Here is a 243793-nt window from a genome sequence, read left to right on the forward strand (position 1 = left end):
CTAAAATCGAATTTGAGAAAAGTAACTACGTTGGTTCTGTATTTTTTTTAGACTTCACTAAGGTTTTTGATACAATTATTCAAGCTATTTATTCCTCTAAATTGCTTCTTATGGCATTGAAGGAACCTAACTAAACCTCTGTCAAGTTAATCATCGAATCGTCATAAAATAATATACATTTCTGATATTTCTTCTAACAAACTAATAACTAACATCGGGGTTCCACAAGGCTCAATTGTTGGTCCGCTTTTATTTCTATTATATATTAATGATCTACCTAAATGTGTAACTTCAACAGAATGCAACCTATATGCCGATTACACCACTGTTTTATCTTCGGGTAACGGCTCAAGCAATCTTCTAGCGACCCTTAATATTCATCTTACAGATATTTCAACTTGGTGTGGTAAAAACAAATTTCTAATTATTCCCTCCAAAACTTAGTTCATAATCTTCAGTTCTAGACCCAATAATGACTCGCAAGTTACCCGTTTTTTATTGATTTGCATGCTATTTATCCCTCCAACCACTATTCATTCCTCGGTATCGAGCTTGACTCATGCTTAAAATTTAACTTGCATATCCATCAACTACAAAGAAAAACTTCATACGGATTAGAATTCTACTCAAACCTAGGTGTTATCTTGATTTACCATACTCTGGTTACTCTATACTACGCATTCATTCATAGCCATGCAAACTATTGCATAACTTCGTGGGGTCAAACATGTCATAAATCAAGCCGTCCGTATTATTACTAAGAGTAATCGCCGATCACATCTTACAGAATTGTACCGTGATCTTAAGACATTCTGCATTACTAATCTTGTGAAATTAAACATTTACGTATTTGCATATCGAGGAATTAAAGACCACCACCTTCTAAAATTTGTTTTCGCGCAAGGACTTACCAATACAAATAACACGCGTTTTTCTCTAAACAAAATTTTTTTCTTACAAAAGTACACACTAACTACGGTACCCGAAGAGTTTGTGTTGTTTTAATTAAATTGTGGAATTCTTTTCCTTGCAATACTAAACTGCTGTTTCGGTGTCATCATTTAAACGTTTGCTCCGCGATTTTATTCGTAACCAATAACAAAATTTCCTTAACGAAATAACTGTCTTTTATCGTTTTCTTTTTGCTGAATAACGACTATTTGTTTATTGACTAGAATTGTTTAATCACTGAAAGGATTGTACTTGCTTAATAATATTATTAATAATTGTGTTACTGCTCATATTTTATTGTAACTGTTTTTATTACTCTTGTTTTTGCTGTTTAGTAGTTTTACATTTCATGTAACGTGTTATAGGAGGTTCTCCTTTTGTACAATGTCATACCCACCTTTGTGTATGCATTTTGCCAGAATGAACTTCAAACTTCAAGCACTACAAAAAAGTGACCAATCCATTTTTTCGCTCTCTTGCGGAACAAGGACTCATGGTGTGGAGAGTACAAGCGAGATAAATATATTAATTTCTCGTTAACGTGTCGCAACGGTTGAGTTCTAGAAAAGCGCGTGACATTTGCAGTGCTACTCACGGAGTGCGCTGGTACAGAAGTTTTTCTTGCGAAATAACGTGCTCACGCGGGCATTTTAGAATTTGCCCGTGAATAGTAAAAGCTGATCGAACTCATTGAAGATCGAGTGGTAATACCAGTCATTCTTAAGCGCACTTCACCTCATTCTAAACGCACCCATACATGAAGATTGATTGATTGATTGATTGATTGATTGATTGATTGATTGATTGATTGATTGATTGATTGATTGATTGATTGATTGATTGATTGATTTTAACATAATGAAGCAACCCAGAAGCTAATAAAACGCTATAATGAAGGGTGAAAGATTAGCTCTAACAACTAGGAAATTGTCAACGTGCACCTACATATCGGTGCATGAGCGCTTTTCTACCACTCCCGCAGGAATGGATCTGCTGTGGGCGGGAATCAAACCCACACTCTCCTTCTCAACACTACTTAAAACAATGTGTACAATGTAGCACCATGCAGAATGCTTTATAATTGGATTTACGCTCATGAAGCCCGATTCAAATCGACTACGAGGAGGATCGAACGTGGCTATCGAGCACAGAAAATGTCGGTGCCCTTCCGGTCCACTTTTCTGAGCCTTGACCAGACGTAACACAATGACAGGGCGTTGCCGGCTGTTGCGTACACGCCGAAATATCCTGACATGCACCCGGCTAAAAGTAGCAGGGTTTCCGCGCAACAAAAAAGCTCATTCATTCAAAAATGGTGCTGCTAGAAGTGAACTACACGATGCAAGAGCGGAGACAGCCTAAGACAACCGTATACGTATGTGGCTCGTGCGTTCTATCAGAACCGAGTCGCGTAGCTGCTGAAACGCGTAGGTGGCGCGTGCCACGAATGTCAAGGTTGATGAAACGAGGAGCCTGCAAAAGCAATTTTCGAAACTTAGCTGTCTACGAAAAGCGAAGAGGCTCTGAGAGAGTCTGCACTTCGATAGAGACGAAATCGATGTGCTGGCGGCTCTCTTCCGATGGGACACTCATCAGTCTTGTAGCGCATGCGTTTGAATCACTTTTACCGTTCTTTCTTCCCCAAGGCAAGCATCAAAATTCACAATGTCAGCGCACACATTTGCAGTTCAGAACTCCATACGGTGTATGCTCGAGAGGCGGCTTCTCTACAAGCATACATTTCCTACGAGTAGGCATTTCCGTTCAGTGATGGATAACTGGCGTTCTGAAGGGGATTGGAGGCGACTGGCGTAGTCGCGGTCTTGGCCTTGTTGCTGCTGCGCGAGGATAGCGCCGATGCCGTGTCCGCTGGCGTCCTTTCGTACCTATGTAGGCGCTGTGGGGTCAAAATGCGTTAAGATGGCAGGAGTAGTAAAAAATCTGGTGAGCGTTCGGAATGCATCGGCTTGCTGAGAACCCCATGGAAATTCGCTTTCCTTCTTCAGAAACTGTGTTAGCGGAGAAGCAATGTCGGCGAAGTTCTTGACAAAACGTAGAAAGTAAGAACACAAGGTGGCCTTTGGCCGAACGCGGTACAGGGAACTCTTTAACGACACGAATTTGGTCGGCATAAGGTTGGACGCCGCGAGAACTCACATGGTGCCCTAGGAGAGTAATTTCACGACGGCCGAAGCTGCACTTCGAAGAGTTCAACTGAAGGCCAACACGTCGGAAAACGCCAAACACTGCCGATAGGCGAGTCAGGTGGCTCTCATGTGTTGGTGAAAAAAATGTCACATCATCTAGATAACAGAAGCATGTCGACCACTTGTAGCCACGAAGCAGGGAGTCCATCATTCTTTCAAACGTATCGGAGGCATTACATAACCTAAAAGGCGTAACCTTAAATTGAAAAAGACCATCGGGTGTAACAAATGCGGTCTTTTTGTGGTCCAGGCCCTCGACAGAAATCTTCAAATATACTGAGCGGAGGTCGATAGATGAGAAGTAGATAGACCCGTGAAGACAGTCAAGGGTGTCATCAATTCGAGGCAATGGGTAACGTCCTTAAGTGTGAATTTGTTCGAGTGCCGGTAGTCGACGCAGAAGCGCCAGCTTCCATCCGTCTTCTTTACTAGAACGACAGGTGATGCCCAGGTGCTAAAGGAAGGTTCAGTGACGTTTTTGGTGAGCATCTTGTCGACCTCGCGCTGAATCACTTGACGCACAGCATGTGACACGCAATAGGGAGGTCGTCAGATGGGGCTGGCGTTTCCAGTATGAATCCAATGAGTTACGACGGATGTCTGGCCCAACGGGTGGTCATCAAAGTCAAAGATGTCGCAATAGGACATCACCAGGTGCCTGAGATCGGCAACGTGTGCTGGGACGAGGTCCGGCGCTATTATTTTGTCAAAACTGATATCGGTTGAACTGGACGAGGAGCTGGTTGCAGTCCTATTGCAAATGAGCAGATTGAATGCATCATCTGCTATCCCTTTAAAAACATGCCCCACTTTGTCTGACTCCGTCATGTCATCTTCTGCCTTGCGACAAAGGGCCATCACTTTCTGTCATCATCATCAGCAGCAGCAGCCTGGTTACGCCCACTGCAGGGCAAAGGCCTCTCCCATACTTCTCCAACTACTCCGGTCATGTACTAATCGTGGCCATGTTGTCCCTGCAAACTTCTTAATCTCATCCGCGAACCTAACTTTCTGCCGCCCCCTGCTACGCCTCCCTTCCCTTGGAACCCAGTCCGTAACCCTTAATGACCATCGGTTGTCTTCCCTCTTCATTACATGTCCTGCCCATGCACCCCCCCCCATTTCTTTTTCTTGATTTCAACTAAGATGTCATTAACCCGCGTTTGTTCCCTCACCCAATCTGCTCTTTTCTTATCCCTTAACGTTACACCCATCATTCTCCTTTCCATAGCTCGTTGCGTCGTCCTCAATTTAAGTAGAACCCTTTTCGTAAGCCTCCAGGTTTCTTCCCCGTAGGTGAGTACTGGTAAGAGGCAGCTATTATAAACTTTTCTCTTGAGGGATAATGGCAACCCGCTGTTCATGATCTGAGAATGCCTGCCAAACTCACCCCAGCCCATTGTTATTCTTCTGATTATTTCAGTCTCATGATCCGGATCCGCAGTCACTACCTGTCCTAAGTAGATGTATCCCTTACCACTTCCAGTGCCTCGCTACCTATCGTAAACTGCTGTTCTCTTCCGAGACTGTCAAACATTACTTTAGTTTTCTGCAGGTTAATTTTTAGACCCACCCTTCGGCTTTGCCTCTCCAGGTCAGTGAGCATGCATTGCAGTAGGTCCCCTGAGTTGCTAAGCAAGGCAATATCATCAGCGAATCTCAAGTTACTAAGGTATTCTCCATTACCTCTTATCCCCAATTCTTCCCAATCCAGGTCTCTGAATACCTCCTGTAAACACGCTGTGAATAGCATTGGAGAGATCGTATCTCCCTGCCTGACGCCTTTCTTTATTGGGATTTTGTTGCTTTCTTGTATATACATCCTGTATATACTAAGAAAGACAGGACTCCGTAGATGTTTCGGCACGTGACCCCAGCGCCTTCTTCGCCGCGGCCATACGACCGATCGCCTTTCCAAACAGATCATGCATCTTTTGATTGCAAGAATTCCAACTTCCGATTTCAGCTTCATGATTCCCGAACCAGACCTTTGCCGTTCCTTGTAAGTAACATATAACATTTGCCAGCATGGCCCTATCGTCCCATCGATTGTTTTTACTTACACGTAGGCTCGTATAGGGCCAACCAGTCGTCAATACCGACGTCATCGATTCCGAAAAACGTGCCCGGTTCTCTCTGCTGAGCAAGGGCAACCATTTACGTTGCAACCTCTGTGGAAGAGGGCGCCTCTTCGGCCATTGTGTAAAAATCCAAGCGACGGCCACTGTGGAGCTTCGTCGTAACGAGTTCTTACCCAGCACCTCCACCAGAAATAGATAAAGAGTAGGCAAAATTATATTTACAAGATATAGACGAGAAGTCACAGCCAAGATGCCAGAATAACCACGAAACACGAACGAGTTCTTTCGATCGTCCTCGTCGTCGTCCTGCTGAGCACCTTCTTCAGAGTGCGGGAATGGCGTGTAACAATATGTATACGAACGCTATGACACCTTCTCGAGGCGCTGTAACTGTCGTACCCAGTTGCCACACAAACAATAATACGAAAGTGGCATATTCCGCATGATGATCGGACGAGGAATTACAAATAAAGTGCGATTCAGGCAGTGCACATGCCTGATGTCTATGTAAGCGAAGCTTCCTTAGTTTAGAAGAATGGTGCATTGAAACGGGGCGACACATGGCAAGTACCGTACACCGCCGAGTTCTATTTACTTAACAAATACTACCGCGTCCATTGCTTCGGTTACTTGCGTGATCACGCGCTATGTCGCTGCGCAAACCGTAAAGTAAGGCGCATGCTTAACGGCTTCGATGTTCACAATTGCTCTGGTGAAGATGTGATCAATATGTCTACGGAATCTCGACATACGTATCGCGTCGTCTAATACCGGCGAGCTGCTCTCGCTACCGCCAAAAAGAACCAGGGCTGATAATTTTTGCGCGTTGAAATCGCTTGTTTGTGATAAATTTTGTGTAAAACTAACTTAAATACACATAAAAGACTGGCAGCGCACAGCCTTTAGTCCAACACCACAGTCGACTGGGCCGGGTTCAGTATTTAGCGTTGATTATCCTGCCTCCGGAAGCCTCGTGCATTGTGCGTTATAAAGAGAAATACCACCATGATGCCTAGCCTGGGTAATTTAACCATTCCACAGAAACAAGATGTGACACGTCAGAAGCACGATGCAAATCATTCTATCGTAACACAGGTTGGAAGAAAACACGGCAGAAAATTTAAAACAGGCTTCGAGACAGTATGCGCTGCAAAAGTACTTGTGCTAGCGTAGCTACGGGAAGAACCATGGCGTAATAGCTCGAGGACGCACCAGATTCGACATAGGATTTCACTCACACACCACGATAGCACACCACAACTCATCATACAAGAACACATACGAACGTCGTATTGAGCACAGCCTACATGGTACAGCTGCATTAAGGCCCAGCCACACTCCGATGAGGCCATTCAAGTGGTTGGTTAGATCGCGAGCCAGAGGCAGCTGAGCCCCGATAATTTCGCCATCGCTAAGAAGGCTCCGAATCGGGGCGAAACTATTATGTCAGGCGAGTCACGCTACTTTTTTTAGTGGCGGCACCCTGGTGTTTGTAGGCATAAGGCGACTTTCATGTAGACTTCTTATTTACGCTGTTCTGTAGAGGACGGTGTTGAACCCCCATCAGACGACAACAGTGGTGGCATCATGTTGGCTACTATTGTGTAAGGTTCACTTCTTTCTGTCTGGTTATGCGAGATGCAGACGGCGTGTTTAGGCCGTCAGTTCTGCCAAGTGATGCAGTGAGTAGATCAGCGGCTCGGGTACTTTCTCTGACGTAGCGAACAGGTTCAGTTGAATGTTCTCTGAATGCTGCTCAGGTGAGGGGATCGAAAGCTTTGGTAATGAGGCCGAATAGACTGAGCTATTAGGTGAAAAGTGTGCTTCTTCTAATCAAGTAGTTTCATCCTTGCATACTCCTTGATCCGCAGAAAACTGCGATTTCGAGGAACACGAGGTCGATGCTCCGAAGAAAGAAGGCTCATCTGCAGAACCTGCTGTCTCTGAAGACACGTTTTGATTAACAGGTGAAACTGTATCAGCGGCTGAACCACTAGTGGCTTCGCTTGACAGAAGTGAAATGTAGAAGGACGAAATTTTCGAAGCACGATAAACGAGCTGTGTGAGTGCGCTGTAGGCTGCAAAGCGTGGTTTGATGAAGGAAGAGCTGCTGCATAAGAACGTGGCCGGACGCAGGTGCACGTTTGGATGCTCACTTCTACAACACCTGCAAAATTTGCGGCACGACTCCATTTCATGGCCGTTGACGGCACATTTAAAGCATCGAAGCGTTCTGCAAGACACGCCCAAAGTTCCTTCAGCCCCTCACTAAAGACAGACTCGGTTAATGCCCTTATACTCAAAAATAGCTCGGTACCTAGTAATCAAGAGCACGTTAGGCGGAGGCTTATGTTTCACCGGTCGTATTCAATTCGCAATGTCGGATCAGAGCATGAAAACTAATGGAACATTCCATGGGACGAACAAGAGCACTCTAAAGCGTCCCCGAAGTGCTCTTCGAAGAGTTGTGTTCCAACTGGCGAACAGGAGCCGGTGCGCTGTGATCCAATGGCAGAACAGGGGCAGTCTGGAGAGGGCAGTTCGAGCTGCTCCCGCGCGAAAAGCGGAGTGCGAAGGAAGTCATGTGACGCCCAAACTGGTTCATTTTCTTTGATTTTGGTTGTGTTTCCGTCGTTTTCGTTCGTTGTGCGGCAGCAATGGCGGCCGGGAAGCGAAGGTTGTTTTATAACGACCGCGGGAAGGTAAACAATCCGGTCACATGATACGCGTTCGCCCTCGCATTTGTTCTCGGAGCCAATGGAACGTTTTGGTGGGGGAACAAGTAGTCGCACTTTCATTGCGCTACTGCTCCCTTCCTGTTCTGCCAATGGATTGGGCCATATGAAAGAGCACTGACCCCTGTATTCAGAAATGCATCGTAAGTTCAAGCAAATACTTGACTTCGACAGGCGTCATCTGAATGACGCAACTCGCCGAAGGAAACGCAATGAGGCACATTTAGTTCAAGCCTAGCGTGCGCTTAAAGATGCACTTCCGAATACACTTGCGAGATCCTGCACTGTCAATGCAGTCTAGTTTACTTGGTAACTTCTAATATGTACTATCCTGAAAAAAACTCGGTGCTTGTTCTCGTTGGCCTCTATATTTCGGCACGATATATATTTAGCATTTCATGGAAACTTAATACAAAATTCCAGCAATAAAAATCTTTAGGCTTCGTTCATATCTTTTAATCAAAAACCTCCGAATGGAAGCTAATGCCTTAGACTGTGCTGCTAAATGTTTTCTACTAGTGGATATACCAATGTTGTCGTGTGGCGTCGAAGATGGGACATTTCTATAAAGAAAATTGCGCAGATCCCGCGCACTGTTGGAATCGGTGTACGCGAAAGCTTCACGAGCAAGCAAGGCAAAATGGTGCATTAAGGCAAGAAACACGCCGCAGATTTCACTGACGAACGTGTCCAGCAGCCACCATGGTGGATCGCGCAGAGTTTATTCAGCATCAAAGCTTGTTGAATCGTCGAAAGACACAAGGTGCTCAACTTTCCAGAAACGTGCCAGAGAGCGATTAGAGACGCGCAGCAAATTGTATCTTCATCTTTATATTTAACTTCCATCTTTATCGTCAGCTAGAAGTTTCGTGCGCTCACTTTGCACGAGGGTAATTCGTAAGGACGTTTTATTCCACCCTTTTAACCTAACGTTTTATTTCGCCTTTTAACCTAACATAACCTAACGGTTAGAGCATCGGGCTTCTGTGCTGTGAGAACCGGGCTCGAAACTAACTGTCGGGTATATATATATATATGTATATATTGCTCCGTGAATTGCGGGAGCGCGGCGTTTTGACGTCGTTGTGTACCTTCTCAGTCCATAGCGATTAGATTGTATCTCGAAAGGGCACGAATAGGTTAAGGAAGCTTCGATTTGAAACACGCAACGCGTTTTAATTCTTACCTCGTTTTTGCTGCAGTTCGAAACGCAACTTTTGAAAGACGTTGGTTGAATGTTACATGTAAAGGCCCATGTTCGAGCGGTGTACGTCCTACCTCTTGTTGTCTCAAGCAACCCAGCAATGCCATGACAGTTCGAACTTGTTACATGAACACACCTCCGCATGCTTCGTTGCTACGAGTGATGTTTGAGCCGCTCGAGTAGAGCCTGAACTAAATATTGCATTTCCGTCCTTATAAAAAAAAATAAACCAAGTTATAGGGGACTGAGAGAGCGTAGAAAGGGTTTCGACGGAAGCTGAAAAAGAGCGGACGCGCAAAAATATCGTCACTCTCTCCACGTACGAGAAACCGGGGTATACAAAAGCAGAAAAGTACAAACGTAAAAATAACTATCGCATTTCCCGATCCCGCGTTCTCAGACGTCGGCGATGACAGCAGCCGACACGTGTGTTCACAGCACGTTGCATATTTGATGTCGTCGGTTACCGTCCCGAGACCGGTTATCCCCCGCAAGGATGCAGCCGCCATCTAATTCTTTTTTTGTTTGTTTGTTTGTTCTTACTCCTTTACTCACTTTGTTTCTTTTATTCTTTAGCCTGCTTCTCGGGTATCTGCCACGGGCGGCCAAGGACCGGGTCTGGCTGCGTCGAAAAAGAACAGTTTTTCGTCGATAAGCTGCTGCGTTGCGGGGCCATATACGAGCGGTCATGTTATCGATGTGACGACAGCGCCGCAATAAGGGCAGCGGAGGAGGCGGGAGACGGCGGTGGGGTCAGCGGTAAAGAAAGTACAAGAGGGTGGTGTGGCAGTGGGACAGTTGGTACACATCCGCATATTGTAATGAAAAACAGCGGGAGGAACAATGACTGAGACACAGCCAACGCTAATGCTGGCTATTAAATGGGATTTTATTGCACGGCCTCAAATATACGTCAACATGAAATTATTTTAAAAGAACAACAGCTGTGTATCTTTTAAGCTTAACATATAGCAACATTAACTTTACTGCGGCGTCGGCCTCTACTCTGTTTCGTGGCAGATAGTGACCAAATCGGCCACTTGACCACTGCAGGGAAGCGGGGTTCAGAGTTCACATGCACTGTAGATGACTGTGGTTAATTTCATATTTGTGGCTCCAGATGTTCTTGGGCCGTTATTCGTTGAATTCTTTAACCTTTATGAACTTGCAAATAATCATAGTTTCTTTCAACGCGGCAAGGCAATAAATATTCCTTGCGCGCGTGCATAGTCATTGCGGATTTTCGCACTTTTAACAATTTGCTGAAAAGGACCGCCTGGCCAAGTCACAAAGCCGTTTGAAGCCAGAAGGACCAAGTTTAGGCAGATTCACGTGCTGAACATCGTACCCAAGCTGGCTGAGCGGCCATACTTCCAGTATAGGCACTAGTGCCAGAGTTTCCTACAGTTATTTTTCCAAGAAAATATGCTCTGAAACGCTCATTTAATGTGATTCTCAATGCGGGCATACTGCAGTGTCAACACTGAAACAACACTGACACTGACTTTGATGCACAATACATGCAAAGTCGTACAGTCTATAATGACCGTCTACGTCCCCACGACTTGGGTCGCGCCGTTAGTCTATAGCCATCGGTAAACTCAGCTTTCAGATTGTCGATCCTTTTTCTTTCTTTCTTCTTTCTTTTTGCCGCGGAAGCGCTTTATGATTTGGACGGATGCAGATTCAACGCACAAGTTGGACTCTATGTCAAGCGTAGCTTTAGTGAAGTGGGCCTTTAGTGAAGCGGGTAGTGAAAAGATGTACAACTGAATGAGGTGGGCACAATTTGGTTTATTTTCTTCTTGTACAACGCGGTATCTCATGCAGTTTTATGTTTTAGGCACCCCACAGGTCACTGCCTTATTTTAGCTCAGTTTTTATGCTTGCGCCTTACACCGCTCGCAAGCTATGGCAAAATGCTAGCGACAAATCAGTCAAATGCACAGTGTGAGACGTCGACGTGATGACGAAGAAGCGATGTTGTGATGGTTTTGTACGACACTTATGGTAAATACATTTAAGGACTACAGACTATGCCCCTTGTGTCACAGTCGCAAATAATCATTCCAGAGGATTGACCAGGAATTACATTAGATTCTAGGGTTTTACGAGCCACAACAATTATATGATCATGAGAAACGTCTTACGGTATTAGGGGGCTCCGGATACTTTTGAGCTGCTCAAGAAGGGAGCAATCAATACTAAATTGGTTGTATTCTCGCAACGCCCACGTGGATTTTTTAAAGCTTGCCACGAGTTGGCTAAAACACCCAGTATAGACCAGAATTTCCAGCAGCTGTAGGCGCCATGTTTCTTATGATGATGATGGTGGTGGTGGTGGTGGTGGTGATTATTATTATTATTATTATTATTATTATTATTATTATTATTATTATTATTATTATTATTATTATTATTATTATTATTATTATTATTATTATTATTATGTGAGCGCTGCCCGGAATATGGGGGAACGGCGCGGGCGAAAACTGGCCACATCGCGTCTGCCATTGTCAGTCACCTGCGATGGCGGGTTTCGAAAGCGCTGCAGCCGTCTGATCGTATTCCTAAGCCGGCAGGTGTGTCTTCTTCAACGCAATCACGCTTCAGATGACAGAACTATGCCACGGAAATAATGTAACGAGAACACCCCGCAGTGTTGCCTATACTTCAGCGGAGCTGCAATGTCGTCTGCTTCACTGCAAACAGAACTTCGTGCAAACTTCGCGCCAAACTTTTTTCGGCGTGTTCTGCGCATTTTTTTTTTGGGGGGGGGGGGGGCTGAGGGGTCTAGAGGACATCCAATGCGATGTACTTTCTTTTTTTTAATAGGCGAGTAACGTGTTTGTGCAGCGCGCTAACGCTGCATATGGTGCGGCATTTTTACCTTGCTCTGTCACCTCGATCGTGGTATGCCAAGATTGAGATCCGCACAATGAAGTCTTTTTCCACGTTTTTACACACTGAGTGCACTCACAGAAAAGCTCTAGGGCCTTCCTGCTTGCGGCAAAGTTAGGCACGCAGTATGAGCACATAGTCTGTCTAGGCTGTGTTCACACTAACAATCCACACACTGAGCAACATAATTAATTAGTGTGTCAGTGCAGTGTGCACGAAATAAAAGCATTAAGTTCTAAATTGCGTATGCTGCCAGTTACAGGCGTCTCCTTCTTTTTTTTTTCCTTCTTCTTCTTCCCATCGCAGTCAGTTGGAAGCACAAAACAATTAGCGTATCCATGCATGCTGCAGGACAGCGCTGAAGGGGGCATCAGCTCTGTTAAGAACTTAACACGGTTCTCGTGTAGCTGAGTGGCAGCATCGTATAATTAAAACAGTTCAAGTTCTCTAACGTAGTGCGAACAAAATTTTAAATCAGGTGAGGCATTGACACGTGCGCAGACCTGATTTTGTGCACGCCAGTCATATGCTGATTTCGGTTTTCGTGGTCACAAGTATACGAATGGGGCTGATTTGCATGCATGAAGAACACAGTACACGAAAACCGCCAAGCTCCGTGATCGTATTCCTAAGTCGGCAGGTGTGTCTTCTTTAACGCAATCACGCTTCAGATGACAGAACTATACCAGGGAAATAATGTAACGAGAACACCCCGCAGTGTTGCCTATACGTCAGCGGAGCTGCAATGTCGTCTGCTTCACTGCAAACAGAAATTCGTGCAAACTTCGCGCCAAACACGTATTCGGTGACAGAACAATTGCTGCGCAAGTTACGAAATCGACACGAGCTCGATCGCTTACCGCTCGCCTTTATTCATTTTTCATTGAACAGGTATTCCCCTACAAAAAATTTAACTGCAAGCGCTACAGTCGGGCGTGCCAGGCTGCTGCCGCCAATGTTCTTGGCTGGTTTCCGTGGTCGTGGCTACTCAGAATCGAAGCCCGACGAAAGGGCAGCGTCCCGAGACTCGCTGCTGCTCGATCCATCCATAAAATCAGCTGCAGACGCAGCGGAATCACTACATATGCGATCTTTCGAAGTCGCCATTTTTACTTTCGACTTTGATGATCTCGAAACTTTGGAGCGCGTTCAAAAATTACCACCTGGCGTGAAAAAAAATCGAACTGCTTAGAAAACAAAAATACAGTTCTCCTCACTCCCGTCTGATAGCGCAATGTGTCCGTGAGCGGCGCGGAAGTGTCTCGAAAGCGGCGTCTCAAACCATTGATAGGGGGAGGCCATATTTGCTTTCTACTTTGACGATTGCGAAACTTCAAAGCTCGTTCAAATATCAGCGCCTGTACTGTTTAGCAAACAAAAATGTAGTTATCCTTCACGTCCGACAGCGCAGTGTGTCCGTGAGCGGTGCGGAAGTGTGTCGAAAGCGGCGTTGCAAAACATCGTTAGCGGGCTAACTATGCCCAATGGGCGCGGTACGGAAAGAGTTAAACATGTGAGGAGGGGTGAGATGTTTGACTCTCCCTGTTAGTATACATGAGGTAGCGGCGCATTCGTGCCATTTCGAAGAGCGGCTTCGGTAGTAAATCCGCATAGGGGGGGAGGGGGGGGGGCGTCACTAATCTCGGGAGACCCGCGTAGTAGAGGTTTGGAGACTATAAGGTAGAACACCAGATTCTGAGGTGGCAAGACCATGCGCCACCACGTTACCTACGCCCCCCCCCCCCCCCCCTTTAGGAGGGCAGTAGGCATACTATCCGCTTAGTTCACGGCAGCACCACGATTGCCGACCCGACCTAACACGCTGGGAACGAAGGCCTTTCTCTGTACAAAAGCCACTGCCGAATGGCGTTCTTCAAGCGCCGCGGGAAACTCGTGCGGCCAATACGCATCACGCAAAAGCATCAGCTTCGTTGTGTTTCAGTGTACATCTCGGGGCTCTCCGATGAGCAGCTACCACTGGTTGTTGGTACGGCCAACGACGGCACAGTGCCGCCGAACGAATAACGTTTGCACAGCCCGCTTCTCAGAATATGCATCAAACTAACAGCTCAGCAGGTGCGGTAAGAAAAGGACTGAAAAATTTGGAGGACGATTAAGCTCCGTCTTTAAAAGTGGAGCGCCGATAGCATTCAAAGACCTCTGACGGCTTCTCACGCTTCCGGGCAACCACAGCTTATGCGTAACCGTAACGTCCACCGGGGAACGGTTTCGGCGAAATCTATGCACAAAGGCGAGCTTTCTGGTAGAAGCGCGGCCTCTTGCGTGCGTTAATGTGCCGCTATTGTTTCGCACTTTTGATATTTCAGTCTGAGAATACTTAATATAAAGGCATGCGCTGTCGGTGTTTCATGGCATTTGTTTGTGGGCTGCCATTCTCAAAATACCGAGAAACAGCTTTGCAAAGAACGTAAGACAAGGTACGTGCAACTTTAGTGATAGAAGAGCAACTTTAGCGCCATGTAGAATTAGCGTGGTTCAGGGTGATCTGCTCGGGCCGCGGACGCCGGCGCCGACGTCCACGCCGACACCGCATTTTCTGCGACGTGAGGCCCTACGGCTATCGCGTTAAAAAACACCGTTACAAGCGAACACGCACCTCAAGTGCAGCCATCCTCTCCAGTCTCCTGCAGCGCCTGGTGCTGACTTCGACACTGCCAATGGAGCCGAAAGCTCTGGCACTGCTAACACACGCTATCTTGAAAAGCCTCCATCATTGCTCTGGTTAATCTGCAGATTTCATCTCTATATCTAAATAGCAATGAGTGCAACATATACGTGTAGCAACAGTATTTTTTAAGTTTCCTTCATACGCTTTAAACTCGTGGCTCTGAACGTTTGAACGCGAATTATACAGGGTGCTTCGTCTTTAGCTGCACCGATTTTTTTTTTTTTTTTTTTTTTGCATGTGGCAAATAGTACAGTTTCATCTCTTGACCTAAGTTGCTCGAGCAGGCGGCAAAAGGAGTCAATCAAAAAGAGTCATCGAATGATTAACATAAGTACACTACTTATCTTTTTAGTTAACTTACGGCACAAATCTCAATTTATGAAAACTGTAGCCGGTGAGTTCGCAATGCGAGTCCCACTTGGAAAGAATTACCGCGAGTACGCCGGTTTCGAGATACAAATTTTCAAAGTGCCCAGCAAAGTGCATTGGCGTTCCAGGTATTTTTGTGCTTCAATGTGTTAAAAGCATTTTTCTTTAAAGTAAGCGGAACAACAGTGCATTTTTACAGCAAGTTTGACGGTGCACATATCTCGAAACAGGTGCCGGCGAAAGGGAGGCAAAGAAATGTGTGTTTCTATAAAGAAATTACGAGCTGGAAGGCGCTCCTTTGTTGCAGCGAAGATTATACGGTATCACTTGTTTCATTTCATAATTTCTCAGAGAACAGTGCCGGTCACCAGCGTATCTTAGTGGAAACACGTAATGCTTATATAATCCGATGCATTACATGTTATGTGCTGTCGCGCGCAACCAGAGGTGCATCGTTTCTCCTCCGTGCCTAGGCCATGAAGTGACCTAATAAAAACTCGAGGCTAATAAAATAAACACTAGGAAATCACATGAATCAAGTCGCAGGAAATTTTTATTGCAAATTAATTGTGGTCGTCTCTCGTTCATTTTTGTGAGAAGAAAAGTTGAACGAGTTGGTATAGGCTGATTATGTATGACTAGTTCAAAAGAGATGGAGCAAAAAAAATAAGAAAAGAGAGAGAAAACCTAAACTAACCTCCTAACTGGCACGAGGCATTTCGAAAAACTGATACCAAAGTGCGAATTTTTTAAGCTAGCATTTATTTTGACATTTTGTTTTCTGAAAACATACCATACCAGGAATGCTTGTAGCACTTTTACTTACCTTGTTGCAAAATATAGCAAAATACATTGTGCATTGTTATTTATATGTCAAAATGACGAGGCAGTTCAGCCAATGCCATGGCGAGTTAACTCGTCATCATAAGTTAATGGACCAAACTTGTGTGCCTGTTCTGCTTGCGCTCCGCATATTTTTACGCTGCAGTTATACTATATGTTTGTCTTTGTGTTTTCTCACCTTCCGTAGAACTTTCCGATCGCTGGATAACCGAGTGCGTAGCTAACGTTCTCCTTTCTGCGGCGCATTTTAGGCACTCAAGAAGAACATGGCCGACGTCTTCCATCTCGTGGCAGACGTCTTCGATCTCGTGGCCAAAGCAGCACTCGGGAGAAGTGGAGCGGCGTACCCTGTGCAGATGATGATGGTCAGTGAACTTTATTGAGAGCAGACAAAGTTGTGTGGTCGCCTTCCTTGAGGGTGGACTACTCAGTCCAGGAAGCCGTGTGACCTGGCCACCTGCCTAGTCCTGTGCACCAGCTGACGCGTCATCAGGGTTGCGGTTGGTGAGCTGGGTCTCCCACTGCTTCGGTGTGGGGTGCCGGTCGTGGATAGGAGGGTTGTCGGTGTTTCGGGCATCACACTCGTAAAGCATCCTGTACAAAAAAACTATTTGTACAACTTATCTTCCAGCCGAAGCCTGGACCAAGGCAAGCAAACTTGGACGATTTGGGAGGCACGCCTTTACAACCCAAAAATTCACTTGAACCATGGCCATCAAGTCACCTACAGCAAAAGTCGAACATAATCTTAACAGACTTTTTAGTGAACGCAGAGATAAATCAGGGTTTGCGGTAAGTAATCCTGTACAGTTGTATATGAAGTGACGCACTCATTCTCTGTACTGTGTACAGAACTTAAACTGAGCTGTGTTGACATAACCATCCATCGGATGACTGTTGTTGGGAACTCAGCGCTGACGCCCGTTGTTGCACCTGGGTCGCAAGCCCCAAGGGTAGCGTTGGCCTGGCGGCCTGGGGCACAACTGGAAGCATCCGAAGGTCCCGGCAAAGCATGAGTCGACTGGTAACAACAAAACAACTTGTTTATTCTAACATCGCAAAGAGTTGGCGGTCAGGTCGACCGAAGTAGAGAGACGGGAGAGCACGTTACTCAACAGAAGAAATCGGAGCCTCCTTTGGCGTCCGGGGGCAGCTGCTTTTATACTCTCGCAGTTGAGGGCAAGAAGGAACCTCTCCATAGACGAGCACGTGACTGTGCCGCTCGGGCACAATGGGATGAGAAGGTGGCGCAGCCGTCGTGCCGGCGCCGTTCGGGCACAATGGGAAGAGAAGGTGGCGCATACGTCGTGTCGGCGCCGGTCAGACCCCTCGCTTCACAGTTGGGGGAGCTCCTCTCCCCGGCTGCCGCGCTTCGACAAGCGTGGGCACCAACATGCACATACACACACACACGCACATGAAGACACGTGGCATTGGAACATGCCTGGACGCGCTTGGCAGGGAGGCGTAGCGGCGGCGCCGAACGGGCCAAAATGTCTGCCGCTTTGAACGAAGCCCCGGCATCCGTTGCATCCGCGCCGGCTTTACCGCGCGTCGTAGGCGAAACGTAACACTGTTTAACCAATAGATAAGTGCTACGAAGTGTAAGTATCATTCCGTTAGTGGCATGAACAGAAGTCAAGCGAGCTCACCGTTGTGGTGTTACCTTTTATTTTCATTTTTATGTTATTTATTTATTGATGTGTCAGCGTTAGGAATGTCAAAGGGTAAAAAAGTGTATGTGTGCGAAGCCGGTCAAGTGTTATATATATATATATATATATATATATATATATATATATATATATAGGAGAAGAAAGGGGGCTAACCAAGGAGCCTGATTTTTATTAGTCATATCATGAGAAGCCAACAAACACTGACACAAAGGACAACATGGGAAATTAATTGTGTTTAATAAATAGAATAAGGAAACGATAAATTAACGGAAATTAAAGTGGATGAAAAAACAACTTGCCGCAGGTGGGGAACGATCCCACCTAGAAAGGCGAAACGCGAAGGTTGTGGGATCGCTCCCCACCTGCGGCAATTCGTTTTTTCATCCACTTTAATTTGCGTTAATTTATCGTTTCTTTATTTCATTTATTAAGCACAAGTAATTTCCCCTATGTTGTCCTTGGTGTCAGTGTTTGTTGGCTTCTCATGATAGAGAAAGAGAGAGAGAACAACTTTAGTGAAAATGCCTGCATTGCTCCCTCCACGCAGGGAGGACAAGCTTTTACCGCGACGTGGCCACTACGTCAGTCTCGTGCATTGTGCTCCTCGAGGTCTTGGTTCCTCGCTACTTCCGCGGATCCGAGAGGGCCACCGCCCCCTTCCTGGGGGTGCTGCCCCCCTTCTCCTCGGTTTCGCGAGGTCGCTGCCTCTCTGGAGCTGCCGAGACCTGCTGGACGGCCTTGAGTTGTGTATCTTGGTCATAGCTCCTCGTTGCAGCCTCTAGCTGCGGCGGGATCGTCGTGTTCTCGCAGGCTTCTCCTGGATTTATACTACAGTCCCAAAGGACGTGAGCCGCGGTGGCTCTCTCCTTAGCGCACAGTCTACACACGTCACTCGCGTACACGCTCGGACACACGTGCTTAGCTAGCGCCGGGGTGAGCAGGGACCCCGTCTGTAATTGCCTGTATAACACTGCCTCCTTCCGGGTAAGCCCCGGCTGAGGTGGCGGCATAGTCTGTCTGTTAAGTCTGTACCACTTCACTATTTCGTTGAAGGTGGTCATCTTGTCCTTGGCACAGCACCGCCACCAACACTCCGAGTCGGCCGTGCTTGCAGCTGCGCGGTTGGTTAGTCGTCGCGCGGCCGAGTTGGCCGCCTCGTTGTGGTTCACGCTCCCGCGTTCCGACACGTCACTGCCCATGTGGGCCGGATACCACTTGATTACCACAGCGCTTTTGCGTCCGATGTCTTCGGCCTTGCGCAGTATACGCGCAGCCTCACTACATACCCTACCCTTGGCGTAGTTCTTCACTGCCGTTCTAGAGTCACACAACACTGTAGTGCATCCGGGGTCGGAGACGGCCAAGGCGATGCCCACCTCCTCCGCCCGGTGCGCCTCTCGAGTCCGGACGCTCGCCGCGGTCTTCGTTGCACCCGTCGATGCCCCGACAGCCACCACCGCGTATGCGTCGCTGCTCCCTCGATACTCCGCCGCGTCCACGTAGATGGCGCCTTCTTCTCTGGCGTGGAGGTCCACGAGAGCCCTGGCCCTCGCCAACCTCCGCTCCTTGTTGTGCTCGGGGTTCACGTTCCTCGGGATCGGGCAGACCCTGAGCTTTCTGTTGATGCTATCCGGAATAGGTACGTCTTTCTGCTGCTCGCCTTCCCTCGGCTAGTAAAAATCGGGTCCCTCGGTTAACCCCCGTTGTTCTCGTGTATTACATAACAAGGGTCTCGAATCCGGCAACATTGATGCCTTCAGGTAGCATGTGTGGGTTTATTGACCGGTTGCCTTCACCCAAGAAGAACACGCTCTCGTGACTCCTGCGGCAGAAATGATGCTCCACATCCGCCGCCAAGTTTTGTGAGCGGTGGCGCTGGCTAACACTCCCAGGGTTAATTTAATTATGGGGTTTTACGTGCCAAATACACTTTCTGATTATGAGGCACGCCGTAGAGGAGGACTCCGGAAATTTCGACCACCTGAGGATCTTTAACGTGCACCTAAATCTAGGTACACGGGTGTTTCCGCATATCGCCTCCATCGAAATGCGGCCGCCATGGCCGGGATTCGATCTCGCGACCTCGTGCTCAGCAGCCCAACACCATAGCCACTGAGCAACCACGGTGGGTAAACACTCCCGGGGTTCTACTAGGAAACATAAGTACCAAAAAAAAAAGTGGATGGAGAAACGGCGCCGCGGTAGCTGAATTGGTAGAGCGTCGCACGTGAAATGCGAAGGTTGTGCGATAGTTCCACTCCTGCCGTAAGTTGTTTTATCCACTTTCATTTCCATTAATTTATCGTTCTTTATTTAATTTATTAAGCACGTGTAATTTCGCCTATGTTGTCCTTGGTGTCAGTGTTTGTTGGCTTCTCATGATACGACTATTATATATATATATATATATATATATATATATATATATATATATATATATATATATATATATATATATATATATTGGCAGTCAGCGGCAATCATTTTTACGATACTTATACCGCATTTTGCTGTTGCCAGGCGCACCGCCGACGCTCGGATGCACGTGGAAGGACCGGCCGTACCCACTAGCAAGATTACGGACACGTGCAGTTGAGGATCCGTTCGGCGCACGCGCATTACCGTCCTCCTGCGCTCTGCAAGCTATCCTCATAACGTCACGAGCGTTAGGCCTTGCTTGGTGTCTCCTCCGTCGCTTAAAAAGCCTGCTCCCTCAACGGACACTTGCAGTCAGCGACAAACACTTTCAGGATACCGATACCGTATTTTGCTCTTGGCAGGTGAGTTTGATACACTATCTGCCTATTCTTTGGTTTGTTTTGCCGCTGACTGCACAACAGTGTCTCATCTGTGTGGTTCGATCGTGTTCTAACGCCATACCAGATGATGGAAAATGTTTGACATGCTGTACTTGTAGTACGAGCTTTCATATAGGAAAGAGTTGCTGTTCGATTGCTAAGCACACGTTTGCAAAGATCTCGTCCGCGAAACGTGGCACTGTCGCGCTTCCGAAAGCGGCGCAGGAAGCCACTCGTCCGGTTGCGTAGGTTAGGTTGACAGTGCTATCGCGCAGCAGTTGAACGCGGTGAACGCGAAGCTTGACAGCTTGGGCACAACTGTCAGTACGCCTGCTTTGAAAGTGGGCGAGCTGTCGACATTTGGGGAGGCCTGCGCTAGAATTTGAGATGCTGTTGAGGAAACGCAGAGATCTGTCGATTTTTTTTTCTCCGCTAAATATGACTCCGCAATCTCCTTCGTTGAATCCACCAAATCGGAAATGACAGAGCTTCGTGCCCGGGTGGTGTCTCTGTCGTCCACGGTGACTACCCAGGTGGAGCAACTTGACGGAGCGAACGCAGGGTTGAACGACTTAGAACAATACAGTCACAGGGGCAATTTTGAAATTCACGGCCTTCCAACTAAATCTAATGAAGATTTGACTTCGTTCATTTCGGAATTTGCAGTGAAATTGAAGATATCCGATTTCAAAGTAGCAGACGTCGCCGCCGTACGCCATTTGCGCATTCGAGGCGTCACACACCCCGCTAGTCTGGTACAGTTGCAGAGCTTTTCTGCGAAACAGAAATGGTTTGAGGCACACGGGGGAGCTCTGTCTGGTCTAACGCAGGTTGCGGTGCTTCCACGCCTGTATTTGAATGATAATTTAACTCGTGAGAACCGAGAGCTCTTTCGGATGGCACGGTTAAAGAGCCAGGAAGAAGTTATAAATTTTGCTGGGCAAAGAACGGTAGAATTTTTGCAAAGACATCGCAAGGGGCATCGCTGCCCAGAATAGATAAGAAGTCCGATCTTGATAAAATTGTTTGATTAGGAACAGTTGTGCTTTCTTGTCACTATTAACTTTTCCGAAGGTCAGAAACCTTTATGAGCCACAAAGAAATGCATTGCATACAAGCCACGTCAATATACGTAGCATTGAGAAACATTGAGACCAGTTCGCCGCTTCAAGTGTCCGCACTTTTGTGTATTTGTGTGTTTTTGTCTTGACAGAAATAAACATCTCATTGGAATGTACTATGCAATATACTCTGCCAGGCTATCGAATGTTTACATATACACGTCCTGTAGGAAAAGGGGGAGGCATCGCTGTTTTCGTTAAAGATGAGTGGTCAGTTTCGGAACTGTTTCCTTTGTTCATGCTGAAGCTGTACCGCTTCGCTTGAGCACTCCTGAGGTATCAACGATAATTTTTGCAGTGTATCGCCCCCGGCACTTCAACACGCAGTTGTTTCTGTCTGAGCTACATACTGCTTTATCAATACTTTCTCCAGATGAACATGTGTGCCTGATGCCTACGGTCACTGCGCTCTTCGTTGTCAAAAAAAAAGAATTAACTCACTAACGCGCTCCCTTTTAAAAGGTATAGTTCATGACTTGTGTCTTGAAGGCAACAAAGACATTTTTAAGGTATTATCAATGACCGATTTTTCTTCTGTTTTACTGCATACAATATCCCTGAGACATTTCTGGGACAATCGTCAAAAAGTACCTTATGTAACTCCCCGTTGCTTTAGATCGAAATGGCGTTATCAAATACCTCGTTGTGCAACAAAATGCCGCACGAAAAATGCGCGAATACTATGTTCCGGCGTTGTTTAATTATTTACCTTGTAACATGCTTCAGTCCACATCCAACTATAGGCTTAAGAAAGCACAAGGAAGTGCGGATTCGAGCGGTTATAACACATAAAGACATAGACCTCACTCACTCACCTCCTTCTGTATGTCGCCTATACAGTGGCTTTGGTTAAAAACGTGATGAGAGAGTTTGTTTCTGCAAAGGTTTCAGTGCAGCACTTCTGTTTTGTTTTTGACTGGTTTTGTTGTTTATAATCATGCACTCATATTTATTGTGCCATGCAAACGAATCGTGTGGCATGGTGATAACAGTACGCGCCAGATGCGCTTCTAAAACCTGTACGTGGGAATATACGTACATGTATTATATATGCGCATAATGTGCGTATCGGTGGAGGTATAAACATTTGTTCGTTTTTGGTATTTCCTTTCTTTTCTTTTTTTTTGCACTATTGATATTGTAACAGTTTGTATGTTGCCTGTCACGTTCTGCCGGTCAAGCCCTGTGTGGCTTTGACAGGCCTGATGAATGTAGTAAGTTTTCTAGAAATACTAAGAGTTCATTATTATTATTATTATTACTATTATTATTATTATTATTATTATTATTATTATTATTATTATTATTATTATTATTATTATTATTATTATTATTATTATTATTATTATTATTATTATGTGTGGGAAGCCGGTCGAGCGGTATATATATATATATATATATATATATATATATATATATATATATATATATATATGTGTGTGTGTGTGTGTGTGTGTGTGTGTGTGTGTGTGTGTGTGTGTGTGTGTGTGTGTGTGTGTGTGTGTGTGTGTGTGTGTTGTGACTTAATGCTAACGCATTTCTCTCACTTTTATCACTAAATCACGACTGAATTTATTTATTTATTTATTTATCTATTTATTTATTTATTGATTGATTTATTTATTTATTTATTTATTTATGGCATAGAGAAATGGAATAACCGAGGTACTCTCTACCTCATCTCTCCACAGCAACCCATGCATAACAGAACAGATTAGTGCAGTGGTCATATTAATTGATCACGTTAAAAACGAAAAACTAGCTGTTTATGACCCAGCTTACGATTGCGCGCAGAAAAAAAAATCCAATTTTCTTGCGAGCCCTTTAGTTGCTCATTCGTGGCTTACAGTCCGCGACCAGACCGACTTGAAACGGGCCCGGGACACTTATCGTACTACACCGGTCCGACCGACTTTAACTTCGGGGCGCTGACGCGACGTTTCTTGCGGGACCAGCAGACAGGCACGAACCGCAGAAAGTTACTGATAACCGGATCGAAGCTACTGCCTGCCGCTCTGGCCTGCCGCAAAGCAGCTCCGTACGCGGAGAACTGCTTTAAAAACAGCCTCGAGGGTAGCTCCGGTTCGCGCGCTTTCACCGAGTGTCAATAAACGCTGAGTAAGCCAGGCAAATAGCGAAGCGCGCAAAGAAAAACAAAATGGGAGAAGGTGCGGAGACGGAAGTTCCAGCGCCCCTCTCTTCCGCAGAGAATTCTCTAGCCTGCCTTGAATTCTTGCTTATATTTATATACTGTATACATACTTTTTTGCTTTGATGTACGGAAGAAAACAAAGAGGCGTGTTTTGCTAGCTCGCCGGCATAAAGAAGCTAAAGGACAAGTTGAGAGGAGTTACACGTAAACAAAAGAAATAAAACAAATAGACTCTGGCAGAGGTGCGTACGTAAAGCGCATTAGTGCAGCGCGCTTTGTGTTGCTGACTCGGCCACATCGCCTGTGAGGACCCCAACTCGCTTGAACTTGCACGCTTCCTGGATTCTCGGGGCTCCCGTTCTGCCTCAATCCCTCCCCGACGCTTTTTCTTCTCTCTCTTTTTGTTTTGCTTATTGCCCTTTGAACAGCTGCAAATTCGACCGGAGAAACGATAGGAACGGCCGACGCTAGGTGAGCGTGGAATTGTCACTTCCCATTAAAGGGGCGTTCGAGAAAAGTATTAGGCTTAACTAGATTGAAAGATTAGACTTCTCTAATAGTGAATTCGTCATTCGTAGCGAGAACAGAACTTTAATTTCTAAGAGAAAGAATGACGAAAAGGAAAAGTAGGAGTAGCGCCAGTTTTTCGGGACAGTGATGCCTATCACGTAACGTCAGCACTGGCTAATTCGTAGAGTGCGTCGGAGAGGGATGTCACGTGGGAACACGTCTGTTTTTGCGCGGGCGATTCAAATAGAGGAGCAGCAACGGCACCGTAGTTGACGAATTTCTACGTAACAATGTCTTGACACTCAAGAAGTGATGATATACTTCTAGACGAATATTATCACAATCTAAGTCGGCTTAAAATTTTTCATTAGTAACCCTTTAAATTGCGCAGACTATGTTCAATAGCCGGGCAAGACAACAAGAATTCATTATTGGTAATCAGCTTCTGTTTAGAATCCGTGCAGGAATACGTTTATATATGTGTCCATTACTCACAGGGGACCTAGATCATGAGGAGTAAATTGTCAGAAGAATAAAAGTATGTTGCAGCGCATACGGCAGTAAATCCTATATGACATTTACCATACTGTCCCTGTTTGTTCTTACATAAATCATATATGAACGAATAGGATTACGGTACAGGTTATGTAGGATTTTCCTTTAGCATTACCAGATCATGACAGGCAGCTTACCGCTCTCCTTGAAAAGTGCCCAGTTATTTCATTCTAGCGGTATACTAACATATGCGGCAGGAACTTGGAGGTTAACACAGAAGATTAAGAAAAAGTTAAAAATCGAACAACGAGCGATGGAAGGAAAATTTTTAGGCGTAACGTTAAGAAGCAGGAAGGCTTCAGATGAGACGTGGGTAGCCGATATTCTAGTTGACATCAGGAGGGGAAAATGGAACTAGGCAGGCCATCTGTAATGTGTAAGACCGATAACCTGTGGTCTATTAGAGTTACGGAATGGGTGCCTATGGTACAGAAGCACAGTCGATGACGGCAGATGATCACGCAATGTGTTTAAATTAGAAAATTTGCAGGCCCAACTGTTGACATAAAAATAGGTTGGTGATGAAACTATACACTCGAACAAGGGTAGCTGACCGCAAAGGGCTGGCACGTATATGCAGTACAATGCCTGTTTTTTTTAATCATTGAAATCACAGTAAATGAAGGGGACACGAGGGCCCCTTCAACTGCGTCGTCCATACATTCCCTTCTAGTCCGTGTGCATGTTTATTACGTAACTTGCATATGAATAAGCACCAACTCAACTCACCTTCAGTTCTTCTGAGGCATAGAGTGCGTTCCAATTCTGGTCAGCATCGTAGATAGTCTACGTAGGCAGATTAAGGAGGGAGCTTCGAGCCCAAGTAATGAAAAGTGCCTGAAACGGTCTATAATAAAACAAAAACTAAAAGAAGCACACATTATCTCTGTATTTTAACTGTTTTCTCGTGAGAACCTATCACAAAAACAACGTAGCTTACTTCATTAGCCGTACAAAAAAGCGTGACTGAGTTTCTTTTTTTTTCGACGCAAACGACCTTTCCGCCTAGTTTCCAAGATTCCTGCCCAGCCGTCATCTTGCTTGGACAGCGAGGTAGCCTGCATCGCTTTTGACTTCGGTGCAATCTTTGCAAAGCTGTCTTCTTTGTCATCTACTGCAGAACTGGAAGGCGACTTAAGATGGCCGCTATCCGCTTGGCTATCTACTTCGCGGTCTATGGCGAGTACTTAAACAAAGATGTAGTATCCTATATAGAAGCCCACGAATAGACGTAAAATTACCACGTGACTGGCCGCTCGAAGCACTTTGCGTGTATTCGCGGGCTTCTTTCACACTCGGAAAAACACTTTTATGTAGCACATATTCAGCAACAGAAAGCTGTATCGGGAGTTTTTCGTGTTGCTCTACAATTCTCTCATTGACACTTTTCATCTAATTATAATTATTAAGAAGCTGATTAATTATTTAGACTCATTAGTTAATTAGGTGGACTGCAAAAAAATAATCTGAGTACCTCAAAGAGACTGCAAACAACATTACCTTGGTTCGGTACAGCTCCATGGCATTTGCATAGTTTTTAAGTTTGACTAGGGTTACGAGGGGCACCCAGTATGGCGCCAAAAAGACAGAGCCGGACACATAGCACAGTGTCTTGTCGTTTCTATATCTGTCCCCGTCCGTTTTAGCGCTACTGGGGTTCTAGCCGTATTACGGGAGACACTCAATGCGTAGAAATCGGTCATCTAAAGTAGCCCTTTAAGCTCGCAATTGTTAATTGTTGGGCTAATTGCAAGCAGTCGCGCGCGTCCTACGACACGACCGCTGTCTATCGTCTTAGCATGCTCAGGCAACTAGCTGGGGGTACGAGGAATGAGAAGAAAGCTACGCAGAGTCCGGGAACTTCAAGTTAAAGGAAAGTACTCTAAAGAAGGCCGTTTCGACCGAAGCACATTATTCGATTAGGGTTTGTTGAGGGTGTTTCCGGGCAACTGTTGTTGTATCTTTTAAGCTTCAGTAGACTTAACCTGCTTTATTGCTCAGCTTATTTCTGTCGCCATCATCTTACAAGAAACATGGTTATAAACAGTAGAAAATTTAAATTTTAAATATTATAGATAATTTTGCCTACACCGTCCTACTAGAGGTGGCGGTTTAAGAATATTCGTTTCAATTAAAATTGATCATAAGGCTAAAATTTTGTTGCAATTTGCAGCTCCCGACTGCAAAATCCTAGAAATACAAATAAACCTACCTGAATGCAAGCCCGTTAGCATTACTGATGCATACTTTCCTCCTGGTGTACAAGATGCGTGCACCCTCGTAGCACTTTGAATGTATCTCCAGGGCATCTCATTACACACAATCATTCCTGAGGTTCAAAGAACGCGCAGAGCGGCAGCCCCTTCATCGGAAATGTCCCCAAAATGAAGAGTACAATCGCCCGTTCAGTTTATCTGAGTTTAAAACTTCTCTTGCTTGTTGCAACAGCTCAGCACCAGGTGGTGACGGTATCATATATGAAACGATCAAGTACCTCCACCCTGAAACACAAAAAACACTTCGCTCACTTTTTAATGTCATGTGAACCGCTGGGTGTGTCCCATCTTCTTGGAAAGAAGCTATAAAAATACCCATACTCAAACAAGGTAAGGACTCGTTCATATACTTCGTAGTTACAGACCTGTCGCTTTGACAAACTGTCTCTGCAAGCTCTTTGAAAAGATTATAAACCGACGCCTAATCTTTCTCCTTCAGAGCAACGACTACTAGATCCTTACCAGTGTGGTTTCAGAGAAGACAGGTCGACCGCAGACCACCTTGTCCGCATTGAGGCAAATATAAGGGATACCTTCATACACAAACAGTTTTTTCTCTCCGTGTTTCTTGATTTGGAGAAAGCATATGACACCACATGGCGTTTTGGTATTATCCGAGACGTTTCCGCTATGATTATCCGCGGCTGTGTGTTGAGTGCCATCAAAAATTACCTTTGTCACCGCACATTTCATGTAAGGGTGGGCCATGCCTTCTCGAGGTCTTTCGCCCAGGAAACTGGTGCTCCGCAAGGTGGTGTGCTAAGCTGCACACTCTTTATTGTGAAAATGAATTCTTTACGCATGGCTATCCCACGAACAATGTCATACCCTGTATATGTGGATGATGCGCAGATTGGATTTAAACCATGCAATTTTGCTATCTGCGAACGACATTTCCAGCATGCCTTAAATAAAGTGGCAAAATGGGCTGAAGAAGACAGTTTTAGGTTGAGCCCACAGAAGAGTACATGCATTCTTTTCACTAATAAGAGATAAATAGTACCATATCCGGCTATTGAGCTCTCTGGTAGCAGATTAGCTGTAAGTGTCGAGCACAAGTTTCTCGGCATCATATTGGACGCCAAACTCACATTCATTCCGCATATTAAATACTTGAAGGCTAAGCGCCTCAAAGCAATGGACTTATTGAAGCTTCTATCTAGTACAACGTGGTGCAGTGACAGGAAATGTCTTTTGAACTTCTACGGGTGTTTTGTCGGCTCACGTTTTGACTACGGCGCGATAGTATACCAGTACGCTACACCAAGTGCTTTAAAGATGTTGGATCCTGTCCATCATCTAGGAATCCGCCTCGCGACCGGAGCCTTCAGGACAAGCCCCGTACAAAGCCTTTATGCAGAAGCAAATGTATTGTCACTCCTTCTTCAGAGATCATATAGCAGTTCTATTTATTTATTTATTTATTTATTTATTTATTTATTTATTTGTGTATTTATTTATTTATTTATTTATTTATTTATTTATTTATTTATTTATTTATTTATTTATTTATTTATTTATTTATTTATTTATTTATTGAACATACCTTACAGGCCCCTTGACAGGGCATTGAGTAAGGGGGGTAATAAAAAGTACAATGTAACTTGTCAGTGTACAAACGTACGACCCAAATTCGCAATTTAACAAAAGGAGAGGAATAGATGATAATGTGGTATGACGGCAAATACAAGGTTGGGCGGGAAAAAGGATAACATGAAGAAAAAAAAATATATCGGCTGGCATTATACATATGGCAAAACTGCACACAAGAACTATAAAGTATACCGATTACAATGACAACAGCAACAACAAAAGAAACTACAACCAAAGATGGACTGACAAATATGTGGAATCTAGGCGCATGAACAGTTGGCAGGGTTTAAAAGACGCACAATGGTAGGGCATGATAAGAACACAGGAACCAATGGCGTGCACAGTAAAAACATTTATCAATATAAGAAATGCAGTCGGGCACAAAGTGGGATACTGAAAGAAAAAAAACAAAAAAAAAACACGAGCAGTGGTACAAAAAGTGACGGATGTCTTTGGTCTCAAAGCTGTCAAAATAACAAATAAATAAATACATGGGTGGTATACAGAACATGGCACCGGAAGTAAAACGAAATTGCAAAAAACTAGTGGCAAGTTTTTATTCCGAAAAGAAAGAGTGCAGGAGTTGACGGAAATTATCGTGGTCTGGTTCGGATGCGATGTTGCCTGGAAGACCATTCCACAAACGTATGGCGCGAGGAAGAGCAGATGAGTTGAATGTGTGAGTTGAGCCATATAATCGCGCTAAACTTAAGTGATTATGCAATCGACGTGATGTGATAGAAGGAGCATCAAGGTGAAGTGGGAATGGTTTGTTGCTGTATGTGTATTTGTGAAAAAGGCATAAAAGTGCAATGTCGCGACGAGCACTAAGGGGTTCAAGTGAAAGATTGAGCTTAATTTGCGTTATGCTGTTATGGTTGTCATAATTACGTGAAATGAAACGGGCGGCCCTATTCTGAACCGCTTCAAGCATGTTAATTAAATAATTTTGGTAGGGGGACCAGACAGATGCGGCGAATTCAAGCTGTGGGCGAACGAAGGTCTGATAAGCTAGATGACGAACGTGAGTGGGACAGTTATGTAAATTTCGACGTAAATATCCTAAAGATTTTGAAGCTTTTGCGCATATGGTGGTAATATGGTGAGACCAGGAGAGGTTGGGTGTGAAATGAATACCAAGGTACTTAATAGTAAATAAATTCAAACTGCGAACATCCCTCTCATTCATGCATAAATGATATGACCGCTGCCATGCTCTTTAATAACCTACCTGCAGCGAGAAGGCCATTCCCTTTGTGTGCAAGGAACCTTAGTGAGGAAATGGGTGTTCCGGTGCTTTAACATTGTCTTATGGCTCCAGCGAAACTGTTACTGCCATGGCAGGGGCAGCTGATAGAGTGCGACACATCCTTTGTAGAGATCACTAAACATGCGCCAGAGACACATATTAAAATGCATTTCTTAGAACTCCAGTACAAGTACTCGTGCATAGAGTTTTGCACAGATGCTTCGAAGTCACATTCCGGGGTGTCTTACGCAGCCATTGGTCCATCCTTCTCAGAATGCGGTGTACTGCACCCTGAAACAAGTATATATACGGCTGACGCCCATGCACTATTGTTGGCTGTGAAGCATATAAGAAAATCAAATCTTCAAAAAACAATTATATTTACAGACTCCTTATTCGTCGTAAAAGCCTTGAAGTCACTCTAACTCTATAAACAAAAAACCCGGTACTTACTGAGCTCTATTCCATTCTCTGTAGAGCATATATATCTAACCAGCATGTCATTATATGCTGGGTACCTGGCCATAGAGGCATCGAGGGTAATGTACTAGGTGACCAAATGGCCACATCACTCACCTCGCAAGCTATTATTCCTACGGCTGCTGTCCCTGTCACAGAACTGAAGCCTTTCTTACGAAAGAAACTGCGAAGCCACTGGCAACGCTTGTGGGACATGGAAACCAAGAATAAGCTTCACTTGATTAGGTTTCTGGCCCCCGAAAACGAAAACACGAAGAACTGATGTCCTATTCTGTCGACTCAGGATAGGACACACCTATGGCACCCACAATTTTTTACTGACTGGAAATGAGCCTCCAACCTGTGATAGATGTGGTGAGAGTCTGACCGTTCTCCACGTACTCCTGGAGTGCCGAGAAGCCGAAGCTGAGAGAAAGAGACATTTTCCTCTTGTATATCGCCAGCACACCCATCTCCATTCTACAATGTTTCTTGGTGCAGAACCTTTCTTTGACAACAAAGCAGTTCTGGGTTTCGTGAACGATGCTGACTTGCAAGTTTTTAGCCCCATAAATATATAGCACATCCTCCTTCTAGAGGATGCCGCTGTGATGGTAGTCTTGTACATCGCATGCCTCCAGGCCCTTGCATCTCAAGGGCTCTGTTAAGGCCGCAGTGCTTATTGCAAAAGTTTAGCTATGAGATATTTCACTATATCATCATTATATCACAATGTATATTTCGTGTCCATTGTACAGCCCATTACCCATTGGCATAAAAATTTTATCTCGTATAGGTCTTATGCACTTTAGAGCGACTATTTTTAGGCCCCTTTACAGCCACGTAACATCTACCCTTCGTTATTCATAGCTCCACTGCGAACTCATTAGCACCGGCCTGGCGCTCTTTGGCCACATTTGGCCCTTGCGCCACAAAACACCACATTCATCATCATCATCATCATCATCACCCTCATGGCACGTTGACGGTTTGTCCAGGCGACATAATAGTTGTTGGAGATTTCAATTTGCACCATGTATCGTGGGGCTTGAGGACTGATTCTTGAGGCACCAGATTATGGAATTGGTCGTTGGATACTAACAACGTTTCGTGTGTAAATTCTGGCTCGGTTAATTTTGTGCGCCGTCGATCACACTCTGCTGTAGACCTTATGTTCTGTAGCTCAAGTATCTATGTATCGTCTTGGTCGACTCTTGATAGTGCTACTAGATCACTTCCCGATATTTTTTGAAGTCCCACGCTCTAAAATCTCAAAAGGTGAGCAGGAAAAAAAATTCTCTATTAATTAGAATACGTTCAAAAAGCACTTACGGCCTGTTCTCGCGTGTCTGTCTGATGAGTGCAGTGCGCAAAAAGCAGCGGTTGAATGCACTCGAGCTCACAGGAAAAGAAAAGCCACGTGGAAAAAGCTACTAGTTGATGAATGTTCCAAAAAACGAAGCGATTATAAATTTTATGGAGCTGTATTTAAGCGGACAGTTGCCGGAGGCAAAAGAGGAATATGACTGCAAAACGTTTTGATTTTCTGTCAAAATTCATTATTAACCGAAAATTATTCCATTTCCTTCGTAGTTGTAATGCGATGCCGAGACCATGTAATGTTGACGCTTTTGTTTTAACTTCTGAGGAAATAACGGACTCATTAGGAGAAATTGCGAAGGAATTAGAACTGTTATTTTCTTCTCTTTTAATGTTTCTTTTTTCTTCTCTTTTACCTCTGTAATGTTTCTGTCGATTACATATCCTTGTAAAATTGTTAAAATAATTCAAATTCTTAAAAATACGGGTGATGGATACAAAATTGATAATATTTGTCAATGGCACAAACCTCAAATATGGTATAATTGAAAAAAATATATATATTGAATGCCCGTCTTGTGAAATATGTTAAAGAAACAAATTGCTTAGCCTATGCCAAATTAGATTCAGACTAGGGGCGGCTTGCACAAACATTTATTAACGAAAGTAAGAACAATTTTAAAATGCGTTCCAGTGCGGACTAGACGTTGTCTAGGGAAACGCGTTCTTAGATTCGTTGTTATTTTCCTTATTAAATGTTCGTGCATGCCGCCCCAGGGCATTCAATGTGGCATGCCCATGGCGATATAAGAAGCCGAATAATATTAGTACGGCGCCAAAGACACGCTGCTGCTCTTGTTACTCTAGATACTCCAAAAGCTTACGGTAGTGTAGAACATAAAATTTTACTACACACACTAAGAAATCTGGAATTCCCAAATTATCTTGTGGCATGGATAGGTGAATGTTTAAAGGGAAGCGAATTTTACTGTTCTTTGCGAGGCTCCACGTCTAGTAGATAAAAGCAGTCACGCGATGTTCCTCGAGGAGTTGTTACGTCGCCTATATTGTTACATATTTTACTCAGTTCCCTTCCATGTCTATATTATGTATATACGTATGTATACGCTGGTGACACAGCGTTATTCGCATCAGATATAGAGATTCCAAACCAAAATTTGTTGTTTATAACGTGCTGCACTGGGAAATGTGGTTTCCATCTCTCTTGTGCAGATTTCGTTTGTTAACAGTTTAGCCATTCTTAAAAATGTACGAAGCACCCATCAAAAGTTTGAAAACCATATTTATTTCCGAGCTGGCGTGTTTTTTTTTTTTCCCCTTGGCCAATAATTCATATATCACAGATAGTTTTCGTACAGAACCTGGTTGAAACTTCGAATTTAAGCATTAGTGATATATGAATTATTGGCGGTACGCGAAAATCACTAGAGATAATTTTCTTTTTATGATATCTATCCACGTAATGCTGAACATCCTTCCTACAGAATATAAAGTAGGCTGTTACAGGATCATTCAAGGAGTCTAGCTATAGATACTATCATTCCTACAGATGCGTCAACATGTGTACAAAAGTCGGTTATGGGCATTTTCTCCCCTGCTCTTGACTGGTCTTTCTCCCTCATAATTCCTGATTACACACCATTATTTTTGACTGGCGGTATTATCCCTGAAAAAACTAGGCCCACCTCCTTCATCAGTAGTCGTAGTAACGGATTCGTTATCATTATGTTCATCACTCACTGACAACAGTAAATCTCACATCTTGCATACATTCCTTTCTCTTGTGGCTGTCCAATTAAAATTAATAAGACTTGCCTGGGTATCAGGGCATAAGCGATTATTCATTAATGAAATGACAGATAATCTGGCGAAAGCGGCCTTAGCGGCCCAATTTTCTAGTTATTTACAGGGTCAACTTACATTACCACAGCTAGATTCAGGTCAGATGCTATCATGATTGACTTTTTAAACCCAGCTATAACTAAATTTGCACGGTATTGATACTTCATACTCTCTTGGCACAGAAATTTCTTTCGAACTGGAAAAACTGAAGTAACTTTCTCTCGGTTACGGTGTCGAATTGCTCCCTTAATAATTTATCAACACAGGGCTGGTCTGGCTTCCTACCTGCTGTGTCCGTTCTGCGGTGAATATGACAAAATTGACCTTTTTTTTTCTTATTCTGTAGGTGATTAACGCATGCAAGGAAAAGCACTTTAGAAGCAACATTCAGGAAAACTTGCGTGAATTTAGAAATTCCTGAATTTCTTTCTCTCGGAGCCTCCTCTCTTGGGCAATGTCACAAGGGACCGGCTCAGCCGCTGAGGAGTTTATTGTTGTTTCAAAACGCTCTCTTAGTTAAATTTATATTCATACTTTTTTGTTATTTTCTATTCTATTGATCATTTCCCACTTATATATGTTGTTTTCACGGAATTACTAATCGCCTTTTAATTCCACCCACGTCTTGGTCAATCCCCCATAGTGGACATGAGCCAGTTACAGAGGGCAAACAAACAAGCAAGCAAACAAACAAACAAACCGGGAGCACTTATTTGCAGGAAAAACGCTTCGTTTTTGTGCTCGTCCCTAATTTACCTCATAATAATATTCTTGAAATATATCGTGGGTTTAACATTCCAAAGCGACACACGTACGGCACATGAGAAACTCTGGGGCGTATTGGTTTCCATCATTTCAGCAATTCTTTATCGCGTACCCAAATCAATATGCACGAGTGGTTCAGCAATCCACCCTCTTCGTAACAGAGCCACCGCGAGCAAGAATCTAATTCGCGCAGCCTCAAAATGTCGCAGCCATTGAAACCATTTCACAGGTCGCTATCTCAGACTGAGCTGTTTTGCTGGAACATGGCTAGCAATTTTGCAAGGTCGTAAAAGTCTGGCAGGCATATTTGTTTCCTCGTTTCTGACCAATACCGCGGATGACCGCGGTATAATAAACAATTAAATTATGGGGTTTTACGTGCCAAAACCACTTTCTGATCATGAGGCATGCCGTAGTGGAGGACTCCGGAAATTTCGACCACCTGGGGTTCTTTAACTCGCACCTAAATCTAAGTACACGGGTGTTTTCGCCCCCATCGGAATGCGGCCGCCGTGGCCGGGATTCGATCCCGCGACCTCGTGCTCAGCAGCCCAACACCATAGCCACTGAACAACCACGGCGGGTGACCGCGGTATAATAGTCATCCCGTATTTTCCGCTTAATTTTTTTTTCTCCTCTCTTGGGCTCTTGGAGCACGATGGCGTGCTCCAAGAGCCCCTATCCACACGCTGTGCACGTTTCTCCAAGAGCGATTCCTCTTCGCAAGAGCTCTTCACCGCAATTTTCTCTATACCTTACTTCAATGCCCGACCAGTTGTACCGAAAACTCGAACTTTCGATCCGTCTAATTCCCGTTTGAAATAAGCCTGCCCTCCCCCCCCCGCTCTTTTCCCCGCCCGGTAAAAGATATGTAAAACGAAATATAAAACGAACGAAATCGTATACGTGGCCCACAGCGAAACCTAAGCGCGGCTGAGGCCTGCACAGAGTTATTTCTTCCGTGCGCTGGGGTTTGAAAACCGGCCGGTCGAGTCGGATATCGGCGAACCTTCAATCACACCCTCCTCTCCGGGGTGCTCCAGACCTTCCCGTTACCGATTCTATCTATTTTCAGGCTAATTTTCTTTCCTTTTTCGTGCTGTTACCAATCTCCTTTTTTTTATGGTCTCGCCTTGCCGCCAGCCAACGATATCGAGAGCGGCGCGAAGTGTCCGCACGCATGACCCCATTGTCGATCATCTCACGCTTCGAACGGTGCGCTCTTTATCGATTCCAATAGCAGTTCCTGGGAGGAGGGGTACGGGGTCGCCCGCGAAACCGTCGTCGACGTAATACAGGGTGCTGAGCGGCGGGTGAAGGTTGTGGGCTATCGTTTTCTTCCTTGCTTCTGCAAGAAGGGCCCCACGAACTCCTGCTTATTCGTAAAAAGAAAATCGTACTTGGTGGTGGTGGTAAACTTTATTTTTTGTACTTCACATATGTCGAGCCCGACACAACTGCTCGATGTCACACGTGTTTTGCGGGGTCGCCCAACAGTGTGCTGTTTGATTCCAAAGCATTTGCGTACAATCGCGAGCAGCGCGAGAGAGAAAACACCAAATTTGTTTGCAAACAATGATTGTCGTGTTTGCTCGACTTCAACGCACCCTCGGTTGTAAGGCGCGCCGGATTAATTTTTCGTGGCCAGGAAAGGAAAATGCAGCGCTTGCAACGCGCATCCCGATTTTCATGCTTCAAGAAAATGCAATACCCTTGATCGTTGTAAAAAAAAAATGATTTTTTTTAACTCCAACGTTGCCGGTAGTATGATTTGAACACCAGCTGTGGGCGGTGTCCCATGATGACCAACTTCCGCAGCCGCAGGAAGGCAAATCAGCGTGTTCGGGATTAGAAGGTGCGATTCGAGACCGGAGGCTGGATTTGGACACCACCGATTGTAGCTTAGTCTTATTACTCGATTCCAACGCGCTTGTAATAGATAAATTAATATTTCCGGGGGAAGAAAAGCGCGCGTTAGAATCGAGAAAATGCTGTAATCGTGACGTATGGATTCGAACCTGACAGGTTAATGTATTACAAGAAGCTTTTCCTCATAAGGGTGTTTGTTTCATTAAATATCTTCGCGCGGGACGCTGGTGCTTAATCAATTAGGGTGTTCCCTACTATATTGCTCCAGGAAGTAGGAATTTGGGCCCGTAAATTGTTAGTCGTCTCACCGCAGCTGTCTGGTTCGATGATGATGATGAAAACGTTTTATTTGAAGGAAAAGGGGAGTGGAGTTAGGAGAAGGGTGGTCGGATTCTTATTCCGGAATTCCGTTGGCTAAGGCCGCCGCCCTAGCTCTTTCCACGAGGGCTCGCTGGTCCTCAAGGCTTGAGCTGAATAGGGCTGCCTCCCATCCTTCCCACGTTGGCTGTTGTATAATTTATAAGGCAATATTAGCATGGCAGGCCCATACCATATGGTACAAATCCGTTTTCTGCCCTCAGAATTTACACTCGGTCGAGAATGATTGTGGCTCAATAGGATGTAGCTTCACGGGGTTATTAAATCACATGGTTTGTAATCTTCGTAAATGACATTCTTCTGATTTATCTAATCCCTTGGTCGGGCCCAGGTATTTTCGTCACAATAAGCGCAAGTGTTGTAATGCGTCTGCATGAGTTATTAACGGCACTGGGAAGTCCGACTCTTCGGGGAGGGAGGAGGAGGGACCCCAAGGTAGAAAAGCTCAGGTGGCAGCGTGTGCACACTTTCGATAAAAGGTCTAACAGTATCAAAATACTGCACACAAAATACCAGCTCGAAAATTATCGATTACTAACCTCAAGTGAAACCAAGTGCCCTTCGCTATGGAGAGAGACAAAAAGGGAAGAAAGACAGCGAGGTTAGCCAGCGTAAATACCGGCTATTTATTTATTTGGCTACCCTGTGCTGGGGAAATGGGTAAAGGGAATAAAAGGAGAAAGAAGAGTGAAAAAAACTTTACGTATACTCACTGCAATGTTCGAGCAACTTAGGGGACTTCTGCCGGCCCTGGACAAATTGAGCCGGCTGAAGTGCAGCGTTGGCGTTGTTTAACGCATTGGGCTGCCTTCTTACAATCATAAATAGTCTGTTCGCTTTCATTCAAGTGAATGCGACCATGTTAGAAGGCCTCCGTGAGAGTTCCAATGAGTTGTGTGATGAAGTTAGCAGTTGGTTTCCCAGCAGCTTAAGCCCCCGTGAAGCGATATGAAGCCAAGGCATCTGCTTGCATTAACGTACAACCGTACGCACTTCTGTCTAGAACGCTTCGTAGGTGCGCTGCTACGAGAAGAAATTTAGATATGTGAGCTGCTAGCCACTTAAAAAATAAGAAGAACAGTACATGTGATAGTGGAAGCCGCAAGGAGGCGGAGGCAAAATGATACCTCGAACTTGGTAGCTGCTGCGTTATTGCTCAGCTCTGTAGCCGTACGCTCGAGCAAGCGCGCTGGACAGAAGTGCGGACGATCGTACCTGAAGGCATATGCTTGCCCTGCAAACGCGCTATGGCACACCTTGAAATCTCCTCGCACATCGTTTTACGTGCCACTAGAGAACAGTGCAGTGAAACTGCCCTTAAGGTACCCCAACGGTGAAATCTCCCTGCTAACTTTTACGGCGCAGCGTAGCTTACGGAGTACGTGACGCCCCTTATATACCTCCTTCTGCAACTCCCACTGCGAGTTATATATATATATATATATATATATATATATATATATATATATATATATATATATATAAATATATATTCCCTTCTACGCTTGCCTTGACCTCCTATTGACTCATTTCTCGTCTAATAATTGCGATAGTGCATAAAAGGTGAAAAAATAACGTTCTAATATTGGTCACAGCGTTGTCCTTGAGATAACTTGACGGGACCCCAAAGAGGAGTAGTAAGTTCGCCCGTATTGGTAAATAGCGCTCTCTCAAAGCCGAAACGGTCACTCTGTGCCGTAATTGGAGGCCCGGTAAGTCAGAAAGGTGCAGAAGCGAAAGGCAGGTGGCCACGCCTCCTTGAAGTTCACGAACTATATCGCCGTGATGTCGTAGATTTGGTTAGCGGAAACTATAGGTACGCAGTTTAAAGGGAGGCCCGTTATGAGGGTTCTAGCGAGCTTTTAGAACAGGCTGCTTAGCCTTCAAATTGTTTTCAAAGTGCCAATTTATAGCATAACTTTCAGTGCAACTTATTTTCGCTAAAAGTAATTGTAGTGGATAATGAACTTCAGCGGAATTACAAAACGTCTATCTTTCAGACATAAATAAAAAGAAGTCGCTTTCCGGAGTTTGTTGTTGTTGTTGTTGTTGTTGTTGTTGTTGTTGTTGTTGTTGTTGTTGTTGTTGTTGTTGTTGTTGTTGTTGTTGTTGTTGTTGTTGTTCCATTTGAAATGTTCACGCTTTGTAACAGTGAAGAGGTACTTGCAGGCTTAACGCGTGCACTCTTTACAAAAGGAAAATGAAGGCAGACACACGACAGGTGCTATAATTCGCCACTAAAGTTTATTCAGAGCAGACATCACAAATATAAAGAAGCAAGGAAGTTGCATCGCAATATATATGCTGTCTGCTCTCAATAAACTTTAGTAGCGAGTTGTATCACCCGTCATGTGTCTGCCCTCTTTAGTCTTGTCTAAGGTAGACGCGCGCTTGTTAAACCTGTTAAACCAACTAACCCAGTAACGCGTTCTTTTAAAAGTGAAGGTCGAGTAGGTGAAGTGAAGCTCCAGGTAGCTGATTGTTTAAAGCACAACTGGCGCCTAAATACAAACCCACCTACAACCTTCTGCTATTAGACGGCACGGATTCCGAGCGCGTCATTCACCAACGCGACAAAGTATACGCGTCGCCCGAGCGGTCCATCAACGTGCGTTAATTAACGATCCGAGCGGGTGGGCGGCATTAACACGACGTCGCGAACACACTTCCTAGTTGGGCGCGCGAACCCTTTTTACGGTGCTGGGTACAGGTGGCCCGCCGCTTTGTCTACACCGCGGTGCGCGGTGAAACACGAACTCGGGAGGACAGCGAAAAGTTCGAGGCGTCGACTTGCCCAATTAGCGCCGAGGGCTGTCGCTGCTTCTGCGAGACCGGTTTCGAGGCGGGACTGATTCAGAGGCAGGGAGAGCACTCGACTTGGCCGGTCGAGCCGAGTCAAAGCTGAGCCGATAAGAAGCGCAGACACACGGGGTAGTCATTAGCGCCAGACGCTTGGTTTAGTGCCGTCGAGATTAGCGGACAAACTTTTTCCTGCTGCAGCTGTTGATGGCGTGCTAGAAGCTTAACCGGGAGCGGCTGGGACGCTTTCAGAAGCTTTCGCTTGGGCCCTATCAGTCTACCTGTTCGTACACGGCTTCGAACTGAAAATGAAGAATAAAAATTACTGTTTCAGTACTTGAAAGGCAAATAAATTCAAGAGGCAAATGATAAATGTCTTCATTCTGTCTCCAGCTTTCGATAACAACACGAACCTTAGCGATTCAGTGTATATATACTGTGTGTCCCAGCCAACGTTAGCCAAGCTGTTCAACGCAGAAAAAAAATATTGCAAGATATAATTATAAAGCCTACGGTGTTCGCTTGTCACAGGTCTGACGAGTGGACACCACAGGTCTTGGGTCGTATTTCGCACTGTATTTAATTTCTTTTCTTTCGTTTACCGGCTTGGCTAGCTTTAGCTGGGACGTCCTATATGTGACATAGTCAGTGTGCTCGTTGTCGTTCGTTATGTTACAGTGACACTGTTTGCAAGATGAACTCATGAGTTCGCTTTCGTTAAGATGGCTTTTGGACACCATTCTCTCGGAGTCGCACGTTGGCTGCTCTTTGGAAATACTTTCGCAACAAGGATGCTACTTAATATCAAGCGCGAAACCCAGCTCTCTGATAACGGCGTTATTTGGTTTAAAGAGCACTGAACTATACTAAGAGAGAGAGAGAGAGAGTGAGAGAAACAAGGAAAGGCAGCGAGATTAGCCAGACGGAAGTCCAGTTTGCTACCCCTCCATGGGGAAGAGGAGATGATGGATTAAAGATAGAAAGGAGAATACGAAGAGACAGATAGTGGACTCTTGCCGTAGTCAGCGTAGGGTGTCTACAAGCAACTTTTCAGGTTCATTTGACTTTAGAAAAGTCGTAAGAGCACTGGTAGGCTTTCTCGGTTGATAATGGACGGGGCCAGAAATCACCCAGAATTTTGGTATCTGTAGAGGATCGCCCGTTCAGTTGGCTGAGTGCGCTCCGAAGAGGGGGACCTGAAGCGTCCAAGAGGGTGCAGTGGCAGCGTATGCGCTTAATGGTCTCCACATAGTTACAGTGGTTTGATATAGGAGAGTCAGCCATTCCAATGAGGAAGGAGTATGAGCTTGTGAAACTTACACCCAATCGTAGCCGGCAGAGCAGTGCAGTGTCAAACCGGTAGAGGTGTTGTGGCAATCGCAGCTGGAGTGATGGATTAAGTATATGCGCAAACTGTGGTTGCGATACTCCGGCGTCTTCCAAAGCGCCAGCGTGATGATTCGTTGAAGTTCCCTGGCGGTATCCGTTTTTGATAGTGGTAGGATTGTTGTCTGGGTGTTATCGTGGGCTGATCTATCAGATTCATCAGCAATGTGGTTGCCGAAAATACCGCAGTGACCATATAGGCACTGGAAAAATCGTATAATGTGTCTTTTTCCAACACCGCAATCGTAGATTTCTATTACGGTCGAAATCATCTCTTCACAGTTATCATGACGCAGTGCTACCTGCAGGCTTTGAAGGGCTGCTTTAGAATCACAGATCACTGTCCATTTGCATAGTGTCACAGAACCTAAAGATGGACACAACGCTGCACATTTACACGGAGATTTTTTTTAATATATTCAACAGCCGCACGAAGAGATCCGCTTTGTGATCCTGCAAACATTGTCACATCCAACGTTCGAAATTTCACTGTGATCAGACGGACCAGAACAACGACAGCGGCAGTTGAATTGGTAGACGTGACGGAACCGTCCCTGTAAATGTGAACGCGGTCCGCATGCACATCGTGTAAAAGCGATGGAGTAAGCTGATTTGAGTCTGTTGACGACATATGTGCCTTCTTTATAATGTATGGTATGTGGAGGCGTATTTGAGGCTCCTGCACACACCACTAGGGAGATGGAGATCTGACATTGAACACAGTCAAGGGCCCTCCAGATCGCGTCAGACAAGTTTAAAAGCTGCTTTCTGTCTCGGCTGTCGCAAGTTATGCCTTCCTTTTCTTTTTTTCAATCCGGTGAAAACACACTAAAATACGCCCGCTTTGCGGCCGGCGTCCTTGTCTTCCCGCGCTGCACTTCATTATACGCCACTGTTTTCGCAACTGGCGTGCTTAACACGCATCAGCGAAACAGGCGAACGCAAACAGAAGTGCCATTCCTGCAGCTTCCTGATAACGAAGGCGCCTTAACTATCAAGGGGCTTTAGTCTTAACTAACCGCAAACCGGGAAAACCTCAAGGCTATAGCACCGAGAGAGAGCCATCACCTCCGTTACCTCTCAAGTTTTCTCCTCCCCTCTCCTCTCATTTATGTTTTGTTCATCTCGTTTCACTTTGTCTCGTTTAAACACAGTCAGTAAGTTCCCGTGGAAGCCTTTACTTTATCAAAACATCGTTTCTTCCTCGCTGGAATGCCAGTTCTCTTTCTTTTCCCCCCTCCCTTTATTTTACCATGAGACGTGGTTGTTGGCCACTTGGCTAAGCGAAGAAGCAGGTTCTTGCCGGCCCCCAACATCGCTACGAAAGGAATCGATCCTTAACTCTGTAGCTGCCAACATATATACCGTATGCACCACGCTCAGTTTCAAGCCTCACATTTCTGATTTAAGAGGAAGCTTTAGCTCGAGGCCAACTCCGATACTGCCTATTCAAATGCATGGAAAACGGAGAAATACTTTTGTGGGAAAACCGCTTGGCCGATTTGAATTCTATTCGTTGCATTTTAGAGAGAAAGTTAAACTCTAGTCCATGTAGAAGCGGATTTTTCGTTTAGTGCCTCGATATGTCTTAAAATATTGCCGGCAATCGGTAAGTGTGAAAAAAATATAAGCACTAAATTTAAAAGTTCTTAACTCTGTACCAAAAACAGACAACGCAGTTTCTTAAACTGCATCGATTAGAGCATCTGAAGCGGACAAATTGGATAGACATAGATTTACAGTTTGCGTGAATTTGTGACAATGTTTACGAAGACCTTGCAAAACTTGTACTCCCAAATGAGTGATATAATTGAGATGGGCGCTTAATGCATAATATATGTCCACTTTAGATGTAGGCTCAGTTTACGAACTGTGATCTCATTTTTTTTAATGCTGAGTTAAGAATGTTTAAACGTGATTGTTTCGGTTTTCGGAGTTTTGCAATTGCAACAAAAATTATTAAAAAGATCAACAACCCATATAATATATCGGATTCCTACAGTCACACAGTTACTAGATTTTATTATTTTCTTGTAGATGCCACAAACGTCTTCAAATTTTGTGCAGTGTTTGTCAAGAAGAATGATTGTTCCGTTCCCATTATTTAGCAAGGAGTCCCTGGAATAAAGAAAATAAAGCATAGGCTATTGTATCGTTTTGTGGCGATAGCAATTACATGGACACTCCAAGCGAATTTTTTTCTGTCGCCGTCATCGTGAGGTTCCATATTCAATTCAATTCAATGCTTTATTGACCTTTCTGTGAAAGAAAGGAGCAGTCACAAAAAGCTACTACAGCGAGTAGCTTGATGAATTGGCTGCTCCCTCCCAATGACAGCAACGGGCCATTCGCAGAACAAGCAGAATGCATAGGGAAGATACTGAAAAGATAGTTGAAATAATTGAACCACAGAACTGAGAGGCAACCTTTCTGCCTAACAAGCAATTTTATTGGAAGCAAAGAAATTTTACAGGAATTTATAACGCGACAATGTGATATGTTAACATATGAAACAGTTCAACGGTGAAGAGGGTGAAAGAAAAGAAAACTGCGAAGTAAAGTTCGGTAAGAACCAAGGAAAGATAAGAGATTTGTTACAAGAACATGTTGTGAACTTTTTGCAGTGATATGTTTGCAAGGTGCACGCTATTTGGTTGTTGCAATTGATTTAACAGCGGACGTAACCAGCATCGAATAATTTGTTTTGCATTGTGTGTGCGGGAGCATGTTACATGACACAGTTCCGGATTACGAGTGTCCTAGGTGACTGTGAGTGTGTGTGTTTCTTTCTTTTTTTTTTTTTAGACAGACACGACTTTGTCTCTTTACACATGTCATATAGCAGCGAGAAAGCCTGAATTCATAAACCGAAGGAACTTTAACTCTGTGCAATTCAGCAAATAATTCGTCTGTGTGAGACAAATAAGGCATTTTGCAAAGTAATCTAATAATTCGCTTTTGTAATAACAATGGCTTCGTAATATTAACATATGTAGTTGTGATCCAAACAGGAACACCATAATTAAGAATAAAAGAGAATAATGAGCTATATCGTATAGTGGTAGATTAACAGATACCGGGAACGTTGCACAATTCCACTGCAAGAAACCAACAGTGTGTTAAAGCTTGCCAACCAAGAAGTCAACGAGTGCATCCCATGAAATAGTGGCAGAATTATAGATGCCAAGAGTTTTGAAGGACTGAACGTATTCAACTGACCGGCCGTTGAAGAATAGAGGGCACAGGGGAATCTTTTTGTGACACGGGTGAAAGATTACTGTTTTAATTTCAGTGACATTTCGTTTTAGGGGGTTTTAAAAAAAATTATGGGGTTTTACGTGCCAAAACCACTTTCTGATTATGAGGCACGCCGTAGTGGAGGACTCCGGAAATTTCGACCACCTGGGGTTCTTTAACGTGCACCTATATCTAAGTACACGGGTGTTTTCGCATTTCGCCCCCATCGAAATGCGGCCGCCGTGGCCGGGGTACGATCCCGCGACCTCTTGCTCAGCAGCCCAACACCATAGCCACTGAGCAACCATGGCGGGTTAGGTGGTTTTGTGTGGAGCGTGGTTGAATTAAACCTAGAGTAGTGTTGGTACGATTTGCTAAATCAGCGGTGGAGAGACCAGAGGAGATATATATTTAGGTATATAGGGAATATGATGTGGGCCAAGCCATGCTACATGACATGGGGTATATGCGGATCATACTGCCACGCCATACTATTACTAAAGTTGCTCGTACCAGGACTTACATTATTGAAAAAATTGTTCCTCAGTATTTCGAGAATAGTAGTCCACGAACGAATGTCATGAAACAAAACCCCTGCAGCGGGTGCATTTTATTTTAAATATTCTCAGACTTAAATATTAAAAGTGCGAAACGATAACAGAGCTCATACCTGAAAATGGTGTAATTTTATTGGGGCGGCTGTGCACTACCTACGGGATCGGCCCAGGAAAGAGGCTTGAAACATACCCGCTACGGAAAGGCGGTCGTAAAGTCGCCAAGAAAGACGCTAGCTTTAATTAATAAACGTAAATGAAATTGTCTGATGGCTGGATTATAACAGAGCACCTCTAACACAACAACTTGTTTTTTGCGTAGTCAGCTTACGTTTACTTCAGTTCGTACTGCCACTACAGCTACGAGGCTTACACTAATATCATAACATGTTGCTATCGCATTCATTGCTTCGTCATTATGGCGAAAGTGATTTTGTTTAATACACTGGAGCGAGTTCTCAGTTGTGGATATCTCAGCAAATAAAGCAGTAATTGTTTAATCACTGTGCTAATCAGGTGATAGCTCGAATAATATTTCATTGTTTTTGGTACAAATGCACTCTCCGTGACCAAAAATAAAGGCAAGCAAGCACCAATTTTTCTTGATGTGCAACTGTGTTCGGGTATTACAGGTTTGAACACTTGCCACGAAGTACCTTGCTCTTTCCTTGCGGTGAGAGTTATGTAATTTAACTTTGACATAATTTGACTTGTGGCGCATGCTGAAGCATCCACGTGACTCAAATGTGTGCGATAATTTTTTTGGCCTACACATTGATTGGCGCACAAATTCTGTAAATACTACCAAACTTAGTCATTCTTTGTTCTAACAATGCACGCATTTAGCCTGACGTTAAAGTAGTGGATACTTTCTGAATGATGTTCTGTACGAGAGTACGTCGATCCTCTTTTATAAAGCGCAGCACACCGAAAGCCTCTTTCAGTAGATGCACGGTTTACAAAGGGCATCGAATATTTTTTCGTTTGTTTCGTTTCTGTGCATTGTAAAATTGTCGCACCTGACATTTGTTTTTCTACATTATCAACGTGCAAGCAGTCTCGAAGTAGTGTCTCAAAAAAATTGTCCGAAGCAAATAGGCTCCTAGGGCAACGTAAACAGTGGTCAGTTTAAGTCATCCGCCCATTCTGCTGCAAACGGTAGAGCAATAAGAGCAACGGACGCAAGCCGTTCGTTATGAACAAGTTGTATTTATTCCATGTCGTCCTTAAACGACACTCGTCATTAGCAACAGTAACCAGAATGGGACACGTAAAACGCCTTTAAAGTTGTGAGCAGCGAAATAAAGCTAGTATGAAGGCAAACAACAATGCACTGAAGATTAACGAGAGAACGGACACTTCTTTCAACATCTTTTTCATCTTTTTTTTTTTGAAAAGAGAACAAACACTTGTATTACGGGGAGGCCTCTACAGCACTCCACTTTCCATAGGATGAAATGCTCTCTATGACAAGGTTTCTGACTAAATCCTCTTTTTCTTTCTTTATTTTATTTAGGACGTTGCGAAAGTGTGTTCAGCGGGCTCAGAAAGGGTTCCGAGAGCCGTTGCCGCGAATTGAGGCAAATAAACCTTTCAGTGTCCGTCTAAAATGGCGAAGCATTCCACTTCAACAGTTACGACGGTGGTGGCATTGATTACATCTCGAAGCTACAGCGAGGTAGAGGATCGAGGTGGGAGCTGAGCGTGAAGCTTAAACGCGGTCGGCTCGAGCGGTGCTGGGCACAAAGGAATTTAAAATGGGGCTCCTCAATGGAATCGGCGGCCGAAGCTGGCGGTTGCCCCCGGCGGTCCCTCGAATCTGCGGCTACAGATGGTCGATAGCCTCGCAGTGGCCGCCAAGGCGTCGCTCCGACTATCTCGGCCGCGGTTACTCGCCAAAGGCGGCGCGCTTATTGCAGCCTATTATGAGGAAACCATTTCTTCTCGCCGCTCTGCCGATGTAATCCTCAGCGGAGAGAGAGAATATTTAATGGCAGAAAGGTGGAGAGGTCGGCCCGAGTGACGTCAATCCTCAGTAAATCGATACAATCAGTTCTACAGGACCTTTAAAGTCAAGTGCGATTGCAAGGGATACCCAAAACGACCTCCCATGGGCGCCGGGCATACTGGAGCCTGATTATTGGATGTTGTGTGTTCAGAGGAAAGAGGGAGAGAGAGAGAGAGTGGATGTATATAAATGCGGAGATGTTAACCGGAAATAGCTATGAATGGCTACCTTATGCACGGAGGAAAGGGGATGAAAAGAGGAAGATAGCGTGAAAGGAGAGAAAGAAAGAGGACCAAACCAAATAAACTGCATACACTACATATCCAGCGGTAGCACGTATATAGCGCCATTTAAGAGGATACTATGCACGACAGAAGACTTCAGAAATTTGAGCCACTCAGATGTAGCCTTCTGCACTGGCTTCCTTTGGGTCTACTGGCCTGTAAAACTTTTATGTCCTGCTAGCGGATGATTGCCTATTCTTTCAAGCACTGCGTACATCACTTGCACGTGGAATTGGTTTAAATGCGACGACGAGGAAGTCTGCAAGATAAATGTCCGCAGACTTCAGAGTGTGCTTAGCCCGAGTCCCCACATCGCGGCTTGGTCTCTCAAGAAGTAGATCTTCAACCACAGAGGAAGCAAATTTTTGTGCGCAGCATTCGTGTTTGTTTATGTGCTTTCATCGCACTGCGGCTGCCTACACTTTGTGCAGGCGTATGCCCCCGCCCCGTGTTTGCATCGTTCATCAGACAAAAGGCCTGGAAATTGAACTAACGTGATTGCTCCGGGACCATTTACCCGGATACGCAGAAGGGCGCGGTCGCCTTGCATGACTCGCGCAAAATTTGTTTTAGCTAAATCAAGTAACAGCGCGTGGGACAGGACAAACGGAATGAATGGACGAAGTGCTGACTGTCAATCAAATTTTCTTGCGCACAGCGTGATACACAAAGGTGAAGGAGAGATTAGGAGACAAGCAGGTAAAATGCAATAAATAAAAAAGAAAGGCAATGACACAGGCGTCTATCGCACACGTGATAGAAACGCCATTTCTTTGAAGAGTAGCGGGACACGAAAGGGCTCGCTCACTCATGTAGGACTTTCCTGTCAAAGCAGTATATATATATATATATATATATATATATATATATTTCGCGTGCACACTGGTCCCAATAATGCCTTAGTACTCTTCACTTATTTAACGGTGCCTGAAGAGCATAGTGGAGACATTGCGGTCTTGTCCATTCCTTCCATTTTTCCTATGCGCTGTCACCGTGTTTAGCTGCAACGTGCGTCAACCAGCTCACGTTGGCACTCTTTTGCTTGCTTGCTTGCTTGCTTGTTTGTTTGTTTGTTTGTTTGTTTGTTTGTTTGTTTGTTTCTTTGTTTGTTTGTTTGTTTCCGTGCGTCCGTGCGTGTGAGCTCGTTTGTGTGCCTCCACTTTTGAATACGCTGCACTAGTAAAAAAGAACATTTATTTCACCAACAGTGCGCAATACACAGCTTCAGACGCGCAAGGTTTCTTTTTTGTTTGTTTGTTTTTCCAGCCATGTTAAAGGTCAAACTGAGCGTATCCAATTACCAACAGGCCTTCAGGAGTGTACTGACGCTTAAATTAAAACGAGGTTACATGCCGGACCGGGCCCAACTCCGAAATAAGCAGCTGCAGTGCCGCGTTCATATTCTTAAAAGGAAGCCCAGAAAAATCTGTCCAAAGTGTGAAAAATAACTAGCTCTTATGTCTTCAGAGATTGTCGTTTATTATATTTACAATAGTTTGCACTCGTCATCATCATCATCATCAGCCTGTTCATGTCCATTGCAGGACCCTGCGATCTCCAATTGCCCCTGTCCTGCGCCAACAGATTCCAACTAGTGCCCGCAAATTTCCTAATTTCGTCGCTCCATCTAGTCTTCTGCCGTCCTCTACTGCGCTTCCCTTCTCTTGGTACCCATTCTGTCACCCTAATGCTCCAACGGTTATGTAGTCTGCGCATTACATAACCTGCCCAGCGCCATTTTTTTCTCTTAATGTCTATTAGAATATCGTCTATACCCGTTTGCTCTCTGATCCAAACCGATCTCTTCCTGTCTCCTAAAGCATTCTTCGTTCCATCGCTCTTTGCGCGGTCCTTAACTTGTTCTCAAGCTTCTTTGTCAGCCTCCAAGTCTCTGCGCCGTATGTCAGCACCGGTAAAATGCACTGATTATATACTATCCTTTTCAATGATAACGGTAAGCTCCCAGTCAGGAGCTTACGATGTCTGCCGTATGCGATCCAACCCATTTTTATTCTTCTGTGAATTTCATTCTCATGGCCCGGGTTCCCTGTGATTAGTTGACAGGTAAACGTACTCCTCCACAGACTCTAGAGGCTGACTTGCGATCTTAAACTCTTGTTCCCTTGCCAGGTTATTTATCATTATCTTTGTCTTCTGCATATTAATCTTCAGCCCCACTCTTACACTCTCCCTGTTAAGGTCCTGAATCATTTGTTGTAACTCGTCTGTATTGTTGCTGAATTGAACAATGTCATCGGCAAACCGAAGGTTGTTGAGGTATTCGCCATCGATCTTTATTCCTAAGCCTTCCCAGTTTAATAGCTTGAACACTTCTTCTAAGCACGCAGTGAATAGCATTGGGGAGATTGTGTCTCCTTGTCTGACTCCTTATTTATAGGTGTCTTCCTACTTTTCTTGTGTAGAATTAAGGTGGCTGTGGAATCTCTGTAGATATTTTCTAGGGTATTTACGTAAGCGGTCTGTACTCCTTGATTACGCATTGCCTTTATGACTGCTGGTATCTCTACTGAATCAAATGCTCTTTCGTAATCCCTCTTTCTTTAAATCGACTGGTATTCCATCCTCTCCTGCCGTTTTTCCCCGTTTCATGCCTTGCAAGGCCTTTATGATCTCATCTCTAGTTATAGGAGGAGTTTCTGTATACTGTTCATTATTGTTTCGAATAGAGTGCTCCCGAGTCGTTTGGGTGCTGTAAAGGTCAGTATAAAATTCTTCCGCTGCTTTTACTATATCTTCTAGATTCCTGATGATATTACCCTGCTTATCTTTTAGTGCATACATCTTGGCTAGTCCTATGCCAAGTTTCTTTCTCACCGATTTCAGGCTGCGTCCATATTTTACGGCTTCTTCAGTCTTTCTCACGTTATAATTTCGAATATAACTTATTTTCGCTCTTGTTGATCAGTTTTGACATTTCCGCGAATTCTATCTTATCTCTTGAGTTGGACACTTTCATTCTTTGTCGTTTCTTTATCACCTTTATCACCAGGTTTCTTTATCATCTTGACTGGATGTTGGAGCGTCGGCTTGTACTACCTTTAATCTATACCTTTTATTGAGTTTGATTACGACTACTGCTACCCTCTCATTGATGCTGTAGAATTCGTCTATGTTGCCCGCTATGTCTTTATGGATTAGGAATCCTACCCGTGTTGCTTCTTATCCGGAAGACCTCTATAGCAGAGGACATGGCCGTTATTCAGCAACGTGTAAGCCTCACGAGTTCCTTTAATCTCACTAAGGCCGATAATATCCCAAACAATGTCTGATAGTTCTTCGAAAAGTCCTGCTCGAGAGGGTTCGGGTATTAAACGTTGCAAGGGTCAGTTTCCATTGGCGGCCTGTCCAGACCCAGGTATTCTTAGCACCCTCTGCTGCGTTGCAAGTCTGACCGCCGCCTTGGTCAGTTTCTCCGCAGCTGCTGCGAACTGAGGGGCATTTCATTGATGAGATCATTTCAGTAGTAGCGGTAATCAAATAATTAATTCTGAATTGTAACCACTGTGCTGTTTTGGGAGGCAATTCTGGACACTGTCATATTAAGTCATATTGTCGAATTCGCCGTCTGGTCCGCTTTGACTGGCTCACAGAGCGGCTATGCCGTCTCTTTTTGGCGCAAAACGCCAACGTGGCTGGATTAGACAACATGGCTGAATCTGACAGTGTCCAAAAAGCCCTGCGGTCAAGTTTTCGTCAACTACCTCAATGTCTCTCATCAAAACGAATCAAATGATGAATGCCCTAAAGAAATGAAAAACGAAAAAACAAATGAAAAGGCTGGGGCTATTGCGGGAGTAAGCGCCTGCTGCGCCGGCGGCAACTGGGAAGTCGGGCTCGTCCGGAAGTCGCAACAGCCGTGTATCACCTCCTTTCTTCCCGATAAAAAGAAATATTATGAAAATAAAAGTGGACGGAATAAAAAAAAAGCATCGGAGTCTCATCCGACGGTTCTTTCTTCGACTTTCCTTTTATTTATTTATTTATTTTTGCGCAATCAGCAGACGCCTAAAGTTAGAGAAAGGAACAGCGCAGAAGGATTGTTGCTTTCTTTCTCCCTCTTGATTTTTTAACGACAGCCCTGAGGAGCAATCCTGGTTCCCCTTCCTTCCATTGTTCGCGAGTGCCGTAGTTTGTATGAGGACTATTCCTTTCATGCTGCCTGCTTCAGATTTTCGAGGAAGTCGACTACGTTGTTTCCTTATACCACTCTGCTTATACTTTGCGCCCGCCGTTGGATTCGTGTGCCGATACAATGGAAACAAGACGCGGCACAAGGACCGTTTTCAATCCGTTCGATAAATATTGACCTTATTGATTGATTGATTGATTGATTGATTGATTGATTGATTGATTGATTGATTGATTGATTGATTGATTGATTGATTGATTGATTGATTGATTGATTGATACAATGTTGCGTAAAGTATTGTGAATCAATCGCGTTGCACAGTGTGCTTTAAAACGTAACGCTGTGCGAGATGGTTTACATGAACCTGGTGGCATCACAGTTTCTTACAAAACTACTAAGAGAGAAAAAAGGCGCCACTGTCTATTTTAACTCAGAGGAAGGCCGCGATGAGGGAACCTTGATTTAAATTAAGCGTAGGTCGGCTTAAATAATCGCTGTGCCCTTACAAAAATGACTTTAGACTGTCTATAGAAAGTCTATAGACTTTTCATAGACGACGTTTCCTTTCTATAGATTTGGACTTTTGTTGATATAAAGTCTATAGACTGTCTATAGACGAAAGTCGATAGAGTTTCTATTTCTTTTTGTCTATTCGCAGTCTATAGACGGTCTATAGAAAAAAGTCGATAAGGTGTTTGTTTCCTTTTTGTCTGCTTCCCCTCTAAGAATACCTACAGACGAAAGTCGACACAGTCTCTATCTATTTTTGTCCATACTTTGTCTATAGACTTTCTATAGACGAAAGTCGATAGGGTTTCTATTTCCTTTCGTCTACTCGCAGTCTATAGACGGTCTATAGAAAAAAGTCGATAAGGTGTTTGTTTCCTTTATATCTGCTTCCCCTCTATAGAATACCTACAGACGAAAGTGGATACAGTCTCTATATATTTTTGTCCATACTTTGTCTGTAGACTTTCTATAGACGAAAGTCGATAGGGTTTCTATTTATTTTTGTCTATTCGCAGTCTATAGACGGTCTATAGAAAAAAGTCGATAAGGTGTTTGTTTCCTTTATATCTGCTTCCCCTCTATAGAATACCTACAGACGAAAGTGGATACAGTCTCTATATATTTTTGTCCATACTTTGTCTATAGACTTTCTATAGACGAAAGTCGATAAGGTTTCTATTTCTTTTTGTCTACTCGCTGTCTATAGACGGTCTATAGAAAAAGTCGATAAGGTGTTTGTTTCTTTTTGTCTATTCCCCTCTATGGACTACTTTTAGACGAATGTCGATACAGTGTCTATTTATTTTTGTCCATATACTTTGTATATAGACTTTCTGTAGACGAAAGTCGATAAGGTTTCTATTTCTTTTTGTCTACTCGCAGTCTATAGACGGTCTATAGAAAACTTCGATAAGGAGTTTGTTTCTTCTTTGTCTACTTCCCCTCTATATGGAATACCTGTAGACGAAAGCCGATACAGTTTCTATTTATTTTTGTCGATACTTTGTCTGTTGACTCTCTATATTATGGACAATAGTCGACAAGGTTTCTATTTCTTTCTCTACTCCCGGTGTATTGAATGTCTATAGAAGAAAGTCGATAATATGTAATTCCGACTTCCCATACCCCCCGCCCTCTGCGAACGCGATGATATGGCACTGGTTCATGCACGACGGCACCGCAACCCCGGCGCGGCGGGCAAACCGTGCAGACTGCTAGTCTGCGTTCGGTGCAGCTGCACCGAACGAGGATCGCGGCGGAGCAGGCACCGTCCGAGTCACCAAGGTCTTCCAGGCACCCGAAGGCCCTAAACCTGGCTGCTTCCCGGACGTACACTTCGCGAAGACCAGGTGGTGAAGGTCAGATGGTGAAGATGTGGCAAAGGTGGTGAATAAGTGGCGAAAGCCCTCAGACCAGGTGGTGAATTCACCACCTCTGAGTTGTCGTGGTCTTGCATGTCTATAGATTAACAATAGACAAACATCGTTAATCTGGGCCCAACCCGTGTACGCTGTAACCAAGCGCAGGTACCGGTGGATAATACATAGCTGTATTTGATATAAGCCACTAAAGTTGTATACTGCTGAGATTGCTGTAGAGCCTATTTGTAGACTTTAGTATACACATAGTGTATACCTCCGCATTTGTTGGCCACATATGATCTACGTAGTCGCTCTCGGCAATCCCAAGACAGTCTTCACAGTTGTCGCATCACTTTTGCGGCAGTAGAATAACGGAAGCAAAACGCCGATCCAATTGTTAAAATATATGTTATGAACGCCAGCTTCAGATAGAAGTGGATTCGAAACAGGCATCAAGCTAATAGCAAAGACACTCGTAATGTTTGTAGCTGACAACGCGGACTTTGTGAATGTGCCATGAACCGATGTCGCGCATGTGGTGTTCGCGTTGTGTGTCATCCGATTCTCGGATACTTTTCACATTGTCTTCATATCTCGGCTGCGTCACTAACATCGGGCGACTTTTGTTGCCTAATATCCTGCACTATAAACTCATCAAAGTTTCTCATTCACTTAAGATAGGTGCCAAATTCTCTGAGCCCACCCAGTATTTCGCCGGCGGTTTGCCTGCGCAGCCACGCATATGAGTACCAAAATGCTGTACTGATTGCTTTGACCTATCATCGGAACAGAAAATTAGCACTAACATACGTGCGGGCATCACATTTGGCGGTACGCTGGAAGATATGCTACAAATACGCTGTATTACTCATCGACGCTGGCAATAATGCGTCTAAAACGTCTGAAGGGCCCCGTAACGGCTTTTACAAACAGCGCATTCATGTTAGCGTTCCAGTCTCATACGATAGCCCACAGCGTTTGTCATACAACCTGCCAGCGCATATCCTTCGTCCACGAAAAAAATGCATAACGGAAAAGAAAAGCCACCCGTTCCGGCGCGCATGGCGCGCAGAGAGAGAGAGAAAGAGACGAAGAAAAAAATGAAGGAGGAAAACGCGCTCACACTCCTCCGAGCGCGCACGCCCGCCCGCGCGGAGCTCCTGCGCATGCTCGGAGCTCTTGCGCATGCGCGGCGGTGCGCCGTCTCAACGAGTGCGCCAGGCACCTAAACGGTTGTGCCGGTGTGCGGTGTCTCCCTGAACATTGGTGTCTGTGTATGCGTGTCTTCTTTGTGGCATCACACGTCAACTACACTGAATGGTAAGCTTTATCAAAGACGTTTTGCGTCAATACCTCATGATTATGTGAGCGCATTTCGTAGCGCGAACCGGCTGCATGTAGCGCAGGCGACTCGGGTATAGTGTCGGTTTGTCGTTGACATGGTTTGATAACGCGCTCTTGTTCTCGCTTCTACTATACGGAATGTTTTACGGCGAGCGATCGCTCGGGCTTATTGATTTTATCATTATAGTTTAGGTGCGTAAAAAAGGAAGTACACCATGCTTTAACTTGATACTGAGCTACCACTAAGCGGATTGTGTGTGTTGGGCAGCCAGTGTGGTAGATCTCATTTCGTGGCGCTTGATCCGGCCGCGATGAATGCTGCACCGTATGTGTAGTGAAATTCTCGTGACACGCTTTACGTATATATCTCGAAATTGTGTTAGCATCAAGAATTTTCAAACAGACAGGCATAGTTGAATAACTGCTAGCGTACTCGGATGAAAGGCCGTGTTTGCGGGGCATGCATCAGCAGTGTGTGCGCTGCCGTTTTCGCATAGTTTAAAAGTAGCAGTATTTTTAAGGTTCCTGGCAACCAATCTAAATAATTTTGGGAAGTTACAGCAAGCAAAAGACGAGACTTGAAGAAATATCTAGTAGAAATCTCTAGATTCACCCAATCTATTTATATGCAACCACAAACGCTTTTGGAGCATGAAACCTGCGATAAGCTCAGTCACTTGCAGCTTCGCAACTTAGCCGAAAAAATTAGAGAACAATAAATTAGTCGCTCCGGGAAGACCTTTACACGTTTCAAACTGAAGGCATTGAGTTTGACGGTAGTTGGAAGATTTGTTTTTTTTTTTCTTTTTTAAACAATTTAGCAGCAGAAGTTATCTTTCGAGCTATATGAAAAGCGTTAAGCGGCTTCCGATGCTTCGGCGTTCTGCAGTTTACGTGCTCTTAACCACAAGGCAGCTGCTGGCGCAGATTCGCATTGTGCTAATAGTGCATGGTATGAAGCCATTGTCGTGCGTAATAAGTGTTCCGGTTTTCATTACTGTTGCATGTAGTGCCGTCGTCTTGGACAGACTGCATACAATATGCGCTGTACAAAAGAAAAAAGAGCCAGATTATCAATTTGGTGGTCTTTTCTAAGTAGATAACGCACAGATTATTCAAATAATTCAGTGGACATTGCATTTGTTCTACCCTTATCAAAATACCTAAGAGATCGTAACATGTTTTAGTTGATAAGTAACCTGATCAGTACGCCCCCATTCATGTGCATTCTACTGAAAGTGTGGCAAATGTATTCATCTCGAAGTATGAGAAAAGAGACATTGCAGACTGTTCTAAGCGGAAATAAATTGCAAATCTTAACGTGATTGTTCAAAACTGCAGTCAGTATGCTGAGCATGTTCGTTCGGCACGGTCATATTGCATTAACGCCTGAAAAATGTGCACAGTCCAGCCGGGTATCTTTGTTTCAACAAGTATTATTATAGGAATCGTTTGGGATTCTCGCATTTCTTTTATTTTTATAAGTACACTGTGTGTCACATGAACCTGTCTTAAAACGAAACGTATCGTTGCTGGCACCGGCGACCATTACGGTTGTCTAACTGCTTATCATACTGTAGTATAGCGAAACATCATAATGGTACTGATTAATATTGCCATGTAATCTTTAGTCAGAGGTAAACAAAGTTAACTAACCCGCCGTGGTTGCTCAGTGGCTATGGTGCTGGGCTGCTGAGCACGAGGTCGCGGGATCGAATCCCGGCCACGGCGGCCGCATTTCGTTGGGGGCGAAATGCGAAAACACCCGTGTGCTTAGATTTAGGTGCACGTTAAAGAACCCCAGGTGGTCAAAATTTCCGGAGTCCTCCACTACGGCGTGCCTCATAATCAGAAAGTGGTTTTGGCACGTAAAACCCCAAATATTATTATTATTATTAACAAAGTTAACTAGAGGCATAAGTGATGAGAGCAAATTATATTGAAAACTACTATTGAACCGTAAAAATAACTAATTGCATAACTCATTGTATAGTTTTTCCTCACATTGTTGCATTTGCTTTACGTGTGTCTCTGTGTCTTCCGTGCTGTACTCGTGTGGCCATCAATTACGAACTTGCCGAAGCCCTTGTCAGCTTTATTAATCAAGGGATTCAAGTCAGTTGAATCTAATACTGCATGTCAAGTGACTGACGTGTTATTCGTTTTATCTAAATATTATGGACTGGCAGTACTTGGCAAGCATTAAACCACAATATTTTTTTTTATTACACTTAAGCTGCAGGCGCCATAGATTGCCAGAAAATTTTCATGAAAACAGCCAGGGAAGGCTTGGAAAAAGTTCGGGAAATTTTAAAATGGCCACATAGGTATGCTGTCTTTTATATGTCATACAAAGTTTCCAGAGAATCTCTGAGGTAAATATATTTTTAAAACGTTTCACCTGATAAAAATTGAAGGAAATTGGTTCCATTTATTGAAAAATAAAACAAAGTCAAGCATACTGACAAAGCATTTCTTACTCAATATGTGTTTTTTTTTTGCGTTAACTAAGCGTCCTGAACCTCGATAGCCTAGAAAAAATTTTCATCTTTCAAAGCACCTTAAATAATTTACTGTAATAGAATTCACTCGAACTATACTATCAGTTCTGTTTCCTAGGAGGTGCATATCTGTCGTGCCATGACACAAAGTGCTCGTGTGGTATTTCGGGTGCTCATGTGGTATACCTAACTTGGAAACCTGTTAGCACGCCCAAGAGGCCTCATTACCTGTAACAAATTAAGTGACCATATCGATACAATCAGCCCATCTGCCTTCCGTTGAAGTTATGGCCAATCACCCATTCATTTAAAAGTATGAGAAAGACATTTAAATGTGTATTAAGCAAAATAAATTACAATCTTAGGCATGATACTGTGAATATTCCAGTCACGTCTTCTGAAAATATCCCTCTGCACGGGCATACTTAACTACCAGCCAAAAAAAATGTACAGACAGCCCAACTGGGTAACGTTTCAGCAATAAATATAGAGACCATTTGGGATAAGTACAATAATGCATCATATATGAAATTGTCATAGAAGGGAACATACTGTTGCTGGCACGAGCAGCAGTTGTGAATGTTTAATTGTTCACCATACCATGCAATAAAACATTGTATAAAGGTGCTGATTTGTATTGACAAGCAGCCATTAGTCATAGTTAAACCGCATTACGTATTGACTTAGGTGGTTTGAGCAAATATATTGAGCTGCTTAATGAACACACAAAGAATGTACACTTGTTATTTTTGCCTCATATTGCTGCATCTACTTATTTGCAGCATACACCTGCAGCACCTTTGGGACTAATGACACAAAGGTCAAGGCCAGCCTGGCGACCATGCTTGCCAAGGAGTAGTGTAAATATTTAATCTGTTTCCATAATAGCATACGACATGAAGGAATTCATCTATTATATCGAGCAATAAAAACGGTGAATGCATTGCTGGTGCATTTGTTTTATTTTCCGCACTGCATGATTCAGCACTATCCAAATTCTTTCTGTTTATGCAACATATATGAAAGTACAGCTGGTTCAGAAGCATTATTAATCTACTAACGGTAATGCATAAGTGCAGATAAAAAGGAACAGGTGCACATGCATAAATACATTCAAAACTTCTTGCTACCGCATGTAAACAAAAATGTAAACTAACTTGTAGATAGCCGCTATGGAGTTATGGCCTTATACACTCTATGTAGACTTGTCTATAAGATGTCTGTGTATATAGAGTGTCTATAGATTAAAAAAATTCATATTTGTTAACAAATGTCTGCAGAATGTCATAGAAAAAAGTGTATCGGACAATAAAGTTCTGTTTTTGTAGACTGAAGTCTATAGAATGTCTATAGACTATCTATAGTGGACTATAGTGGAGCTGTTGTCCCACTGCTTGACTCTTCCCGAAAGTGTAGCGGGAGCCTGGCACTGTTCCAGGTAACGTGGGTCCCGAGCAAAGCTGTTTTGCGGCTCTGAAAGGTCGCTCGAGAACAAACCGTCTCCCCCAATCCGCCTATTGTAACCGCGCTTGCAAGCCGCGAGGCAACGACGGCCGTAATGCACCGTGAAGCCCTGTGGAGCAATCCCCCCCGTCCGCCTTTGTGACGGAAGTTGCAGACAAGGAAGGCAATACCGCAGACAAGTAATCCCTCGGACAATTGGAGCCCAAGGAGCGACCCTCTGCGCCGGGTGTGACTTACATTCGCACGGGTGCCTACCATTGGCCGAAAATGACGCCACCAGAGCGGGCTCGCCGATTGGCCGAACGTGACATGACTTCGGGACACCGAAGGGGTTAAAAGCCAGAGACCGGGAGCAGCAAGAGAGCATTCCTTCATTCATCTCTTTCGAGCTTCTTGCCACGGGCCGTAGCGTCCGAGTTGCTGCCGGCCCGTAATGACTTTATGACTGTTAATTTCTTTGTGCTCTCACTGTAAATAATGTAAATAAACCTCCAGTTTTCATCTCAAAGTCCTCCTTAACCTCGACCAACTCCCGCACCCAACGGCAAGGTCAAAAATCTGGGGGACAGCAATTGGTATTGTCCGCCAGATCCAACAATACGTGTTCTAATTTCCCGATATATTGGCTGGCCCGCACAATCTGTCTCGTGTGGCAAGTTGCGAACGGGGCGAAGTGTGGTGCGGTTGCCTCTCTAATCTGGAGATCGCAAGAGCCAGTGCGTGGGTGACGCTTGGGCGCGACTCACAGCAGCAGCCGCCGACGACAAACCACTCAGGCGACGAGCGCTACTCTAGTGCCATGTCGTAGTCATGGTCGCCATACTAAATTATACTTTCATTATATCATTTCATTATTTATGATTTATTTCATTATCATATGGTATTATACGTCACCATACTATAGATATACTTTTCTTCTCACGCTTTCGCCATGCCCTCTTCCGCTTTCCGCGTCATGGTTCCACTGCACCCTCCTCTCCGCTTTCCTCCTCGCGCCTCTTCGCTCTCCCCGCTTCTTTCATCCCTCGCTGCGCGCCGCATTCGCTCCCATCTTTCGCTGTGCTGGTTCGCTCGGTTACGCCACCGACGCCGACGCAGGAACGGGTGCCTAAAAACTGCGCTCCAAAAAAATTGTGCAGGTTTCACGCTTTGTGAGTCGATTCTGAAGGCCGATCAGTGTCACACAGTTTTTCCAAGCGCTATAGTTTCCACAGGAAGGGATGTGCAAAAGTGGCCCTCTCTTACTCTTTAGTGTATATATATATATATATATATCCCGTGCGTAGACTCGGCGATACACGTTATGCGCGAGAACGAGCTATCGACTCGGGAAAGATGAAAGAGCGACATGTGACCAATGTTCGCCGCCCGTGGCCGCGAAAGCGTGAGAGCGAAAATTGCGACGCGTCGTACGTGCGCTGCACAATGCACTGCGCGCGATCTCGCCGCTCTTGCAGCCGGGTCACGTTGCGACGCGGAGCCGTTCGCGATGGAGAACGGGTGCTCGCGGCTCTTTTTGTGGCTGCAATCATCAACGGTGACTTCGACCAGTTGCTTCCTGCGCGATCTATGCAATCGAGGGCCGCGTCCTCTTGCCTTCTTGGCACTGTGGCTCCTCTTAGGTTCTTCTGTGTCGGTTGCGGTTAGGAGTTTCCTCCTTCACGACAGCTTTTATTCTGCACCGATTGAAATGACTCGTACAGCTTCCGACAATTATTGTATGACACTCTATGGAATGAACGACAGAGCTGCACGTGATGGCTGCGGTACTTCGCTTTGTCCTAGACCCCGTTGTGTTCGTAAAATGTCACCCTTCTCTCACATTTTCATTAATGCGTGTCTGTTTACTTATTTGCCGGAAAGGGCCACTAAAGGAGATGCTAAACATGGGGAAAATTCAGTTTACAACGTTGCTCGTATAAAAGTGTCCGCCGCTCTAAACACCAAACATCTTCACTGCCGAATATTTACCGATTGAAACTACATAAAAATGAAAAATAAGAGAGACAGATCCACGATGCTGCTTGGCTAAGAATTACAAGCACTTTTCGCTATGCTTATATACACTACCTTTAGCGTATTGGCGTGCGTTTGTTCATTTAGCGTTGGTCATACGTAACATATCAATAACTTCCACAGGGAATCGGACTTCCCTGCAGCAGGTAAACCTATACGTCACCTGAAACACGTATAGCATCTGGAACACTGGAACACACAGCCGCAACGTTCAAACTGACAAAAACTGACAAAAACTGACGTTGTAATAACTTTTGTATGTAAATTATAACAACTTAGCTTTCGGTACTGTATATTGTAAACATGGTCGTTCTAAGAGAGAACACTTTTGAAAATAATGTCTACGTACTTGTGAGTCGTGCGGCCTTTTAAACCTTCACTGCAAAGGAAATGATTCGTTGGCAACGTTTTATTTGCATAACTAAACACACCGCATTCCGAAGAGCTTGATTTCAAGTTCCGAACATTGCACTATCATACGACTGTGCGTAGGTCACTTTGCAATAGGCTTCCCTGCATTACTTTGTGATCCACAGCACCATGTGAGGCGGGCGGGTACTGTACACATGCATTATCTTATTTATACAGAATGTGAAATAATACGGCACTTATATATATATATATATATATATATATATATATATATATATATATATATATATATATATATATATATATGGGAACGCGTGGCTTGCCTGGTGCAGCATTTCGATTTTTCGTACCAACTCGCGGTATTGCATTTCACAGGTATTGTATGAGCCGACACAGTGGTCCAAGTCGAGCTGATGTCAAATTTCACAAAATCTAACGGCAATGACGTCGATACGATTCCGCGTAGTCCAAAGTTCGACGAAAACTCGTCTGGCGAGGGTGATACATTGTCAAATAAAGTGGCCCTCGCCTAATGTTCAAAAGGAAATAAAACATATAAAGTCGTCCATTGTGAACGAGGGAGCCGTAACGCTCTCTAAACGTCCATTATATGTTTTATTTCCTTTTGAGCCTTAGGCGAGGGCCAGTTTGCTTGACAAAACAATTCCGCGCGCATCTGCATTTTTATTCGGCATGAATATTTCACTTAATTGCTTCCGAGTTCATTTTGAAGCAAAATGATGGCGAGGTACCTAATTAATCGGGTACCTATCACCCGAGGAGGTTTCGACGATTTTCTGCACTGTACGCGGCGTTCCTGCTTGACTATTATTGCAGAATTTGCACTCGGTCCGAAGTCCTATTCACAGGCCCAGATCCACTGAGCAACGTTTACCCAGATCTCAACCGGTGACTTACCTGACCGGGGACCTGGTGACCTTCGACGGCAGGCTCGTGGAAGCCGAAGTCAACAACTTGACAGACTAGCAGACGATATCTCGCCGTTGCTTCTCTGCGAGAACGCTCACATAATCGTCGTCATCACTTTATTTTTGCTTTAAACGCTCCAGTGGGGCATTACAAAAGTAAGGGAATGGAGGAAGGAGAGAGGGGGTAAACAACTTACAATGTTTGACATACCCACTGCCTCACCAGTCGTCTTCCGCCTTCATAAGGCAGGTCAAGCGGGCGGCCGAGGCCAGCGGGGCCTTGGACTAAAGGGTCTCCGACCACTGCACGTAAATCGTTTAAGCCAATAAAAGTTTCTCTCTCTCTCTCCGCCCAATCACTATAGGTGTGGGCCGGGAATGTTCTTCAATAAAGTTTTATCTGTGTTCTTGTGATGAACTGTATTCTGTAAAAGCAATCGCCATGAGGATGAGGAAAGGACTTGACGTTACAATAAAGAGACGTGACAGCCCGGTGTTTATACATCGAAGTTCATGGGGCACGTTTTCACGCGACAGCATCCAAGGCACACAGTGGATGTTGTATGACGTGGTCGTGTGAATACGTTGTCAATTAAATATGCGAAAACATTTTTTAACACTGTCACCACGGTCCTTCCTCTTCATCCACTTCTCTGCTCGCCTGTACAGTGACTGTCCCTCGACGGCAATTATCCGAGGCTTCAAACCAAAACAGGCATAAATTTTCGAGTAAGCTGGAAACAAAAATTAAAAATACGAAAGAACATACAATTAGATGATATTTACAACAAAGTTACAAAAGGTGCGTTTGCGTGCGTGATCATTTGCATCGTTGAGAGGGAGAAGAGAGAAAGAAAGAGAAAGCCGACCGTCGTGCTTTCGCCACGGAGCCTATTTATTTATTTATTTATTTATTTATTTATTTACTCAATCGTTCATACTGCAGCTTTAGAGGGCTATTGCAGGAGTGGGCACAGGATACAGAAGAAGATGCTATAACAGAAAAAGTGCACCTAATAACTGATGCTAAGCAGACGAGTCACAATATACTGTAAAAGAAGCGATACGGAAACATTCAACTATGTAATCGACAGTTCTGCAATTAACTTTTCTATAGGAAGAGAAGGAATATAGCCAGACAACTAACTCCAACACTGATAGGCGACACGATCTGTGATGCAGTGAAGGAACTTTAAACATTCAATAACGCGACGCGTCGATAAAGAAGTTTAGAGAAGAAAGAGCAGAAGACTGAGTGAGTAAAAACTTTAATGAAAATAAATAAATTGAGGCAGGATGGTTGGGGTCCCTATTCCAGAGCCCCATTGCGGCTCTCTGGGCTTGGTTTAGGAAAGCCAATTGGCTCTCCCGGCCCTCGTCCACAAGCCATGCCTCCCACTGTTTTATTCCTCATTAGTGAATTTTTGTGTATTATGGGGGCTGTCTATGTGTGGAGATCTATTGGGACCCTCCCATGCGATGTATTTTAGTGTGGCTGCGTCTGTGCACCAGGGGCACTCGTTAGTGAACCTCGTGGGCTGTGTTCTGTGTAGGTGGTGCAGGCTGGGTATGTATTCGCCTGAATACGACGCCAGTCCCCCCCCCCCCCCCTTTGGCTGTTTCAATTGGAGTGAGGATGTCCAAAACGTTCCGCTCCTGCCTTTGCTGTCACGAGAATTCGGTGGAAGGTCGTCGCTGGGCCATGTCGTTGCTGGGACGTTTAATCTTCGAGCAATACGGTCTGCCCTCGCGTTTCCTGCCAGTAGCTCGTGTGCCGGACACCATATGATAGTGTGGTGCCCTTCTAGTTGATTGCCTAAAATTTTCGTCATTGATTGGAGTGCCGTTCCATTTAAAAACAAGCGGCAAGCCGCTTGTGAGTCGGATAATATGACAGCCGAATTGGTTTGGCGATCGGCGTCCTGAATAGCCAAGACGATGGCTGCAGCCTCTGCCACGCACGCCGAGGTGGTTTTGAAGGATGCCGTTGTTATGTTGCTCTGTCACGTAGAAACTACGGTGAAGGTGTCTGAGCTGGTTCGACTGGCATCCGTATAATACACTCCCGGTCCCATGCCAAAGCGTTTCTGAAGAATCTTTACCCTTGCTCTGCATCGTCCGGGATGGTACTTGGGGTGCATGTTTTGGGGAATTGGGGCCACCGCGATGTGCCATCGAATGTTGCGGTCTATCTATGCCGTTTCCTTTCCGCAGTACTGGGGTCCCAGTGTAAAGCCTGACCTGACCAATACTTCCCTGCCCTGAGTTGAAGTACAATTAAGTTCTTTCTATACATATAACGTCGCGACTGCGTACTCGTCAAAAGTATTGTGCGGAGCTAGTCCCTCGAATCTCTCTGTTTAGCGCACTCGGGAAGACCAAGGGCGGCTTTGAAGGCTTTTCTGATTATTGTTTTCGCCTGTATTATCCTTGATTCGTCAAAGCCTGATACGGAAGGACGTATGTGATGCGGCTAATTACGAATGCGTGGCCCAGGATCATGGTCTCTCCCTCCCTCAGTTAGGCCATCTCTGCTTCTTACCACACCCTTCAAAAACTGAAACGGGCTGCAGGAAACGTGGCGAGAAAGAGCGGGAGAAGGCGAAAATTATCAGTCATATCGACGACAGATAAAGCGGACACATTTCTTTTGGATGGCTTCAATTTGACTCACATGACGTTGGCTGTGAGAGCACGAAATAATAGCGGCGTAGTTTGTGATATTCTATGACATTTATCGCAGAAAGATTTGCACCTTCTTTTTCTATTTTTAGATATTCCCGTGGTTATTTCTAAACGCAGAAAACGCCGAACATTATTCCAGTACTGAGGAGCCGTCGATGTAGAGAAGGCTTTCACTGCATAAACGATATAACAGTGGCGAACTGTGCTTCAGGGGCGCCAAAATTAAAGCATACCGTCGAACTATACTCGTGTCACGGGAGAACTGCCACGAACTGTTCAACAATGGCCTCCAAGATTGCGCACTCCGCCGGTTCTTGGATGCCATGCTCGATGGAATCAGTCTTTTGATGCGGAAGCATTCCTTGGCGAGTGCCCCAGCAAAATTTGTCCGTCCCGTGACGCCTTATATCTGCAACATAAATGCATAATTGGTCAGGTTAACACTTGTAATCGTTATAAGTGTAATAGTAAATGACTGGTAGCGCTTAAAAAAAATGGCTGTGGCTTAGCTAAGGTTAAGCACAGGATGCGAAGCATACTAGCCTTTATTTTAGTTGTTGAACCACTGTTTAGCCTGGTGAACTGCTGTTGCTTGGCTATATTTGGTTCGGCTAGACGAAGAAAACTGCTTACCTAACATGTGTTAGACCAATCTTGGAATACGCCTGTGCCGTCTGGGACCCCGCGCAAAAGAACTTGATTGATAAGCTGGAAAGAATTCAAAACCGAGCTGCTAGGTTCGTCCTGGGGCGGTATGGGCGGAGAGAAAGTTGTACTAAAATGAAACTTGAATTGAATTGGGAACTGCTTTCTTCTAGACGGAAAAAGTTGAGACTGAAGTTTTTATACCTCATATTTAATAATAAGACTGGAATTAGTAGTAAAAGCTACTTGAAAGAACCACATTATATTTCTAGGCGTAATGACCATTCACTTAAAATCCGCGAATACCGTGCCAGGACGTACTTGTTTGCGGATTCCTTTTTTGTCAGAACTATTGTGGAGTGGAATCAGCTGTGTGAAGAGCAAGTGTGTTGTACGAATGAAGATTTGTTTTTTTTCCCTGCTGTAACCCCTCTGCTATAACGCCTTCGGGCAATGCGGGGTAATTCTTGAATAAAGAATAAAGAAAAAATAAACTCATGCAGGCGAGCGCACGAGCTGAGACCCGGCTATGTAGCTACGCGGCCGCAAGCGAGCGCACGAGTTGAGTCTCCGCTTTTGCAGCTGTTATGACGTCATATGGTAGCTACGCGGCCGCGCGCGGCGCAGCAAGGAAGAGCGTGGTTGTGCGGCTAGTATGCTTCACATAAAAACACTTCTGATCGGGACTCGAACCATGGATCGCAGCGTGGCATGCCTGTGTGAGCCACATTACATTCCTGAAAAAAGAAAAACTGGTTACGTCGCCGTCGCCGCGTCAAGGTCGTAACAAAGAAAGCAAATTAAAGAAGTTGGCCCACATCCAACCTTCAAGTTGACCCACTCCCAAATTTCGGTTGACCCGCCCCTAAATTTCAAGTTTGCCCACCCCTACATTTGGCTTCCCCATGCATATTCGATGGGGTCCTATGTATCGATCCCTATGGGTACGCATGAATCTGATCATATAAATGTTCTCGCGATCATTCTTTTTTTCATTTTTTTATTTGTTCCTTATAGCTTATAAAGCTATCAAACATCTACATTTACAATATTATAACGATTAAATGTCTTAACTTCGCACATTACCCATGTTTGTACAGATATAAGGCATTACGCTTTTCGCGTGACAGACACATTTTGCTGCGGTGCTCGCCAAAGATGCTCACACATTAAAACAAAACAAAGAAGGGTGCCTCACAGGCGGAAAACGCATAGTGAATAATTTGTATTAAAATAAATATCGCCATGTTTTCAATGCACTGGCGTCTGAAAGAAAGAAAGAAAGAAAGAAAGAAAGACTGCCGACACCTTTTACTCGAATTAGCAAAGGCTTTTTTTCTTCTCTCTCGTTTTTTCTTCATTCTTTTTTACAGGTCACCAGGCTTTCATCAGAACATGTAACACTGCAGCATTTAATCTTACAGTTTTCTTCCTTTTATTGTTTTTACTATTATTAATTTTTTACGTTTATGCAGTGCGCGAGAAAGATGATTTCAATACATAAGTCAGGTAATACACCCTTACCCAGGAACTATATGGACGTACTCGATCATTAACTAGCATTCTGCATAAAATTCTCAAGCGTATCATATATTTGCACCTGGCAGAGTTTTCAGAGTCTAACTCCATTTGTAGCCTTTGTTAACATGGTTTTCGCAAGTTATTTTCATGTGAGACATAGCTCTTATCATTCACTAAAGATCTTTATGCCCATTATGATCTGGATGCCTACATCGACAGCGTATTTTCCGATTTCGCCATAGCCTTCGACTATGGGTCTTACGATTTACCTGCGCTTAGGCTGACCGAACAAAACCTAGATGTAAAAATGCTTGACTGAATAAATTTTTTTTTCATCTTTAATCGGACTCAGTTTCTAAACCCGAACAGCTGTTATTCTAGACTTTACTTCTTCTTAAGGTACATTTATGATCTTCCCAACTGTGTTTTTTTCATCAATTAAGCCCTCCGTTGGCGATTGTGTCCTCTATAGTAAAATTACTAGTCCTTCTGATTCCAAGAACTCCAGGATGACTTTAACCGCGTAACTTACCGTTCTGATTTGTGCATACCACTTAATTAAAGTAAATGTAGGCTATGCATATATTTCGTTGTCCTAACACTACCATCAGTGGCGTAGCCAGAAATTTCGTTCGGGGGGGGGGGGGGGGGGCTCACGTTGCAGCTCGGCCTCCTCATTATGGAATTTGTCGAGGGATCAAATAAATCAAAAATAACTGCATTGCTATTGCCAAAGATACTGCAAACGAATTTTTTGGACGCTACGTGCACTGTCAAGACAAGTAAAATATGTGTTTTTTCATAAAACAACATACTAGCACGTCTCAAAAAATTGTGCCCGAAATAACTGATATCAATGCTTCTATGTTTTCTGTCTATTTAATAAGTAAAGAAAGTATCACACGAACGTTAGAACTATATCAGTTTGAAACCAGCAAAGCAGTACATGCCACTGATATGAAAAAATGCAAAGGCCATGAAATTAGCAAGTTAAAGACAAATATTTTAAAGAAACTTTGTTAACCTCCGTGCCTTTCTCTCATTTGCATTTCTCTTTCTGTGTCATTCAAGAACCTTGTTTACATTTTTGTACATATGCAACGACCAGGGAAAAATCTAAATGACGCTATCCTTTGTTACAATGTATTGCGCAGGAGCAGCTGTCACCGGTCGTGTATTGTAATTGCACCGAAATTATAGTCGCAACAGAGAGCACATATAAAAAGCAGGATTTCTGCAAAATCTACGAGGGTGAGTCAAATGAAAGTGGGCCAATGCGAATATATGACAAACGGAGTGCTTTATTCAAAAGTAGTCGCCATGAGCATTTAGACATTTGTCCCACTGACTAACGAGTCGCGTGATTCCCGTCTGATAAAACTCCTTGGGTTGCTGTTTCAAAAAGTCTGTAACTGACTTTTTTGCGTCATCGTCCGACACGAATGTTATTCCCTTGAGCTGTCTTTTTTTTTTTTTTTCAAGTGCTCCAAAATGTGGAAGTCGAAAGGCGACAGGTCTGGCCGGTATGCATGGCGGATGTTGCAGCGTATCACACTTGAACTTTGCCAGTTTTGTATTAACCCTTTGAGACGCTGTCCACACAGTTTTGCACAGCAGGAGAGTGCATCAATAGCAAAAGCACTGATGAAAGTAATGGTACTTAAAGTGTGTTTCATACATCTTGAAACACTTATTATTGGAACTGTGCTGCAATTTTGAATAACGTGCAGAATGTTTTAACAAAATGAGTGGGAAGGTATAGACGGCTGGGTGTTTTTACTCTGTGTCAGTATGTTGTATGTAGCGGGTTCTTTTCTTTCATTGTTTTTAACAATGTCATGCACTAGGCATAATTTTCAAGTGGCTGGATAAGTGCTTTTCAAGCTTTTTAAAACACGAAATAGTACATGTTCTCATATTTTGTGTTCCTGTAGTGAGTTCTCGCGTGGAGTCGAAATTTTGTAAACTTGACAAAACTCTCTAGACAATTGAAAAGTCTTAATATTTTCTGCAGCTGTACACTTTCTACGATTCTGAAGATGCAAGAGATGTGGTGAAAGCAACTTTTCAATCAACGGGACAAAGTGGCGTCTGAAAGGGTTAAGCACATCATCTACGTGGGGACGGGTACTGTCGCGGAGCTAGATAACCTCATTCGTCAATTTTCCACGGCGTTTGTTCTTGATTGCGACACACAGCCGATCCGACGTTTCACAATATCGGAAGCGATTGATAGTCTCTCCAGGTTTAGCAAATTCGATCAATGATGGCCCCTGACGATCGAAAAAAAAAATCAGCACCATTCCGGCAGAAATGACTGCCTTTCCTTTCCTTGCGGGTGGTGAATTCAAATGTTTCCACCGTGAGCTTTGTCGTCGTGTTTCAGGCTCGTAGTAGCGGCACCATGATTCGTCCCCGGTCACAATTGCAGACAAAAAGCCGTCACCCTCATTGTGATACCAGATTAGATGAGTCAAGGCAGCGCCGAACCTCTCCGTCTTCTGGCGGTGGTTTAAAATCTTGGGCATCCATTGCGCAAACAAGAGCTGATAACCGAGATGTTTATGAATTATGGTGTGACCCGAACCGTGACTGATATTCACACGCCCTTCTAATTCATCGATGCTCATCCTCCGTTGTTGTCTAATCAGCCTTTGCAATTGTGTTGAGGATGATAGTACAGTGGCTTTGGCCCGGTCTTGGATCGTCTTTGCAACTTTCACATCCTTCTTTGAACCGTTACCTCCAACGCTTCATAGTGGCCAATGAAATGCAATGTTCAACGTACACGGCAGCCATACGGCGACTAATTTCTTTTTGGGAAACATCTTCACCTGTCAAAAACCTCACGACACCACGCTGTTCAATTTTTGGGGTGTCTATTATGTCACGCAATCATGTTCAACCCACTCGATATGAGAGCATTACAGAACCTTTATCCTCGCACCTGCGTGTCACTTTTGTAAATGAGACATCCCTCTCTTCTACGCACATGCCTCGCAGATAATTAACCGAACCATTATTGCGCGGGGTGGGTAGGCTCACTTTCATTTGAGTCGTCCTCGTACATTAGAAATGCGAAGATAGAAAGCAATATACAGATGCGAAGATACAGCTTCACAAAGGGCAAGAGAGTGTCAGTGTAAACAATGTTCACTGCACGTATACACCAAACTTCGCAACAATATATCATAAATATACGTATAATTCTTTAATAAATCTACCAAGTTAAGAAAAAGTCACTGTATATAATGCGTCAAACAAGGCAAATAAACATGTTGCGCAACCACAAATTCACAGATCACAGTCCCCTCTCCCTCCACACCCCCTGATGTATCGCGCGCGACTGGAGGCGGCGCGCTTTCTCCTCGCTTTTCTCCCTTGCGCACACAAGACTGAGCCATCATCGTCGGCTCACCCATGCCACCCCCCCGTACTCTTTCACTCGCACATACAGCATGCGGCGCGCGGTCACGATGTTATCGCCCTTGTATTTTATACGGAACATGAGGGTGACGGCGACGGCAAGAATGCGCCTGGAGTGTCTATATAACTTCTATCGCAATAATATAATAAGAGTATCCGGCAGCTAAAGCGTCCCGTGGCCCATTATACTTTCCGCAAAAGAAGAAGTAGCAAAATCTAGCTTTCACCATGCGAGAATTTGCTGCGCCGCAACAATGTCTTTTCTTCTTTCGTGGGGCGGAGGCACGGAAATGAAAAAAAAAAAAAACGCAAGCATGTTGGCCACGATGGAATGCCTACTTTGGGCACCTGATGTGGTTACCGAAGGAATGTTGAAGAAAACGTGAGACGCTTGGTGTACAGAGAACCATACGCATACTGCTCGGTATCTTACACCGTCGAGACAAAATTTTCCGGAGAGGTTGCTCTCAAGCGAACGCGTTGCAGTTCGTCGAGTTCCCGCAGTGATGGCGGCGAGCGACAATGCATTTTCTATTTCTCGTCTGCTAGCCAGAAGGTCCAAAACTCTGCCAGACGAAAATCCACTTGGCCAGAAAAAAACGAACGCGCATCGAAGTGCGCCGCGCGGTGGTCGGGGCAACACGAGAAAAACGCATGCGCTCTGGCTGGTTCCGGCAGTCCGCGGGTAGCGAGAAAAAAGAAAAAAAATATTGAAGAGGCTCAATGTGTCCTCACGTATAAAAGTCAAAGCATAAAAATAAATAAGAACGTAGTTACCTCTGCTGGTTTTAGTGTCTCGACCTGAATGCTTTGGCGAAGGTGAAAAAGTATGTTGATATTCTTTTCTGTGCCATGATGGCACAAATGAACCACCACAACGCTTCGGCTCATCGGACCTCGCTGCGTGCTTTGTCAACTTGTCTGATAGTGTGTTGATTTGGCTTGTCTCGTTGTATGGTCCGATGTACGACTCTAGAAAAGTCAGTGCACCTTTGGCGGCATATGGTTATGACAACATTAACCCGCAAGGTCACACAATTGAAAACCTAAAGCGCGATTTTGGGAATGTCAATGCACCTTTCGCATCAAAAGTTTGTGAGAACTTTGTACCCATAAATTTTCTGAATTGAAATCCATGCGCTCCGTAGATTCCGCGGCCTCCGCGAGATGTGGCGATGAGCCCGCTCGCCATCAAAACGCCGTTTAAGCTGTGCTCGAATGGGGCTCCTTGCTTTACGATATGTGACTCCAGGTGCATGAGCGTTGCCTCGAAATCCAGTCCGATTCTGCAATGTTCGCGCTAAAACGTATTTACGGGCATTTAAAAGGACATTCTAAATAACATGCTGCATGATTTCCGGCGCCGGGGGTCGTTTTGGTCGGCGGCGCATGACAGCACGAAAAAATTTGGAAGCGGGGGGCTGAAGCCCCATAAGTTGCCCCCCCCCTCCTGGCTACGCCCTTGACTACCATGCATGCATATTACTTGTCGTCGGTCACCTCCTACGAGCATCTCGGTCTTCACATAACAAATAACTGCTCTTGGCATGGACATTTTGACTGTTTAATAATGCATGACCGCATGCTTGAATACTTACACCGTAATTTTAGCTGCGCCACTTCCTCTCCAAAATTAACTCTTTACAAAGCACTGGTTCACCCAAAAGGGCAGTGTACGCCTCAGCCATTTGGGATCCCGCCCCAGTCTCTGCTATTTCGTGCAGCATGCTTCGTTTTGTCAAACTATTCTCGTTATGCTATGGTGTTACATGCATGAAACAAATTCTTAACTTATCTCATCTTTCTTCACGCCGCAAATGTTCTCGTGCCCACCTTTTCTCATAAAGTTTATTTCAACCCCCTTTTAAAGGAAACCCTGTCTGTCTCCTCCATTTCTTTTATATTACGTCCTGCATTGACCGCGGCCTGAAAGTTGAGGTGTCAGTCTTGCTTACAAGCATTTAACAGTGGCTTTTCCATCCATGTGTTCGGCCACGGCGGCCGCATTTCGATGGGGGCGAAATGCGAAAACACCCGCGTACTTAGATTTAGGTGCACGTTAAAGAACCCCAGGTGGTAAAAATTTCCGGAGTGCTCCACTACGGCGTGCCTCATAATCAGAAAGTGGTTTTGACACGTAAAACCCCATAATTAAATTTTTTTTCCCATCCATGTGACAAGCGTGGACTGCTTAACTTTTTCAATCGCGCTCATCACTGACACAAACAACTTCAATAATGCTGTACACATATCCTAAATGCATTCTGTTTTTGTTTTTTATCTCGACTCCTTTCTGTAACTCCTTCTGGCCTTGAATATATGTGAAATAAATAAATAAATAAATAAATAAATAAATACGGTAGCTTTTTCAAACGTGTGCTGCATTCAACGAGTTCTGCACCTTGCAACGCGAGTTTTGGCAATGCACAAAAGCAAGTCAAAGCTATAGAAGATCAATGACGTCCTGCCAACGACAGCAAGCTGTGCAAGTCTGTGTACCTTTATTTCTTCTGCGTCCTCGTTTCTACTGCGCGTTGTTTATAATTAATACGTACTGTCATGCCTCCTGCCTCCTATATATGGCCGCGCAATATATGTACCGTGCACATTTCGCCATGAAGGTCACGGATGGGAAAGCAGATGAGCCACTACTTCCCCTTCACAGGTGAATGTATCACTTCTGCCGCGCCCGACACAGCAGAAAATAACTTTTTGTGTTTCAAAGACTGCTAGCTACGCTTATTGGAATAACAACAATAGGCGGGCATTGTTGCAACCAGCTCTTTACGATGTAGTCTGTGGGCGACGATAATAGAAGCCAAAGCATTGTGCACTGATACGGCGTAGTGCTAACTTCTACAAAGCTTAGGTCACGGACAGTACCAGCATGCGGTAGATTTTTTTTTCTCGTTATTTTGTCTCACTTGTGATATTTTGCCATTCTTCAAACTCCGTATAACCAAGTAAGAAAAAAGAAAAAAAACATTATGTGAGAAAGTCGCGCAGAACACTTGACAATTTCCTGACAACACTCCCCTTCTTTCTTTTTCTTGCCAAATGTTATCGCCATTTCTTAACTCTCAATTCTTCCAGTGACATATGCCCTGTATAACTTCTGTGTGTGATTTTTAGTGTGCGGATGCTTTCGGAAACGTTAAACATGACCAAGTCAATCTTTTAGGTTACACGCGAATCCACCGCCTCTTCCCTTTTAGCGCTTTTTCATTTATGTTAATTACATGATTATTAACAATTCTGCAGTTTAAAAGTATGTCTGTGCTAAGAAACTCGAAATGCAGGAAAGAAATGGTTAATAATACCACGAGGTCCTATCTGGCTTTCCTGCATTAATCGCCGACATCTAGGCGGTATTCCAACGGTACAATCCCGCCAGCGACGGAATACCGATGATCCACATATATTCTAGGAACGTTCGCAGGTCATCTGACTCAGGACATTACGACGTCCAGTGGATATCCCCGCTAAAACAGACGGCGTGCCATGGATTTCTCCGAGACCACCCCGGAAAAAAAAAAGAAAAGAAAGCAGCCGACTTCAGGTCCTACAGACGTCGCTGCAGACGCAAAGTTCCTCGAGCGGCCACGATCGCGCGGCAATTTTGCGTTTCTACTGGCCGCTCGAAGCACTGCGTGTATTCTCAGGCTTCTTTCACGCTCGGAAAAACACTTTTACGCAGCACGTATTGAGCAGCAGAAAGCTGTATCGGGAGTTTTCCATGTTGCTCTACAATTTTATCATCATCTTTCATCTAATTATAACATTTGAGAATATGATTAATTAATTAAGACTAATTATGAAATTAGGCGGAGTGCAAAAAGTAATCTGAGTATCTCCATGCGACGGCAAACGACATTACCTTGGTTCTGTCCAGCTACGTGGCGTTTGCATATTTTTAAAAATCTTGGTGCATGACAGTTGGGACACCCTGTACATGTGTTTAGAAAAAGTTTATTTAAACAAGAGACGACACGAACACTGAGTCACAATCACGGCACAATTCTACCAGGACGATAACGTATACAAGAAAAGGAGGATTGTATACACGTCAAGTTTTCAAAGTAGTGTCCGAGTCCTCACTCACTAACATATAACATAGACCCACAAAAAAGCACAGTTAAACATAAACTAATTGTCAGATGTATAACATGTACAACGCCCAGCATGAATTGTCAGCCGCGTGCCAAGAACAGATACAGTGATTCCGCATGGAAGAATGGAAGTGCACTGGGCAGTTGCCTTGTTCAAGACCTTGCGCATGGCACAGGTGGAATATGTAACTAAATGCAGTTTTCAGTTTCAACGCTATAAGAAAATATGCGATGTACGGTGTACGCATGAAATAGAGACGTTATAGCTGTGTGTTATAATTTGAACATCTCAGAAAACATGTTTCTGTTTCAAGGAATCTGAAAGACCGAACCTATGGGAGGTCGACTATATTCATATGTGATGGCCGGAAAAAGTCCGGGTGCGATGTCCTGCGACGTCACTAGTAGCATAACCTAAATTTTATGTAAATTTATAGAGAACGCCCGTCTGGGAAGCAGACACACAGCCGCCTGACAGGCCGTGTCCTGGTATAAGTTCGTAGAAAGTATTTCGCACGCTGATTGCACATGCCTGTCCATGTCCACCATGACCCGTTTTCCGGACCTTGCCGACTAGCCATGACGTAGCTGCGAGGTCTACTGGACGTTTTCATTTAAGTGTGGGTCGTGTGGATCTTTCAGGGACGTCGATGGGACGTTTCGTGTCATCTGGGGAGTTGCAAGTGTCGCTGCACAATACGCCGTTGTGAAGAGACAAGTAAAGCTACCTATCACAGTGTACAAACATTTTATTGCTTCAGTGTGACCGAACAAAGTATAATGTCCCCGTAGTGTCTGCTGTCGGATAGCGTATAGTAATGAGCAGCCAGAAATTCTTCAGAAAAACAATGGACTAGCGGAATTTGACTAATGCAGACAATCAATTGCTGAAAAAAAAAAATGTCAATGTTGACTCGCTAAGCATTTCACTTTGACGGTCTTTCCACCACAAGGACGGCATAACTGCTGATTTCGACGGCGAGAAAACATCAAGTTGAGGCATTGAGGTCAATGAACGCCAAGCATGCAGCTTAAAAAACGCGCCGCAACGCGAAAAGCGTTTTGCAAAGCCTGTCGGTACTAGTCGGTACTCTCCCGTGCTCGACTGTTTGACGCGTCAGTGCGATCGAAATAAGTGGCTCACGTGTGTCTGGAGGCGACGAGCGCTTTCAGTGGAGAAATTCCGGCAAGGTAGGGAAGCGCGTTGATTTGTAGCGCCAGAAGAGAATGCGCACAGGGATAGTGAAGCGGTGTACGTACTCTTGTGAAGCGCAAAGCGCGACCGCCGATACGCGCAATACGCGTATTCGAGCGCTCGGTACCGGTGGCGCCTCCGGACGGCCAGTGCGGTTCAGAGATGGCAGCACCGTCGCATCGAACAACCGCAGAAAGCTCGGCAGTTAGGCCTATTAAGTGTGTGTGTGTGCATGTACTGTTCTGCTTGTTTGTGTGCGACGAAGAACGCCAGCCAGATGCCCGATAACACCTGAGCCGTGTGTGATTGCTTCGGATGTGACTCGTGCGACGGCGTGCTGTCGTGCAGCGCGGACGCACAATGCGGATCCTCAAGTGATTCATCCCCGGCGAGCGATATCTCCCGGCCGCGGCTGGAATTGACAGAAAAATCAAGATGGCCTCCGAGACTCCTCTGCCTCCGGCTGCTGCGCCGGACACCGATTCGGTGGTTGTGTATAGCACGAACGCGCTGGAAGAACGGGAGATCACCGGTACGTGTCCCTGTGCTGTCACGCCCATCGCTCACGATCGCGTCTCGCTGGCGCCCGGACGCCTGTCGAGAATCCGGAAACGCCTTCCTCCTATTGGAGAGCTGTCCCTGCGGGCTCTGCATGGGACTGATTGCTGTTGGCGCTCGTAACTCGCCGGCTTGAATCATTCGTGACCCCCCTCCCCTCACGCCTATGACACCCAGTGCTTTAGTAGGCCGCAGGTTGTAGCCGCTCACCAGACGCGGGTTTCAAAGCTTCCTGCAGAGCCGCATTCCGCGACTGGTTAAATAGGGCATTCGAAGTCACGGGCACGGTCGCGGCTCTGATGCAAGCACGGCGGGGATCCTATCGTCTGACCTGCCGATCAGATGCAACTTCCCTTGTTGCTGACACCTCCCTATTCGCAATGCCGGGGAGCGCGGTTTCTGCTGGTGATACACGGGACAGATCGCTTAAGCACCAAAAGTCTCGTAAGCCTATGCGATTGCTAGGCACGGACGTGTCAAAATACTTCGCTTCGAGTGCGTAAATAATTGCTTCTTGTTTTTGAAACCCTCTCCCACTGCCGATCAAGCCCCGTTTCGGAGAGCAGGCTGGAAATAAATAATGCTCGTGATTGGACTTCGTCTTTCTGGGAATCGGTGCACCTGTGGAACTTTATCCTTCCTTCATGCGCTTCGCAGTGCAGCCGCATTCCGTAGGCCAAGTGCTTTGACACTAAAGAGGCTGGGCCGACAGTGACGCATTCGCGATAGACTTTGCCGATAACTGGTGCATTTGAGGATGCTAGAGGACACAATTGTTGCGATATCCAATTCGTGCAGCCGAGGCATACTTATCAGAGCACAGAATTATCAAGCTTTGCGATTTCGAGGGCTCCGTGAAACGAAATCGTTCTGCTATGCCAACAGCGTCGCGTACATTTATTCCGCATTGAAACAGACGTTCATAATGTAAAAGGATTGCTTTAGCTTACGCTTGTTGTCGTTTCAGCCATTTTCTCACAGTTATAATATATCTTGGAGGATGGTACCGCCAGGTATGTTTCAAGGCACCCCTTGCATGCAATGCTGGGTAATGAACAGATAAGCCACCTTAGAAAGAGCTGCAACTTGCCTGCTGTCGAAGTTGTGACTTTACCAGTTAAAGTACTTCATTCCATATCCTCCCTTCACTTATACTGTTACTTTTCTCTCTTTGCAGTCCCCGAGCGGGCACCAAAGCCCAAGCCACCTCCAATTGATGTGAGTACAGGAGTTGTAGGCATACCCATACTTGTGGTGCCTCTCCTTTCAGTGGCAGTGTAGCTTTGGAAGTGTACTGTACCTGTGGCTTTTTAAATCTTTTTTTTATTATTATTATGCTGCTTGCTTTCTTTTTTTCCACAGGATGGCCTATAAACATGAGATTTCCCAAACCGTCTGCATATAGCACAATTAGTAATGTTAAAGTCGTCGACCCTCTTGCCAGCATGAATAGTATTTTATTCTTCAATGCTCTCAGCAGCTCCTAGTACAATAATGATGCTCATCAATGCCGTTCTTTTGTTGAGTCATCCATATTAGCATAGAGATCTTGACATTTACTTCAGGACAAATGTTTGCTGCCACAGGATACATTTTAAAGCTACTCTATCAATTGAAAGACATCCATTTTTATTCGTAGCATCCACTATAATTATGGCTAAAACATACTTTGTTGCTTGAAATCGACTTATGATGCTCTGCAGTGTAGAGAGAAGCTGCACTGGCAACACATAATGAAGAAGCAGTTACAGTGCTCAGCAATTGAAACATGGTATTCTAACAGCATGGTGGCCTGCGCTTTTGAATGCTAGTAGACCGATTGCAGTCGCAGTGCATCACAGTCTTTCACTTTCATCGTATACCATGATTATTTAGCTTGATGTCCCCAGTGCTAAGCAGTGGCACAAAAAGCACAGGGAGCCATGTGTTCCAGGTATCGTGTTTTAATCGTTGAAAACTGTACACTCAGAAGGAGAATACATAATGTTTTTTATGTGGTAATTATATTCAGGCACGTCATGTCATCGTCTTCAAATTATATTTCGCATTTTATTTACAATTCATAGCCTCATAAATACATTCTTCACTCAGAATAAATTGTGTGTTGGTGTGTGGCACTGCCATCATCTTTAACTGCTGCACATTATCCAACATTGATGCAGCATTGCTAGTCCAAAGCAATGCATCTAGCACAGCAACAGCCCTCATTCACTTGACAGCCTGTAATTGTCACTTGCAACCAGTATTCAACAACAGAGTGGACGTAACTTATGTCCGCTTCTTCAAGCATGCCTAACAAATCATAATGTAAGTCATGCCCTTTTCTATGCTTAAGGTGCACTTGTGTATCGATAAATATGTACGGCCTCCACCACTGCTGTCTACAGTGCGGCACTGTAAGGAAAATAAGGTGTAATGTCACAGCAGTCTCTAAATTGAAGATGTGGTACTCGAGTATACATCGTTTGCTGATTCGTATGGCATTCCTTGAGCTCTATCACTGTTGCGGAAACATTAAATTTGCCCTTGAATATATGATTCTTCATTTAGCACAGCATTCTATCATTCTGAACAGAAATGACAGAGACTGTACACATTGTTACGGAGCTAATACAGCTAATATGTGTAAAATTCTTACTCATTTATGTAGTATCATGTATAAGCTCCATCAGCTCACAATAACATTATATATCAGTGCCCCTTAGGGCGCTGTTGCTGCTCTGAAAGACAGGGGGAAGAAATTGTTTATTTCTGCTGTAGAATTTTAACCCAGAATTGCAGATAGTGATATGTGTCTGCTACCACCATGTCGTCAGGATGTTTAGAAACAAGTTCTATATGCAAGCAGGTTTTCTGTGTGCAAATCATTTGGTCGACATCCACGAAATGAGGTTCCAAATAGTATCTGCATAGCACTAATTTGTAGCACATTCTCCACCCCGTGCATGTGCGTAGCACTTCCTTGGAACAAACCAAAGGAGTGGACAGTCTTGAGTAATAAGATAAAAATGGACCAAAACATTCGTTTCATCTTCTACACAATTTATAATGAGTACTATATACATTCATGAAAGTCTTTATAAAAGCTTTTTGTTTCCACTACAAAATTAGGCTAGAGCTAAAGGCTACTAAGATTACTGAGGGCTTTGAGTCATTTCGTGTTCATACTTTCACTAACGTACAAGAGATTGTAACTGTGGCGCACCTACTGCATACAAAAAGAAGTGTACACAAGGAACATAACTGTGAGGTTTGTCAGCTGATTGCACATACTACATGCAAGAGCATATTAACGCAACAATAAAGTTTACGTGAACATGTTTTAAAGGTAAAAATATTCAGCTTAAAATCGATTTCAGAAGTTTGATGGAAAGATGGCTTCTGAAATGCACGACATTCACAAATATTCAACTTGGATGCTATTTGAGGAAACGGGACACCTCTAGACTGGACCTGGAGACAAGATTCTACCACTTTGTCTTTTTTTGTCTGCACTACAGAGAACCATTCAGTAGGTGGGGCGAGCCATGTTGCAGCATCAAAGGCAGCTTCTGCAGTGCATGACGTGCACAAATATTCAACTCAGATACAACTCAAGGTAGAATTTAATTGAAAGGACATTCTGTATTGCAATTGAGGAAATGGGGCACCTCTTGAACAGACTTGGGAGACAAAATTCTATCACTTCATAACTGTTTTTGTTCGAAGTACAGAGCACCAATTACCAAGTGTGGCGAGCCATTTCACTGCTTCAGACTGGCCTTCAAGAAAGTGAATTTGCTGCAGCTACCACAATTTTAAACAATGCATCTGCACCTGTTGCAGTAGCTCAGAGGCTGTGGCATTTCTGCTGCTGCACACTATTGTTTACTTCCCAGCCATGATGGCCACAGTCCAATGGGTGTAGAAAGTGAAAACATTTGTGTACATTTATTGAGGTGCACGATGAAGTACACCAGGGGTGAAAATTAGTCCAGAGCCTCTCCTTATGCTATCTCACGTATCCCGCTATGCAGCTTTCAGACTCCATACTTTGAATTACGCATCTTTGACAGCACAGCGCCTGTACATTGTCTGATGTAGTTTCATGCACTGCATGTGGGTGCATTGCAAGCACCCTACAACTACTGCCTGGGTCCCATTTAGAATAAAAGAAAAACACACAAAATGAGAAAATGAATTTACACATGACCTCAGGGCCTAGGCAATAAATTAATTCGCAAAGCCAGTTGATTCTTGCAAAGCCAAGGAGGTTTGAGTTGACAGGCTTGGTGTTCAATGTTCACAATTCTTTATATAGTCTTCGTGGTGTGTACCATAAAGAGAGAGTCCTCGGAGGGTTCTTTTGAATTGTCTATTGTCATGCGTTATAACAGGTTCCTACCTCCATCAAATAATTGTGTGTGGTTGTGTTTTTACTATGGTGAAATCAAGTTGTCGGATAGCTTGCTTCATTTCGACCTTTCTAACTTCATCCAGGAATTTAGACGCACATTCTTTCTCTGACAGCTCTGTCAGTTGTGCACAGGTGGTGGTGTCATTTCATGCGTGTTTCTGTTGTGGCTTCTTTTTTACTGCAGTAAAGTTACTTCCAGTTTTTCTGCTTTTGTGGGGTTTTTTTTAAAGATTTTTAACACTAGTTAAAACAGGTCACTCTTGCAAATGCACTTTGTATTCCACTTGTGCAGAATATGGGAGGTAGTTAAATAACTATAAATTTTCTGCACCGCACAACATATTTTTACAGTTCCAGATAAGGCACTCTTAAAGCAGACGACAGCTGTCTCAACCTCGAGGGCAATTTCCTCCTTTCTTGAAAAAATTTCAGTTGCTAGAGCACTAGCTTATACATATTCTTCAAGCTGTTTCTTTTTTTTTTTTTTTTTTTGTAGTCTGACATCATGAACCTTTAGCAAAAAGGCATTGGCAGTGTTCTGTGACTTTAGAATACATTATGTCCCAATAGAGCAGTGCTTATGTTGACCCTTGTTCTCTTTTCTATCAAAGGAAGAACTGTCGAATAAGTGCCTCAGTCACTGCATGAAACAGTGACAGATGCGATTAGTAACTACAAATGTATATTTCCAGCTTTAGTTCCATGCATCAAGCACTGGAAAGGAAGATGATAAGTGAACATTGGGCAACGCAGTAGTCTTGCAGCACTCATAGATACTAGTCTAGTTGAGGGACAAGAGAAGCTGGGTAGCGCATAACTTATGGTCTGTTACAGTTATAGGAGGAGCACCAAGGGAAGGGAAATGCAGTTGAAGGCAGCAGATGATCAGATGGTGTGGTAACATGGTGGGTCTAGTTGACGTAGTGTTGTAGTGTTGGGAGATCTCTCAGGTATGACTTTGTCCTGACAGTAGTGGTTCTCCTAGGTAGCTGCTAAATGTAGTTTAGTATGTCCTTGTTGTCATTGGCATCAGTATGATTTGCAGTGAATGCAGAAGTGCGATTAGGGCTTTCTATTAACAGTTTACAGACATATTGTTTCACTTTGCTTTAGAAATGAAAGCTGGGTGAATTTTTCTTGATTTATCGTAACCTTGTTTGTTCGCTCTGTCTGTGTCCTTCATCTCTTGTGCGCATTGCAGTTCTGGCAATCAGTATAGTTTTACAGTTGAGCGCCTCTACAACAAGCACTTCAACGAAATGACCTGTATAACAAAGGAATAAGTCTTTCTCAGTTCTGTTATAAGCTGTGCAGTGTGCTGGCAACCTTTGTAACGAAGGGACTTGTATAACGAATGATTTTGGAGGCCCCAAGCACTTTGTTATAGAGGCATTATACTGTACTTTCTCTGGTAGAGGCTAGGATTCTGCACTATCTAACAGAAACTGACTGAGACTGATTGTTGGCAAATTTGTTATCTATTCATACATTTTTGTCCCAAACACTCTAGCAGGGACTACGGAGCCTGATCTAATGGCGATTTGATACAAGCAGTTAGTATTTTAGTTGCAGGAATCTTTGTTCAAGACTGAGTTTCTGCACATTCCTTTTACAATGGTAGGTTTTTTTGTTTGTAGTCCAGTACTGACCTTGGCAGTCTATATGTGCTTACTTGAAAGTATTCATCATCATAAAGCTGACACAGACAAATCATAGCTCGAGCGGGGGGGGGGGGGGGGATTATTCTGTAAGTTTCCACTAAATTGACTTTCCATTTAAGCACGCTGATTTGATAGAGCTCGAAGCCGGTAGGGCAGGCTTCATTCGTCACCGCCAGCTCTCAAGCTCTATCCATTCGGTGCGCACTAAAATAGGCAGGCACTTAACGCTCGCAGAATAGCCCCCCCTCCCTTTTCCCCTGCCTGTTAGCCATGGCATCACAGAGCTTCAGCTTGACAGGTACTATGGGGATACACCTGAATGACATATTTCTGCATATAAATCACAGCATTGTCATATTTCTGAGACATTTGAATAGAGATGAAACCTCTGCTTCTTTTAATATAACTTTAACACTTCAAGTTTAGAAAAATAATTAACTACGACATCATGAAACTTATTTTGTAATGACATGCATGGGCATATCAGAAACAGAAAGGAACTGTCACAAGAAATTTGCAGTTCAAATTTGTATTAATCCTTTAATGGGCAGCTGAACAATATTGTTGACTTGGTGACGTCTGTAGAAACAATACAACTCCAAATATTAGTCTGTGCCTTTAAATTTGTCTCTATTTAGTTGCATATACAACAGCGATCTGATCAAAAATGTTGACTGTGAGCACCAGCAAATCTTTTGATGACAAAACTCTAGGCTTTGTCAGTCTCCACCTGTAGTGCGTGGTGGTCATATTCTTGACACTATAAAAACTGTTTTCTTTGTATAAGCAAGCTTGTCATTTTTATCTGCATAGCAATGCATCTCAAGAAAGCATATAGACGTCAAACTGTTTTTGCTATTAGATATCCTGTAAGGGGTGCACGATGACAATCCATAAAATGGTTGAGCTGCCACTTGAGGGTCGAGACATGCTTTTCGTGCTGTGCACTAGAAGTACTGCATTTCACAGCCTTTAACAATTTCTGAATGAAGTTATTAAGTTAATATTACATTTAGTGGTTATATAGAGTGTCAAGTGCACATTTCCATTAATATTTTGGGCAAATTAAGAAATTGTCACAAGCAGCGGAAATACACATTCCCATGAGAACTTGGTTTGTTAGCTTCTAGTTACCCCAGTTATGTTCACCCTACCTGGCCGGGAACAAAATATTATTTTGTAGCATATCGAGAGGGCGTTACGGCAGGAAAATTTCACACTTTCCAAGCCACTTAGAGCTTCAAGTGGCGATAAAGCAACTGGTCAAAATGTAGATCTTAAAATGTCAAAAACAGTCAGCAGGCATCACAGATGTCCTTTGGCTGGCATTGTTGTCCGATCTATGCCATGAAGTAATAATAATTTGTGTAGGCTAAGTAAATTTGCGCTTCGATGACACTGAAGAGCTAAAGTTTTGTATTGATCTTCGTAACTGACGCCAAGGCTTGCGGTACGACAAAGAAGAGAGGCTACCTCTATATGATAAAACACAGAACATAAAAGAAAGAAAAATTTCCTACATGAAAATACCTCAGGATTGCTAAGTGAAGTGCGTAAAAAAGGTTGTGGCAGTTTGTCTGCCGTGGCAGTAAAGTAATCGTTCATTTCCTCTCCAAATGGTACGTAGCAGGAAGGCCACTGTTTCCTATGGCACACAGGTGCTTCTGGTTTAAAATGTTAAAATGTTCAAAGTGAGGTCTGTTTCTGCATTGGAAAACTACAAACAACTTTTTTGTTTTTTTATTTTTTTCGTTAATATTATAACTAAATAAACGGTGCGCAGCTGGTATCAGAAAGTACCAAACAGTAGTTTTGGACCACATATTTACTTTTACTGGCAGCTCAACAATATAGTTGACCTCCTGCATCTTGCATAGTTCTTAGAGAAACGTTGTCATAGTTCATTTGGTATGTATTTTTGCATTATCAAGAACAAATAAAGGAATCAAAAATTCTACACCAAGTCTTTCGTATCTTGCCAGTTAAAAGGCTAAATATAGTTGTATCTTTTAATGTAATATCAGAGCAATTGAAGCTTAGTAGTCATTTTATGCCAATTCAGTGTCAGTATTATCTTGCATTTCACATGAAATTGTTTGCGTAACCAAGTTTTGTAAAAGTTTTATTGACAAAATAACAGTATTTACTGGAGTTGGCACTTTATTTAGCTTTGTCCACTTTGAACGCTCAATTTACAGCAGTTTGCCAAATTTTCATAAGGAACTGGTTTTCTTTTTTTTTCTTTCTTTTTTCCTAAACTTGATGCTGTCATTCGTTTAAAGTTTTCTTATTCTGCCTACTTTTGTAAAATATTTCTGGGCCTAAAAGAAGGTACTGCAAACATTCGCCAGAATTTGTTTTTGTTTTTTCCTTTCTTTAATGCAAGAAACTTTGTTGAGAGTGGTTCTGTAGGTGCATGTAGAGAGCTCAGAATCACACATGTGGTTCGAATTGTGGAGCATACAAGCTGGAAGCTTCCACCTAACCACATTTTTCATGGTAGATATATTTCCTTAAATCTATTGTATGCATGTAGCGTGGTTGAATATAGATGTCATTAACACTTAAAATTCAAACAAGTCAGGATACAGTCAAACATGTCAATGCACTTTCATGTTCACTGGCTTCAACCAATCAATCAATTTTTCTTATGTTTTAAGAATAGAAAGATTGTGCATGTCTATGAGGATCCCATTGTCACCGGGTTTACTGGAACAACAATGCAATGAATATGAAGATACACAAAGAAACATTTAAATAAGAAATTACTTATGCACAAAACCATAGAAGAATGAAATTATGTATTTAATAAGCAACCTTTTATAGAGTTGATGAATGATCTTAACAAAGGAATATTGTTTAATGTGTAAATGTATATACGTAATTTCACAACTTGGTTATCGTGAAGGCTTAAATATATTTGCAATAATTAGTGAAAGTCATTAAAAGTAAAAATGCTTGTTAGCTGCAAACCTGCTAAAACTTGTATTTAGCAAAATATTAGAAGTAATCAATGAGCTGAAAAGTTGGTTTGTTATTTACTTGTGCATTTATACTATTATTATGAAATAGATAAAGATATTGTTACATTGAATCAGAGTATCGAAATTGCAGGAATCTAAAAATGACAGGAAACACTTGATTTTGTACTTGTTTTAAACATAAATTACACCAATATGTATTTCCCCAAGGCACAATGCTGTAGTTGAAGTAGCTGCATGTAAAATCAAGATACCTTGAAACTGTGGTGTAGTGATAAAAGAGGAAATGGGTGCACCCTACTTAATTCAACATTGGGCATGATCTAGACTCAGGTGTTCACCTAACCCTACCTATCGTAACTTTGGTGCTGCACTGTTGCTTAGCAGCTGGCTCCATAGTAGTGTGACCTTGTCCTCCTGATTGATCACTGGAAATATATAATTATCTGCAAAGTTGTATTAGGAAGTGGTTGTTATAACTATATTGCCTTCAGACGTCAATTAATTCAGTCTGCTGGAAATTTAGTTTTGCCACATTTCATGCATTTCAGAATCAATAAATGTGTACAGCTGCAGAAATATGTTTTTTTTTTTTTTTTGAGCGAGCTTTGTGAAGTTTACAACTCCCTGTGAGAATTCCTTATTGGAACGTCGGATATAAGAACATAACTTGCTTCATACCAAGCATATTTGAAAAGCACCTGTCCAGCCACTTTGAGTCGGGTTGCTACATTCAAGAAAAGGAGAGAGGGAGCAGGGCCTAAGAACCAGTTATAGCACTCACAGTTCTCTAAGATATCAGTCCATACGAGGACCCTGCACTTTCCAAGAAAAACCCAGTCCCAGCTTCCACATGTAGTGCACATGGTAACAAATTGTTGTCGCCTGGTGTCACAATCTGTGCTGGAATTTTGATGCTTGTGTTTAGACCACCTCTGCTTGTGCAGGTTACCGCAGCACAGCAATACCAGCAGCCGGACAACAAGACGCCCACGACTGTGCAGCCCCAGACGCCTGGCAGTTCAGCCTACAAAAGCAAGCTGGACAAGGAGAAGAAAATTGGCCATCGGCGGGTCGACGAGGAGGGCCAGATCACTTACAAAAAGGCACGTGCTCCTCTCTTTTGACATTAGCTGTTGCTTTTCAGAACTCGAGCAAGCTTCAGCACAGGCATTTCGCTACAACGCTGCTTAGGGGGCACTTGTAGTCATACACTTGGTGGGTGCTGCAGTCCTCGAACACTTGAAAGTGCATCGTCTCGTTGCAAACGATGGTAATACTGTGTTTATGCGGCACAAAAACGGAGTCACGGCCAGCATTCCTGGCATTTGAGCAGCATACTTAAAATAGTAGCAGCGCATGATGAAACCCACTGACACTCTAATTCAAATTAGGGGTGTGTGAATGCGCGAAACTTTCGAATAATGAATCAAATAGTGTCCAACTCAACTCGGCTTTAAATTGAATAGTTTCTATATGTAAATACAAATATTCTTTGAGTACTTTCTGAATATTTCAAAATGTCAACTGCTCCCAAATGAACATAAAATTGGAGCAATGGTAAATTTTCATCCCCACAGGTATGGTTTAGACATAAAACACAAAAACTTGCCTTGTGGAGCAGGTGACATCAGTTAGGTAACCATACTTTACTAGCTGTACAGCAATCTTTAGAATTCTCTGAAGAGCGCTGTGCATACGAAAAAACTACTTGTTAGCTCCTAATGCTCTATTTGTGCTTTTAATAAGCAACACTTCATAACGTACTGTGTAATGACAGAAACTGGCTAACTTTAAGACTACTTGGATATGAAGTTTGTTTTATATATTAATTGTGATAAGGGCTATTCATTATTCGCAAACTATATGAAGGGTATTCAATGTTTGATTCAGTTCGCTTCTGGCATCATCCAATTCATATTCGATTTGGCTTCAAAAATAACTTTTCGCATACCCCTAATTCAAACGATTGCTTTAATATGGTAGCCTGCAGTAGTACCTCTAAGAAACAGGTGGCTGCAGCACTTGTGCGTGAAGCAAACCAATTTAAATGCCCTGGGCTGAAAAGAAATTGGAAGTTGAGTACATAAGGAAGATCACATGTGTGTGCACGTGTGTTTGTTTCTTATGTTTGAAGCATTGCTGAGTGGGTGTCAACCTGTCTTCACTCTTGTTCCTTAAGAGAGCAGCTTTCACAAGGAGCTGTTCGTTTAATCCTTTGTATAATGAGTTACTGCTGAAGGTCACCTGCTGTTGCTGCTTTGAATAGGTCACAAAACAGCTAGCTTGAGGCCACTTTCTCTTTTTTAGTCTTGACCTTTATGACTTTGCCGGAAGTTCTTTCCTGGTAAATGTGAAATGGTAGCACACAATGCAGGAGCTTGTTTTGTCAGAGCACAGTAATATGGCATCTTGTTTTAACATGTGCTGGAGCTTATTTCTCTTTCACACATGTTTTGCGTTGCTTCTGCAAGATTACGCATCGCAAACTCTAGCATGTTTCTACAGAAACTTTGTTCCAGCCAGGCTTGCTGCCTGAGAAGTTTGCTGACTTGATTTGGGCTGCTTTACGGGGTTAGTATTAGTCTAATATTCGGAGCAAAGGAAAGAACATAATTCGAGACTTGCTGGGCTTGAACAATTTCTAAGGATAAATATGAATAATGCCTGTCAAAAATGAAAGACCCGCATAAGCAGTGAGTATACCAGCGTGTTTATTGATGTGCTTGTGTACTACTGAAAATGTAGCACTTGTTTTGCTATGCTTGCCAAAATTCAGAAGTATAGTGATATGATAGTTGTCACTATGTTAATGTTTTACAAGTGTTTTAAGTCTCTTAAGAGTTCAGTATTTATTTTTCTGCTGTCGTGTCACTCAAATTTGCAATTTTTTAGTTGTAAGGGCTTAAAGTGATGTCCACTGTCCCTATTAAGTCTGCATTTGGCAGGAATCACCTACATTTTTTGCAGTTCTATTGCAGTTTTGTTTGCTGCGTATGTTTTTTGCATGGCATGCTACAGCCAATAGCCATTATTTAGTGTTACCAACGACGTAGGCAGGATTGTGCATATATAAATTAATTGAAAGCTTTAATATTAAGAGAAGTGTTTCACAAGGCGGAATGTATTTTGGCACTTATGAACACTCTTGAATAAAAAGGGCAGTTGAATTATCCCATTTGAATAATCAAAATTAATATTGTTTCCAGTGTTCTTGTGCAGTTTTATCACGAACAGATTTCGTCTGTTCAGACTTCCACAAAATAGATCTGTGGTATTTGTGGACATTGATTGCTTGTCACACATTTGTGCAGGTGCAGTATTTGATGATGGTGCTAATGTATAGGGAAGTCTTGGTTCCCACTCTTTAAGGCCCTAATAGAGCTGTTAATGCTGAACGTTATAGAGTGAGAACTTACAAAAACAAGATTGTCTGGAATCAAGAGCTGTGTGCCATGTGTCACTATTCAAAAATGCCCCATTGGCAATATACGTAGCAGTAGAGAGGCTCGGCGTTGCTATTTTTAATGCTTAGTACAGCAGTTCATACTTTGTTCGCGATCAATAAAGTCGGATGTCACGACAACACTGCCCAGCTGGACTCCAGCATGCGACATCTTTTCTTTTCTTTTCTTTTCTTTCTTTCTTTCTGTCTTTCCTTCTGTCTTCTGGGTCCTTGTCTGTATTTATGGCATCACTGCAAACAGATAGTATCAGTTCCTAAAGATCCTAACATACCAAATACATGTACCTTGAGGGTCGTACGTACCGCTTGTGTTCCATACTGGGCATGGTGTTTTTCCTCAGCACATATCATCGTTGGTGACTTCCTTTTTTTTTTTTTTTCATCTTCTTTATCTCTTCCTTCTGCACAGTTTCTTTTTGTACTGGTTCTCCTCAAAGCTGATTCCTCAAAGCTGCTCTACTCCACTTTCGTAGTTGACTCATCAATTTTAGCAGTGCTTCCACACTTAGCCAATATTGTCATGTGGCATTGTAAAAATGTGGCAGCGCATTCATTTGAATGCCCAGAGGGTTTATTGGTACGCACTCAATTTTTCCAACATGTTAATTTCCCTATCCGGCATGCAGTTAATTCATTGAACAGCTCCAATGGGGAGTTATATAATTGCTTCCAGTGTTCAAATTTAATGAGGTAACTTAAATGGGCGGGCCTTACAGATTTTTTTTAATATGGGACGGTAGTCTGCAAGTGTCCATCTAGTGGACATGTCAATTTTGTCTGCTGCTTAAGTGCTGATTGGCAGGGGGAACCTGTCTCCTCACGCATACCCCAGCCCAGCCAATCAGGACCTCAGCAGCAGATGAAATAGACATGTCCACTAGATGAACACACACAATACCCCTCATGGTTGACTTAACTGATGTCAAGGTAATTCAGCTCAAATGTGTCATTGATAATGAATGTTTTAGGTAACACAAGGGCTTTGTACCTCTTAAGCTTTTACAAAAGTAAGCATGTGTGTATGTGCATGTGTGTTATTGTGGTTGTCCTTGCTTTAATATAAGATTTTAGGCTTTCATTTTTCAGGATTGTTGGGTTGTTGGTCTAATGAAAGCACACTATATTTTCATTCTTGGTGCAAGACAGAAATAGCTTAGGCTATGGCACCGGCTTTTCATGCTATTCTTGTATTTATACTTGGCCCCTTAATAGTAAACATTGTGTTTTTTGTTGGTTAGTGTTGATGTTGCTGGCATAGAGTCGCTAGTTACCATTCATTGTTTGCATCTTTCTTTCTCTTGTTCTCGTATTGTTCAAAATCTCATTATGTTCAGAACAGGAGTATAAATTAAGGTTCATTATATATTAGTCTCTCCATATTACAAAGTTCTAGATAACAATGTAATGTTGACAAAATCTGTGACCTCTGTGTATGTGTTTTTCTCTCCCATTCTTCTGCAGATTCAAACATCACAAATTATAGGTTCAATTCAACTAGGCATAGGCTATGCCGTTGGCAGTTTGGCATCGAAACCAGAGCGCGATTTATTGATGCAGGACTTTGCCATGGTAGAGTCAATCTTCTTTCCTGGGTAAGCTTTTTGTTTGTTCCTCCATGCTTCATATTGTTGTCTAGGTTGCCCATTCTCTGAACTACCTTGATCTCACCAGTCACAACTTCATAAACATGTTTTTCTAAATTTTCTGTGGTTTGGGTGCAATTTGTGCGTACAAATTTTGCCTAAAACTGGATGACTGTTTGCCACTAATGCAATTGCCTGTGAATTGGCCAGCTCATTTCTTAGCTGTTATGAGTGCTCTTGCAGTGGAGTACCTTTAAACAGACAGTTAATAGAAAAATATGTTGAGTTGTAGTAGGAAATTATGGTTCTACAATATCAAAAGAATCCACTTCATAAGCTAGATAAGATGCAAAAACAAAATACAAGTGGTGATGCCACCTCGAAGTTTCCATACCAGTTCTCCGTGACGTCGTGAAATTTAACGGTGTCTGCTCAGCCTTAGATAATTTTTTGTTAGCAAACATAGACTTCTTTGTATTCTAAAAGAGCCACATGCTGAACTTGGCAAGTTTTGAAAACATTTACTGTGCCACAACTGCCCAAAATGTGTCGAAAATACTTCGAAATTGTGATGTTTTACTGATACATCGGCGCTAACATTCTGGCGCAAATTTCGAAACATTCAAGCTTGGCCTTTATTTTCTCTTCTAGTAATCAACCTCCTACCGTGAAATTAACTAGCACAGAATTTTAAAAGTATACTTTATCAGTCTAAACTGGCTTAGTGTTCTTCTTTAGTGTATCTTTAGTTAAAGGTGCTTCACTGCATACTTCTTGCTTCTCTGTTATAGAAAGTCCGAGTAGCAAGTTTGTAACACATTTCTATACACCACTGACGAGAATGCATCTTTACTTCATGATGGCAGTTTGAATGTTTCATTGCTGTATTAGAAGTGGTGCAGGATCTGAAGTTTCACGTAGATTTAACTATGAGGAAATTCTGATCCTTCATCTGATCAATCAGATGTGGATGCATGCGGCATCCACATCTGACAAGTTGACAAGTGCAATTCACCGCATAATGTGAAAATCTGCATGTGGATAGCAGTAACTAGCATTCCCCACAGGATTTTTGTACCCATATTTAGTTACAGTACTCTCAGTTACGTTACATTTAACAGCTTCAGACGTCAGAACTGCATAAAAATTCAGTTATGAAGGAATTATTGGACCTGTGCATTGGCATATTTATTGTTATTAATTACAATTAATTGCTACTAAGAAGTCGAAATTGTAACTAAATAAAGCATCAGCTACTGCAATTTCACATTCACAGGTTCAGCGACTACAATGTCATATTCCTAAAAGTGGCATCTTACCATACAGAATTCCAGCGAACGCCAGACCACCAGTGTTTGAGTTCATTCCATTCTATAGAAGAAAGTGTGATAATGTTTTTTCAGACAGATATATCATGGTTGCACTCAACCTGCATTTAGTTTGTACCAACGCAAATGTTTTTAAGACGTTGTTTTCATCGTCCCTTTATTCTTTGGTCATTTTCTAGGGAGGGCAGCAATCTCACACCAGCACATCACTATAGCGACTTCAAATTCAAGGCGTACGCTCCGGTCGCCTTTCGATACTTTAGGGACCTGTTTAGCATTAAAACTGAAGATTTTTTGGTAAGTAGTCTCTCCACTTCAGTTTCTCGCACACATTGGCTCCAGCCCTAGGCATTGGCCTTGGGAATAGACAAGATGAAAAAAAAAATTATAGCTGCTGTATTGCAAAGTCCGAATTGTACAGTATAGTATGTGCTGCACACGTAGAGGATGCACTATAATTTCCATCCTGTCATTTCTAAAGTATATTTTTGTGCCGGACACAGGGAACTTAGGGCTGCACATGAAGGTCGGGGCACTCATTATTTCTTGTAACTTCCACAGTTATGCACTTCATGAACCTCTGACTGTATCCGGTCGCGGTGAGTCGGACTTCTAGATTTGTCGCGCGCCCATCGGCATGTTTTGTGTATAGCAACTCAGCTAGCAGGCATTGATCTATGAAAGGTGCAATAAATGCCCTTGTGATTGTTTGCACTACTGTGTTGTCGTTCCTTTGTCCCAAGAGCACGGGAGGAGAGACCCCACAGTTTCTGTATTTTAAAAGTGAAGGTTAGTCAACACTGTTGAAGATATCGCTACTACGAAGTGCAGGTTCAGTGTCCCCAAAGTACAGGGAAACCAAGAACTGTTGTAAATACAGTCGCACCCACTTATACAGTATTCAAGTGTCACAAAAATTTCATTGTTATACGTAACCGATAATCGTTATAGCCAGATTGCATTTTTAAAAAATATCAAAATTGGGGATGGCGTAGCTCTTCCGAGAAAGCTCTCATGGCGGGGAGGCCAGTTCTCCCCACCACCTCCCTCGATCCGGTTTTTTATTGTGTCGACTCATTTAACTGCTTCCTGGACGATATACTCCCAATGCACTAAAGTTGCGATAAATAAAGAAGTCGCAGTTTTGCCCGAAAGGCGAAGCATCGATTATGAGAGCAAATTAATAGCGAGCTATACAAAAAACAAGGATAGTTTTTTTATCTGCCGTGTAAACTTTTATACATTCGCTTACGAACTAAATTAATAAGCATGGCGTCACGTGCGCATCTACAGGACCTCCTGCGGGGGCAGTGTTGAGGCAGCCTGCCCTACCGCATCAGTGCTGCCGTCGTGGCCATCACTGTTGCTATCCGATGCAAGCACATTCATGACAATTGCCTCATCGATTAGAAGCACTTCGTTTCCAAATCTGTAGTAGTGCACATTCTTTTCACCAGCAACGTCGTGCATTGCTGATAATCAGCAGGCGGATCAGCCATCTTTCGTTTCGGCGGTGAGTCGAACAAGGCTGAGAAACAATGTGGCCAAGCATGACTTAGACACCACAAACATAGATAAGCACAAGTGACTTAATCCGTTAGCAGAAATACGCACAATGAGGGCCATAGAATAAAGAACCAATTGTCAGGACCCGGGGAGCACTCTGGGAGCAGCACTGGCAGCGTTGTCAGTGCAATTGGCGCGGTCCATTCGTGTTACAGAGGGTGGCGCGGCGCAGAGCTATAGGCACAGCCCATATGTGTTCGGAGGGGTGGAAAAGCAACGGGAGAGATGTGCGCGAGGCTGGCAGGCATCTCTCACGGAGAGAAGTCCGCGGCGGCAGTTGGGGTGGCGGCTGATCGTGCAGCTGCTCGCATTTGACTTTTTCTTTTCTCTTTTCAAGGATTTCTCATTCCATTACCTTTCGGCACAGACACCCAGCAGCCAGACTTCATTGTTACCGTATTTATTCGCGTATAACCCGCACCAAAATGTGAAAAAACGCGTTTAAAAAGTGGGGGTGCGGGTTATCTGCGAATTTTTTCCTTGGGAGGGGGGGGGGTCGGCTTCACCGCAATGTGCGGCAGCCTCCCCGTGTAGTCCGCCATCCCCATCGTCATCGACGCTTGTCAAGCCGATGAAGGGCCAACGAAAGGCCAGCATTGTTGAGCCTCGCGTTAGGCGCTGTTTAGTGTACTTACCCCAGTTTGCACTGTTTGCCTGCTTTGTTTTGGCATCATGAGTGCGACTCGACGGCAGTGTTTCACAGCGAAAGAGAAGCTAAAGATTATAGCCGCTGTCGAAGAAATCGGCAACAGAGCTGCTGCAAGACAGCATGACGTCGACGAGTCGTGCATTCGCGACTGGAGGAAGAAAAAAGAGAGTCTCGAAGCAACGAACCGGAACAGGCGAGCGTTTCGGGGTCCGAAGACTGGCGCGTACCCCCACCTCGAGACGCAGCTTGCGAAGTTCATTGAGGAGCAGAGAAGTCGTGGCCACGCTGTTTCGACTGAGATGACGCAAATGGAAGCCCTGAAGTTGGCCCGGGAATTGAACATTCCACGTGAGTTTCGTGCAAGCCGTGGATGGCTTCAGCGCTTCATGCGAAGACATGGATTTTCTATGCGGCGGCGAACAACCATGTGCCAGCGGCTTCCTGAAGCCTACGAGGAAAAGTTGTTGAACTTTCAACGATATGTGATCGCACTTCGGAAGGAGCACAGCTATTTGCTGTCTCAGGTGGGAAATGCTGATCAAACACCTGTGTACTTTGAGATGCCGATGGACACGACCATGGAAAAAAAGGGCTCCAAATCAGTCAGCGTGCTGACCGGCGGAAATGCCAAGCTGCGCTGCACAGTCATGCTATGCGCTTTGGCTGACGGCACGAAACTGCGCCCGTATGTGATTTTCAAACGCAAGACGCTACCTAGCATTCCACTGCCCCCAGGAATCGTTGTGCGTGCGGAAGAAAATTCGTGGATGAACAGTGGCCTAGTCGGTGACTGGCTTCGAGTAATCTGGGAGCGATGACCAGGTGCCTTGCTGGCACGCCGGTCGATGCTCGTACTAGATTCCTTCAGAGGCCACTGCACTGATGCGGTGAAGGCTCGCCTTGCCGAGACCAGCACCGACCTCGTCATAATACCTGGCGGCATGACGTCCATGCTACAGCCACTCGACGTGTGCCTGAACAAGCCGTTCAAGGCACACGTGAAGCGGCTGTATGCCCAGTGGATGGCCGACGGCATGTACGCCCTCACACCGACGGGACGCGTGCGAAGGCCTGATATTCCATTGCTGTGCCAGTGGATCGTGGATGCGTGGAAAGCGATACCGGCCGATTTGGTGCGCAAAAGCTTTAAAAAATGTGCGATCAGTAATAGTCTGGATGGTTCCGAGGACGACTACGTCTTTGAGAGTGGCGATGAAGCCTCGGATGGCAGTAGTGAGAGCGGCGACGATTAAGAATCGGATAACCAGTGACGTGGTGGCGGTCGTTTGAATAAATGTTCTGAAAACGAAATGATCACTGAGTGTGAGTTGCATCTTTCTAGCGCTCATTTTTTTTTTTTTCAGGTAAACGTGCGGGTTATACGCGAGTTTTTTTTTTTTTTTTCCCGCCGAGTTCAAAGTTAGGGGTGCGGGTTATACGCAGGGGCGGGTTATACGCGGGTAAATACGGTATAACCTACAACGCAGCATGGGGACATTGTAGTAAGCGGGTTATTTCCTCGTAGAAAACATGCAAAAGTTGATGGTGTAGCACCTTTTCATTTTTATAACCGATACACTGTTATTTAGAAAACTGTTGCTGTGACTTAATGGTGTGTGGTATGCGGCGCTTGCTTTGTGCAGCTATTTAATCATTACAGATTCAACTATTTAACCATCACTGTTGCCATAGGAAGCCATGTTTGTTCAAATTATGCTCTGTTAGAAGCTGTGCTCTGGCTCTTCCATGGTCATCTTGACTTGGTTAATTAAGAAAGAAATTGCATGATACCCTATTCTAGAATGGGTTATGTGGCTGTGGAGGCTAAAGAAATTGTCAAAGATGAATCACTGATATAAGCACTTCCACACTTCGACATTAGAAGTGCCACCAAAATTGCCAAACTTGCTTTCTGCACACTCATGTTGCTTTTCACTTTCTGCTAACGTTCAAAAATGCTGTTACTAAGTAAACCTTTCGCCTGATTGCCTGCTACTTCTTCTGCAATATATACAATAAAATGTCATTATTACGAGCTCTCATCTGACAGGAAAATATCTTTATGATATCCAGATAAGTAGATGTGTGGATACGTAATTACCAGAAAAATGCAATTTATGATTGAGTACAGTCGCCGACCGTTTATTCAGACCTCACGGGGACTGCGGAAATGTCCAAATAAACAGGTGTCCGAAAAAGCAGATTAAGAAAAAAAAAATGAAACCCTTTATTTCCACGCACTTATTCGGGCTGGGCAGTAGGCTTGAAGAAATTGTGAATGCGCCGTTGCACGCTGTTCCGTTTACACGCAGTCAGATCAGCCTGAATCTCGGAGAGGGTCATGCATTCACTATAGGCGGCTGGAAGCACAGTCGCTGCTTGTACACGCTCCACATATGACGGCAGCATAGCACATGGTGCGTCATCTTCCGACTCGGAGTCATCGTCCAGTGGTGCAGCAGAAACCTGACGAATGATCTCTCCGTCGTCGAGTTCTACGCATGTCAGTACAGCAGTGTCAGCACTTGTGAAACTGTCAAATGAGACGGTGTCCGGAATCGCAATGTAACCACTGCGCAGGTCTCGGCAGAACATTTTCCGGGTCAGTAGGGAGCACATCGGAAGGCGACAAATCCTAGGCCTCCCAGCACCCGCTTGCCGGCATTCCCCAGCGCAGTCTGCACGGGCACTGTCGGCGCCATTAGACACTTGACACGATGTTTCCGTATGCCGTGTTGGATCACCGGAACCTCGACACAGCACACAAAGCAAACACCACCATGCTGACACCAGTCACACAAACGAAAAACGTGGCCTACTCGCAACGTCGTGCGCGAAGAAACAAATCAGCTGCTGGATGGTCTTGACATGGCTTACTAAGCTGAAACCGGAACTGTTGTAGAGCCACTCTATCGAACCAGGCAGAAACAATGATGATGAGCAGGGATTTGCAGTAGCGCCACTTCATGGAGCAGCAAGGAGGCTCCGTTCAAAACAATTCAAAACGAAAATGGCGTCCAACAAGTCGAACCATGCACTGGTCAGAGTCTGTGCATGGTGCTCTCGATCAAGTTGGGTCAAGGAGTGTCCGAACTTTTGGCAGTTGTTATACATTATGATCTGTGGGAAGTATGGCGGTGCCGCGAAGCAGACCGAATAATCGAGCATGTCCGAATTTTTGGAGTCCGGAAAATCAGTCGGCGACTGTATATGAGAAATAAATCTGTGTGTGATGCCACAAGTGAGCCAGCAGGTCTCCTATCGATCTTGATTGCCCAGGGGTGGCCGATGACCTATGTGTGGCACATGAACAATGCTTACAAATGTGTGCTATGCATCTTCATGAACATGCAACCATGCTGTCATTGCGATCACATGAGATTGACACATGGCTTGCTTGCTGTTGGCCGCACCATGAGCATCCCGAATTTTTCCTCTCAAGTTGCTCTTGCTGTGCAGTTGATATTTTTGCTACTTGAATAGATACTTTGATCTGCCAAGCAAACAGATATTGACTTTAGTGCAATCGATAGTAACATCTGATCTTCCATTTTTTTTTTTTCATTATACAGTAGCAGTAATACTCATTGAAATAAAGCATTTTCAGCCATGGTTTATATTTATTGAGGTATTACTGTACATTAAAATGAATTGCAACCCCTCGTTTTGTGGCTGATTTCAGATGTCTTTGTGCCACGAACCCATGAGGGAGCTAACAAACCCTGGTGCCAGCGGGAGTGTATTTTACCTCACCAATGACGATGAGTTCATCGTGAAAACAGTCCAGCACAAGGAAGCCGAGTTTTTGCAGAACCTGCTTCCAGGTTACTACATGGTGAGTGTGTTGAAACTGAACCTTAGAATCTTATACTCGCCATGTCTAGGCATTGCAAAGAGGCAGGAGTGCTGTGTTGATTGTACAGTTACTATCCTGTCTGTAAAAGAATTAAACTGATGTGTGTCGCAAGAATAGTGGACGGTTTCGTCCATGCATTAAAAGCAATAGCAAGATTTAGTGTTGCACAGAAGCTCCTAGGAGAATGTTCTGTGAATGCGCTCGAGTGCCATGCTGGCGGCAACACAGCCCGCAAGGCAACTGCCGCGGCGCAGCAGAAATTACGCTTTGGCAGCTATTAGGCATCTTGCAATGCTGACGTGATGAGAAGCACTGCCGCTGGAGTCGCAGGTGTCACATCTGAATAGTGCATAAGAGGAAACCGAAGAAAAAAAGATGTCCGCCCTTGTAGCTTGAAATGTATTCACCACATTCTGTCATTCATGCACCTACCAAGCTGAGATGCTAGTGTTTGTGCATACATTGCTCATGCCAGCAGTGGGAGGCAGAGTGCTGCTCTAGCTTCGCTGCAGAGGAGATTGAGTGGAGCACAAGCGCGCACCCACTTGGCTTCCTCAGTTTAGAGTGCAGCTCCTAGACGCACGTTCCTATGGCAAGCACCCGCGTCCAGATCCCTTGTAACCGAGCGAACGAGCATAGCAAAGAATTAAAGTGCAAATGCGGAGCGCAGCAGGCGATGAAAGACTGTTATAGCAAAGAAACCGCGGGGACAAAAGAAGAGGGGGAAGGATGTAGCAGAACCATTAGGCGGAAAGCAGAGGAGGGGGTTACAGCAAAAGCATGAGAAGAAAAGTGTAGTGCTGCACAAGACAGGTGCTGTGACGACGATGGCTATGAGATGGCACCAGAGTACCGCACATCGTCTATCCACCAATAACGCCACCTATACCATATATGGAAGCAAAGCGCTGCATGAGTGGAGGAGGTCTGTCTGCGGTGGCTGCTGTGAATCACGTTACACACTCACCCATGTACTGCCTCTCGCGATGTTGCGATTGACGGGGCAGTCAAGCCACACCTCACACTGCTTGCAATGTGCCACGTGAGACAGATTGTCCACACCATCCAATATATAGTGAAATGAAAACACACATTGGCCGCGAGATCGGGCTACAGGTGGCAGCACCGTCACCGCGTTAGTGTAGATGGACGGTCGGCAGCGTGCATTGAAATGTACATGGCGGCACTTCGCTGTGAGCGATTTGGGCCAAATAGTTTGGTAATGAAATGCGCTGACTGCAATGAACTGATAGGTTGCCCTTTAATGCTATATTTCTGCGAGGAATGCACAGGACATTCCTACTATGCATGAAAGGAGCGCAAAACACAGTTTCAGTCCCAGTACATGCATGGTGCTTTTTGTTGGTGTTCAGGTTGCATACTACGTATTATTTTGACGCTGCTGTTGCGTAATTCAACTTTCTTCAGTTGTTGCACTGGTTATAAAATCGCGTGTATTCCTGTACAGTGAAGTAAAAGCAGCTAGATATTGTGACTCTGCTTCGCCGCTTGGACGTATACATAAGTATCTTTTACTTCTTTTTCTATTGTCTGTCAAATATAAGATAGTTGCTATTTGCTAATGTTGCTAATGTACGGCACTATGAGTGACAGTATAGTGGCGGGATTGCCATGTGGTTTCACATGCATTCTTTTCTTTGTGGTAGCAGCAAGAACAGCATTTTATCACAAGGGTGTCTTGCATGATTACATTGAAGCATGAGAATGGTGCAAGGGCACTATTCATGTACCCTTACATGCACAAAAATGTGAATGCAACCTGCTGTGTCGTTGGTCTCCATTGTACTTTTGTAGCTGCACTGGCTGCACGCTGCTGAGTTCCACTACCGTATTTACTTGCATAATGATCACACTCGCGTAATGATTGCAACCCTGAATTTTGTCATCAAAATTCTATTTGTTTAATGATCGCACACCGAACTTGCCGCAGCGATATGTCCTATGCCAAGCCTAGCTTATGATGATCGCGCTTACCATCTGTCAAATGCTGTCGAATGCTACGTGAACGACTTTTCAAGACATACTATAAAAACCGGAATATAGTTCGAACTTTTTTTTAAAAAGCCATTGCGAAAAGTCTACCCTTGTCTCATACACCGGACATTGGCGGAAAATCTACGGAAGTCTTGCAACAATGGGTGGATGAAATAAACAGCCGCCATCGCCATCAGCAGCAGCGCGGCGTGGCGACATTGAGGCACCGCTATTTTGCGTTTCCATTGTCACAAAGTTATATTGGTTAAAGGCTGCTTTTTCACACTTCGTTTCAAAATGAGCGGAAGCCAACGGCAATTCACCGTCGCCTTCAAATAGTAGCCACGTTTACACTGATACATTAGAAGTCTACCCTATTCATACACCGACGCTTGTAGCACAGCTAAGATATTTGCCCACCCTTAGCAGAAACGTGCTGCATTAGGATAGTAGTGAAGACAAATGCCACAGTTTCCACAGTATAGCCGCCATGTGTTTCTATGTCACTGGCAGCTAAGCACGTACATCTCTGTTTCGGTCCCCTCAAAGTGGACATGGCTACATTATTGCCACAGACTTGTTGATATTAACGATATTATTCATTACTGGTACGGAAAAAACTGTTTAAATGCGCGCAATGTACTCACAAAAAGAAAGAAAATTGTGTTTAGCTTGCTCCGCTGGCCGTCATTTTTGTTTTGGTGTCCCGCACTGTTACAGTGGCAGCCGCCTGTTTGTTGGCCTGTTGTCATTCCGCAGCAAATGCTGGATGAAAAAGAAAAAAAAATTTTTCTTCTTTCCCGGGAAATTTAACCCATGTAATTATTGCACCCCTGAATTTGCAGCAATTTTTCTGACAAAATAATGCGATCATTATGCGAGTAGATACACCGTCCGAACACGTATCCCAGCGGTGCTTTCCTTTCAGTATGTGGGAGTCTCACCCGTAGTCTTGAAACAAAGGAACGACAGATGGAAAGAGCAAAGCTGCATGGCTACACCAGCGTCGCCAACATGCTTTTGTGCACTAGCACCCTCCCTATCCACGATGGCGCGTAGTTCAAATTACCGGTGCCGGTACAGATTTCAGTGTGAATTAGCTGGATGTGTTACTTATTGCTTTCAATATATGCTTCGAATTATCCAAAATTTTAAATTAACGAGTTGTGAATTAACAAGCTTTTACTGTATACCATATTTACTCTATTGTAATGTGCCCTCAACATTAACGCACACCGTTTGCTGTGACCTAAAAAAAGAAAAGCCCTTTAGAGTACAGCATACCTCATTATTTCATACAGAAATACAACTTTCTCTCATATGGAAAAACAAGGATGTACTCCCAATGCACTAAAGTTACAATTAATAAAAATGTTGCAGTTTAGCCCGAAAGGCAAAACATCGATTGCGCTAGCAAATTAGTAGGCAGCTATACGAAAAGTAAGGATAGTAGTTTTATTGGCCGTATAAACTTTTAAACATTCGCTTCCTAACTAAATTGACAAGCATGGTGTCGCGCATGCACAAGCAAACATGAACACATCTCACTCAATGACTGCGGAAACTTTTGATAAGAGTACTGGAATGAGGAGGTGCGGTAGCAGAAGCGAGCAAATTGACCTTTGTGTGGCCTCTCACTTCAACGTGAACTAAGCGGCGAGAACACAGCGCGGTGTGCCTAGATACGTAGACTGTCTTTATATCGCAGATCGCTTTGACGATATGGGCTGCGTGGCCGTGCCTGCGTAGCAGCCGCCAGAGTAGAATGCCTCTCCCATTTCCGCGAGTCCCACACCAAGTTTCAGCAACTCTGAATGCCCGTGATGCAGTCCGATTTCCGCCAATCTCCGCACACATGATCACTTTCCTTTTAATTGTGGGATCGTGATTAACACTCGGCGTGTCTTCACAGTCGGCACTTCCATGCTGATAAAGCAAACACAGAAAACTGGAAGACGGATGCTGGAGGAAGCTACGGCTGCTAGGCTCAAAGTGCGTACGAGGTGGCCATTTTGAAAATGCCAATAGCAATATGGTAACACAGATTTAGAGTTGTACTTGATTCTAACGTGAACGCAATTTTTGGACCCATTTTGTCAGGAAAGAAGTACGCTTCAGATTCGAGTAGATACAGCATATACACACGAAGTTGAAGAGGGAGGTAAAATGAGTTTTTTATGCAGTCAAAACCTGCAGTACTGAAACCCCGAGGCTACCAAACTCTCGCCGCAACAAAATATTTTTGGATCCCTGGCGAATGCCTATAGGAGTCAATTCATTTCATATCTTGCGACAACGAAAATTTTTTTGACGGCAATCCCACTTTAACGAAATTTTCTGAAACGGCAGTCCGCATGTTATCCACTCACATAATGCTAACAGTGCCCAAAGGCTGCTCGAATGCATTAGTTGGGACCTTAAATTGAATGTTACCGCCACAGAATGCTTCCTTAGCCGCCGCCATTGTTGTTTACAAAAAAACAGCGGTGTAGCAGTTGCGCCTGGCAAAAGGCAACAGCAATGATGATGATGATGAGTTCTGTGCAGTGTCCTGACTGGAAATGTAATATAAATTTTAAAGAAGCAAGGGAGAGGAATAGAAAATAAAGCAGAGGCGACCTCACAGTGGGCACATTTATATCCTGTGTGCCATGATGTCATGGGCTAACGCAGAGGGGAATACATGCGTGGCATGCTAATCCATAATTACTGACTAGCCAAATCCACATTCACACATGAAGGCTTCGGTGGCGTTTGAATAATAACCAAATTAAAAGTCAAATTTAGTAGAAAAAAGAATTAAGATATATGAGCAGAATTTATCGGCCAGCTTATGCCCTTGGTGCTTTCATGTCAGCCAGGCATAATTATAGGAATGAATAACCTGCATTACGATACAGGAACTATAGTTACAATGCAATTATCACTCTGTAAGTCAGTGGAATTTTTATTTTAGTTACACCAAATTAAATAAGAGCCATCAAAGATGCAGTTGGCAAAAAAAAATTGTGCTTGTATGCCATTATGCCTTGTATGGCACCAAACCTCCTCCCATCTCAGCCACAGCAATGCCATAGCGACTTAACGGCCGCACTTCATCAATGCTAACCTCATTCTTTCCTCAAGCAATAACCCTCTGGAACAATGTACCCGATACCACAGCACTGACCGCAAACTCTTCCGGGAAAATTAATCAGTCATATACCATAGTATATACGTAGCTAATGTGTTTCATGCTCCCGCTATACGGAAATCTGCTGCTGTATTTTTATGCTGTTGCATCTCTGCACCTTTGTAACTGTAATTTTCTTTTTGTGTACTGCTATCTTTATGTCCGCTGTTATACTTGTACCTCTGTAGGTTTTTCTTTTTTCTTTTTTTAATAGCCGTGTCATATGCTCCTGTACTTATGCAATGCCCTTGGGCCTTTAAGGTGGAAATAAATTAAATGAAATGATATTTCTCCCTTTTTTTCCTTTTTTTTCGTATGTGTGTTGATGTTATACAAATCCTTGCAAAAATTGCTAGAACAAGCCATTTTTCTCTATTTTTTTATAGTTATTGCTGGCACCAGGACTTAACATAGCTCTATTTTCCTAATGCATCATTATTTCCACCTACTATGTTTAAAATATTTGTATAGTAGAATGCATTCAATACAGTGTAATGAATATGCTTGTGCCCCTTTAATAATCCCAGCTTTAAAAAGGATGTGTTTTCATAGTCCGTTTAGTTTTGTTTTCATACTTTTCCTGTATTCTTAGTAATAACTGTATACAATATATTGTTATGGCAGAAGATGCATTCAATACAGTGTAATGAATATGCTTGTGCCCCTTTAATAATCCCAGCTTTAAAAAGGATGTGTTTTCATAGTCCGTTTAGTTTTGTTTTCATACTTTTCCTGTATTCTTAGTAATAACTGTATACAATATATTGTTATGGCAGAAGATGAGATGGACCTAATAAGAGCTTTAGAAGTTAATGGTCTTAAAAGGGCCCTGAAACACTTTTCGAACATAGTAAAGAAACGTTGCTAATCTGCTGAAACAACTCCTGTGAACATGCGAGTTCAACAATATTGCACTGCATGCAGCAGGGCATTGACAATTTTGTGCCAAAGCAGCGAACAGATGTTTGTTCCTGCATCCGCAATGTCGTCATCGAAAGCTGGTCGAAAGCATTTGGCCAACCAATGCTAATGGCTTATTCCATGATCGCAAGGACATTCTCAGTAATACGCAATTGCTAAATTTGAGTTTAATAAATGAAAAATGTATATATCTGCGATCTCAAAAACACAGAAATGAATTTCATCTTTGCACTGTGCTAAGCCCAGGTTGTCTACCAACCGGGAAAACAGGGAAAACTGGGAATTCTCAGGGATATTCAGCAGCCTGGGAAAACTCAGGGGGAACTCAGGGAATTCGTGCTTCTGTCAGGGAAAATTAACTCTTTTATTGAAAGGGAACGAAAGTCGCGGTAATGCTGGCTCGAGTAACAGACAGGAATCGTAACAAATCATCTTTGATGCCCCATCGTCAGCTGGAGGAGTTGCCAGAGTACAGTGAACGACTGACTATTCGGACGACTTCGTGGTACCACCACGTACCCTATAGAGTCAATGTATCAGAACGTCTGAAATTTTGGATGCAAGAACCCTTCGCCGTACCATTTTTCTAAGTTTCTTGCCGGGACCGCCAGGCCGAAACGGCATTAATCGAAGCCACCATTGTGGCCGTTTTGATTACCTCGCCGCCTTGAACCGGCTCTCTCGCATGCAGATCCTGCGGCAACGCTAGGCCTAGCTGCTTCGACGTTCTCTATTAAGCTTCTTGGTGTTGGGTGCAGTGTTTTTCATTGAATGAATTCGCCGCTGTCAGTAATGGCACCGACTCCGCATTTGTGGTCCTCACGATTGGCTTTGAAGCTCGGAAGAAAAGGTGCTTTGCATAATGCCGGTTCCCAAAAGTCAGCTTCGTCTCCGTACAGAAATGTTCCTTCGTGAAGCATACGCATAAGTATTGTGGTAAAGCATAACAAGCGTGTGAAGGGGCTATTGCCATGGGGCACAGTATGTATTCCTTCGTTATACACGCGTGCACCCGGTCTCTCCTGTCACAGACCAAGCACCGATATGACTAATACGTGTACCGGCAGGCCTTCAGAGCTTTTTCGAATGTGCCCGTGGCGGTTTGAGTCCTTTAAGGGCAGTAAAAAACATGCATTCTTTTCCAACTTGCCGATTTTTCGGACGTTTTCTCGGCCCCCAGGGAGTTCGAAAGATCGGACGTTAACTGTACAACTGACCAAAAAGATGCTTCACTATGGTTCGTGGGGCAAACGAGCGGCAAAAGGAGGACGAGAACAGAAAGGACCTGTGCATTGACGAATGAACAGGAAAGGAAGCATGCTGCCACCATTTTGAAGGAGCTTGAGCTCGAAAAACAATATGTTGGCTGATGCCGAGATGCAATTGTCTCTCATCCAAACGAAAATAAGCTCTTTAAAGCAGTGAAACACAACACTGAGACATCGTGCGCGGACTGAGAGTATTTCAGGACAATTGAGGTTGGCATACAAGCTGTTGAGAGAGAATCTCGATTGTGACAAAGTTCGGGCCTCATACCACTATTTCTATCAGTTGATAGAAATAGCTCATATTCGAAAATATTTCCTTCTTTATGCATCTTCTTTTTAGTCGTATTTGAGAATGTCCGACTCGATCTGCAATTTTTTTCGAAAACATTTTATTTTCTGTCCATTTTACTAACCCCTCCCTTCTATTCTCTTTTTGAATAAACACTACTCCTTAGTATTAAACTGGATCAAGTCTTTTTTTTTTTTTAGTTTTTTGACATGCTTACTAGAGAGTGACAGCATCGGGCGACATGGTTTCAGCCCGTCTCAACATAAAATATAGTTCTGCATCACTCAGGGAAAACCTGGAAAACTCGGGGAATTCGGAAATGTAAACTTGGTAGACACCCTGTTAGCTGCGTCTGCTGCGCTTGGCCCCCGAGATGGCAGCGGCACGCTGCCTAGTGTAGTCTACCACGGCTACCACAGGATGCTCTGACGAGCCTCTGTGCCACCACGACACCTAGAAATTTTATCTGGGGCTTTGCCCTCGTGGCTTCTCCAATATGTAGCTTCCAGCGCACTAGTGAAGACGAAAAGAAAGAGAAAGTCAGGTATCAGTGTGATAGCTCCACGTAAAGACCGGAACAATGTTTGCACCATGAGATTTGTGAGACGATGTACTTTCATAGCGAGGCCATTCTCTGCTTAGATTAGGAGGGTTTCAGGTCACCTTTAAGTGTACTGATGAACTCTCCGTAAATACGAAGCTACCTACTTGTGTAACATCCAACCAATAATTTTCCACAAAAAAAATTTTTAATGTCAATTCGTGCTCTTCTGGCATCACCAAAAGTTCTCCAGTATGGCCTGAGCCACTTGTGCCATCGTAAACAATTAGCACATTAGCATAATCTTGCAAGCTGGCTTCACGGTGCAAACAAGACAGAGGTACACAGGAACATACACACTTGGAAGTAATCGAAAGTGGTCTAACTAGTAAAGCCTCAGCCTGAAGCCAGCGTTTCAACAAGGGGACCTGTCTTCTTCAAGTTGTGAAGAACACAAGGTCCACTTGTCGAAGCATTGACTCTGGATGCATTCCTTGTTCACCTGATGAATAAAAGTCCCATTGTCGAAAAGTTGGCTCCAGGCTTCACTTGTTCGACCACTGTTGATCACTCACAGTAGAGTATGTTACACTGCTCTTATTCCAACAACTTTGCTAAAGCAAAGCTTACATCGTCAGGATGAAAAAGCGCTGACTGCGATAGCAAGGGTTAGTGTTCCGCTTGAACTTCTCGGATGGTGTTTCACCTATACGTGGGCCCGACTAATGCGGCAATGACACATGTGGGTGCGCCAAAACTTCTGGAGCCATTAAGAGCTTTTAAAACACCATGTAGGGCCTGTAATAACATTGCATAGGCAGCACTACTCTGCCCATAAAGAACTGATATTGTTGTACACTTTTGATATTTAATACTCGAGAATATTTAAGATAAAAGGTATGTGCTGTGAATTTCATGTTTCATGACATTTAATTGTGGGCAACTATCTCAAATTTCTAAGGAATAATTTAGCTAAGAACTTAAGACCTGGCATGAGCAACTTTAGTGATTGAATAGTGAAGCAATATAGCCTGCATATACGGCATAGATAAGCATGTAGCGTACCTATGCTTAAATATGTGTATGCAGAGCCAAGTGGCAACGCCAGCAGCGAGAATTCGCTTAGAAGGTCCATATAATTGCTGTCGCAAAATCTGAGCAAATTGGATTCAGCTTCCGATTTAAATGTACAGTGCTCACCGAAAAAAGAGAACAAAAAAAGTCTCGGCACTTATCTTGTTTGCTTCCTTTTCTGTTGCCCCTGCTTGTTTTTTCCGCGACTGCTGCACGAATCACAAGATAAAGCCTCGTTATTGAATTTTAGAGGTTCCCTGTTCTTGTCTTATCAGGCTCATGCTGTGTCAAGAGTTCATATGATGTGGTTTGGTAGAAAGACTGAGGGGAAAAAAATGCTCCTCTTGTGTGCGTTTTCCAGAACTTGAACCAGAACCCACGAACACTGCTTCCCAAGTTCTATGGCCTCTACTGCTACCAGTGCGGGGGCAAGAACGTGCGTGTTGTGCTGATGAACAACTTGCTACCCTCAGTGGTGCCCATGCACCAGAAGTACGACCTCAAGGGCTCCACCTACAAGCGCAAAGCGAACAAGCACGAGCGCAGCAAGCGTTCCCCGACCTTCAAGGACCTCGACTTTCTTGAGCACCATCCCGACGGCATCCTGCTAGAAGCCGACACATATAACGCTCTTATCAAGACTATCCAGAGGGACTGCCGGGTATGGCTGTGCTATTTGTTATGTAGATGTGTTTGTTTTAATGGTTGTTTAACGAGCCAGCTGCAGTGAAGTTTTGGGCCTTGTAAAGAGTTCAGTTTTAGACAGTATAGTTTAGAGCAGCCCTCATGCAAAATATTACTCTTGAAGTATAAAGGAATGCATCATAACAGCCTAGCAGGGATAGGTTTTGATAGCAAAATTAAAAAAGAGGATCGCCACAATTACCGCTCTCCAGAAATGACATAGAACCCAGAAAATTGAGAACTGCTATGGCACCTGGGCTTTGCCTTCATGATTGGCCAGCACCTGTTGCTCATTGAATATCTTCGAGGCTGTTCTTTGAAATCTGCATAATGTCCACTAACCACAAAGTGTTCGCGTCATTTGCTAGGCTGCTGTTAAGGTGTAAAAAAAATTTGACAACTAGAACCAGCCCAGCAGCTTTGCAAGATTGCTTCGAATTATATACTACTCACCTATAACCAATTAGCCAGAGTGAGCTTTGGTTGCACTTGGCCTTTAATAGGCACAAAGTCTAGCTGATCAAGGAACTGTCTCAGGCAAATAGTACTTTGAGACTTCCCTATCTTGCTGAGCATGGTGCACCCCTCTCGCTAGCACTCAGTGATGGAAAAGTTGCTCATAATCTTGGCCCTGGTAACCAGTCATTCAGATAGTGCATAATTCAATTGCGTACCCTCCAACTCTCCAGAATTGTTTGTAAAGTTTACGAATTTGGGCTTGTTGTACAATTTTGCTACTGTTGCATCAAGTTTCTCTGAAAAGTGAATTCTGTTAGCAAAAGTGTGTTCTTTAAAGCTCATAAGGATGGGGCGGTGCATGATTGCAGAAAATGCATGCAAAAGAAAAAATTGGGGTGGTGCCTGCACCGCCCTCTTATACCAGTGCAAGGCACCATATAAACCACAGTACACTTGCTTTAAGCAAGTCTATTCACGTATGTTCACATATGCAGGCAAAATCGGCAGCAGCAAAATAGTCATTGTGATCTAAGAGTGTGTTGCTTGTCAGTACACTGTTGTAAGCTTGCTGCTGCTGCTTGTGTGATTTGTTTACAAGGTAAACAATCATTAATAAAGTATGTATATATTGCACAAAACGTGCATGCTCAGGGCAAGAATGCGTAATACACTCGAACCTCGTTATAACAGAGTTGAAGGGGGAGCCGAAATTATGTTATATCCGTTGCTTCAGTATATCCATTATTGTCATTACTGCAATTTATGCCCAATGGTGTATACAGTTGTAAACATGAAAATAGGAAGATGGCATTGCAGCCCGCGGAACTGCTACACAGCCACGCATGCAATAAATTTGAACAAACCAACAAAAGAACCTCCGTGCGCAACACGCGACTTCTTGGCACCTAACGTGACAGCTTTTAGACAGGTGCCTTCTGCACCATTGTGATAGTCTTTCGTGTCCGGTTTCCACTTGGTTCGTCGCGGTCGAGTGGTGCTTGGCACACAACACAGCGCTCGACTGTGGGATCAAGGAGGCAAGCAAACTTGGCTTGGCTGGCTCATAACCCCTGAGGCTGCACCGGTGGCAATGCGATCTAGGGGGCTCCGCCCAGCTGCCAGCCTGCACAGTGCACTGCAGAGAGAAGTGAATGCACGGCTTGGGCGTGATCCCTGAAATTGTGCCAGGGTGATCTCGGAGGCAATGTCCAGCTGCATATGCCTGTGCGGTGCGTCATAGAGATAGAGAGAAGTAAATGCACTAATCCTTAGCACTGCTGCACTTAGCCACACAGCATGGCGCGCAGGATTCTGCCTGACCTGACACCAGGGAGATCTTGGAGGTGATGCCCAGCTACGCTGCGCAGTAGAAGCGAGTGTACCTATCTTTCGCACAGCCATGCGGCATGATGCGGCTCGCATAGCCAGGCACTCGCAAGAGAGAGGTCAGTGGAGAAGCGCGATAGTGTGCTGTTGCTTGCACGTATCTACGAATGGTGGTGAGAAAGACCAGTGTTGCTCGACGATGTATTTGATGCGGGGACACGAGAGTTTTCAACAGCCGCAGTGAATGAGTGCCGAACACTGCATTAAGCTATGTATTCAGCACGCAACGGTTGACTGTTTTTTGGTTTCGGAGACGAATCTAGTTCATTATATCCATTGGCAGGACAATTTCGCTTCGTTAAAAGACGGTTTTAAATACATGGATCTCTATGGGGATTTCAAGGGGAATTTCAGTTGCTTCGTTATATCCATTATTCTGTTATGTCCCATTTCATTATAATGAGGCTCGAATGTATTCCTCCCTTACTCCTTTTGTCAAGTTCGCAGGATTTTTACAAATCTTAATGTTGACAGGTTGGCAAGTATGCCATTGTCACTGCAGGGAAATGTAGTGTGAACAGTTAAGTGTCAAATCCAGCAAGTGCAATGGGCCATGTATTGCATAAGAGTTAAACTCTCTAACCTTGCTTTTGAGCTCTTCCACCATAGAAATCACTATCTTGAGGTTGGCTGGCCCTTGCCAGATGAACAAGCGAGACCGAAAGTCCCGATGTGAAAGTGACATTGTGTAGTTTAATGGACTAGTTCCTTCCCAGGTAGTCAGCAGTGTTGTCAAACAACCCTTGTGGTTGTTTATACCAGAGGACTTTATATGAAGCTTCTGGAGAAAGGTCACAACTAATATTGTGCTAAGGTTTTAAATGAGTATTGGACGTGAAAGACTTGGCAGTGTCATATCCTACTGTCCTTTATGGACCTGGTAGTTGCTGTGCTATGGTCACTAACAGTTAATTTTCCACTAGATGAGTAGCTGAATAATGTTTCTACCTTTGTGGGGTTTTAATTATTAACCTCTGTGACTGATGTTTGCCATGACTAAGGAAGTGAACTGACTGGTTGAAATATGCATAGTATCATGTGAAATAATGAGTTAGTCTCACGGCACCCTTAAACTCAAGATTGCGTCAAGAATGTTACTTGTTCTTGATCAATTGTGCAGGTTTTGGAGAGCTTCAAAATAATGGACTACAGCCTCCTCGTAGGCATTCACAACATCGACCAGGCAGCAAGGGAACGAACAGTGAGTTCTTTCTGTGTTCCTAGAACTGAGTTCCTGAACATGGAGGTTATTACCACTCGTTTTACTTGTGCAGCATTAGACGGATTGCGCAAACAGAAATGAAGCGACTTACGTAAATAGCAACTTTATTACTTATTTCTCAACCACTGTTCTAGCCCGTGCGCCTTTTGGCCGTTGTAAAATTAGGATACTTACCCCTGGGAGCTTGTAGAAATTTTTTCTTCTGCCTGAATTCGTAACCTGAAAGTGAGCAAAATGTGTAAAGAAAACATGTACAGTTGAACTCAGTGATAACAAAAGCCCGGAACGACGAACAAAACTCTCGCCACAACATAATATTTTCGTATCCCTGATAAATGCCCATAGAATTCAATGCAGTTCATATCTTTTGACAACAAAACGTCACTAAACTGCAATCCCGCATCAATGAAATTTGACAGAATCCGTGTGATGCTAAAAGAGTACAAAAAGTGTTCAAATGCATTTACTTTCCACTTACATTGCATAAAATACCATCACAGCATGCTGACGAGGCTGCCACCATTGTTGTTTGAACAAACAGCACAGCGCACGAAGCGATGACTAATGCTGGAAGCACATCATGGCTGCCATCATGTTTTTTTAATCACCTGTTTGAAATGACGTGGCTGGCACAGTTGCATCGCTGTCAGCCTCTACTGACATATGACATTATTTTGCGTACAATGTGCACTGCATAATCTGTGGGAGAAAACAGTGTTTAGCAGTTTAGCAAAAACCAAGAAATCTGTATCTCGTTGATGTGGGCTGCCATGCCTCCATTCATAATTGAGATCCACCCAGCAGGCATCACCAAACATAGGTTTGTCTGACGGGTTAGTATTCTCGGTCGTTCACTTTCTCGGATACAATCACTTTTGCCACATTTTGCGTAACTTGGCACAGGACACGTCTGCATCTGCAGGTGACAACAGGTACTGGAAGAATGCTGTTGCTCGTAGAGGCTGGCGCGTTCGAAATCTCGCGAAGGTGATCGTCTCTACACATTTGCCCGCAGACACTGATGTATCTGGTGAGTTATGCGAAATCTCGCTAGAGTGATCATATCGACACTGTCACTCGTACTCGACAATGCATTCGGTGCAAAGTTACACGAAATCTCCACTGTAGTGATTGTATGCATAAAAACAATAAACTGAAAATACGGCCCAATAGGGCCAATCTTCATCCTGAAGGCTGCTGTTCATTGGTGCTGACGCATCTTATGCTCGGCTATGCCAAATCTCGCAAAAGTGATTGTATCCCTTAAAGGTATCGGCAGTGCACGGGGCGCACTTTGAGTGTTAGCAGTACGGTTCTATAGCCTCTCGAGCAGGTTCACTAAAGTAGACATATGGAATTTAGGCAACAATGTTTCATTGTGCAGTGCATTCACCGTCTGTGCTGTCTCATTTCGCAACAACGAAATTCAAATGAATCTGTCGGAACTTAAATGCAATTTTAGAGTGACTGGAAGTGACTGCAAGGAGCCTTGGGTTTGGCCATAATGCACACCTGCTGTTTCTTTTCAGCCGACTGACGAACTAAAATGTCTTTTTCAATTCCACTGTGTGCTTTGTCCAGTAAGATCATCCAGTAGGTCCTCCAGCATGTTTGAATGTCACAAATGTGTGCGCATGTGATTGCTATTGTCACATAGCCTCCTGCTCTTCATTGATCAATAGAGAGTTTTATAATGCTTGCAAGTAAATGTAAATTCATCGCGTACATAAGGAAATAGCATGGTCTTCATTGCACATGCTCTGTATGTCGTCGGGTGTATGTGGTTTATGTGCCCTATTTAACGTATGTTATTTGGCTAGTTCAACATGCATAATGTTTACATACGCTAAGAAATAGTATTGTCAAACATGGGGGGGGGGGGTACCTTTGGCTTTCGCTTCAGTAATGGCTTTCGCTTCACTATCGTTGATTGCCAGTAACTGTTGAAGTGAGCGTTCACTTCTTTTAACTCACCTGAAATACTATTTATGAGTGCATAGTGCATCCAGTTTCAGAAATTGTTCGATGATTCTGGCATTGTAGATCTGACAAGATGCATCAACATTGAAACGACCGGATGGTTTCTAATGGATTGTCTTAGCTTGGACTTGCTTGGCACGAGCCACCAGATGGCACCTTGCCGTTTAATGTTTCCTCTATGTTTGCATTCTTTGTACATTAAACTAAAGGTATTCCAGGGACACTCACTGGTGCGCCACAGCATTGAATGCTATCATAAAACTAACAACATTTTCTGAATCTGTTCATGGCCAGTGCTTGTGCCTGCCACCCTGCTTGCACAGTTCCCAGTTTCATAGACACAGGAGCAAGTTAGCACATGTACATAACAAACTGGAATGTTTTCAGTACTTCGTCTTAGAGGACACAGGCTTTATGTGCCATACAACCCTATTCTTCAGAGAATGAAGAACATGCTAATGCAAAACAAGATTTTATCACTGCAGCTATTATGTGTCGGAAACACAATTAGGAGCTTCATTGCGGAACAATAGGCAGAAGGAATCTAGAATCTAGAAGCAGAATCTAGAAGGAAAACTAACCTGGACTGCCATGCTAACTCGCAAAATATATCGCTGCGTGCCAAACAACATCGAATAAAGAGCTGCCATTTTGTATTACTAGTGGCTTGTCAAGTAGAGAGAGAGAATTGATTTCAAAGAAGGCAGAGAGGTCAGCCTCAGCTAAAGTACTCTAGCCTGTTACTCTGCACTTGTCAAGTAGGGCTGCCTTGAGGATAGCAGTGCTTTTCAACTGTTTGAGGGCCAATTTTTTTTTGCCATATGCAACCGCCCAGGGTCTATTTTTTTATTACAGATTCCATTTCTTTTTAGGGACTTATTTCGACAAAAATTTACCGTGATTTTTCTAGGGTGACCATAAAGTGAGAAAAAAATATCTTGCGTTGGTATATCCGCACTCTTCATTCATGAATAACAACAACAAAAACGGAAATAAACTTATAAGAATCAAAAATTTGATCCATTGTTATACACATAGTTCAAGGCTTTGAAAATGTGCACACGAGAATATTTCGCAACTCTCACCTGTTCCTGCTCTTACACTAATATTTATGTCCATAGCGTAATCGAACTGCATAGGTGCGTGTCCTCAAGAAAACTGTGGTTGTGTGCCTGTCAAAAAAGTGAGAAACTTCTGCTAATCATCATCTTATCGCCAACCAGAGGCAATTAGTTTACGCGAGTGCCCCCCCCCCAAAAAGATAAGCAGCGGAAACGCATGCACTGAGGCATCCTTCCTATGCGCACCCTTGTGAGCACTAAACAAGTGAGAAACAAGCAGTAGCCCTTTGAGCGATTAGTAACGAGATAGCCATCAGTTTTGCAAGCAAAAGAAGCCGAAACCGCCGCCTGCACATGAGCAAGCTAGCTCTAAAACAAACCATGCAACAAAAACAGAGAGAGGGAGGCATGCTAAATGAATTCCCTTTATTCCCACATAGTGGCAGAACATGATAGAAAAGAAAAAGTTAGGAAATTGGCGCGCTTTTTAAACGTACAGACAGTGCCGTAAATACACGGCATCGACCATTTTTGCACTTGTTCGCGGTGCCGCATATTTACATCATTGACCCTTAAAGGGTTAATCCATTAAGCAATTTTGACAACCTCATTTCGTCAGGAGCGATTATCACTTTTTCACTTATGACAAGCCCTTCCCACAATGTAGATGGTGGTACACATTCGATCATGGTAACTCTTATTGAATTCAATTTCCCACAATATTTGTAGATGTATTTTTGTGTTCTGACAACGTTATTAAGGCCGATCGTGTCAAAAATGAAAAATTAGCCCTTAAGTGCTAACACTTCATTCTTTGTATTAACTTCCGGCTTTGTTTTTCTAAGGTACAGAGGCATGTCGTAATCAGGGGCCCATAGCGTTCTGTGGGGCCATTACACTGTAGGGCTGTGCAGCATGTTCCTTATAACTGCCGTTGTCACTTTTACTACAGTTGACTTCCGTTAATTCAACCCTGACGGGACCAGCAAAACTGATAGAATTATCCAGCGGGTCGAATTAAGCAAGATGTAGAAAAACATCAAAACGTACTCTTGACTCATTTTGCAGTATTTCGCCAGATTCCAGCAAGCTCCCGAATCAAACGTGTGCTGACTTTTTATGTGTCCAAAGCAGAAAACTAACATAGAGATAAAATTAAACATCCTAAACAAAGTAAAAATTAACGCGGAGCTGATTTTTTAGCAAGAAAAGTGGGCAAGGGTCTAATATGTGTTGCACAGTGGCGGCTATTTCTCTGAAGTTGGCTTCGCCGCCGTACAACCATGTTGTGTGGCAAACCATACAAGCACAGCGAACATGCTTTTTGGCTCAGTTTTGTGGGAAGAAAAAAAAAACTGCACCTTAGAATCTGGTAAATGCTGTAATCAGACATTGTTAGCTACCGTTATCGCTTGAAGATCTTCCTAGGGCAGGCCGAAAATAGTCGTTTCTGACGGTAGATTTGTCGTTTGTTCAACGCATTCACTGTACCCTAAGCTCTGCCGGGACAGATGCTACCACTAATGGTGTATCCACACGACGGATGGCCCCGCGCAAATCTGTGCCGCGGACGCTTATTCCACCGCCCGTCCGGCTGCGAAGCACATCCAGATGACAGACGGACTGAGCAGATGACCGCGCCGGAAAAATAAAGATGGCTGCACCGCCCGAAGCGACTGCCGTCCGCCTCGAACCTGTCAAGTCGTCGTCATCCACTGTGTGGCCCGTAACTTTCAAACTGAGGCTTGTATTTGGTTTAAATTTTTGTTCAGAAGCTTCAACAGCAACGTATTGGTGATGAGTGGGCACCGTTTCCGAAAGCGATACTCAGATTCTCGGCGTGTAGGGTTAGAGTGGCTGTATTGGCTGAACATGGCCTCGAAGATGTTGCGGCGGCCCGGGCCGATCTCAGTGGCCATAAGTTTAAATGATTGCTTGTTTCTACTCACTCTAGATGGCACCATCGGTGTAACAAAGACTTTGTCATACGTGTTTTTCACTCTGAATGAAAATGGAGATCGAAAGGAAACAACGGTTGGCCACAATGGCTGTTGTTTTATCCGAATTGGATGATGACAAGTACTTGTTTCATCGAAAGAGGTCTTGTTACGCTCTCTTGTCCGCGTAATCGATGAGCCATGTCCCACAACGCGGGGAACTGCTCCACGAGATGTAAGAAGAACAGAGTTGCCTCGTCACTCAGGTTCATTTCAGTCGCTCTTGTGCGAATCGTGCGCACGCGAACAGACACAAATGGTGTCAGCAGCGATAAAGCTGTTTCAGAAAGATCCCAGAGCCGCGCTTGTTGCCAGACTGTAGATCATGCTAGGCTAAATCTGCAGCATTTGACCCCCAAAATCCAGATGCGAAAAATAGCTCGGCATTCTCCGTCCGGGGGGGTCGCGGACGATGCGCGGACGGCACAAATCCGTGACGTGTAGTCACGTGATGCGCCGTCCGTCGCGAAAAAGATTGGTTTCGTCCGTCGTGTGGATCCACCATAAAGGTGTTACTATTGAGATCACCATAAGGGTGACATGCATGCATGCCAACTGGTCAAGCTCGAATTATCCAGTGAAGACCAACTTTAAGAGTCGAAATAAGGAAAGTTTAGGCCCTACAAATGCACTGGCACCGGCCAGGATTTTCGGTCTAGATCAAATTAACCAAAAATTGAATTATCGGTAGTCGAATTAATGGAAGTCTGCTGTACTGGTTTTCTTTTTGCTGCTAAAGGGTCCGTAATATACGTAAGGCTCTCTGGTCACAACAAGATGCAGTTTTTTTTATTCTCTTAAAACAAACAAGTTCTCTCTATTTTGGTATCGATACATTATGCTATAGTTCTATACACATATGACTCCTGAACTATTTCATGGGTTGCTACAGGGGTCTGTGTTAACACACAAGACTTTTGAGAAACTGCACAACAAAATTTAGATCAACTGAACTAAAGTGAAGTATCCGACATGGTGCAAGCAATTTTCTATTGATTGCAGGCATTATTTCTTAAAAATAAGTGATGTATAATTTGCTCTTAGCAGAAATGGAATGACACAGATAACGTGATGTTATGTGGCAAAATATTTTTACGTTCGCAGCAACACACTCAAAGGAAAATTATATGTAGTTGTCCTGATGTTTATTAATATGGGGAGGGTCATAGATGACATAAATCACGGTGGACATGCTTGTATGGCAGTGTGGTCATTGTGCACTGGATGGCGTTGTGCAAAATCTTGTAGGCAAGCACTAAAATGCAAAATGTTAATTTACATTGTGACAGGTTGTATCTAGCAGTTGGCATTTTGTATGGAGACCTGACAGACTCACTCTTTGCAAAGTAATATAATGCTGCTCTTTGTGCAAAGTCCATTGGTTTCAATGCTTCGTCTGTTCACGTTCCACGGTAGTTGTGGGTTCGAAGGGGTTGTGCATTTTTAGTTGCACATTGTGACAGGTTTTAGTATTTGGCAGTCTGTGAGCAAACCTCTCAGAATCACTCTTCGCAAATGACAATAATAGGGCGCAATGCTGCGCTTTGTGCCATATTAAGGGGCTTTGCACTTCATACGTATGTGTTCAACTGTAGTTGTAGGTTCAAAATGATTGTGCATTACCTTGATGAGCGTCTTGCATGTAGGAGCAGCAGTCTCAGGGTGCAAAGGATGAAGTGAAACTCAATTCAGCTGGCTCAGAAGAAGACTCCAGCTTTAAACCAACAGGTGAGGCCATTTCCAGGTGCTTCCAGATTTTCTTAAGACAGGTGAAAAAGGACATTTACTTAGTTCAAAGTACCATGATTTATCCACCTCTTGGGTAAACTTGCTTGCTGTGTGTGACTGAATTTCATGTTAAAAAAAATTATGCACACTTGAAGTTCATAGCTTTTTGTAGGCTAGCTTGGTGTCACATTTGCATTGGTAACTATAATAATGTCTTTATTTATGTCCCATAAAAATACACGACATGGGAGACCTGCAGTAAAAGCTGTCATGAATGACAGCTTGACAGAGCCGTAGGCCCCCCATACACGGGGCAGTTACATAACGACGAAGAAGGCATATAATGCATGGTCACGTTTGAAATTACACATTCCGAGCGTACAATGTAACATACACAAATTGTGATGAAATAAGGCAAGATGGAAATACAAATTACAAGTTCGCTTATATAATAAAACAACACAATCAATGACGGAAGTGTCACAAAAGAAACAACATTAATGCAGTTTCGCTTATCCGCAAGAAATAACAGTAGTACATATACATTGATGGTAAAGAGAAACAAAACAAATAAAGCACATATTGTGAATTGAAAAAAGGGAAAACAGAACCGTTTCCTCACCATGCACGCTGTTAGAAAAAACGGGGTAAAGAAAAACTTTGTTTGCAGAAACGAAAAGTTAAAGTAACGGTCTAGAATTTGTTAAAGTGCTATTGAAGTTCTTTGAATGTTATATCTTCAAGTTTAACTTGTTCATTATTTAATCTATTAAGTAACCTGGGTAATTTGTTCTGTAGTGTCTGTAGACCATACGTTGTTTTATAAGTTCTCACTTTCCAGGGCATACTGTTACGTGTCAGGTGGACAGAAGTGTTTTCCTGTAGGTTAGCTAAACATTGTAAAAAGGAGCTATTGTTTACTCTTTCATTTTTAAATGATTTGCCTAAGATGTAGTCAAATAATTAGGCAACTGGGGTTACGTTGTATTTGTCAAAAAGATGCTGTGTGTGAGAGTAATGGGGCAAGCCCTCAACAATTCTAAGGAACTTTTTCTGCAACCTATGAAGCCTGTTTAAGTTTCGCTGTGTTGTGTCAGACCATATTAGATGGCAGTAGTTTATTCTGCTGGAAAACAATGAATTATAGATTAACATCCTAGGCAGAGGAAGTATATGGTGAATCTATTACTTGCACAAGTTTATTTGCCACGCTATCCACATGAGCATCCCATGACATATGTTCATGAAAAGTGACACCTAATGTTTCAATACTGGAAGTAATCTCAATAGGTGTTGCATTTATTGAGATAAGTTTGCTGATTGATATATGTTTGTTTTTAGCTCGAAATATTACAGCTTTTGTTTTATTCTCATTTATCAGGAGGTTATTCCTACGTGTCTATTCTTCTAGTTTTGCTAACGTGAAATTAGCGTCATCAACAAGGTCATCAATATCTTTACCACCTATCAATATGCTGGTGTTGTCAGCGTACATGATAAATTTCACACTTTCATTAATTTTAACAATGTCATTCACATACATATTAAATAAAAAAGGCCCTAGAATGCTACCCTGTGGGACGCCTGAGGAGATAGGTAGTGGATCTGAGTGATAGCCATTTATGGCAATATTTGTTGGCGGTATTCTCGATAACAACGTATAAGAGAAGCGACATTGCCATGAAAGCCATAGCGTTCATGTTTTTGAATGAGAAGATTGTGATTAATGCAATCAAATGCCTTTGATAGGTCAATGAAGATGCCCAGAACTATATAGCTGCTTCTACTACTTTACCAACGCTGTTGCAATTAAGAGTGGAATTAAAGAGAGAGTCCATGTGGAATTATAGCGAAATGCATGATTGGTACTTTATTACTCTGCATCAACAAAATCACACAAAGGAGACCAGTATAGACAGTTGGAATATTTAGTACAAAATTTATTTCCGTTCTTCAGGAAAAAAATTTAACGACAGTCGATCTCGAATACATCGAACTCGGATATGGTGAATTATTGTCTGTATCGAACAGTTGTAAAATCCCCTTAAAATTCCCATGCAAAAGTATAAGAATGTACTACAGTACATCGAACTCCGATTCACTGCCACAATCGATGTATTGAACGCTGCGCTACACTATGCCCCTGCAAGTGTGCTTCTCCTAGCAGAGAATCACTTCTCGCGTTATCGGGCATATTTATTGCTGGTGAACTTGAAACTGCACTGTTTTGTAGATGCTGTCAAACAAGAGATAATCCAATGGGCAGTACCTGCCATGGAGGGAAAAATGAGCAGGGCACTCGTGAGTTTTGCTTGCTGCGCATATGGATGGCTCATTATAACTGCAGTTGTTTGTTATCACCAACACTAGATCGCCATTATGCTTCAAGAATGTAAAAGGCTGCCTGGTCTGGTATGCATTCCAAGAGGAAGCATAGATGATGTCTGACCTTCAATCTCAGTAGCTCCGAGCATGGGATACCAAACTGAAATGCTTCGCTACTGGGTTTGTCTTCTTGTAGACAGAGGCTTTCCGCAAACGGCATTTTAGGATTATGTGAGCTGCGAAAATGAATCCGAACCCAACTTTCAGTAGAGTACAGGTGACGCAATGTTTTAGGGTTGGCATTCTGAAGACCGTTCCGCAGTGCGGAGCGATTTGCAACACTAGTGAGAAAAAATAAGTCAATTTTTGTGCATTCGAGCGGCCTTGGAGAAGAAGCCAGCCAGCAAGTTCCTGCTTTTCACGGTCTTGGGAAACTGTCCGAGACTTGTGGAGATCTCAGATAAGCTTCGAGTAGACATATTTTTTATTTCGAATGCTCGATATATCAAACTATTTTGCAATCCCCTTTGCGTTCAATTAAATTCAAGATCGACTGTATTAGCAGAAAAAATTAAGGCAGAACTCTTCCAAATTTTGTGGCGCAATCCAGAGTCCGTGATGTTGTGGTGCAGTTGAGGATTTCACAGTATATTAGTACAGTAGGGTTGTTTTGCGCAGGCAAATTCACTGAAAGCTCTCAAATTTATACAAAGCATAGCTTACAACATGACGTAACTTTTCTTTTTCATACATTATTACCTAGCTCAAAGCAGGCTCTCTAAAAAAAACATTTCACGAGGAAAGTGTCTTTCGTTTTCTCCTTTTCTTTGGCATATCAAGCTTTGGCTTGTGGTAAGGCTGACCTACATGGTATTCCAGTTGTGTAGCTTGACTGAATGTTTGCATTTAGTGTGTCTTTCACATTAGGGCTTCACAGGTTTGGTTCTTTTGCTCAAAGTGTGTGTGAGTGTACACATATGGAAAGAGGGCGAGTAAGTTATCTAGCAGCGGAGAAAGTCATAAGTGTCCTGAGAAGCAAGTTCTAGCACGTACAAACAACATATTGTTGACAAAATTTCTCTGCATAACTGTGATTGCAGGATCTGGGCTGACGCGGAGTAAGTCCGTAAACCGGCAACGGCTGGCGAACTTCTCCACCGCCATGGAATCAATCCAAGCTGATGTAGAGCCCATTGATCATGACGAGGATGTTCCGTAAGTTCACTTTGCATTTAATTTGTGCTCTTTGCAAGGCACTTCATCAATCAACATGGGAGCCCTGTGTCACCAAAGGCTTAATAACTTGATGATTGTCTTTTTTTCCAAAGAGTATGCTTTTTCCATAGTTGCTGTTTTTGTTATTGCTGGTCTTTGGTTGTTCTTGCTGCAAGGCTATTTCGTTCAAAGCTAGTTTCACTGAAATTTTAGCCTGTGACTGTTCTAACCCACCAGGGCTACCCTAACATGCATGTTTGCTTTACATTTTGTCTGGTTACTTGCTCACCTTCTTACCTGTTTACAGAACCGGTGGCATCCCAGCGAGGAACTCCAAAGGAGAGCGACTTCTCTTGTTCATTGGAGTCATCGACATTTTGCAAAGCTACCGGCTCAAGAAAAAGCTTGAGCACACCTGGAAGTCCATGTTTCATGATGGGGTGAGAGCCATTGCCTTGCAAAGGTGGCAGAACTGGCAATAATTAAAGCCCCACTATGTCTTCATTTCTAGCTACCAGATGGCACCACAGCATCTAGCATTCATCATGCATTGTAATGTGGAACTCTATCGAAAGCCCAATTCTTCAGTGCTTCATCATAATTTACTTTTCCACTGAAGTGCGGTATATGATGCCGGTGTGCTACAACATTTGATTTGGCAACTTGTCTACTGTAGTAACACGCAAAGCTAAAACGCTCGCTTTTACAGTATTCAATGTTGTGGTTGCTGGCAATGCATTGAACCTTGGCCTTTTACTCTGGCTTTTCCAAAAGGCAGTTCATGGGTGTGAGAAACTTCATTCTATGTAACTGTTGTGTAGTTTTGGAGTTTGAAATTCGTGGGAGTTTTTTCCTATTCCAATAATGCGACTTTGCTGGGGCAATCAAGCAGTTCCACATTAGTATCTGTCAATTCAAGCGCTTCCAAATTATTGTGATTTCGCTGTCTATGTACTATTTTAGTCCAATAAAGTCATACCCTTAGGCATTGTCAAGTTTAATCAAAACCAACATCCTGAAGTTTAAAAAATGGGGCATGTTGCTCCTGTCAGCAGTTTATTGCTCCTTGAACTAGAACATGCTATGGCACTGGAACTCTTGTGTATAATTTAAAAACTTGGTACAAAATTAAGTGTACATGTTTTAAAAAGAGATTCGAGCTTCTTACCAGCATGCATATAAGCATTCATGTGAACATATTGTTTGGAGTATTGCTTTGTAGGTGTTACTTATGAGGATGTCATTGGTTGTCATGTCTGTAAATGATGTAATCTGTTCTCTTCTGTGTTATTACTCCATGCTGAATATCGCAGAGGTGCAGGACCTTGTCAGGCATTTTTGTTTGCCTTTAGTCCTGGAGCTACTGCATGTTTCTGTGCCCAAATAAAACCCTAATCAAACTGGGGAAAAAAGCATGTTAAATCCATACCTGTTCTAAACTTAATTAAAATGTACTCATATATAGAAAACCTTCAGAGTGGCATTCTTGCCCCATGAACCAGCTGTGCCTTCAAATGCCACACCTGCCAATTTGCTTCGTAATTCTTTCTTTGCCTGCGCAGGACTCTGTTTCAGTGCACAGGCCCAGCTTCTATGCACAACGGTTTCAGGACTTCATGGCCAAAAGGGTCTTCAAGAAGATTCCCTCTCGTGAGTAGCGGCATCACCCCAGGGGTCATGCAGTCATCGTCAACCTCTAATCCGCACTCTCATTTTCCTTGACTACTGAAGGTCTTCTCTGTTGCACTCTCACTGCCTATCCTGCTGCGACTAGCATTGTGCACAGCCGATGATTCCTTTCTGCAGTGCAGAGCTTCATAAAGATGGCAGAAGCAGTTCGTGCCATGCTTTGCCTTGCATGTTCAATCAAAGTATTCCTTTAGGTAGCTGAACTCACCGTAATTCGAAATTAGATAACCCTGAGTTCTTGTCCTTCAAACAAGGTTTTCTTTTTTATTTTATTTTATTTTTTTTTTATTTTTTTTTTTGAAGCTCACTGCTGTTTTTAACACATTTTCGAGGTAGCCTGAATGTAGATAAGTTGGGTAAATGTGTGTAATTAAACATGCTTTCTTTTTTACTTTACAGAGCTGAGGAACTCAGCCCTGTGTACACAAAACAGGAATAATTAAGATAGGCCTGTTTTTCATATTCAAATTACTTGTTACGCCAATGAGTTTCAATGCAACACATCATCATCATCCTGGTTGCCTCAAATGCAACTAAGTAGTACTAATGTGTATGTGTTCATGTTGCTGTTCTGATCGCATATGTTTTTAAATCATACTTTATTCCACCTCGAATAATTGAAGGTATGTCTGTTTACCTGACAATTTGACTTACCGAAGTTTACTGTGCTTCCAACTTTCAACAAGGAAAATTATAGTCATATAGTACTTGCACGGGCTAACGTAGGGGTCAAAACGCATTGCAACATTAAAAAAAAAAAAAAAAAGTCAGCTACATGAACAGACTACTGCTGCTGAACTTAGTGCGTGGTTGGTTTAATTTTTAATAGGGGTTTCGCTATGTCATTTGCACATGCTGCATGTTGCAACATGTCATTTTTTAGCCATGCTGTGACAGAGAAAATGCTAATGCCTCCTTTCTTGAGCCATCTGTTCTCATACTTTTCATTCAGCATAACTCATTTTGAACAACACAGGCTGCTTGACAAGAAAGTAAAAATACAGCAAACTTTCCTTGCTTGTGTGCCGTCTGCACCATAAAGAAGCAGCCTTGAATTGCTAACAAGCCTGTCTTGATATTCTACATGCTTTGTTAGGGTTGCGCGGCAACTGGTATCGTAAATGCTGACAACTCTGCCATGCATTGTAGGTGGTTCTTTGTGCTGTCAACTGCCTCCTGGCTGGCATGTTTCACGATGTAATTGGTGTGAAGCTTTTCACTGCAGAATGGAATCTCGGCAACATTCTAGCTTCTCGGGAGTAGGGTCCGGAAAGGAATCTGAATGGCGTGCCATTATCTGCACTTTGCCACTCTGTCACGCATTTTGCTCCTTGCAGACGCATCACGCATTGCACTCTTTGTCCTCTTCTCTGCACATTCCGACCCATGCCCCTGTTGTTTTCCTTATGGAACCTGCTCCTGTTTCTAGTTTGGTGAGGTGAACTGAAAGGCAGTTTATGCGTCACAGCAGGTTGCACGGCATCGCTTGCTGTTTGGAGTAAAGACATTGGAAGAGGCAACATTGCATTTATCCTTAAAGGTCCTGCAGTGCCTTCTTTTGTGTGGATATCGCATTCCAAGGATTTAGTTCAAGGAGCTAAAATTCAGGGGCAGGTGTTCTGTACACAGCCGAACAACAGTCCTTGTGTGAGATGTCCGTTAAAGTTCAAGTGTTCTTTCAGAACTTGGCTCATACATTGCGGGCACTATTAGTGGTATGATGCACTCTTTGAGGACGACAAGCACTGGCATTTGTTTTACCACAACCGTCACAAAGCTTGAGGACAAAGTAACTTATAAATGTGTGCAGTTCATAACTATTCAACATACTGTTCTTTTAAAACATTTTCAAATTAAGTTAAGATTCATCTCTGCCGCTGTCAGCACATCTGCTTGAAATGCTTGGGAAGGATGTTCAGTGAACCATTCAAAGTGCATCTGATAATGCAATTACAGTAAAACCTCGTTAAACTGTACCCACTTAAACAGTAGTTTTGTGTTAAAAGTAGTAAAGTCAAATCACCAACTCAGCTGCCATTGAACATAATAAATTTTGTATCTACATAAACCATACCAGCTTCTTGTGTACATATCGGTTAACACGTAGTATTTCCACTTTTTGACGCGAAATCATGGCGGTACGGCCCGGCAGAACAACGAGCCTCAAAGATAGAAACGGCCTCCAAGCGCACATGCAGAGGGCGCTTGGAAGGGTGCAGCCACATCAACATCATTTCAGCACCGTGCCAAAGTCAGAGAGCGTTGTGGGCCATGTTGTGACATCGTGCAAGCTAGGAAAAAAACCGGGTGCTCAGAATAGAGGAAAAATTGAATATCATTTGTGCTACCGAACGTGGCACGAACAAGTCGGTGCTGGTATGCAAGAGGGATCCACCATTCACTACGGTGTGTAGCATTTGGAATGCGAAGAAGTTCCTTGGTAGTGCTGCTGCGACCGCGAAAATACATTGGCTACGAGGTTTGACTTTTCGCCATCGTTGCCTTTGTTATTGCCGAAGTGTCGCCTAACGACAGGAATGAAGACGGCACGAAAAGTGAAAGTACAGGCGATTCAGGCCCGACAGTGGCAGATGCTGCGCGTTAAGTCAGCCTCATGTGGGTGTTTGCCGAGAAGAGGGGGCTGTAGGAAAAGCTGGCTCGTAGTTTAATGTTGAATTCCAATGGCAGATCGCGAGCACTCAGCCAGATCACGAAAGGAGCACGCCATTCCAACTGAGATAGCTCTCGTCAAATCTCTGATTGAAATGTGTGCGCTCCCGCAAGGGCACTTATTACAGGGAAATCAAGTGAGAGGGCGCTAGACTAGAGGTGAATCAGGTAGGCCTCATCACCATCACCCCCATCATCTGGATCATCTTGGCATTCCGTGCATTTTTCTTCCATGACTTGGGAACTGATAGTGTCTGAGTCGAAGCTGCCATTATACAGGAGCAGGAACAAACAGGTAACCGGAAACAGGTAACCGTGACAGGAAGCAGAGGCGGGTGGAGGAAATACGTCAAGCAGACTTCTGGTCAAGTCTGCCGATTTCAGCGGAGCAAATATTTTTGCTCCACAGAGTGATCCGGAATCGGTAGCTGATCCCAATCTGCCATTGAAACACACAACTCACACTCTCATTCTGCCATTGGAATAGGATTGCTCCATACAGAGCAGAAAAACTTGATGTGGATCTACCATTGGAATTAACCAAAGTGAGTTTGAGGCCGCTGTCGTCACTGCTAGCTCGCCATGGCATCAAATGAAAATAACAGACTTTAGTCGCGCAAATTCAATAAATGCTTCATGATTTCTGCCCTTTCATCACACTCTCTCGTAGTTCCGTTTTCGACAGGTAAGTGGGTGATCTCACGCAATTTCGGTTAAGCAGTACTGCAGTTTAGTACCTACTTTTTCCAAGATCCGGCCAACTACGGTTTAACGAGGTTTTACTGTATAACTATCGGAAGGTCTCAGAGGTCCACAAAGATGACATTAAAAAAAAAAGAAATAATGTAGTTCTAAATTGATGGAGCATAGAATATTCACTAAAAAGACTGTTGTGCCATTTTATGCCAGTACAAACATATGTAGGATTGTTTTGGAAAAAAAGATGGTTGTGCCACTGTTCAGGATGCTTACAGTGGAATAGGGTTAAACAAACTGTTAATAGTTTATGTGTACTGGCTCTCATAAGTACTAGTGCCACATTTACATAAGGCTAGCTCTTCATACAAGGCTTCCTAAACCCACAGCTTGTTTTGCTATATAGGCATGAAATTGACTTCCAGGAGGCCGCTACCATTTTCAGTACCCTTTTGATGCCTTCTTGATCAGTTGTTGTGATGAACTGCAGAACTGCCTCAGTGCTGTCAGAAATGTCAGCGGTGCGTCATTTCTGCAAATACTACTTGTCAACAAGTGTTGGAGATCAGGCATGTCATAATGTCATCCCGTTTGATGTAGAGCATTTGACAATAGTTGGCTAACATTTCGGCAGGAGGGCTGACATTCAGTTCATCTTTCACAGTAGTAGTACTATCGTAATGGCTAGCATGGCTGTCTCGGAACTGTGCAGTTAGTTACCCACAGTGACGTACAAGCCCAATTTAGCTGACAACTTATTACACCTCTTTACTCCTCCATTCTTTCTGCGCCTCAGGGATTTGGGTTCGCATAATTTTTTACCATCTGCATGGATGCAGTCTTTTGCGAAAAGAAAAGGCTTCAGTGGAAAACCTAAGCATTGGCTTTACATTTAGCAAAGCTTGACGTTTACTTATTCAGCTGCACTGTGATGCCCTTTGCCACAAGCATATATTGCCACCTTCCGAAGATGGTTCGAGTTTGGGGCAATCAATCTCAAGCCATGCATTTGCTATAGCCAAAAAGTCACTCGGTGTAATTTTGCATATATGCTTACATGCACAGTATGTTTCCATAAAATTTTTGCAGTATGTTTGCATACTGCAGCTACAGAAGCTATTGCAGGAGTGACAGAATAACATAGAAAAAATACACAGGCGCTGGAAAAGTGAATCAGAAGAAAGGCATAATTCAATCAAAAAAGAGCAACAGGAAGAAACAAAGTATCAGGAAAAACAAGAACAGCAGCACTTGCAACCAGAAAAAGCACTGGTGAAGAGAATAAAAAAAGAAAAGAAGCACTAGTAAATCAATAAGATGAACCTAGGCAAGAAACAGGCATAACAAAAAATAGAAAAAAAAATTTTTAAGGGCCACTAAAACAGACCTTTGCTGCCATCATTAGCTTTGATGGCTATTGCCCTGTTGACTTTTGCAATGATTTCTTAATATAGTTCATTATTATTAGCTTATTACTTCTCACTATAACTAGTACTTTGTTGCTATAACCTGATCTGCAGCTCGGGGCAGAGACTGCTTTTGCTGCTAACGAAGGCACTGGATTACATCAGTTGTCTCTTTCTTTTCTTTCTGACCTTAATATGTGGGCATGGTGTATACTTAGTGTAGCCTTCTAGATCACTATAGTTGCATTGCTTACAATATGGGCACGTATGTTACTTCCAGTAAGGTTGCTTTTGTGTCCAGTTTACCAGGAGTCTTCCATTATTGCCTGTTTTGTATCACTTTTACTCCATTATTGAAACATTGAACCGAACTTTGCAGTAACCGCAGCATTAGGCTGAAATCTGCACTACTATTACTTATTGCTGCTTTAGTGCCCTGTCACTTTTGTCTCTCGAAGAAGGCAGTGGGCAAGTGTCCAAGCCAACTTGCGAAGGTTGCTTTGTGTGGCTAGATATGTGGCAGGGCCTACAGACATGTGATCTAAGGGAAACCTTTACGGTATCTGCTGTAAAAGAGCAAAGACTGTTCCATGCAACAGCCAGTCCTCAAGCTTTGTAACTCTTAAGTGGTATATATATGAGCGCACAAACAGTGGTAATATTGTATTGTGATGGCAGTGCTTGCATTCAAACAGTTGATGCAATTTTCTGGGAAAGAACCAAGTAATCAGGATGATTACATGCTAAGAGCAACTAAGTCCTTTGTAGAGCAGTCGTAGTGGGCCTTGAAGAATATGCTGTGTAATCTTGTTCTTTCTACAAGTGACACTGTGTAAACTTATGGACATGGTCCAATTGCCCATGCTGATATGTTTCAGTTAATTGATAAGGTGTCTTGTTAAGAGGCGAAGGCTGTCTTCACACCAGCTATTGCAGTGAGGTTGTTTTGTGCATCAAAACTCACTGTAACGCTGTAGGGCATCTGAACATGCTCTTTTCGTATTAGTACTGCCACCCTTGAAACTTTTGCGTGAAAATGTTAGTCTGCTAGCAACACAAACATGTTGTCAAAAAGCAGAAAATTACTTATCTAGATATTAGTGATTTGCCTGAAATTTGTGCATACTCCTTGAAATTGCTTTAGCAGGCAATTTAGCAAGATTATGATTAGCCACTTTACACAAATACGTTCTGCAAGCTGACTGTTTGCAATTATGATTTCCAGCTGCTTTAGTTGCAGGTTAGCTACAAATGCCTTCAGCAGTGGGATGCTTATTTGTAAGCAAAATTTTCATCGGAATTGCTGCAGTAAAATTGCAAGAAAGGCAGTCGTTGCTGTTTGTATGGTAATGGTGCAAGCCTATTGCTCAATAGTAGGCACTGTCAGTACTGATTGCTCTCTCAGCATGTATTTAGCCACATTTCATGCGTCCATTGTATTTGACTAACGACTACATGCTGTGTAGCCTCCTTGTTAATTTTAATTGTGTGGTCTTCAACACCTTGACAGTGTACAGTGCACTGACAACAGTGCATTGTGTATTTGTTTACATAATGCAAAAAAAAAAAAAAGAAATGGAGTGAGAGGTATCAGAAGTTCTAACCTAAAATCACCATGAATACTTTCGCATACTAACAGAAAAGGTGGGGTGCATTTAAACAGTGCTGTAATTGAGTAAAATCCTGAGGTTGCCCACCCATAAAAGGTAACCTATGCTTCTTTTTTTTTTTTTTTGGCATTTTTCCTTTACTTTTTATGAAAATGTCAAAAAATGACCCACCAATGTAAATTTCAGAATGTAGAAATTGCTGAAATGTATTGGTATTGAAATAGGTCTTGACGACTGGCATGACTGTTGAGGATAGTTTGCCAAAATTTTTATATAAGTAGCGTTATATTTCAATGCATGCCTATTCCCCACTCATAGTTCATTGTCTCCCAACTCGTCATCCAATCACCGCTCTTCAGCCTAGTTAATTAGGAAGGGTGAACTCTGTGCCACGATTTGTTAACTAGAAAACTACATCGTCAATAAATTAAGCTTTGCCACCTTTGAGTCTATATTTCTGGACAGTTCATGTTGGCTCTTTTGTCTGCATTCTGAAAGATGCTCAGCCTTTATATTGCTTAATTTGTCCTTCATCATTCGTGGGCTGCCTTTCGGGATTCCTTTTTCTTTTCTTTGTTGTAGTTACAGGACGGCTGTGGTCTAATGTTTCCTTTGACCGCTATGCTCAACGACCCCACAACTTAGTTGTAAATTAACGATATTAGGCTGTCAGGTTGTCACAAATCAGGCACTGACATCTTTCTTGCAGATAAACTGACTGATTCTTTTTTTTTTCTTTGTTTACACACCTGCACACATAAATTGTGCTCTGGTGGGCTTCAAGAGTGAAGTCCTCTTGACAAATATGTTGCAGGTAATGAGATGGCTGAGGCATATACAGTGGCAATGAAAAGTTATAACATTATGAACTGTTATGAAACTTGCATTCTGATTAAGGTTTATGCGTGACCTGGCTTACCCTAAGAACTGTGGCATGCTTCAAACTCACCCAAACTGTCAAAACTGTAATCACTTATAGGACACGGTAAAGATTTGAGATGTTAAAACCATTTTTATCTGTCAGATAATTCGTCAGAAAGATAGCTGCACTGCCTGATGAGGCCTGTTGGAATATATCGGAAACTCGTTGAGAATGGGCTGTTCGTATGAGTGGTTAGATCAGGTCATGGGGATCAGGTTGTGGTTCCACAAGAGGGATAGCCGAAAGTGGATATGGAGGAGCCCGAACGGCAAGACTAGAAATGAAGTAGACTTCATACTCTGCGCTAACCCTGGTATCATCCAAGATGTGGACATGCTCAGCAAAGTGCGCTGCAGTGACCATAGGATGGTAAGAGCTCGAATTAGCCTAGACCTGAGGAGGGAACGGAAGAAACTGGTACTTAAGAAGCCGATAAATGAGTTAGCAGTAAGAGGGAAAATAGACGAATTCCAGATAAAGCTACAGAACTGGTATTCGGCTTTAACTCAGGAAGAAGACCTTAGTGTTTAAGCAATGAACGACAGTCTTGTGGGCATCATTAAGGAGTGTGCAATAGAAATTGGTGGTAACTCCGTTAGACGGGATACCAGTAAGCTACCGCAGGAGACGAAAGATCTGATCAAGAAACGCCAATGTATGAAAGCCTCTAACCCTACAGCTAGAATAGAACTGGCAGAACTTTCGAAGTTAATCAACAAGCGTAAGACAGCTGACATAAGGAAGTATAATATGGATAGAATTGAACATGCTCTCAGGAAGGGAGGAAGCCTAAAAGCAGTGAAGAAGAAACTAGAAATTGGCAAGAATCAGATGTATGCGTTAAGGGACAAAGCCGGCAATAATATGGATGAGATAGTTCAAGTGGCTGAGGAGTTCTATAGAGATTTATACAGTACCAGTAGCACCCACGATGATAATGGAAGAGAGAATAGTCTAGAGGAATTCAAAATCCCACAGATAACGCCGGAAGAAGTAAAGAAAGCCTTGGGGAGCTATGCAAAGGGGCAAGGCAGCCGGGAAGGATCAGGTAACAGCAGATTTGTTGAAGGATGGTGGGCAGATTGTTCTAGAGAAACTGGCCACCCTGTATACACAATGCCTCATGACTTCGAGCGTACCGGAATCTTGGAAAAACGCTAACATAATCCTAATTCATAATAAAGGGGACGCCAAAGACTTGAAAAATTATAGACCGATCAGCTTACTGTCTGTTGCCTACAAAGTATTTACTAAGGTAATTGCAAATAGAATCAGGAACACCTTAGACTTCCGTCAACCAAAGGACCAGGCAGGATTCCGTAAAGGCTACTTAACAATAGACCATATTCACACTATCAATCAGGTGATCGAAAAATGTGCGGAATATAACCAACCTTTATATATAGCTTTCATTGATTACGAGAAAGCGTTTGATTCAGTTGAAACCTCAGCGGTCGTGGAGGCATTGCGGAATCAGGGTGTAGACGAGCCATATGTAAAAATACTGAAAGATATCTATAGCAGCTCCACAGCTACCGTAGTCCTCCATAAAGAAAGCAACAAAATCCTAATAAAGAAAGGCGTCAGGCAGGGAGACACGATCTCTGCAATGCTATTCACAGCGTGTTTACAGAGGTATTCAGAGACCTGGATTGGGAAGAATTGGGGATAAGAGTTAATGGAGAATCCCTTAGTAACTTGCGATTCGCTGATGATATCACCTTGCTTAGTAACTCAGGGGACCAACTGCAATACATGCTCACTGACCTGGAAAGGCAAAGCCGAAGGGTGGGTCTAAAAATTAATCTGCAGAAAACTAAAGTAATGTTTAACAATCTCGGAAGAGAACAGCAGTTTATGATAGGTAGCGAGGCACTGGAAGTGGTAAGAGAATACATTTACTTAGGACAGGTAGTGACCGTGGATCCGGATCATGAGACTGAAATAATCAGAAGAATAAGAATGGGCTGGGTTGCGTTTGGCAGGCATTCTCAGATCATGAACAGCAGATTGCCATTATCCCTCAAGAGAAAAGTTTATAACAGCTGTGTTTTACCAGTACTCAGGTATGGGGCAGAAACCTGGAGGCTTATGAAAAGGGTTCTACTTAAATTGAGGACGACGCAACGAGCTATGGAAAGAAGAATGATGGGTGTAACGTTAAAGGATAAGAAAAGGGCAGATTGGGTGAGGGAACAAACACGAGTTAATGATATCTTAGTTGAAATCAAGAAAAAGAAATGGGCATGGGCAGGACACGTAATGAGGAGGGAAGATAACCGATGGTCATTAAGGGTTACGGAATGGATTCCAAGGGAAGGGAAGCGTAGCAGAGGGCGGCAGAAAGTTAGGTGGGCGGATGAGATTAAGAAGTTTTCAGGGACAGCATGGCCAGAATTAGCACATGACCGGGGTAGTTGGAGAAGTATGGGAGAGGCCTTTCCCCTGCAGTGGGCGTAACCAGGCTGATGGTGGTGGTGGTGGTGGTGGTGGTGGTGGTGGTGCTGATGATGATGATGATGATGATGATGATGATGATGATGATGATGATGATGATGATGATGATGATGGTGATGATGATGATGATGATGATGATGTGGTTTTTACGCACTTTTCACATTTAGTTCTACAGCATTTGTAGCATTATTGCAGGCTGAAACAAGCATTGAAAGAAAGCATTGCAAAGAAAATTGCACGTTGGAGTGTCACTTTGTTTACAGTTTTCACTTAGAAGCTCTCTAGCACTATAAAAGCAGTTGATGCTGAGGTAGTGGCAGATTACGTACATCATTCTAACTACATTGTGTTTAGACTCTGCTGTTACTCTGTGTAACTCTCTGCTTTCCTTTAACTAACATACTTGCTACTACACCCAACTGGGGAGTGCCGCTTGGTCTAACATTGCAAGCTTCCTCATTCTCATAAGTCCTAAGCATTAAGCATTGCCATCATTTTTAACCAAACCAGCTTCATCCACTCCACATTCTTGCATGTTGAAATCGAACTTGTTGTTTATTAACACATTCACTATTTCTCAAGGGACGTGTACCACTGGTATCAACTGCTGGAACTGTCATTCTTGTAGTGTGTTCTCTCCAATGCAACCGAGCGTAATTGTGACCGCACGCAACAAGAGTGGGCCAGAAGCAAAGATGCAGATGTTTTGCATTACCTACTAGCCAGCCACACTATACCACCTTTTTTGTTTCCCCATTATTTCCGTCCTGCCACGTATTTGTCCTCCCAAAATGTATGCCTCTTTTCCCCATTGTGCCCACTGTGGATGTGTTGGTGTGTGCTGCCCCCTTCTGAGTGGTGTGGGAAAATGCCAATCTTGTTGCACTCTGTGCTTAACTGCACCATGCACTCGCATGCGGTGGCCATGGTGGTGACTTGGTGAATGCCTAAAAATTATTGGTATTTTTTTACCCCATGTAACAGTGTACTTATTTTTTTTCTTTAGGCTTTTGACAATGTCACTGCCCTAATGGGCACCAACAACTTTTCTTCTGTTTGCTAAAGCTTTTTAGCGAAGACAAGCACTTATGATTCTGATTTAAGTTCCAGGCACATTAAATGTGTTACCTATTAAAAAAATTAAAAGTAGCTGCAACAAGTATGCCCTTTGTTTGATTAACCACATCTTTTGCTGTTCTATGTATCTAAATTCTTCGCCACTATTTTATTCTTCTTTCCTGCTTACTTGTTCATATAAGGTGTGGAAAAGCACATTCTGTAGTTTTACACTTTCATTGGTTTAAGTTCTGTTACCCTGATAACTAGCTGCAATCATTATTTTCATTATTTCACAAAACCATGATTTGCTGCTGAAACCCGCTGGCTCAGGCAACCATGCTCAGTCAGAAATGCAATGAAAAATTCTTAGTGGATACAAGTTTGGTTTGTTCCTTTTTCTTTTCCCCCCAAAAAAACATTGTGTAAGGAATTTCAAGGGTCTCTACTGAAGAGAATCAGCTTCAGCATGTTGAACTGTGAGATTGAGAAACTGCTAAGTACACCCTAGCTGAACTTAGCATTTGCTTTTTCCAAAGGGCACTGTCAGGTTCCATCAAAAGTTTTTCATACTTGTCATTATGTTTCTCTTAATGTTAAATGGTTCTAGAATTTCTAGCAGCTCCTTCCCTTCCAGGCATTTGCTATCATGGCCACCACTTGAGCGTGCCTAAGTGCAGGTATGCAGGAAGAGGGGCAAGAGCAATACGCTGCCCTCGTTTAATGGTACATCAGCTGCCCATACAAAAGTGTGTGGTAGCCCCCATCAGGCAATGAAGCTTAGAATATCATTAAAGTTAAGCGCTGTTGACTCAGCATCACAGGGAAATTAGTTTTTCTTTTAGCACAAAAAAAAAAGTTGCGTACCGGTAGAATTTTATGCCAAAAATACTAGAAGAAACTGCAGCATAAGTGGCTGACATACAAGACCAGTATGGCCTTTCAGTTAGCATGGGAGTGGTTGGCAGCACATGGATATTAATAAACTTTATTTAACCTCTGATTTCTAGCATTAAGTAGTCTACAGAGCATTGCAAACAAGAGTAATTGTTTAGACTGTAAAAGGTACTACAGTCAAACCCACTCATGACAATACTGGTTTTAACAATATGTATCGGTAATAACAGTGAGGAGCTGCGGCACCATCAACTTTTGTTTGTTTTTTTATAGTGAAATAACCCTCTTACTACAATGCCCCCACGCCACATTATCAGTTATGACGATGAAGTCTGACTGCAGGGTGTCTGTGCTGAAAGTTAATGTAATGCAAAATCCTTGAAAAGAAAAAGAAAAGAAATTGTGCTGCTGCACCCTCGCCCGCCACCCTAACAGCCACTGGGTGCTCATACAATAGAACCTGTTTTCCAGCCTTCTCCGCGTCACCAGCCTCACGAGCCTCTTTCCCGTCACCCTTCCACCCCTCCGGACATGAATTGACTGCACCAACTGCGCTGGCAGCACTGCTCCTCATTCTGCGCAGATTAAACGCTCGTGATCGTCTTAGTTGGTGGCATCGAAGTCGTCCGTGGCCACTTGGTTTCTATGCCTCATTGGACTTACTGCCGAAACAGAAAATGGCTGATCTGCGCATGCTCGACAAAGTGCCGATAAGGAGGTGGAAGAGGTGGTTTCTCGGTGCCCACGCCATGAACTTGCTCATTAGCGAGCCAATTCTGGCCACAAAGGCAAAGCAGTTTGCCCTACTCACCAACACTGTGGACTTCTAGCCAGATGGCGGCTGGGTATAGCAATCCAAAGAGAGGCACAGCATCGTTTAAAAAGCCATCACCAGCGAGGGAGCTTTGCTTGAAGTGGAGGCGAAGCATAAGTGGGCGGAGAAGACTCCCCCGCGTCCTCAACAGCTACATTGACACCCATATTTGTAATAGCGACGAAGCAGGACTGTCCTTCCAGAGAGCTGCTGTCCAAAGTGCATGCACTCAAAGAAGACGCATTTAAGGGCGGCAAAGACATCAAGCTGTGCCTCGCTGTGTTCTTGTGCGTCAACATGGGCAGGAGCGATAAGTAATCCTTCCTGCTTCTGCGGTGCTGTCGGAGTACTGGTACACTATTATCACAACTGCAAGGTGTGAATGACATGAGAACTTTTTCATGAGTGACTCTTGGAGTTTGATCAACATATCAAGTGATCTAAGAGGAAGGTGGCACTAATCCTAGTTAATTGTAGTGCCCACCGCTCCATGCCTAAGCTCTCAAAGCTGGAAGTTTTGTTCCTGCCGCCAAATACGACGGTAGGCTTGCAGCCCATGGACGCCAGCGTGATCGCCAATTTTAAGGTCATTTATCGTCGACATGTTTTGGACAAGTTAGTCTTGTTGATAGACATAGCCATGCAGACAAGCAGGGAGCAACCAAACTGGAAGATCATTCTATTGATCTCTGTGCAGTTTATCCTTTTTATCTTTGGTGCACTGCCCAAAGTAAGTGCTTCTACAGTACAGAACTGCGTTAGGAAAGCGTGTTTTGTCCAAGGCAGCAGTGACTTATACGAAGCCTGCAAAGCTCCCATCATTGAAGTGATGTCTGAACTTCGGTCTGCAGTTGACTAGGTTGCTTCAGTACTCAATTTAATTTCTACATGCTGACCACACATTATAAATGTCAGGACTTCTAACTGATGAGGCTATCATTGTGGACGTTCTTGCATCGGATAGCGGCAGTGACAGTGACAATGTCGACAGCAGCGATGATGTGGTAGGGCAGGCTGCCTCAATGTTGTCCTCGCAGGAGGCCCTGCTGACGATTGAGTCCCTCCGGGACTTCATTGTCACAGGGGACCTTCCGCTGCACCATGTGTAGCACCTGGGTGCTTTGGAGAAGTATGTCGGGAAAGCAAGCAAGGCTGACAGGCATGCTGTTTTCTCACGCAAGCCAGTAAAAAGCATGTGGTTAGATGCTTGTGGTGCTCTCGCCCCAGCATTTCTTCTGGATTTCTCAAGCTGAGAGGCTGCCGTGGCAACCTTCTCGCATTACTTAAAAGGTCCCTTTTGGGGCTACCAAAGCAATGCCTCGGTGGAGCTTGCATGTCACTTGCCCACTGTGACCCATCTTTGCAGTTGTTACAGCAGTGCTATTCTTGTACACCGACAGCCATGGCTTATTACAAGCGATCTGAGCATGCAGGGAGCAGAGCTAAACGAGTCAACACGATCAGCAGCCTGATGGATGAAGGTGTTAGGGAGGGGCACTGGCCTCCCCGCCATTATAGTTTTCTCAGAACAGCTCAGCCATCCCGCTTTTTTTCTATGCAACCTGGTTATAACAAATATCGGTTATAACAATGGAATTTTCGTGGCACTTGAATATTGTTATAAGTGGGTTCGACTGTATGCATGATGCGTGTTATTAACAAACTATGTCTAGATTTGACAGCACACATGCTCTGAAATCTCATGGTTTATTGATTCACTAGAAATTATTCAATGAAAGGAAATAATATTGTATTTGAAGCATTACTTGACTGTTTCCCAACACAGTTGAGTAGCAAATAACAATACATAAAGTGTAAATGTGCTTTCTCGGTGAATCCATGCCTAATCATAGAAAGAATCTATGTACTAACCACAACTCCTTCAGTGAATGATCAATCGGAGCTACAAGCTTCCCTCCAGTAATCATACTATAAACAGCTATGCTGCCACCATTACATTAAAACACCACTCATAAGCATGTTTTGGGAAAACACAAAGGACACATTTTATAAAGCTTAGCCTTTACTCATTTGAGGTAAAAGTTGCCATTGTTACAGTGGTCATAGAGTTTTCACTTTAAAGCACACTAAGGTAACATTTGAACTGGAGGTATTTAGTAAAATTGTGATGTCCTAAATAACTGGTTCAACTTACATAGGTGCTGGAATTTAGTGCCTTGCATCTTTGGGATTTAATTATTTAGCCCCATCAGAGTTTAGGTGTCAGTAGATTCGTCATATACTACTCTGCTGGTGTTAACGACGCCTTGCCCATTTCCTGCATAATGAAGGAGCACTGGTGCAGCAATCTTATTTTGATGCATTGTTTCTTTTTTTTTTCTTGTTACTGAAGTGTCTCCTTCATGAATGTCATAATAAATGTCTCCCTGCAACCTCGCAGAACCTACATACAAAGTGAATGCATACATGTATCTGTGCAGCTAACACAAATAATTTTTGAAACCCAGCTAATGTTGTGGCAAGATTTGCCTATACTACACAAGCTGGCATATGCGCTTGGAAAGGTCTGGTGAGAATAACCTTCTGGACGAGCAGTTGTTTTGCCGTTGTTAAATACTAAACGTTGACATAAATATAATTTGCCATGGTAGCATACTTGCTGCGTAACTTTATTTGAAAACTAGTTTGTTCTGTTGAGAGCCAGGCGTATGTGAATAGCTATCTTAGGAATGTGATCAAAACTTCGACAGTGAAATAACACCTGTTTGTTACAGAGTGGCTTGTTGGATGATCCCCATGTCAATACACTTCAATCATTGGAAAACTACAAAAAGAAGAAAATTAATATTGGAAATTTTGTATAGCAGCTATTTAATTGGAAGGCTGGTCAAGTAGAAGGATATTGAATTGGTTGTTCAGTCTTTGTGAATATCACACCGTTTTGTGAACACTTCCATAATTTGTATAATATGCTAATAAGTGCAAAGGTGCTAATAAGAATCATGTAACTTGCACCTGTTCTGTCTTCTTCATAAAAAATCCGCAACAAATCTTTAAAATTACCGCATCTACTCCTACTTGCACAGATACATGTACCCTTTCTTTTTTAAAAAAAAAAACCTTGGGTGTCTAGCTTCTGTGTGTACCTTTGTCACATAAGCTGACTGATCCATTGCTATGGTAAGCTGACAAAGAAGACCTCCAGTAAAAATAACATACTTGAAAAGTTGAAGCAAATGGTACAGCAAAGCTTCTTTGTTCTTCACAGTCGGTGATACTTAGTGGCTGCCAAAATTTTAGTTAGTGTCATAAATTGCGAGTGCAGCTATTAAAATTGTGCCACTTACTCACATGCTTAATGCAAGACAGAAAAAATTAGTTTCATGTCCTTTGTTGTGCACTTGCAGGAGAACAGTTAATATGTTAACTGACTAGCTATTTGAGTGCACTCGAAAGATTGAATGATACATGCTGCACAATTCAGCAAAGGAAGACAGGAAATTAGCTACGAGCAATGCACACAAAATGCAAGTTGGCATGGGCTATGTGAAATTAACTGTTTTGAGAAATATGCAATTCACCACTATCTTTCTCATGAGGTCTAAGCTAACTTGCACAAAAGCTTTGTAAGCCTATGCCATGAGTCCTTGCTTACAGTTGCACCATTTAGCCTCAGATAGCAGCAGGTGGATAGGCCTGCTGCAAGAAGTGTGTGCTTTTTAGTTGTCCGTACGTGCAATGCTGTGTCGTCAATGTTGTGACCTGTGGTCACAGTGTTTGTATACTCGTTGTTGTCACTGTCACTGCTTTGCGACCATCTTAAATTGAAATCCTCTTTTTTTTTCTTTCCCCTCTCTCTCTCTCTCTCATCTTGCATCCGCCTCACACTCGTTCTCCCACTTGGCTTTTTCCTCCTCCTCCTCCTCCTCCACATTGCCTCCTGTTTCTTTTCTCCGAAATCCTCGAAACTAGTGGATCTCCCTGAAATCAAGGGCCCTCATCGCAAATTTAGAGCCCTGGTGTCTAGTGTCTTAGGTAGGCTTCACCAGATTTTTTTACTTACACCCCTTTTCCCTGTTCCCTTTTCTTATGCTTACGCCTTTGCTTGCTGCTGGGGCTTTGCCTGTGTCAGGAACTGATTAGTTAGTACCACCTTGCCAAGCACAGCCGAGCAAGGTCTTGTTCTAGCACTAGCAATTTGCACTTCGCTCTTGCTCTCTCTTGTCAACGCCAATCGCTTTTGTTAGGCCCAGTAGGTTTCTCTCTCTCGTCTCGGGATGTGAGCTTTGCATCCTGCCTTGAGCCTTGTATGCGAAGGCACGCAGGTTGTGTTTTCGGTGCCAATTGCTTTCGCAGTAGCCGTCACTTGCCTGCATAGAACTGCTTGGTGTTAGCAGTGCTTGCAATGCTTTCTGCTTTGAGCTTTCATTAATAGCTCTGCTTTGTGTCTGTGTAGTTTCCTATCTATGATAACAGGCTCCTTTACTCTTTTTTTTTTTTTTTTTTTCGTGTGCTTGGCTGGTTTGTTGCCAAAATAATGGCAGCAGTTAACCATTGCCCTGTTGGTCGATGTTTGGTGCATTTAGTTGCTGAAAAGGGGGCTTCAGTGAACTGCTACCACATTGACTTCTGTGTGGAGTGGAGTGGCTGCATGTCGTAGGGCAGCTGTTTATAATTTAGTAACTTGCAAAGTGTGCAGTAAGTTGACAGTGGCAGACTGGTTTGTTTTCTGTTCTGGTAGTACCTCATTTACATAATAGCAGTGGATGCGCAACCTTACTGCAATTGAATATTAAGGGCTCTTATTGAAGGCTATTACTTCTGTAAGTATTCAACAGTAGTTAAAGAATGTGGCACTTGATCTTTGCATGCTGCGCATCCAAAGGCATAGTATTACATACCAGAAAAGTGCTCATTCTTTGGCATTAACTAGAACATTTGCAACTTCAAGAGCCTCAGTGCTATGTATTGTTTTCATGAAGCCATTAATTTTATACTTCTGGGGCATTGCAGTTACCTTTTGCACACTAAACTAATTGTATATGTAAGAAACTGGTGCTGACTGAAAATCATAAACAGGGGTCTTGGCATTTAGTTACTCATAAGGCTTTGGAAAAAGAGCAGGGATTGATTGCCATGGTCCAGTAGTGCAGCTGCCATTCATAAACAAATGTCAAATCATCCTGCCTTTTTCAGAGAAAATATTTTTATGCTGCATTACTTTCCTTTAGCATAAGGACAACACTATCCACATATCAGTCACACGCAGTAGGAGATCCCTCCTCGGCCAAGATATCAACCGTGGCTCTGCCACATACACTATGAACATTTTAACATGAAGTTAATCCCACAGCTTGTAAGGTGTCATGCAAATTGAGGTAGCGAGCTTGTGACATTGCCTCTGAAACTTCCAATGCAGCACGTTGCTCTATGCCAAAGATCTCGGAGGCTCATGCCTGTCCTTTTGGGTTGTGATTTTCACAGTAGATACGACTATGCTGCATGTAAGATGACACATAAACTATACTGCAGCAGAAAGGCACTTAAACTACACCATGCCATCACTCCTATGGTTTTTATAAATAAGGGATTAGAGACAAGTGAAATTGCTGTGGAAAAAACATGAGAAACAGGTCTTATTTGCTATCCGATGTACAGTTTGTTGAAAGTTATCGCAGGTCTGTATAAATTTTTTGTGTGCCTGAGTTCACGAGTGTTGGTTGCACTTTATTGCGAAGTGAAGTTATAATGGGACAAGGAAGAGGAGGTGAGGTTATTTCTGAAGGGCACGAAAGTGAGGATGAGTTTAAAATCAAGCTTGTTTTCATCGAATCAGGATATTTCACATTTTAAGGAGGCCTGGAGCACATTGCTTTGAAGCCTCAAAAGCACTTTTGAACAAGTGTGGTATCTCCGAGGAATATATTACGGAAATAATTTCTCAAAAAGACCTAGTTCAAGAGTGAATACTTTGAGTGCGGTATTTACCTTTCTCATTCATCCCCAATGCCCTCCGCTCCTTCGGAAGGGAGGAGCACCAGTGGCAATAAAGTGACGATCCCCTGCCTACGACGTTACAGCTTTACAGTGAGTGGGCTCATCACGACACCCTACGGTGGCCGCGGTACTTACGCTGCGCAATAGATGCAGCCATATGCAGCTACGCGCAGCTGTCAGTGCGCAGCAGGGCTGGAGTGCACGCTCGCGTGCTTCAGCCTGGCTGTGCTACGGGGTGTGGACCGGCTTTGTCCTGCATGGATAGTAGGCGAATCTAGATTGCGCACTTTGGAGCATTCAATGCGAAGGTCATTTCGAAGCACATCTAGTCAGGAGTGGCCAGGAGCGAGCGCACACTGATGCACGCCTCTTGTAGATACTAGCCACCACATTCATCTCAAGGTACAGCAGGTATAGCGTACGTGTTGTCTGGGCTTAAGTTTCACGTAGTTCGAGGCTAATTGTGTGTTCCAGGCTAATCTAAATTAGCGACAGCTACAACACCCCGATAAGCAGCCTGGCCAAACTTTCCTACATGGGTGAGCACAGCCGAGTGATCATACGATAGTCGACTGACGTTTCTTGATTGATGTCAGCTATTGGCCAGTAGCAGCCGTGTATAGGACTATGCTATATGACGGAATATAGCAGCCCCGAAAAGTGTGAGGAGAAGAATTCTGTTGAAAAGAGGGTCTTTGTGAAAAGGTGACGACGCACTTCACTTCTGAGCCCCACAAGTGCAAAATTTTGGCTGTGATGTTGACAGTTGCATATGCTATCTGCAGAATGGGTTTCTTCACCTAGTTCGAGAGGTGGTTCAGGGCCCCTTTAGATATGCAGTGTCGTGTTATTGCAACACTATCCTGTAACAATGCAATAAAGAACTCAAGCTATGAACGCGACAGTGTCTTGTTAATGCTGATTATTTTACCAGATTTGCAGCTTTCAAGTGAAAAGAGGTTCCAAAAGGAAGAAAAACGAAAAGGACGAACCAAAACTGCAGAATACTGTAGTTAAACTTGGGCACCCCATTGCAGTTAACACATTAAGCTTAAAGGGGCTGAAAGTCAAGGGCATCTAGCAAAACAACACTAAACTATTTTTGTTCCTTGACGAGGCATGATCACACAAAAGCGAAATACCAGTTCTGCTATTTACCAAAGATCACCAAGTAGAATGATATAGCGTAGAGGGTCAAGTGATAAGCAGCTGTTGGCATGCAACACCACTGGCAGCACATCAGCTTGAATATCTGACATGGCGTGGTTGGGGCACCAGTTTTTAACCTCTGTTTCTATTGTTGTCAGAAGGGGATACTCCTGACTTGGAAGCACTGCATTGTTACTCTTCCATGTCATTCATTCTCATTGGCAGCGTTTCATGTGGCTTGCTATCTTTATTTTGTGCAGTGAAACCTCGTTAAACCGTAGTTGGCCGGAGCTCGAAAAAAGTACATACTAAATGGTAGTACTGTTTAACCGAAATAGCGTGAGATCGACCACTTACATGTCAAAAACGGAACTCGGAGAGAGTGCAATGAAAGGGGAAAGAACATGCAGTATTTATTCACTTCGCGCTACAAAAGTGTTATTTTCATTTGATGCTACGGCGGCCTAGCAGTGGCGAGAGCGGCCTCAAATTTACTGAAGCTGCGAGGCAGCTTTTCAGCCAGCCCCCCTCTTCTCGGCAAACACTCACATGGCAGATTCCCTTGTTGGCATTACGTATTCTCCATGCACACGCGGTAGCGCTGCAAAAGTCGCAAGGTGCCTTTTACATTGCGGGGTGCTGTTCTAGTCGCAACAATTACATTCACGAGGCTGATGTAACACGCAGCCTCTGCCACTGTCTGGCCTGAATCGCCTGTGCTGTCGTTTTCTGTGTTGTCCTCATCACTGTTGCTAGCCGACAGTTTGGCAACATCAGAGGCAACGATGGCGAAAAGTCTAACCTCATAGCCGACATCTCTTCGTGGTCACAGCAGTGCTGCCAAGCAAATTTGCCTTCCAAATGCCGCACACTGTAGTCAACAGCAGAACCCTGTCGCGTGCCAGCGCCGACTTCTTCATGTCACGTTCGATAGCACGAACGATGTCTCATTTTTCTTCTATGCTGAGCATCCAGCGTCTTTTTTTATCTGAGCTTCGACATGACGCAAGTCCTTACTTGCTCGACGCCACAACGCTCTCTGGCACGCCGCCAAAATGATGTTGATGTGGCTTCACGCACGAGCACACAGTGCGCTTGGAGGCGGTTTTTCCAATCTCTGAGGCCTGTTGTTCTGCCGGGCTGCCCGATGGAGACAACGCACCGCCGTGTTTGCGCAACGAAAAGTGGAAACACTATGTGCTAACCAATACGTATGCAGTAAGCTGGTACGGTTTATGAGGATACAAAACACATTATGTTCAATGGCTGCTAAGTCGGGGATTTGACTTTACTACTTTTAAAACGAAACTACTGTTTAAGCGTGTATGGTTTAACAAGGTTTTACTGTACTAGAAAAGAGTGCTTAAACGATTTTAGTTCATGCCTTTTACCAATTGCAGACATGTTGTAAGTGGCACTTGCTACCTGACATACGTACTGACGAAGTTGTATTGAGGCCCCTAATACGAGGGTTGTCTGTAAAATAAGGTTCCCAAGAAGCTGCATTTGCGAGGAACACTGTTACACGGCTTCCAGCGTCACTGGCGTGTAGCTTGGTCCCCCCTCTCCCAGTCCCAGCCCCAGAGAGCTGTCTGCGATGCTCAGTCTTGCCTTGGCAGCTGTTAGAGATGGAGCTCCCACTCACTTCTCCCATCAAGTGCGAATTACGCTTTGTGATTCTTTTTTTTTTTAATGCAAAAAACACTGCGCCGGTAGACATTCGTTCCCAACTATGTGAAGTCTACGGAGAAAAGTGCATGAGCATACAACACGTGTGCAAATGATGCAGAGAATTCAAAAACGGACGTACAGACATCCATGATGAACAGCGTTATGGACTGCCATCGGTTTCGGATGAAACAACTGCGAAAGTGGAAGAAACAATGCTGAAAGATCGAAGGGTGATGGTTCAGGAGCTCTGCAAGATGATCCCTTATGTCGGCAAGACCTGCGTTGACAAAATTTTGACAGACCATTTAGAGTATGCCAAGGTTTGTGCAAGCTGGGTCCCAAGAATGCTTATGGAAGACCACAAACGGCAACACATTGAAGCAGCCCGCGAATTTCTTCAGGCCTATGAAACCGACGGCGAGGAATTCTCAGACTCTGTTGTCGCTGGGGACAAGACCTTGGTCTACTACACGACACTGGAAACGAAACAACAATCCCGTCAATGGAAACATCCAGAGTCACCGAAGCCGGGGAAATTCAAACAAACACTGTCTGCCGGCAAAGTGATGGCAAGCGTCCTTGGGGACAGGAAGGGTTTATTGCTGTGCGAATTCATGCCTGTCAGTACAACAATCAATGTGGACTGCTACTCTGAGATTTTGCAGAGCCTTCGCCACTCGATTCAGAACACGAGAGGCATGCTCACTAAGGGAGTGTGTTTCCATGAGGACAGCGCTCATCCAAACATTGCCCGTGTAACAAACGATCTCATCAACAAATTGGGATGGGATACTGTCACACATCCGCCCTACGGCCCAGACATAGCCCCAGTGGCCTACCATCTCTTCCCTGAATTGAAGAACCACCTGGGTGAGTCGCATTTCAGAACCAGAGAGGAGCTGAAAGAAGAGGTTTCAAGCTACCTTAACGGCGCGGCGAGAGAGTTCCACAATTCAGGTATAAAGAAGATGGTACACCACATGCAAAAATGCATTGATCTCTACGGTGCTTATGTTGAAAAATAGGGGAAAGTCTAAGCTTTCCAAACAGGTATTCTTCAATGCCAATAAACATGCTTTCCATTGTGAAAATTAATGGGAACCTTATTTTATGACTTTGAAAGCATATTTAGCGCCAGCGGACAAGGACAGAAGGGAGACGACACCACAATGTGCAAACTTCACTAACTTGATTTTCAAGAAACACCCACCTATTTAACCCATGCACAATGGCGCCACCTCATCCAAATCTTAAACATCCAAAAAAAGCAGTCTCCTTATCTAACAAGTCGACCGAAGTGCCCCTTCGGTCGACTTGTTACTGCTAGAAAATTGCTAGGACTTGTTACTGCTAGTTGCTGCTAGTTGCTGCGGCAGCTCTAGAGAGGCAGCGACCTCGCAAAACCGAGGAGAAGGGGGGCAGCACCCCTAGGAAGGGGGTGGCGGCCCTCTCGGATCCGTGGAAGTAGCGAGGAACCAAGACCTCAAGGAGCACAATGCACGAGACTGACGTAGTGGCCGCGTCGCAGTAAAAGCTTGTCCTCCCTGCGTGGAGGGAGCCTAACCGACTCTGCAGGCATATTTACTAAAGTTGTTCTCTCTCTCTCTCTCTCTCTCTCTCTTAATTTTCTAGCAGCAACTGAAGATTTTGTCTTATCACATGTCTCAAAAGGGACCCTGCGATGTTATTTTATCAGCATGTTGTGTCCCAACGAGTTTCTTGTATGGTCCTGAGGTGAACACAAAATGAATCTTTAAAGATTGACTCAGAAAAAAAAAAAAAAGAAGAAGGCGCATACCCTTTCGCATTTTGCTCTCCTAGCGAGGAGTCGTGTTACTTCCAATCAAATCATGCCTTACGTTAAGATAGCTGAAGCTGTCATCTCGCTATGGCCGTTCTATCACAACCCACATCCATACTTTTTGGCTGATGACATTGCTATAGTGACAGTAGCCATGTCCATCATGCAAGTTAGCACAGTGCAACTAGTGACTTCTTGTGACGCTTTCACCACAACACTCGAGAAGCAGTAGTGTTCCATCGTTGTTCACAGAAAGGGGGAAAAAGGAAATAAATCTAATGTGTGATAATGATTGCTGTTGCCAATGCCTTTGCACCAGCAAATGGGTAGAACACATTCTTTACAGTTATAGTTCTGTGAGCTCTGGTTGATGCCAGTGTCACAAGATGGCATGACCAGTGCTGCTCTACACATCTGTGTCTCTAAGGTTGAGGCCAGACTAAAACTCTCTTTGAGCATCTTTCATCTGACAGAATTGAACCATAAAATCCTGCAAAGAAGCAAGGTGCTGTGTATCGTCCCACATAATGGCAAATTTTTGGAAGAGCCTAAATTACCAACGAGCCCAACACCACATGAGGTGAAGAACATGCTTTGTGTAAGCCATTGGGCCATGCACCTTTGGTGTCAGTTTAACCTTTTTATTTATAAATAGTGCATAGACCTGAGGCCTCTTTGTAACTATGGAAAGCGTAAAACATGCTTTTGTTTATGAGGTTTTGACTATATGCACTGTGTGGACTTGTGTAGTATAACCTTAATGCGCAACCAATCGGAATGAAGAACATAAGACGTATGTTTCACATGCCTTCTACCTCACGTCTGCTGCTAAAATCGTTGGTGTGGGATGTCAGTACATAAGCTTATCTCTGGTAATATATTAAATGCCCTGATCTTGGTGCTTTCACTGCCGCTGAAGAACATTAGGTCCTACAGTAAACAAATGCAGAACAAAAACAAGCATAATTTGCACCGTAGGGCCTCTTTAATGCTGGTTGAAGCAGACAAAAAGCTAGCTGTCATTGAAACAAAGTGATAAACAGATGGGTAGCACTGAACTGTGGCAAATACTGTAATGATGGCAGGCATAAGCAGATTTCAGTGCTTAGCCTAATTTTGTTTTTTAAAGCAGGCTGTTTAGGAAGTCACAATTTTGATTTCACCTAGTCTGAACAACAAAGTGTGCAAACTATGTTCGATACACGCCCCTTTTCTTTTCTAGTGTCATCTGCATTGTATTGCATGCAGGAGATCTGTTGTACTGAGCATGGGGACTTGGGAAACCTGTTGTTGACAGCTGTGTAAATCGCTGTGGTCTTCTACAATTGATTGTGCAGTTATGCTTGAAGCTAACTTTTCAAGTGTGTGTAGATGAGTTTTGTCTCAAAAGACTTATTTTGCTTTTACATGCTGGTGGACCAAGAAGTTGCGTAACCACCACGTCTTGTGAGCTCCGTTTTCTAGTTTTTTAGCCCTTTCTCTGGGGCAGAAGTTTATCCGAAGCTTTGTGGAAAATCATTGCTAGTGTGTAGAAGCCTGCACGAAAGTTTGCGCTGCTTCTCTTCCTATTGGTTCCACTTGGGACCTCCATTCTTCAATTAGCCAGCTTTTTCTTTTTCCTTTTTTTTCTTTCTTTTTTTCTTTCTTTACATGCTGCTTCTCCTTTTTACTAGCAAAGACCTTCTATTTATTCATGTGTTCTCTCTTATGATACCCGCATTCTTCTCTCACATTCTTCACACAGCACTGAAGCACTCTCCTTCAAAGAGGAAAGGAGCTCCTGGGAGAACACGTCAGGTTTCAGCCAACGAACAGGATGTCATCAAGGAAGAAACGGAAGCAGACACATCACCAAGCAGAGATCAAGGTATCTATCGATAGCCAGAGTTTTGTAGATGACAGCCTTTGCAGTGTGATCAAGAAGCAACTCTGTTTGTTGTAACGCTAATTGAAGCTAACACACAATAATGCATAATTCTTTTGTGACTGTTTTGTTTGTCATTACTATGCTGTGAACCATGATGCCGAGCTTTCATAAAGCCGCAGTGAAGTGGGCAGCAGCTGTTGGACCCTGAACGGAACTGCAGCATTGCAGCATTTAATTTACCTACAACTGCAACTGACCCAGAAACTACAAATACCACACATTCGCTTTTTTGTGAAAAGAGCACAAGTTGAGGAACACTGCTTGTAGCCCAAGTTTGTTGCTTTGGCAAAGGCAAAGGCACTCCTTGATATGGAAGGTCTGATGGAATCCTGTCTCATTGGGCAAAATCTTAGCAAATAGAAACGGAGCACTCACCGAGTTAAGAGTTCTTTAAGAACAGACATTTTCATTTGTTCACTGGTGCCAAACATTCTCTACAATACCAACTTCATCAGCGTTCTGTCTTTATTTCCAAAGGTGCCCCATTGACACCACTATATGTTCAAGTGCATTATTGTGTGCTTTTGTGTGGTCGGGAAGCGTTCTGGCCCTTCATGGTTGTGCATCAATTGTGGCACGCGTGAAGCTCGCAAGAGAAGCAGCCCGATCGTGCTTGATGAATGGAGGCAGCAGCAGCAGCCTTAGCAGTGGGCCCCAACAAGTCACAGTGGGCAGCGCCAAGCCACCACAAGGACCATTGCTGTTGCCGTCGCTACCGCTGTCCCTACTGCCGTGTCTGCAGTTTGAACGAGAGCTCGGGCCCCCACTTGTTGCTCGCAGGGGAAAACTGCACCTCATGATACTCCTCCTATGGACTCAATTTTTAACTTTTCTTCTTACCTCCTGTGGCGACGTGTGTGTGTGCCTATTGTTGCCTGTTGTTGGCACAGTTGATAGCAAATGCTGTTAATAGATGGATCAACTTGCTAATGGAACGGAAATGTCATGGCATATTTTTATGCTAACTTTGCTGTGTGTAAGCCACTCTCCTTGTGCAGTAGCCAAGCATAGCTTTTATTTGTGTATTGTATAGCAGTGTATGTTGCCTGATTTCAGACTCTGGCTTTAGCACCATATCTATCTGCCGAGAGGCAGACCAACAAAACTTACTGCTTGATGTTCAAATAATTTTCACAGTATCGGCAGTATTTCTTAGTAACACTATGTGATCATTACCGTATATTGTGAGTATTTGTGTGCGTATCTTGTTTTTTAGCTCTGACAATAAGCTCTTGTCTATTTATATCTTTCTTTTAAATGTTCATATCTGTTCATATACTATGTGTCAAAATGCACTAACGCCAGCACTTATTGGGTAGGTACAATTAATTGTGCAGTTTCGAACAGTTGGTTGCAAGCTCAAAGGCATGCATTTAGCAGATAACATTGACACCCCTGTGTAAAAGTTATCAGACCAGGTGGCAGAGAAGTCCTTACTTGAAATTCGTCTTACTTGTCTCTAATACACAGCGATAACTACCAGCAGTATTAATACTTATGACAAGTTTTATTGTCTTTACTGAGGCTGCAGTCTTAGAATTGTAATTTAGAATGGTTGTAAGGAATTAACTATCTTATTTGCAATGCCACTTTGTCTTATATTACCATGCCATTTAAATGTTCAATCCCTGTGCGTGTTGTTTACGCATTCTCATTGTCTGTGCTTGGCGGCTGTATGTTGGCACACATATGTAGCAATTGTCTTTCTAGTGTCTTGAAATTTTTGTGCATTTATAAATATCTATGAAGCATTGTAGCATTTTTCTTTTGTAACTTGTTGCTACTTAAGGCTGTTAAATATTCTAGCTATAATGAAGGCATGTTATTATTAGCAGTGTGCACTACATCAACAAAAGAATGTTTTCAATGGGTGCCAACTGAAGGTACAGCAGTGTGCCTAATTTTGTCTTCTGGACATACGGTGAAACCTCCATAGTTCGATACTGAGTTATTCAATAGTACGGATAGCTTGTATAATTCATGCAATCTCATCATTCCTCACGCATATTTAACTTGATTTAACTTGACACCTGATCTATACTGATGTCTGTCTGTGCTAGGTTTTGGTGCGAGTGCCGGAGCAGCATACCCTGACTTTATCTTTTAATATCATGGTAATAGTGAGGGTGGCTCCACTAATAGGGCACCGCTAGGGCTAGAGGGGCAGAGAAAAAATTCTGACGTACATGCATGTTTTTAAAACCTAACAGCTAGAATGGGAAAATCTGTAGGGGCTGTCAGTTTTCAACAAGAGCTGATCTGAGCTGACGGGGAAAAATTTTTAGGCTGCCGCTTCAAAGTGTAATGGTCAAGGAGTGTCTCAGTGTTTCTCTACAAAAGCTTCCGGTGCTGTGAAAGGAGATACTTAAAGTCATGCAGTGGCCCACACTAAAACAGTGGCCAGAATAATAACCATTGTGTGACCAATATTGGTAAGAATGATGTAAATACCAAAGTGCGCTCCTCATGCTATGCACAGCATGCAGCATTCACCAAGTGCACTGGTGGCCTTTCCAAGAAAGGATATGTGCTATCCAGATCAGGAACAAAATTCTGGGTGCTGTAGGCTACCAAACCAAGCATCCTCACAATACCAACGGCTTAACATAACCATTTAGACGATGCTTATGTGCGCCTGCATAACAAAGTTTCGAGCCTTTTGCTCCAAAGCTTTCTTTTTTGTACAATTCAGATATCTGCTTAATTTGAATATTTTTTTTTTCTCTTCCAACATGCATTGAACTAATGAGGTTTTGCTGCAATGTCAATTACGTGCCACGTATGTTTACATGGGTATGCCATCTATTTACTTGCGGTGGAGTTGCCTTTGTAAATGTGACTCTCATTTGTAGGTGGCCACTTGCGATAAGATGTACAAAGTGATATATCAGTTTCTAGACGGAGCTTGTCTAACAGTGTGCCGTCACTTGCCTCCAGAGCAGCCTGTAATACACACCGTCTTGTTTGGCACAAGTTGCCGTAAGACAAGAAGAAAGGACAGGGCCATTTGCACTGCATTATGTTGTCAAGATCCATATCATTTACAGTGTAGATCATGGTCAGTTTCAATTGCGAACAATGCCAAGTAATGTGTTGATCTGTGGCATTGGCAATCACATGAGCTTCTGAAGAGCAATCATTCTTATTCGCTTGCGTCATTGCTTGTCATATCATAATTTCAGTGTGCATTTATGAAGTTCGACATATGTGTAAAAATATTTGAGCAGTCTGAATTTTCGGTTATTGAAACTGTGTGCTTTTCTTTTGTGTATAGTTCACCTGTCGTTTCACGCTGCAGCATCCTGTGATTGTTGATGGCACGAAGACTTGTTAGCACTAAGCATTTGAGCCATGTAGGTTTCTTGCCCTCATGCAGAAGTGTCCTTACATGTATAGGTATAATTGTAAGAGTCACAACGCATTTATTTCAGACATGTCATGATCTTTATGCCTCATATCTCAAACAGTGTGGACTAGCAAGTTTTATCTGAACCTAACTATCAAATGTCCATTTTGAAGTAAGTATTTACTCAGAGTATGAGTGTTTCTTTTTTTACCACATTATGAATCAAATTGAAGTAGGAGATTATGACTTTTGTTGTTTGAATGTTATGTTTATCTAGACAGTTCTCAATGTAACCTCTGTTTTATTTGTAAAGATTACCTTGCAAGTCTTAAATAAAGCTGTTTTCTACACTGAAAAAAATACACTGTCCATTACTCCCCTTCCATTGCTGAACTAATTGACTCATTTGTAGCAAACACATCTGCTCAAAGCAGAATAACTCAGTTTCCATATTGTTTTCTACTGACCTCTTAACTCTCACACATCCCAAAAGTCATTTCTTCTTTTGTATAAGTGCATCCAAGTGTTTCACAGACGAGTTGGGTATAAAATATGGTGCATCAGGTAGAGGCTATTGCTAGTGCCAAAGCCGGAATGTGAATGCTGTTCTCAGATCTCAAAGGCACATAACAGTGTGCGTATAAGAAGGCCTTTTTAAAATGAAGCTTTCGTTGCCTCATCCTTCCTCTTTCTGGGGCGTTCTTGCCAAGTAGAAAACAACTTCGGCCACTGGATATCTGCAACTAGGCACGTTACACTGGGCATAATGACATTTGCTTCATTGTTACATTGGCATGATCACATTGCATTAGAATAAGCATTGCTTTGCAATTGTATAATCAGCATTACATATGCATAAATTTACGTTCCATTTATGTCAATTTGCACGAACATTTCTGTCATTAACGTTATGTTTGTATAACATCTGCTTTAACATTTGCCCAAGAATCAAAGAAGGCATTGTTTAACACTTTTTTCAACGAAATGTTTGATCCATCAAATTTTTCACCTTTATTTTCTCAGGCAACATGCACCACATTCAGAAGCATGAATGTGGCATTGTGTCTGTGATCTTTATGAAGGCACTTAAGATTTGTGTAAAAAACATCTAGTGGTGTTGGCTTCACAAAGTACACCACTGTTGCAAGTCGTACTGAATTTAACCACACACGAGTAGAAATGCTGCTCCTAAAACGGTCGCTACAATGTGCGAGCACTCAAATGGGTGCTCTGCTGTTATCATCAAATCAGTCTTCCTTGTGCAGCATAGGCTGAAGGTGCGTTGCATACACAATGCTACAGGGGAGGACCATAGAACTAAAGGAAGAACTCGGATGACAAGGAACAGCTTGCTTAATCACTCCACTTGCTATCTCACAATGCCTGTAGCACTACATACAAGCTTATGAATTACGTGCGTGTGATAATGTATTGTTCCATTCTTGCGCCACTCGAAAAGTTGTGTTAAGGGTGTTGCTGAAGACTGTGGTAATATGGAATCTCGCCTTGCCCCCATTTCCTTCCCACTCCCGTTCATTCTTGGCAGGCTCGGACTTGCCAGCGTCTGAGAAGAACTCTGTGTTCAAGTTCAGCGATGGAGACACGGCAGCCATGATGAAAGAAGCACTGAGCTTTTCTTCGCACCCCGCTGGCACAGAGCGGAGCAAATCCAACTCCGAACATGTGTCAAAGTCGGTTGTGCTACGTTCGCCTGCCACTGTTGTCACCATTCGAGCCTCGGAAACAGTCAGGTACTTGGTCTCCTCCCCTTGAGGCTTAGCCTTGTGGTGCCCCTATGCCATGTTCACTCGATTGTAACGTGCCCTCGATTGTGATGAGCCCGCAATATTGAGCCGATCAGGGAAGGCATAGCCGTCCTCTGAGCCAATCAGAAATGACAATATGGTGAATTTGACAACCTGGCGGATTTTGACAGTGTCTGAAATAGTGACTAAGCTTTGAAATTGTTGCATGATGCTCCCTCCTGGTCTTCTTTCCTCTATGAGAATAACACCACTTGCAGCACCGTGCGGATTGGATGGCAGAAGTTTTTTTAATGCCTATGATGATAGCTTGTCGCTTTTGCAGTTTTGGTTTCATACTTGAATCTAACGCACATCTCATTTTTTGTTACCTTTTTCAGAAAGAAAGTGCACGTTAGAATCGCGTAAATATAGTCTTATGTTTCACATATAGAAGGCAACACTATGAAGGTTAGAGAGACTTCTCTCGCTGCTGGTAATTGTGATCAAAAATAGTATGTCATATATGAAAGAAATATATAGATATGCACATGTAATCCAATATAACATTGTCTCATGCTTTTAAGTTGCAAAATAGGATGTAATTATTGCATAGAAGGCATCGCATATCTGAACTAATTTACCGCAAAACAAATGAAGTGACACATTCCACCTACCAGCAGCCCCAGCACACTGCTTGCGATTGTGACCAAAGCACAATATGTCACCCTACAACAATGCGCATATAAAACACACTTTAGTGTAACATTATTTCCACAACTTGTAGTTGTAATATGTGAAGTAGTTATTCTACAAAGAGTGTCATAGGCCAAAACTAACTGCATTACAAAGTACACAAAGTGATATTCTTCACCATATTTTTTGCATTGCCTTCACAGTACTGCCTGCTTTGTACAGAACAGACTATAGAAGATTGTGAAGTTGGTATTCTAGTTTGATAGATAAAGTCACTAAGAAGAATTAGATCGCTCCTTGCAAAGTTAATCAAATTTGTTTGACGTATATCAGTCGGACTAGACAAGCATAGCCTCTGACTTGCAATAGTTGTCATCTTGGGATATTTTCTGCTGTATCTAGAGGATTCTGGCTTTCTCACTCATTGAAATGCAGCTGGCATAGCTGAAACAAGTTTACTTCACACGAAATAGCCAGTACATGGACTACACCTAGAACAGGACAGGCACCTCTTCTACATGTCTTGACTTTTCAGTGTATTAATATATAAAGTGAACTATAACCAACTTGCCCAGCAACAGGCTATAAAGAAATTAGTTTGTTAGTTATTTATAATTTGGTACTCTAGTCGAGCTGAAGCTGCTGAAATAAGTGCATCAATCTTTCACAATGTGATGCTTTTCCACATTTTTCATTACCAGAATCTGAGAAAGTACAGTCATCATTGTGAAAACCGGCTAAAAAAATCAGAGCCCCTTTCCTCAAAAAAAGATGGTTGAATGTAAAGCTTTCCCCCAATGCAAACATTAGCAAAATCAAAGTCCAAAGCTGTCAATCACGCAACGAAAACAAAAAATTCTGAGCGACCCGATGCTATGCATATGTGATTTGATTTCTTGTTTACAATTGTAGTTTGTGAATGTTGAAGTTAAATGAAGACCCATTTTGTTAAGTTACATAGCCTTTATTTTAGATCATGCAGCCATTGATTACACACACACACTTACACCTTCACAGACTCTACACTTGCACAGTATTGCCTTGCGATCGCTGTGGTAGGCGGTCAGCGACTCTGCCATCGTAACATGACACAGCCTGCTTCCAAACGTGAGATCAATGCGTGAATGGTGTCGCGTTGTGGGTCTTTGTAGTGTCTTCAGTTTCAACGAGTAACAATATAGCTTGAAACTCTCGATCCTTTTGCCATGCTCTTTTGCCACATCGATGTTACTCACCGCACTCGAGGATTAGCGCACTATGTGGCTTTAAGGTCTTCATTTCTGCCACGAACGTTTCCGCATCACAACGATACGTCTTCAGTCTCATGTACACACTGACGATCACAAGGCCAGTAAGCAACTTGACTGCACAAGCGTCTCCCACATGGCTTCTGCAGGCCGTTGCCGATACAGGGGATTGGCCTTACGGGCACGATCGCACAAGCGCTTACATTTGCATACGGCAGCCTCTTCTTCTGCTGTGAGCTGCACATGTGGCCTACCCATGGTGATGGCCAGGAATGCATTACGTGACGCGCATAATTCAGTGCAGATATGTACAGTTCCTCTGGGTAGTGTGGCGTTCAACCATCTTACTTTAAGGAAGAGGCTTTGATTTTTTTTTTCCGCATCCTAATATGAGCCCATGTTCGCGTGCACTTGCTATCTCCGATAAGCAGTGAAGCTCAGTTAGCCGCGACAGGGGTGGTTTCATGCCTAGCAGATGCAACTTGCGCTTCCAGTGAACTTTGTGCGCGTGCGCTACTCTTGCTAAGCTCGTCGCTTTGCACCAATATCAGGCACTGACCTGCCAGCCAGTCGACGCTGGTGCAGTACTGCGAATGTAAACTGTAGTGTTCTACGCAGATGTGTAAGTTGGCTTTCCTGCAGTGTGCTTTCGGCACTCACAGACAAATCAGTGAGGCATAGAAAGCTTCGCTTTAATAAAGCTGTTCTGTGCTGATAATACAGGGGTGGAACTGTTGTGCTACTCGTGTGGTGTGCAAAATTTCCAATATCATCCTGCTTGACGGCATGTGAATTATGTCATAAGTATAATTGTGCCTTGATGCACCAATATTGAAATCTGGAACCAGTAATTTGCAGAGTGGCCAATCCCAGCAATAATAACAGCACAGCTGCCTGCAAGCCAATTACTTGGAGTGAAACAAGTACACTTGAAACAAAGCCATTGTGTTCTGCTGGTCTTGTCGTACACATTTTTTCCAATGATTCTTCAATGCCTCCGGTTTGCTGTAGCCAGGTTTACCTGTGACTCATTACTAATTTGGCTTAGAATATTCTAACTGTAGGTTATATAAAAGTTTTGCATATGTAATTTGTCCTACCAATCTCTGAATTCAAGGCTTGCAAGCAGGCTGAGTGGCAAGTCAATGTTACACTCAGTTAAGATATGTGTTTTAATGTTTATGCTTAACACAGATAGCATCCCATCGCAAGTAAAGCACTGTGAGATGAAATAATTTGCTTTGTATGTAAATTCGTTACACATATTGCTCACATAGTGCTTGCAAGTGGTCTGATCTGTTGTTATAATGTATGGCCTAAATTCCATTGTAAGTCTCATGAAGGAGAAGTGATGGCAGATCAGTTCGGTGAAAGGACAGAGAGAAAGAACACCTTGTACGGGTATGGTTCTGCAAATTGTTCTACTTATAAAAATGCACTGCCAAGGACAAGTTCGATGCAGTGTGACCTTCCTAACGCACTAACATTGTAAATGTAACAGGGTCTCTCTGCATGCTCAAAAACATCAATTGGCCTTTCACCTCTGCACACTCCAAAACAGTGCTTTAACTGCTCCCAGCTTGCTTTGACAAACTGTCTTACCAGCTCTCAAAACTTCTCCAGACCAAGCTTTTTCAGTTCCACCCCTGTAATGTCACTGGAAGTGCCCCGTAATTTGTCATGCTAGCAACGTAGGAAAAGATAACTGTGCTTCGTACATAGCAAGCAACACTACAAAGGCTTTCCTCAGCTAGCATTCGCAACCAAAAAATTGTGCGTCACGTATGAAAGGAAGATGCAGGTATGCATCATGCAATTAGATGTAACATTAAGGGTCATACTTGATGTTACATCTTAGTGTTATATACTTAATGTCACATATGATGTGTGTGTTTCATGGAAGACAATGCAGATCTGAACCTACTTACTACCGAACGAGTGGAATGACACAATTCTACAACCAGCAGCTGTAGCATGCTACTTGCACTCATGACCAAAACATAGCGCAGTATAATCTTATTAATTTCAACTTCCAGTTAACTTGAACTGATGCAGTGGTCCTGTCAAAATTATTTGTATTTCAATGTGTGAAAACGGCCGGCAATTTGAATGCATAATAAGTTGCAGCAGTTAATTTAAACATACCGTACTGCCAACTGTCCTCTCAGCAGCACACTAAATCGCGTGACGGCACTTCCAACTTGGCAGCACGACCGCATGACAGCTGCTACTCCCATCCACCATTGCAAGTACTGTATTTTGGCATGTATAACCAGCTCCAAAATATTTTACATTTAACAGTAAAGTGGGGGTGCAGCTTATGAAAATTTTGCCTTGAAGTGCGGCTTAACAGGAGAGAAAATTGTGCTTACATGTCTGGCTTCATCACGGCAGCAGGCATGGCGCTGCCATGCAAAATATATCGCCCTGAGAAAGACATGTCCACTTGTCGAAACGTTGGCTTCTGTTTTTACCTTGTTCTGGTTTTTCACGTCTTGAATTTCCATCTCCCGCCTTCCCCGTGACTTCCAGAACTCATCACTCATTTTAGTTCAGTGCACAATATGCCGCGTAACATGGCGCTGCATGCAAGTCCTCCATTCAATTAGCTTCCTTTAATTCAAACAAATTCTTGGGCCCCTTTGAGTTCGTATTAATAGGTTTGACTGTATGTCAAATACTGGAAGCACAGAAGTTCAGAAACAACATGTTACTTCATGTAACCTTATGTCCACAAGTTGTATTTGTGTATTAAGTAGTTGCTCTATTGAAGAAGTAGCACTTGAAGAAGTAAAACTTGTATGACCGTGCTACTTGCATAGCCTTTGCACCATTGCCTGCTAATTATAAAACAGAGTGTAGGGTGCCAGCTGCATGTAACCCCTGATGTTGTGTGGTGTGGCAGCGTGAGTTCCCTGGGGCCATCTGCCGTGCGCAACCTGACGTGGACTCCCCCCCACAGTGTTGAAGGCTCTACCCCGACACACACGGAAGGAACGCCTTCGTTTACGGAGTCCAGTTCCAGCGGAGACATTGGTGGGTACCCGAGCCATTCTTCACGGCCATTGTCAAGTTCGCTACCCATATGTTGTTGACTTACTGTATGAGTAGCTGTAGACTGAGGTTCGGAGAGGCTGTAAAATGGTGTGTTATATTTGACTGTACAGGTTATCAGAATGATATACCCCACATAACAAACAAAACAAATACTTCATGTATGTGCACAGATATGTGCACAGATATGTGCACAGATATGTGCACAGATTTAAGCAACTTGTACATTGAAAGCAGTGAAGCTGTATAAGTGAATTCTCACGCCGTTCAGAAATCCTGGCAGTCTGGTACTCCAGTGCCCGAAATCTACCCGAGACTGCAAACGCTCCACTGTACCTGGTGCAATCCAGGTTATACTCGAGTTTTTACAAACACTCTACTGCATACAAATTTAGTATGCCTATACTCTCCGCTATATCCGATACGTTTCTGTATGCTGTGCTGGCTCTGCCAACACCATTGTCATACGGCCACCTTGGGGGCTCTAAAGTAGGGTTTGTTGCTGGCTGTTCTCTGGCTATTATTTGATGCTGTGCGTGCCACTGCACGAGAACTATTGTGGAACTCTCCTATGCAGCTTCACTGTAAAAAACAAAATTGAGGTGACCTTTTACTTGTAGTTGTGACCATAATTCAGCAAGTAGACTTCCTTCTTTTTTTTCTTTTTTTAGGGTTGATAGTGTGCTTCCGAATGCACAGGCTGTGATTGCATCCTTCATCACGTTGAACACCTTGATAAACCACCCTGATCAACCCTTCTGGGCAGGGGCTAGTGAAATAAAGTTATTTTTATCTCGCAGCTTGCCCAACGACACCCCTTAAGAACTGGATGAACAAGGGGTCACAGCCTTCGCTCGGTGACTCACAAGGGCTACACGACAATGAAACGGTGAGTAACTATTATTAGTTGGTGCTTTTTTCACGTGTCATTGCTGCAGGCAGTGGCTGCATCTTGCTGTGTTATGTTGTATGGCTGTTTGAAAAATGAGCACTGTATCTGCGTCCGAGATGATGGACTGCTCAGCTTTTGGGAATGCAGTGTAATCTCAAAGCCCCAAAACTGGGTCCCCTTTATGTTTATCGGGAATTAAATATATTAGGGAGTAAAAAAAATTATTCGCACTCTTATTGTCTAAATTTAGCAACGTTTTACAAAACCGAAATAGACTATTTTTTTATGTTCACATTCTGCTTTTCGGCATACTTCTTTGTCTACCTGTTACCTAGCATAATCCAAAGGTTGCATGCGCATTCAACGTTTTTGCCTGTCGTGGATGTTTATCCAGCTCCATCTTCACGGCTGACATTGTGCAGACTTGTTTGAAATTACATATAAATTCGAATGCAGTTGCTTGCGACAAAACAATTTCTGCACACTGCGCACAAAGTTTTTAATAAGCCCCAGCACTGGTGACTTGAGTCAGACCAGAAAAACAGATTCCTCATTTTGTGCTCTTTTTTCGTGCAAATCATGTGTGGCAACCTTCATTTTTCTAGCTGCGGGTGAAGCTGAACTGATGTAGCATTTTCAAACCCACGCTGTTGATGGCTTCAAACTATGAAGCACATATAAGAAAGTGTGTGGCAAGCACAAGTCTGAAGACAATTGAAGTGCGGGAATTTTGTACTCACTCTCATAGTATTACTAACTTGCTCATGCCCAAGACGACTGGGATCAGAATGAAGAATACTGATTATTTACCCATAGCATTTCTGGAACCTTTTGGGGAAGGAAACAATATTATCTTAACACTGCACTCATAATGTGAATGAGTAACCCTGCACCTAAGATGATCTTGGAATACTAAAGCTATGCTAACTTGTAAGTCAGCGGAGAAGGGAAAGTTGACATTAGCTTTGAGATTTTCAGTGTTGACAGAAATAGCTACAAGTTTTAAAATGCAACAGCCGTGAACGTTTGGCATGAAGTGATGTCATCTATGTGACCTGCCTTGATGGTACATTTTGAAGTTTTCCCAGTTTCAACCGATGAGTGTTGACTTTGTGCATTTCAGCTCGCTGTGTGTAGTGGGGATTTGCCTTGCAACATTAGTATTGCAGCATGAAGAACGGGGTTGAGCATTGTGCCTTGTGTCTGCTGCGTGATATTTTTTCTATGCCTTTTGTTGTTGTGAAAGCGTCGACCTGGAGTAAGACAGCTTGGTACGTTTGCAACTGTGCATATTTCACTGCATTAGGTGGTAGCAAAACTTGGTCACATCATGTTTCACATGATGCAATGGCCAAACTGGGCTCACGCCCCTGGCAAAGCCAGTTTCGGAAGCTATATGTTCTACTGCCATAGAGTTTAAAAGTTTTACGCCTTTCATCCCAAGCTTGAATGTTCTAGCCTTGTGCAGTCTGTTTATAGGTGCAGTGCGGCATCTTATTTGCAAGCTGTTAATGTGTAAAGGCAACAACAAATGGAACACTACAATGCAATGCACATTGGTCCTCTGTGCGTTCTATGTCAGGGAATAGTGGAACAGGGTCAGGTCAAAAATTGTGAGTAGCAAATGCATCCTTTGGACTGTCCTTGAGCTAAAAGGTTTCTGGGAAGTCATCACGTTTCACAGAATCTGCTAGAGGCTGCATGCTGAAACTGGTCATGTTTCATTTATTGCTCACCGTGCCTGCTGGCATGACTCACAGCTAAATAGCAAAAAATCTATTTTTTACATAGTGCAAAGGCTTTCTTTTTTCAATAGCTTTGTAATGAAAGTTAAAAAGTTCTTAAAAAGTTCTTGCACCCTGAGGGGCGTTATTGCCAAGTCTGTTTCTTAAGTGCGCTTAACTACTGATTTAGGGTCATAATAGGTGTCTTTTGCATGTTGTCCATGAAAATGTGGCAAGCTTGCAATGCATAATATGGAGGGTTTAAATTTTCACCATATCAACAGGACTAAGAAGTGTTTTCACTTCTATCTTGAACAGTGGCATGTGAGTACAAGATGGAGACTACTTACTTTTGCCTTTCGATTTTTCTGTACCGCCACCGTTTGCTACTTAGCTGTTGCTTACTTCAGCTGCGTCATGTCTACAATGCTGTCAAGCCTTCACAAAACTGATTAATGTGTATCATTGCCTGTTCATATTCCTTTTCCTAGCAGAAGGGCTTATTATTGTGTAATTTATGTTAGACAAGCATTTTACCTTGTTTATGGTTGGCACCAGAAGCCAGCATTAACATTGTCTCTGGCTTTAATTTTAATCGTTAGCTGTTCTTATGCTATGGACAAAATTATATTCTTAACCAATGGACTATATCTCAAAACCGTTGCAGAAACACTCGTGACTGTGTATCTCTTGCGCTCATTTCTTTGTTTAACTAGAGAGTGATAGCCATTCTGCAAAGCTGTGTCCTGTCTGTAATTTCTTATGCTAGTATGGCATGTACGAAAAAAACATCTGCAAGGACACTTGAGAATGAAGTATATAAGGCTTTTGACGTAATAGTTCTGTAGAAACCCGGAAGGTAGAGATAAGTAATTAATAATTTAATAATTAATTCACCCTGCCATCTGCTAGCCACCTGGTTAGCTCAGATCGTGAAACAGCTGCCCCAGAAAGGCGGTGGTCCCAGGTTCGAGTCCAGGAGAAATGTTTCTTCAACTGCGAGGCTTTTCTTTCGAGGGTCCCGTATGGACTTCCTTGGTAGCAACTGCTATGAATGGGCGGATGTCTGATTTTCTCTTGGTAATTAGTTCTCTCCATCTTGTGGGCTTCTGCAGAACTATTACGTCAAAGTCTTGCCTTTGCTTCGAGTTGTTGACAAATTCGACTTCGCCCTGCCATGTGCTAGCCGCCTGATTAGCTCAGATGGTAGAGCGGCTGCCATGGAAAGGCGGTGGACACGGGTTTGAGTCCCACACCAGGACGAATTCTTCTTCAACTGCGAGGCTCTTTCTCTCAAGGAACCCATATGGGTTTCCTTTGTAGCAATTTGCTATGTTTGGGTGAATGTCTCATTTTCCCTTTGCTATATAAGGCTTTTGTTTGTTGATGTCTGACCCCTGGCTATTGTAAGCTTTCTGCCGTGCTTTTGTGTTTCAAAATTGATACAATGCAGATTTCAAGATATATATATATATATATATACAGTATAGGAAAAGTGGTGCTTAAGTACTACCTGCAGCTCGGCAACCATGTAATATTGTAATGCTTGGCCGTTTTACTATCCACTGTTGAAAGTCGGGCAATACTATAAGGACACTGTCATTTTTGTTTCATTCATGAAAATTGGTTGGCATTAGTATTTCAGTCAACAGTAAATTTCCCCATTCAAAATTTTTATTGCAACTAGTAGGTGCACTTTGATACTATTGAATTGCTTTTGATATATGTGTCAAGGACCTCTTCAACTTTTTTTTTTTTTTTTTTTTTTTTTTGTAGCATCTAAAATGCTGCAAATGCTACACTCAGATCCAGAGCCTGGATCCACTCAGATCCAGAGTTTAAACCACACAGATGTCTCCTTTCATCTTTCTTTTTTCCTGCTTGAATGTCTGTTCTATGTGCTCAATTTCTTTTTATCTAAAGCTTGACTAAACATGCAAGCTAAACTGCACATGACATGAAATGTAGTTTAGCCACTACAGCCTTCTTCCAATATAGTCATGTCTCTCTGAGCAGTCTGTTCCACCTCTGTCATTAGCACTGCCTCAACTTTTTAACTGCATGTGCTCTGTGATGTAACTAGTCTTTTCACAAGGCAAGTTGCTTGAAGTAAGTTGCAGTTGTAGGTACACCTAACAATGTGTGTGTCCTAGTGTAGCTAAGAAAATGCCATACAGCTGCTTAGTTTACATTTTCTCTTGTGACACTACTTGGATTTGCATAATACTGAGTTTGCTTGGGGCAGTAGTAACTCATCTTTACGGTGAAACCTTACAGCCTTCATATGAGTTCAACTTTTAGGATGCACCCCACGCCTCACATTGTTAATGCTCGCGTCCCTACAATGGGCTAAAGCATACAAGCACTTTGTACTGTTCCCTTATGAAGAGGCTAACTTCAATTCTGAATGAATGCAATGCAATGCAGGCAGTATACACTAATACTGCTCACTTCACAGCCCAGAGTCAGAGGAAGTCGCATACACATCGGGCCTGCAAGAAATACAATCGACTTTGCCGCCAATTTCATCCACTGTAGCCAGTAGTCTGTTGTAGCGCGGTCTGTTAAACGCAAACTTCGTTGTGTTAATAAAGTAGGTAGAACAAACTAATTCTGAAATATGGTTCGTTATATCTGAAAGTCTGTTGTATGCGGGTCCGTTGTAACGAGCGTAGACTATAATTGAATTATTGTTAATGCGAGCACTTAACGGTACCCACTAACGCAGCAATGGCTTCATGCTTAAAGTGGCATCTCAAGATCGAGAGGTGGTGATCCAAGACACAAACCGCAAATGCACGTGCCTATAAACCTTGTGTAGTGGCCGTTGGCCGTGCCATAACCATGCTGCCAAAAACTGAGCTTGTTGAGTCATCTCCCCACACTGCTGAATCAATCCATCTATTTTGTCTCACTCAACATATATTTACATCCAATGCAATATGAATAAAACTACTACGAAGGGAGAGGAGGCGAGTGGGAATGCCCTGCACTTCCGGAAGAGTGACCGTGAAGGACCTCTACCCAAGGTTCTTCCTGCCTGTAACGCATTAAACATTGCATCAAATAAAGTTGAAGAGAAGGACTGATTTGGTGGCTCAGAACAATAGCTTGGCGTGGATTTAAAGTCACACTAGGTGTACTCCTCGGCTTAAAGTGGCACTTTGTGGTTGGAGAATACTTTACAGGGCTGCAATTGGTGGGTGATACTACATGATCCACCACCACGTCCAATTACCCTCATGTCACTTTCGGCACAAAGTCGCACTGCATTCACTGTGCTTGTGCCTGGATGTTTTGGCCCTTCTCTATCATACATGCATGAAGCAGTCGGAAAAGTAGCATTTGCATAATGGCATTTCTCGGCAGAGCTGCAGTCATTGTTGGCACTATTATGTTGTGTATTAAAAATCTTGGACCACATCTGTATAACCACATCCCGATAAAAGCAATGCAGATATTTCCTGCATCAAAGCTTTTTGTTCAAGCAACTTGCCTCACGCAATGCCAATTGTATAGCTTGTGTTGATTAGACACTGTTCCTGGTGGACGCCACGGTTGATTGTCTCTATTGTCTCCTTCACTTGCTTTAGCCACAGGGTGGACCACTCGTTGTCATGGAAACGTCAGTGTGACTGATGCACTCAGGCCAGTACAAAAGCAAAAACCTTGAGCATTGCCAGGCTTTCGCTGCCTTTGCACATGTTGGCCGTGCGGCCACTTTGGTTGGTAGTGCAGGCTTTACTTCTTCACTCCGCGCACACACCACATGCTTGGTGTTCCTTTTTTTTCGCCTGCACTTAAATGTTTATCGTAGCTTCATTTACAAACCAAAACGGTTCTCTGATGCCATTAATGCGTGATATTTCAGATTTTGCCGCTCGAACAGCTGCTTTCTAGACAGCACATTTATAAATGGAGCACAAAAAATTATCGGACCTGACACTGCAGGTTTACTTATTTAAAAGGTTGAATATTTTCAACGAATTCTGCCCCACACAATACTGTGCAGTAATCCTGGACAAAGCATGCTCAATGCAGCTACCAGTTAAGACAGATGCCTGTGGTAACATTAGAGCCATAATAAATGTGCAGTTATCACATTATAAGAATTGAGCACACTGGCACCAGGTGCCACACTATTAGAAAATATGTAGGAATACGTATATGTAACTTTCCTTGGTTCTCATGGCTGAGGTAACTTTAGCAATATGATCATATTAGGCTTCCTACAACAGTTTCCTTTTATTACTACTACTGCTATTACTATATTATACAGTGTTTACCCTTTACGTTACAGTTTCACTTATTGCTTAATGAGCAAGGCATACAAGTGGTAATCCTACAGTAAATTTTTTTTTCTGCACTTTGACACAAAGCATACTATCATAAACTAAATTAACCTCTTGTATAAAATTTATTGTCACTTATTGCATCTTATAGAATATTGCAAACAGCACGCCATAGCACTGCCTTTAACCAGCAGAAATTCTTGCATTATGCTTGACACAGAATGCTTAGATGAAGTCATCTATGCACATTTAGCACCTGTTAGAAAATTGTTTCTTTCTTCTGCTTTTTTCTTTTCACCTTAACTTGCTTTTCGTTACATGTCACCTTGTTTCTGTGTACTGGTTTTTTTTTTTTCCTTTTTTTCAAATGTCTACTTCCTTCTCCTATTTACATGTTGGAAACAAAGTTTACAGCATCTTGGTTTTTGCATCTCTTTGTGTGTGTTTGTTGCCTTGTAGTGCAGGGATACCCTCCCACTTCTGTGTTGTTCCTACATGTGTATATTGTTTGTGTCTGTGCATTGCAGTGAGCTGTGGTGGCTAAATTGTCTCCAGTTTACCTTACTTTTGCAAAAGATAAATGAAGTGTGCAGATACCATTGTTGCAAGAACATACTGTGGGATTGAGGAAAAGGCCATGGGAAGGCAGAGTGCTTTTCCCCAACCAGAAAGCAAAATATTGCGCAGATCTTACACACTGCGGGAATCTATAAAAGCTAAGCTTTCATGAGCCGGCAAGGTAAGATGGCTTATGCCTAGAGACACACTGCAGATTTCGGTGACGAGCGCATCCCTCAGCCACCATGGTGGAACTTTCAGAAAAAATGGAACATTTGTTTAGCATCAAAACACGTTGAATCACAAGTCACGATGTGCTCAACCTTGTAGAAACGTGCTACAGCACCACAGTACGGTGAGAGACATGCAGTTAATTTTGGCTGCAAAGCGCGTTCCATAACTTGTCTCGTCAGCATCAGCTAGCAGATGCAGGTGCTCACTTCTTATAAGCAAAATTGTCCCTATGTGACGCGGCTAGTGTTCCAATTCTTTTAAAGCAATGGCTTGTGCAAGGGAAATTCGTAACAGTGCGTTATTCTGTCTTTATCGGCATGCATCCATAGCCTAATGGTTTGAGCATTGGGCTTCTGTGCTGGGGGAACTGTGTTCAAAACCAAACATTGGTTGGTTGTGCAGTGTCACAGTAAATGTTGCCTAAAGTTCTTTTCCAAAGCTCGGGAAAAATTCTGACTCTCTTGCACAACCTTGTGACAGCACAAAAGCATTTCGAAAGCTTTAACAGGCAACGCAGCGTGGCAGACATGGTGGCAGAACGGACGACTCATTCACCTTTTCCCGGTGCACGTGTCCACGTTTGTACAGCACTCTGCTACTGAGCGAAAACTGGGGATTTTTCAGTGAAATGCGGTACCATATACCGCATGGTGCCAATAATCCCAAGCGATTTGTGCGCCGTGCATTGCCGTCACCTTTTTGGGACATTTGCCGTGCCATGTGCATGCATGTTTGCCGGCAGACCCACATTCGCATTTCGTGGAAGCATCTGGGCAGTGTGGTTTCTTCTTGACCGTGCCGCTCCTGACAAGGCACGGATGCGGCATGTTGAGTCAATGCAGGGATGGCGAGCTGCGCTCTTTTCTGCAAGTGTCACGCACTTGAAGCACTCCTGCACGAAGAGGCGACATAGAATAGAAGCTCGTTTGGGTTGTCGTCTATTAAAAGTACACTTACAGCTGCGCTACGCACTACACCGCATGTGCTGCCGAGCAGTTAGTTGAAGAGGCTTATCATGATACAGTTGGCAGCAATAAGTCATACTGCCCATTCATTGATGGTTATTTCCTTTGCTGAGGCTGCCACCATGCCGTCAAGCATTTTCTATGCTTATTCATTTAGGCATCGCCGCACCCACATTAAAGCCTTAATCATTCGTCAACCGGTCTGTGCGTTTTCTGAAAATACGGAAAGTCTTTTGCGGCATAGTGGGGCCTATGTCGGCCACACCATAAGTCGAGGTGGTGCAATTGGCCTTTATGCGACGAAAAGTGATTGTTTTATGCACTAACTGGTAGGCACATGAAAGGGGCCCTGAATCACTTTTTATCAAAGTGAAGAAAAGCATTTGAAATGAAAATAGGGTACTTCAGAAATATTTTTTCACAGAAAGTACTTTAATGTGTTCAGCAGAAGCAGGGTTGTTGGCAATCAAACACGGCCTCCGCTGTGCTCCCATTCTTTTTTCAATGCCTTGCACTGCAAAGGCTATAGGATGGTGTGGCATGCCAAGAACTCTCCACCTTCTAATTGTCACCAGAGCGGGCAATTCAAATTTCATTTTGGATGTATCGTAGATGCCACAACTTCCAATTTTGGTGCCTAAAACATGCTTAACATACGCTAAGCACGGTTTTCGTCAAGCGAGCGGCAGTGCATTTAGCCAGTGGACGCGTGGCAGCATCTCGTGGCGGCCGCGGTATCTACACTATGTAGCTGGCCGCAGGCACAAATAGCATTTGCATATGGAAGTCCACTTTATCACGAAATAAAGCGTTGCTTCCTTAACCCTTTGAGGGTCGATTTTTTTCGCCATATGCGACCGCCCTGGGTCGATTCTTTTTATTTCAGATTCCAATTCTTCTGAGGGACCTATTTCGAAAAAAAATTACCGTAATTTTTCTAGAATTACTGTAAAGTGAGAAAAATATATTTTGTGTTGGTATATATGTACTGTTTATTCATGAACAACAACAATAAAAGAAGGAGATAAACTTATAAGAATCAAAATTTTGATGCATTGTTATACACATAGTTCAAGGGTTAGAAAATACGCACGCGAGAATATTTTGCAACTCTCAAATGTTCCTGCTCTTACACTGATATTTACGCTCATAGCGTAATCAAACTGCGTAGGTGAGTGCACTCAAGAAACCTGTGTGGTTGTGTGCCCGTCAAAAATGAAAATGTGTGACAAACTTCTGCTAATCTTCATCTTATCGCCAACCAGAGGCAATTAGTTTTCACGAGTCTCCAAAAAAGAAAACAAAGAAAAAGAAATGCATGCACGGCCACATCCTTCCTATACGCACCCCTTGACCACTAAACGAGCGAGAAACAGGCGGTCGCCCTTTGAGGAATTAGTAACGAGATAGCCATTAGTTTTGCGATCGCAAGAAGCTGAAACCGCCCTTGGAACAATACCCAAACCGCCGCCCGCCCGCCAACGCGCGAGCGGTAGTATATAGACGCGGCGGAGCAAACTAGCTCTAAAACAAACCATGCAATGAAAACCGAGAGAGGGAGGTGCGAGAAAAAAGTTCCCTGTATTCCCACATAGTGGCAGCACATGCCAGAAATGAAAAAGTTAGGAAATAGGCACACTTTTTAAACATACAGACAACGCCGTAAATATACATCATTGACCATTTTGGGCTTTTCCGTGGCACTGTATATCTACGTCATTGACCCTCAAAGGGTTAATTAAGAGAGTAAGGAGGCAGGCTTCTGTTTAAAAGAGAGCGTTTGAGTGAAAGGTTACTTCACAATCCACTTGGGAGCTCCAAACATCGCGTACAATAGCAAAACTTTGCTGAGACGTTCATACCAGCCTATGCTACCTGCGGACTGTGTTATTTCAGCAAGCCGAAGGGGTGGTTCAGAAACCCTTGAAGAGCCACTACGGCTTAAGTGGTCAGCCAATACATTAGGCCCTGTGGAGACTGGGTGTGTATCCTAGTTGTGAACTGCACAACTGGGCCTTAGGACTGCAGTTGTGCTATCGTATCCTTCCTGCTCCTCTCTGCTGCAGCTTTGCATACAAGTGCACCTTCCATGTGTGCAATGCTTGCAGCGTAGAGAGTCCCATTGTGATGACTCAGAAGCGATGACAAGTTCACTACTGAACACAAGCTTGCAGGGTTGATTCCAAGTCAACACAGTCCCATTTTGGTGTGGACAGAATGTGAAAATGTGCTGGTATCGCACATTGGGTGTCCATCAAAAAACTATTGAGTGGTGGAATGTTAATCTGGAGACTGCCACTACAATGTCTCTCATAGTTCCTGTGTTGCTTTGCGATACCCTAATAGCGCAGTCAATCAAGATAGAGGCTACCTTTTTAGCACAGCTTCGTTGTGTGGTTGATGAGTTTGACATACTGAAGGATAAAGGGAAAAAAAATTCGGAAAGATCTGTGCAACATTCAGCAACAGCATATCACAGGTAGTGAACAGGTGCCAGTGCCATCAGCTCTTTTTACTGCTTGTTTGCACCTTTTGGACCACAGCACACCGATGGCTGCTGTACTACATTCCTTTACCTTCAGTAAAGAAAGTGAGGTGCAAGTGGCAGGGTGGGCAGAGCAAGAGAAAGTTGACTTAACCAGCGCTGAGTGCAGCAAAGACCATGTCATAGAACTAATGCTTGGCTGTTTTACTTTTCAATGCTGCAAGTTGGGCAATACTATAGAAACACCGGCAGATTCACTGTAAAAATCTTGCATTACATTTGGAGCATGGTTCCCTGTATTACACAAGATGCCTGTTCAACAATATCTTGGGTTGTTGTGCAGTTATGGTACTCGGCCACCATTCATTGCTACAGTGTCCTGACCTTAATATCAATGTAGAGATGAAACCACAGCTTACAACCACAGCTCACTGAACTGCTGCTGTCCTTTGTTTTTGTTCCTTGTTTTTCCTTTGTATTAACCTCCTGTATCAATGTCTGTCTTTTGTCAACTTTGTTTGTCACTTTGTTGATTCTACTGGGTTCACCTTGGTTCTGCATTTACTATTCTTTCTGCAAGTGTTCCTTTGATGTACAATCTGTTCTTTCTGATTGTTGTAATATTTATAAACTAATTGTCTGGCTTGTCTACTTTGACACTTGTGTAAGCTATGTAGTGCCAGGAGGTTGATTAGCAAGATTTGTTGTTTTGAGGAAAAACACAAAGGGTGAGGTTCAACTCTTTTTTTTAGAAGAGTGGAGCAAGGGAATGGCTTTTCTTGTGGCGGTGTTGAAGAAGTATGCAATCGTTGCTTTTGAGTAGACTTAATGGCCATGTAACATATACAGTAAACTTTGTTATTAAACCTGCACATATAGTTTGTATCTCCATGAAAATTTCTGTGTTAAGCATCTGATAAGCCTATGGTGCCGTGTCCTTTCCAAATTTTGCATCTCTGTGTATGCCGCTTGACTAGAGTTATCAGGGTAGAATGGTCATTCTATACTGTATAACCAATTGGAGGTATTTTAAATACTAACGAAGTAGAAAAGCAACTAGCACCTTATCACTGAAATGCTCATTTGCCTTAGGATGGTCCGGAATAGCCACACAGCTTCCAGACTTGCTAGCAGCACAGTTTTAAAAAACTATCTTGTGATGAAAAATAAAAAAGGATATAAATAACATTATTTACCAACATAATGTCTTAGACCACAGATGGTTCACAAAAGCACTGATGGCACTCTATTCTGCAGCTGCTTTAATGCAAGTATAGTTGTCTGCACTCTGGAGGATTGTACTATGACACTCACTATGACCTGCAGCATGCAAGGTACACAAGAGCATTCTTTAACCATGAATTGCGCTAGTGCTCAGCACAGCCAATTACATTTAATGGTAGCTAGGAGAAAATTTCACTCTTTCATTATACATGCAAAGCACAGCGATCAACACACTTCTTTGACATGCTCTTATCAAACCAAAGGGCAATGGGGATAGGAGCAAATGGAGTAAAGAGCTGGGCAAAATTTGCAAAGCATTCCTGATTTTGTTTTGGGAAGTGCATGCAAAGATTCATTATCTAGTAAATGAAGAGGGTAAACACAGCCAAGGAAAAGCAGGAGCAGCATGAATGCTGTTTTGCAATTGAAGGTTTACTGAAAAATATTTTCTCAAGCAATATACATTGTGAAACAGGTTTAAACGACCAAAATGATAACTAAAAGTACAATGAACTCTAGTAGTTAAATGGAATCTCAAGGGACCAGGTAAATAAGTTCTACTTATCACAAGTTGCATTTATCAAGAGATTGAGCTCAAGGGCACACCAGATGCTCTTTTGAAAGGGTTAGGTACTTTACTGTCAACAGTAGACGCAGTCAAACCTCGATATTCTGAAGATATTGTGATAGGGCCAGAGACATCCCACGTGGCAGCACTTCTGTCGTCAAGCCAAAATTGACCACTGGCAGGCAGACGCAATTCGCTGTAATAGTAAAACTGTATAAGGTACTGTGATCCCGTGTGTAAGGAGGACGTCTTGCATAGGAGCCGCGATGTAGTGACCGTCGGGGACTGGTGGGGATGACACGAAGTCAACGTAAGTCAGTGCCGAAGGTGGCAAGCGAACGAAGTCGACGGAACTGAGGCTAGTAGGGTGTTGTTCAGCGGGATCCAGAACAGGCAGGTCGAGGCGGAGAGTACTGGCGGAGCAATCGATGAGAGCAGTATGTGCAGAGAGGAAGTCTAAGCCGAGGATGATGTCGTGGGGACAGTGAGCGATGACTGTGAATAGCACAGTAGTGGAGCGATCGGCGAAGGAGACGCGGGCGGCACACATACCAATTACAGGGGCTGTTCCGCCATCGGCGACGCGGACAACAGGCGTCGTGACGGACGTGATTATTTTCCTCAGCCGGTTACGAAGGTCAGCGCTCATTACCGACAAATGCGCCCCAGTGTCTATGAGAGCAGATACAGGAACACCGTCGGCTTGCACGTCAAGAAGGTTCAGATGAGTGGGCAACGTCAGGAAAGGATTTGGCGGCGTAGGGAGCAATGCAGCGTCACCGCGAAGCGCTGCATCGTCTAGTTTTCCGGCTGGGAGCGGCGTCCGAAGGGAGTCGGCGAATAGGAGCGACGGGGCCGAGGGGGAGCGAGATTGTCGTCGTTGGGGCGAAGGCGAACGAGAATAGGGGTGGTTCGGCGCAGGAGAATCGGTGGCGGCATTATCTGAGCGGGCAGCATAGGGACGAGAAAGGCCACCTGAGGGGCGAGAGTAGGCAGTATATGTAGACTGGTTTGGGGAACTCCAGCGACTGCGACAGTGCCGAGAAATGTGCCCAATTCGATGGCAGTGAAAACAAATTGGCTTGTCATCTGCAGTGCGCCATTCAGAGGGGTTGCGGAAACATGGTGGGTAAGAAGGTGCGGGATGGGGCGGAATCGAAGAAGCCGGGTGGGTATCAGGGCGATGGGCCGAGCAGATGGTGTGAATGTTGGCGAACTCCTGGCGGACAACTGCCTGGATCAGGGAAACAGTGACTGCAGTTGCATTGGAGGGGCTGGAGTCAAAGGCAGCTGGATAGGCGGCCTCGATCTCATGCCAGACGATCCCGGTAACATCGCCAGTGTTGTTGGGGCGAGGAGCATCAGCACAGGAAGATGTCGCTGGGGTGTTGGGCAGACGGGCAAACTGTTGGTCGATACGTTGGCTTTTAGCGAGTTCCAGGCAGCGGCACTCTTTTATAACTGCATCCACCGTCGCCCGTCGCCACGTTGTTAAATACGAGCAAGTTGAAGGCGTCATCGGCAGTGCCTTTGAGGATGTGGGAGACCTTGTCGGACTCAGTCATGTGTGCGTCAACTTTGTGGCGCAGAGCCAAGACGTCCTGAATGTACGTGACGTAGGGCTCCATTGACGTCTGCACGCGGCCGGAAAGCGCCTTCTGCGCGGCAAGTTGGTGACCGTAGGGGTTGCCGAACAAGTCTCGGAGCTTTTGCTTAAGCGAATCCCAACTGGTGAGCTCATCTTCGTGCGTCCGATACCAAACTCGAGTTGTGCCACTGAGGTAAAAGACTACGTTGGCGAGCATGATAGTAGGGTCCCACCGGTTATTGCAGCTGACGTGTTTGTACAGGCTGATCCAGTCCTCGACGTCTTCCCCATCTTTTGCCGAGAATACGCCAGGATCACGGGGAGCGGGGAGAGTGATGTAGGTTGTTGAAATGGCAGCAGGTGTCGGAGCCGGCGGAGTCGAGTTGTCGTCACCGGAAGCCATGAAGGAAGGCTCGACATACTGTCCACTGCGAAGCTCCGTGACGAGGTACAGGGAACGTCCACCTCCACTAGATATGTTACGTAGGAAGACACCGACGAAAAGCTATTTACAAGTATATTTACAAGGCAATACGTCGCAGTTGGCTAAGAGGCAACAGCCCGCGCTAGCTTCCAATCGTCGTCGTCGTCTTCTTACTGCTCGGCTTTTCGTCATTGGAAATACTATCCCGTAGCAATATAATCAACTTGTGCTTGCAGCAAAAAACTTCGTTAAATTGCTAATTTTGTTAATTCGAGGTTTTGAAGTTCCAGCATTAAAAATAACTCCACAAATTCCCAGAGAATTTCGGGTTGATAATATCTTCTTAGTAAGCATTCATAAACAAATCGCAAGAAGGTTGGGTCATAATAGCGTGGTTATGAGTGCCTGCATAATTATTGGTCTCGGTGCAGATTGCACCGAGAGCAATGCATCGACGTGGCTCACAGCATCTGAGATTTGCGCGTGTTGCGTCACGTGGTGTCGTAAATCTTGGATACCATCGCTGACCGTGCTTAGTGCCCACAGCCGGTGCCCACAGCCGGTGCCCTGAGAAAAAAGAAAGAAGAAAAGAAAAAGTGAGTTTCTCCAGATAGGTGGAGCATTGAGGGTGATAGCAAGGAGACTAAGAGGTACACGAAGTCAGGTTCATAGTTTTATCGGTGTCGCACGCATTCAGGAAAACATTAACAGATCTCACTCAATGACCACAAACTCGCAGTCACAACACAATGAGGGCTTCGTGCTGTGTCTCGGAAACTTGAGATTGCGCAACCGCCAACACTAGACACGGGAGAACAACAAAATGCGCATGAAAGCACCATCCACTTTGGCTTGCCGAGGAGAGATTACCTCCAAGATCGATACGGCACATGGCCTGCGCACAGACGCGCACAAGGAAGAAGGCAGATAGGTGTGCATTCCTGCCCCTCTCCCCATCGTTCTTGCGCAGAAGGAATTGTCGGCTCTCGTGTCATGTGAGCACTCTTGCAGGAGGATGCAACAAATGGCACAGCAGTGTTGCCTGCCTACCACGTCTCAGCGCACGCGCTTTGATGGTGGTTTTGCCGCTCAAGCTTTTCATGCAGGAGGATGCTTGAAATAAGTTTTGCCTCAGCCAACATAATTTTTTGCTAGATTTATTAGCCGTACAGGCTTCAAGTACATGATTGAAATGGCTGAATACTTCGTCAGATTGCAAAAATTAAATACATGGTTTTCAATGCAACTAAGATTGGGAAATTAAAGTACTTCATTACATTACAAATTTTGTTAAATCGAGGTTCATTATTGGCTGTAATTTTTGATGATTTGATGAGAAAGCTTCTTCTCTAAGAAATGCTACTTGCTCGTTGCCACTACACAAGACATTATTACAAAAAGAAAGTCTTGTAGAAAAAAAAAATGACGTATTAGTGGAGCAACTACTCTCGAAGTCATTAATAACTTCGATCTTCGTCTCCAGCATGAGTACATTGTGCAGCCATCTCTGTGCCACCTTCAGAAATACCATATTTACTCGCATAATGATCGCACCCCTGAATTTTGTCGTCAAAATCCGATTTTTTAAATTTCCCGTGTAATGATCGCACCCTAAACATGCCACAGCGATATGTTGTGTGCCATGTCAAGCTAATAATGATCGCGCTTACCACCTGTCGAATGCTACGCGAACGACTCTTCAAGACAAACCAAGCGGTCTGCACGCACCAAACATTTTTAAGTAGATGCCCCATTTCATTACTTTCATCACTTTCCGCACTTCCACGACAAAAAGGAGTATAACCAAACATGCCTTTATTATGTGTAGGCTTTGTAATGGTTGTGGTCAACATCAACAAAAAAGGCGCCTTTCGATTTTTATCTGTATTCGTGGGCACGCAACAAATCGTGAGCAGCAACAATAGTAGCCACATTCACACTGCTACGTTAGAAGTGTACCCTATTCATACGCCGACGCTTGTAACACACCTAAGATATTCGCCCACCCTAAGCGGAAACGGGCCATATTCGAATAGTAGTGAAGACAGATGCCGCAGTTTCCACTGCATGCCAGCCATGTGTTTCTATGTCACTGGCAGCTAAGCGCGCCCATCTATTTCTGGCCCCTCAAAGTAGACATGGCTACGTTATTGCCGCAGACTTGCCAATGTTAACGATATTATTCATTACTGATACGGAAGAAACTTTCAATGCACATAATGTACTCACAAGAAGAAAAAAAATCGCATTCGGCGCATTCGGCTTGCTCCGCCGGCCACCATTTTTGTTTTGCTGTCCCGCACTACACACAGCGGCAGCAGCCTATTTGTTGACCTGTTGTCATCCCGCAGCAAACACGGAATGAAAAAAATTTCTTTTTTTTTCTTCTCGCGGGAAATTTAACCTGCGTAATAATCACACCCCTGAATTTGCGTCAATTTTTTTTTTTACAGAAAAGTGTGATCATAGGCGAGTACATACGGTACTAGACAAAATCACAGCTCACCGACATTGCCAACACAAAGAACCACATGCCACAATCACAGTAGAGCCACACTAACCATGGCACCAGAGAAAGCCACCTAGGCAATAACATAGAAAACTGTCTAGAAAACCAAAAAAAGAAAGGCATGAACAGTGATGCCGGTCGCGATGCGATTAAGATTGGCTGCTCAGCTTCATTTTCAGTAATATATTTAGTTCCGCTTACTTGGAGTTGGAAGAAAATGGGCTTCTGTATAACCAACCTTCTCTTTTTTTCTTTCTGTTGCCTAAATGCACACCCAGCCAACCAATAGGCTGTTGTTCTGATTAGGTGGCAATGCTGTTTTAAGCCATTTCTCTTTACCGAGATTGTACTGTAAAAAGGCACATGAGAACAGGTATAGTTATGCATAATCAAGACAAGCAAGTGCATCTTTTGTTTGGCTGGTGGATGGCTGGCTCACACACAATTGTGCATGCTTTCGAATATGAAAAGTTTCTGCAATCTCACAGGTGCACTGAAAAATGTCTTACGAAAGTGGACTTTTTTGAAAAATTCTTCTTCACATCCTTTTTCACGCTATACATTATAAATACATGTTCAAACTCACTTAGTGCATTATTTTACTACATATATTTAATAAACCTGTTGCAAACGGTGGTTCCACAGTGAACTTGAAACGTTGAAATGGCTATCTTGACATGGCCATTTGCCTAATCTCCTCACCTTGTAACATAATTTTTCTCTAAATTATCAGTTATGTGAAGTTGGAAAGCTAGTCAGCATTGCCGTCCAACCTCAGAATGTTTGACAGTGCGCTTCCATGTCGCAGGTCGTACCGAGTGCCATAGTTAGACCTCCAATCTGTCTACAACAGTGCGAAAGCGTGCAGCTAATAAAATGATCAGCTCACTCTGCTGAGAATCACTGGCATCGTCGGCAAGACTGTATGCTTCAGTCACTATAGCCGAGGACACTTTCTATTGTAGCTTGAAAGAAGTGCACAGCAAATGTTAACTTGTGCAGGTAGTCGCATGAAATGTGCAGCACCAGTTAAGAAGCACAGAATTTAAGAGCATAGTTTGAACTTGCCCTTAGTCTCAGCACTTTCAATGAATAGCCCAAAATAATCACCGATGGCTCTTATTAGAACAGGCTGAACGATGGTTTTGTTGATCAGGAACTTCCATGCTGTCAAAAGATCCAAAGCCTGTGCACTCCATGGGAAAATATATTCGGCTGTCTCTATAGGGGTTCACGAGGCTTACAGACATGTTCCAGCTAGTGTCTCCACATTGAAAAGGTAGTTTCTAGCACATCGAGGTAATTGTAAGATTGTTTGGTCCTTGTCTGTCTTCCCGCCTTCTTGGCTGACTGTGCTATCGTCCGTCTAACTGTATATATAATTTTGTAATGCCTTTTTCTTTCTTTTTCTTTTTTGCACGTTTACCTATGTGGGATGCTTTAATTCTGTAATGTCCACCGTGTCAAAATTATATACAAACTATTTCCTGTTTCTTTCATTCTGTATTTATTGCTGTGTCGGTCACGAAACACCCATGTTATCAGGTATGACCCCTTTCCCAACTGTTATTAACATGATCACTGCAGGAATGGTGTGAAGAGACCAAGAAGCACATGTCACAGCGCATGAGCAAGTCTTGCCAACATTTCCAGCATTCTGTCAGTGATATGTCCACATATGCATAATTGCATGAACTGCCCATTGGGTAATGATAAGAAATCTTGCTGTTGGGATAGTTGGTACATGGGGTTTAGAATGGAATCTGTGCAAAAGATCGGACAAGAAAGAGGGACAGACATAGATGTGGCATCAAAAAGAGGGGCTGACAGATGTAGTAGCATGCATGGTATAAAGGTTGTAAACAGGGATAAGGTGCCTCAGAAAGGCTGGCCAACATTTCGAATGGAGGACCTGTCTTCGTCAAAGGCAAATCTTGACCTATCTTTGACGAAGACAGGTCCTCCAATCAAAATGTTGGCGAGCCAATCTGAGGAACCTTATCCCTGTTTATAACTTTTATAGTACCAGGTATATTTTACAGTAAGGCATATTGATATGGCAAAAATTTTTAACAGTATGTGATTTCTTTGTTTTGCTAATGCATTTATTTTTCTTTATTCTTGGACAGCCATTGGAGAGCAAGTAGGGAACTTTTCGTGTGGCATTGGCATGGCCTGGACATTATAGAGTTAACAAGCCATTCTTTAGTTGTCAGAACTTTTTTTTCTGCAGGTTGTACATGAAAAATATTAAGGTTTTAATACAAGTTCCCAGAGTTCATAAACAGTGGCAATATATTCAGGAGGTGGGCTGGTTAAATGGTATTGCAATAGAATAAGAACATGGGGTAGTTCGTAGTATTTCATTCTCGTAAGAAACTTAAGGCGCAGTAAGGATGAGAGATGAAGAAAGTGATACATATTTAGAGCATTTTTGTTGTGCATCATTTGTTTTGTGCCTCGTCTTACTGTGCTTAGTTTCTTGCAGGTTAAATTGTGTTAAAGGCCTGAAATAAGCTTCTTGACTTTTTTTATATATATCATTTGTCACTGTGGTCTATCATCAATAAGATATATTGAACAATGTGCTTTTAATAGACTTTTGTGTTTCTGCTTTTTTACTGTACATTTCAATGCCTCATTCCTTATCATGCTGTGCAATTGGTACTAAAGCATGTGCATGTTTTGAGACATTTGTCATGGACTGCTGTTTACATTACAGTGCATGAAAATTTATCAATTGAATATAAATAAGTTGTGAGAATGCTATAGTTGCCTGCATGTTTCAGCTCGTGTTTGAATCATAAGCATTGTGTTTTGATGTATGCATGAATATGTCGTCCCTGATAATATGCCTGCCCTTTTGCCTGCTTGAATGAAGCATAGGAACAAGACTAAACGAGCAATAAAGTGGTAGCTTTGGACCTTGCTGTACTACATTTGGGTGTGATACAAAGGCAGTCCTGAGTCAAATTGCACAGCACCTGCTGCTGTGGAGATTTATTGTTCTCCCTGACAGTGAGGGCAGTACATCTTCAGCAGATGCCATTTGGAGGTGGTCCTTTTGGAATTCATTTTTCAGTGCCTATTAAAGCACCGCACGGCAGGCACAATTTGAAGAGAACAAAAAACGATTACTTTTAGTTCACTCAATCAAGCTTGTGATATTGGTTGGAGCAGTGCAAATTAATGAACTGCAAGAAGCAGCAGTGGTGTCTCCCATTCCTGGTTGGTGGGACCTCTTTTAAGACTCCCATTTTATGAACCTCCTTATGATTCCCCTGATGGATGACAAATCATCATTAGAAGAGTCATCATTGATGACTCCCCTAATGGGTCGGCGGATGTACTGAGCCAGGGCAGTGTTTCCACTTTGCCTGCATTGTGCCTGTGCCAAATCGAATGCCACGGGCCACTGAGAATTGGGCATGTAAAGCCCTTTCTGCCATTGAAAGTCTGCCTGCCTGTGTGTAGTGACAGGGGGACCCTAGCTCCACCTTACCGGCTTGTTCGTATCCAGCATGTTGCATGGCCACCGAAACGGCGGAAGTCGGGGGCGTCGCATCTCTCACCGGCCATTTTCTCTCGTTGCAGCCAGTGGCCAGCACTGCCTCTGTACGCCACGACCTCCTTAATCCCATTAACGAGGATTGAGCGAAGAGAAAAAACAAACAAAAAAGGCCCCGCCTTGTGAACGACTGTTCTCTGTGTGCTGTAGTGTTGGTGGCATCAAGAGGAACCACCATCGGCCTGCATGTGTGTGCGTGTTTCGTGTCGTTTACGCCCCTGGCCTCGTGCGCCCTCCCTACCCAACCTGACGATGCTGGATACTTTTTTGATGCATCAGTGCTTACTGTTACATTCATTCGCCCCCTTTATTTTATTTTTTATTATTATTAGCTTTTTGTCTGCTTGTCTCTGTTGATTCCGCCGAAGTCTCTACGAACAAACCACTAATCGCCACAGCATCTTGATCAACTAACAGCGTGTGTCACATCACAATCAGCCATACATCGGCAGCCTGCCTGAAGTTCTACTCATGGTCACGTGATGAAAAATATGACTGAAAAGCTTGTGCAACGGCTGACCGTGCTGTTTTGGGCCTTGACAACGAGGTTGTTTTGCTGTATAGTTTGTCTGAAAGCGTATACGGTACATGTGTGGTCTCTATTCCCTTCAGTGATTGACCTGGTTCCACTTTTTTGTTGTTTTTTTAATTGCATATGCTTATAATTGAGTGTTTTTTGGCTGCCACACTGGAAGTTCACCTCAGTTGATTGACTGTCCTTTGTCTTTATGTTCGTGGCCACAGTCATTCTGTGTAGCACTGCTGCTTCAGTCCACCTTACATGATTTGCAGAGTTGTCGTGTAAGGAAAGGCAGGCTTGGGATGGTTTGTTAAGTTAGTGTGATGAAACTGTGCTCTGCAAAAGAGACATAAAATCAGGAAAGAAGGTAACAGGACAACGAAGCTATAGCCCTGTTCGCTTCCTTCTGAAGTCTGTCTTTTTTGCACTATGTGGTTTTGTCACGAGTTGTCTTGTGCAGCTAGCTGGCCTCTGTTGTGGGCTACACTAGATACCAAGAAGCTGTGCATTCTTTTTGTTTTGCACAGTTGTGCTTGCTGTAGCATTTATATTAGGGGTGTAGGAATGTTCTAAATTTCAAATACCATTCGAAATAGTTTTGTTTTGTATCGGAGTGTTCAGTTTGAGAATGAGAAATTTTATTTCTTAGAATATTGGACTATGGCTGAATGTATGGGGTTATCACTATGATCATATAAGCCTGCCGGCTGTCGAAAAAGGTCCATGAATATGGTTCACTGGCCACTTCATTTTCCCATGACAAGACTTTCACTATTTGCTCACTTGCAAGCTGCTTAGTTGAACATACTTTCAATCGCATTGACTATGTTGAAAGAAATAAGATTGGCTATCCCTTCTCTATATTCTTTAACTAATTTTCTTTTTTTACTTTCAGAAGTGTGAAAATATATGCAAGTTGATTTGGCATTACAGGCCCATATTTTTAATATTCGTATGTATTTGATCTGAACAAAAATTATCACTATGAAAACAGTTCTGCTGTCTAACTAATTTTCCCTTTAATCACAACTTTCTTATGGTTGGAAGTAGTAAGACACAACATGAACAGTGGTGGGCAGTTTTAAAGCAATGGTGAAGGAGCAAAAGTGAATGTAGTTTAAGCATCAGTAGCCAGAGATTGATGATTTGTATGAACAACAGCAGTGGCTTTATGTTATTGTTGTTGTCTTGAAAATGCCTTCAGCGTTGCAACGCAATACTGCTGTTGTCTATAGGCATGGGGGGGGGGGGGAGAGCATGTATTATACCACCTAGTGTCGTCCCCAGTTGTTTGCACCATGTGATCCGTGTACAGAGACTGCTGTCACCGTGTAGGCTATCACTTCACTGTGCCATGAATGTTGTCCGCCTCTACTTATTGTCCAGTTTGTGTGTATAGTGATAGAGGCCTAGGCATCCTCTCCGTGTGTGTCACAGAAAAGTGCCAGCTCAGCTTTACCTTAGCGGAGATGTTTAGTTTCACAAATGTGCACTTCAAGCCTTCTCAGCCGTTGTCTCCCCACGTGATGTGTAACATACGTACCCTTGAGGCTGTTGTTTGCAAACTAAGTGGAACAAAGGTGCTAGTGTGTCTACCCATTTTTAGTCTTTTAATCAGTGCAATGTGCCGTGCAAGTTGCAGAAGCCTTTGAAAAGTGCATGAAATAGTGATGTTGCAATTGCAATCTTCCTGTTGTAAAATAAAAGGTATCTTCTTTTTTTCACTTTTGTGGCATGCATAGTTGATGTTAACTGTGCACAAATCTTCTCTACACATGTCACTCACAAGTGTTGCCTTTGGTTGTTACCATTTCTGTCTCTCTCTTTTTAAGAACAGAGGCATATATTAAATGTGTATTTCCATTTCATTCCTACTCTTGTTCCTAGCCAAATCGTGCTTGCATTAAGCTGTCAGGCAAATTTTCATGTGCTTTATTGTTTACTATGCAGAATTTGGCAAGTTAGCTGTAAACAATGGAAGTGCGCTGGCATAGCATGTGTGCTGATTGAGTGACACTTTTAATTCAGCTTTATTTCAAACAAATTCATGACAACCATGCAATTTGTCGGGCATGATTTCGTTAAACGTCCAGTGAACACGGGCAGTAGCAGAGACTTTTCTGCTTTTCCTGCAAAGCAGTGGAAAAAGTAAATGATCATGCTGCTGCTGTACCTGTATTAGATGCCCACCGAGTTCGTCATGATGGCTGACTCACAAACCTGTGCTTTTTTCTCCCCCTCATAACTGCAATCTCCAGGTCTAGATTGGGTGAGTCACGTAGTGTGCAATAGTGTGTCTCGGTGCCTTTGGTTGACAGTTTTCAGTTTTTCCTGTCTGAATGCTGCATCTACTACCAGCCACTGGTTTACAGAATGCAGCTGCATTAACAGCTGCTTTTTCCCCCCGCCACTTGCATGATGAAGCTGGCTTTGGGTTTCCTAACCTTCCATTTTATTTGGAGTGGATTACGAATCTATGCTGATTTGATCCCAAACAGTTCTGTTTTATTTTTAGACAGCTACATTCCATGCAAGTTTGAGCTAATCAATAAACTTTTGTATTTTGTACCAGGGAATAATCACCAAATGAGCTGAAATTTGATGCATGAACAAAAACTGCATTCAGTTGTGCTACGGATCGTCAATTGTTGTCAACCATTTCACCTTTCCTGCATTTTAAACGAAACTGTGTTAGTAGGTTAGATAATTTCTTCTGTTTCTTTAAAGTATCCCAGCACCATCGGGCTGAGGTACACATCGCAACACGAGGTAATGCATGTTTTATACCTTCTCCTTGGTGTTACCGAGGCAACTGTCATGCAGCCCCCAGTATGCTTGACAGGAGATTCGGTGTGAAAACGGAATAATTTTTTGCCTGAGCACTTCACACACAGGATGCATGTTTTTCCTGTTGTGGCCTGTTCCATGTTTCTCTTCATTATTGCCCTTTCTTTTTTTTTGGTGATTTGGGTAGTTTGGGATTAATTAATTGGACCAAACAATAAGATGTGTGCATGCAGTGCGGGCAAAGCTCATGCAGGTGTAACATTTTCTCTGTTTTCAGACACGTCTCTAGTCTTCCACAGAAACTGCAACCCACTTTGCAATGACCAGCCTCCTCCCCAGCTTCCTCCTCCTCCCTGGCTTTTCAAGCGCTCCAAGGTCACAGGCGTCAAGAGTATAGTTGTACATACTAACGACTTCTTCTCTGTGTCCCATAAAGAAAATAACTCTTGAGGGATTCACTCCTCCTTCCCCCTCCACATACCATGCAGCACTGTGGGCAACCTGCTCTTACTCTTCAAATCTTGGCCCCCACGCCATTCTCTCTCTTGCCTCGCGTCACAGCAAGTTGTGTTTACCATACGCTTCCGCAGCTGCTTTCATTTTGTACATAGTTAAATAAAGCAAGGACACCAAGTGTATGCATCGCCATAATTTTCTGTCTGCTGTGCTTCTCATTGAGTTGTGCAACAACAAATGTCATCAGTATGTCCATGGGAACTCCAATAGAGAGCAGACATGCCTGGCTGTTGCCATTGATTCACCATCGTCACCGCATGTCAAGATCAGCAGTGCTGTTTTGCTGCATTTCAAGTAGCTTGTATGAATGTTTTTCTTTGAGAATGGCGCACGTTTAGCTATTGTCATCACCAAAACCTTTTGAAACGCATAACCAAAACCATACTCTGCTTTCTAGCTGTATATTAAACCACATCGACGCTGGTTTCAACAGCCAGAGTTATATCCTGCAAGACAGAAATTAAATTATTATTAATAAGATTATCCTTCATTTCTTTAACAAAAGTGAAGTGGGCTTGCAGTATGTATAAGACCACCTGGCAAGCAATTCTTGTGCACATATCAACAGGTTTGTAATGTATTACCTGCATTGTAGCGCATGTTTATGCTGTGCAATCTTAGGGAAAATGCGAACTTGCTTCAGAGCCCTAGTTTATCTCTTCGTTCGATTACTTTGAGGGTGGGGGGAGGGGATGAAAGATTGTAGTATGCACGGAGGAAGGAAAAAGGCTGAGTTATAATGCAGGGCAGCTAGCCTCGGCAAACCAACTTCCTGTGACGCCACCCCACCTCCCCTTGAGGTCTGTCTGTGCATTGGCTCATGGATGTCCTCCGACGTTGCTGGACCTTTCAAGGCTTTGCTTGGTTTGTGGCAGCTTTTGTAGTGAAACCCTCGTCAGGCCCTCGCCACTAGCTGCTCTGAACACTTTGCTTTCCTTATACACTTATAATACACCATACCCATAGTCTCCACGCACTCGGCAGCTAGAAATTACCCATAGCGCAGCGAGGGCCCCCTTTCCCATGAGCATTTACTTTTGATATGTATGACTATTTATATTCGTGACACTTTCTTTTAATCTTCTTTTTCCCTTCCTCTGTGGTAGTATGCCCAAGAACAAAAACGTATCCGTGTCTCCCCTCGCCGCAAGCCCCCTTACTCTCGATATATATATATATGTATGTATGTATGTACACACACACATCATTCATTGCTGTATAGATGAATGATCTGCCCAGGCGGACATCATTTGCAAGACAAACTAAAGCAATACATTCGCAAAGTACACCCATTAACATAAGCTTTACAGCATTTGTTTATATCGGAAAGTTGAAGGAAATGGGGGGGGGGTCGTAAAAGTCTAGTTACAGGGTTCTACATTTAAATATGGCCGCATAGACCGAAATAACTGGCATCAAATTATTTGTTCGTTTTACGCGACTTCCACCTCGCCCCTTCTGCCTCCAACCAATCGGAGTTGCACAAAGCGCCAATCGAAATCAGCTCAAAGGAAAATCTAAGTGCGACATCATCTTCATTTTATCCAACACTATTACGTCACAGAGGTGTTTGACAGAGCACCGCACTTTGCAGGGCATTGTGGGTAATCGAGTACATTGAAGGAATAATCTGATGACAGTTGTTTGGACCTACATGGCCATATTCAAATGTTGAAACCCGTAACTAGACATTTATGATGGCTCCCTTCAACTTTCCCATAGAAACATGCTGTAAAGTTTAAAATGATGACTTTGTAATTAGTTTAATGACTGAATGAATTGTTTTGTTTTTCTTGCAAATGATGTCTGTAGTGACCTGTAGTGATGTGATTCGAGTAAATTATTTAGGCTCTTTTTAAGTGTTTGAAGGAAAAGAATATTGCGTCGCAACCAATCCCAGGATGACTGTCGATGGTAATGCGTTAGCATTTAATATAGCAGCACAACATATTGCCACCGTTGAAACGAGTTCTGTGCGAAGGGTTATTGCAATGGAGTTCCTGTTTCGCGCCTCCCTAACAACAGTCGCCACCATCTAGCGCCACAGCCACGAAGCCTACCCATGACCTCCGAAATGCATGGCGCATCGGTGCATGCAAACACTGAGAAACGTTCCGTCGCGCTTCTTTCTGGACGTGGTGCGCCATCTAGCGGCGATGCCGAGAAGGCTGCACAGGGCCTCCGAGACTAGAATCATGGTGCATCGGTACCGAACGATAAAAATTGTTCCCTCGTTTGCTGCACACCCAGTGACCCAAGTTGGCGAGAGGTTCCTTGAAAAGCGGCACATTACCAGTGCATTCATGGCGCAGTGCACTAAAGCGTTGGCGTGAAAGGCGTTTATTGAAAAACGGCACATACACAGGGCACTTGTGGCGCAGCCTGCACGTGCTTTGAGGAATCCTTGTGACGTGGGTTAGATACCGCTCAACTCGGATAAATTTAAGAGATCTTTCTCGTCATTGTAGAAAGGCACTTTCACATTTCATTCATTGAAGGCGTACCCGGTGACCCAAAATGGCATCAAAGAGGTTCACTGAAGGCTAGCACAGACCGGGTTACCCAGTGCTCCAAGTCGGCGTCGGAGTTTCTTCGAGCAGCGGTGCCTACCGATTCCTGCATCTACACTGAGCCATGTTGGCATGAAAGAAGTTCGTTGAAGAGTGGCACGTATGTGCACATCGCGACATACTCGGTGATCCAAGTTGGTCCAATAGTTGGTTTCGAACCCTGTTACCTCGGCACAGCAGCCAGATGCGCTAACCATTCGACCACGGACTACTCGGTGACCTAGGCAGGCGGGACTACGGTTAGATACATACACAGGTAGATTCCAGAGAGTGCCCTAAGAGTGCTAACGCATTAAACCTAGCTACATGAGAATTGCGGATTACCATTGCATTTAAACAAGCTGAAAAGGTGCGTTTGTAGTTACCAGATCTGATTGTCAATCACACATAGTGAGCCATTAGGGACCGGTAAATTATATACTTTATTTGGGCCCATCCCACCGCCATTATGAAATAAGCAACGCTGCTTTTGTGTTTTCAAAGATGGTCAGACGGCCACTCGAAACTTGCGAGGATGCCAGCGGCGGAACATCAAACATTTCGGGCAGGAATGGCCCAGTGGCAGTACAGGCACGGCCCACAGGCGGCTCTCACTGCGCAGACCGTAACTTCTTTTAGTGCGGCCGACCGTGTGTCGTCTGCTACAGTGCGTCGCGGAAAGGCTCGAAGTACAATTCTCGCTGTCCAAACAGGGAATAAGTACGTAATAAAAAATTCAGGAGTCATTCCACTCAGGTGGATGACCAGTGTAGCTGTTCAGCACACGACTAAGTGACACAGAATATTGAACAAAGGTACGAACACATTTATTGTCTTGATTGGTGGTCATCGTGACGAAAGGTACATACACACATTTATTTATATACATTTGCATGGACGACTATATTATACCATGTGTGAGTGCGTGTGTATGTGTGTGTGTGAGGGGGGGAATAAGTGCACCCCTAGTTCTCCCGGTTATACGCCTGTAAAAGGAATACATGTATAGCAAACACCGTATTGCCATTGCCGAAACGCGTTAGATATGAGACGTGTATACAGCCAGGCTCTTCGCTCTTCCCTATATGTATAAGTTGCTGGAACTTCGACCTTCTTCCAGTGACCTTATTCGATGATTATGGTGATTTATTGGCAACCCCTATTAAACAGGGCGGTGACAAACCATCACCTAGTCTGCTCGAGTTGATCAGGTATGCTGTACGTGTGTTTCATTCTAGAATTTTTGTATACATGTCATTAATCTTCGTACTATGCCTCAAAACTTATCTACCGTGTGCCGCTACCTATGCCTTTAACGGATTCGGTCATATCAATCTCTTGCTTGCTTTTTTCCCACCAATACTCTAAACGTCTCTTGATTATCTCGACTTCTGACCGATTGATGCCTTCCCCCGGTATATTCCCTCTGGACACGCTGTGTCATCTAGCGGCGCCGCCTTGAATTTCGCGTGTGGTGCGTGTGACAATATTTATTCCACTAGATTAATTGAATATTTATGGCGCGAGTTCCATCCCCCCTAGCAGCGGATAAATTGTAAAGTTTTCTTATTAGTCCTTGAAGAGAGTCTGATGCACAGCGATACAAGTTAGCTTGAAAGAAATTCACTGAAGAGCAGCACATACCAGTGGCGCAGCCAGCTTTCTTTTTCTTTTTTACGGGGGACTCGAGGACGAAACCATCGAATTGAATGCCTGCATTGCACCCCCAGACGAGTCTGTACGGGCTATCTGTTATATACTCAGGCCACAGCAACGACGAAATGTTGTGGGCCCTACAACAGTGTAACAAAGGCAAGGACTTAGAAATCGATGGAGCTAGAAGATTGGGCCAGACTAAATCTATCCTGATCATCTTCTTCAACACCGCAAGAATGCTGGAGAGCATCGACCTCTTCCCAGGTAGCACAAAAGAGATACGTAACGTTTTCGTAGCGTTTATCCAAGACGATAAAAACGGGTTAAAGAAGACACGAATGAGAGAACTTCGGCGGGAAAACGTCGGATATCTCTGCTAATGTCCGGCTTAATTACTTTCTTGAGACGATCTAGAACAGGTCTGCAAGACGTATTCGAAAAGCTGGTCTAGAAATAGGATTGGGAAAGACACAAGTAATCCCTTTGCCAAAACTATTCGTAACCAATTTCTAAACGTTTTTAGGACGTTATCAAAAAGCTGGTCTAGAAGCGGTCTTGAAAGGTTTACGATCATCTGAAGCTAATTTTCGCGGGTGACGGGCGCGATGCGACGTCGTTGTTCAAAACACGCGTTTAGTTTCGCCTCACGCGACTGGTCTATGCCGCGCAGACGTCGTCAGCCGCACCCGTTGGCACGGCCTAGGCCAATCGCGTGAGGTGAAACTGATCGGGCGTTTCGAACAACGATCTCCAATCGCGCCCCAGATGAGTAGAAGCGTCGGTGTTGACTGCAAGAGCCATGGCGCATCGTCTACCAAGTCGCACGAAAATGAGCCTGTTAGGAATAATAAATCCTTAATACCGCCTTTAGTAAACTACGATGCTTACAACCACAATGGGAATGACATCCTGCAAAGAACAAATGGCCACGTCTTGGCAGGTGGCCAGACCAAGCCCTTCATGCCAAGAGTGCATGAAATGAGAACATTGTGACAAAGCAAGAACACCTTATTAAAATGTAATGCTTATGCAAGGTTCGAACAAACTGTGTGAGAAATGCAAATAGAAATAAAAGTACATCAACAATGACAAAAGTCGCAGAAAGAATTCGTAATGAGCTCGAAAGTGAACATTCACTAGCACATAAACAAAATTCCAAGTACACATACAAAAATGAACAGAAAAACCTGGAGTGTACTAAAGTGTCTAATTTATTATAGTAAAGTGCGCGTGCTATTAGATGGACTAGAGTTATGCAGAAGTGACATCGGAGCGAATGGAAGAAGTAGACTGAAAAATGCAAGAGTATGAATTGGATGGTAACTGCCTCCAAGCAATGTTACCAATCATCTAGAAGCTTGAAAAGAGCACAAAAAGAAATACCACCGCATACCATCATAAAACAATCCTGTGACAGAAATAAAAAAAAATGGGAACAATGCAAAATTGGAAATATTGCCTTTAGGATATATCAAAGAAGGTAATGGCGAGAAAAAATAACCATACAACAAAAAAGCAATAAAGTGAAATTAGTACAGAATACTTAAACGGGGGATTCAGTGTAACAAGTGAACACTACTGTAGTACAGCGAACGATGAGACAGTAATGCTGCATCTTGCCACTCCAGAACGTGAGAAATGAATATGCAAGCCTCATATTAGAAACTTACATAAACATGGAAATAAACTGGAATGCACTGGAAGCTGCATTTGTGTAACAAAGGAAGCAATGGTCATAATAAATAGTAAGTGTTTTATCTAAAAAGCCCTTTACAAGAGGCAAAGTTGTACCTCTCTGGCAAAAATAAAGTTGCAACGAATAATTTGCAAACCAGCAAATACATTAATTAGCACACTGACATGTCACACTTTGCGCACATCTCCAGTCTCCTAAAGTAAAAAAAAAGCACTCTGAATGAGAAAAACGTTTAACACATGTAGCCCAGAGCAAATTCTTTGCCAGTTCACTCACACTTTCACATCCAAAAACATTTGCCACAAAGTCCAGGCACAGTTCCACTGATGTTTACCAATTCACCCCCACTTTCACGTCCAAAAATATTTGGCACACAGTCCAGGCAGAGCTTCATAGATAAACAGCTTGAGAGCACCCTACTGATTATTGTGCAGTCCCGCTGCTGGAAATAGAACTGCCGCAAATGCTGGTAGTGGTTTCAATCTAGACACACTTGCTGCCCTGGACAGGTATGCTCAGATATCTGCACTGGTGCTCCATTTTGTCGAAGTAGAGACATTGATGCACTACGCTGGTAATTGAAATGTTTTGTATGCACAAGTATTGGCTTCACCAGAAAGACTTGCCCACATACCACCACTGGCATATATATGCACTTGCTCTTCACTCAGTAGCATTGAACTTAAAGTGTTCCCTATGTGGGAGCCATGTGTAAAACCGGTGTCACACGAACACTCTCGATCGCGATCAAGCCCGATCCGGATCGAAATTATCGATGCGACTGGCTCACTCTCGTAGCTTGCGCAGAGGAGCCATCACGACCGAGAAATTCGATTTGTAACGGACTGGATAGCGGCTAAAAGAGCCCCGTGTGAAACCGGTACCAAATAATGCACAGACGTACGCTAGGAAAATGTGTTGCACAAGGACAAAGAACTGCGACATGCCCTGTTGTGCGAAGCGCGCGAACAGAACACATGTATATATATATATTAAAAAAAACTGCGAGAGCGCTTCCCGAACTCCATGCGCACACATGGCACCCGCACGAACTCGGCAGGCCGCCGTAAAGCGCGAAGGGCGCACAGCGTACATTCCGACACATGTCCCAAACTGCAAACAATCGTACTACCTAAAGCATACAAGTTATTTTATACCAAGGGCATACTCGACTCACGTATGCAGTATGCACAAGCGAGTTATGCAGCGTACATGCTGTATCCATTCGCCAAATAGTAAAATTGATAACAAGCACAAAGCTACAAGGGACTCAATACATTACTACCATTTGAGGCGTCAAATAAAATCGAATTTGGCCGTTTCATATATTGTACACAATATACGGACACATGTGGTACACGGCAATACCATGAAATACCCATCACGTGGGTAAAGGGGGCGAAAACACAATCGAGAACCTGAAGCGCAAACGATAAAAGCACGGTATGGTGCACGCAAAATTCTGTCAGTGCGCTGTAGCGCGAGGGAAGAAAATAGAGTGAGCACTTGACCTCGCCTTTTGGGATACCGCACTAGTAGTGAATCATTAAAAAAAAGCCTGTTTGAACCAGTTCCCTTGTCTGCAACACTCTTGCTAAACGGGAGACTAAAATACCACGATGATGGCTCTATTGCGGAGATCGGCAAGGTGCGCACAGACAGAAATTTTGCCGCCTTTCTTCGCATTCTGCAAAATGCTTTCTTGTTAGGATCACGCATAGCGGCCGACCCCGACGCTAGGGACACGCAGGCACGATTTCGTCCCTCTAACTTTCGTCCTTATACTTCCCTTAACGCCTTAATTACAGCGTCAGTGAAAAGGCGCCTCACATAACATGACAATGAACTTGAAGAGCTGATTAGTGCCCTCCACTCCGTGCCCTCCAATTGAAAACACTACTGATTTCCAAATTAAACTACACAAACAGATCGCACAAACCAAACTTATCACAGAACGTCGTTTTCTTGACGGCAAAACCCTGCAACACTTACATGACAAAGGGCAGCGGCAGCACATTCAGAACAGCCGCTATCATACCACAGCGCAGTGCAAGTGCGATAACGTTATTATGCCCGGCTCAAACAGATCGCACAACCCAAACTAATCACAGAATGTCGTTTTCTTGACAGCAAAGCACTGCAACACTTACATGACAAAGGGCAGCGGCAGCACATTCAGAACAGTCGCAAACAGACCATAGTGCCATGCGAGTGCGATAACGTAACTATGCCCGGCTTCACGAGTAACGTGGCCGCCTTGATCACATAACAATAGAAAACACTACTGATTTCCAAATTAAAACCACACAAACATATCGCACAACCCAAACTGATCACAGAATATCGTTTTCTTGACAGCAAAACACTGCAACACTTACATAGCAAAGGGCAGCGGCAGCACGTTCAGAACAGCCGCAAACACACCACAGCGCAATGCGAGTGCGGTGACGTGACGACGCCATGACGACGCGACTATGCCCCGGCTCGCCCGGCTGCCCGGCATCACGAATCACGTGGCCACCTTGGTCACATGATTTGACGACGGTATCGCCACCTTGCGCAAGGTTGGATCGCGTTGATGGGTTGTTGAATATTGTAGAAGCCGCTAAAGAGGCTGACGCGCCGTGGCGTGGCGGTGGCGTTTTGAGTCGTTTGCAAAACGTATTCACCCCTCGTTTTTAAGCTGTCTGGCTTCCAACGTTATCAAAACGTATTCACCCCTCGTTTTTAAGCTATCTTGTTTGGAACGTCTTTGATGCGTCGATTTTGGTCAAAAATCCGTTTCAGACGTTGAATCCCTTAATATGACGTTTTCAAGACTTTGTGTGCTACCTGGGTTCGGTGGTGTCGTGAGATGCTACACCTTCAAGCCGAAGCTTGAAACATGCTTCAACTGCCAGAAACCAGGACAACGAGTGGATATGCGTCCACGGGAGAAGCAAGAACTCTGCTACTGACGCGGACAAAGCCATCCGAAGAAAGAAAAACCAGATTGCACACCGAAATGCATCGTCTGCAAGGGAGATCATGTCGCTGTGACTAAAAGATGCAAGGTTCGTTACAAAAGACAAAAGAAACCTGCTACCCCACTTGCACCACCAAATAAGAAGCATGATGGACATGTCTTATGAAGTCGGTCCAGTTCAGCCACACGCGAGCCTGGAGCAACAAGTCGAAGCAGGTGAAGGTCCTTCCCGCCCTTGGCCAGCAACATCTCCAAAGATCGGTCAAAGCAGGTAAGCATGGGTCCGCCTACATCCCGGCCCAAAGCAGACGAGGAAAGAATACAACACCTAGAAAGACAAAATGCACACCTAATCTCCGTAGTCGCTCAACTACAGGAAGAAATTGACAAACTGAGAACAGGGAGAGAGCTAACTAATAGCTCTATATTTCAACACTCGCCCATGAAAACAGTAGTTAACGCACCCGCTGCATCCGCAGCTTCTTCGCGATCATCCTCCCCACAACGCAACCCCCCGCAAAAATGCGACCCGTACCGACTGAAAAAGACCCCATGGATGAACTTAAATCCATGCTGGAGCAAAATTCTTCACAATTTGCCGCACAAATTGGCAGCATAATCGAAGCACTTGAGGCCAGACAAAGCAAACAAGAAACTTTACATCCACCTTTGAGCAGGGTGCAACGACTTCAGGAGCCAGGCAGTGTCCAGAAACCCCCATGTACTTCAACATGGCGGGACTGCATAATGACCTAACAATTTGGCAATGGAACTGTAGAAGCTTAAGAAAAAAGCGAAGTAACCTGCAGTTCCACATACAAAACCTTAAAGAAAAAGCCCCCGACATTATTGCCTTGCAGGAAAGACTTGGCAATGTTAAACTGCGAAAATATAAAACTCGCGAAAACAAAATTTCAGAGAAATACCAAAGTGCCACATTAGTACAGAGAAATTTAACGGCCATAAAGCATGACCGAGAAAGGTCTGACTTGGACTGTCTCCTAGTGGAACTAATTCCACAAATGGTAAACATACCCGCCTCATTCAAACGTAATGTATACAGTTAACCAAAGGAGGACACCCTACCATTATCAAAGCTATATGTAGGAGACACAATATTTCTAAACAGAATCCACGTGTCATACTGCGAGACTTTAATGCACAAAACATGGCCTGGGTATACAGAGCCAATAATAAGAAAAGCACGCACCTATAGAATTACATCCAGGATGCGCGCTTTACGCTACACAGACCCAATCGCCCCTACTAGTATTGTCAGGAGCACACAGGTTAACACATCTCCGGACCCGACACTCACAAAGTATATAGGACAAGTGACATGGCAGAAAACCATGACTAATCTAGGTAGTGACCACTGCATAGTGGCAACTACTACAACTGCCAAAAACCTCGGAGGTAGAAGCAGAAAACCAGCCCAAATTGCAAAATGGGACAAATTCAGACAACTCATGATAAAAGCACAGAGAAGCAACCTAGAGGGATGAGTCAGAGATCTCATCAATGATGTTAAAACAGTAGTCAAACCAATCCCATTATCAGAGACACCACAATCTATGGACAGCCGGCTGCTACATATGGGGGAAGCATACGATAGTCTTCAGAGAAGGTGGCAAACGCAGAAACCCAATCGGCCATTGCGCATTAATATTGCAAAGTTATCCAAAGAGATAGAAGATTATGCACAACAGCTTGCCAGGCAACAATGGGGCCAAGTTTGCGACCAAGTCAGTGGCAAACTTGGCCTCAAGGATACTTGGCACCTCTTTGGACACATACTGGATCCGGAGAACAGCAAAATGGTGCGCAGTAAAAACATCATTAGACTACTACAGAACCAAGAACTCACAGATAAAGAGCTCGTCGAGAAAGTCAGACAGAGATACGTAGACACATCAAACAATGTCACTGCCGAGCTACTGGGGAACCCCGAACCACAAACTGGACGAGGAGATCCAAGAGTCGGAAGTGCGAGCTGCGCTTTAAACACTCGGGACCTCCTCAGCTCCAGGCTCGGACGGGGTTACAAAGAAATCACTAAGAAACTTAGACGACGCCTGGATCGAAGCCATTACTAAATACTTTAATGAATGTTGGAAAAGAGGGGAACTCCTCTCATCCTGGAAGCATGAAAAGATCGTCTTCATCCCAAAACCGGGAAAGAAGATTGACCTTTAGAACCTGAGGCCCATATCTCTCACCTCCTGCTTAGGCAAAGTGCTAGAGCACGTAATTCTAAGCAGGCTGCAGAGCCACATGGATGACAGGAATTGCTTCCTGCACACCGTGATAGGCTTTAGAGCAAGTCTAACAGAAGACATTATGCTAAGACCCTCGGAAGAGGTTTTACACGCTATTTACAGGAAAAGAACTAGCGCTGTCCTAGCCTTAGATCTAACAAAAGCCTTTGACAACATTAAGCATGAAGCAATCATGCTTGCTTTGGAGGAACTCAATGTCGGGCACAAAACTTACAACTATATCAAAGCCTTCCTCACCGACAGGACTGCTGAACTCCAGCTAGGCTCCCTCGCATCTTCCACATTGCAGCTCGGCAGCAAAGGAACCCCACAGGGATCAGTACTATCCCCTTTCCTGTTTAACATCTATCTTATACCGCTAGCTATCGCACTTAGCAAAATCCCTGGTATACGTGGACGATATCACCTTCTGGGCTAACACCAGAAGCGATAGTGAGATAGAGGAAATATTACAAGCAGGAGCAGACCAAGTGTCATATCATGTGAATCAAATAGGTCTCTCATGCTCCCCCCAAAGTCAGAACTTCGGATTATAAGGGCTCAACCACAAGCAAAAACGCCTCACCCAGACATCAAAGTGATGGTAGATGGCACATACGTACAAGTGCAAACCCTTAGAACCCTGGGGTTGCATGTACAAAACAATGGAAAGAACGCAGTCAGTTAAACACGTGGGGCTAGTTGGTGCATAGCTTTCAATAGATAAAGTGCCAATAGTGACGGCACACAGGAAGGAATACAGACAGGACAAGGCGCCTTGTCCTGTCTGTATTCCTTCCTGTGTGCCGTCACTGTTGGCGCTTCATCTATTGAAAGAACGCAGTCACCCTGAACAAAATCATAGGGTGCGTTAGCCTCACGAGCAGGCTAATTAAGCGAGTACCAAAAATAAAGGCATGAAGGAAGTGGACCTCAGACAACTTGTCCAAGCCTCCTGAGCCGGATAGTATATTCCCTTCCTTACCTGTACCCCTACCCTGCTGAAAAGAAGGAAATCGACTGCCTAATATAAACAATCATACAAATCAGTCATTTACCTCCCCAGATACCCGGCTAATAAGAAGCTCCTAGAATTGGGAATCCACAATACCCCAGAGGAGCTGGCCAAGGCACAAGAACTAGTCCAGTTGCAGAGGCTGTCCAAAATTGAACTAGCAAGACACATACTGGATGATCCGAGGATCTGATATGGATCCACACAAACCTCCATATGTAAATTTCCACTAATATACCACATAAATTTAAGGATAGACCTAATACCAAAAAACATGCATCCTGAACATCACAGGTACAGCAGGAAAGCATGAGCTAAAGCTCTACATAAACACTACTCGGGCCTGAAGAGTACAGTCCAAGTCGACGTTGTGGAATACCCAAGTCGGGATGCCTTCTCTATGGGCATAGTTAACAATCAAGGCCAAGCCCATTCTGCAGCAACAGTTGCGTGCATGCAGAGCTAGCAGAAAAGGCAGCTATAGCTTTGGCTATAAATGGCATTGCTGCAAAAATAATTTTTAGCGATTCTAAAACTGCAGTTGGAAACTTTGCCAGTGGCGAAATCCACAAACCGGCCCTGCAAATTCTAAACAAATATCCACCACCTGATCGTCAGATTCAAATCATCTGGGTCCCCGCGCATTCGTCGCACCCAGGAAATGAAGCTGCCCACAATTATGCCCGAGGTTTCGTCAGCCAGGCGGTGCAAGGCCTCGTCTTGCGTTCAGCGAGGGATCGCATGGCGACGTTCCACGAAATTGCTATGCGCTACCGTGAAGGTTTATAAAATAAAGATTAAAAATGCGCCTAAATTAACACACAATGATAGAAAATGACCAACCCTTCCCGTACCGGAAAATGGGGGCAAACGAAGCTTGCCCTGCATGCACCTGACCTTCGTCACGGTTAGGCATCCCAGAGGTAACAATGCCGGATTGCTTCGGCCTCCCGCTTCCTCAGCTCGGAATCTTCTTCTCGCTGCTGTCGGATTGCCTGGGCTTGGGCGGCTCTAACAGCTGGATCGGTGCACCTACATCGAGCACTTTCACGGGTGAGTTCTCGCCGCCACGCGTCGAAGGCTGCCAATTCCTCGAAGGAACGCACAACGCGTGGCCGTCCCATCCGTTTTCCGAGAATGAACAGACCGGAAACGAAGCCAGCGCAGCGTGCGCGAAACCCTTTCATGCCTTTTCCGTCCCCGGCGGAAGCAAAACGGCTCTGATTGGCTGCGCGCGTGGTGCGAGCGCGCGCCTATGCAGCTGGGATCCTCGCTAATTACTCACGCTCCGGCGCCGGCGCAGCTGTCAACTCATCAAACTGCCCTTTCCCACAGCTGCTCTGCTCTGGGAGCAACTGTTTTTTTTTTTGCGTGACCTCAACACCACCAAAATATGTGAGCCAATACAAGCTTCGCTTTAAAATTACTGCACCCGAAAACGATGCCACGACAATAGGCCTGTGCGAAGGCCAGCGAAAGGCAAAAATCTACATGTTCATCTGCAAAAGCAGCAGGTTGTCCTGGCTGTCCGGCTTCAAGCAGGTCTTCCTCTCTTGGAGTACGTACCCGGCTGCACTAAAATTGAGCTACTACTTCCAGATTGTACTCACCGTATGTGTCAACCTCACCTTCTCGAGGTGTAATCAGCTACAATGTATAGGCAATAAAAGACTGAAATATTTGTTTCTCCGATGGGAACATCAGTAATCTGGCCCATTGCCTGAGCGGTTATTGTTCCACTGGTGGGCTGCATTTACGTTGTTCATACGATTTGGTCGTATGAGGTCATTGAGCATGCGAATTCACGAATTCACACAAACGAATTCACGAGCATACAGCGTAAAATAAATGCACGCAGGAGACATCTCTTGCGTTAGCGCTAAAATAATATAATAGTATCGAGATTGGTAATCCTGCAATCGCAAAAGCGATAACAGGGAAATGGTTTGAAAAGAGGTCTTTTGTGTAATTTATTTTTCCTTAATTACGCGGCAACAATGTTTGTTTTTGTGGAAAAAAGAAAACTTGATTTGTTCTTGTTTTTGTTGTCTTTTTTCTTTGTTAAAGTATACTATAAGAGCCAGCTCTTTTCACGTGTCACTTCAGCTTGGCACAGAATGCCTTGGACCATGCAATGCATAACGGTCGCGTGTGCTCGAAGGTCCGACTCGAAGGCTATTTAATGAGTGGGCCCGAGTCCGCCCTGGGCTCGTGCCTTCAAGCCCAAGTCCAGCCCAGGCCCGCGGCTTTAAGCCCAGGCTCAGATCGGGCGCGTTTAAAAACGCTTCGGCCGGGCCGGGCCCAGGTTCGGGCTTTCGGGTAAGCCCAGGCCCGTGCTGTGCTCTACTGCTTAATGACCCAAGTTGGTGGGAAAATGATTATAGACAGACATAGGTAGATGCATAGGTATACTGGAAAGTGTGCGAAGTATCCTAAGAGTGCTTATCACATTAAAACGCGCCAAGTACAGCAAAGAACATGAACGACGTTGCATGTTGCATGCTTATGAAGTTCTTATATTTGTGCTCATTGGTTTCTTTTTGTCGCACATTGACGTAGCGTTCACGAGCCATCGGTTATTTCCCATGACCTGCAGCCGCCCTAGTGTACGATGAACAAAATTTCGTATGCGATGATCTGAACGTACTTTGTTTCGCCGAACGTTCGTGGCATGGTTTGGTACAGTTCGATCCTCCACCAGACATCCGTGCATGACTACGGTATCCATTTCGCCATTTCTTATTAAAGGAGGGGGAACTATATGCCCCATCCTTTCTTGTTGCAAAGCCATGGAAGAGCTTGTAAAAATCACACTAATAATCCATCAACGACGACGACCAGCGATGCGACTGGTCGTCGGCAGCGTTAATTGATTTTGACTTCTAGCCGACTGGTACAGAAAACTGGTCCCCCTGTAGTCGCTCATTTGTCTGATGGATGCACTCAGATGCAGAAAGAGCGAACTGTTAGATGTGTGCTACTAACTGCGTGAAGAACGTGTGCGCAACGCACTTTGCATGCGTGGAGATCCCTGCACGCTGTACCTTTCACTCTGCAATAGCAAAATGCACTGGGCGGTGTTGCCACGGTTCGCGCGCGCGTTTTTGCAGCGGACAATGTGAGAACCCGCGCCGTCTTCTCGACACGCCGGTACAGCTACTGCGCAAAAGCACGGAAGCACATAGGTGATGCTCGCACAAGAAGACAGCACAAAACAGACTTGCAGTCAGTCAAATTAGAAGCGAGCATGCGTCCACCAATCTAAATGTCGTCGACTTGCGAACGCGCCCGACGTACTCTCAATATCGATTCAGGCTGGTAAAGGAGTCCTGTCGAGAAATACTTCAACTCTAACGGGCGTTATGACTGGCTGATATGACGAAGGTTATAATATATGCGTACACGTGTAAATCTTCCTGGAGCTTCGTTTCACGACGAAGAAAATATCCCCTTGTAGCTATAGAAATATGACGCAAATTGAACTACTTTTTTTTATTTCAAGGCCGGTCGCCCTGCCTCTTTATGTTCCTTGTCTTAGTCTTCCTGCTTTTTAACAGTCGTTCAACAGTGTGAACCAAGTTGTCCGTGTAGTTAAGGTTGCGGTGCCACTGTTCAACAGAAAACATTCGTATGAACTTCACGAAAGAAAAAAAAAATGTTGCTGTATCGCCCGAAAAGCGAAGCATTGTAGCAATAGCAAAGTATTAGGCAACTGCACGAAGTATGGCTCGTAGCTTTATCGGTCGTATATACTGCAGTAAACATTCGCGTACTGTAATTAAAATAGCAAGCTTGGTGTTACGCAGGCACAAGCAAAACAGATATCATTCGATGACCGCGAACACGCGTTCACAACGCTGACGTGATCAAGGGAGCAGGCAGATGGGAGCGGAAGGCTTCTTGCTGCCTCTCGCTGCTACGCGCCTCCGAAAGGTGAGATCACGCAACTTCCAACACTAGGCGCGCGGTAAGACGGCGCGCATAAAGCCATCAGCAAGCTCCGCCCACCAGCTTTGCGCCCGCCGCAGATTACTTCCAGGATAGGACGCCCCGGTCGCGTCAACCGCGCGGACACCAAGTGCAGCCACGGCCGGGCTAGAAGAAAAGACGCCGCTCACCTGGACCCCCTCCCCCAGCGCGCGCTTGTTCACATGAGACCTTCAACATTAGGCGCAGGGGACGGGCGTCAAGCCATCGGCGTCAAGCCATCGTACTTCTCGGCAACCCGCCACAGTGGCTTAGCGGCTATGGTGTTGCGCTGCTAAACAAGAGGTCGCGGGATCAAATCCCGACCGCGGCGGCCGCGTTTCGACGGGGGTGAAATGCGAAAACGTCCGTGTACAGTGCATAGATGGCACGTTAAAGATCCCCTGGTGGCCAAAATTATTGCGGAGTCCTCCACTACGGCGTGTCTCATGATCGAATCTTGGTTTCGGCTCGTAAAACCCCAAAATTCATTCCTTCTCGGCTCACCGCCGGACGGTTTCCCTCGCTCCCACAGCGTACGGCGCGCGAATTCTGATGGGATCGTATCGTACTTGGACTTTATACGGACCATTGAGGCGACGACGACGGCGAGAATTCGCCTGGAGTGTCCCGATAATTGCTATCGCAATAAAACATTTGAAAGCGCGAAACTCGATTCTATTGGTAGGAAAAATAAAATTTTTAAAGTGCATGGGTATATTTGGACGGCAACTGAGGCGACCACGTTGATGGAAGGTCACGTGGTGCGTATACGGTTTTTAATCAGTATGAAATGTCGTCTCGTGTAATTTTGCACAATTCTCTGTGTGAATATATAAATGTAAATTTTTCATTTCTGGAATAGCACAGCAAATGTTTTCATCAATGGGAAGTAAGAGGTTTTCATGTTCACTGTAATCTTATTGCCCACTCCTTTTAATCATCTGCAGCCCACAACTACGCTTCCACATACCCCTGAAATTTCGTGCATTTCGCATCATATACAGAGTCGGTATCGATGCCCGGCACAATGTCTTTTTCATTAAATGGCGCCGTGATTACGGGCCTCTAGGTTGGAATCACATGCGACAGTAGTGTCGAATGAAAACATGCACGAAACAAGCATGAAAACTGTTGACAGATGGGCGAGTATCACGGCCATTTCACGACAGGGGAAGTATACCAAGTATCCCCTTGGATACTTGGCAAAACAAAGATCGAGATAAGTCGATTGTCGCTTTCCTATCATTGCCCTGTCCGTTCAAAGTGATTGCAGTTGCACCATCCACAATTTTCTACTTCTTACTCCACTGGCCGCACTCAGAATAACAACGCCTCGATTTCCTATGTCAAGTGCGGCTTGTTCGCGCCTTTACACACTTGCTGAAACAGTGTGCGCTTTTTACGCCCAGGTTAATTTGGGCAGTCAATCGGATGAGCCCGAAGAACGTTTGTAAAGTGGGAAGAGGCAAAGCATTTTTTGTTTCTTTTGACATCTCGATGCTATTCATTCTATAATTATCCTAGGATAATTGTAGCTTTGACCTACAGCTGTAGGTCGAAGAATCTGCGGTGAAGGGTCCGCTGAATGCAAAAACAGGCCACATGCTTCCTGTGGGCAATGTGCCTCATTCTGCACGTAGCAAACCATGTCACCGCGAAAGGCTTCTCTAAAGAACACCTGGAGTAGTTGCCCAGGCATCGGTGCAATTGGGAAATGAAGGAAATGTGATAAAAGCCATAATTACCTTGCCCTGCTAGGAGTATTGTTTCTTTACGCTATATTCGTCTTGTCGGAATGTTTGCCGTCGTTTCCCCGTTGCAGGACAGATATAGAGGAGACTCTGACAGTACATGCACTATATTATACTTTGAAGTTCTGTTCGCGTTCAGCGAGAGAGAAAAGGAAAACCATTACAGCTCAAAATGTTTGGTGTAAAAAACTCAGGGTTCACAAAGCTTGCATTCGTTCACCGCCTCGTTTAGTGCTCCAAGATCTGCATACTGACCTGTAGTCATTGAAATTGCCGCTACGTGCGAGATTTCCCAACAGGCCCCTTCAGATGCCGCAAGTTCGTGTTGTGACCCCGCCCCCTAGCTACGTACGCCCCTGCCCAGGTGTATATATCTTCAAGTGATACGTAAGACACCATCAGATAGTATTTTGCTCGTGCGCTTTAACCTACGAGCTCACCAAATTATGCTAAATTTAAGCGGATCCTCAAATGCCCAAGATCCAAGCTTTAAAATTTTACGCTTTGACTTCGCCGTAACGGCTTTCCAGAATGCAGCGTACGCGTGGTCTATCTTTTAGATGCGCTGCTTCCGATCCCTTGTTTATAGCGTTGTAGCTTACGGGAGGGTGCGGCGGCGTTTGTAACTCTTTTCCATGGTGCATGCCATCGATTCGCTATGTATCCTTGGAAGTTGTCCTGCCAGTTGGTCTCTTTCGAACGGCTATACGAAGGGCGGTCGTGTCGCCGAAACGATTGCGAAGGTTTCCCTCACGATATAATCGTCTTCGAGGAAATCAGGTTGTGAGGAACTTCTACAATTGCTTCAGCGTCCTTCCTTTTTTTTTTCGCCAAATCGAAGGTTTCACTTGCAGACAAGACGGTCACGTCTTGGAGCGTCCAAATCTTTCACCTGCGGCTGCAGTGGGCGAGTGGTACCCGTTGCATAAGCGCTCCTGTGGCGGGCTTATCTGCAATTTACGATCTAAGGGCATTCATAAAGTTGGCAGCCCTTACGAGCTGGAGATTTCGAACGACGCCGCCATGGAGATTCCTTCGTTCGGTTTCCGCTAGCCGGGAAGAGCTGCCGATCTTGCCGGGTTTGCGTTTCGATTGTGTTCGGCCGTGCGCGTCCCCCAAATCTGTAAGCAATGAATACAAGAACGGCCCCAGATAAGGGGCGGCAGCTGCCGCGCAAGATAGGCGGGTCCTCGACTGATTGAACGACGTTCCGGCCGTGCTTCTGCAGGAACAAAGCGCGCCGCTTATCGATATCGCCGTGCAGCTCATAGGCAGGCGACAAACAATAATCGTACACAGCCGGCTCCAGTCCGCACAGCCCCACCGACACACCCGGCTATGGAAAAGGTGAGTCCAGTCAATGCTCATCCCTCTGTCAGTGCCACCGGTCATTCAATGGCCGACCGTTGCCTGACTGCTCTACGCGTTTTGAGTGGGCGTGTATTCGTTGCAGTGGTTAAAACACGTTGGCGGGCTAGTTGGTTGCAGTGGGCTGCCAAGCGACGCTGTCGCGCGTTTGGTCCTCTTTGTCGAAGCGCTATGTCAACACGTCCGAGAAAAGTGTGCCAACTCCTTCTGACATGAGCACTGAGCTTCACGCTGGACTCACGGATCGACCGCTGATATAGTCTGTAATCTTCCTATGCGCGCTCATGAGTTTCTGTAGGAGGTGGGGTCAGCCGTCAATATTCTGGCCGGCACAAGTCCACTCCGACGCAACACATCGTACAATCATAGCGACATCGGACGTATTTGGTGCATGGGCCAGGCCGGGTGAGGGGGATATTAAGCCGACGATCGCTTTCCTGTCATTTCCCTGTCCACTCAAGGTGACAGCTGCACCATCAACCATTTCCCACTTCTTATTTATTTCACTGGCCGCACTCGGAAGAGCAACGGCTCGATTTCCTGTGTCAAGTGCGGTTTGTTCGGACCTTTCCACACTTGCGGAAACGGTACTCGCTTTTTATACGACCCGGTTGAGCAGTCAATCGGACGTCCACCGCAGTACGTTGGTAAAGTGAGAAGAGGCAAAGTTTTCTCTTCTTTTTTTTCTTTGACGTCTTGATGCTGTCTTTTTTTTTTTCGTACCAAGTACATCCTTAGCTTCATTTGCGATCGCAATAAGTCCCGAACTGCGTTATGAATGTGCGAAACTGTAGAATTCGAGAACTGTACGTGTGCCAACTAGTATACATTTTACGCAGGTATAGCTTCCGCGCTACACAGATATATGCGCCTATCGACAAAATGCGATCGTCGTCGTGGCCTCCAATGCCTCTGACTGACCTCGCGAGCTGCGAGACAAGTATATCTAGCCTGACCACCGATAGCTTATCTTTTAATGTGCTGTTGACTCTTGTCGATCTTGACTCCTGCCGGGGAAGTTCCGACGCAGCCACTTGGAACCGTCCGCGCAACCTTGAATACGCACTTCGTAATCTTCGCAGATGGTGATGATAAATGTTATTGTTAAGTATACTGTATTAGGATGCATGCGAAGGCCAGATATGCGTACTTAAGAATTCAGTCCCTGTCACAGAACGTTTAATTCACGTGCGTATACATTTGCCACATTTTGCGACTTGCCGAAAAAACAGAAAAGGGCAGAGTGGTCGACGTCTTCCGATGGTTGCCGATGTGAGCATAGGACAACGCGCAGTACAACTCCACCAGCATGTATGGTTGAGGGCGCGAACAAGCGCCACGATACCTCAGTGTGTGCTGTACTCGAACCCTCTTTCGAGACGGCAGGTTTTTCAATTTCGGTAGCGGAGGTATCTTTCTCGTTTCCTCTCTTTTTTTCCTTATCGATCTCACGATACGCTATGTCTACATGCATCTACCAAAGCGGAAGAACCATGCCAACGCTGTTCCCGCTGAAACTATTATTTCTTTTCTTTTAAATCTCTAACGTCGCTAAAGCGCGGTCCCAATCTTAGGCAGTATATTTTTGCTTAATGGTCTGCGTAATACGTTACTCTGCTAGTACTTCATTCATGCCACATTGACCACAAATAAAGACTGGGACAGCTGAAGAGAGCACAAAAACGACACGGACCGCCCGTGTCGTTCTTGTGTTCTCTTCCGCTGTCCCCGTCTTTATTTGCGGTCAGTAGGATATCCAGTAAACACCGACTAGGCCAAACTGAAGTTCTTCTGTAGTACTTCATTCAATCATTCATCACTCGCGTGAAATGACCTATTATGCGGGTTTACACAGGGTGTCCCAACTATCACGCGCCAAGATTTAAAAAATATGCAAATGCCGCGTAGCTGGGCAGAACCAAGGTAATGTTATTTTCTGTCGTTTGGAGATACTGAAAATATCGTTTGCATTCCGCTTAATTACATAAGTAGCCTTAATTAATCAACGCCTCCAATATTATGATTAGATGAAGAATGTCAATGAGAAAATTGTAGAGCAATGTGAAAAACTCCTGATACAGCTTTCTGTTGATCAATACGTACTATATAAAAGTTACATAATTACATAGTTATGCTGCATGATTACTATGGTAAGCGAACCCTTTACAATAAACTACGAAGTAAATTAATATACGAACCTCGAACACGCACCCCAACTGCGGAGACTAACAATTAACTTCACAAATACCAGAAAAATCAATACCCGACCATATACAGCTACTGGAAAGGGGAACCCCGTTAAAAGCAGTTATAATATAATGCTCCTAGCCGAAGAATACGAAAGTTCTCACAATATTTAAATATTCCAAACGTGGTACATGTATTATTGTGTAATAGGGCCCTAAAGATCTTGTAAAACACGCAAGGAAGCACGTGATACCCACAATGATCAGTGGTTTCTATGATACCAGCAGGAGGTGGCAGAAAGTTAGATGGGTGGATGAGATTAAGTTTGCAGAGAGAACATGGCCACAATTAGCACTTGACCGGGGTAGTTGCAGGAGTATGGGAGAGGCCTTTGCCCTGCAGTGGGCGTAGCCAGGCTGATGATCATGATAATACAAGTTGACGTACACCGTAGCACACACACTGCATCTGCTAGCCACGCCCATTTGCTTTGTATTGCCACTTCTCTCTTATGCACTTACTAGGTATATGAATATTTTCAGCGAACTCGCGAGTCCGTTTTGATTTTTTTAACCTCTATAGCATAATTATGTGCTTGTCATATAATGGCGTTTCCTTTTTTTCTTTTGCTGCTGCTGCACTATAACCTGTAGCTGTATTGTTGGCAGGGGGGCACAACCTAGTCAGGTATGTTCTAATCTTGTATCCATGTCTCCTATGGCAAGTCTAAGTTATCACGTCAGTATATTCCTTTGTAATACGGACTTGTCCAGGCTTACAACAGGAATGCTTCCGTCTTCTTCCGTATGCCGGCCTCCGTTACTGTGCCACGCCGCGGTGCTCGCTGAGTGCACAACATATATATCGCAGTTAAAAGCACTCCTTGAATTTATTTACAACACAGGACTTATGCTACACGGGTATAACATATATAAGAAAAATTGTGCCTTACGGTAAGTCTCCGTCGGAACGAAAAAAGGACAACCATTCCACTCTGCAAAGTTGGAATGGCAGCTAAAGCTGACGACAGTCAAAGCTTTCAAACGAACAGCAAAGTGCTTTCGCTGCCATTCCATCTCTACCTCAGTTGAATGAGAACCGCACCTATGGAATGGAATGACAGCGAAAGCTCACGACAGTCAAAGCTCTCAAACGAAAAGCAAAGTGCTTTCGCTGCCATTTCATCTTCACAGAGTGGCATGGTTGCACGGGCTCGCCATTGTCGTTTTCGTTCAGCATCGCGAGAACGTTCTTCGTCGGTGGTCGTTTCGCACAAGCTCCGTTTACATCCTCGTCACTGTTCTCTCCGGCGCTCCTCGTACGCATGTTGTTCTTCGGGTGTACGAACTATACGTGTACGCCCCATCGATAACGCAGTTGTCTTTAGCACCGATACCCCTCCTGTTTAGATACTGCGATAACCTCGATGTCACGTTATTTTTCACGGCAAGCGTTCCAATCTGTTCCGCATTTTGACATCTGAGCCGCCGCACTGCACCCGTACGTGATCGCACACAAAACAAACAATGAAACCCATTGTATATGGGTTTGTTAGAAATCGCCAAGTCCGTTTCTGTTGCCGGACGTGGATAAAAACTACGGAAGGTTAGTCATATAGAGCTTTCGCTGTAAAAAAAGAAAGGTGCCATTCACGAGGAATACGAATCACGCTTGAATCATTCCAATTTACGGAAAGGCGAGTAGTGCACTGGCTTGAAATGACCAAGCAGCCGTGTCTTTTGCATTTTGGGCCATGACATGAAGCTGCAAATGCAGCGAATTAATGCAGCAAGCTGGGTGAGCTTGTGACTGAACATATTCCTAGGTTTGGGCAGCGCAACGCGGTTGAAGGACAAAAAGACGTGGACGATACGAGCGCAGACCCACAATTAACTGGTTTATTTTTTTCCAAACAACTGATTAAATATACAGAGAATGGGAGCACGTGACGAAGTGACGCGTACAAGGGGTGAAATGGTGTCAGCCTATCTTGCCACTCACAAACTTCGTTTCTTTATCATGCATAGAGATAGAAGTCTGGCTGAGGCATGCGCCTCAGTTGACATGCATGAAGTAGGCTTTGACAATCTCGCGGTTGATTTGAGTTTCATTTTACAGCGAAGCTGTATACCTCTACCGTCCAAGGAAATTTTCGTGTCGTTGGCGTGGTAAGCAACAAACTTCCCATACGTGGGCCGATCTCGGAGATAGTGCAATGCCGGGCCCACCCGCGGAGGAGGTGAAGCAGGCGTTAAGCACTCCCTATACTTGGGCCGTTCCCAAAGACAGTGTAACGCCGGGCCGACCCGCGGCAGAGGTGAAGCAGGCATTAAGCACTCCCCATACGTGGGCCGATCCCGAAGACAGTGCAACGCCGGGCCGACCCGCGGCGGAGGTCAAGCAGGCATTAAGCACTCCCCATACGTGGGCCGATCCCGAAGATAGTGCAATGCCTGGCCGACCCGCGGCGGAGGTGAAGCAGGCGTTAAGCACTCCCCATACGTGGGCCGATGCCGAAGATAGGGCAATGCCGGGCGGACCCGCGGCGGTGATGAAGTAGGCGTTAAGCACTCCCCATACGTGGGCCGATCCAGAAGATATCGCAATACCGGCCTGACCCGCGGCGGAGGTGAAGCAGGCATATAAGAACTCCCCATACGTGGACCAATCCCGTAGATAGTGCAATGCCTGGCCGACCCGTGGTGGAGGCGCAGTTCACCATTAAGGGGCCCTTATACACAACTTTGCTGGTCATCCTTCTTCACAGAGTGGAAGGGCACTGAGATTTTTGAAAGCAATATTTTGGTTTTTTTCTAACGAAGGTTTGCATGGGCAATTTCGACAATGCGTGGCCAGATTCGAGCCTGTAAAATATCTGATCGCACCTTAATGCTCCCTAAGGCGGATGTTAAGCCAGCATCCCGGCTGACCAAAGTACGTTTTGCCGTACGATAGTGGAATAACGTACACCACTCCCACCGCGCACCACTCCCACCGAGCATGCCACGAGCTGGAAGTATATGACAGACGGTTCGGTGATGCCCCGCGATTCCTGCCCGCCACGACCACCGTGACTTATCAGCAAGTTACGCACAATCGGCCTCTGACTCGCATACACACACGATCCGTTGGCCACCTTAGTGAGCCCAATATAATAGCAAATAGCTCATCAACTACGAGTGCGAGCCCTTCCCGCAGACATGCAGCGTACGTCGACGCTAGTGTGAGTGATGATCACGTCACCACGGCTATCGCTTGTCTGGAAATGTTGACAGAAATAGCAACCTGCTCGTATGCTTGCTCCCCTGCCTGGCCGTCGACGCAGGTGGAGCTCTTGGCAATCCGAGACGCCATATATCCATCCTCTGTCCGCTCCTTTTGCCGTCTAGTAGGCACATTGACATCTTCACCGATTTCTCAGCTGCAATCCGTTGTCTGCGGCGTCTTCTGAATTCCGACGTTATGGCACAGGAGATTCAGGACACATTTGAGCAATTACCCGTTACGGTACGTGTACAATGGATACGTCGCAATGCACATCCCACAAAAGCCTTAGTGGATGCAGCAAGTCATAACAAAACTTCTCGTCCACTTGCTCCCACCTCTCCGGAGACAAGGCTCCTCACAGAGAAAGAACACCTTCGGCGCGCCACGCGAGCACTTCTCCCACCGTGTGGCACCGCCCTGGCGGCCTAGCGTGCTGGGAAGAGGTCTTGCTACGAAGGTTACGCCTCCGTGTCGCCCTCACCCCTGCGGTAACCTGGTCGTGCTCGGCACAGAACCGTGCCTCCAGCGATTCCTGCCCCTTCTGTCCCGCTCCTGTCTGCGAGGTGGACACTGGGAACCTCCTCTGGACTTGCCCTTCTCTACACCCCATCCGCCAGAAACACCTGCTTCGATGTGGACCATCCCTAGGTCGGCCGCCAGATGTAGACAGTTGGATCTTGGGGCCCCAGCACCGGACACCGCTGGGCTTCCTCCGAGAATCCGGCATGTGTCTACACGTGTAAATAATTCTTTATGCCAGAAGGCACGCTGTCGCAGTAATAGTAGTAGTAGTAAAAGACTTTTTTGGGGTCCTGAGGAGCTAAGCGGAGGCCTGCAGGTCCCTACCCAGCCGTTGGCTAGTCCCATGTCGGAACAGAGAGGCCATGCCTCTCCGCTCGTTCACGGGCCCTCTGGACAGCCAGGAACTGGACGTCCTGTCTCGGGTCCGTGATGGCCTTCGTCCAGTCTTCTTCTTTGTTAAAATCGTGTAACACAGGGCACTGCCAGAGCATGTGATTGAATGAGCTAAATTCAGTGCCACAATCTGGGCAGAGTGGGTCGATCACCGGGTGGAGCATGTTCAGAAAGCCCCTGGAGGGGTAGGACCCCGTCTGGAGCATGCGGAGCGTGCTAGCTTGTGGCCTGTTTAGCTTATGATGGGGGAAAGGAAAACTTTGCCTATTCCCTCTGTAATGAGAGGTGATTTCATGAAAAGTAACTAGCGGATCACTGTCGACGAGCTCTCCCGAACTCACCCGAGACACCATCCCGTCGCGGCATACGAAACCTCGCGCATGGTCGTGGGCTATCTCATTGGGGTTCAGGTGACCTGGTAATACGTCTGCTCCCATGTGAGCTGGGAACCAGACTATGTGGTGAACAATGTCAGAGGGGTGTTTGCCGTCTAGAATCCTGGCTGCTTCTTTGGCTATCAATCCCGATGCGAACGCTCTAACGGCTGCTCGGGAGTCCGTGTACACCGTAGTGCGTTTTGAGTCCAGTAATGCAAGAGCTATAGCAGCCTGTTCCGCCACATCGACCGAGGAGGTCTTCAGCGAGGCCGCCGAGAGGAGTTCTCCCCTGTCATTGACTATGGCTACGGAGAACTTGCTGGCACTGGCGTGTCGCGCAGCGTCAACAAATGTCTCTGTTCCGGATATGTTCTTTAAGAAAGTTCTAGCCCTCGCCAGCCTTCGACCTTTATTGTGTTGGGGGTGGACATTTCTTGGAAAAGCGTCTACAATAAAGGAGTTCCTTGTTTGAATATCGAGTTGCGTGGTATTTCCCTGACTGAAGCTAGGGCGGAGGCCTGCCGCATCCAGAAGTCTTCTGCCTGCTTTGGAGTTCGATAATCTAATAATTTGTGCTGATCTTTGTGCTTCTATTAATTCCGAAGTTGTGTTATGTACTCCCAATGTCATGAGTTTCTCTGTGCTAGCCGTGATTGGCACGCCGATCACCCTTTTGATACTTTTGCGCATAAGCGTGTCTAATTTATCCATTTCCGTTTTCGTCCAATTGAGGGCCGCGACTATGTAAATGACATGGCTGATCAGGAAAGCATGGTGAGCCCTAAAGAGTATATCCTCTCCTATGCCGCCTTTCTTGTTGGACACTCTCATAATTAATCTAATAATGTTCTCAGTTTTCGTGGTGAGTTGGGCTATAGTCTTAGTGTTGCATCCCTTTGAGTTTATTGAAAGCCCTAGTATTTTGGTAGAGTCTACTCTCGGGATGGTGTGCCCATCTCTGGTACGAACGCTAATCGAGTGGGGTGAGTCCCCTAGCACCTGGTCTAGCCTGTCTGTACAGCAGGAGTTCCGACTTTCCAGGCGAGAGTGCCGGTCCCGTACCGTCCAAGAAAGACTCTGTAACATCCAGAGCCTCCTGTAGAGCTTGTTCGACCGTAGCCTCCGATCCTCCAGGACACCAGATTGTAATATCGTCAGCATATAATGCATGACCTACGTGAGGAATTGCTGCAAGGCTTTCCGACAACTTGCACATTGCTATATTAAACAGAAGGGGTGAGGTAACTGCCCCTTGAGGAGTACCCCTTTTTCCGAGTGTGAAATATTGCGAGACTGATTGCCTCAACTTTATGGCCACCGTCCTGCTCTCGAGGAAGGATGCAACGAAGGAGAATAACTCCTAAGTTCAAGGCCGATATCTCCTGAAGGATATAGTCATGTGCAATTGTATCGAATGCCTTGGATAGATCCAGTGCGAGGACCCCTTTTACATCTTTGCTTTGAGAGTAGAATATTTGTGCTTTGAGCAGGAGCATGACATCCTGCGTTGAAAGCAAGGGTCTAAAACCAACCATATTATGCGGGAATAGTTCGTTGCGCTCGGTATGTCTCGATATCCGGTTATGCAATGCATCTTCCGCTACTTTACTAATGCAAGAAGTAAGGGAGATAGGACGGAGGTTCTCCAAGCTGGATGATTTACCTGGCTTGGTGATTAGGACCACTGTGGCCTTCTTCCAACTCTCCGGTACAACGCCCTCCTCCCATACCTCATTTATCTCCTTCACTAAAGCTTGAATTGCTTTGTCGTCCAAATTTCTTAAGAGCCGGTTTGTAACTCCGTCGGGGCCTGGGACAGACCTTCCGTTTAAATTGTGCAGCACTTCCCTGATCTCAGCTTCCGAGAAGGGAACGTCCAGATCTGGGGCAGGCGCGCCCTCATACTGAGGGAGGGGAGAACCTGGGCTTTGGCCAATTGGAAGGTATTTGTTCGCTAGTTTCCGTAATATGGAGGCCTCTGAGATGCCTTCCATTTTTTCCTTATTAATTAATCGGTCTATGACTAATCTCTGATTACATTTGGATTGTCCATCGTCTAAGAGATGTTTGAAGAGGGTCCATTTGCCTCCTTTGCGCATTTTTCCATCCGCTGCCGAGCAGGCGTCTCTCCATTGCTGTTTAAGTTCGGAGCAATGCTCCTCAATGAGTTTATTGAGCTCCGCGATCTTTTTCCGTAGCCTGCGATTGAGCCTTTGTGTCTTCCATCTCTCGAGAAGAGAGCGTTTGGCTTCCAGGAGGTGCGCTAACCTTGCGTCCATCCCTGGGGCATCAAAATCTGTAACTATTTCCTTGGTGGCCTTCTCGACATCCATCTGAATCTGTACAAGCAGTTCACTGAACGTGTCGTATACTGCCTCATCTTCACCTCTTATTTTCCTAAAGAGGTCCCAGTCTGTGTATGTATAGGTTTTGGGAGGAGCTGCTATTATTTCCATCCTGAGTTCTATTATGTAGTGGTCGCTACCCAAGTTCTCCTGTAAGTTGGACCATGTGGCCACCGCATTTCTAGTGAAGCTGAGATCAGGCGTCGTGTCTCTGGCGACCGAGTTTTCCAGCCTCGTGGGGAAACGTGGGTCTGAAACCAGCGTTAGGTTTAAGTCATGTACTCGCTGCAACTAGGTTGGCCCCTTTCTTTGTTCGTGTTACATAACCCCAAGCCGGGTGGGGAGCGTTGAAATCACCTGCGACTATTAAGGGCTGCGATTTCGCAGCGATTGCGACCCTATTTAGTAGTGAGCGGAGATTACGCTTATGAGCGGAAGGAGAGCTGTACAAGTTGAGAATGAAAATGCTACGTCGGATTTTTCCGTGGGGGCGTCCGTGGCGTCCAAGGCAAATGGCCTTGGACGCCTGCTTAGGTCTATTGACGCGATTACAAATCTTGTTTAATGAGTTTTTAGTTGAAAAGGCGACTTGAACACCATATTTCATGGCTGTCTTCTTTAAACCGAACCCCATCTGACGTACGTAAGGGATGACAACAAACCTTTCTACCGTTTCCATATGTGTGTGGGGTGCTTCTCTTTTTTAAATTTCTTCGCTAGCCCTTCACATGTTGATACGACAATAGATTTTGTACAGACAGCCATGAAATATGATGTTAAAGTCGTCTTTTCAGCTAAAAAGTCATTAAGCAAGGTTTGCAATCGCGTCAGTAGACATATGCAGGCGTCCAAGGCCATTTGCCACATATCAAACACACGGAGCAGGTCGTGGCATGCCCGGTGGAAGGGGTGTACGTTATTCCGCTTTCGTGCTGCAAAAAGTACTTTGGGCAGCCAGGACGCTGCCTCGACATCCGCTTTATAGGGAGCACCAAGGTGCGATCAGGAATTCAACAGGCTCGAATCTGGCCGCGCATTGTCGAAATTGCCCATGCAATCCTTCGTTTGAAAAAAAAAAAACGAAATATTGTATAAAAATGGAAATCAAATCAACCGCGAATTCAGGCGCATGCGTCAGCCAAACTTCTATCTCTATGCATGATAAAGAAACGAAGTTTTTAAATGGCAAGAAAGGCTGACACCCTTTCACCACTTCGACGAGTCACTTCATCGCGTGATCCCACTCTCTGTAAATTTATTCACTCGTTTAAAAAAAATAAACCAGTTGTTAGTCTGCGCTCGAATCGCCCACTTCATTTTGTCCTTCATCCGGTTTGCGTTGCGCGCCCCTAGCAATATGCATATATAGACAAGCGATATCGACCAGCCGTGGAAGAGGTCTTCCCCTGCTTCAATCGTACCAAAGGCAGCGTGACGCATTCGGCGCGTGCGCAGTCAGGTGTCGCGGGGGCCCCTGGTAGCACGTGATTGGCACGCGATCGAACGCGACTGCGCGCGCATCGTAGCGTGGATGACATTGGGGAACACACAGTGAGACATCTCTATCTCAGTTTAATGAGAAGCGCACCTGTGGAACTTTCGCCCGCGTGCTTTATGGAGAGCTTGCCACGAAAATGCGCCTGGCCGTCGGTGCTTACTCAATACGTGAAAGAAAGAAAAGAGCATAATTAAACCACTGTGGCACCTATATTTGTCTTTGGAACTGATGTCATTCTCCTCCGCTCCGTGATTAACGGCACTTCTATTACCCGAAGCAGGGAAAATAACTTTATTTTTCGCTCTTTTCTTGGTCTTTCTTCCTGTGCGGATCGACAAACGCAGTCGAAAAGCAGTCGACATAAATTACGGCCGTAGTAACCCATGTGCACTTGCACTCTTGCCCGGGGTATTTCATATTGATTGACACCATCCGTTCCGAGCTGGAGTGAAGCCAACGCTGCTCAAAAATAATGCAGCGAGCCATGAGGCAAGCGAGAGGTCTGAAAGCGACATAAACTTCACCAAATCGCGCCACACGAAAGCACACTGTGAACGTCGTTCGTTCTCTCAGTTCGCTTTCTTTATTAAAGCCAATAGTTTTCTTTACCTCTTTTTCCGTTTTCGTGGTTGGTCAGCGGTCGGTCGTCGAGGGTGGTTGGTCGTACTTGCGGTAAGGAGCCGGTGCAAAGCGCGCTTGGCTTCGCGCAGTTAAACGAGTTCTGGGGAGCGCCGACTTCACAACGCCTTGATATGCACGTGCTATTGTGCGTGAGATTTTATATGTTTGAAGATTTATATGCGCGGTAGTGGAGCGCTCAGCAAGGAAGATTTTCGTTCGTTCGTTCGTTCGTTCGTTCGTTCGTTCGTTCGTTCGTTCGTTCGTTCGTTCGTTCGTTCGTTCGTTCGTTCGTTCGTTCGTTCGTTCGTTCGTTCGTTCGTTCGTTCGTTCGTTCGTTCGCTCGTTTCGTTCGTTCGTTCGCTCGTTCGTTCGCTCGTTCGTTCGCTCGTTTGCTCGTTCGTTCGTTCGTTTGTTTGTTTGTTTGTTTGTTTGTTTGTTTGTTTGTTTGTTTGTTTGTTTGTTTGTTCGTTCGTTCGTTCGTTCGTTCGTTCGTTCGTTCGTTCGTTCGTTCTATTTGGTTACATTGACAATTATCGTCAATGGCTTCTCCACAATTGTTATCATAGCAAGTGCTGTTCGAGCTCACTCAAACAGCTATTGAATGGCGAGCGGCGGAGGACGCCACTCGTCGTTGGAATTTCAAGATTGTCTGCAAGAAAATTTTAAAAAAAGGAAAGAAAGGAACACTCTCATTGTGACGCATGAATTTGAACTTAAGGCCAATGGAATGGCAATACAGGATCATATCTCTTAGCCACTCTGCCCTTCCTTTTTTTCTTCTTTCATGGTATTTATTTCAGGGCACAAATTATTCTTTCGGAAAACAGAAAAAGAGAAGCGAGCTAGAGAGCCGATACTGCAGCGGTGGAAAATACTCATACTGGAGAGCGCGATCGAGCCAGCAGCTGCCATGGCGGGCTAACGCCCGCTCGACATCTGTGCACTGGTGTGCTGAATATAGGGCTGGCGTCCGAGCCTTCTTTGTGTTTTAACACGTCGCCTTCCCATTTGCGGCGGCGGTCCTTAACTAAATTTCCTTCTTATACATGCAATGACAATGATTTAGCACGTCTCTTTTGTATTGATAAGTGTTCTAATGTTTACTCAACGGCGCTGACATCGTCTTATTTTCTTAAAGGATAACGTGATCGAGGCATATTAATGACGGATAACAAATATAAATAGCAGGAAAGCCGAATTAATTCAGCCGTAACTGGTTGCTGAAATTGGTTGGAGTGGATTGGAATAGGTTGCTGGAAGCAGCAAAGGGTTGCATTATTAGGAGAAACCAGTGGCTAAATCCGGGCAGGTAAGCGGAGGAAGAAAAGCCGAGTCCTTCCATTTCACAGCCGAGAGGCACAACTACCACAAACGAATACGACTCACACTTGTTCTACTTCTCGAATGGAGATTGCTTGGTCACGCCGGCAAATTTTCACTCCAACGAACGCCAAAAGAAAACGGCCTAAGCTTACTGCGCATTATATGTAGCCAGCCATCACGTCACTCTTTCGCGTTACGGTTGAAACGAAATTTGATTTTTAGTAGAACAATTTCACTACCCGAATGTAAACGTTTACCACTTTTGCAAGTACGCCGTCCGCAATCTTCGCGTAAATTTTCTTTACCTTTATTACCTTGCGTAATGTCGTAGTAAAGGCAAACCTTTACAGATGGCATCGCTTTTTGCAAAACTCAACATATGCAGTGAAGAATACACATACAAAACAAAAAGGAACAAGCAATGGCAGTTATAACTTACAAGAGTTCAAATCAACACGCCCCTTAAGGCGTGCGGTGTTGCCCAATTCAAGCAGACTGTACTCCAGAAAGTGCCACATGTTCAGCTTACGCCCACAAATCGTTTGCTGGTGTGAGACTTAAGCTTATTTCTTAAAACGGTGAGAATCACGTTCTTGTGCCTTAACGCCTTTATTCACGGGCGCGTTCGCACCACCATCAAATCGGGCACTTAATGTGATGTGACCAGATTCGTCGGACGCCGAAGCGGGACGGGGGTTGGGGGTCGTAGATGGGAACGATATTCAGCATTTATTATAATTTTTGTTTATGTAAAGAAAAATTCTTTTGCAAGCTATTCGGTAAGTTTGCAGTTGCGTCACGGCATTTTTCCACGTGTTTCCAACGCCACATGAGTGACGAGTAAGACGGCATGAAGATGGCGTGGTCAGTGCGCGTTGGCTTGGCTACAGCTCGTTAGCCAACACATTGAGAAGTCCATTGTAGTCAGGTCGAGAAAATGTACGAGCCGTTAAGTGGTCGTGCGTTCTATAGGAGGGGTGCGATATTACAACGGCTCGGAAAGCGAATCGTTCGCTTTCCTTCGCACGAATGACCGAATCGCGCTTTCGTCAGCAAAGGTGCCATTCAGGCCAATCACTCAAGGGCGCTGCCTATTGCGTCCGTGGTTCTTTTGTCAGTACAACATTTAATTCTGAACCATATCGCAGATTGTTCGCTGATATGCGGTTGGGTATTTATCTTTGAGAAAGTGTTTGCCCAGATTTTCAATTGACCGAGAAATTCTTGCGTTTCCATTGTCGCACGAAAGTGGCACGTCGATGTATCGTGTTTGCTGTATCCACAGTTATGTAGGTGTAATGGAAACACAGTCGAATTAAAACTTTGTGACCCCGAGTCTCTACCAAGACAGAAGAATTTTGAATGTGGAAAATTGGAGATTTTTACTTCAGTATTCAATATTTCATAAATTATTGGCTGATCTGGCGTCCATGAACGATTAACCAATTACCAAAGCATTGTGCGCCTGCAAATACATGGTCTCCCTGGACATCGCTGGATAGAAAAACATTGTTTATTACCTTTAATCTAGCTGACTGTGGCGCATTATGACCTTTATGCGTTGCTGCACCATACTGCAACATTAGCTAAACAGTCATTTTGTGTCACACTGCATGACTACGACGGCCAGTTGTATGGTTGGTTAGAGATGAAACTAAATGAGCGACAGTAGTACCAGCGTTTTCATTTTTTAGACAGCCTCAGAGTGTTTAGCACTTGCCACAGAAAAAGCAGCAGATTCGTTTCGTCCACTCGGTATTCTCCAAAGGTGCATGCGGAATCTTAGTACACGAACATTTTACATTCTGCCCCCGTCATAATATAGCCACCGCGGCTGGGCATCGAACCTGCTACCTGGTGCTCAGCCTCTGCTGAAATTGTATTGGATGGAGGCCAAGCTTTCAAATTCTGAATAATTACTGGCTAAAGTTCCGTCATTTGGGGTCATAGACCCGTAATCAAAGGATGTCAAGCTGGAACTCTTGTGGCTTTCCGAACGTTTACCTGATCCCTTTCTTGCAGATGGCATTCTTGGCATTGTCAGACGTATAACGTAAAAGTTCTCTGCTCAATTAGCTTTATTCTGTACTGTGCATGACATATATGGCTAAACATCATGTCATCATAATCTGGGTGCCCGGTCACAAAGGCGTCGATGGTAATGTGCTTGCAGATGAAATCGCCACATTCATAGCAACAAAATTACCTAACTCTTCCGTAGCTGCTCTTGCCGTAGATTTGAAGCCTTTCATTCGCGAAAAATTCTGAAACCATTGGCAACTTTTGTCATATACCTGAACCCGTAATAAGTTCCACGTACTAAAACCATAGTTGGGCTATTGGCCACCAACAAGAGAGTCACGACTAAGTGATGTCCTTCTTTGTCGTCTCCGAATAGGCAACATACACGGCGCACACAATTACTTGCTGGCTGGTGGTGAACCCCAATCTGCGACCGATGTGGTGAAACGCTGACCATTCTTCACGTTCTGCTGGAGTGTCGAAAAGCAGAAGCTGAGAGAAAGGAACACTTTCCTTTGGCACACCGGCAGCATGTGGCAACGTTTCTTGGTGCAGAACCGTTTTTTGACACCAAAGTAGCTTTACGTTTTTTAAATGATATTGCCTTACATGTTATCAGGCCAAGAAATTCAAAGCGCATCCTTTACCAGAGGGTGCTGCTATGATCGTATCGTTTTGTATAGCGCGTGCCTACACATTCTTGTGTTCAAGGGCTATGTTAAGGCAGTAGTCGTGCTTCTTGCAAGCTTTTGTCACTGATACATTTTAGTATCATATATTATATCTCATACATTTAGTATCATATCCCTGATTTGATCATTATGTCATATTTAGTCTCATATGTTATTCCTTCTGCAATGTATCTGTCATATTCCTAGTACACCTCACTAGTATTTGTCACAATTTCATTGCATAAACATTTTACAAACCTTACTGCGAGTGTTTTAGGCCACTTTAAAACCACGTCTCATCCACCTCCCATAATTCATTGCTCCATTGCCAACTCATTATCATTAGCCTGGCGCTCTTTGGACCTTGCAATACTTGGCCCTTGCCGCCCCGGTACTCCAAATTCATCATCATTCTTTCCCGCTGTCCAACCTAGCTAATCATTTTCGGGGGGCGATACCGAAAATAGCGCAGTCTAAAATTGTTCGAAATCTATTTGGTGCTTGGCGGAATCGGACCCGCGTCACACGGGCTCCTCAAACAAAGCAGCATGACGATTTTGCGCGCTGCGCCACAAATACACCACCCGATCTCGGAGGACATGCAGAGCCCTTCGCGACGGTGCTTCTTGATGGCGCAGCGTGTCCAGAGAGGAGCTCGGTTGCAGTAGACGCCTCATACACGACATGTTTCGACTGTTTGCGTACTTCGATAGTCATCGTATGAATGAGTTCTGGCCAATTTTTTTTTTTTTTTGTTCTCGAGGCTGTGTAGCCTTTCGAAGATGTGATTTTCGTGTCGGGGCATTACTGGCAGCTACCGGGCGCGTGAACAGATGCAGGCGCCCAACCACGATGCTGCGCTGTTGTTGACCTTAGAGTCGACGTTGCAGGCATGCCGCACCTGCTCTCTGTTTTCGACTCCCAGATTTTTATTTATTTTCGGTAGACGACCTCTCCGTACGGGCTGCAACAAGGTTTTACACATCCGTTGTCCCTGTCGGATGCCTCGTTGAGAAATTCGCCGACACTGCGTGCATTCAACTGATGAGTGTATGTTGGACATCCGCCGGTAAGAGATGACAAACAGCAACCGGTGAAATTGCCAAGCGCGTAACTCTTTCGAGCGACAGTTCGTGCAACAGAAATAATCAGAAGGAAATAAAAAATGTGTTTAGCTCGTTCAACTCACTGCTGCACCTACAGGTATTCTAGAGCCACCTAAATTCGAGGCCCGGTGATGCAGTTGAGCAAAGCCTCGTTTTTGTTCACCGTATGGCGAACGCTGCATGAAGTTAGCTGAATTTGGTTTGGATTCTAGATAAATTCAGGTTGACTTTCGCTACTTTGTGGATTCGCTACTCTGATTCAGTGCATGTCGAGGCGAAAACTCAACCATGTCATGCCTAATAGATGTATTGAGACAATATAGAGTTTTTAGACATTCTGTGGGCAAATTTGCCTTCGTATAATATTTTTTTTTCCTGTTTGCTTAGACAGCGTTAGATGTTCTTATGACAACAGTTGCATCAAAGCTAAAATTTATGAACCGTGTTAGACGCTCTATGCACTTACCATTATTCTAAATGAACATACAAGCTCCAGACTCTCTATATAAAACACATGGACTGTCCGTAAGCTGTCCGCAAATCGCCCAACAAATTCTGCATGTAGACTTTATGGACAATTGTCTGCTATACACGCAAACTATACTTCCGTGTGAGCGGAGTGGTTTCACGTCTGATTTTCCTTTACTTTGCTTTTTCATCTATAGCTGTTTCAGCTGCTGCATCACTAATGGCTCTGATCGACTATTACTGCACTCTGTCTTGTCTAACGCGCAGACGAACGGTGCTTCTTCACAGATACTGCTGTGGGAAAACCCGCGTAGCACGCTCTGCTACTGCCCTGGCGGAAGCGTCAGTTCTTGAATACTTCGAATGCTTCATTCAGCACACAGCACAGGTGCGCAATGGAAAAACAAGACGTTTTCATCTACTTCCAATGTTCTTCGTTCTATAGTCTAGTCGCGTAAAGAGAGAGAAAGAAAATAAGGATAGGAAAGGCAGGGAGGTCAACCAGAACATCATCCGGTTTGCTACCCTACACTGGGGGTGTAATTTCCGATAATGGTTATGGGCTGGCGCGTAATTTCACAAGCGACAGCTCGTAATTGCAAAATTCGATGCACTTTTGAAGGCCTTCGCGGCTGCGACCGAGAGCGCTCGTCAAAGCTATCTTCTCCACATCATGACTTTTCGACCGGAGAAGCCCACTTGAGCTGTTCTGATGAGATGTGGCAGACCGAGTGCTTTGAAGGAAAAAAAAAAACGTCATACGCATTCATCGCCACGGTAATCGATCGCCATGACATCGCTCTCCTTTCCTCGTTCAGAGAGATTTGAGCGTCGTTGCCAGTTGAGACAGTTACGGTTACCACTTACAAGCGCTAGAAAATATACTGGGACATGGTATCACCGTGATTGAGCCTGTGGATTTGATTCTTTTCCACTGCATCGAGCGCATGAATTGCCCTCATTCTGGTTTGTTTGGCTGCCACCTTGCACTTTGCCAGAGAAACAGCAAAGCAGGACTAGTATTTAGACAGGGCACATGCCGCCTTGCTGCCACCTGCTTATACATATGCATGCACGTATACCTGCGTCTCAATGCTTAGCTAGCAGCTTTCACACATTCTTATATATATTTATTTATTTATTTATTTATTTATTTATTTATTTATTTATTTATTTATTTATTTATTTATTTTGTTAAGATATTCTCGATGCCGTTTGGGCGTTTGGGAGAGAAGTGATGTACATTACTGGCACGTGGTTGCAGAGGTAGAATTCGAAATTAGATTGATTCGGGTTGGTGGCGATGGAGGCAGGGAGGCGATTCCATTCTGATGACGTCTTCGGCACGAATGAATGACAGTTGAAGTTAATACGGCCGTCTGGGGCTTTAATCCTTTGTTTTCCACAAGGATGTCAGCTTGAAGGCATTTCCTTTCAGCGCGAAGGAAAGCACAGTGAATGCAGTCTTTCTATTATAAAGCGTCGAAGTGTCCTAGTATGTCTTGCCTTCAGAAGCCACAATTCCACGAGCCCGTACAAGGACTGCCATACGGTCCCAACAGACGTATGCTATGCTGATGGCAGCACTAGTTGCCGCTGGCAAAGCTAGGATTAAAGCGATATTGTTTTAAATGTTTCAAAGTGTGAGAGTTTATTGACACATTTATTAACAACAAACATTCGCAGCAGAGCGTGCAGCACATATAACCTTGTATCCCATGTGAGCATGTGATTCTAATACAACATTTATATAGGAAATTGGGTGTGTGTGAAATTGGCACAGCCTGTAAGCATGCTTTTCTCATGCAATAAATTTAATAACGCCCTATTATCAGACACTAACGTCACAGCTACCAGCATCATTATCAGCTGCAGCAGCAGCCTATTTTTTATGTCCACTCCATATCTCCAATTAGCCCTTTCTTGCGCTACCTATATATCGTGTGTCCCAAGCAACTTGAGCCAAACATTAAAAATATGCAAATGTCGTGTAGCTGGACAGAACCAAGATAGTGTTGTTTGTCGTCGCTTGGAGATACTGAGATTATTTTTTTTTTGCATTCCGCCTAATTGCATAATTGGTCTTAATCAGTTAATAAACTTCTCCAATATTATAATTAGACTAAAAGTATCAATGAGAAAATTGCAGAACAACATGACAAACTCCCGATACAGCTTTCCGTTGCTCAGTACATGCTACATAAAAGTGTTCTCTAAGCATAAAAGAAGTGCGCGAAAACTGCCTCGAGCGGCCAGTCGCGCGGCAATTTTGCGTGGTTTAGCAAGGTAACGTTGTAGGCCAGTTGGTGAGACACTGAATAAAAAACCGCCACAGACACAGGAGGGAGGGAGACGACAACACAGAGCGGATACAGGCGGACAACACAGAACGGACGACAACCGCCCTACGTTGTCGTCTCCCTCCGTCCTGTGTCTCTAGCGGTTTTTTATTCACAATTTTGCGTGAGAGAGAGAAATTTATTTACAGAAAGGCAGAGAGGTCGGCCTGAGCTATAACTTGCTCTGGCCTGCTACTCTACTCTGGGGAAAAGGGACGGGGAGGGAAAGGGCTGATGAATGATGATGGTATAAGGAAGAGATGCGTATATACAGATTCACAGAGTTGTGGTATCTCTAAAGGCGTGCGTCCAGCCCAGTGGCTTGGAGAAAAGCTACAGCGGCTCTTGTTACCAGGGCTGCGCTGGTTGCATTAGGCCAAGGACCTAAAAGAAACTCGTCCTATAGCGGTCTCTCATGGATGTTTGCTATGGAAGAGACAAGTTGCTGTCGTTCTTGCGCGTACGTGGGACACACGCAAAATATATGTTCAAGTGTTTCTGGCACCTCACAGCATTCACAGTTTGGGCTAGTATCACTGGCACCTATCATATTTCTATAACGGTTGGTGAATGCGACACCAAGGCGAATCCGGTGCACCATGCTCGTGTGGTTTCTTTTGAACTTGTGAGGCATACGAAATCTCATTTCTTGGTCCCGTTTGTGTAATCGCTTGTGTCTTCGATCTGGTTGGGTCCAGTGTTCCAACGTAGAGTTGCGGTTTACGCGACGAAGTAGGGCGTTTGTGTGAACGGAATGCGTACTTCACAAGCATTATCCAAAGCAGTTTTCGCTTCAGCGTCTGCCTGTTCGTTCCCTATCACGCCACAGTGTGATGGTATCCACTGAAAGGTGACATTGTGGCCATTTCTAGTTGCGTGGTCGAGATACTCTGTAACTTCTATAGCCATAGAATAATACGGGCCCCGTCTGAGGACACAGTCAATCGTTTGCAGAGCTGGCTTGCAATCGCAGAATATCGTCCATGCGTGAGGAGGCTCCTCGGAGAGAAATCGAACTGCTTCCCGGATAGCAACGTATGATAGCAACGTATAATATAGTTAATGAATGGCCAACCTTATGCTTCCAGCGCTGCTAAAGCCGAGAGTCGCTGAGAGTCGGGAACTGTGAGCAAGCAACGGGTAAAAAGTTTGACAGAAATAGACATTATTATTATTATTATTATTATTATTATTATTATTATTATTATTATTATTATTATTATTATTATTATTATTATTATTATTATTATTATTATTATTATTATTATTATTATTATTATTATTATTATTATTTTTGTTGTTGTTGTTGTTCTTGTATTTTAATGTATGCGTGCGCGAGTACTCAGAACTTAGGGTTGTTCGTTGGCACGTTAAATAAAATTGATTGATTGATTGATAAAACCACGAGCTGGTTACGAGTTCCCGCCGTAGGGGGGAGACTCAGGATTAATTTTGACCACCTGGGGTTCTTTAACGTGCATCTAAATCTAAGCACACTGGCGTTTTTGCGTTTCGCCCTTATCTAAATGCGGCCGTCGCAGCCGGCACCGAACCCGTGACTTTGAGCTCAGCAGTACAACGCCATAGCCGCTAAGCCACCGCCCGGCGAGGAAGGGACTCCGGGAAAGGGTATATGGAGCACCAGATCTGGCCTGGTTTGTCCTCCTAGTGCAAGGTTCGCGACCTAGTAAAACGTTTGTTTGTGCGGTGAAGTTGGTGTCAACACGCAAACGTATTTTGGAGCTTGGTTACACCGCCAGACGAACACGAAAGACCGGATAAGTTAAGCGCAAGCTATACAGCTGAAGGCTGCAGACTATACCAAGCGACATCTTGCGGTGACCTATACTTACATGCGCGGGGAAGTGCATGCACTCACGAAACTGTGCCTGTTTCCTTTTCTTGCCCAGTCGGGGCGTCAAAAGTGAGCGAGGAGTGGGTTCCGCGAAAAAGCCTTACTTAACACCAGATTTTTCTTCCCAGCCAGTAAAACAGTGCGGTACTGTGTTGGTGACGTACACTGCTATTCGGACAGCTAATCCAAATTTCAGGCTGCGTTCCCTAGCTCAGAAAAAATTTTAACAGTTCCTCAAATCCTCCCGATTCCGACATGGCAGCAGCCAGCGGCGAGCCGGGGGCCCCAACGGGTCTCCACCGGCTAGTCCCTCAGGACCTGAATAAAAGTTCATTGTCCGTCTGTCTGTCCTCAAATCCCGCGTCTATTCTTTTACACTTCTTTTACGCAGTACAGTCGACATTGCGCATAATACAGGGTGTTTCGGCGAACATTTTCAAAATTTTTTTTGAAGGTTGCTTGTGGCAGAAAGCTGAATTCAAGTTTATGATCCGGTCTACTCGAAGCAGAGGACACTATTTGCACAAACAATTAAAATGTAAAATTGACTAATTAACAAGAATTCACTAATTAACTTTCTAACTAATTACATTATGGCCCATATTGCAATTTACATATTCTAGCAGTGGACTTCACAAGGCGGATCCACTTGGAACGAATTCTGAGGACGACACCAGTTTCGAGATATAAATTCCCGAACTTTTCGGAGACATGCATTGGCATTCCAGTTGCTTGTGTGCTTCAGTGCATGAAGCGACGTTTTGTTAACAAATTAACTGGAACGCCAATGCATTTCTCCACAAAGTTCGGGAATTTATATCTCGAAGCAGGTGTCATCTTGAAAATTCGTTCCAAGTGGATCCGCCTTGCGAACTCCACGGCTATAATTTGTAAAGTGCAATATAGGTCATAATGTAATTAGTTGAACATTTAATTAGTGATTTTTAATAATTAGTTGATTTTGTTTCTCAATTTTTTGTGCCAGTATTGTCCGCCGCATCGAGTAGACCAGCTCATGAACTATAATTGTGATATCTGCCACAGGCAACCTTTAAAGATTTAAAAAAAGAAAGTATTCGCTGAAACACCCTGTAGTTACTGCCGAAACGAGCCTATGTGCAGAACTTCGTGATTCAGAAATGGGTGGGGCTTCCTTCGAAAAATAAACAAAGCTGCAGCAGCAACGAAGTTCGTGGCGCCTGTGGGCGGTGTCTGCCGGCGCCTGGCTGCTGTTGATCACGTGCTGCTGCTGCTGCTGCCCGGAGCCCGTGGGGGCGACGCTGTGCAACGAGCTGACCATGTTGTCCGAGGAGTGCCAGTGCGACGAGTACGACGGGAGGCTCACGCTGCGGTGGGCCAACATCCACGCCAGCCCGCTGCTCAGCGACCTGGAGAAGGTGGCCGAGGCCAAGATACCCCTGTACGAGATTCAGGTAGGACACGTCGGTGCGTTCGAACGCCCCCTCCCCCCCTCCCCCCTCACTGTTTTCGCTACTGCTTCGTGGAACCAACCTCTCATTGGCCTCTCTGACGCCCAGCCACCGAAAAAGAAAAAGGAAAAAAAACAATGGAACTGTTCGGAGCTCGCTTATAAGAACCTTAGCTGGGTCTGTACGTGCCACCGCGCAACCAGTAAACAACGCCGGTTGAAAGTAGATGCTTGTCGTTATTTGTCCCGCCCATCTAGTTTCCTACCGTTATACACAACCATTGGCTCAAAACCCAAGCAGCCAGCTTAATGAATTTGCTTAGTTTTACTAAGGGAATACCAAAAAAATTAACACATTAATCTGGTAAACCATATATTTAAAAACCCCAGTGTCTTTTTTTATTTCGCCGGAAAAAGGTGCATTAGTACTTTCCAAACTACCCTCTTTCTTAAAAAAAGAAAACATTTTTGTTAGTTTCGCACCTAAACCTTAATGGCCGTACGTCAATGTGGCGTCTCGGATTTCAATGCATTTTCTCCTATTTGGGCAGTTTTGGCGCCTGAAAATATCTCGAAATTTTCTAGGTTCAGTATCCGTTTCCTTTAGAATTCAATGCAATGCTCATTTCCCGATAAAAAGTTCTCTAAATTAACTCGAGTGGACAAAATCCAATTCTAGGACGTCATGGCGGGCAGGTTCGGGACCTTAGCCTAGCGTCGCCAGCTTTCTTTCGTCCTTCTGTGGCTTGCCATGCTTCTTCCTCTCACGTTAAGAGTGGCCCCTTTACTATTCCAGAAGCGTAATCTACTAATACACCTTAATTTTATGTTCCAATCTTAGTGTCCCTTTATGCTAAGCTCCTTGCTGGACAGCCGTAACTCAGTTCGTCATTTCGTTCTTTTGTTATACAGGGAGTTCCACGTAACTTGAACCAACGATTTCTAAAAAGAGGTTCACCGTAGCTGAATGAAACCAACGACATATGGCTGCCTTCATGTGGCGCTCCTCAGAGTATCTTTTTTATATTCCGCTTAATTTGTTAATTAACAAATATTAATTATGCATTTCTTAAATATTAACTTTAAAGCCAAATGCGTTTCGTAGAATTGTAGAGGGGACTCAGAAACGACCGATCCAATTTTTTGCGGCGACGTACATGCTGCGTGGGGATCTTTTTCGGCGTTTAAATAAAGCCCGATAAATATGAAATATAATCACGTGACTGCGCTCATGCGCTGTCGTATCGCAGCGAACCTCAACCGTGCTTCGAGCGAAAGAACAGGGCGCGCGGACCGTGGCGAAGTGAGCGACCGCGGCTCTAGGCGTCGGCTCCACGGTGCGTCAGCATCTTTGACGGCGGTACACGGAAAAGAAAGCGCCGTCGTTCCTGATAAGCGATAGGCTCGAAGCAAGGCTGAATGCGCTGCACCCGCGAAACTCCACCCACGAAAACGCAGTGCGCCTGCCATTCAACTCTTAAAGAAGAGGGAGCCAGCGAGCTTGAAGCTTAATGTACTTGCTATCCTTCGACGAATCGTACCTTACGGGGCAGATGCATTCTTCGTCGACGCCGCCAAATATGGCAGCGGAGACAGGTTTGCAATCACGGTCGTTGACGCGCGCAGAACTCTTATCAGCGCCGCATCAATTTACGCTAAACACGTGAACGAGGCGGAGGAAACCGCGATAGCCTTGGCTCTTCAAGCCGCAAAAGGCCCGGCGGCCATTTTCTCCGACTCGCGCACGGCGGTCAGGGCTTTCTCGTCCGCTCTAGTTTGTAAACACGCAGCCGACATCGTCAACAGATCCTTTCGTATTACTACGCGAGAAGACACTGGAGGTCACACCACAGCGTGGTTCCCGGCGCACGTGAACAATGTAACTAACCAAGCGGGTTGCAACCCTAACGAGCGGGCCAACTGCCTGGCGCGTGAATTCACGAACCGCGCCCGAGCTAACGGTCCGGCTCTCCCGCAGGATTGCCCCTTCAAAGATAATCTTACGACCTTTCACTAAATTACGTCACATTACAGACACAGCAGGAGGAAATTCCCTCCCCCCAGCCCGAAACTGAACAGGACTCAGGCTGTTACTTTCAGGCTTTTACAGACGAGATCCTACCTCCCCCCGAGAGCGCTTAATTGGATAGGCCCCAACTTCCCGCAATCGCGCTCCAAATGCGGTCACGCGTGCTGCTCCTTCGACCACATGCTCTGGCTGTGCCCGTACAACGCGGGCTCCGACTTTCATAACAAGTCCAAGTGGGACGCCTTGCTGAAGAGCTCGGATTTCACAAACCAACTACAGGCCGTCCAGAGGGCCCGCGACGTCGCGGAGTCACCACCTCCCTGTCCCGTCGTGGGCGGAGCCACCAACTTGATCGGGGAGCCTTCGGTTCCCCCCAATCGTGTTCCTCTGGACACTCTTATAAAGTTCTTGTCACTGTCACTGCTCTGCTATAATGTAAATGTTAGGTTAATTGTAAAATGAAAATTCGTTGTTTCAGATTAGAGAAAGAATTAACTATATAGTGAAATGGATGGTTCACTACCCTGCGCAGGTTCGAGGGTCAGTGGTGGGGATCATAAAATAAACAAAGTAAACAAAGAAATCTAAAAGGAACAACACGCTCATAACCTGCTGGTCAAGCCGTCCTCGCGCACGAACTCCCATAAAGAGTCGATAGCTCGCCGGGCGTCGGCTTGAGGGGGTGCCGGGGTCCATGCCTCCAATGAGGTAGTGCCGCGTCTCTTGCGTTTTTTTTTATTTATTACTATCGCGGGACCCGGACAGTCCCACAATAGGCACCTGACTGTCGGACGAGCACCTATGTAGCACGTAATTCACGTCACTGGTGACGACATCGCATTCGGTTCTGTCTCTTTCTCCTCCTCGTTGCCCAGGCGTTGCCTATATACTCTGATGAACACACTTCTTCCAGGAAGCGACCAGCGCGAGGCACTTAGCCAGGACGTCTTGGTTGAGGACTGTGCCTGTCCTGGCTTTGTGCATCAGCACTTGCGCGTCCCGAGGAAACCCCTTGGGCAAAGGGTGGGCTTTGTGAGGTACCTTCGCCTTCAGCGCTCCCGTTTTGGCTGCAGTTTGAGTCGCTCGCGCTCCTCCTCCAGGGTGCAGGCGCACAGGATCGAGGGCGATATCGGTCCAGGGGAAACGATTTGCATTTTGAGAAATTATAATCTGCCAATAGCTTTCTCTCTAAGCGAACAGTCTGACTAGGCTGTCTACCTCGTCCTACTCGTTCTGACAAAGAAAGCATCCTCGGAATTTCTTTTCTTTGACTTGCAATTTCTATGCAAGCTTTTATGCTGTTATATTCCAAGGCGGTAAGCTGTCTAGCTGCACAACTCTAACTGATGCATTTCTACAGCAAGAGCGGGGTGTTTCTTCCGACAAATAAATTCATGTAGAGCTTATGTCAGGCGGACAATTTTAGCTCTTAATCGTACACTAAAGATAAGTGTAAAGCAGTATGAGTACATCACGCTCTGCAATGGGAAAAGAAGCCCCCTTTCACCGTGAGAGGAAAGGTGTAAAACTCGTAAAAACGAAAACCGAATTGCATTGCTGCCATGAAGTTCCCCGCACTGCCTCGTCAAGGCGTCATAGATTTCGACAGCATTTAAATGGATCTATGGTTAACTGCTCTTCGTTAACTTAGAAGTACAGCCTACACGGCATTATTGAATAAACTGAATTATTGCATTATCGCACTGCATTATTGCACTGCATTATTGAATAAGTCTCCACCTAACAGGTTTTGCTTACTTAACTGGTTACAAAACGGCTGAAATACGAGAACGAAAATTGAAATTCTTGACGTCGAACTTACGTGATGGTTCTGAAGTTTCGAAAAAGAAATCACACGCGCACACAGACACACAGACATAAAAAGGTTTGGTCCTTATTTCAGCTTTTTAAAACCTCACCTTTTCTCATAGAATGAATAAAACGATTTTGAAGACAACTTACCATTGTTGACTGGCCTCAAGTGAGTCGCAGGAAGAGAGTCTAAATTATGGTTGCTCCTTTACCGCCGTTCCGCACGTCTAAAAGCGCCCACACGTCTAACCTGTATGGTGTCCGTCATGGCCAATCCGCAGCATGTAATTGGCCGCATGGCATCGGCGATTCGAAAAAAAGAAAAAAAGAAACTTCCAGAAATGTGCAGACTTCGATCCCTTCCATAACAGAGCAAAAAAGCGCAGCCTTCATGGTTGGTAGATAAGAATTCCTAAAGCTACCAAGAATCTCCGAGCGAATAAAACAAAAGGCTTAATTTGTTATAAAATGTCAACGTCTCACTATAAGTTTAAAAAAAAAACATTTCTTTGCATGAATTTGCGTGTGTTCTTATATTTACTTTGGTATGCTAAGAAAAGTTAGCATACTTTCCAGTCTATCCAAAATTTCCGAAAGATCTTGTCTCTTTTTTCTTGTTTTCAAAATTTGTGGAAATTATACATCTCTAGTTCGGCGATTGCTCGCCGTGCACTGTCTTGCAGTCTCTATGATGTTTGGAGCAAGGAGCCTTCAGAGCCTTTAGTCCGGAGATCGGTATAGTATACAGGGTGTCCCACGTAATTTTAGTCAAACATTAAAAATATGTGAATGCCACGTAGCTGAACAGAACAAAGGTTATGTTGTTTGCCGTCGCTTGGATATACTCAGATTATTTTTTAATTCTACCTAATCACATAATTAGTCCTAATTAGATAATCATCTTCTCAAATATTATAATTAGATGAAAAGCGTCAATGAGAATATTGTAGAACGACATGAAAAACTGCCGATACAGCTTTCTGTTGCTAAATACGTGCTACCTAAAGGTGCATTTCCGAGCTTGAAATAAGCCCACGAATACATGCAAACTGCCTCGAGCGGCCAGTATTTTCTCACTGTAACTTTTTATTTTATTAAAATACTTGAGAAGCTGATTAATTAATTAGGACTAAATATCTAATTAGGCGGAATTTCCTACACCCTTTGTTCGCCCCCTCCCCCTTTCCCTTGTCGTTGGTGAGCTGGACCACTCCACCAGAACACCTCCACCCCATGCTCTGGTTACTCCTCGTGCAGCACGTGCAGTACGTTTTGGAAATCTCACAACCTCATAGAAGCACCCGACTTGTTACCAGCGACGACGACTCGAAAAGTGAGCCGCCTGTGCGATAAAGTCTACGTGTCTCTCGGTGCAGATCCGGGACTCTGACCTGGAGGAGTTGAAGAAGGCGTTCCCGCAGTTCATCAACGAGCATGTGGAGCGGCTCACGCTCGACAATACACGTATTGGCCAGGTCTATGTGGGCGACATCATACGGCACATGGCGAAGCTGCGTAGCCTGCAGCTCGAGAACGAGACCATCCAGCAGGTATGCACAGACCGTTCCGATCCGCGCCATAGTTGTTGTTCAGGTTGCAATGCTTATTTATTGTGACCACGAAACTGCCGCGATGCTTCCATCTCGTGTCATCCGCAGGCAAAGGAAGGAGGCTGAGTGGCAGCCAACAGGAGCGATGGCGTGGGAGATGAAAACGCCGAGCACTGTGGCGAACGCGTGTACGATGACTAATCGGTGGACTGGTCTGCCTATAGCTCTATGGCTTGCGGGAAGTAGTGTTGTTGCGGTCGCCGACATGTATCCGACGGCTCTCAGTCCTGCCAAGAAATATATGGGTTCTGTACTGGGCTCATTTTACGAGGGCGGATCAGAAAGCTTTTGCCCCTGTTTTCTTTCTTTAGCCAAAATAAAGTGCATACAGGTAATTACAAATACGGCCTCTACGTACAGTACCTTACACTACTTTTCCACATAGTCCCCACACCGGTGCAGACTTTCGTCACATTGCAACAACTAACAGCGCCGTGCCGAGGCGCTACCGGCAGATAAGGCCGGGTCGTTCCAAGAAAGGTTCACCGCTAGGGATGGCGTATGCTGACTTCGCATTTACAGCCGTAATTTGGCTTTAAAAAGAAATAGGGACAAATACTTGCTGATTCTTCCTCCTATAAAATGAGTTTATTTTACTTGTTCACAAATTAAAATAGTGCTTCGTGCCTGTAGACCAAGAAATTTTATTCTCGCACACGCGTTTAGAGCAAGCGCCGCACTTAATCTCGACCCTTGTCGTCATCTGTCGGCTCTGCTCGCGCATGTGCTGTGAGTTTGACGACGAGGCAGCTGACGACAAAGCAATTACGAGCGAATGGCAAGTATGCTACAGGAAAAAAGCTGAGCGCTATCTGGGCTGTTCGTTCCGCCAATCTTTATCTTTAACGAGCCCTTAATGCACAGGACAGGGGCGTTTTTGCATTTCGCCCCCATCTAAATGTGGCCACCGCAGCCGAACTTTAGTCCTATTTTCACGTGTGGAAAAACACAGAGAAAGTATTCTATTTACGCTGTATTTCCCCTGCAGCCAGAGCGCAAGATAAACACACTCGCTCGCGCCGAGAGCTCAGTCAATTGGTCGTATTTCTCAATTCGGCTCGTCTCTTGAGCATCTGTCGATGGTGTCGCAATACTAGCTCCGGCGGCAAAAGCGCCGTCCTGGTGTTGTTAAATGTCTAAGGCGCGTGAAAACCGCAACCACGTGTGACAACGTTACCCGTATCGCTCGCCCCGAGCTCGAGGCCGTCTCTTCGCCATCCTTCTCTGCGATGCCTCCTGATCCACCAGCAGCCACGGGTGCAATGATACAGGCCGTTGTCCGACAGGGATTTGAGAACGTGGGTCTCAACTCCGTGTGTTTGTCGACACAACCCAGCGTCCCCCAATTCTCTCGTGGCCCTCCTAGTCCCTTCAGCATCTGTTGATTTCATCGTAATACCATATATATATAAACGAGAAGAAAGGGAGTTAACCGAGGGGCCCGATTTTCATTATTCATATCATAAGAAGCCAACAAACACTGACACCAAGGACAACGTAGGGGGAATTACTTGTGCTTAATAAATGTAATAAAGAAACGATAAATTAATGGAAACTAAAGTGGATGAAAAAACAACTTGCCGCAGGTGGGAACCGAACCCACAACCTTCGCATTTCGCGTGCGATGCTCTATACCAATTGAGCTACTGCGACGCCGTTCCCCCTCCACTTTCTTGGGTATTTACGTGTCCTAAAAGAACCCTGGGAGTGTTAGCCAGCGTCACCACTCACAGACCTTGGCGGTGGACGTGGTACGTCCTTTCTGCCGCAGGCGTCACGAGAACGTGATCTTTTTGGGTGAAGGCAACTGGTCAGTAAACCCACACATGCTACCTGAAGGCATCAATGTTGCCGGATTCGAGACCCTCGTTATGTAATAAACGAGAAGAAAAGGAGTTAACCGAGGGGCCTGATTTACTGCCATACTGCCACCTCCCGTAAACACTAACGCCAGAATTTAATCTAGTAATTTTTGTAGAAACTTTTATGCTAAAGCTGGCTCGTGCTCAACGCCAGTGCATTCATAATCTCTCAAACGTTGCCCGGTGCGCAGAAAGGCGCACTGCTCGCGGCGTGTATTTGCGATCCGTCTGCACGTCTTCTGCGCAGCTGGAGGCGAACATGTTCGACTCGCTGCCCCTGCTGGAAGAGCTGGCCGTGAACAGCGCACACCTGGTGTCGGTGCGCGAGAACGCGTTCGTCAAGCTCAACCTGAGCCGGCTTTGGCTGCGCCACAACCACCTGACTCAGGTGCCGGGCGCCGTGAGCAAGTTGCCCTACCTGCGCGAGCTGGACCTCTTCGAGAACCGCATCGAGGTGGTGACCGACCAGGAGGCGCTCGTGCTCCAGTCCAACCTCAAGCACCTACGCCGTCTGGTCATGAACAGTGCGTACAGCCGGCTCTGCCTTCTGCGCGCACATTGAGTGGAAGCTTTAGCTCGGGCCAGACTCCGACGCGGCCTATGCAAGTACATGTAAAACGCAAAACCATTTTTCCGAGATAACCACTGGACCAATATTAATGAAATTTGTTGCATTTGACAGAGAATGTTAACTTCTAGCGGCTGTTGGAAGCAGAATTTCGATTTAGGGCCTGAATATGTTTAAAATATATTTCCGAAATTTGACAGTTGGAAAAGAATAGAAGCACGAAGTTTACAAATTCATAGCTCTGCATCAAGAACAGATATCGCGGTTCTGTAAACGGCATCCATTAGATCATTCAAAGAGGAAAAATTAGATATGTCAATTTATAGCTTACGCGAATTCGTTACGTTGTGTACGAGGGGTCTGCAAAAGCTGTATTTTCATATTACTAAATTTCTTTGTATTCACGTGTAACATCAATTTTGTCCTGTTTAGATCTACTATTAGATGCAATTCACAGAATTGTGACATCATTTTCATTGCTGAGTTACAGAGCTGTAAACTAGATAGTTTCGTTTCTGAAAATTTTCGAATTTTGCCAGTTTTTAATAAAGAACTGACGACCTAAATAAAAAATTCGAAACCAACAGTCACTAGATTTTAAGTTTTCTTTTAAATGCTACAAACCTCGCCAAGTTTGCCCAGAAAGTGGTTGCCGAGAAAAACGAATTCTCCGTTTACATGTATTTAGATAGGAGCACCTGAGCTAAAGCTTCCTTTTAAATTTATCCATGCCCATAAAATCTGCAGGGGAGTAGAAACGACACACGGAGCTGCCGCCAGGAGTCGCTATGCGCTTCCTCATTGAAAACCATAAGTGCACCGTGACGCCTCCGTGCGCGTTCGAAACAATTATTAAGTTATTTAACGTGATAGGAAAGAGCGCTATGCAGAACGAGATGCAGAACGATAAAGGAGAATTGATAAAGAGAAAAGATAAAGAAAAAGAAGCAGTACGATAAGTTGGGTGAATTGAAGGACGAGTGTGACAAAAGGACAGCAAGCAAGGCAGATGACGATTATCGTTGTGGGACAAGAAAAGCCCCAAAGGAGCGCGCTGAACGCGCAACAAAGCAACTCAACCTAGCTGAAAGTCCAGAAAATTAAACAGGTGTTTAATCCTCGCGACGTGTTCCCGTTACATCATGTGTCCCCCCCCCCCTCGAGGTATATCGTTCGGTACTTTCAAAACATGCACCACTTATTGGTGCTGAATCAATATACATACATACATATATATATATATATATATATATATGTGTGGGGGGGTGAGTGTGTGAGTCGTGGTTAGAGCTAAAGACTAAACTTCTGTGGTCTTGGGCTTGTAAATGATTTACGAATTAAGGTTCCTATGCTTCACACACCGAATGTTACACGTTCGCGTCAGACCAGCTCCTTCGAAATACTTGTTTTCTTACGTCGTCGATCGACGCTTTATCGTGATGTGTGCATATGGTCTATATATTCGTTGAAGCCAGGCAATAACGCATGCGCGTTAAAAGGCGTAAGAAGACCTAACGAAAAGAATTGAAAGGAAATAGAAACTAATGCGATGCTCGCCTCACGTGCGATGTATATGTATATATGTGTGCGCAGAGATGCAGTGCGACTGCGACTTGGGCAAGGGCGAGTTCCTGTCCTGGATCCGGCGGGCGAACATCAGCGGCGTCAAATGCGGCGAGCCGCCGTCCCTGCTTAGCAAGGACGTGACCGCGCTCACCACCAAGCACTTCTGCGACGGGTCCGCCGCGCCAGCTGCCGGAGCGGCCATCTTGGTCGCCATGGCTGCAGCGCTCGCCGCCAGTCACTTTGCCGTCTCCGCCAGCTGAGAGCAAGGGCGCAGTGTGTTCGGGATTCGTGACTACAGGCGGTGCCCAAATCCACGCGCCAGTGACGGTCACCTCTGAGGAATTAAAACAGATCTCGAAGGCTATGCCTTTGCTGGCTGGATGCACCGGAAGTGATTGCGCAGCCGGAAACGCATGGAGGTCGTCACGTTTTAGACATCACTTATCACGACGGAAGGGCCGTGTCGCGTTCTGTTCTACTGTCATTGTTTGTGGTCCGAGTGCAATTTGGACGCGAGTGGAGAAGCGTCGACGAATCCAGCGAGACGAAGTGAACGCAACGTTGTCGTCGAAGTGCGGGCACAAACCATCACGAGTTTACGTGATAGTGTAGACATTGTGGTGCAGGCGCCAAGATAAAACTCTGCTGGTGCCAGTTTTTCTTGTACAATTAAATAAGAAAGATAAAGAAGGTGCTAATATAACGTTCTAAAAAATGACTACCGTTTTATCATCCATGCGAAGCATTGCCCCGATGCTATATGTGTCCTCGCCAAACCGCAGTTTCTGTGCTTACTTTCTCAGCTTTCCACTATGCAAACGCTATCTTTTAGTTATTCTCGTCTGCGTGACGTTGCCGATACCCGCCACTCATATGCATATAGTAATGGCAATGAGACATTGACTGAGGCTGTCTTCATGGGCCCTTAGTCTCACTTTATATAAGCTGAGCGAACCATCTGTGCCCTTCTTGCAGGTCTACATATTCGAGCTGTGAACGAGTTCTCTGGCCTTGAGTTTGTGTATATCCACGTCCTACTTGACTTTCCTGAGGGTTGGTCCCCATGCACGTCTCCTTCTTTCAATTGTATACCTTCTATACATTCTAGCAAGATAGGGGATTGGTGCCCCAGGCCAATTCAATGACAGTTATGTGCTCACGCAGGCAGAGCCCCACAGCACACATTTAAGGCTTGCACTACGTATCGTTCTCTTGAACCAGGAGATGCAAGGAGCTTGGACATATGAAACGAATGGCAACGCTCAAGCGAAGTGCAGCGGCCCTCGACATAGCTTAAGAAGTGCAAGTTAATCGAATGGACATCACACGCATGAGGTTTCAGAGCAAATACTGCGCTCCCACTTTGGTCTCACCTATACTCATCATACCAGTAGCCAAACGTGTCTAGCGCTCTCTATAGGTTTATCTTGCACTTAGATTGGTTTTGTCCCAGGTACAGTCTTTATACCCCGATTAATCAGTCCGACCAAGCATCGTCGGTTTCAGCTGAGCAAAACTGCTTACCGGCGGCTTCAGAGAGAGGGGTCCTCCCCTCCCTTCTCCCCCCCCCTTCCCCGAGACATATGCCGACTGACAGTACTCAGCGTGCAGAGAATTTCGAGATGAAAACTTGAGCCGAAAGATAAAGAAAATTCAAGCGCTTGCAGGGAATTCAAGTTTCATAATTGTGGAAGAAATAACTGTGGTATAACAAGGAATGACGCTGAAGCCAAGTTCCTACCCAGACGAAGACAAGTTCCCTTGTCGAAACGTTGACGTCAGCGACATTCCTCGTTCTACGACAGTTAATGGTTTGAAACCTCAAGTTTCCTGTGAGCCTATCTCTTGTTTTAAATAAGTGTGGGGGCAATGAGAGAAACAACCCAGTGGAGAAGTCATTATAAAATTGTAGCCCATTATGACATTGAATAAAATAAGAACAGCCAAAAAAATTCCATTTCGCTATGATGGCTCTGTGGTATACTATTGCGGTGTCAGTATTACACGCGTGTGAGCATGTACACTGGCCCTACAATAACAAGTGCGCTGACATAGCAATCAGCTAACACGTGACAGCGGAAACAAGCGACGCCTGTTGCAACAGCGCGACGCTATGCTGGCGGACACCAGCAAGTTCACTCGCCTTTGCCAACTTCCCGCCGATGGCAGAGGGATAGCATAATAGCGGTCCCTCATTTTCTAGGTCTAAACAGCCAACAAGTGAGGCCAAATACTTCATTTAAAAATTGTAGCCGCTTAAAAAATCAGTGGCTGTTCCGATCACAGCCAGAAGAATGGCGCAACGACAAATATGGCGTGGCCACGACGATAGCCGCTGCAACCGTTGCGACATGACGTCGCCATGACGACGACACGACGCTGACTTAGATGGCAGATTAAGTTTGACTCAATGCTTTCTTTTTTCTTTCTTTTTTTGCCGGAAGCACAGTGCACAAACATTCTTGCATTTGGTTCCTATCGAAATTCTCCCGGCGCGGGCGGGAATCGAACCGAAGAACTTGTCCTCGCGTGCTATCGTGGCCAAACATCCGCCCTCTGGAGAGCGACTGCATTGACCGAACTATCACTGTTACTGCTCTTATCGTGTTATCGCAAGTTCGCAAAAAGCGCCTGCTTCGAAGGAACATTCGTAAACGTTGCCGTCACTTCGATAATGATATGGGCGGACAGTGAGATGCAAGTTGTGAAAGCTGCTACATACAGCAGTGCGAAATTAAACTATTTGGTTGAGCATAGACTTTCTGAAGAAAATAGAAAAAAAAACGGCGCTAGGATACAGAGCCCTAAAAAGACCGTCATTCTGCGGTCCTTTGTCTTCTGTGGCCAGTCCATCGTCCTTATTTTCCGTGGCCACTCGGAAAGAGCAGTAGCCGCAATCCAGGTCACGGAACCATGTCGCAAAAACAAGACGAGATAACTGCCTTCGATGTGAACGAAATTGCGAACGAAGAAGAATCTTAGCCTAGGCGTTTATTTATCGCGTAAAACAGCATCAGCGCGTGCGTGGCGAGTGATATACACGAAGAACCAGCACTTTCGAGGCAACATAGTTTACCCGGCCGAAACGATATTTTCATGTGCTATAGCCTTACCGTTTTTTTCATTTTTTCGAGAAAATTATGCTGCGCCTAGGTGTTTATTTATCGCGTAAAAAAAGCATCAGCGCGTGCGTCGAGAGTGATATACACGAAGATTTTCCGAGAAAATTATTCTTCGCCTCTTCGTATATTTACCGCGTTGATCGACGTCAGGGCGTGCGCAGGGAGTAATATATGCGAAGCTCAGGCACTTTCGTGAGAATTCATTTTGCGGGGCACAATCGATATTTTCATAGGCTATAGGCTTACCGCTTATTCGATTTTCCCAGAAAATTTTTCTTTGCCTCTTCGTGTATTTATCGCGTTGGTCGACGTGAGGGCGTGCGCGGGGAATAATATATGCGAAGATGCTACGCTTTCATGAGAATTTACTTTAAAGGGCTAAATCGATATTTTCAGGGCAATAGGCTTACCGTTTTTTTCGATTTTCCGAGAGAATTATTCTTCGCCTCTTCGTATATTTATCGCGTTGATCGACGTCAGGGCGTGCGCGGAAGTAATATATGCGAAGCTCCAGCGTTTCGTGAGAATTTACTTTACGGGGCAAAATCGATATTTGCATGGGCAATAGGCTTACCGCTTATTCGATTTTCCCAGAAAATTTTTCTTTGCCTCTTCGTGTATTTATCGCGTTGATCGACGTCAGGGCATGCGCGGAAGTAATATATGCGAAGATCTGGCGCTTTCGTGAGAATTTATTTTACGGGGCAAAATCGATATTTGCATGGGCTATAGGCTTTCCGTTTTCTCGATTTTCCGGAGAAAATTATTCTTCTCCTCTTCGTATTATTATCGCGTTGATCGACGTCAGGGCGTCCGCGGGGAGTAATATATGCGTAGATACGGCGCTTTCCCCAGAATTAATTTTACCGGGCAAAATCGATATTTTCATGGGCTTACAGTTTTTTCGATATTCCGGAGAAAATTATTCTTCGCCACTTCGTGTATTTATCGCCTATATCGAAATCAGGGCGTGCGCGCGGAGTAATATATGCGAAGATTCTACGCATTGGTGACAATTTATTTTACAGGGCAAAAACAATATTTTCATGGGCTTACGGTTTTTTCGATTTTCCGAGAAAATTATTCTTCGCCTCTTCGTATATTTATCTCGTTAACCAACGTCAGAGCATGCGCGGGGAGTAGTATATGCGAAGATCCTACACTTTCGTGAGCATTTATTTTGAGGGCCAAAATCGATATTTTCACGGGTTTTTCATAGGCTTACCATCTTTTCGATTTTCCGGAGAAAATTATTATTCGCCTCTTGGTATATTTATCGCGTGGATCGACATCAGGGCGTGCGCGGGTAGTAATATATGCGAACATCCGGCGCTTTCGTGAGAACTTATTTGAGGGCAAAAATCGATATTTTCATGGGCTGTAGGCTTACCATTTTTCCGATGTAGCGGAGAAAATAATTCTTCCCCTCTTCGTTTATTTATCGCGTTGATGGACATCACGGCGTGCGCACGGAGTAATATATGCGAAGATCCTACGCTTTCGTGCGAATTTATTTTACAGGGCAAAATCGATATTTTCATGGGCTATAGGCTTACCGTTTTTTCGATTTTCCGGAAAAAATTATTCTTCGCCACTTCCTGTATTTAACGCGTTGATCGACATCAGGGCTTGCGCGGGGAGTAATATATGCGAAGCTCCTTCGCTTTCGTGAGCATTTATTTGAGGGACAAAATCGAAATTTTCATGGGCTATAGGCTTACCGTTTTTTCGATTTTCCGGAGAAAATTATTCTTCGCCACTTCCTGTATTTAACGCGTTGATCGACATCAGGGCGTGCGCGGGGAGTAATATATGCGAACATCCTGCGCTTTCGTGCGAATTTATTTTACGGGGCAAAATCGATATTTTCATGGGCTATAGGCTTACCGTTTTTTCAATTTTCCGGAGAAAATTATGCTTCGCCACTTCATGTATTTATGGCGTTGATCGACATCAGGGCATGCGCAGGGAGTAATATATGCGAAGATGCTTCGCTTTCGTGAACATTTATTTGAGGGACAAAATCGATATTTTCATGGGCTATAGGCTTACCGCTTTTTCGATTTTCCGGAGAAAATTATTCTTCGCCACAACCTGTATTTAACGCGTTGATCGTCATCAAGGCGTGCGCGGGGAGTAATATATGCGAAGATCCTACGCTTTCGTGAGCATTTATTTTACGGGTCAAAATCGATATTTTCATAGGCTATAGGCTTACCGTTTTTTCAATTTTCCAGAGAAAATTATTCTTCGCCACTTCGTGTATTTATCGCGTTGATCGACATCAGGGCGTGCGCGGGGAGTAATATATGCGAAGATCCTTCGCTTTCGTGAGCATTTATTTGAGGGACAAAATCGATATTTTCATCGGCTATAGGCTTACCGTTTTTTCGATTTGCCGGAGAAAATTATTTTTCGCCACATCCTGTATTTAACGCGTTGATCGTCATCAGGGCGTGCGCGGGGAGTAATATATGCGAAGATCCTACGCTTTCGTGAGCATTTATTTTACGGGGCAAAATCGATATTTTCATGGGCTATAGGCTTACCGTTTTTTCGACTTTCCGGAGAAAATTATTCTTCGCCACATCCTGTATTTAACGCCTTGATCGTCATCAGGGCGTGCGCGGGGAGTAATATATGCGAAGATCCTACGCTTTCGTGAGCATTTATTTTACGGGGCAAAATCGATATTTTCATGGGCTATAGGCTTACCGTTTTTTGGACTTTCCGGAGAAAATTATTCTTCGCCACATCCTATATTTAACGCCTTGATCGTCATCATGGCGTGCGCGGGGAGTAATATATGCGAAGATCCTACGCTTTCGTGAGCATTTATTTTACGGGGCAAAATCGATATTTTCATGGGCTATAGGCTTACCGTTTTTTCGACTTTCCGGAGAAAATTATTCTTCGCCACATCCTGCATTTAACGCGTTGATCGTCATCAGGGCGTGCGCGGGGAGTAATATATGCGAAGATCCTACGCTTTCGTGAGCATTTATTTTACGGGGCAAAATCGATATTTTCATGGGCTTTCGACTTTCCGGAGAAAATTCTTCTTCGCCACATCCTGTATTTAACGCGTTGATTGTCATCAGGGCGTGCGCGGGGAGTAATATATGCGAAGATCCTACGCTTTCGTGAGCATTTATTTTACGGGGCAAAATCTATATTTTCATGGGCTATAGGCTTTCCGCTTTCTCGATTTTCCGGAGAAAATTATTCTTCTCCTCTTCGTATTATTATCGCGTTGATCGACGTCAGGGCGTCCGCGGGGAGTAATATATGCGTAGATACGGCGCTTTCCCCAGAATTAATTTTACCGGGCAAAATCGATATTTTCATGGGCTTACAGTTTTTTCGATATTCCGGAGAAAATTATTCTTCGCCACTTCGTGTATTTATCGCCTATATCGAAATCAAAGCGTGCGAGCGGAGTAATATATGCGAAGATTCTACGCATTGGTGACAATTTATTTTACAGGGCAAAAACAATATTTTCATGGGCTTACGGTTTTTTCGATTTTCCGAGAAAATTATTCTTCGCCTCTTCGTATATTTATCGCGTTAACCAACGTCAGAGCATGCGCGGGGAGTAATATATGCGAAGATCCTACACTTTCGTGAGCATTTATTTTGAGGGCCAAAATCGATATTTTCACGGGTTTTTCATAGGCTTACCATCGTTTCGATTTTCCGGAGAAAATTATTATTCGCCTCTTGGTATATTTATCGCGTGGATCCACATCAGGGCGTGCGCGGGGAGTAATATATGCGAAGATCCTACGCTTTCGTGAGCATTTATTTTACGGGGCAAAATCGATATTTTCATGGGCTATAGGCTTACCGTTTTTTTGGACTTTCCGGAGAAAATTATTCTTCGCCACATCCTGTATTTAACGCCTTGATCGTCATCAGGGCGTGAGCGGGGAGTAATATATGCGAAGATCCTACGCTTTCGTGAGCATTTATTTTACGGGGCAAAATCGATATTTTCATGGGCTATAGGCTTACCGTTTTTTCGATTTTCGGGAGAAAATTATTCTTCGCCACATCCTGTAATTAACGCCTTGATCGTCATCAGGGCGTGCGCGGGGAGTAATATATGCGAAGATCCTACGCTTTCGTGAGCATTTATTTTACGGGGCAAAATCGATATTTTCATGGGCTATATAGGCTTACCGTTTTTTTCAATTTTCCGGAGAAAATTATGCTTCGCCACTTCGTGTATTTATCGCGTTGATCGACATTAGGGCGTGCACGGGGAGTAATATATGCAAAGATCCTACGCTTTCGTGAGCATTTATTTTACGGGGCAAAATCGATATTTTCATGGGCTATAGGCTTACCGTTTTTTTCAATTTTCCGGAGAAAATTATTCTTCGCCATTTCGTGTATCTCTCGCGTTGATCGACATCAGGGCGTGCGCGGGGAGTAATATATGCGAAGATCCTACGCTTTCGTGAGCATTTATTTTACGGGGCAAAATCGATATTTTCATGGGCTATAGGCTTACCGTATTTTGATTTTCCGGAGAAAATTATTCTTCGCCACTTCCTGTATTTAACGCGTTGATCGACATCAGGGCGTGCGCGGGGAGTAATATATGCGAAGATCCTTCGCTTTCGTGAGCATTTATTTGAGGGACAAAATCGATATTTTCATGGGCTTACCGTTTTTTCAATTTTCTGGAGAAAATTATTCTTCGCCTCTTCGTGTATCTATCGCGTTGATCGTCATCAGGGCGTGCGCGGGGAGTAATATATGCGAAGATCCTACGCTTTCGTGCGAAATTATTTTACAGGGCAAAATCGATATTTTCATGGGCGATAGGCTTACCATTTTTTCAATTTTCCGGAGAAAATTATTCTTCGCCACTTCGTGTATTTATCGCGTTGATCGACATCAGGGCGTGCACGGGGAGTAATATATGCGAAGATCCTTCGCTTTCGTGAGCATTTATTTGAGGGACAAAATCGATATTTTCATGGGCTATAGGCTTACCGTTTTTTCAATTTTCCGGAGAAAATTATTCTTCGCCACTTCGTGTATTTATCGCGTTGATCGACATCAGGGCGTGCGCGGGGAGTAATATATGCGAAGATCCTACGCTTTTGTGAGCAGTTATCTTACGGGGCAAAATCGATATTTTCATGGGCTATAGGCTTACCGTATTTTGATTTTCCGGAGAAAATTATTCTTCGCCACTTCCTGTATTTAACGCGTTGATTGACATCAGGGCGTGCGCGGGGAGTAATATATGCGAAGTTTCTACGCTTTCGTGAGCATTTATTTGAGGGACAAAATCGATATTTTCATGGGCTATAGGCTTACCGTTTTTTCAATTTTCCGGAGAAAATTATTCTTCGCCACATCCTGTATTTAACGCGTTGATCGTCATCAGGGCGTGCGCGGGGAGTAATATATGCGAAGATCCTACGCTTTTGTGAGCAGTTATCTTACGGGGCAAAATCGATATTTTCATGGGCTATAGGCTTACCGTATCTTGATTTTCCGGAGAAAATTATTCTTCGCCACTTCCTGTATTTAACGCGTTGATCGACATCAGGGCGTGCGCGGGGAGTAATATATGCGAAGTTTCTACGCTTTCGTGAGCATTTATTTGAGGGACAAAATCGATATTTTCATGGGCTATAGGCTTACCGTTTTTTCAATTTTCCGGAAAAAATTATTCTTCGCCACATCCTGTATTTAACGCGTTGATCGTCATCAGGGCGTGTGCGGGGAGTAATATATGCGAAGATCCTTCGCTTTCGTGAGCATTTATTTGAGGGACAAAATCGATATTTCCATGGGCTTACCGTTTTTTCAATTTTCTGGAGAAAATTATTCTTCGCCTCTTCGTGTATCTATCGCGTTGATCGACATCAGGGTGTGCGCGGGGAGTAATATATGAGAAGATGCTTCGCTTTCGTGAGAATTTATTTTAGGGGCAAAATCGATATTTCCATGGGCTATAGGCTTACCGTTTTTTCGATTTTCAGGAGAAAATTATTCTTCGCCACATCCTGTATTTAACGCGTTGATCGTCATCAGGGCGTGCGCGGGGAGTAATATATGCGAAGATCCTACGCTTTCGTGCGAAATTATTTTACAGGGCAAAATCGATATTTTCATGGGCTATAGGCTTACCATTTTTTCAATTTTCCGGAGAAAATTATTCTTCGCCACTTCGTGTATTTATCGCGTTGATCGACATCAGGGCGTGCGCGGGGAGTAACATATGCGAAGATCCTTCGCTTTCGTGAGCATTTATTTTACGGGGCAAAATCGATATTTTCATGGACTATAGGCTTACCGTTTTTTCAATTTTCCGGAGAAAATTAATCTTCGCCACATCCTGTATTTAACGCGTTCATCGACATCAGGGCGTGCGCGGGGAGTAATATATGCGAAGATCCTACGCTTTCGTGCGAATTTATTTTACGGGGCAAAATCGATATTTTCATGGGCTGTAGGCTTACCGTTTTTTCAATTTTCCGGAGAAAATTATTCCTCGCCACTTCGTGTATTTATCGCCTTGATCGACATCAGGGCGTGCGCGGGGAGTAATATATGCCAAGTTGTACGCTTTCGTGAGAATTTATTTTACGGGGCAAAATCGATATTTCCATGGGCTATAGGCTCACCGTTTTTTCGATTTTCCGGAGAAAATTATTCGTCGCATTTCGTGTATTTATCGCGTTGATCGACATCAGGGCGTGTGCGGGGAGTAATATATGCGAAGATTCTACGCTTTCGTGAGCATTTATTTGAGGGACAAAATCGATATTTTCATGGGCTATAGGCTTACCGTTCTTTCGATTTTCCGGAGAAAATTATTCTTCGCCACTTCTGTATTTAACGCGTTGATCGACATCAGGGCGTGCGCGGGGAGTAATATATGCGAAGATCCTGCGCTTTCGTGCGAACCTATTTTACGGGGCAAAATCGATATTTTCATGGGCTATAGGCTTAACGTTTTTTCAATTTTCCGGAGAAAATTATTCTTCGCCTCTTCGTGTATCTCTCGCGTTGATCGACATCAGGGCGTGCGCGGCGAGTAATATAGGCGAAGATCCTTAGCTTACGTGAGAATTTATTTTAGGGGCAAAATCGATATTTTCATGGGCTATAGGCTTACTGTTTTTTCGATTTTCCGGAGAAAATTACTCTTCGCCACTTCGTGTATTTATTGCGTTAATCGACATCAGGGCGTGTGCGGGGAGTAATATATGCGAAGATCCTTCGCTTTCGTGAGCATTTATTTGAGGGACAAAATCGATATTTTCGTGGGCTATAGGCTTACCGTTTTTTCAATTTTCCGGAGAAAATTACTCTTCGCCACTTCGTGTATCTCTCGCGTTGATCGACATCAGGGTGTGCGCGGGGAGTAATATATGCGAAGATCCTTCGCTTTCGTGCGAATTTATTTTACGGGGCAAAATCGATATTTTCATGGGCTGTAGGCTTACCGTTTTTTCAATT

At 44.2% G+C, this 243793-nt stretch overlaps 1 protein-coding gene and 1 long non-coding RNA gene across 7 annotated transcripts; one reads left to right on the forward strand and one right to left on the reverse strand.

Moving 5' to 3' along the window:
- Positions 1 to 61946: 61946 nt before the first annotated feature.
- On the reverse strand, positions 61947 to 75177 carry LOC142583038 (uncharacterized). Its single transcript, XR_012828534.1, has 3 exons — positions 75010 to 75177; positions 64398 to 64573; positions 61947 to 62213 (listed from the first exon to the last, which is right to left on the reverse strand). It is a non-coding gene; the product is annotated as an uncharacterized LOC142583038 (long non-coding RNA).
- Positions 75178 to 75185: 8 nt separating this feature from the next.
- On the forward strand, positions 75186 to 233898 carry LOC142583037 (uncharacterized). Of its 6 annotated transcripts, none has more exons than XM_075693288.1 (21): positions 75186 to 75592; positions 76796 to 76836; positions 85604 to 85762; positions 89584 to 89714; positions 91213 to 91330; positions 96931 to 97083; positions 106726 to 107025; positions 110014 to 110094; positions 116800 to 116881; positions 120307 to 120421; positions 120729 to 120861; positions 121984 to 122071; positions 138572 to 138634; positions 146962 to 147084; positions 152037 to 152241; positions 157081 to 157211; positions 158030 to 158118; positions 223477 to 223737; positions 228951 to 229124; positions 231294 to 231570; positions 233208 to 233898. In XM_075693288.1, the coding sequence occupies exons 1-21, from the start codon at positions 75496 to 75498 to the stop codon at positions 233438 to 233440; spliced, it is 3054 nt and encodes a 1017-aa protein (XP_075549403.1). In that variant the 5' UTR covers positions 75186 to 75495; the 3' UTR covers positions 233441 to 233898. The 6 variants fall into 6 exon arrangements, with proteins under 6 accessions (XP_075549403.1, XP_075549405.1, XP_075549404.1 ...); XM_075693290.1 differs by having other exon boundaries at positions 157138 to 157211; XM_075693289.1 differs by having other exon boundaries at positions 116806 to 116881.
- The last annotated feature ends 9895 nt before the right edge of the window (positions 233899 to 243793 follow it).

The sequence above is a fragment of the Dermacentor variabilis genome, chromosome 5 (assembly GCF_050947875.1).
Source record: "Dermacentor variabilis isolate Ectoservices chromosome 5, ASM5094787v1, whole genome shotgun sequence".
NCBI classification, from domain to species: Eukaryota; Metazoa; Arthropoda; class Arachnida; order Ixodida; family Ixodidae; genus Dermacentor; species Dermacentor variabilis.

Bases quoted from the DNA above. Each gene is read 5' to 3' on its own strand.
- LOC142583037 (XM_075693288.1), top strand. From the start codon at position 75,496: ATGGCCTCCGAGACTCCTCTGCCTCCGGCTGCTGCGCCGGACACCGAT. The intron at 229,125-231,293 runs GTATGCACAGAC...TCTTCTGCGCAG, and splicing joins AGAACGAGACCATCCAGCAG to CTGGAGGCGAACATGTTCGA. The intron at 231,571-233,207 runs GTGCGTACAGCC...ATGTGTGCGCAG, and splicing joins ACGCCGTCTGGTCATGAACA to AGATGCAGTGCGACTGCGAC.